General features: G+C 41.0%; 3 protein-coding genes and 3 long non-coding RNA genes across 13 annotated transcripts in view; 4 read left to right on the plus strand and 2 right to left on the minus strand.

The window, feature by feature from the left end:
- The window catches only part of LOC135449087 (uncharacterized), a 71,072-nt gene extending 59,690 nt beyond the window's left edge, over positions 1–11,382 (minus strand). Inside the window, exon 1 of the long non-coding RNA XR_010440640.1 lies at positions 11,297–11,382. This is a non-coding gene — a long non-coding RNA (uncharacterized LOC135449087). The remainder of the gene's footprint in view (positions 1–11,296) is intronic.
- Positions 11,383–14,848: 3,466 nt separating this feature from the next.
- ARL14EP (ADP ribosylation factor like GTPase 14 effector protein) lies at positions 14,849–20,774 on the plus strand. 3 transcript variants are annotated; one of them, XM_064715599.1, is made up of 5 exons: positions 14,859–14,983; positions 15,202–15,323; positions 16,723–17,228; positions 18,069–18,196; positions 19,180–20,774. In XM_064715599.1, the coding sequence occupies exons 3-5, from the start codon at positions 16,806–16,808 to the stop codon at positions 19,406–19,408; spliced, it is 780 nt and encodes a 259-aa protein (XP_064571669.1). In that variant the 5' UTR covers positions 14,859–14,983; positions 15,202–15,323; positions 16,723–16,805; the 3' UTR covers positions 19,409–20,774. The 3 variants fall into 3 exon arrangements, with proteins under 3 accessions (XP_064571667.1, XP_064571669.1, XP_064571668.1); XM_064715597.1 differs by lacking the exon at positions 15,202–15,323 and having other exon boundaries at positions 14,849–14,983; XM_064715598.1 differs by lacking the exon at positions 15,202–15,323 and having other exon boundaries at positions 14,866–14,961.
- Positions 20,775–37,136: 16,362 nt separating this feature from the next.
- LOC135448428 (uncharacterized) lies at positions 37,137–43,143 on the plus strand. The gene is made up of 3 exons (XR_010440449.1): positions 37,137–37,210; positions 40,729–40,863; positions 42,150–43,143. It is a non-coding gene; the product is annotated as an uncharacterized LOC135448428 (long non-coding RNA).
- A 15,810-nt stretch (positions 43,144–58,953) lies between these two features.
- MPPED2 (metallophosphoesterase domain containing 2) lies at positions 58,954–186,366 on the minus strand. Of its 6 annotated transcripts, none has more exons than XM_064715612.1 (7): positions 186,343–186,366; positions 180,319–180,561; positions 141,382–141,563; positions 117,551–117,776; positions 67,192–67,307; positions 63,830–63,943; positions 58,954–60,371 (listed from the first exon to the last, which is right to left on the minus strand). In XM_064715612.1, exons 2-7 carry the CDS (start codon positions 180,444–180,446, stop codon positions 60,253–60,255), a joined length of 885 nt encoding a protein of 294 aa, XP_064571682.1. In that variant the 5' UTR covers positions 180,447–180,561; positions 186,343–186,366; the 3' UTR covers positions 58,954–60,252. The 6 variants fall into 6 exon arrangements, with proteins under 6 accessions (XP_064571682.1, XP_064571678.1, XP_064571684.1 ...); XM_064715608.1 differs by lacking the exon at positions 186,343–186,366 and adding an exon at positions 185,242–185,593; XM_064715614.1 differs by lacking the exon at positions 186,343–186,366 and adding an exon at positions 184,395–184,421.
- LOC135448727 (basic proline-rich protein-like) lies at positions 184,209–185,795 on the plus strand. The gene has a single exon (XM_064714934.1). The coding sequence runs from the start codon at positions 184,209–184,211 to the stop codon at positions 185,793–185,795; it is 1,587 nt and encodes a 528-aa protein (XP_064571004.1).
- A 4,715-nt stretch (positions 186,367–191,081) lies between the features above and the next one.
- Positions 191,082–193,058, plus strand: LOC135448780 (uncharacterized). The gene is made up of 2 exons (XR_010440574.1): positions 191,082–191,147; positions 192,450–193,058. It is a non-coding gene; the product is annotated as an uncharacterized LOC135448780 (long non-coding RNA).
- Positions 193,059–264,300: the final 71,242 nt, after the last annotated feature.

The following is a 264,300-nucleotide window of genomic DNA, read 5'->3' on the forward strand; positions in this document are numbered from 1 at the left end:
TGGGGCTGAGATTGGGATCATTTGTCCTTGGTGCCCAGCTGGAGCAGGAATTGTTTTGTCTCCCTGCTCTGTGCACAGAGCTCACCATCCCTGAATGTGAAGCCCAGACCCACACACTAAAGCAGCACAGAATGGGAAAATAATAACAGCTAAAAGTTAAGACATCACCCCCTGGAGGCTAAACCCATTGCTCTATGAGGCAAAAGCAACCAACATACTTCATAATTTAACAACTTTGCACATAGTCCTTTGCATCTGTCTGTAACAGTGTAGAGTAAATGTTGCCTTCTCTCAGCTCCACAGTTAAAATTACTCTTGAGCTCATATAAATCCTACTGGATTGTTTTGCAAATATTAAATTAGTCAATGATTAAGTGCTGATAAATGCCTTAGAAATAAATCATTCTGAACTGATTCCAGGCAGATTTCCCTTTGTGAGCCTCACCTCTCCATTGCTCTCTAGTAAGTAATGGAGTGAGCCCTTCACTGAACTTTGGTAACAGTGTTGCTTCTGCATATTTATATTAAATCTGATTTTGCCAATATCTTTGAAAGTGATTCTTTCAAGTGATCTACACCACTTATTTGAATCAAAGTTCAAAACTCATTTATGGGTGGCTTCCCATCATCTTTTTAAGAATGTATTCAACTCCAGTGTAATTTAAGAGCACCTTTGGGCTATGTCCCTTCCAGGAAATTGAGAAGAGATGAAATGGAACCAGCTACTCTCTAATTCGGGATGGCAAGGGTCTCTTTCATATGGTGCAGATGTTATCTTTGACTGTAAAATTGGACCCTGGCAGTAAGGAGTTCATTTCCTTTTATTTCAGGAGACAGGAATCTTACCTTAGTAATCTACCACTGATTAAAGACAGTGAAATGTCATCTGATTTTGGAGTGGAGGGAGTTTTCCTTTTAATTCCCATCGACCTTATCTGGAAGCATTATTACTCTCTGGACCAATACTTACAGATACAGCATTCAGAAAATAATCTTAGATTAGTGTTTGGAACAGCACAAAAACCTAGGATATTAATAAATTAATATAACCTCTTACTCAGCTCACAGAATTCTAGAAACTGATTTATCTGGTGATTTTACCCCCAGACTGATTCAGAATATTTCCAAAGGAAGTGGTAAAAATTCAATATTTGAAATCCTATCAGTCTTAGCAGTCATGGTGGGTCACACAAACCAAGCAGCATCATCCTTTTCCAGCTGAAGAATGTCAACTCTTACAAAGATTCCTTGGCATACCACCAAGCATGGGTACAGCTATGAAGTTCCCCAGGTGTGATAATCCCCACATGTAAACCTGAAAGTCAGTCTCCTGGAACAATTGGCAGTAATAATTCCTCAAAGGAATTATCTTAACATCTTAAAAGATGTTAAGACCAGCAGAGCATTGCTGCAGCACATGAAGGGGGGGGGACCCCAAAAAAAACTCAAAAAAAGAAATCAAATATACACAGAGAAGTTGATTCTCCTAGTTTGTAAGCATCAAATAATGGCCAAATAGCATGCACTGAGAAACACATGCCAGGCACCTGTCACTGTCATATTTCCTGAAAAATCCCTTGGCCAGGATTTTCTTCTCCTGGGAAGCTGAGAGGCCTCAGAGAAAAATGTAAATAATTGTCTGATTTGCTTCTCCTGTGTTTGGTTGCTTTGGAATGTGGTCTGGAGATTGTTTATTCAACAGGTGAATGTTTGATTGGTTCCATGTGAATTGCTTTTACTTAATGACCAATCACCATCAGCTGTGTCAGACTGTGAGGAGTCAGTCACAAGTTATTATTCTTGCTAGGCCTTCTGATGTACCCTTTCTCTTTCTTTTCATGTAGTTTTAGTATCGCATTCTATAATATAATATCATAAAATAATAAATCCATCTGAGAACATGGAGTCAGATTCTCAATTCCCCCTTCATCCTGGGGACCTCACAAACACCACAGCACCCACAGCCCTGAGAGGGCATTTCAGACGCACAGCAACAATGTGGTTTTACCTGCTTTCACTCAAGTGAGTGATGCAGTTGTGGCTTGCCAGGAAAGCAGCAGAAAGCCAATGAAGAATTAAGCATTGCTGTTTCAGATATGCTACAGCTAACAGTTCTTCAACGCTCTGTGTCATACAAGTGCCTCACTAATTTAGCTGCAAAATGAAGAACGTGCTATGCCCCATGTGATGCTGTGCTCCAGTGACACATTGGACAGAAGGAAAAACTGATGATAAAGAACACTTCTTTGTCTGAGATTATGTTAATTTCAAATAGTAAAAATCATAGAAAAGTAAAAATCTTTGCATGTTTTATAAAGAACAGGTTTAGAATGCTGCTGCATAAACCATCAGCCTTGCTTGCCCATCCAAATAGATCTGTGCCACCTTCTGCTGACCAGCCCTTCTCCATTGCATTGACCATAAGGTATTTGCCATTACATTTCAAGCTCATTATGACTGATCCTTCCCAGCCATCACCTCTCATCAAGTATTCAGAGGCCTCTAATCAAGCTGTAGTGACAGCTCCCATCATCTTTGTGTTCATCTTTTAGACAGGCACCTCTAGACTTTCTGTTAAGTCAAGAGCTGACACATCCAGAAATGCAATTTCTGGTTCTCTTTCATATATTGCTTAAAATTCTCCTTTCCGGTGATGTCAATAAGAAGAATATTGTGCTGTACAAAAAGAGAACGTGTGATCAAGAATATTAAATTGTCTCCCTCACAACCTATCTGTAAGTACCTTTGTGTTATTCTGAAGCCATGAATTATTCACTCTCCTTGATAAAGCCTTAGAGCTCTGTGGTTTATTAAAGGTAAATGTGCAGGTCTCCCTCTGAGGTAAAAGAAAAGCACTCAGCAAACCCACAGAGCAAGATGGTATTACACAGGGCATTCCCAGATGAGGAATACTGGCACACTCCCTGTCCTGCCTGCCTTGGTCTGGGACGATGCAGCCCTTCACAAAACACATTCAGAAAACTTATCCTTACCCAGAAAGCTGACATCCTTATTGCTGTTGTTGGAAGCAACATGAGAAAACATACACAGGCAATAAAAATACATTAAAAACTACATTTTTTTCCTTTTGGAAGATACAAGGTACTCTGCCACAGACATTTTATGGAAAATCCTTTTGCTAAGATTTTTTTCTCCTGAGAAGCTGAGACGCCTCAGAAATGAAATGTAAACAATAATTATCTGCTGCTGTGGAATGCAACAGATGAATCTTTTGTCTCATGTGGATGTTTTTAATTAATGGCAAATCACAGTCCAGCTGTCTCAGACTCTGGTCAGTCACAAGATTTTATTATCATTCCATGCTTTTCTATTCCTTTCAAGCCTTTTGATGAAATCCTTTCTTCCATTCTTTTGGTACAGTTTTAATATATCACTTTCTTTTAATATAATATGTATCATAAAATAATAAATCAGCCTTCTGAAACATGGAGTCAAGATTCTCATCTCTTCCCTCATCCTGGGACCCCAGTGAACACCACCACAGTACTCACTTCATAGGTGATTTTTTACAGAGAAACAAACTTCAGGTGAGAATGAGTAGGATACTCCAAGCTCTAGGCTCACGGTCACTGCAGAATTAATTCAATTACATCCTGACCACTGCTGCTTATTCAATTCCTACCAAATACAATTCTCTAGCTGAAGAAATGTTTTCCACACAAGCTGACTGGCCCAAAAAGGATATCCTTTAAATACAGTGAAAATTAGCATAGGACCCAAAAGCAGACTCAGCCTCTCTGTGCAATTAAACAAGTTATCTGGCCAGCTATTTTTCCTACTTTGAGAAACAAGTGTACCTATACTGCCAGAAGGATCAAAGCCAGGTTTCTCATACATTATAATTTTATCAATTGAAATTAACTGGAGGGGAGAAAATTGCAGTAACTTCAGATCTTTGGATTCCTCCATTACTCCCATTTATTTCACTTTTTTAAATCTTTCTCCTTCAATCCTTCCTTTCCCAGTCCTTGATTCTTGCTAACTTGCATTCCCAGTTCACCTCTAAGTTAGGTTCTCAGTCAGTCCTCAATGGTCCTCCATTTATTCTATTCCCAGTCCCCTAGTCTCTCACTGTTTTCCTCTGGTACCTTTTCCCCTTCTGTTCATCCTGCTAAGTTCTGGCACAAATTCTTTCTGCACTAACATCTGCTTTGGCTTCTCAGAGCTAAACATTTTGCAAAGCTAGAGAACTTGTCCCACAGGGTTGCACTGTACAGGCATCAACCTGCTTGAAAAATGATAATTCAGACATCACTTGGTGCTTGGGGAGACGAGTCTGAAAAGGATTGGATGGTTGTACAGTTTTTCCATGCAAATGACTGTAACAGAGCACATTGCCTCTTTTCTGTTAGTCACGGTGCTATCTGGAGAGCAAAGACAAGTCAAAACAATTCATACCCATCCTGTTTGGTGCCACAAATTATCCATTCCCCAACACAAAATCTTTATTCTGCTTTCTTATATCTTGGCCATTATTTTCCGATGCTCTCCATTGTCACAAAGCAAGCAGACAAATAAAAACCTACCAGTGCACAACCCATGGAATACAAGAGTGAGCTGACTCCAGAGCACTCCCCCTGATGCAAGCACAGCACGCAGGGACCATATTTCACTGCACAGAATGAGCTCTCCCCTCCTGCAGCAGAAGAATGTTCCACTGTGCAGAGTACAAGTTAGCTCATGGGAACAAGCCCAGAACAAAGCAGATGCTTCTGTGCACTTCACTGTGCTGTGCCACCCCAGAGAGCGAAAGAAAAAGCACTTACCATCTGAGAAACCTGATAGATACACAAAACATCCGTTTATGAGAGCATTTCTCCTGAGACTGAAAGTTCTGAAAGTTCTCTGGAGTGTCCCTCACTTGAAAAGCATCTTAGGATGAGCCTGCACATCAGGACATTTCAGGTCTCTCTGTATTGTGAGAAGACCCAGGTGAAAATCCAGATTTAAGACCTCTCTCCAGCCAGATCAATACATTGCAAAACTGTAATGATTTCAGCTGAGAATTTCTAAGAGGCTATAAAATATTAACAATAGGAAGCAGCCCTTTGGGAGAGAAATTCTCAGCCTACATCCTCAGAATTAATTTGCTGAACTGTTTTGCCGACAGGTTTCTTAATAGAAGAATTCAACAATAGAAGAATTCAATTCTTTGGTTTGCTCTAACTTTTTTTTAATGCAACACTCGACACATGCAATTTGCAGACCATAAATGTGGCTCCTGGCTGTCAAACCAGGACAATCAGACACTTACACAAAACTAATGAATTTTTAGAAACCAAGGACTTCCTAATATTCCAAAATCCATAGACAGTTAGTGAATGAATGCTTATCAACAGTAAGAGTCATGGAGACTCTAAAATTTTAGAATTATTCCACTCATTATAGTATCATACTGCAAAGAGGCTGATTGAAAGCAATATGTATAGGCTTCAAAATAAAGGGGAAAAAGCCATAAAAAGCACCAAAATAAAGGGGGAAGAGCAATAAAAACCACCATAAACACTGAGATTACAGAAAAGAAAAGGAAATTACACAAAATAAAAACATTTTTGTCACAGTCTATTAAAGTGAATAATTAACCAACTTGTTTCAGTGGTATGTTTATGTTTTTAAAATAACATGAAATCAACATAAAAAATGGGTCAAATGTTTGTCTCCTACAGCTGGAGGGCAATAAAACCATAAAAACAAAACATGTTCTGAAAGGATTATCTGAATTTCGAATATCTGAAAGATAAGTGTCACTACACAGTTATGAATACTTTAAAACTAAAATTAAAATACTAAAAATGCAAGGAAAAAAGGCACTTTCTCCTTTGAAAATAAAAACCGAAAAAGTACAAGGAGACATGTTCAAACAGTTAGCAATCGTCTTACAGCTGGAAACCTGAAATCATGTCCACATGTCTAGACATCAGCTGGACAGGCAGATAATGGGAATCTTTTTGTTCCTGCTAAGGAACGAGCATCTGGATAAAATGGTTCCACCCCCAATAACAGAACTGTGCTTTGCACTTGAGAATTGCTTGAAGAAAATCTCAGAACCAAAATTAACCCCACAACACAGTGAAACAATGATTTCTCTGGGATTTCAGTCACCACTGAGCGCATTTTTATCAGCTGTGAAAAAGCCTGTGATGCCTCCTAACAGCAGCAGATTTGGAGGAGGCTGGATGGCTCAGCAACTACAAAAACGTCTCAAGGAATTTTTAAAAAGCCTCAACCACAAGAAAAAAAAAGGTTAAATATTTCGCTACTGACTAAAAGAAATAAAAGTATATCCTATTCTCAGTCACACAGCAACACTGATTGTCCTACATGAACAGAGAATCCACTCTGAAAATGAAAAATTGGTACTGACACAGCAATTCAATTATCTGAGAATTACACTGAGCTGATCCAAAGCAAGAAAGAGAAGCAAAAACTCCCAACAATTTGCTAACTATAAAGCTCAGGAAAACCATGGGCTTTCTAAACAAAAATTTGTTTAAACAATGAATAATTTATTTTTCCACTGTAAGAGTGGTTCTAGATCATAGAAAATTCATATTACTGACACAAGAAACAAAACCTTTGACATATACAACAAAGACTTAGAGGACAAGGAATGCTTTTATGAGAAATATTATTGGGGAAAAGTGGAATTATGTCTGCATCAAACCAGCAGTCTAACATGCTGTGGCTGCCTCAGAGACAGACATGGGAAAACCATTACAGATAAAATGAGAGCATGTCATTATGGTGAAGCTGGTACTCAACTTAGCCAGGGAAAAACTTAAAAAGAACATTTGGGGCTGGCTGGAAAGAGAAGAATGTTATGACACGAACAAGTAAAGCCAGCTGATAGAATGAGCTGCCTCAAGAAGCTGTTTGGAGAAATTCCAGAGGGTGTTCAGATATAGAATAAAAAGCACCCTGGGCTCTCAAAGCAGCTCACTGCTGAGCTCCTGGCACTGGACACACACACGGAGCCTCCCCTCAATACTTTGGGGACACACAGGACATCAGCCACCATGCTGGCACTGGAATGGCACTAAAACCCAGAGACACAACAAGTCTCAATGGCACTGCCTCCACAAAGAAATTTTCATTGTGTGTGTGGTGCACGGCATCACCTTTCCTGTATCTCAGCTTTCCAAAAAGGCATAAGATGAAAATTCTTCGTTTGAAAAACCAAAACTTAAAATTACTGTCAAAACTAAAATTTCTTCTAGGTGGCCTTTAGGATTAGTTACACTTTCTTTTGTCTGCACACCTGCTGATATTAACTTACATTCATTTCCTCTGGAAGCTGAGGGGTGCCTCTTATATTACTTGGATTCTATAAAGAAAACTGTTGCTGTAACTCCTAATATACTCAACAACACTAGATAAATTGCAGCCTGACTCATATATTGCTTAGTTCAAGCATAATAAGCACTAGCCTTGGTTTGGCTTTGATACCCAAAGTACACTCACAAACTGGGTCAGGCTAAACAGGTTTACTGTGCTTTTTATGGGCAGTGCCAAACACTTGATTTTCCTTCCATCATTTGTCAGTCTCTCCCTGTTTATCTTTCAAAACAATGACAGGATAAAGCAGCCAAAAATCTCATTTTTTGAACACTTTTTAAAAGCACAGCCTAATGCAATATGTAATGGGTTTACATTCATTTCTGCAAGCCAAAAACTGCTAGGATTAGACTGAGACTACTCACAGCAGTTGCTGGAAGCGGCTAACAGGCCTATCAATTGCAGAGAAATGGAGCATTTTCACTCCAAATACCTAATGGGGCATGAAATCAGGGGGCAAACAGTGTGGTTTTAGGTCAGTGATTTGTCAGAAGGCCATAAAACTGATGGACAATGTAACTGCCTCCCATGGCCTGAGAAAAAAAATAAATCACTCTCAAAAGTAAAACCAGAAAAGATATAAATAAACTTGATTTCAGTAAAGGTTTCACGGGATAACTGTCTTATTTCTAAAAGGATTTCAAGGCACCATGGTAATTCCCATAGCTACAGCTGACAGAAAATTTTGATGTACAGTGAGTCACAGAGCAGAGCACTGCAGAACTGAAGAACACTCACAGAATTTCTTGCAGAGCCCAACCCTTGCAGCAGAAGAGGACTGCAATAAAAAGAAGCTACGCTCACAAACATTTATTGTTTGGTTTGTGCATACACCCAGCTGCAGTGAGCATTTTAATATCAAGACAAGAGTATACGCAGCTCAATTCATGATCAAATGTCAGAGTGAGTTTTTGACATTCCCTGCCTCAAACATTTCAGGACTTGCTGCTCCATGAGTGGAATTGGGGAAGCGTGGCAGAACCCATGAGTCAGGAACAGAAAACTTAGCAAGCAAACATCCTCTTGCAGTAAAACATGTGTCCCATGTGAATTTTGCAGCCACAAAACATTGCACAGGAGACCTCAAGTCCACACTGAGGCTTGTGAGGTGCTGTTACTTTGCTACTGGTCTGCTCCAGGATTTCAGCAAGCCATTCAACTTCCCTAAGTAATATTGCTGAGGACTTTCTCAATGAGATAACCAGCTGGTGATTGTTAAGAGAGATGTGATTTGCCCTGGAAAATATCCTTTTTTTAATACAGTATGCATCAGCTACCCATAGCAGCAGTGCTATGCCAGTATAGCCATGTCAACAGAGGAAATGTTTGCCTTGCATAAAAATAGCACAGGAAAATTTCTCCCTCTACAGACAGCATCACACACAAGAGTTTCCAAAAAATGGCTAATAATCAATCACTGCTAGTTATATATTTATTTATTTTTCCACTTTGCACTGGCGCTGGCAGCCACAGAACTGACAATTCTTGACCTAAATGCTGATCTGTCCCTTTCTGCTCCTCAGCTTTGGTGCTCCATCAAGGCAGCCTTAACTGAAGGCAAAGAGCATCAAAGAAATGCTGAGCAACCATGAATCAAGCCCTATTTAATAGGCAAAAATGTGGAAGGCTTCCTGGAGTGCTGTGTGATCCATAAACCCACACTGACAGGAAGCCCACTCACAGATCATTTATTCATGGTCTCTTTGCTCCCTGGGACATCAGGGCGCACTGGGGAGAAGTAACACCCAGACAAATGATTCAGCATGCACCAAGTCAAATAAAAAAAAAGTAGTTTTCCCTATTTGATTCTTCACCAGCTGTCAGATTAACAACCCTCATTTGCCATCAAGCCAAGCATGGAGAGGACATTTTTCTCAGGAAAGGACAAACCCTAAATTCCTCAAGCACCCTAACCTGTTACCAGTGAGTAACCACTGACTGTCTTAGGGCTGTGCAAGGATTGGATGCTCTGGAAGTGACTAGAAGGAGGCTGAATGACATTGTTTTTAGCAATGTCCCTGCTTTTTTAATCAGAAATAAATTCAATACCTTTAGAGAGGAGTAAAAGAAACTCCCAGACATTGGGTTTGTGTCCCAAACTGGCACAGAGTGGCTGCACCAAATCCAAGTTTCTGAGCACATCCCCTCCAGCCCCAAAGCAGGGAACACAGAATAGCAGCAGGGTGATGCTGCATCATCTGTGAAGCTGCTCAGACAAGAGGAGCAGGCTGGAAGCAGCAGCCAAAATCCTCCTCAACACAAAGATCTCACTGAGCAGGGAATGTTCCAGGCTGTAAATTTATAAGGACTGTCACAAAATCAGCCTGGAAAGGGCAGAAGATTCCCAAAGAGGCATCCCAAGGTCAATGCCAGTAAAGCAGAGGATTCTCTTCATGAGACAGCAACACTCAAAGTGTTGAGGGGGAATTTTAGGGTCTTTTTTCAACCTGACAGCATTTCTGTTATTTCTAGATACCCTAAAAACTCCACATAACACAAATCCACATATTCAACACTTGTGTGCCAAAATGTAAATGTGAATTTAAATAATCAGAAGTCTTTCTAACATTGCCAAATGAAAATTTAAAAAAAAAAAAAAACACACCAGAACAACTAGGCCAGAGAGCAATTTAAGGCATGACATGCATGCTATTATACCCACAGCTAACAAAATAAAACTTATTAGCATGCTACAAAATACGTCAAGGTAATTTTTAAGACTTTTTAAAATGAGTTTTATGGTGTTAACCAGACTTTCAAGACTTAAAGATTTAGTGTGAAACAAACAGTTCTGTTTGTGACATTACTTGATGACTTTTAGATAAAATACAGCACTTGGCATCCACATTATCTACAAGGAAAACTCACGTAGGCTATTTATTTCCCTTTTTCCATTTATGTCTAAATGCTCCCTACCAAAACCATCAGCTTTTTTCTGCCTTTTTCCCTGCAACAATTGCTCTCTGTATCTCTGACTTCATGTTTCTGAAAGAGCAGATGACAATATTTTATAAGAAAATCCTAGAGAAACTCAAAGCAGACAACATCTATGCCTACTTGATGTTCCAGCACATTTTGTAGGAGCTAGACAGAGATGTTTGCCTTGAAAAAAAGTAAAAGGATCCCCGGTGGTAGCAAAAATATATAACCACAATTACATTCAGGTTGTTTTTTTCCCAAATACACCAAATAAAATAAAACGGACATTTTATTTCCATTTGACACTAAAGTTTAAATAAAATTTCACTCAATGAGATATTGATCCTATACTAGTGGAATATCTTAGCTTGTTTCATTTTAATGAAAAACTAATTCAACAGGATCCTCCAACTTGCTTAGACTGAAAAAGAAATTAAATCTGACACTTTCCAATATTCTGCTGATTTCTAAACCAGACTAACTGGATATCATATAGGAGAACAGAATTTCTGGGAGGTTTTTAAAATAAAGCATAAGATCTTAAAATAATGCTGAACAATGGTCAAATGACAGTTATGAAAAATTTTTGCTTGATTTCCTTTGAAATTTGAAGTGAACTACCCAGAGTTTATACTATATTGAATACAGTTACACATGGCTTTCATCTGAGTCTATCACAAAGCTTTTTGCAGGTCAGCAACAAATCTGTCACTGCCTTAAGCTCTGGAAATGAAGGCAATAGAAAAGTAGCAATTTTTAAGTGATGATGTAAGTCAATACTGCTTTGTGCAGTTTTTACACATGAGGGAATAGAGGGACACAAAAATCACTGACTTAGTGCGCAGACACAAACAGGAGAGAGGAGGACTTGTGCTACTGCTCAACCAAAACTCCATCAAAAATAACCTTGACGTACATATTGCTTTGCAGCATGAGCTTTAACATTTTTCAGATACTCTATGAGTGAAAATGGCAAATGGAGCCAACCTGCACTGGCAGAGAAACAAATTTAAATTCCCACCTGCCACAGCTGAGACAGCCACGACCCACAGAGTGCCACCATCCAACTGCAGAGAGTTTCAGCCCGTACAGAACAGCACCACACCACTTCAAAAGGCTGCAATTCCTATTCTTCTTGTCCTTCAGCCCTTTATACCCCTCATGCCCTGCACCTGTGTGCCCTCTGCTCCCTGTGTGATTGCTCAGCAGCCTGGGGGACTCCATGGCTTGTTACCTTTAATATTATTCACCTGCTTTTCACAGCTGGGGCCAATTGGGGATCAGGCTCAGCTGCAGCTCCACTCCAAATCACCACAAACTCTGTGCCTGCACCCACCCAGTATCACCAGAATATGAGAATATTTCTACCACACCCAGTTCCAGTTCCCCTTCATCCTTATTGAGAATCATTTAAATCCCAAAGCTCTCCCTCATTAAAGCACCATCCCATTTACACACAGCACAGTGCATGTGATCGACCAAAATCAGTCTAAATCCATGGCTGGCAGATTTGTTAATCCCCAAATAACCTGGAAGCAGCCCCATCCAGTCAGCCTCACATATTGACACTAACAGTGAAAAAGTGAACACACCTCACTGCCCTTCCTATATTTATGTAATACAAATTGATGTCACAACCTGTAGCTCAAATATCTCCCCTCATGAATTATTCCCCTCCATTAACTCCACATATTTCATCCTAAGCCACACAAGTCAGCACAAGCAGCCTCACTGAGGCTTTCTTGAATGATAGCACTTCACAGTCTCTCTGTCACTGCTGGCCCACTGCATGATTTAATATCTGGAATTTACAATGGTTTTCTTTAGTGGTCAGATGGAGAAACAGCAAATGGCACAACCTGCATGATGTTATTCCCACATATTAAAGCTTCACATTCCCATGCTTTAGAACCCTGGGTATCTCCTGAAGTAGGGAAAAAATAATTTCTTCACAGGCTTTTGATTATTTTCAGACCACAATCCCACCAATTCTTCAACACTGTTCAATAAGTTAGGTAAAAAGTATCCTGATTTAGAGTCTTGCATTCTAAAGGCAATTTCAGTGTCATATTCCTAGATAAAAATACCCTCTCCCTAATCTTTTCCTAGTACTGACAAAGGCTACTGTAAATAACAGAATTTTTAAAAAACCAAACAAAAACCACTGTGCTGCTTTGGGTCTTTTGTGATGTTTCTATTCCATGTGCCCAGCTGGCTTCAGTACTCCATTTTCTAATATATAAAAACACAGCAAAAATATACCAAAGTGATAAAAACCTGCTGCTGGGTCTCAAGAGAGCACCTAGCACTATATCCAAATATTTATGGGTGAATAAAGCTGAGCTTCTATTACCCAAACTGCTGCCTCATCTCAGTCCCAAATGATTTCTTTAGAACCAAGTGTCAGCACAGCTGTGAATCCCCATGGAATTCACGTTCTGGTACTCACACCAGCTCCTATGGCTCACTACAATACTTTTTTTTAGGTTCTTGCCATGCCTTTCTGTATTTGCCCTAAGAATCAGCTTCCTTACTGTTAACACCCACTGGAGATCTGTTGGAAAGCAATTATTTAGTTAGAACAACAAAACCTTTGTATGGGCATTAGGAGGTAATTTGAGGCTTTATTTTAGATATCAGTAGTACCATCATAATTTGGAACATTATAAATTTAAGCCACTTATCAGGGAAACTGTGTTCTGTTTGCTCTTTGAACTCTAGAACTAACTTTGTTCTAAAAACTGAAAACTCCATGAATAATCAGGGTGTGCTGTCACAATTTAGACGTGGACCAAATGAAGGCAGGTCAAAATTTCATGTCTCCTCCCTGATAAATCCATTATTGTCCTGAAGGATGGAAGAGACCTTCAGGATCATCCCAGCACAACCACCTCAGCACCGAGGCACCTCCTGAACACACAGCAGAATTTATTTTAAAAAGCCAACCAACCAAAAAACCCAAACCCAACCAACGAAAAAGTGTAACTTTTGAGAGACGTTCTGGTGACCAAAAATGAGTGACAGACTTTTGAGGGATGTTCTGGTGACCAAAAAAAAAAAAAGAGAAACTTTTGAGGGACATTCTGGTGACCAAAAAAGAGTGACAGACTTTTGAGGGACGTTCTGGTGACCAAAAAAGAGTGACAGACTTTTGAGGGACGTTCTGGTGACCAAAAATAGGTGACAGGCTTTTGAGGGACGTTCTGGTGACCAAAAATGAGTGACAGACTTTTGAGGGACGTTCTGGTGACCCAAAGGCCATGTTGGGTTTTTCCCCTGAATGAAGAGACAGATTTGAGGGGGTTTGGTTTTCTTTATTTATTTATTTAAAACAAAGAACAGCTTTGGTAAGAACTGATTTTGGGGCTGGGGTGAGATGAGAAATAGAGGCTGAGGGACCTGAGGGAAGCACAGGGTATCCTGGAGCAGCACAGGTGACACCTGGGATAGTACAGGGCATTCCCAGGACAGCACAGGGTATCCTGAGACCACACAGGGTATCCCGGGATAGCACAGGTGTGAAAAATGCATGTATTATATGACTGGCTTTTCGCAAATATTAAAATGAATATTATATGTGTTGTGTTAGAAAGAAATGCTGTATTAATTCTCTTAAATACTGTGTTAAATATAGTTTTAGGTTATAAAATTTGTTAAAATAAGAACTATATTAGTGGGCTTTTTTAAAGAAAAGAATGAGGCACTCGCAGCAGATAGCAGCCACAGGACACCTAAATCTTTCAGGGAAACTAATTTATTGCCTTCTTATCAGAAGAAACTAACTTCTTCCCGCCTTGAAGGCGCTGTTAGGATTAGAAGGAAGAAGTTGACAATGACCAGACAAAATCCTGTGTTTGAATGGAATTTATGCATCATGTATGAAGTGTATGAATATGCAACGGGCTATTGTTTTTAAGGGTTAATCCTTTGTTAGCAGGGGTCCTTTTTTGGGCTCGTGATGCCCAGTAAAAGGTACCCGGACGTCCGTAACTCTTTGTTTTTATTGTCTCATATTGTCCTAATTCAATTTGTCCAAATTGTTATTACTCTAATTGTGTTACTATTCTTTTTAACCATTTTATTATTATTAAATTTTAAAAAAAATTTGAAACAAGTGATTGTTTTTCACAACAGGGTATCCTGAGACAGCACAGGGTATTCCCGGGATAGCACGGGGTATCCTGGGTTAGCACAGGGCATTCCCGGGACAGCAGAGGGCATTGTCGAGATAGCACAGGGCGTTCCCGGGACAGCAGAGAGCACTCTAAGATAGCACAAGGTATCCCGGGATAGCACAGGGCATTCCCGGGACAGCACAGGCAATTCCCGAACCCCGGCGCGGCCCCGGCCCGGGTCAGTGCCGCTCTCCCTCAGCGCCGCCGCTCTGCAGCCCGGCGGAGCCTGCACCGGGCCACGGCCCTCCGCTCACCGGCCGCGCCGGGGGCGTTCGCTCAGCACCGGCCCTGGGAAACACCGGGAAATAAACACTGGGAACACCGGGGAACGCCGGGCCCCTCAGGTCGGAGCCGCCCCTCCGCGCCGCCAGGTGTCGCTGTGGCCGCCCGCCCGCCGGAAGCGCCGCTCCGGCCGCCCCGGGCTCTGTGGCGAGGCGCCCTTGATGGCCGCCGCCCGCCGGGTAGCGCGGAGGGACGGAGCCCACGGCCGGAGCGCGACACGGCCCACACGGTGGGACACACACCGCGGGCAGGTACCGGCACGGCGGGGAGGGAGGCACCGCGGCGGCCCGGAGGCAGCGGAAGGGCCGGGCCTTCCTTTGCCGGGACGTTGCCAGGCCGGCGTGGGGCGGGCTTCTCCTTCGCCGTGCTGCCCCTCTGGGAGCTCGGGTGCGCGGGGAGCGCTGGAAAACATCGCACACACAAACCCCGGGGGTTTGCTGTTTCTGGCGTTTTCCTCTTTCCGCCACAGCAAAAGCAGCCGTGAGCTCCTCCCAGGCGGAGGAGAAACAGCAGCTGCCACCAGGAATTGCTGTGGATTAATGGATGAGATCCCCGTGTTCCCTCAGCATGGTGTCCTTTGAACAAAGCGAGGTGACAGACTTGTGCTTTTGTGCAGTTTAATATCACATAGCATGGTACAGATACCACACATTGTAATAATTATTTGGTTTTTTTTTCCTTAGAAGACAAATTGGGTTTCTCAATAGGAACATCTTCCAAGAGTCCTGACTTACAAATGTTGAAAATTCAGACTACCACTTGTATATTGGCATGGTGTGTTTCAGCCACACACACGAACCCCACCTTCCACAGCAGGAATCAGTCTGAAATGCACATTAGCACTTGAGGCAGGCTGGATGGAACAAACTTCTTTGAGTAAAGTTACGTGGTATTGCCTGAACTGCTGTTCAAATGTTAACTCGTTTGCAGTGAACTTTGGTCATTAGCAGCTCCAGTTATCGTGGCTTGAAACACGAACTTTGTGCAGCTAATAATAAAAGATTGTCATTAGAGCTAGTTCACTAAGATGGTGAAGTTTGATAGGTGGTCTTTTAAAAAAAGATTAAAATATAATTCGCACACCAGCTGTTGTGAAGAATTTGATTCCCCCTCAGACACAACCAGTAGACTGCTTTTCCATTTTTCTGGGTTTTGCCTTTGCAGAACAGGGTGTAGGTGAACATAAGCATCCCAGTTAAACTACACTCATTGTAATTAAGGTTCTTGGAGGATTTGAGAGCAAGTGATTCCTTTCTTTTGGTAAAAGTTTGTTTTTTATGTTGTGGTGGAAAAAATAGTGCAAGATGGGCTCAGGCTCTGGTGTGTTGGGACCACACTGGGCTAGCAACAAGCAGAGTGTGAGACCTAAATTATTGTTGCTTTTAACTCAATTACCAACCACCCATGCCCACAATGTGAACATTTTTATACAATTACACAAAACCACCCAAACCCATGGAGAAGAAGGTGAAGAACAAGACCAGCCTCCACCTTAAAACCTCCATCTTGCTTTATATATATTACTGTATTCTGAAACCTTAAACTCTACATTTTCCACCTGGTGATATCACACACTTCTATTCAAACTCCACAGCCACAATCCCAGTTCTGTCATCCCATTTTGGAAGCCTTCTCCACAGTTCTCTTGGGGGTCAGTGCCTGCCAGCACAGAAATTCTCAGCACCCAGGGTTCCAACATCACTCTGCAGTGGCTCACTTGGCATTTTGTAGTTTAATTTGGTATTAGTGTCTAACTATGAAACAACTGCCCAACAGAGGGCTGCTCACAAAAGCCACATGACCCCCCCAAAAAAAGCCTCTGAAAGGAATATAAAATGCATGGTTTAGTTCCAGAATAAATTTTAGTTTTATCTGGACTAGAAGGCTATATTTTCTTTATGTGTTTTTTAAATTACTTAAATCCAGTATGTCAGGCTTATGGAGAAAAGTTTGCAACTGCAAATCTGATTGATTTTAATGCTTTCTCTAGGGTGATCTTCACAGAAACTCCTAAAGGCTTCAAAGATTTATTTTGAGCAAAATAAACAGGCTGAGTTGTTCTGATAAAGCAAGATGGATCCCTGTACAGTTGGAGTTCAGCTGCAGGCTACCAACGAGTGCCACAAGATCTATTACACCCGTCACACTGGCCTCAAAACCAAACAAGATATCTCTTCTTCTGACCTCCTGCTGCTTCAGCTGAGGACTGGCATAACCCTGTCAGAGAACAACACAATCTGCTTCCACCACGCCAAAATTTACATTGAGAGGTTTGAAGACTTACAAAAATCCTGTTGTGATCCCTTTAACATCCACAGAAAGCTGTCAAAGAAAAACTTGCGAGCCATTGACTTGGACGATGCAGCTTTCCTGAGTGCCAAGTTTGGAAGGCAGTTTGTTCCTGGTTGGAAGCTTTGTCCCAAGTGTATGCAGATCATCAATGGAAGTGTGGATGTGGAACCTGAGGAGCGACAGAGGAGAAGGCTGGACCCAGATGTATGTATATGGATCAGTTTTCCAATCCCCTCTGCACTCTGCAAGCTATTCCACTTCATCTAACTACCACATAAATTTCATTTTTCTCACCTAGAAATAAGAAAGGATGTAGTCTTTTAGATGTACAGGTTTACTGTATTTAAACCTTTGTTTGGAGAACCTTAAAATCTTCTTCTCTAATTAAATAATATGGCCTCTGAGTTTTGAAAAATTGTGCCTACTTATAAATTCATGTGAACACCAGACTGCTGCTGGTATTTTAAGCTGTTATTCAAGCCTTGCAAACAACAAACTCCTGTGCTTGAAAGTGAGCACTGCAAAAGTTGCTTCTAAAGATGTCTCTTCAGTTAAAAAGGAAAAGAAGGCATTTTCTGTTGCAGCTTATTATGAAATGAGCCTGCAGGGCGGTGCATTAAGTGTGCTGCTGTTGTGGTGTCTGGGCTGTGAAGGTCAGGGACACTGGTGAGTGGCTGTGGGAGGACACTTCTCCAGGTGCTGAGCTTGGAATGTGCCTGGTGCCCTGCTGGCTGCAGCGTTCAGGCTGTGCACAGGGAATCTGCACCCTGAGCAAAGAGGAGTGGCATCCTAGGAGCTGCTCCCCTGCTGTGTTTTGCAATCGTGTCACTGTGATTATGAGGATGATTTGAAAGCTTTGATTAAAACTGCCACTACAAAGCTTGTGTTGCTGGAGTCAGAGACAGGTATAGCTCTCCAGCATAAAGATTTGAAGTTGTCATAGAATTACAGGTCAAGAATTCATCTAGGTTATTACAATATCCTTGACTAGATATTTTGTTAAGATTTGTATTTCTAATGAAGTGACATTTTCTCTTCCTTCAGGGGCGTACTGCTAAGGCTTTAAAGTCTCTGCAGTTTGCTAACCCAGGACGGCAGACTGAGTTCACTCCCGAGACCAGTAAAAGGGAAAAAAGAAGGCAAACAAAAATCTCAGTGTTTAATTCAGACAGGTAACTTGTTAGCTCTGTTTACATTAACTTGCATTTGAAAATAGAATAGTCAGCCTGTAACATTAGCTATGTGGATGTTTGTGTGGGTATGGATTGGGTTCTTGGTTTTAGGGATGTTGAAGATCCCTCTCATTCCTGAGATAAATAAAAGAGAAGATAAAACATTAGCTTACAGTCCATATTTCAGGCAAACACAAAAAGGTGTTTGTGAGGCACAATACTACACAGACCATAGATGTAGCTATTAATACATGCATAAACTAAAATCCTGATAATAAGATAAATTTGAATACAGTAAGATCAAGTAGGCTACACTGAAATATTGGTCATCATCTTTCTGTAAACTCAGTAGTTACACTTGGTAAACAAAAATGTGCAAGTTAGGACCTTACCTTCCTTTTGAAAAACAAAGTTAACATCCAGTTTGGAAATTACTGGATAACAAGCTACAACCTTCTAATGTGACTGATTAAAAAAAAAAGAAAAATAGAAAAAAAATTTCTATTTGTCAAAATATACAAGAAATAATCACATTAGTGTGTTGTATCACATTAAGTGTAACTGTACCAGACAGAAACAGACACTAAATATGCTGCTCACCAACTACACATCCTTCCCTCTCCCTCTGTTTCTCCTGCTTAGTTTGGGCTCAGGGTGGGGATACAATTTTTTGGAGATACAATTAGGACTGACATTACCAAACACAGTAAGGTATCTTTGAAATTAACAGTGTTAAAGTGAGCACCTGAAGACAAGAAACTTCCCTCCTGTCCTGGTTTTGCATAGGAAGCATTCACAGAAGTGATGCAAAGCTTTTAGCCATGAGAAGGCTGTACACACCTCTGTGAAAAAACACATGTAAAAGACAAAAGAAAAACTTCTTTCTGGGAAGTTCCTTTTAGAAAATCTCAGCAACTTGGCATCCAAGCAATAAGAGGATTTTAACATAGAAAAAAAATAGCTGTTTGTTTTTCCTTGCACAGGCAGGTAATTCCAGCCAAGAGCAAGGTGTATGACAGCCAGGGGCTGCTGCTGTACAGCGGGATGGACCTGTGTGACTGCCTGGACGAGGATTGCCTGGGCTGCTTCTACGCCTGCCCCAAGTGCGGCTCCAACAAGTGCGGCACCGAGTGCCGCTGCGACCGCAAGTGGCTCTATGAGCAGATCGAGATCGAGGGCGGGGAGATCATCAGGAACAAGCACGTGGGCTAGGGGCCACCGTGGCCTTTGTTCCATCCTGAGTGCATGGGCCATGCTTTGGGTAAACACAGCACACGCAGGGTTTGGTTTGCTGTAAGCTATTGGGACTTGTCGGCACCCGCGGGGTGAATGCGCTCACTTTCACTGTTGTTTTCAGTGTGGGTTTGTCCATAACCACACTGCTGTCTTTGCACTGATAAAGCAAAATGGATCCTTGTACAGTTGGAGTTCAGCTCCAGGCTACCAATGAGTGCCACAAGATCTATTAAGATCTGTTAAGAATCAGGATTCTTACTCATGCAGGTAGGATCTCACTGAACAGCTGTACTAAACTACAAGGTGCTGAATTCTAACGTGATCTCTCCTGAGCCACTCTTCTTTCACACAATTCTTTCATACATTGCTTTGTAGAATGTACTATCTCTGCAGATCCCTCATTTCTCCTGCTCAAATTCAGGATCTCGTGGGTTTTAATCTGATTTATGTGAAAGTTCTCAATGAATTTACATGCAGTATTAATAGAACTCTCTTTCTAGTATTAATAGTGAATACTGTATTTTCTCTAGAGTACTGAAGCTACATCTGGTAAATCCAATCCTGTTCACTTAAAAAGGAGTCAAAAGCATTTAGGTGTTCAGGTCTCATCCCAGTTACTGGCTTTTGAGGTCAAGTTATCCTTATGAATTCAGAAGGATATGAATTCTTATTAAAATATTGAAATTAACCTGTCAAGGCACTGTGTTAAAGTATTACTTATTACTTTGTTGGTTTCTGTAGAACAAAATTAAAACAATTTTCCTCTGTTAACAGTCTGTAATTGGACTGAACCAGTACTTCAACAGCCCTCTCCCTGGTTTTTTGTCTTTTTACTGATTTTTAAGGTTTATATGCAGCTGAAGTAAACTTGAGTGTCTGTTTCCAGACCAAGATTATCTAGGCCATTACCTTCCATTCATCTGGGTTTTTTTGGTATCTTTAGTTGATACATTATCTGTCCTCATGATATTAAACTTTTACACTGTAAGAAGGCTTATTGAAAAGATTTTGTAAATTAAGTCTTAGTAACATTTTTATTCTTTGTATTTTTGTTGTGTTTTGTATAAATTTCCTGTCCTTTGGTGATTTGGTTTGCTGGGTCACATTTTCTCAATAATACTGTTAAGTTCTTGCAGACTTACTTGGTAAAGTTGATAAAGTTGCAGTGTGCTCAGCAGATCTTGTTCTCTTCTGTTCTGAACGTGGCCTTGCCAAAATCCAAAGTTATGCTTTGAGTTATGCTGACATCTGCTGGTCCTGCTGGAGTATAAGCACTGAGATGCTGCATTTTTATTAAATCTGTTCTAAAAATAAATCACTCTTTTTTTGGTCAGAGCACTGGCATCTGTTGCAGTGGATGTCTCTCACTGTTTCATCTCTTAAGCAATCTTTTGAACCAAGTGAAAATATAAACAGGTAACTTTCAGGAGAGTGAGAGGTGAAAAGCTGGTTGAGTCATGTCATTTCCATGTGTTTATTATTTTTTTTTAATTAGACCAGAGTTGGCAGTACCCACTGTTAATAAACTTAACAGGCTTCCATGTGTGTGTTGAGTGTAACCCCTTCAGGTCCACAGCCAGATTTTGGATTCACTAACTCCTTAAGGTGCCCAGAGCATCTCATGATTAGAACTGGATTTCTGCACCTCCGTTCAGTCTGTGCAAAGTGAGTACATTCAGTCTCTCATTTTACAGCTGCACTAGCAGGTCATTACCTTCCCAAATAAAACACTTCTTTCCTAGCAATGCAGATAGTGAGTACTGTCCCTGAGGACAATCCGGGTTTAGGTTTTTTTCTGGTAAAAAAAAGACATTTTGGTGTTGGCTGTTCACATGTCCTCCTAACATATTTATGACATTTCCATTTAGCTGCATCTCCTAACATGCCTTGGCTGTAGTGTGTCACTAAGTTCAGCAGCATGTTTTTATACAGTTCCACATGCCTTTTTTCTCTTAAAAGACATTGTTACAAGTCAAACTTTACCATTGTGCTAGATTTAACCTGCTTACAGCAAGAATTTCTCTTTTTGCTGTTTTTATAAACACCACACAAACTATTTTTGCAACATTTAAAGTGAGTGCATGTGACTCCCAGCTGCACATGTACTTCCCCATCTTCCAGAATTACTCTCAACTAAGCCTGTTAAACAGGACATTCTTTTAATAGAGCCAAAGGAAACAACTACTTTCCATAAAATCCAAAATCCAGATGTACCTCAGTGGCTGTATTAAAACTTTCCTTTTGCTATTAATTGCAAAAATTTATGTCTTGGCAAAGTTTACATATTCAAGGGACAAAAATCAATGACAATAAAAGACTGGTTTATGAAGAATGAATATCCCATGAATCAGTTTGGGATTATTGAGCAGAAGCTCCAGAATTGTGTAAGAAACCAAGCCAGGCCTTAACACTCTGCTTTCTCACACAGAGCAAACTTCATATTTAGAAAATGGTCAAGTTTAACATCTTTAAAAGTCAGTGAGGGTTCTTCTGTTGACCCTGTGAGAATTGCTGCACAAACCTGTGGTCAGACCAGAGACAGGATGTGCCCTTTTGTCAAGCTGAACATTTCAAACCAATGAAGTGTCCCTTGGGATTATTTGTGTTAAATACTCAACAGTATAGAACAGTCAGGTAATGAACTCAGAGAAGCTTTACACTAACTTTTTCAGCATTATGCTGCAAGAAGACATTTATCTTCAGGAGGGTGTTATAGCCTTGTCCTTAGACACAGCATGAATCTGGGTTTTTTGGTTTTTTTTAATCAGTTAAATTCATTACTTCAGTAACATAAGGCAGCTTCTAACTTTCGAATTTCTTGCCATTCAATACATCAGAGAGATCTGGAAGTGGACAGACCTACACAAAATTTGTAATTTTATAAATCTGGAAGTCAGAATTAAAGCTTCTAAGGGAAAAGAAGAAAGTTAAGGTGAGAAATTTATACCAATTTCAGATCTGTTTGAATGTTTCAGCCTTTTCTCATAGGCATTACATTAGCCAGGATGGACAACTGCACAAACTCTCACTGAATTCCCATGGTGACAGAGCTCCAGAGAGGTTAAGTGGACATCTGTCCCTTGGTGTGTGACAGAAACACCTACAGCACTCAGCATCAAGGCCTCAAGAGTCCTCAGTCTCATGGCAGAACACAAACACCATTTCCAGCTTGAATTTGTTTTCCCCTAAAATTCTCAATTTTCTTTTGTCGTATTTGTGTGTCAAGAAATGCAGTTCCAGCATTTCTCAGCTGATCTCTCAGTGGAATATAGGGTGTGCTGACATATGGTAGCTTGTCCCTCATGATCCAGGTGTTTTTCCCCAATAACTCCTCAGCAAACATTCTGAAAGCTTTGTTCATCTTTATACTGATTTCTAACCAATACCACGCTAATGCAAATTAAATAAAGGCTCCTTCTGACACTTCTCTCTAAATTATACACTTTTAAATCCAGCTGGTGGCAGAGGAGCAGTTCATTGAAATTAATATATTCAAAGATCATTAATTACAAGTTGCATCTAATATTCACCAATGTGGAAGCCATAGCCAGAACTACTGTTTTTAGAGTTCAAATCAAATAGACAGCAATTAGACCTCAAACCATCAGCTGCCCTCCAACATGTATTAAAAAATATTGTAGGGAGGTGTGAACTCTTGCCATTAAACTGTCCGGTGGACTGCTGGAAGGAGTTTTGGGCCATTATCCCACTCTGAAATAGGGAATTTCCACGTTTCTAGTCTCTCACACCCAGCAGAGGGCATCAGCCTACTGCAAACCTGTCCGTGAGTTCCGTGCTGCACCTGCAAGAGATGTGACCCCAGAGCTGGGGGATTCCTCAGGGAGGAATTCATGGGAGCAGTCAAAAATCAAGCACAGGATGAGAGAAGTGTCACCCACAGCCACGAGGCGGCAACAGGGCTGACTCAGGCACAAGATTTGCACTAAAGAGAAATTGATTTTCTTTTTGGGCTTGCCAAGAGCTTTGCAGCCAATCCCCAAACACCTCGGCGATTGCTGGTTCTTCCAGAGGAGAAGAGCACATTTTAATAGATACATTTGAATTTTACTTTCCACTGTGAAAATTTGGTTTAGATCTCCTGCCTGAACATTGCCTCAGAAGTGCAGTATTGGGTAGCCAAGGAGGCACTCACAGCAGGGCCCTGCTCTCCTGACAAAATGGAAAACTTTCCACACAAACAGGGAAAGCTTTCCCACACAAACAGGGACAGCCTCTTCCCAGAGCAGCAATAGCAGCAGCCAGAAGCAGCCTAGCCTGAGGCTGGGGTAGGGAAAAGACAAGAGAGGGACTTTTCTCTTGTTCTCCCACCATAACCAAGCGGTGAGAAAATTGCCCTAATTCTTCTCCCCTTCAGCAGCCCTGTGCACGTACTCAGCAGCAGACGAAATCTGGATCACACACTGAGTGAGTTGCCTTTCTGAGCCCTAGTTAGGACAGCATTTAACAACTTGGGTCACCAGCTCAGCTCTCCGTCTCACCCACAGATGTCAGCATTTCCTACTGCAACCTCCTGAGAGGGGCTCCATGCAGAGCTCCAGCCTGCAGCCTCAAGTAAAAGCAATTCTCTTCTATCATCTGGATTTCTCCTTGTTATTCTTCCAGTTCTCCTTGCATTTTAACTGACACCTCTACCCCTCTACCTACTTTTAAATTGATTGTTTTCGCTGCTGAATTAAAACCATGAAACATATTAACAAGTAATATATTAAAAAGAATATATATACTTTTATATATACTTTTACACATATATAAAAGTGTATATATATATATACTTTTATATATACTTTTATATATATATTTAAAAGGTTGTAGGTGCAGCCTGGGTAAGCTGGTTACCAGCACCATCACAACTTCAATTCTCAAAGAGAAATCACTGGGAATTCAAAGATCCTACTTCATTCACAGCTTTTAAGGTCTGACAAGTCATCTGAGAAACCTTTAAACATAACCACTCGGCTTAAAGGTAGAAAATAAGATTTTAGCAAATGTCAGTAGCATAAGTTTTCTTAATTTGCCATTTCTTTTAATCCTGCATCATAATCCAGGTGAGAATGAATTTTCTTCTCACTTCATCCATTTCCTGTTGCAGGGTTTTTAGCACACAATAAAACCACCCACAAACAACCCCAAACCCCACCCTCAAGCCTCCAAGCTGCTCCTCTCCTTCTGTTTTATAACATGGCAGTGTTCCCGCAGCTGACTTGCTTGTCAGTTTTCAATCAGATGGGCTGGATCTTGACAGCTGGCTTCAATGCTCCTGCAACTTCTCTCTTAACCATCTCTTTTTATTAGTCATTATAATTAGAGTGATTATATTTGGCTTAGTTTTCATTTCTTATCTTTGTGCTGCTTCCTGGGAGTTTCAGTTCAATCTCTAAAAAAAAAAAGAGGAAAAAATCAGAGCTAGTTCTCTGTTAAATACACCTGTGCAGGATGCCAAACCTCCAGCAGGCTGCTCAAACTGTCAGCACTGAGGGAGCCCCAAACCTCAGCTGCACTGTTCCTGTCTCACCAGTGAGCTCCAAATACCTGTCCTGGGGGTTGGAGTGGAATTGCTTAGAGCAGAGAAGGAAGCCAAGCAAAGAGGTGTGTCCTGCCCAGGTGAAACATGTCAGGATGAAATGCTGGCACTGACAGAGCTGTTTGGACAAAGTCACCGCTCACCCTCACTGGTGATGTGTGAAACAGGAGGAGAGATTGTGCCCAAGATCTTGTGATCCTGAGGAGCCACCGTGGAAAGCAGCTACAGAGTGTACACCTAAAATAAAATCGCCTTCTGTTGTGGGATTCCCAAAATAAAATGCTGGGTAACCTTTGCAGGATTGTTCCCTAAAGATCCACAGAAGGCTGAAGTGCCAAATGCCTGGATCTGAACTTCAATACTTTTGTTTCCCTCAGGATGAGGCTTGGAGATGGGGACAGGGCAGCCAGACAGGCACAAACAGAACAGATGACTTTCCTTCTGCTTTCTGTTGGATGTGGTCAGTATCAACAAACTGTACTAATGAAAGTTGGTCATATCTCCATACAAAACCAGAATTTTATTTTTCACAAGAGAAGATTTTATTTCTTCCTCTTGGATTTGAGGGTTGGTTTTGCTTTTATCAAAAACCCCAGGAAGGCCAAATTTATCCAGCCTAACCTCTCTGCTTTATCACTCCCCAGGTTAGTTTTTTGTCTGTGAGCTGCTGACTTCTTGAAGTACAGATTGGGCTGGCTGTGCTTTGGAGCAGATGAGGATGCATGGCTGCTGTCAGAGGGCATCTGTCACAGGAGCTGCTGCAGAAAATGTTTGCAATTCCTTCAGTGCTGGGAGCTCTGTGTGCACGCTCCATCCCACCAGGCACCTCTGGCCCAACCATGGTTGTTCCTTGTCCACCCTCTGAGCACACCCTGACTCCTTGGCTGGAAGTTCTATTTCTGCTGCAGTGAGGCAGAACCCACCTCACCAACACTGCACCTGTAATTTATTTAATTTCTGTCTGCACCATGCTCAGGGCTGAGCCAGATCTCAGAGATGTGTCTGTGTGCACACATGTGTGCTTGTAGGGCTGTGGTGTGCAGTTAACCCAGCCAAACTGGGTGCATCTCCTCTCTCAGAAATACCAGGTACAAGTGGCATGGGTCTAAATTGCCACTGCTCTGGATTAGTTTGAATCTGCCCAAGAAGGAAGAAGTAAAAGCACTTTTCTGCCTGAGTGTGTGTTCTGTCCCACAGGGTATGAGGAAAAGGGACCTGCACTCCATTGTATTGACCTTAGTAATTATTCAGTGGTCAGACACCACCATGTGCAGCAGAGCTTCTGGAGGAGCAGAGCTGGAGCGCTTTCCCCTTCCACATCTATTCTTTCCACTGACCTCACTTCTTCTTCTTCTTCTTCTCCTTCTTCTTCTTCTTCTTCTTCTTCTTCTTCTTCTTCTTCTTCTTCTTCTTCTTCTTCTTCTTCCTCTTCTTCTTCTTCATATTATTATTATTATTGTTATTATTATTATTATTGTTATTACTACTACTACTACTATTACTACTACTATTACTATTACTATTACTATTATTATTACTATTACTATTATTATATTTTCACGATATTATTTTTCCCACCCAGCACTGGTTGCTGGTGTTTCTCACATGTCCAAAGTGGCTACATTTCAACTTTATTTTTTTCTCTTTTCTTTGATGGAATTGCGTTTCTATAAATGTATATAAATACGTTTATATTTGAATAAAAAAAGCAAATCATGCATGTCAGCGTATGCATCAGGGAACATCAAATTGGTTTTTTCCAGTTACAAATCTATTTCAAATAGGGTAATGCAATTAAAGGATAATTACTGGAAGTGCAAAGCCAAGGTTATGCTCAGAAATGGTTGCCCTTTCACTTCAAAGGGCTGTCTGACTAAATAAAACATTCCTGTGGGGCAAGTTACCCTGCATTTCCAGAAGCAACATGTCTACAAGTAGAGGGGCTCTTCCAGTATGAACTCCCACTTTAGGAAAGGGGACAAATAGAGGTGGCTTTATCACTGATTGATGGTTGTACAAGTTCACTTCAGGATAGGATATTAATTAATTATACATTCGTAGTTTTTAATAAGCAGCATCTTAACACACTTAAATAGCAGTAATGGTAAACTAGTGGTACTTCCTCAGCAGTGAGCATAGTTTGAGCTGCCATTGCTTTGATAAACAACCAGCAGCAAGATAAAGAAGCAAAAAGGTAATTCCAGTGTTCTGAGCAGTTCAGAACTGCTGAAATTCAGGGGCTGCTGTTCCCCATGGGGGCATCAGGTGGGGTGGAGGAGCTGCAGAGCAAAACCCTCAGCCCACAGCAGCTGTGGTGCCCTCCTGTTGCCACAGGCAGGTCCAGGGGCCCAAACAGGCTGGCACTGGTGATGTGGCTCTGCCTGTTCATCCCCATTTTGTCCCAGACCAGAACTGAACCAAACCAACACATGGGTGCTGCACCCTCAGGGCCCTTCAGCTGCCTGCAGGAACACATTCCCTGTCCTTCCAAATGGCAAAGGACCTCAGCCTGAAACACTGCCAGAGGGACCTCCCACCTTCCTGCGTCCTCCTGTGCATCCAACTGGTTGGATGCAACCTCCAGCTGCATCCAACTGGTTTCAGCTTTTTATATGTTTCCCGTTCTGTGCTGCTTTAGTGTAAGGGTCTGAGCTTCACATTCAGGGATGGTGAGCTCTGTGCACAGAGCAGGGAGACAAAACAATTCCTGCTCCAGCTGGGCACCAAGGACAAATGATCCCAATCTCAGCCCCAGAGCACAAACCCCGTGGGCTGCAGAGAGAAAAACAAGCAGGGTGGGAGTGCCTGGGCTAAAGCTGGAATGGGACAATGAACTGCAAGGTGCAAATGGAGCAGAACTGATCCCAGGGAGAGAGCCCGGGAGCGCTCCTGCATTTTGGGGCCATTTTGGTTCATCTTGGGTGCAGCCCTGGCTGGGCTCTGGTGCTGCCCAAGGTGGATCCATGGAGGAGATGCTTTGAATCAATCCCTGCTTGATTCTGTAGCTCTGTCCAGCCCCTGCTGTAGCTCCAAGGCATCACCCCATGGCAGTGATGGAGCCATGGGGACAGCCCAGGGGGAGCTGGGGGATCCCCGCTCCCATGGAAGGGCTCTCCCTCTGGGCTTTGGCTGTCTCCTGACAGGAGTTGAGGTGAGCCAGAAGTTCCCAGAAGTGAGAAGTTCCTCTTCCAGAGCTGATTCCCCCTCCTGGGGAGCAGCACAGCCATGCTGTACCCTATCTTATTTCGGGGCCATCCACTGGGAATCCAGCCATGGCAGCAGTCCAGCTGCGCCAGCTGTGCCAGCTGTGCCACCCACACATAGCACAGAACTAAAAATTATTTTCCTGTGGCACGAGCATATTTTTATAACAAGCACAAAGTGTTGTCAGCCCCTGTGTCACTGCCAGGATCCTGGGCAATGGGGCTTTTTCCTTCAGCTGCTCAGAGAAAGCTAAAGAGGATCTAAAATAGCTGAGAGCTATGCGAGGTATGGTTATAGAGGTCAGAGTGCTTCAAACTTCATTCAGATGAAGTCATGGACTCCCACCCTTCAGAAGTCCAAACCTTCTGAAAATTCCTGCCTTTCTCCAGCAGCCTGTCTGCTGCTGTAGCGCTTCAGCGTCAGAAATGATTAGCAAGGTTTTGCCAATCTCTTCTATTTAAGTGCAGGAAATAAAGCAGCAATCCTTTATTATTAGCTGATTTATTGGACTGGTAATAGTGCCTAAAAAGGGTTGGGACTCCAATTTGCTCCACTTGGAACCACTGTTAGCTATGGCCTCATTTCCTGCCAGGGTTTCAGAGGGACAGGGACTGAGGATTGATCCTGCTTCATTTCTCTTCATCATTTTCCTGGAGGTGCCTGGAAGGCAATGCAGAGTACCTGTTAACTGCACCATGGCAGCAAGCCTCACTTCAGTGAATGTTCCCAAGCACTTGGGTGAAAATGCACTGGTTTTGGCTGTGCCCACTGGCTTTCCCCTGCCAGGCCCCAGGAAAAGGGTTTTGTGATGTTGTCTTGGGAGGCAGCTGAGCCCCACAGAGATACACACCCCAGATAACACAGAAGGGTTCAGCCCCTGGTGCTGTCAATCCCCTTGTGATCCCCTAATGAGAAGCCAGATGGTGAAACTAAACATACAGAGAATTTGGTTTATAAGATTTGCATTTTAAACAAATATAATAGTATTAATAACAACATGAATGATAAAAGTGATGATAATAATTATAGTAATGATAACATATTTATATTAAGTGATAAATTATTTTATTTCTCATGTCATACCTCCAAAACATTTATTTTGCCTGCGTCTCACAGTACCTGAGGCAGACAAAATTGCCCCTCTGTTTACAAACTGGGTAAATGGGGCAGAACAGCAGACCAGGAAATACTGAGCCCTATGGAGCAAACAGAGAGTGGAAAAGCAGCTGAGGTCAAGCATTTCCCTCATTCCCTGGAGGTATTTCCCTGTCTCAATGACTGGGGGAATAATAAGTGAATAAATACAATGTCTTATTTAGCTGTGTTGTTGCTGGAGCCCTTTGTCTGCAGCGTACTCAGGAAAAACTTTTGGATTGATCTGGAGTGCACAAGCCTATTTTCTATTAAAGTGTATTAATGCCAGGTTCTGTGCAATTAGTGAAAAGTCAATTCCCATTACTAGTTAACATTATTGAGCATCTGCTTTCTTTAATAAAAACCTATGTCCAGCATAAAGACAATAAATCGATAGGCAGCCACTTTCTAAATCTATTCTGTCTCCTCCAAAAATGCAGAGAGTGCTGCTGTTTGGAGTCAGGATGGATTTACAAGAAGAGATCCCCTGCAATTCTTTTTTTTTTTTCTTTTGGAAAAGCTTTGCTTTTTTCCCAAGAGCTATACACATGCAAACCGGTGTTAAATTTTACATTCATGCAGCAGCACCTCAGAAATTGGAGAAAATGAGAGAAATTAGAGAGTCTCACATGATTGAATCAAATATAACTGGTATGTTTTCTTTTTCTGTGAGGGTGCTGAGGCCCTGGCACAGAGAACCTGTGGCTGTGCCACCCCTGGAGGTGTCCAAGGCCAGGCTGTGCTCATGGAAAGGGATCCATTGCATCCTACCATGGCAGCAGAGACTTCTGAGTGCCAGGAGCTCAGCTAAAAACCAGATCTGCAAAAGGGCTGCTAGGTGCATTTTTAAGCTTTTATACATGCAGGCTTCATGTCTGGTTAGCCCTGAAATAACTGAGGAATGTTATTTGAAATTAACAAAAGATAACTAAAACAGGAGGGGGAAAAAACCTTGTTTTTCTTTTGGGTGAGAAAAATGAAAGCTAAAGGAGAATTGAGTGGAGGTGTGAAAGATTTATTGTTCTTCTCCTGATGTTTCTTTAGTTTACTCTGGGCTTTCACTTTCCCCATGGAGCTGCAAAACCCCAAAGGCTGCTGCTCAAAAGGGAATTACAGGCAGCTGGAAGGCAGCTGCTGTCAGTGGCCTTTTTTGTTGCTCTTAATGTCACCTGCAGGACCAGGGGGAAAGCAGTGGCTGGGTGGCAGAAGGAGCTAAAGATGGCTCAAGAAGAGCAAATGGATTTTTCCTTCTTCCTTTATGAGAAGCAAGGAAATAAAGCTGCTCTGCCTGCTTTAATGATTATTTGCTACACATCCGAGCAGCTGAGTTGTTAGTCAGAATGAATGTAGATGAAATTCAGGCATAGACAAAGCTATTTGTAGGAATTTGGTTTTTATAGACACATTGGCAGTACTTTTCCCCCAGAAGTATTACATTTTGATTTAGCTGAGGAAAAGGAATTGTATTATGTGATTTAATTACACGATTGTGACTCACACTTTGTTACAAATACTGAGCAGTGAAAATGGGAGCAAAATGCAAGCTATCTGTTAGGTAAACATGTTCTTTTAAACTGTTGGCTGAATTTGAATAATGAATAAATTGGAGGAAATGGCAATCTGCTTGTAGAGGTTTCAGAAAAATAAAGAAGGGCTAAGCTCAAAAGGTAAATTATTAATGTTGGTATATTCGCTTTGTTCCTGTTATTTATAACATAGGAAATGTGATTTGTGTGCATGTGTCATTTTAATATTAACTCAGTTGCCAGCTCAGATCTGAAATAATGAGACAGATGCAAGTCTTTCATTTCCAGAGAAGCATTTTTAATGCAAATGAAATCAATATGGTCAAACATTCTGCCCAAAGAAGAGCTAAAGGCTGGGGTTTGGGAGGTTTTACACTCTTCATTTTCTCCACCTGTGGTGGGACAGACACACGCACACATGGAAGAGGATGGTGGCACCAGCTGCTGCTCCTGAGTTCAGCACATGCTGGGCTCTCATCTGCAGCCAGCTTGATCAGGAGCAACTATAAGGGAAACAAATATCAGCTACTTAGACACAGCTGTGTACAGCTGCAGGGCCTGAGAGGCAGAGAGGGAGAGCTGATGCTCTTGGGGAAGCCTGCCCAATGCTCTGCTAAGTGTGAAGGGCCACAGCAGCACAGGAACACTCAGGTCCTCTCCTCCTGTAAATGGGTCCATGTGAATTACCATGGAATTCTTCTTGGACACCAAAGAGAAGTGGCAGACTGGGTCTCACCTGGCTTTGAACCTGCTCGAAACAAGGAGGGAAACCCCCTGATCTTTGAAGGAAATCCCCTGGAAAGCTGGGGAGATCTCTCAAGAGAGCAGATCTGCTCTCAGGATGCTTGCAGGGCTGCAGCTCTTTCTGGGGTTTTGTGTTGCTGAAATGGCTCCTGAGGTATTAAAGAGTCTTTTTTCCCAGCCCTGTGACCAAAGAAGAAGTTGAGATTCCTCAGCTCTGCTTTTCAAGGTTATTTTCTCTTTTCTGTACCATTCTTTCTCTGACCCGCTGAGGTCTGCCCAGCAGGTTGGGTTGTGGCACAGCCCCTGCCCTTGGGGTGGTGTTGGCTTTTTATACTAAGAGCTACCTGTACTTTATTTACAATAATTTTCCAACACCTGTCACCTATGTCAGACAGTCTGTCTCTACTCTAAACCAATCCAAAAGCATCACAATCACAGCAGAAGATGGAGAACAAGAAGGAGAAAGACAGGACATGCCCAGATTCCTCCATCTTGCCTCCTGAACCCCCATTCTAAATCCCCAAAATTCTACTTTTCCGCCCTGTGACAAATTCACAATCATTCTATTCAAACCCTTGTGGCTTGTAACTCCTCACACAAGGTTGGTAATTGTTTCCATGGGCTAAAATCAAAGGCACAGGTGTTTGTGACTCTGTGCCAAGGTCTCTGTGCCCCTTGCCAGGGTCTCCAATCCCCCAGGGCAGCCAGAGGGATGTCCTGGGTTCTGACATCTCCTCTCCCTTCCCTGCTCGTGGTGCTCACTGTGTTTGCAGCAGGAAGGGAGCTCAGGTGAGCAGGCCCTGCCACCCAAGCCCTGTGGAGCATCCCTTGTCACTGTGATATTTTATGGAAAATCCCTTCACCAGGGTTTTTCTCCTGAGAAGCTGAGAAGCCTCAGAAATGAAATGTGAACAATAATTATCTGATTGCTTGGAATGTGGTTTGGAGGTTGCTCACCAACAGGCGCATCTTTGATTGGTTCCATGTGAATTGTTTTTAATTAATGTCCAATCCCAGTCCAGCTGTGTCGGGACTCTGGTCAGTCAGGAGTTTTTATTAATCATTCTTGTCCAGTCTTCTCATGTCTCCTTTCTCTTTCTTTAGTGTAAGTTTAGTATGTCACTAATATAATAATAAATATAATATAACTTAACATAACATAACATAATTTCAGCCTTCTGAGAACTTGGAGTCAATTCTCGTCTCTCACCTCATCCTGGGGACCCTCACAAACACCACAACAATTGGTGACCACAATCCCTGGGGTCAGGAGAGGCCACTCCTCCTCCAGCTGGGCTTGTTCAGCCCCACTGAGCTCCAGCTCACACCTGAGCAGCTCCTGGTGCACACCTGGCCTGGCCCCAGGTGCTCATGAGTGTCACACACAGGGGAGGCAATGGGACAGACAGAAAAGCTTGGAGCTGTCCCCATCCACTGCAGCTCTCAGCTGGGATTTTGGCTTTCCAGGCATGGCAAACACAGAGGATTGAGTATAAGCACTCACCTTGGCCTGGAGGGTTGTTTCAGACCAGAGCAGCCCTGTGGTGACAGGTAATGGCACAAGAATGAAATAACCCTCACTGCCTCCAAGATCAGCTCTCTCAGCAGCACACATAGAAGAAATAATAATGGAAGTTGTTTTTTTTGTTTTCAGCTTGGGCAAACCTTGTGCCAAGCTCAGTGGAAGTTCACACCTACGAGCACCAATGTGTGAAAATAATATTGCCAGGCAAAATTCAGCTGTTATTTCCATACCACAGGAGGACAGCAGCTCAGGTGCAGTTACAGCTGGGTAAAAATGCCTCTTTTTTTGACTCAAAGGGTGGAGGAGCAGAGGTGAACACACTGTGGAGTTTGGCCCAGCAGCTCTCTCCTTTATTCATGTCTTGGGGTGGACCCACAGGACAATGTTGGCTTCCTAAATGCTCAGAAATTTCCTCTCCTCTTATTTCCCATGCTGCTGACTCCGTGTTCCCCAGAGGCTCCTTGTTAAGAGAGCACATCACCGCCAAAAATTAAAAACAACAACACAAAAAACACGAATGGGGTGGGGACAGGGGAGGAAGGGTGAGGAAACAAGACAAACCTGCTGTGCTTTCCCTCTGTGTCCCACCAACAGTGTCATGCAGGAGGAAAATTGTTCCATCAGTGAGTGTGTTAGATTCATGACCCCACCACAACCTTGAATTGGCCTTTAGTTGTCGCTGATGGGAGCTGAAGAACAGCTCCTGTCGACATGATTGCTGCTCTCCAATGAATCAGAACACACAGGGCACAGAGCAGCACATTAAACCAGCAACAGAAATATATCACTGCACTTTTATATAGATGTATTGCTTTTGCCCAGGCACATAAATGATTGGGCTATCCACTTATTTTTTTTCCAAGGACTATAAATTAAAAATAAGCTAAGGGTTTGGAAATTATGTTCTCTCTCTTTCCCCCCTCCCCTTCTCTCTCCTTTATTTTTTCAATTTTTTTTTTTTAACAAAGCTGGGAAGCTATTTTAGGTCTCCAGTAAAACATTTTAAAGGTAATCTTCCTGCCGATGCCTACTTGACCATCCTTTTTTCTAAGAGAAATCTATCAGTGCAGTTCTTGCTTAGGTAATTCAACATTTCATTTTGATCCCACTAACTGTAAGTATGGATCCCCATGCTACTTCTGCTGCTAATGAACACCTACAAGGCTGTATTTTTTCATTTGGCAGGACAAGTTTCTGAAATGGCAAAATCTATGTGTGCCAGGTGCTGGGGGGTTTTCCCCTAACCCATATTTTATAAAGTAAGATTATTTCAATATACTTTGACCAAAGGTCACTTTGACTTGAAAGTTAGTGTGATGCACTGCTGCATAATTCAAGGTAGTGCCTCAGAAATGGAAATGCTTCACCATTAAACTGCACTTAATTTTTGCAACTTTCTCTGCTTGCTGATTGAATCATCTGTTAAAAATATCCCTTTAAATTGGAGGTGATCTCACCAGATACCTGCAAAAACTGGGGTGCATTCTGTCCATTGCACATTCCCCGTTTTTTGAAGCTTATCCCTTACCAGCTTTGCAGCCAGAGGTAGCAGCAATAAGAGAGCTGCTCCCCTTGCATCCTTCCCCCAGCTTAGGGAATTTTATTTGGGATGAAAGGCAGAACAAGAGTCCAGGGATCCATTTTGTGTGGTCTGAGGCAGGGCAGGCAAGCATCACCTTGTCCAGGTGACCAGCTCCTGGCTGTGGAAGCAGAACAGCTGACCACCACAGGGCAATGTTTTCCTACAAGGATCTGTGGGACTGAGCTTGCCAGATTGCTTTCTGTTGAGTTTTTTGTGTTGCAAAAAACCTTTTTAACTGCACTTTTCTTGGACTATCTGCTGAAGGAGTTTTGTGGTAGCCACGTGTCCATGCGCTGAATAAAATGGTTTTGCTGGCCACAAGCAAATGACCTGATCTTAGCAAATGACCTGACTCTCTATGTTCTCAGCAGGCTAAGTTATATTATATTATTATATTATATTATATTATATTATATTATATTATATTATATTATATTATATTATATTATATTATATTATATTATATTATATTATATTATATTATATTATATTATAACATTACATTACATTACATTACATTACATTACATTACATTACATTACATTACATATTATGGAAAATAATGCTATACTAAAACTATACTAAAGAATAGAGAAAGGATACTTACAGAAGGCTTAACAAGAATACTAATTAAAAACTTGTGACTGACTCCTCAGTGTCCAACACAGCTTGGTACTGATTGATCGTTAAGTAAAAGCTATTCTCATAAAACCAATCAAACATTCACCTTTTGGATAAACAATCCCCAACCACATTCCAAAGCAGCAAAACAAGAGAAGCAATCAGATAATTATTATTTTCATTCTTCTCTGAGGCTTCTCAGCTTCCCAGGAGAAGAAATCCTGGTGAAGCGATTTTTCAGAGAATGTGACAGTGACACACCTGGTGGTCTGTCCTTGTCCATGTCCATTCTTAGGGTAATGGATGCTGATAGCCAGCCCTCCAGATTTAAAAATTAATTTAATTTTATTTAAAGGAAAAAGAGACTTGCTTTGTGGCCAAAGGGCTGCCCCAAGGCATATCTCTCCCTAATTTACCTTGTGGTCTTGAGAAAGCCAAGTAGCTGGTACCTGTTTGCTGAGCTGGGGAATTTGGATGTTTGGCATGTCTTTCTTTTTTCCTTTTTACAGAATTAAGAATGGTAAGCCTTTACTTTCTAACAGCTTTAGCATATCCTAGTTGCTTACAAACTAACTTTCAGGCCTGACTGATGCTAAGTTCTAGACCTAATGGAGTTTTGTGTCTCAGGATTTGCTTCTGAGCACTTCAGGCTGTGAGGATGAGTCTATTTCCACTGCCCTCCTGTCAGGCTTGGGGAGATCTCCTGGCAAGGGCATTTCTCCCTCTCTGTGCCCAGCAGAGAGTGGTGCCTGGGAGTGGCTGCCTAGAACAGAGGCTAGAGAAGATTAAAAGAATAAAGTGGGTATTTATTAAAGGCTTTCCAACAGCACAGTCAAAAGCCTCTGAGGCTGCACCCAATATGGATAATGATCATGAGGTTTTCAGACAATTATAAGTTTGGTCCAATAACATATCAGGGGTTAATTCTCTAATTGAACTTTCAGGTAATGAAGTCATATTCCCCCTGTTCCCCCCACCAATTCACTTTTGTTTATATTTATCAGGGCCTGAGGCTGTAGGGTGTCTTTGGATCACAGGCTCAGAGGGATTGTTCTGTCTGACCAAAATGTGAAGAGAGTTAACACACTCTCTGCATGGAGTTTGGAGTTATGCACTAATGCAGTAGAGGATTTCAAAACTTTAAAAGCTAAAATCCTAAGGCATCAAGGGGAGCAGAGGGGGCAGAGGCACAGCTTGGCTTTTGCTCTTCAGGGACAAAAGGATGATCTCTCACTAAACTGGGACTGGCTCAGGTATCTCCCTCTTGTGATGCCTTGTGAGGCCTTGGAGCTACAGCAGCGGCTGGGCAGAGCTACAGAATAAAGCAGGGATTGATTCAAAGCATCTCCTCCATGGATCCACCTTGGGCAGCACCAGAGCCCAGCCAGGGCTGCACCCAAGATGAACCAAAATGGCCCCAAAATGCAGGAGCGCTCCCGGGCTCTCTCCCTGGGATCAGTTCTGCTCCATTTGCACCTTGCAGTTCATTGTCCCATTCCAGCTTTAGCCCAGGCACTCCCACCCTGCTTGTTTTTCTCTCTGCAGCCCACGGGGTTTGTGCTCTGGGGCTGAGATTGGGATCATTTGTCCTTGGTGCCCAGCTGGAGCAGGAATTGTTTTGTCTCCCTGCTCTGTGCACAGAGCTCACCTATAGGGACCTGAGTAAATATGTGTATGGCAGTAAAAAATCTCTGTATTGTAGAAGTGACCCTGCCCTGATTCTAGTTATTGTAAATTGGCTGCAGCTGTGATGTGCGTGATTGGGCAGCAGCTGTAGCCCATGGAGGTGGCCGGGATAAAAGGGGGTGGGGCATTCAGGGAGAGCTGGAGAGGAGTCCTGATGGGGAAGCAACAACAACACTGCTGTGAAGAGCTGGTGTGAGAAAACCAGCTAGAGAAGGTATGGACTTTAGAAATAAGATATACAACTATATGATTACAACACTCACCATCCCCTCATGTGAAGCCCAGACCCACCCACTAAAGCAGGACAGAACCTGAACAATATAAAAGCCAAAACCTGAGGCATCACTAGAGGAGGGAGCCTGTAGGACTGTCAGGCCAGTGAACCTCTGCCAGCTCTGGGCAGGAGCATGCTTGCATGCTGTTTTCTGTAAAATACCACATCACTTTCTAATCTGGTCTTAAAAGGCCAGAAGAAGCTCTTGAGAGCAGCCATGGGAAATGAAGAAGGAGGCTCTAGGAACTGTCTCAAGATGGGATAGTGGTGGCCAGGGAGCAGCACAGGCTCCCAGCACAGTGTTCCATGCCCTGAACTATTCGCATCCAACTGTAACTCAGGCTTGGTCCTGATCTTAATAGAGGTGAAGTTTGAGTGATCAACACTTGTGTAAACACCAATCCCCAGACTCAGACAAACCTGAAATACTCCCCGCAATAAGCATTACTTGAAGGACACATAGAAAGTCACTGCTGAAAGGTGCTAACTTTCCTGATAATGAATTAGTTTTCTGACTCCCTGAATGCTTTGTCAGCCCAGTCAGGAGATGGTTTACAGCACAGCTCTGGCGTTGCTCCTTGCTTATTGATGTCATGAAGTCCATAATTTTACTTAGGGTTCAGGTTATCACCAGATGTTGAGATTGTATTGGGGGATGGGGAGAAATCTTGCAATGTCCTCACCTGATCTATTCAACTGTTCCTGCAGCAGCTGATGTGAAGGGAATTTGACAAATTCCTGATCTCAAGCCCAGCTGCCAGAAGAACACGGGGTAATAGCTGTCCTTGTCAAATGTGCCAATGAATTCAGCAGCGTGTCAATGCAGGGGGATTGATGGACTCCCCATTCTGGCTGAGTAATGAAAGCCCAAAGCCTTGCTAAGCCCATTCCAGTTCCTGAGAGATCCTGCCATCTCACCTGAGCTGTGGTGAGGGGCACTCAAATACACCCACACAGAACACAAGAGCAGGTAGAGGTTCCATGTTAATCTTCATTTTAAGGGTGGAAAAGGATGTAAAAAGAAAGGCTGTGAAACAATGCCATAATATTTTGGAGTGACAGTTTTGTTCAAATACTGCTTGAAGTCAAATAGAAAATGCAGTTAGAGGAATTATCTCTGTGAGAAGCAGAATGTGTTTTGGAGCCTTCCTGTTAATGAGAGGGTTGCTTTTAGAAAAAAATGTGGCCATTGTCTTAAAAAGTTGTGGAAAGGCAGTGTCAGCTCAGCAGGCTCATTAGCATAATCCTTTGTCTGACTCAGAAATATTTGTTAAGAACTTATAAAACAACAACAAGAAATTGCTTTTGGGGTTCCCTGACTACTGTGCTGGCTCATCTGCTTGCAACAGAGATTTTAGTTTAATAAATAAAGGCTTGAGGTCTTCTGGCTTTAGAGGGCAGGTTTTATATTAGGCACTCATTTTACCCAAGGGAAAAAAAAACCCAAAACAAAACAACGTTCTTTATCACCACAGCACAGGGATAAGGCTGAGCAGAAAAAATAATAATAACATAAAAAAGAATGAAATGTGTCTCACCCTCTGCTGGGCCGTCGCAGCTGGGGGTGCTGCAAATGCATCAAGGCTCTTTGCTTTGAGAAATACCTGCTTGCTGGAAGGAGCAGGGCCAGGGCCAAGCCTGCTTCACTGGGCTAGCACAAATCATCATCAGCAGCCCCAGGGAGGGAACAAATCCCACCTGGGATTTTCATGGATGCTCTGAGAGTCTGAAATTAAAAAAATAAAAAAAAACCCAACAGATCTTCTAGGATAATTTAGGACAGCTTTTTATGGGGAGGGACTGTGGGTTCTTTATGCAGTTCAGGAGGTGATTGAGGGACATTACAGGCACTGGCAATGATGAGAAAAGCAGATGAAAAAGGACCAGCAATACTGGTAGCTCTGCTTTCCTGCTTCCTAGGATTTATGTACTTAGGGATGAATTTAATACTTGGTGATCAAAAGAGTTCAAATAGTGGTTGTATTAATGATTTCAGCATAACCTCTAAATCCCAGGATGGCAGTAGGAATCTTCAGCTTGGTCTTAATCTCCTGACATTTTTTATTAAGAGCAAAATTAAGTGCTGTTGCCTGATGATAAAGCCTCTTACAGAAGTGTGAACTGTGGCACTGCCACCACACTGTGCCCTGCTCTCAAGCCCTGGGCACACCAGCCAGTCCTTTCCCAAAAAAATGAGTTACTGGAGGATAATATCCTCTTTGGTTTTGATTTTTTTTTTTGTTGTTGTTTTTTTTGGGGGGGGGGGGCAGTTGGGGTTTTTTGCTGGTATTTTTTTAATTCTTACCTGGTCTTTACAGTCTCTGGCTCTGACTCTGCAGAGTGATACACATTATTGCCTACATTTGTCACAGTGCACTGCTGTGTTATATACTGAGCCTCTGCCAACTGCTTTGGTCTTAAATTAACCACTTTTCCTCCTGATTTCTCACTGAATATTTGGTACCCATTAAAAACGCCTGCAGGGCTCCCAGCTCATACAGGTGTTATGCATCTTGCAGCAAAACTTGCCTTGTTTTGGAGCTCAGCTCACCTGTGATCTGTGCTTTGTGGCCAAAGAAATATTAATGTGCCTCAAAGTAACACGGGAATCATCTCCCCATCACTCTTCTTCCCTGCCTCCCGCACTTTCCCTGAAGTCTATTGATCTTTGATGTGTTGCCTTTCTGGAGCCAATTTGAAGACAAATTGGGATGGAAATAAGTGATATTTGAAGCTGCTCTCAAACCTTAGGACAGTTTATTCTGCCTTTGCTACATGAGTCACAAAGACTCCTCAATTTCTCACTTAGGGATGGTGTTACCTGCTAACTGAAGGCAATGACATCCCCAAAGATGAAAAGTGCCAGCTTTAGTCTTGATTTTGAAGCTATAAAATGTGGCAAGGTCTGATCCCAAGGGCCTTGAATGCAGGGCAGGGATTTTGGGGTTGACATGCTATTATTGTACTGCCCCCATTGCAGGGGGGACATTATTCTGTATAATTCTCCTGTGGCAGAATTGGATGGTGATAAGAGATAAAATAGCTTCTGCAGAGTTTCTTGTCCTCCCTTCCATGAGGGAGCCCAGATCTCACAATATCAGTTGTGATGTAGCCTGACAAATGCTGAGGACAGGGATCTGATAAGCTCCTCTAGGAGCTGTGCTCACTCCAGCACAGTCCCTCCACAGTGCAGGACTTGTCTTTGTCCTGTTCCTCCTGTCCCTCAAGAAACACTCCAAGATCTCTGGATCAAAAATGAAATGCTTATTGTACTGTTATTCTAATTATTAATTAAATAATAATTATTTATAATAAGTATAACAATATAATATTAACTATAAATATTAACTATATAATAATATAATTAATTATTTTAATAATTATATTATTTAACTAATATAACAAATAGATAATCAATTACAACTTATTATTAATGTTATTTTTATGTTCCCACATAGGATGTGAGGAAGGCAAGGTGTTATACTGACAGCTCCTACTTGTTAAAATGCATCTAGGATACTTCCAGAGGAAAAAAAAAATGGGAGGAGGGCACAGTAACAGCTTCTCCATGCTCCCCCACTCCCTGACCCCAGGTTACTTGAGTCCCTGCTTGTGTAAGATACATGGCAATAATATCTGAATCTTGTGGCCTTCAGTGAATGCAAGGTTTAAGGTGTGAAGGGGAGACATCCATAAATTCTCTGTGATGGATGGCTGGCAGTTTCATTTGAGTATTTCCTGACACAGATATTTAACATTTTCCCCAAGGTGTCAAGGTTTAACCCCTTAGCTAAGCCCCACACAGCCCCTCACTTATTGTCCTCTGGAGGGATCGGGGACAGAATGGAATGGATGTAAGTGAGGAGAACCCTGGTAAAGGATTTTGCAGGTAAAGACAGTTAATTAGAGAAAGAAAAAGCCACATGTGCAAGCAAAGCAAAGCAGGAATTCCCTCCTCAGTTCCCCTGAGCAGGCAGGAGCTCAGCCATCCCCAGGGTCCAGCTCCCATATTGGCACCTTGGGGAGACAAATGCTGGCCCTGAATCTGTCCTCTCCTCCTCCTTACCCAGCTTTTCCTGCTGATCATGAGGCCATGTGGCCTGGGATGTCCCCTGGGTGAGCTGGGCTCAGCTGGCCTGGCTCTGTCCCCTGCCAGCCCCTTGTGCCCCCCAAGGCCCTGGCAGGGCCCAGAGGAGGATCCAAGGCCTTGGTTCCATGTGAGCTCAGCTCAGCACCAGTTAAGCTTTTCTGTATTATAAGTTAAGCTTTTTTAAACTATTTTTAAAACTTTTCTGTGTTATTGACACCACTTCCTAAACAGCCTGTCCGGACCCAGGACATTGCTCTGGCTGCCCTGGGTGATTGGAGACCCTGGCAAGGGGCACAGAAACCTTGGCACAGAGTCACAAACACCTGTGCCTTTGATTTTAGCCCATGGAAACAATTACCAACCTTGTGTGAAGAGTTACAAGCCACAAGGGTTTGAATAGAATGATAGTGAATTTGTCACAAGGTGAAAAAGTAGAATTTTGGGGATTTAGAATGGGGATTCAAGAGGCAAGATGGAGGAATCTGGGCATGTCCTGTCTCCCTCTCCTCCTTGTCCTCCATCTTCTGCTGTGGTGGTGGCACTTTTGGATTGGTTTAGAGTAGAGACAGACTGTTTAACATAGGTGATAGGTATTGGGAAATTATTGTAAATAAAGTACAGGTAGCTCTTAGTATAAAAAGCCAACACCACCCCAAGGGCAGTGACTGTGCCACAAACCAACCTGCTGGGCAGACCTCAGCGGGTCAGAGAAAGAATGGTACAGAAAAGAGAAAATAAACAACCTTGAAAAGCAGAGCTGAGGAATCTCAACTTCTTCTTTGGTCACAGGGCTGGGAAAAAAAGACTTTCTACTACCTTGGGAGCCATTTCAGCAACAACAAAACCAGAAAGCAGCAGGCACGAGGCAAGAGGGAGAGTTAACCCCAGCACACAGGGGCCTGTGCCAGAGACCAGGAGGAGGAGCAGGAGATGGTGGTGGTGGTTTCAGCTGCACACTCACACCACCTGGGCATGGACACCAGGGCAGCAAAGCCAGAGGACATCAAAGCTCAATCCAAGCCAGTGGCCCCTGTGGCTTCCCCACACAATGGGAAGGAGCTGCACTGCTGGGACATCAGCTTTGTGGAGAGCAGCACAAACATGCAGCACCCCCTCATCTCCAACATTATTGCCCTGGATACTAGGCTTGGGGAGTGCCAACAATCATTAGGCATGCAGGATTGTCACAAGCCAGCGCCAAAAGGTGGGAGCAGCAAGCTGGAAGTTGTGTTGGTTTGTTTTGAAAAGGCCAGGGAAAGCTGGGCACTCTGTCTCTGCAGGTTTAAGGCTGCACTCTGAACCTGCTGGGGGCGAAAGGCTAACAGGATCTGAAAACCTGCTTTCTTTACCTCCAAGGACTGGATCTTGGTGCCCTGAAGCACACTGGAAAAGAGTAGGGCATATTGTCCCTGCTCTGAATCAGGTCGAGGTTCCCAATACTCAACCAGCAATCAGAAAGGGAAAAGCCATGAAATCTGTTTGTCAAGCCTTTAGCTGTGTCCTCTGCAGCATTTCTGACCTAAAACACATTCAGTTATCTGAGGCAGAACTCAGAAGAGGCATCTCATACTCTCCTTTCGGTGAAACAGTTGGATCCACAAAGCTCCGTGCAAGGCTCACCCTTGTAAATGGGGAGGAACAGAGAGATTTCAAATGAAGAGTCATTTTACTTTGTAAATGGCCTTGTCCTTATTTCTTTTTCAGGGTGACTTTCAAGTTAAGTTTTTTCCCACTGTTCTGTGATCAAAATATGAGGGGAAAAAAATAATCTGCTCATCACAAACTTTTTAGGTTTTTTTTTATTTGGAAATATTTCAATGTGAGCACATTGATTACCAGAATAACTACAGAGTGTCAGGGTGATTTTTAAATCATGAGACATGAAAGCAATTTTGACAAAAGATTTGTGCCAATAGTTTTAAATTTGCTGGGCTCTGTTGTTAAAGGAGTGGAACAGAAGCTCAGGGTGAAAGGGGCTGATTTAGGGATGGGATGGTGTTTGGGATAGAGTTAATTTCCTCCACGGGAGCTGGTATGGGATTGTGGTTTGGAAACAAAGTTGGTCATGCAGGGATGCTTTCCTTCCTGCTGAGCAGTACTTAAGAGTGTCAAGGCCCTTTTTGGGGAGCTGGGAGGGGATGCAGACAGGACAGCCAACCCCAGGGATGTTCCAGACCATCATACTCCCATGGAGAGCTGGGGGAACAAAGAGGGAAGGGGGTGCTGGTGTTTTTCTTCCCAGGTAACCCTCTATGGATGGAGCCCTGCTCTCCTGGCGGTGCTGAGCACCTGCCTGCCCTGGCAGTGGGGAATGAACCCCTGGCTTTGCTTTGCTTTGCTTGCACCTATGGCTTTTGCTTTCCCTGTTAAGCTGTCTTTATCTCAGTCCAGGATTTTCTCACCTCTACCCTTCCCATTCTCTCCCCCGTTCCCATCTGGAGGGAGGGAGTGTGCATGTCCTGGTTTAGGGCAAATTTGGGAGAAAACTTCTAAAGGGGTTTAGAATCTGCTCTAGAAAGGAAAGATTTCCTTGGAGAAAAGGGGGGAAAAAACCTGTTTATCTAACAGGCAAAGCATTCACAAGCACAAAAAGTAAACAATATTAAAGAGCACTAAAAAGTCACTTCAGGACGCAGCAGCTGCAGGCTGGGCTTAAACCATGACAGGACAGGTCCAGGCAGTAGAGTTACCAAATGTTATGAATATTAATGATCAACCTAGAGGGTTAGATTTCTGTTCTTACCTTTGCACACAAATCCAGGATCTTTCCCCTTTAATGCCCAACATTTCATTTCTCTCCTCTGAAGAAAATGCGAGTGGAGACACAAAACCCAGCAAACTGAAACCAGCAGCGTGCTTTGACTTGAGCAACTACAAACAGAGAGGGAGCAGCAGGTGCTCTGAAGGCTGGCTCACTCTCTGGGTGTCTCTGAAGGCAGAGGAAGGCAGCAGTGAGCAGCCCAGCTGCCCTGAGTGAGAGAGTGCTGCACCAGCATCCCCATGGCACAGCAGGTGCCACCCTCAGCCTGCCTGGGGAGCAGTGAAACCCAAAGGAGGAGCTGAACAGCAGCTCTAGAAAAAAGAAATTTGAGCCTGATTTCCCCCAGCCCAGGTGTCTTTGGAACTCCTTGTCTGCTCCAAGCCCTTGCAGGGCTCCTGGGCATTTGGTGTCCCAGCAGGGTGACACAAGCTCCCTCCTCAGGTGGCTCCACTCCCTCTGGCAGTCACCACCAAGACACCCTGCCTTCCTCAGCCATGCCCTATTGATTTCTGCAGCCTCTCCTTCCCTCAGGAATTGATCAAATGAAGAGCAATCTGAGCATTTAATGGGGCTCCTTCAATATGATGAAGTTTGATTGCTTGAAGTTGAAGTTCATGATAATTTTTTATGCTGACAGCACCCTCACAGACAATAAAGCCTGGCCCTTTCCTGAAGGCCTCTCTTCATCAGGGAATTATTTTAATCCTGCTGTGCTTACCTGATACACTTCTCATTATTAAATATATTTACTATATATATATTACTAAATACACTTATATTAATTATTAAGTATATTTACTTCTCATTATTAAATATAACAATCAGAGATCAAAATGTATTCTATTTCCACCAAAAGTGGTATCAAAACTCTTGTTTTTGTTCTGTACTCACCAAATAAAACCCAGCAGCAGCTCACCTGCAGTTTGGAGGTTAAAAGCAGAACTTTTGGCTCTCCTGGGTGGAGGATGGGGCTCTCCCTGCTCATTTGCAGTTGCACAGCACTTATTAAATCCATTTGTGAGGAAGAGTGCAGCATTTTTGTCATGTCTAAGAGGTCTGCCTGTAATCATCACTGTGAGTTAATAAACAGATTTATCTGCGAGCAGGTGTTTTCATGAGTGACAGAGAGGCTGAAAAATAAATCTCTTTCAACTTCTGGACTTCTGTCATTAAAAACCCTCGTGGCTGAGTACAATGAAGGCATCCTCAAAGAGTGTGTGTGTGTGTTTGTGGGCATCCCACAGAACCTGAGGATGTTTGTCAATGCACACAACACCAGCAGGTTTGCACTTGTGCTGTGTGTACACACACACACATACACACACAAAAGTGAAGGGAAGATGTGGTGCATTTTTACACACATATAGAAATACACAGGTATAAAGGAGCTCTCCACTATAAATGGAGCAGTGTAACTCCTCAGCCCCCCAAAAAGTGAAAAGGCAAAAAAAGAGAAGGCAATTTTCTGATTATTTTTTCCTTTTACTTTCCTCCCCCCCAGCCTCAAACAACAGCTACATCCATCCTACTTTTCTCTGCAACACAGCTGTTAAAATAGAACACATTTTGGGACAGCCCCACACAAGTGCTGCTTTTCTGTGGCAGAGAGAAAAGCAATGCCTGTGGCTTTCCCAGCAGGAATGTAGCACTCACCTGGGCTGGGCACTTGTTGGAACCCAGGAAATTCCTCTGGCTGCCCTGGAGGGCTCCAGCTCTGCCCAGGGGGCTCAGAGACCTTGGCACAGAGCCCCAGACCCCTGTGCCTTTGATTTAGCCCTTGGAAAAAACAATTACCAACCTCATGTGAAGAATTACAAGCCACGAAAGTTTAAGTAGAATGATAGTGAATTTATCGCAGGGTAAAAAATAGATTTTTTGGGGTGTTTAGAATGGAGGTTCAGGGGGCAAAATGGAGGAATTCTGGGCATGTCCAGCATCTCCTCCTTCTTCTTGGCCCCCATCTTCTGCTGTGATGGTGGCACTTTTGGATTGGTTTAAGGTAGAAGCTCACTGCCTAACGTAGGTGATAGGTATTGGAAAGTTATGTAAATACTGTACATGTAGTTTTTAGTATAAAAAGATAACACTGCCCCAAGGACAGGCAGTGTGCCTCTGTCTGACCTGCTGAATGGACCTCAGCTGGACAGAGAAAGAATTTTATAGCTAAGGAACAATAAACAACCTTGAGAACTAGAATAGAAAAGCTCTGCCTTCTTCTTCAACTGCTGGGCTGGGAAAAGAGACTTTCTAACCCATCTCAGAGTCACTCTGAGCAGCTCAAGCCCCGAGAGGCAGTCCTCCTGTGCTGGAGAGGATGTGGGCAGGGCTCTGACACAGCCTCCTGGAATGGTCCTTGAGGTTCCTGCGAGCAGCCAGCCCAGCATCCCTGCTGTGTCCAGTCCACCCTTCCCAGTGCAGCTTTCTCTCTGAAGAAATCTCTTGCTCTCAAAGCTTTCAGGTGCAGGGACAGCTGCAGGCTGGGCTTAAACATGACAGGACAGGTCCAGGCAGTAGAGTTACCCATGTCTAAAGGTTATGAATATCAATGATCAATCTAGAGGGTTAGATTACTGTTCTTACCTTTGCACACAAATCCAGGATCTTTCCCCTCTAATGCCCAGCATTTCATTTACGAATATCAGTCTAGAGGGTAAGTGTCACAGACACATTTTATGAAAGATCCTTTAGGATTTTTTCTCCTGAGAAGCTGAGAGGCCTCAGGAACAAATTGTAAACATTGATTATCTGCTGCTGTGGAATGCAACAGGTGCATCTGTGATTGGTCTCACGTGGTTGTTTTTAATTAATGGCCAATCACAGTCAGCTGGCTCAGACTCTGGTCAGTCACAAGATTTTATTATCATTTCATTCTTTTTCCTTGCTAGCCTTCTGATGAAATCCCTTCTTCTATTCTTTTAGTACAGTTTTAATATAATATATATATATAAAATAAAATAATAAATCAGCCTTCTGAAACATGGAGTCAGATCCTCTTCTCTTCCCTCTGCCTGGAACTCCTGCGAACACCACCACAGGTTAGATTTCTGTTCTTACCTTTGCACACAAATCCAGGATCTTTCCCCTCTCATGCCCAACATTTCATTTCTCTCCTCTGAAGAAAATGTGAGTGGAGACACAAAACCCAGCAAACTGAAACCAGCAGAGTATTTTGATTTGAGCAACTACAAAGAGAGAGGGAGCAGAAGGTGCTCTGAAGCCTGGATCACTCGTGGAATGCCTTGTATTACACAGTGGCTCTCCAGCCGAGGGACTGAGCAACAAAATCAGCCTCTTAAGCCATCTAAGTGCAAAAGCTGTGTTCCTGGAGGAAAGTTAGCAAACATGAAAATGGAACTGAAGCTACAAAGAGGCAGCAGAGGTTCCCTCTTGTTAGGAAATTTAATTTACTAACATCAGAGGTTAGTGTCTAGAAAGGAGGCAGAGGTGTCCTTTTACTTGGTTTGAATAAAGGGAGAGGCCATGGGGCATTCCCCTGGGATTTCTCAGATTTTTGGAGGACACAGCCTCCCTTTTTATCCCAATTTCCCAGCCGCATTTCCCTTTTCTCTTTCCCCATTAGCTGAGGTACTTGAAAGATACAAACTTCCTGATACACCTATTACCAAAAATTTCCTTCTAATGTATAACACTCCCTTTTAAATTTTAATTCTTATAGAATTTAGGGGGTTTTCTTCCCTATTGTTTCTTTCATCTCTCAATGTCTAATTTCATTTATCAGCAAAACCTAAAATTTATTTGTAAAAGCAAATATATTTTTCTATTCATTAATCAGTAGAATCCTTCTCGTTGTTTCTTTTAGCTCCCAGTGCTAGTTTTATCTACCAGCACATCACAGCTTGTTTGTAAAGACAAATCTGCTACTCCTCTCACTCTCCTGCAGCAGTGACAGGGAAGGAGCAGCTGATCCAGGAGGGGAGGAGAGCACACTGGAGGAGTTCCCTTGGATGGATGGCCATGTTTATTCCCTGCTTTGGCTCTCATTTGCTCTTTGTCACATCTCTGCCCATCCCTGCTGGACTGTGTGTCACAGCACATCTCGTCTGGCTGGATTGCTCTGACTCCCAGGGACGCCTTGGCTGCTTCCATCCCCCTGAGGGGTCAGGCACGAGAGGCTGGAGCTGCCCCCAGCACATGCCAGGGTTTGCATTTTGGGGGGCACTTGGCTGCTCGGAGCAGGGGAGGGGTTTTTTGGCAGCATGGCTTGATGCCATGAAAGAAAAGGGCTTCAACCTGCTTCTCTCCTTTTGGAAAAAAATAATAAAGCAGGGAGGCAGGGAGGGAGCTGCTCTGTTTCTTTCAGTGTCAGCCCCTCTGCTGAGCAGTTCCTGCCATTCCCTGCCCTGCTCCAAGCTTCTCAGTGACACTGAACTCCAGGTGACCCTCACAGACAGTAATTGCTTTAGCATGGGCCTGACAACAAGAGCAAGAACTGCCCGAAAAATAAGCAAAGCTTAAAATAAATTCCAGCTCTGGAGAGCTGCTGGTGTGAGGAATCCAGTACACCACCTGTGTTTTCCTTGAAGAGCACCACAGTTCCTGGCAGCTGGAAAAAATGAGTTTTCAAGGGATTTCCAGTGCCTAACCTGGCAGGGAGTCAGCCAGGAAAGACAGGAGGTGGCCTTGGAGGGAACATCATGGGACAGCTCCAGGCCAGCATCCCTGCTCACTTACCCCAACAGCTACATCACTGAAAGGAGGGATTTAGAGAAAACCAGATTTAATTTCAGTGCCTGGGATAAATACCTGTCCTTGCTTTGCAGCTTAACGAAATGAATTTAAAATGAGTTCATCATACCTGGAAATAAACAGGACCTAAAAGCTGTTCATTCATCAAAAATGCATTTAGTTGTTGGGAGAATGAAACAATTCTCTGCCACTCTGCAGGGAGAGGGAAAATTCCAGCTGCAAGTGCTGCAGGAATTGTGTGTTCTGGAAGAGGTGCCCACAGGACACACACAGAGTGAGGCAGCTCTGCAGTTCCAGAGCACTTCTGGAGCATTTCCTTTATAACAAACCACCTGCAAAGTAATCATCGTGGCAAATTAGCCCTGCTCCTGCACAAGATTAAAGAGGTGGATGTACCTTGCTGCTACAATGAATCTGGGGTGCAAATTTTCAGTAAATTCAATAGAAAATAACCTTACCTTCCTTTTTCAAGAAGAGAGTGTTTGACATGAAGAGAATGCAGTTTCCCTTTTCCAACCCACACAGCAGTGGCACACACACAGGATGGATTTTGATGAGTAATGAAGAAGAGAAGCAATTTTTTTTCCCCTGGCTCTTTTTTAAAGACATTTTCTTCAGTGTTCCAGGCTGACTTTCTGCAGACAGCTGTCTCACACTATGAACTAGTGGAAGTTAGAAAGTGCCTGCCCACATGGCACAGCCTCCCTTGGTTCATGTTTTTGAGGATGGGACATTAGGAAAAGGCTGTCAGGACATTGGAGAAGAGCCCCAAACATGGAATTGTACACAAAAATGAATTTGTAGAAAATTCTTAAAGCTTAATCTGGCAAATAACCCAGGCTCCTGTGTTTTATCCTCTTAGGAAGATTTCAAGTATTTCAAGAGAAGAATTCACATCAAGTTTCAATCCCCTATAGAAAAAAATATAGAAAATAAGTGTTCCAAACTTTAAATACCAGTGGGTTCCACGATGTGTTGTGTGAGGCAAGAGGAGACATAATTTCCCTGCATACAGCTGTCTGGAAACTGGCTTCTTTTTCTTTCTCCTCCCCATCACCAATAAAAACCAGAGTCAGATCCCAAATGTAAACTGAAATACTCACCTAACAGCAAATATTCAGATATTGCAAGCAATTTTTAAGCAGCACTTTCTCCTGTGACAAATGAAAGGTCTGAATTCTGAAAAACATATATATAGTCTCCAACCTTTGCCTGTTTTCTGATTAAATACACTTCTGCTCTATCATCACTGCTGAGGTCAGTTTGGTCCAGCAGTTTTTGATGAGACACTGCAGTGGACTTGCTGTTGGCATTTTATTAAATGCCTGCATTTTAGAAAAAAAAAATTGTCTATATCAGCTTGCTAAATAACACAAACTCATGAAATTACTTCTTTTAGTCAGCGTTTGGATTTGTAGTAATGATGCCTGTAATAGTAAAATGAGATTTTAATGCTGATTAATGAAACTGCTAAATTGTCAAGACTGCTGGCCACAGTTATCAGTCTCTGGAGACTGTGCCCTAAACCAGTTGTCATCATGTGTGTAATATGGCTCCTTTTGTGGGGCCAGATGTGAAGCATATGGTGACCTATTGCAGCAGGGATGAGCTGTGAGTCCAGCAGGGCTGAATTGTATTGGACAAACTGTGAAGAAATAACATCCACTGATCATTGCAGCATCACAGCAACTTTCTAGAGGGTGAGGGGTGGGGAAGGACTTGGGAAACTGCCTAGCTGAGGTGATCATTGCTGTAATTCTGATTTTCTTCCTCGTTTGCTTGTATCCTGGAGGAAAGCTGTGCATGCAAGCACACTGTAGAACATATTGCTGCTGTTTGCAATCTTTATTTTCATACTGTTCTCCTTCCTGCCTGTCTCAGGGAGGGAAATCCTGTGGGGTGCTGGGTGCTGGCAGGGGGAACCTGTGCAGCTCCCCAGAGGAGGAAAGGTGCTGGGTGATAGGAAGGATGCTGGGCTAGCCAGAGCACCAAGCACAAGACAGGAAAATGAAAACTAATGTAATTAAACTCACTGCCCTCATATGCAGAGACAGTTCTGGTGTGTTGGGCACATTTCAGCTCCTTTTGGCCACTGTCACTGGGGCAGGAAAGCAGTGAGAGGCTGCACTGAGCTCAGCAGGGCCATCCTGAGAGCACCTGTGCCCTGGGAGGAAGAAAGAGAGCAAACTTCTCTGAACAACCCTATTTCCCTGTGCTCATTAACTTGATTGCAATCAAAAACTGTGCTCAGTCCTCGGTACACTGGCAGGTACAGCCCAGAGCAAAACACAATGGGCTGCTTTTCAGTTTTGCTGCTGCCACTTTGTGTCACTCCTCAAATTTCTCATTTTGTGAACAGTTTAACCTATTTATTCACATGCAAATGGACAGGGTTGAAGATCAGAGGGGTTTCACTTGCCTTGAGGAGCTCCTACCTTTTCTCAAGGCAAAAGCAGCAGCTGAGCTGGATGGCAGGTCAGGCATCCTGTCCCAGCACCCTGCCAGCCCACGTGTGGAGTTACAAACACCCACAGAACACACACAAACTGCTTTTTAGAGGCCAGGGAAGTGTGCACTGCTATTTCAGGGACTAAACACACGAGTCAACGTGCAGGATGATTCAGATGGTTCATAGGCACGTGCACTGTGCTTCACAGTCATTGCTAAAATCAGTGCTGTGATTGCTGAGGGTCACACTTACCTCAGGCAAGATGCTCTTGTTTGAAGATGCTTGGAGGAGGGAGGAAACTTTGTGGAAACCCCTTGAAATCTGTCAGTTTTTCCCAGCTGCCAAAATATCTATTAGACACACTTCCAGGATTTCTCCCATTGCCCTATTCTTGGGCCTGAGGACTGCTCTGTCCAATAGAAGTGGACAACAACTTTATTATCTTCCTACAACAACTTTATCTTCCTACAACAACTTTATCTTCCTACAACAACTTCTTCCAACAACTTTTATATCTTCCTACAACCTGCCAGGTCTCACTGCTTTGTGTGTGGTTTCACAGCAGCCAGCCCTGCACCCCTGAGACACACGAGCAGCATCACCAACTTCACCAAATCAGATCTTCAGAAATGCTGAAATTCCATCCTACCATTCTGTAACCATGCTGGGATTATTGTTATTATTATTATTATTATTATTATTATTATTATTATTATTATTATTATCATCATCATCATCATCCTCATCATCATCATCATATATAATATGTGTTATTAATATATATTCATATATAACATAAAATAACAGAAAATATAATATTTATCATAACACATAAAATTATATAATTAAAATATATAATGTGCAACGATATATTATATATTATATTATATATATTATATTTATGATATATGATATATGATATATAAAAAGTTATACATTATATATAATATATAAAATATATACTATATAATTATATATAATTATAATAGACACTATAAATTTATATATAATAATAAATACTATCTATAATATATAAAATATAACATATAAAATAAAATATATAATATATATAAACACATTACTTGTATAGTATACATAACATATATATATATAATATAATTATATATATAAATTATTTAATTTTATGTATATATATATATGCACAATTATATCAGATAATCAGCATCTGATTTACTGCAGCAGAAGCTCTCTTCAAATTGTCTGGCAACAGAAACTGAGGTATTTTTATTATAAGGCCAAGCTTTCTGTGGCAGATAGTGCTACCACAGCTTAACTGGCATTTCTACAAATATTCAGGTCTGTAAATGATACTGGTGGAAGCCAGAGCTACAGCTGGGGCTGTCTGCATATGGTTACTGCACTGGGGATGGATAATTTGTTCCTTGGAAAAGTCTGTTTTCACAAAGCAGCCTCTCAAGTGCCACAGTGTGGGGAAAGCACATCACAGGCAGAAGGTAATGACTGCTGACACCAGAGCAGCTTTCCTCTTGTTCCAAATAAAAGCCAGCAAACTCTAAATCATCAGTGCAGCCACGCCGTGTACCTGCCCCCATTGTTCAGCCTTGGCTTTAAGCTGGGAACAAAATCTATCAAAATGCAGCTTCAGGGGGAAAAAAATGCACTGTGTGACACGTACAAGTGCAACTGGCTGCTCTGAACAAAAGTAAACTGGGATTAAGGTTTCAACAAAGAGCATTTCCTGCTAAGGAATAGTGCCTTGGGAACTGCTCCATACACACACACACACACACACAAACCTCCAAAACTCCCCCTCCCCTCTCCAAACAAAAGCAAAATCTGGGGTGGGATGGTCCTGGATTTGTTCCTGCCCTGGCATTTTGGCACACACACCCCCTTAAGAAGGAAGATTCCAGTAAACAAGTTATAAACTACTGTTTGTCCAACATTTGCCAAAACTACAACCTGTGTATTCTAGCCTGGAAATCCAGTTTGTCTCTCAAATGCCCTTCCTGTTATCTATTGGTTGTCTTTGGCTCAAATAATAGTTTTCATGTGAAATCTTTTGTGGGCTTTCAAATTATTTTGTTTCTCCAAATGAGGATAAGGAAGCTGATTCATTCTCATTGTGTGATCTCTCTAAATTAAAAGTTGTGAGGAACTAAACAGCAGCAAAAATCAGAAAATAAGGATTCCATCCTCAGTTTGGCTACAGGCCACTGGTGTAGCTGTGGCTGATAAACTTGATTTTCCTCCCACAGCCGCTCTAACTGTAAAAAAATAGCACAGTTATTGGCTTTTTGCTTTTCTCTGATTCTTGTTTGACTCAGACTTCACAGTGAAGGGACCCTCTGACCATGTTTGACAAGGAACACCAAGTCAGGGAAGTCTTTGTGCTCCTGGAGTGCAGCTGAGAGCTCCAGCTTTTATTCACACAGCTGACAGTTTGCTGCAGGGCATTATACTAAGAAAAGTAAGTTTTATTATCTGACTATCCACTGTGCTAAAGTCTGACTGGTACCTACAGCACCTCCAGAAAAATCTTAGACCAACAGGTAAGACTTTTTTAATAAGACATGCCAAAAAACCAGGATTTTTTAAACATATTTCCAGATACAACATGTGATGGGGTATTCAACCTAAACATATCTGAAAATCTGGCCTCAATTTGCTAACAGAAATGCAAATCACTAATAACAACAAGCCACCTGAATTTCATTTTAAACTGATACAGCTCTTGGGTTTCAAAGTTCTGTACTGAATGTAATTGATTATGAATAAGTCTATGCATTTTGGAGTTTCAAGTCTGCACAAAATTCAATAGCACTTTGTGCAAGAAGTCGTTCTGTTGATTAGGAGACCTTAATCAATACAATTTAGCTCCTCTTAGGAACTGCCCCTCTCCCAGCCAGAGCTGGGCTTCAGCCCTGTGGTGTCAATATGATGCTCAAACAGAGCCTTCAAAATTCTCCAGATACCTCCTAACACAAATCCAATAACAGGGTGGTGTTACAGACAGAGCTGCAGCTTGTACCTCACAATAATGCAGATTTTCTACCTGCTTCAGACCTCTTAAAGAATCTATGATAGTGCTCATAAAAAAGTTCACATTCTTCCTGCAATTGCAGTAAGTGACCAGAAAAGAAAATTATTTTGCTGTGGTCCTTGCACGAGAGTGAATGTTGAAAATGCTTGAGCACAGCATGCAAAACCCCTCACATTTGTGGTGCTGTTCCTTTAGTAACTGAGGGCCCAACAGACTGACACTTCTGAGCCACTTCAACAGCAATAGTAATAAAAAAATACATCTTAATGCAATTTCTTTTATTTTATACTTTTAAGTCTATGCTTTCTAGCCCAATTTTTTGAACATGTTGCCATTTCTCTGAACTCCTTGGACTTTGTGCAGTCCCAGCTCCTGAGTCCATAGATCTGACAAGCCCTATTGTACCACTGACACCTGCCTAAAGAAGTACTCACTGTTTGGGGAAGAGATGAAGGTGGGCTGTGCACTCACTCGTCCTAAACTCAGGTTTTTGTCACACTCCCTTTTGTGAATGCAAACCTTCACAAAATAAGTGACTGTGTGGTAAGAATTACAGAGAAATGCTGCCCAGAGGAAATGAAGGGCTCCTCTGATTCTCTCCTATAATCAATCAAGAAAGCAAATTGAGCCTGAGGAAAACAAGAGGGAAAACAAAATGAGATGTATCCACATAGCCACATGCTAATGGAATCACTGCAGCACTGCTGGCTCCTGCAGAGGTGCAGGCAGGAAAGGGATAACTGCATGGGGAGGAAACAAATCAATATGGATCGCTGAAAACTGATTTAGAGCACTGAGCTCACTCAGACCTCTCTTGCATTTTCCCTGGATTAGGCTGGCAGGAAGTGGGGGTGAAAATGTTCAAAGCTGACTTTAGTCTTTAGGCTGCACTCCTGTGCTGGACTCCCTTTTTCCTGCATTTCTGCAGAGCTCTGGCAGCTGGAACCTGCCCACAGGGCTGTCCTCTGGCTGCTGACATCCCTGGCCAAGCCTGATCACAACACAATTTCATTTGGGTAGCTCAGGTAAGTTAGCTGGTGATGGTGCTCAGCAGCCTGGTCACAGCAAATGAGGAACCTGCAAGGAAGTTAGGATTGGTATGAAGGGAGGGAAATACAGCTGCTTTTACAATGCATTTCTCTTTCCATTAAGAAGCTGTGATGTTAGGCAGAGAAAAATCAGAATCCCTGCCTGCCTGTAACTGCTAGAGAATATTAAGTTGAAAAAAAGACATGGGAGGGTGAGGGAGAGAAGGGGTGAAAAGAAAATTCCAGAAATATAATTCAAATACCTGTAGTCAAAAAACAAGCTCTCAAGAAAGGCCCTGGGGTCAATATAACACAAAATGGAAGGACTACAGAGTTTAGACTTTAAGTCATTCCCTGTGTCTTAAATTCCATACAGTTTCCAAGAGTTTCCTTAATGAAATTTGTCTAAGGAGAAAATATTGGTGTCAGTGAGGGGAAAAAACTCTGATCCACAGAAAATGGAAAAGAGAAAGGCAGCCTCAACCAGGAGCCAGTCATCAATCTATAGCCGAGACAGAGTCTTGGCAAAACCCACCCTCCTGGTAGAACTTGCCTGGAGTAGAGCAGATTGATTTGACAGTCTCTTAGCCTAATAAATGCTTGACCCCAAGGTCTGCTGAATTCACTAAATCCACTATGCAGGGAGAATTGGGAAGCAGACACCTCTGGGGAGCATCCTGCTCCTCAGCCCTCCCCTGCTGAAGGCCTTGACTGCTCTCAGCCTCGTGGAGATGAGGAGATGGGAGCTGCTCTCACAGGAGGAAAGGTTAATCGACTGCTCTGCTGTTAATCAATCACCTGGGAGGTTCAGCACTTACAATAGGTAGGGCTCTCCTCCCACCCAGAGATTCCTGCATCTTAACCAAGCACCATCTCCTCCAGCTGGAAGGATGAGTAATAGGCAGCAGCAGAGTCCAGAGAGATGGCAGGTGTCTGATGCAGAGCCAGCTGAAGTCAATAGAAAGACTCCTGGTGAGTTCACTGGGCTTGGACCAGACCCCAAAGAAAGACTTATTACCCAAGGTTTGTTCTGCATGCATGCATCAAGCTACTTTCAGCAGTGAAAGATCCTTGAAAAGAAGCAGATTCATGACACACTTTTGCCTCCCTGTGAAATCAAACTTCTACAAGCCAGGCTGTGTCCCAGTCACCCTGATTGTCAGATATGGCTGACATCCAGCAAAGGAGAATTATGTGCCTGTGACAGCACACATGGACACCTAGAGACATTTCAAAATCTCCAAGGAGCACAACAAGGAAAAAAAGCCAAAGTGGTAATATTTTCCTGGCCTTTTTTGTAATTGCTGCTAGCCAAAATGAGAGCTTCCTCAGAAGAGGAAAACTAGATCAATTCCTGAAAGGACTAAAGAAAACTGAGGGAGTAAAATTTAAAATACCCCGACATGGAGGAGAACGAGCTCAGTGCTGAGCCACCAGCAAGGTGAGGCTGACAGAGCCTGAGAGAAAAAATACTAGGAGGAAACAGAGGGTTAGGAAGTACCCCTGAAGACTTAACCTCTGTAAATTAACAGCTGCATTTAGCACCAGCACCAACTGATGACACAGCAGTGACTGTCCTTGATGTGTCTAAATGGCAGGAGGAAGCCTCAGCCCGCTGGGACAAATCCAGGCCCTTGTATGGCAGTGCAGAACCCCTCAGTAACACACCACAAAGCCAAAAAAACACGTGGCAAAGAGCTGAAACCAAGACTCACCCCTTTAGGACAGCCATGGCTACAGCTACCAGCTTAGAGGTTATCCCAGAGGCTGCTAAAGATCTGCTCCCTCACAGCTTCTGGTCTGTCCTCACCACCAGTCTCACCCAAGGCACACTCCTGGATGAGCTTCCACTCCTTTTGCTGCCAGAAGTCTGCTCAAATGCTGGAACAAAGCTGCTGGCTTGGGATTTTTGCTCTTGCAATAACCCAGTTTCTGTGAAGAGGCAGAGACACGACAGCCTGGCGCTATGGGCCTCCTGCTGTAGCTAATGAAGAGGTGCCAGGCTCTGCAGAAGGCTGGGGAGCAGCAGTGGTTATTCTCTGCTCACCTGAAAATTCATCTACAGAGCATCTGAGGCCGTGGGACTCCCTCCTTATGCAGTGACAACAAGCAAGAGATCAGTGAAACAGAATAATGCAAGGTGTGCTACACACATGATTTCTATGTGCTCCAAAAATTGCTTTTCTTCCAAGGACAGCCATCTCAAAAGCTCTTTGCCAGCAGACAGCTGTGGTTGTCAAAACCAATTTCCTTGTGTTCTCACTGCTAGATTAAAAAAAAAACCCACAAGACAGACCCTGCATCTACACCCAAAAGTAAGGACTAATATTTGGTGACCTTTCTTCCTCTGGCTTAGTTGATAAAACAAGCAGCACTGCAAGCAAAGTGAGGCAGATATCATTAAGGAGTGAAGGTACCTGTCTATTTCCTACGGAAACCTGACAAGGAATTCCTCATACAGAACAAGAACTAGATTTAAGAGATACAGCAGCTTCTTCCCCAAAAAAGACTTTGGTATGGCAGCCTTATAAATCTGAAGATTTTGGCCAAGATCTGTGACATGCATGTTGCATCAAAATACAGACAGTGGCCCTCTAAGTTGTACTCTGCTGTAAGAGCCTTGGATTTGTTTTGTCTATTTTGTTTGTCTAATTTTTCTAACCTTTGTATCAAAATCATGTCCAAAGCCACCAACCTGTTAAGATAAATGGGGATGCTCTGTCTCTCTCCAGGTGTTGCTGTTACTGAGGATGCAGATTCATGCAAACTGCACCTTATTTTCTCCTGTCTAAAAGCAGATTTTTGCCGCCATAGCTCGTGGTTTGGAAGAAGACTGTTATTATCTAGATGCCTGCATGCAGCATCACCAGCAGCTCCTGCAGTGTTTGTCATCCCCCTGCCCTGCCAGCGCTGGATACTGCTGCAGCCACAAAACTGACAGGAGATCCACAGAAAAACTGATGTATTTCAGCTACTGACTATTAATTTTTTAACCCAGAGTGGGTGAGAGCATGAGACACCTGCAGCTCAGTGCCAATGACCAAGTGAGGCAGCAAAAAGGTTATTGCCTGATCAATTCTTCCTGGTGTCACCTGGAGGAGGGTCCCACAAGGCTCAAACTTGGTCCCACAACACCTAAAGACAAAATCTCTTCTGCCTGAAAGGAATGAGAGATGGTTGGCACAGAAACAAGGGAAACTCTGAGTGCTCCACTGAGCCAGCTGGCATCTGATGAATATAAATATATTCAATATAAATGTGTTGAGAAATAGAAAATTTCTTACTTACCTTTATCATCACTCCCCAAAATTGTCCATGCCACAAAAACAACCACAGAATTCCCCTGAACCACATATTTAAAAATCTTGCAATTTTAATTGCACATAAAGGCTGCTAGATGTAATATCACAATAAATTTAAAGAAACAACTGCAAATCTCAAAAGGAATGAGAGATGGAGGGAACAGAAACAAGGGAAACTCTGAGTGCTCCACTGACCCAGCTGGATCTGATGAATGGGCTGCAATATAAATGTGTTGAGAAACAGAAAATTTCTTACTTACCTTTATCATCACTCCCCAAAATCGTCCATGCCACAAAAACAACCACAGAATTCCCTTGAACCACGTATTTAAAAATCTTGCAATTTTATTTGCATATAAAGGCCGCTAGATATAATATCACAATAATTTTAAAGAAACAACTGCTTTTCTAAATTCCATTAACAAGGTAACATAAACAGAACGAAGCTCAATAGCATTTACAGTGGTGGAACAGAAATAACTATCTGCAACAATATTTTGTGCTAGTGAGATTGCATTTACACACAGTGCAAAATAAGAAAAAGGAAATAAAAAAGACAAGAAGAATATTTAAATATAAAGGACAACTAAGCCTTATTTTCTTTAGGCTTGATTGTATCCATTTGACTCTATACATGCCTGAACTACAACAAAGATTTAACTCGGGCTCTTGAAGGCCTTGAGCACTTGGAAAAACATGTCACATCCTTCATAATTTAGATGTGCTGTACAGCATAATTTTGCAGATGCTATACTGGCAATATTAAATCCTAGCTTAGTTATAATGCACAAAAAATACATATATATATAAATTCATATTTAAAAGGAGTCCGCATTTACAATTTTTTTCTTTTTTTTTACTGCATGAAATACCTGCTCTTTGCAGCTTTCACCCCCAGTCTTTTAAAGCTAAAATAATTTAAAAAAAGAAACAACAGAAGGTAGATATCACATACAGGCTGTGGCTATCAAGATCAGTCTTTATAAAGCAAGTAGAGACAAACAACTGAGAAGTCTATTCTCCCCTTGCTGCATTCTACCATGAATAGAAACAAGTTAAAGTACATGCACACATGTCAAGAGGCAAATGGACCCCAAAACACTGTTTGTGCGACTAAAAAAAATGATATAAATTGAGATAAAAAGCTGACATTTAAACTTAGGGAAAAAGAAGACGCTTAAAAAAACCCCGACAATAACAAAAGTTGTGCAAATTTGGGTGTATTTAAATGCTGCCTATTTTTTAGCTTATAATATAATATTAAAATAAGGTCTCTCACTTATTAAAAGAAAGCTTGGCTGTCCTTTTGAGAACACTATAACAATTTACAATGGCAAATTTATTGAAAAACAAAATTCATTGTACAAATTCACAATGTTTTATCAATTTAAAATGAATGCTGCATTTCCAAAAAGCACAACCTCTAACTTCTCTTCCTGTTTCTTTTGCACCAGCAATTTACAAATAAAAAAAAACAAAACAAAAAAATCCCAAACCCCACCCCAAAACAAAACCCCCCACGGCTCCCCCAAAATCCCCCCTAGCCCCTATTTTGAAATAAACATGAAGGTAAGTTTTTAATTAGAAAATGGCAGTTTATAGACCTTCCCCAGTAGTGCTTCAGGATCCTTGAGGGGTGGGAAGGTCGAAGATGATGGGAGGGTTGGTGGGCTGGAAGCTGACTGTGCACGTGGAGGCGTTGATGTAGGTGGTGTAGCCATCTGTCATGATGCCATAACCTGTGGGGACAAGGGACACACTCACTGGGATGCCTCAGGGTTCAGCTCATATTTTTCCCATTCTGTGCTGCTTTAGTGTGTGGGTCTGGGCTTCACATTCAGGGATGGTGAGCTCTGTGCACAGAGCAGGGAGACAAAACAATTCCTGCTCCAGCTGGGCACCAAGGACAAATGATCCCAATCTCAGCCCCAGAGCACAAACCCCGTGGGCTGCAGAGAGAAAAACAAGCAGGGTGGGAGTGCCTGGGCTAAAGCTGGAATGGGACAATGAACTGCAAGGTGCAAATGGAGCAGAACTGATCCCAGGGAGAGAGCCCGGGAGCGCTCCTGCATTTTGGGGCCATTTTGGTTCATCCTGGGTGCAGCCCTGGCTGGGCTCTGGTGCTGCCCAAGGTGGATCCATGGAGGAGATGCTTTGAATCAATCCCTGCTTTGTTCTGTAGCTCTGTCCAGCCCCTGCTCTAGGGCAGCCTGCACAAGGGATCAACTTCCAGGGACACACGGACACCCCAAGGCTGCTGGGGCATCCCTGCTGTGCAATAAAACCAAACTGACCCGTTCAAAATGACACCAGCCCCTGCTGGTACATCTGCCGCAAAGACTCGACTGTAAAAAACCCAGAGGGCTGTGTTTGAGATAAAAACAGGCACTTTTGGTTTATGTACAAACCTTTTTTTACCCCTGGAATATCCTCTCTTGCAAGGGGTGTGGCAGAAACACAAACCACACATGTTCTTTTTCTAATTACTTAGTTAGTGAGTTATAGCTTGCATGCCTGTCACAAGAAAAAGACCATTCAGAAGCAAAAGATTTTAAAGTAACTTTGGTTTAACCTCAACACCTTCTTTCCAACAAACAACCTGAACTCTGTCACCTCCCCTGTGCTGGCCCTTATCACCCTGCTCCTCATCCCAGCACTGCCCAGCTGCTGCTCACGCTGCCTTGTGCAGGCTGCCCTGGAGCAGAGGCTGGGCAGAGCTACAGAATAAAGCAGGGATTGATTCAAAGCATCTCCTCCATGGATCCACCTTGGGCAGCACCAGAGCCCAGCCAGGGCTGCACCCAAGATGAACCAAAATGGCCCCAAAATGCAGGAGCGCTCCCGGGCTCTCTCCCTGGGATCAGTTCTGCTCCATTTGCACCTTGCAGTTCATTGTCCCATTCCAGCTTTAACCCAGGCAGTCCCACCCTGCTTGTTTTTCTCTCTGCAGCCCACGGGGTTTGTGCTCTGGGGCTGAGATTGGGATCATTTGTCCTTGGTGCCCAGCTGGAGCAGGAATTGTTTTGTCTCCCTGCTCTGTGCACAGAGCTCACCATCCCTGAACGGGAAGCTCAGACCCACACACTAAAGCAGCATAGAATGTGATAAATATAAAAGCTGAACTCTGAGGCATCAGCTTCTGAGACCTCAGGAGCTCCTCAGCAAGTTAAGAACACACACATTCACATCCTCATGCTGCCCAGAGAAGCTGTGTCAGCCCCAACCCCAAAGTGTTCAAAGCCAGGCTGGACAGGGCTCAGAGCAACCTGGGATAGTGGAAAGCATCCCTGTCCATGGTAGAATGCTTGGAATGAGATGATCCTAAAGTCCCTTCCAATCTAAACCGTTCTATGGCTCCATTATTTAATTTATACATGTATTTCAAAAGAATTTTATAAAAGTGTGTGTGTGTGTTTTCAGCTGACATCCAAAAAAAGCCAACAAAGAAGCTTGAAAACACCAAGGAAGTATTTGGCCCAAATGCACTTAAAAAAAAATAATTGGAAAAAACAGCCCAGAGTATGATGGAGGAAGAAAGCTTCCCATTGCAAACCCACAGAGGAAAAAGGTTTTTTTCTTTTAAACCATTATGATAGAGTACAGATCGCTGCTGTCGGAAAGCTCAGATAAATACAGCTACCCACAGTGCCTATCAGAAAGAATAATCACTTCAGAATTGCTTCCCTGTCCACCTGTATCACTTTATTTATTTAGACTGGCAATTTTGATTTAGATCATCTCATGGTGGGAAAAACCTTGTTTGTGGTTGTTTTGCTTATCAAACAGGAGAGAAAACCTGCATCACCAAAATGAGTGTACGGCCTCTGTTGGTTCAAGGGAATGTGGTGCATATTTATCTCAGCTGAGGCTGGATAGAAGTTAATTGCACCCTGAGATAATGCTCTTAACACTTTGCTATTTCTTCCTGTACTGAAGCAAGCCATTCTTATGTTATTCTGTGTAAGTACTAGAAATTATTTTAAATTTTTGCTGGTATTTTTACAAGAATTTATTTGAATGCTCGCTTTTAATATGTCCTGCCACCGTTCCCAGGAGATTTAAACATGCTGCTTTCTCATATGATGGTCCTGTACATTCAGACACCCTCAGCACTATTACAACCACAAGTTTCACCACCCAAATTTACAATTTACACATTTCAGCTGAGAGTCTTGCCATGTTCATTTATTTTTAATATGTGAGGACTAATATTTGTACAAAATACTCAATCTTTTTAATTGGGAGCATTAAAGGACTGTTATTTATGCCTCTGTGCAGAGGGTCATGTCAGTATTCCCAGTACAAACTCTTTATTTACAGATGCCAGGCATGGAAATCATTTCATGAAGTCACAAGGGCTTCAGAAAAACCAACACCACTGGCAGAGAGAGCTGTCCTCTTTTTATTTTGCTTTTATGAAGTCCTGAAATCTTTAGGCCTATGGAGAACCTAGTTAGAGACAATGGAGAAACCTCCAGGGGGAGAATATAAAACATTTAATGTGTAATTTTGAGTTCTGGGGTCATGAAGTCTGACACTCTCTCTCAGGCAGAACTCCTAGTGTTTGTCTCTCAGCCACATGAAAGCCACAAAATTGTATTAAATATTTAAGTATCTCCAGAATGTATTTAATCTCTCAGTGCCACAAACTGAGCTGGTTGTTCCTGAGGCTGACACGATGCTCACACTGCCTGTGCTGGCAACCACAGAGGGGGAATATCTCCCCTAAAACATGGCACTGATGCCTGACTCCACATGCCCTCCTTTCTGCTTCCCCTCATACCCTGGGGGAGGTGAGGAGAGGCAGCAAGTTGTCTGCACATTTCCTTTTTCTCCTCCAGCATCTTTCTTAGCTCCTGTGCTGGGAGTAACGGGGATAATTTTCATTTTGGCTTGCAAGTGTGGGGAATCTCATCTGTTTCTCTAGTAGAGTTTGTCAAAACTTGAATTGCTTTCAAATAACCTGCATGGAACAACCTTTGCAGCACGGTGAAAGATGTAGGTGGCTAAATGTAGCACACATTCCTGAAAGAGTCTGCTTTAATTCTGGAATAAATTCACGAAGTGCCACACAGGCAATCACTTCCCTGAACTCCCTCCTTTACTTTAATGCAATCTGCCATTACCCACTGCAATACACCATCAAAATGTGCCTCTGGAAATGGGAGCTGAAGCAGGGAACAGCTCTGCTGCTTACCTTCATGAATCCCACCAAAGACATGCAGCTTGGGCCTGACTCTCCTCTGCACTGTGTTCAGCAGCTCCACACAGCCCACTCTCTGCAGCTCCTTGGGAACCCAGTCTCGGAAACCTGGAGGCAAAAAGCAATCAGTGCATTAATTTCCCCTATTCAGGTGAGGTTTCACCAATTCTTTCAGGAAGTCATCATTCACACAGGGTTTATTCCATTATCTCCAGTCATAACCTCTCCATTAAAGCACACAATGGCTTTCAAGAAATGTTTTTCACTGTCACTTTGCCTTCCTTAAGATTTCCTCCCTCCATCTGCATTAATGTTTTTCCTGGATGTGATTTGTTTGGTTTTTTTTGGGTTTTTTTTTTGTTTTTTTTTGAACTATAGGTTTTTTCCACCTTGAAACCCCAGGCACTGCTGCAGATTTTTCCTGGCACTGCTGCAGATTTTTCTTCCCTTTCCCCTGGCTCTGACAGCAGCCAGCTCCGTGGTTACTCCAGAAATGAAACAGCTCAGTGTCACAGACATCTTTTCATGCAAAATCTTTCTCTTAAGATGTTTTCTTCTTGAGAAGCTGAGAGGTTTCAGGGACAAAACGTAAACAATGATTGTCTGCTGCTGCAGAATGCATCAGTTGGATTTTTGATTGGCCCATCTTAGGTGTTTATAATTAATGGCCCATCAAGGCCAGCTGTCTCGGACAGAGTCTGAAACAGCTGCCTTTTTGTTATCATTCTTTTCTATTCTATTCTTAGCTTAGCTAGCCTTCTGAGATAAAACTTTTCTTCTATTCTTTTTAGTATAGTTTTAATGTAATGTATATAATAAAATAATAAATCAAGCCTTCTGAACACAGAGTCAACATTCTCGTCTCTTCCCTCACCTGAAAACCCCTATGAACACTGTCACAGCTCAGGAAGATGAGCTGAGCCACCTCTCAATCCCAAAGATTTAAAATACAGATTCCTACAGCTTCTGGAGGATGTGGTCTGCAGCCATCAGACCACTTCTGAGCCCTCATCACTGTGCAAAAATTGCAAAGCAGCTCCCAACAAGCCAGTGCTAATTGACCACTGTCGCAGACATCTTTTATGGAAAATCCTTTCCTTAGGATTTTTCCTCCTGAGAAGCTGAGAGACCTCAGGAACAAAATGCAAACATTGATTATCTGCTGCAACAGGTGGATCTTTGATTGGCCCATGTTAGATATTTGTAATTAATGGCCTATCACAGCCAGCTGGCTCAGACAGAGAGCCGAGCCACAAACATTTTTTATCATTCCTTCCTATTCTATTCTTATCCAGCCTTTTTATGAAATCCTTTCTTCTATTCTTTTAGTACAGTTTTAATGTAATATATATCATAAAATAATAAATCAGCCTTCTGAAACATGGAGTCAGATCCTCATCTCTTCCCTCATCCAAGAACCCCTGTGAACACTGTCACAGACCACGCTGCCACTTGGTATTCTGGACAGTACAGAAAAATGTAAAAAGATTTTACAGAAAAATGTAAAAAGCTGCCATGAGTCCCTGCAGGAACCTGCTGCCTGGACTGGCATGTAAAACATCAGCAGGACAAGGGAATGAGGAGCAATGAAAGGGAAATCAGAAGCCACGTCCAGCTGCAGCACCATTCTACTGACTAAAAACATGAGCTTGGCTAAATTTTAGAGTGACCAAAGAGTCCAGTTACAGCTCTACCTCCCTTAATATTCACTTAACATTAATAAGTAAACACTTATTTAAAAAGCAGTATTTTATCAATGTTATCATGCAGGCTGAGTCCTAGAGCCCCTCATTTTAGGGACAGTACTGACACCAAATCTGTGTCTGTGGTTAAGACACAGTGCCAGCCTTTTGAAACTGAGCTTCATTATCTCCTTCAAACACAAAATTTAAGCAGGCTTGTTCAATGACAGCACTCATTGGTGTCTGCAGCATCACAGTATTTCTGTATGAACCCAGCTCAGAGCAGGTGGATGAGCAACCCATGTAAAACAACACCCATGAAATACTATAAACACACTTGGGTTTTGGGTTTTGTTTTTGCTTCTTTGGGAAAATGAAGTGATTAAGAGAGGGCTGTTCAAGGCCCTGGTTTGCAGGTACTGGGAGCTCCAGCATGGCTAAAGGGAATTTGCTGATCTTCTTACAACATTCTCTAAGTAGCATTAAAAACTAACCAGAATATAAAAGGAGCAGTAAGTACATTGGTCAGAAACTTTTTGTGGAGTTTTCTTTTTTTCCCCCTTAGCTTGGATTGCTGACTCTTAACTTAATTGTGGTAAAAAAACACAACTAAGTGGTTTTTTCAGCATGCATTAATTCCTGACTCCACAGTCACCAAGAAGCTGCAAAAGAACACTGAGCCAGCCTGGAAGGACTTAAAATGCTGGTTTATTTTATTAAAATACAATTGTGAGAAGATTTTATGTATTCACTACCACAAATGTATTAAGTGACTGTGATTTGGCCACTTCCTGTGATTATGTGACCCCTTGGGTTACAAGAACTTCCTAAAACCCTGACAAAAATCCTAAAACCTTGACAAAAAATCCTAAAACCTCGACAAAAATAATTCTTCTTACAGTAAGGGCGATGAAGCCACTGCCACACTTCCTCATGGTGATCTGATAAGTGACATTTGTATGAGTCTCAGTTGCTGTAAACCTAGCAGGGCTTAGTTTAAATCTTAAACCTGAGCTTAGCCAATGACTCACACCGAGAAGAAAAGCAAAACTCAACTAAATGAGAAACTTTAGCTGCCTAATGAAGAAACAAATTATGCATTCAGTGGCTGGTGCTCACCTGTCATTAAATCAAGTTAGGAACAATTATCTAAGAACATAATTTTATTCCTTCGCATATTTTTTATGAGCCAATTAATACCTTTAAAACTATTCTTACATATTCAAAGTTTACAAGGGCATTATCAAGGAGAATGTGTGACTGCAAAGTTCCAAACTCTTGACTGCTGCTCACAAACCTTAAAATGACATGACACTGTAGTGAGAAAAGGTTTCAAAAGTTTTAGTCAATCTCTAAAAAGTCATAAGGGATTGAAAACTGGTTGTCAGATGAATACTACTCTTAAATAAAATGTCATACTATAATGGTTATGGTGTCAGCTATTTGATCTTCCCTAGCTTGAATTTAATAAAAAAAAAAAAAAATCAAATTTTTTTTATAGAAACTCAACAGATCAGCTAAGCCTAATCATAATTTTCCACTTCTTTCAGTAAGTTTTTCAATCCACAGTTTTCACTCTGGGTGCAATTACAGTATATCTTACAGCATTATCCACTTTGGAAGTAAAATTCTCACGCAAAAAATAAAATCACACAGAACTTTTGTTTCACTTACCAAGGGGAGGTCCATGTGTCATTAGTATATCAATTCCCTCGGGAATAAGGTTCCACTTGTCTAGCAAAGACTGACCTCTGGGTAGATTAAAGCCCCATCCATTAAACCATGGTGTCCTTTGGGGAAAATAAGACAAACTGTGTCAGTGTAAAATAAAAAAATCTCTTCCCTTCTCCAATACTTTTTCTGAATTAAAACAATTTCTGTGCTTCAGAGATTACCTGCAGACAGCCTTTTTTGAAGGGGATGCCTCTAACACACACTGATTTTAATACATACACACATATAATTAAATGTACATTTGAATTTAGATTAATGCCTGATGTTGTTTTTGTACCGTGAGTGCATTCAGCCCTGGGGGCATTTTCTCACTATAGAGAAAGGGAAAAACACTAAAATAACAAAGTCTAAATCTCAAGCCTTTTATCAAAATTTGGGAATGTTCAAACATAAAAAAACCTTCCCTATGCTAACTATCAAAACAACCCAAACGTTTTTTTGGAGGCAAAAATCAGTTTATCCCAACACAGGGCAGCAGTTCAACAAAAGGCTCAATGGGGCAGCACCACCTGTGCCACTGTGGCGTCTCACTAAACTCAACCTTGCTCCTTTCAGCACTTTTATTACCAGAACACTGTCACAAAACTGGGGTTTGAACCCCTGAGCCTCCTAGACATACAGGAAAAACAATAAAAATAATAAAATAAATAAACATTCACACAATGTTTACCCTTACAGTGGCTTTTTAAAAGGATCTTATATTTTAAATAGTAAAATATTTTTTTACTTATGAATATTTTTACTCATATATTATAATTTAAATAATAAAATTTAGTATTTTATTATAATAATAAAATTAAAATAATAATAAAATTTAAACAATAAAATTTAAACAATAAAATCTAGCATTTCTCAAGGAAAACTGACAACCTCAGTGCTCTTCAGGGGACCACAGAGTTGTTCTGAGACACTTTATCCACCAACCCAAGCATGTAGCAATGAAAAGCACATTTTCTAGTAGATTTTTAACATAGAACTTTTTCAACACATAATTTTGATACAGGTCTATCATAACAAACCCTTTCCCTATCAAACAAGCACACTGACGAAATACAGGACATTGATATGTATCATATTTCTAGATTGACTTTTTAAGTTCCATCTGTGTGTGTACTTCGTAGCTCAGTAACAGTTTTGACTTTGGATTTCAGGATAGGAATCTTTCTAGCCTTTGATTCTAGGTAGGATTTCCTGTCCTAGCCCATATTTCTGAAGGTTCTAGGTAGGATTCTCCTGTCCTAGCCCATATTTCTGAAGGTTCTAGGTGGGATTCTCCTGTCCTAGCCCATATTTCTGAAGGTTCTAGGTGGGATTCTCCTGTCCTAGCCCATATTTCTGAAAGTTCTAGGTAGGATTCTCCTGTCCTAGCCCTGGTCATATTTCTGAAAGTTCTGGGCAGGATTCTCCCATCCTAGCCCATATTTCTGAAGGTTCTAGGTAGGATTCTCCTGTCCTAGCCCATATTTCTGAAAGTTCTAGGTGGGATTCTCCTGTCCTAGCCCATATTTCTGAAAGTTCTAGGTGGGATTCTCCCATCCTAGCCCATATTTCTGAACATTCCAGGTAGGATTCTCCTGTCCTAGCCCTGATCATATTTCTGAAGGTTCTAGGTGGGATTCTCCTGTCCTAGCCCATATTTCTGAAAGTTCTAGGTAGGATTCTCCTGTCCTAGCCCTGGTCATTTTTCTGAAAGTTCTGGGCAGGATTCTCCCATCCTAGCCCATATTTCTGAAGGTTCAGGCTACTCCTGAAGTCTCCTGTGTGCTGCAGTTCTGAAAACAGAAAACAAATCTGGGGACAAAGAACAACCACAAACCAACCTTGAAAACAGCCATACCTGTTAAAACAGAGATCATTCGAGTCCCGTGTAATTTCATTATGTACTCTGCCTCCCCTGCCCTCTAAATTATTCATTTTTCCAGCCTCAAATATGCATTTGAGTGGGAATGTCCCACTGAGACGACATCTCTAACTTTAATTTTTTTTTTATAATGAAAGCATTTGGTTTTGCTGAGACACCAGTTTGACCAATGAGGGCTGTACCCAGCTCTGGGGATGATCTGCATTCCTGACAACTGGCAGGATGGAAAACCAGCAGGCCCTGCTAATATAGGGGCAGGAAGGTCACTGGTGCCTTTGTGACAGATAATAGACATATCCCATGTAGTCCTGCTGCATAATGCTCATACTACACACACACACACAGGAACTCATTCAGGCCAGCAGACTTCCTCAATGAACACTGACAAAAGACAGGAAAATTAGATGTTAGCCAAACATTTCATGCAAGCTCGTGGGCTCCTCAGCCACAGGAGAGGCTTCAGCTCTCACAGCTGCCTTGTTCTGCACCCACCAAAACACCCAAAAACCCTCCTGGGTTTAAAGCAAGGTCCCACCAAGGTTTGTGCGCAGTTGGATTAAAATTGAAGGCTGTGTCTTGGCTTTAAACCATGAGAATTTCTGCTTTCCTGAAACACCTATCTAAGTTCCCCTTCCTATAACATTCCTGGGTTTTAACCCATGGAGATTATTGTAACCTTCAGGGCTGCAGGCAGAAGTTAAAATATCCCTTCCTACAACATTTTAACCTATGGAGATTAAAATATCAGAAGTTAAAATATGGTTTGGCTAAACATTCAGCTGCTTAAAACAAACAAATACACAGAGCTGGGGTCAAACTTTTCACTGTCAATTAATGATTCTTTCCCCACTTGCATTTCTCCTGCAGATAAGACTGTAGTTATTACAACATAGTTAAAGCTGAAATGTGAAACCACATCTGTGATTTCGCTGGAGCTCTTTGGAGACCACGACCACAGGAAAAAAAAACCCTGGATTTGTCTGCAGGATTTTTATTTTATTTTCTTCTGAAGCACTGTGGAAAGAGGAGGAGGGGAACCTGAGCTCAGATATATTCCTCATTCACCAACCTCTGTAATTAGCTGTGACTAACAGGCACCACATGGGAAGAAAACTTTTGAGAAACCTTCCTCGTTATGCACAAAAAAAAAAGAATGGTCAAGTACTTACTTAATATACTAAAGATTTTTATACAAAAGGGGTAAATCAAAGAGAGGAGCAGGCACGACTGAAGAACACCTGGATTACAGATTTAGGCTTCAGGCTTTTAAAACGTGAAACAGTGAATTCCTGACAGCACTGCAGGCTGGCCAGGCAGACTGAGGGTCCCTGTTTTGGAGGGGGCTCAGGCTTTGCCAAAAAGCCAAGGATGTGCTCAGAACAGCACCAAGAAGCCAAAGAGCTGTGTGGCACAGGCTCAAGAACACCAGGGAAGGTGACCTGATGGGGACAATAAGACAAACTGCATCAGTGTAAAATAAAAAAAATCTCTTCCCTTCTCCAATTCCAGTTCCAGTGAGCATGGGATGGGGTCAGCTTGCTGTGAGCCCTGGGAGTGGCTGGTCACCCCAGCAAACTCCAAATTCCTGCAGGAAACACAAAGCCTGCTCTGTGGGTCACAGAGGGAGATTTCACTGCTGCTAGTGCCTTTTTTGCATACAAAAGAGTCAAATAGAGTCACTCTCAATGTCTAAATAACTCAGAAAAAAAGAATTGTGCACAGAGTTAGGTGCCTTCTGCACTGTATTTTCAAGCTGATTACTTACTGTGAGAAACCACTTCCTGTCTAGGAAGAAATGTAGATGATGAGTTTTGGCTGCACTGTCATGGTTTAACCCCACAGCCCTTTTCCTTGCCTCCCATGGGGTGGGAGAGAGAATCAGAGGGGTAAAAGCACATATTACCCACTCATGGCAAACTACAATCAAACACAAGTAAGTAATGAAGGCTACGTAGTCATTAGCAGCAATATTTCAGATCTGACCTAATTCTTTTTTCCTGTGGATCTCTGAGTCAAATATTTCAGCAAATTCCTAAAATTTCATTTATTTAAGTATAGCTGGCAACAGCAGGAAGTTATTGAATTTAATTAAAAAAAAAACCAAGTTTTTTTAATGGATAATATGATGCTGAATAATGCCACAGGGGAGGCGTGGATGGCAAACCCACAGGGACCGGTAATGAGAGATTACAAATGATTTTGTCATTTTAGGTTTGATGGACCAGAACACAGCCCGTGTGCAGAGGAACCTAATTGAGGCTCTGCTGCTCAGAACCACAGCTCACAGCTTCCCCCACGTGCCAGCAAAGCCCCAGAGGAATTCCTGCTCCCCAAGAGCTCCCCTGGCAGCTCAGCCCGCCCTGACTGCAGCGCTCCCTCAATGTCGCAGACATCTTTTCATGAAAAATCCTTTCCTTAGGATTTTTACTCCTGAGAAGCTGAGAGGCCTCAGGAACAAAATGTAAACATTGATTATCAGCTGCTGAGGGATGCAACAGGTGCATCTGTGATTGGCCCATGTTGGTTGTTTATAATTAATGGCCAATCACAGTCAGCTGGCTCAGACAGAGTGTCTGAGACACAAACCTTTGTTATCATTCTTTTCTATTCTTAGCTTCGCTAGCCTTCTGTGAAAACCTTTTCTTCTATCCTTTTAGTATAGTTTTAATGTAATATATATCATAAAATAATAAATCAAGCCTTCTGAAACATGGAGTCAGATCTCCATCTCTTCCCTCATCCAAGAATCCCTGTGAACACAGTCACCCCTCATCACTGGGGAGAGAGGCTGTGCTGGCACCAGATGTGGCACAGGGAATATCCTCACAAGGGGCAGACACCTGGCCCATCCCTGAGCTCTCCTCAGCTCCTCATTCCTGCACAGGAATCCCCACAGATCCCCCTCCACCTGGCCTTTTGGAAGCTTGTCTGAAATTCAAAGGAGGAGGCTGTAAATTACCTTCACACCTCGTGCTGCAAGAGCTGCAGACACTGCTGGACATCGTACCAGGAGGGAGGGAATGCTAAACTTCCCAACAAGGCTCATCCTCCTTTTAGTTTTTAATTTGTTTCTAAAAAAATTAAATTTCTCTAGGTGCACTGGGAGAATCCCTGGACTAATCCATCTGCTTCCAGCAGCAGGGAGCTGCAGCTTCAGCAGGTGACCAGATCTCCCTTCTCCCAGGTGAGCACTGTACAGCTTTATTATTTCACTAATACATTAAGAACACCCAAAAACAACCCTGCAACAAAAGCACAGCCATGGAGCATGATTTCATGGCCCAAAAAGATCTCAACTGCTCCTTGGTGCATTCACCTCAGAACCAACACTGGCACATGGGCAAAGGGGACACAAAGTCACAGCCACGTTCACCCAGGTAGCACAGAAATGTCAACTTTAAAGCTTTTGAAGGGTGGCAACTCCTACAACCCACTTTCATCTCTTCCCTGACTCATGAATTTAATTACCTGATCCTCAGAGCTCAACAACTCAAAAGGTAAATGTACAGGGAGACCTTCTATATTCACATTTTCCTCTTGACTCCACCAGCAAATCCATTTATTTCAATAGTTACTTCTAAACAGGATTAGAAAAACGAATTATCTCGTAGGTCTTTAATCCCAGGTATTCATTCATTTTTAAGGATACACAGTCTTTTAGGAAAGCTTCAATTTTATCTTTAATCCAATGAGTAAAGTGCACAGGAGGCAAAAATCTCATTCTGTCTCCTTGCACAGGATAACAGCTGAGGGAGCATCTAAAAGGCATCCCAGTGGGAAGCACTTCCACACCACCAATAACAACAACAAAACGCTCTCTATTTTTATCAGCATTCAAAGGGAGCACACAGCCCTGGCTCACGGGGCAGGGAGGCAGCTCCAGCAGCAGAGCAGAGCTGGTGGCACAGGACAGGGATGAGCAGCCCTGGAGCGGTGTGTCACAGATATCTTTTGTGAAAAATCCTTTCCTTAGGAGTTTTCCTCCTGAGAAGCTGGGGGCCTCAGGAACAAAATGTAAACAATGATTATCTGCTGCTGTGGGATGCAAGAGGTGCATCTGTGATTGGTCTCAGAGTTGTTTCTAATTAATGGCCAATCACAGCACAGCTGGCTCAGACAGAGAGCCGAGACACAAACCTTTGTTATCATTCTTTCCTTTTCTACTCTTAGCCAGCATTCTGATGAAATCCTTTCTTCTATTCATTTAGTATAGTTGTAACATAATATATATCATAAAATAATAAATCAAGCCTTCTGAAACATGGAGTCAGATCCTCTTCTCTTCCCTCATCCTGAGACCCCTGTGAGCACCGTCACACCCGTGGGACACCCTATGGACACATCCCCAAAGCACCCACTCCACTCCTGGGCAAGGCTGCAGGGCAGCAAAGTTGTCAGGACCCAGGACATCCCTCTGGCTGCCCTGGGTGATTGGAGACCCTGGCAGGGGGCTCAGAGGCCTTGGCACAGAGTCACAAACACCTGTGCCTTTGATTTTAGCCCATGGAAACAATTACCAACCTTGTGTGAAGAGTTACAAGCCACAAGGGTTTGAATAGAATGATAGTGAATTTGTCACAGGGTGAAAAACAGGAATTTTGGGGATTTAGAATGGGGATTCAAGAGGCAAGATGGAGGAATCTGGGCATGTCCTGTCTTTCTCCTTCTTGTCCTCCATCTTCTGCTGTGGTGCTGGCATTTTTGGATTGGTTTAGAGTAGAGACAGACTGTCTAACATAGGTGATAGGTATTGGAAAATTATTATAAATAAAGTACATGTAGTTCTTAGTTACCACAACTCCAAGGGCGGTCAGAGAAAGAATGTAACAGATAAGAGAAAATAAACAACCCTGAAAAGCAGAACTGAGGAATCTCAACTTCTTCAGTCGCGGGCCCGGGAAAAAGAGACTTTCTAATATCTCAGGGTCATCTCAACCACAGAAACCCGAGACAAAGTGACAAAACAGCCACCAGCAGTGACTTTGTGCAGGGAGGAGAAGGAGGAGAAGGCCCCCTGGCCCCAAGAGCACACACACAGGGTTTGCCAGGGCCAGCAGCACACACTGTCCCACAGGAATGCACACACAGGGACAGGGACAATGGCAGGAGGGGAGAGCCTGGAGCATCATCCAGATAAAACACTGAGCAGGGCAAGTGCACAATGCATTTGAAGCCTCAGGTTTTGGCTTTTTATATGTTTCACATTCTGTGCTGCTTTAGTGTGTGGGTCTGAGCTTCACATTCAGGGATGGTGAGCTCTGTGCACAGAGCAGGGAGACAAAACAATTCCTGCTCCAGCTGGGCACCAAGGACAAATGATCCCAATCTCAGCCCCAGAGCACAAACCCCGTGGGCTGCAGAGAGAAAAACAAGCAGGGTGGGAGTGCCTGGGCTAAAGCTGGAATGGGACAATGAACTGCAAGGTGCAAATGGAGCAGAACTGATCCCAGGGAGAGAGCCCGGGAGCGCTCCTGCATTTTGGGGCCATTTTGGTTCATCTTGGGTGCAGCCCTGGCTGGGCTCTGGTGCTGCCCAAGGTGGATCCATGGAGGAGATGCTTTGAATCAGTCCCTGCTTTATTCTTTAGCTCTGCCCAGCCCCTGCTCCAGGGCAGCCTGCACAAGACATCACATTGAGGAAGCACATTTTACAGCAGCTTCTGTAAAGCCACCGAAACCTGCTTTCAGTGCCACTAAAGCACTTTTTTGGGTGAAGCTCCTTTTTAAAGTGAAGATTCAAATGCTTTTTCATAATGTAACAACCAGCAGGAAATGGTAAAGGCTAAATTGTTTCCTAAATGTGCTCATTATGTGCAGCGCTGTGACATGGGTGAGAGGCACAGCCTGGGGGCTCCAGCTGGATGCCATTCCCGCCAGCACTCACCTGCTGTGCCTCAGTGTCCCATTTAGAAAGTGAGACTAATAACACAGAACAGAAAGGAGCACTGGTTCCTTGGGATTTTGCTTACCCTGCATCTTTAAACAGCTGAAGCTCTCACAGAAGTGACTCATCAGTGCTGCAATTATGTTAGCCATGTACCTTCTCATTACCAGCCTGCACTTCACTCAGGAAGTCTCTAAAACATAGTTCAGCTATTTTCACAAGGTCAGAAAAACCTGAAACCTCAACAACCTGCTGGTTGTTTTGATTGGTTCTGCTTTGCAGATTTTTCTCTCTCTAACTCACAGTCTCTAACCTCTGGTTATCTAAATGACAAAGCATTTGAGGAGCAGGATGCCCCATCCTGCAGTGAGTTTGGAGGGAAGCAGCCCTGCAGTGCCTTTTCCCTGGGGAGCAGGGAATGAGGAGCTGCAGGATCCCCTCAGCAGCCAGCATGACCTGCCATCCTCCTTGCCCCAGGCAATTCTCAATTTCTGACTGTACCAACTGGCCAGTGCAGGTTTGAGTTTAAACTCCGGTCAGACACAGATTCAGGCCTGGATCTGTGAGAGCTGTGAAAAAACCAGGACCTTTAGTGCTGCCATACATCCTGTTCCATGGATGTGCCGATGTGGACCAGATTATCACATCAAACAGGAACAGGACAGCAGCAAGTGCAGCTTTAGCCATCCATACAAATGGAACATGGAAAGCATTCCCTCCTGCATCTCCCCTCTCTCAGTGTCTGCACATCTCTGCCTCCAGGCTGCTCCTGCTGTTATTGACAGGGAATGAGCTCTGGCCCCCAAATCTGCAGCCAAATCTACCACCTCTGTGGATACCTCTCACTTATTTCTCCTCTCTGATGGTCCACACCAGCCACTGACATCTCCTACCCTATGTCTGACCCTTTTTGCCAAGGATTGTCCATTCGTGTTAACAATACCAGAACACCACAGTGTCACAGACATCTTTTATGAAAAATCCTTTCCTTAGGATTTTTTCCTCCTGAGAAGCTGAGAGGCCTCAGGAACAAAATGTAAACATTGATTATCTGCTGCTGTGGGATGCAACAGGTGCATCTGTGATTGGCCCATGTTGGATGTTTGTAATTAATGGCAAATCACAGCCCGGCTGGCTCAGACAGAGAGTCCAAGACACAAACCTTTGTTATCATTCCTTCTTATTCTATTCTTAGCTAGCCTTCTGAGGAAATACTTTCTTCTATTCTTTTAGTATAGTTTTAATGTAATACATATCATAAAATAATAAGTCAAGCCTTCTGAAACATGGAGTCAGATCCTCATCTCTTCCCTCAGTCTGAGACCCCTGTGAACACTGTCACACCACAGTTTTTATAAAAACTCATCTGTGGGGAAGATGTGTTTTAGTAAAAAGGAAAAAAAACCCCAAAAATTTAATTAAGAAAACAAATAAAAATACACCAGGGTTTAAGAGGCTTGAGAGCAAAGGAGCAGGAGGTTGGAACCCAGTAATGTCACAGAGGCACTGAGGACAGCAGGACAAAGAGCACAGCAGTAAAGAGCACAGTGAGGCAGAGCAGTGGATATCACCACTGGAAAGGAGAGGAAGGAACTAGGTGAATTTCTTAATTTTATGATCCAGGCAACCTTTGTTAAATTTTCCAAATTGCTCATCAAAGGAAATTTCCTCCAAACCTTCTGGGGCTTTCCGATCCCTAACTGCATTGCAATTATTTTATTTAGGGCTTTACTTAATGAGATCTGGGAGATATTTTAATATCCCCCCCAAAAAAATTGAAAACAATTCAAACTTGACTCAAGGGCTAATTTCATTCTACTTTTAAAAAGTACAGAATTACAAAGGCCTATGAACAGAATCAAGTACCAGACCTTACACATCTGCTCTGTGTAGCTGGAGCTGGCTGCAAGGACAGACCTAGCTGAAGTTAGGACCAGACTCAATTGGATCCAGACATTAAGCACAGTGGTGCTGCACTGTGGCAGAGCTCAGACCTCCAGAACACACTCTGGACTGACTTTTAGAACTGCTTCTCATTGTGGAGTGAGCCCTTTTAGTCCTTCAATCCCACATTGAAGGACACACGTGCCCTTGAATCATCAAAGGATGCTGCAGCACAGGAAAGAACTGAAATGACTCAAGTTCTTATGGCAAAATTCTGTGGTCTTCGTAAAAAAAATAGAGAACCTTCAAATATCTGTCTAGAGGAAGGAGCTCTCTGGTCCTGAAGCTCACCACAACATAAATCAAATCTCTGCTCCCAGGGACATGCCAAGGGAGAGAGGAAACAAAAGAAAAAAGGAGCAAACCAGCTGTCTAAAATTTTGATTCAATTTTGCTCAACAACTGTGCATGTTTGAGAATGATGCTTGGATGCTTGATTTCTCAGAGTAAGTGTGATCATAACATGCTGTTGTACCACATCTTAAATTAATTTCCTCCATTCCTCTCATTATCTGTGCAGGAAATGTAAATCGACAAAGCTTCCACCCCAGGTCAGTCAGGGAGAGGCTTTTACTAGCAGTCCTGCTTCTGTGATGACAACACACATTAAAGTAGAGGGGAAAAAAAAAAAAGAAAGAAAGAAAAGCAAAGAGCTCTCCCCCAACACACACTTAATAGTGCATATCTTCAACCCACTGGGGTGGTCTGTGTGCCTGACATGTAAAACAGCAAAATCTCAACAGATTTTCTGAACAAAATCTGAAATACTGGTCTAATTACATCCAGTAGTTGAATATTTTATATACTTGTAAAAGCAGCATTTGGAAAATATTAACAGAAACACGCCAGCCTTTAAAACAAATAAGCTGCATTTCAGTGAATTATGAAAGAAATGTTGCCAGATGTAAGTTAGTGTAACAAATAAAACACTCCAGAGTAGTTATGTCAACCTGCCCTATTAGTGAAATTGGTTCTTGCTCCTAAGAAACAACCTCTAGATATTTAATTATTTGGAATGCTCCTTAAAACAGAATTCTTTAGCATTGATAAAGTCCCTGTAGTTCCTCCAAAAGGCTCTGAGGGTCAGCAGATGTGATAGCTTGTTCATTAATTAATGCCACAGACCAGACAAATCCCAGACACGTATTTTTATGCAGTGTTTCAGCACCTTTTTATATGTTTATATCTGTGCTGCTCCTAATGTACACAACACTTAATGACACCTACAGGAAAGGTGTAGGTGTCATTATTTTTTTTATTTTTTGTATTTTTTATACTGAGGAGCCCCAGCACACAACATCACAAAGAAAAAGGTTTGGTCTTGGCTGCCTGTGCTTTTCCCATTCTAATTCCCAGAGTTATCAAACCACTTTGGCGTTTCTGAACCATGAACCAAAACCAACCCAAAGGAACACCAGGAGCACAAACCTCCATCACAATCACAGGAACTTGAAGGCTTTCAAAAACTCTTTCAAGTGCTTCACAAGCAGTAAATAATTCAGGGTGAGAACAGTCTGGTCACAGCACTGTTTACAGAGGTGCAGAACTAGGCTGGCTAACCCAAAAATAAATTTGCCAGAATACATGCCCAAGAAACTTGCACAAAGCCAATCAGAGAGCAGACACAGAATTCTGCCCTCCATGGCTTTCACCATTAGTCTTTACCAATAATTTAATTATTCTTAGCTACTCCAATGACCTAAAATAAGACACTGAGATTGCTTATTGCCAGATGGTGCTGTTTATCTTTAAATACCACCACTATTTTCATTTATGTTTTGCTCCAAATGCTGGCCAGCATTCCTCAATAAGAAACTGAAACTTTCCAGAATGCCTGGCTAGGAAAACCAAACAAGGCTCGCATGCATTAAGTCCTCCAAACATGCACAGCCCACAATATTTAATTGTAGGAACTTGTAACGTAATCTTCTAAATATTTACAGGAAAGAATGGAAACACTTAAGTTATAATTAGGTCACAGGATACTCCCAGCATTTCTTGTTTGTCTGAGGTCTGTGCTACCTTCCGTTCCAGCTTATTCTTGATGTAAAGTCTCTTATCCTCACTAACCAGATGAAAACTGAGTTCCCAGTGTCACAATACATGCTTAGTTGGCATTTAGGTACAGTACAAAATACCATGGCTTGGTCTCAAGCCATCATTTTCTGGTTCACTGTTCAATTGTAAGTTTTAGGAAGTGAAAGTTATGCAGGTTGGTTCATTTTCTTTATTTATTATGGACTTTGCTTCATGCAGGAATTTAACACCTGGCATATTCAAAATTCCACCTTTGCTGAAAAACGTGATCCAGCCTTGGAGCCTGCAGGAAGGGAAAGTTAAAGCTCCTGTCCAATCTCCATCAAAAACCACTGCTACCTCATCTGCCAAATTCTGCCTCCCACCAAACTTCCTCTGCAAAGCCATCTGGGGAAAGGGATGCTCATGGGTCTCAAAATGCACATCACACCTCCTTCCCAGCTCAGGAACCCTCAGGAGACTCACATGCAAGCAAAGTCCACACAAACAGAAAATCCCACACCTGAGGTACCCCTGGTGCATACAACATGTGCTCTTGTGCATGGATATGTTTATAGATATGTATAATATAAATAAACATTCATTCCCTGCTGCTCTGCTTGTATCAGGGGAACTGAAAAGCAGCTTGCAGAAATGGCTCAGTGCACTCCCAGACCAACGAGAGCTCCCAGTGCTGCAGCACTCGAGCATGGCCACAGGAATGTGAGCAAACATTTCCAGGTTATTACCTGGAGGAGCTGTCTCATGTATGAGCCAATTCAGCAAATCAAAGTAATGCAGCTACTTGATCAACAGATGAACACAAAGGGGAGATTGAGGGGAAAACATAAGGGTCATTAAAAAAAAGCAGCTGAAAGGACTGGAGAGAGCATTCAGCATCACAGAGGCAAAGAGAGAATTATTTTAATTGAAAAGGCTCTGTTTGAGCAATGGGTCACTCCTTTTTGTTGCCTTCAAGATTAAACAAGGAACTCTGATGACAGTTGGGTCATTTACACAACAGTTCATTTTAAGGCCCCCTCCACCTTGGTGTTGTCCTTCCAACAAGGTTTGTGGGAGATGGGAATTACCACAGGCTGAAGGAGAGTTAATTTGACTCTTCTGCTGAAAAAAGGAACAATAATAAAATAATTTTTCTAATAACAGAATGATTAGAAACCAATGTAGCAGAACTTTTGCATCTGTGTCAGTTCCTTGACCAACAAAATATTATTCATGTTTGACCCAGTGCTCACCTTGAGGGACAGAAGATGTGACCCCCACATCTCTCTGAGGCCACAGCTAACTCCTTTCAAGAGTGTCAGTGGAAAATAATTAAGTGGAAGCAAACAGGAGAACAAGGATGCAGGGAAGATTCCTTTCTCAGTGACCACCAGCAAAAATTGCAGACCTTATTGAAAGCCCGAGGAGCCTCCTAGAGGATTGAACTGCGCTTCCAAAGGCTGATGAAACTGCTCCTGCTGGAGCCATGGAGCAGCAACTCCAGCCAGAGGGCAAGGACTGCTGGTGCTACAACCCACAGAATGGCTTGGCTGGAAGGGACCTTCCAACCTACCCAGCTCCAGCTCTCTGCCATGGGCATTGTTTTTTCACCAGAAGAGTCAAATTAACTCTCCTTCAGTCTGTGATAATCCCAATTTCCCATAAACCCCATTGGACGTGATTCCTCAGGTTTCAGCTTTTCTATTTTTCCCATTCTGTGCTGCTTTAGTGGGTGGGTCTGGGCTTCACATTCAGGGATGGTGAGCTCTGTGCACAGAGCAGGGAGACAAAACAATTCCTGCTCCAGCTGGGCACCAAGGACAAATGATCCCAATCTCAGCCCCAGAGCACAAACCCCGTGGGCTGCAGAGAGAAAAACAAGCAGGGTGGGAGTGCCTGGGCTAAAGCTGGAATGGGACAATGAACTGCAAGGTGCAAATGGAGCAGAACTGATCCCAGGGAGAGAGCCCGGGAGCGCTCCTGCATTTTGGGGCCATTTTGGGTCATCTTGGGTGCAGCCCTGGCTGGGCTCTGGTGCTGCCCAAGGTGGATCCATGGAGGAGATGCTTTGAATCAATCCCTGCTTGATTCTGTAGCTCTGCCCAGCCCCTGCTCTAGGGCAGCCTGCACAAGGCATCAGAAGGACAACACCAAGGTGGAGGGGGCTTAAAATGAAATGTTGTGTAAATGACCCAACTGTCATCAGAGTTCCTTGTTTAATCTTGAAGGCCACAAAAAGGAGTGACCCATTGCTTAAACAGATCCTTTTCAATTAAAATAATGCTCTCTTGCCTCTGTGAGGCCGAATGTCCTCTCCAGTCTTTTCAGCTTTTTCTTTATGACCCTTATGGGCAGGGACACCTTCTGCTGTCCCAGGGTGCTCCAAGCCCCATCCAGCCTGGCCTGGAACATTTCCAGGGATCCAGGGGCAGCCACAGCTTCTCTGGGCAGCCTGTGCCAGGGCATGACCATCCCCACAGTAAAGAATTTCTTCCCAGTATCTAATTTAACCCTACCTTGTGTGGTTTGGAGCCACTCCCCCTTGTCCTGTCCCTCCATGCCCTGGTCCAAGTCCCTTTCCAGCTCTCCTGTAAACCCTTTAGGCACTGGAAAGCTGCTGGAAGATCACCCTGGAGCCTTCTCTTTTCTCCAGGCTGAATAAACCCAACTCTCTCAGCCTATCCCTGCAGGAGAGGTGCTCCAGCCAAGCTGAAGTGTCACAATTACATATTCACCCCTTGGGATATTATATACTCATAATTTTTTTTTAAAGCTGCATTCAAAGAAAAGTTGTGAGCTCGTATTACAAGTTCCCAGCTGAAGTAAATTTTTTACTGATGAGTTACCAGCCTATGAACTGGTGGTTTATGACAGAAAGGCAGACTGACATTTAAATAGAGTGGCACTAGAATAATGGCTTTACATTAGTATTTTATGGGAGGCTGAATAACCACAGAGTTAACATACTGTATTTTCTGGCAATAAAAAACCCTTTGAAAACAAAAGGTCATTTTATTTGATAATGTAAATGAATTAGATCTGTATTGTACGGCCAAGAGAGTAAAGGAAAGATTAATTCTTAGAGAAGAAGTCAATATATCAGCATGGCTAGGATCGGTTTGGTTTTAATTCCTTAAGCATGCTGTAAAGCCTGCAGTTCATAACCCACAGCCATATATTGCTGTTCACTGGGGGTTTTAGCACAGGCCCTGGACTTGAGGCTGATCTGATAAAAATCTGAAAGTTGCAGCAGGCCATTATGTGGGCAAACGATTCATTTTCTATTCACCTCCTTGTCGTGTCAGTGCAGGGGTCATCTAGAGAGGGGGCCCAATTAATCAAACTGTCAGAGCCCATGAGGAGGAGCATGTTAATGGGACTTTTATTTCACCCAGGAAAGCAGGGCTCTGACAGGAAGCAGAAAATATGGCCTTGATGTTGCTGTTTATTAGCGATGCTGAGATCAGTCCTGATGGGTGCCAAGGAGGCAGAGTTTGATAAATAAAGCACGGGGTGTCAGAGCCTGCAGCAGGCACAGATCAGGCACACGAGGGACAGAGGGACAGCAGGACAGACGGACAGCAGCCACTGGGCACAGGCGGGGCTGTTATTCCAGCACGGTTACAATCATATCATTGTCCATGTCTGTAATTTCTTTTACGTTAAATAAAATGTCAATTACTGAGCCAAATAGTACATTTAGAGGATCAGGAATCAAGAATTGGTAAAATTCCATAAAAGCAACTGATAAATAAGCAAATAAACAATTGACAAAGGCATAGTTTGAGCACAAAGATGGTCCTTCAAAATTATCAACCTACATGTGAAGCAAACTCGCTGGTATTTTTGCAGGTCATTCAAAAAAACAGCATATCCAATTAATTAAAATTTTAAAAAGTGCTTAAATCTGTATCAATACCTGTAAGAAAGCTGGAAAGCACTACATGGAGAAATGTCAAACACAATCTGACTGAGTATAAGAGTTGAATATATAATATATAATATTTAATATATAATATATATATCATATAATGCTAATGTGTGATGCAAGGCATGGCTTTGCCTCTCAGAGCACAGAGTCTGAGCCTGCACGGGACACACACTTGGGTCTTCAAGAGTACATTAAAAATAAACAAACAAAACCAAGAAAAAAGAGAAAAAAACAAAAACAAACTAAACCCCCCCAAAAAACCAAACAAAAAAACCCCAAAAAGCTCCCAAAACAACAAAAAATCCAACAAAACAAAAACCAACCAAACCCCCCCCAAAAAAAAACAACAAACCCCCCCAAAACCAACAAAAACCCCAACAACAAAAAAATCAAAAAAGAAAAAGCCAAAAGCAAAAAAAAAAAAAACAAAAAAAACCCCAAAAACCAACAAAAACCCAACAAAAAAACCCCCCAAAACAACAAAATATCCAACAAAAGAAAAAAAACCAAAAAACAACCAAAAAAAACCCCCAAAAAACCAACAACCCCCCCAAAACCAACAAAAAACCCAAAAAACAGCAACAAAAAATCAAAAAAGAAAAACCCAAAAGCAAAAAAAAACCCAAAACCAACAAAAATCCACAAAAACCCCACCCAAAACAACAAAAAATCCAACAAAACAAAAAACCTCATAAAACAACAAAAAACCCCAAAAAACCTCCCAAAACCATCAAAAAACCCAAAACCAACAAAAAATCAAAAAAGAAAAACTCAAAAGCAAAAAAACCCAAAAACCAACAAAAACTCATCAGAAAAACAAAAAACAAGCCTCAAAACCCAACAAAAAACAAAACAAAATCCCCCCCCCAAAAAAACCAACAAAAAGTAAAAAAGAACTCCAAAAATCCCCAAAAACAAAACCAAAAAAGAGAAAAAAATGAAATAAAACAACCCCAAAAAACCAAAACCAACCAAACAAAAAGAAATGAAAAAAAACCCCAAAACCCCAAAAAAACTGAAAAACAAAAGAAACCCTAAAAAACAAACAAACAAATAACAAAACCCCCAAACAAACAAAAAAACAACAAAAAAAACACCAAAAAAGCAACAACAACAAATCCCAAAATCCAAACAAAAAAACAAAAACCCCAAATAAAAAAAAAAACCAAACAAAAACAAATAAAAACCTCAAAAACCAACAAAAAAGCCCACAAAAAACCCGAAACAAACAAAAATAAAACCAAAAAAGCCACCCCTCACCCTTAGAATACCAAAAGCCAGCAGCTCTTCTGCTGCACTTAGAGGTGTACCTTTGCAATATTCAATACCTGCATGGCACACACAGGGGCTCAGAAAAACCCCTAAATTTGGTGCTGAACTTTCAGGATTGCCTTGAAGAGATGCTCTGATGCCCTCTGAGAGCTGCCAGGACTGGAAATGTTCCCAAGCCAGCACCAGAGCTGGGCTTGGCTGAGCCAGAGGCAGGCAGGAGCAGTCAGGGCATTGCCACATCAAGCACCCAAAAAAAAATCACAAAACACAGTGCTAAAATAACGCTAAAATCAACACACAGAGCATTTCTCCAAAATTGATGTTCTTAACACAAATTGCATCCTCAGAGTAAAGAAGCAAACCAGGATATCTAAAAGGGAGTGAGTGGGAGATGGAAGAGATGCTCAGTTTTTGAAGGGCATTGGACTCATTTTAGCAGCAGCCAAGTCATTTGCTGTGTGGGTGATCGATGTAAAATTTTAAATTAATTATTTTAGTAATGCTCCCCCTACATGATTTCTCAGACTGCAATGTATTTTGTACTGCAGGCCATGGTAGGCTTTATAATTAACTACTTTTTGAAGCCATTTTAATTATTTCCCCCCACCCCCCAACACCATTATTTCCAAATGAATAGAGAGCTAACATTAAATAGCCTTCTAAATAGAGAGCTGCAGGAATCTGCTCTGGTAGGATGAAGCACTTGCAATCACTATCCTAGAAATGCCCCCAAAAAGGTTTAAGCAGCTGAAAGGAAATGTGTTGTCAAAGGGAAACCTCGGACACTAACAGGGCATGCAAGTCCCCAGCTGGGTCAAATTTTTTCTTGGTGGAAAAGGAAAGCTACTGTGGTTTTGGCTGCTCAAAATATCCTCATCCTGAATGAACTTTTCCTTTTCTCCATTGTCTGGGTCTTCCTCTTGAAGGCAGCAGTACCAGAGTTGGAATGAGGTGATTCAGAACCAAGTTCTCCCTGACTGAAGCGACTCAGGGGCCTGGGGTGGATGAAATGAAAGACAGAAAATTCCACAGATACTGGAGGATTTGATTTGCAGCCTTGGAAGAAGCTTGGGTTGAAGTAAAAAAATAAAAGTACACAGACATAAAGCAGAAAAATGATAAACTTATGTTTCTATAGTTGTAAGGAAGAATATGCCTTAAGTAAATGATAAATTGTATTGGGTAGACGGTGAAGAGTTTATAGTGCAGTAATGTAATTTTGTAAGAGTTCAGATGTTATAATAGAATCACATGTGTGTATCCATGTGATAGCAGCCCATGGGATTAAAGTATCCAGAGTGCAGCAGAATGGAGTAAAGGTGATAGGTCAGAAAAAAACCCCAAACTTTGTGGCAGCTTTCCATTGGATTAGAAAGTTCTGTATTGTCTTGTAATGAAAAAACTTGGGACTGCTCTGAGCTATGGCTGAGTTCTTGCTCCTCTAAAATCTCACAGCCTCTGAGGCTGATGTTTATCTGAGCAATAAATGGTTTTTAGCCCAAAACCAGTCCCATCCCTTCATTAAGGCATCAATATTAGCCCCCTGCAAGTGGACAGGCACAATCCCACCTCCAGAGGCTGCAGAAAGGTGTTTTTCTCTGTTAACAAAACATCCTGCTCTCTTTTCCTCACGAGCCCGAGATGAGGCCACTGACAGCACCCTTGTCAACAAAAATGGGAAGAACTTTTTGGTTGTTTGGTTTTACAGCATTCAAAACTTCAGCCAGCCCAAATGTGGGACTGAATGAGAGCACTGGGCTCAGGACAGGTTGTTCAGGGCAGGAGCTGCTTTCCTGACAGCAAAACTCACAGCCTTAGCACCTAACTACAGTTCTGAATAGAACAATGCACTCCTGCTGCAAAAGAAATAGATGAAGAACAATAAAGACACTCTTCCTGTCCTAATCTTCTGCTGTTGACAATGCCCTTTTGAATGGTAAAAATTATATTTTCCCTTACACTTTCATACTTTTTAATTTAAACATAAGGCACAGTGCCTGTACAGCACAGAAAATACATTAGATTGAAAAGAAATGCAGAAAGCTAAAAGGTAGTTAAAATAACTATCTCTGAAACCTTTAGATGGCTGTTTTCACAGCTACAAGAAATATAAATGTTGATGTGTAAAATCTTAATGGTTATGAGCTGCATCTTTCTATTTCTCAGCGACAGTGGGGTTAAAAACATTAAAGTCAGTTCACTGTTAGCACATGGAGCAGTGCAGAAATTTGGAACTATGCTGAGCATCTTTTTAAAAAGTACTAAAGAGGGTTTTCTGTCATTGACAGTGCATTAATTAGCCTTGACCACAGTATTCTGTTAGTGTTAGTACAATTACCTATACCGTATTAATAACTTATAAATAGTATCATAAACTATATAAATAGTACTTATAAACTAAATAAACTTATAAAGAACATAATTTAAAAGTATTATAAGTATAGTATATAAACTTATAATAGTATTATAAACTGACAATACCTACTATTATCTTCTAAAACTTATAGGAGGGGAGGTCTGAATGTTTTGAAATGTCACACCTTCACCTAGAAACATTGTGTAGTCCAAGTATGAGCACAAACCTCCTGCTCCAAAGGCTTTGCAAGAGGGTATTCCTAAAAAGCCTGCCTAACCTCCTGCAGATATTGCTCTTATTTTGAAACAAGAGAAAACCTGCACGTTAATCCCACTGACATTGCTACAGGAACCTTATTTACAGTATGATTAAAAAATGGCCCTTTCTTACAGCCTCATTAAATCTAAGCCTCATTTAACTACCAGGACATTTTTACAATGGGTTTGCTGACATACCATGATAAATGTCTGTATAACATCCTTCAACAATGGCCCTGACTACAGCCATAACCACAAAGTGTATAAACACTGCACCAGCTCTAACAATGTGCTGTCCTCAATAGTAGGAAGTGAAGTACCACTAAACACATTTTTACTAAGCCCCATGTCTCCAAACCTGTGTTTTGCTTTAGGTTTTTTCACTGGTTTCTCTTTTGTTTTTTGGGGGGGCTTCTTTGTTTTCCCTTCTCTGTGGGAAAAGAAATTCAAATGACGAGAATTAAGATGTTAAACTTCGAAAATATCACGGGCCCCTTTGAAATTGTGACCTAGGCAGAAAGGTTTCCTGAAATTTGATTCTCTGGAGATAAAAGGGCTGGCAGGAGGATGAAAGCAGCCCTACCCTTTTTTCCATGTCAGAGAAATGAATGGCACAGCTTATGAATACGTGTGAGGCACCGATTGAGGAGCCAGGCTGGTGCCTGTTTGTGCTGAAATATCAGTGTCAGGTTACTGTGCAAAGCCACGTCACCCTGAGCCAGCACCAGCACATCCACAGCAACCATCGGGCCCACAAAAAGCACTTTGGAGATTTAACAAACTTCTCAAACTTCCAGGCGAGGAATTACAAGACATTTCTGTGGGAATCATACTTTCAAAACACCTCTATAAATGGTTATCCACTGTAACTTACTCCTGCAAGGCATCAGGAGCGCCAGAAGTGTACAACAAACCAAAAGTGAGCAGGCTCAAATGCTCTCCTGTTCCTGGCTGGCCTCTGATTTAATTTCACATCAAATGATATCTCAAAGCTGGACATGGTAAACCTACAGTATTTTCGCTGGAGACCAGGGTCTGACATTCTGTCCAAATGAAATTTCCCAGTTGTCCCAAGCACTTTTTATCTTATTTCCATGCTAGCAGTTTGAAATGTCACTATGCATTGCCACAGTGACAGATGAGCAAAGGCACAAGGAAACAACAGAGCTGCTTTCTCCAATGAACCATGCCTGGCAAATGTGAAAATTCACTTTTGCCCCTGGCTCCTGGCCCACTCCCAGGTATTGATGGTAACAGCTCAATAATGTGACTTCACACAGGTTGAAATATAGAGCATGAGGTAAGAAAACTTTGTATGTATGTATAAATACTCATTTAAAATATAAATAATTATTTAATATAAATGCTTATTTAAAAACACTACTAAGGGGCAAATCTTGCAAATATTTGTATGTATGTATATAAATACTCATTTAAATACTCATATAAATACTTATTTAAAAACACTACTTTAAATACTCATATAAATACTTTTTTAAAAACACCACTAAGGGTCAAATCTTACAAATATTTGTATGTATTTATATAAATACTCATTTAAATACTCATAAATACTTATTTAAAAACACTACTAAGGGGCAAATCTTGCAAATACTTGTATGTATGTATTTAAATACTCATATAAATACTTATTTAAAAACACTACTAAGGGTCAAATCTTGCAAATATTTGTATCTATGTATAGAAAGACTCATTTAAATACTCATATATATATAAATATAAATACTTATTTAAAAACACCACTAAGGGTCAAATCTTACAAATATTTGTATCTATGTATATAAATACTCATTTAAATACTCATATATATATAAAAATACTTATTTAAAAACACTCATTTAAATACACATATAAATACTTTTTTAAAAACAACACTAATGGGCAAATCTTGCAAATATTTGTATGTATGTCTATAAATACTCATTTAAATACTCATATAAATACTTATTTTAAAACACTACTAAGGGTCAAATCTTACAAATATTTGTATCTATGTATATAAATACTCATTTAAATACTCATATAAATACTTTTTTAAAAACACCACTAAGGGTCAAATCTTGCAAATATTTTTTTGCTTTCTTACCACAGGTTATCAGATCCTGACAGCAACAAACACCCTGGGATACAGGAGATTAAGTCCCATGGCCATAATACATATTTTATGTGGATTAATAGACTGAGACCTAGATGATAGTGGTAAAAAACTAGAAAACACTTCAGAAAACGTTTTTGCAGGAGGTGATGCCTCCTGCTCCCAGGCATTTCAGAACCTACAGACATCCCTTCACTGGCAGCAGGGAGGAGAGCACAGGAACATTTCTGACTGCCATAACTTACAAATTCCTATCAACTATAGAAGACCAAACTGTGAACTGGGGTTTCTCATGGCTAAATCCTGCTGTAGTGAAACAACAATCTTCTGCCTAACTCCTTTCTATGGGCAACTCCTTTCTGTAGGCTTGCTCATGCCATAGAGCTGACCACCAGTGGGAGGAACACAGATGGGGTTCCATTAGCAATTCCCACCTGGATATTGCTCCCTCTGTCCCATCTGAGGCACTGCTCACTCTGCCCCTCCTGTTTGCCTGCCCTCAGCCGTGGCTCCTCCTGCCTGGTGCTGAAAGGAGCATTGGGATGGGATGCAGCAGCCTCCAGCTGTCCGATTTTCGGCTGTTTGGATGGCCTGGAAAGGCCCGGGGTGGCCTTGGGGCAGCCCGCGTTTCAAAGGACGAGAAGAGGCTTCAGTTCTTTTCTCGGTCTCGGTGTTTATTAATTGCTTATCTAAAAGATTTTCTCTCGGCCCGACAGAGCTCTGCTCAGCAGCCAGCCATGAGCACACTCCTCCGCCCTCCGGGCGGTCACCTATCTTTATACCCAAAGTTACGTATACAATATTTATCATTTTTCCCCAATACCTTTCACCCTTATTGACCAGTGCACTTTTAGTAATGACCAATCCCAAAGTGCCACCATCACCACAGAAGATGGAGGAGAAGAAGAAGAAGGACAGGACACGCCCCAATTCCTCCATCTTACTTCTCTAAACCCCCCTGTACAGAAATCCTAAACCCTGTGTTTCACCCTCTAATTAACTAATCCCTTCACCATTCACCCCGGTGAAATCCTCCTATCCTCATACAGGTGTCGTCTCCTGTATGGGATCAAAGTCCAGCCACCAGACACTTCTGGCAACATTCCAGGACTCCCGAGCCCCCCAAGGGTGCTCTCGGTGACTCGGCACCTCAGTCCTGAGGTGCTGAGATCCCACATCCAGCAGCGTGTGAAACGCTGCTCTCACCCAGGCCAGGGCTGGAAATTTCACCCATGATTTGTTTTTCAGTAAGTTCACCTCTTGCTGTCCTGCCCTTTGGTACTGCTTTGCTTCTGAGAGCACAGAAGACATGAGAAGGTGCATTTCTGTTAGCAGCATCCCCTTTAAAACTTGGCATCCTACCCTCTCTAGAAGGCCCTGCTGCCTTCCATTCCCCAACACAAGCTGCTGCTCAGCCTTCCCCTGCCTTTATCATCGGAAAAAAAAAATCATTTTGACTGGCACAATAAAGCCCAGAGGTCACCATGGTGTCTTTTAAAAGCATTAGGAAACAAACTTTTTAGTGGACGATAGGCTAAAAATCAAGTCCTGCACCGTGTTTTGGCTACACTCCCCTGAAGAAGTTCATCTGCACAACTTTTTTCTTTAAAAGCACAAAACCCAGGCCCCATGTGGCCAGAATTCCCTGTGGCTGAGATGACACAAAGGAGGCACACCATATTTTGGGGGTGTATTTTCAGAGAACAGTGGGATCCACCTGAAAGCTTCCTCTGCCCCCCTCACTCCAACAGCCATTTCCTTACAACAATGCAAGCTGGGCTTCCCTTGCCACACCTGAGAGGAAAAGGGAAAGGGAAGACAGATGGGACGGTGAATTCAGTCCATACAACACTCCAGTAATATTTAACGTGTATATAACATTTTACTCCAACCTGTGTTTGAACCAATACAAGTGGAGAAAAAAAATTTCCTCAGAAAGCTCAGTTCAGGAGGTATGAACAAAATACTCCTTAAAAACCAAAGATAAAACTAGAGAAACAGCCTCAATATGTCCTACACACATGGCCAGCACCCCTATAAATGCATGCAGAAACACAGTGCCTCTATTGTACTTACATGCAGCATTATTATCCTTAGATGCAGCACACTCCATCTATTTTCTCATATCTACCTCTACACATAAATAGGCAAGAGGCTGCAATCAAGCAATGAAATCAGCACGAGGATTTGCCATGTTGAAGGAGTTTGGCACACACCAAAACCTACAAGCCCTACCAAACTTTGTTCACCAGATTGTTAGGGCAGCTTGATTTCTGCCTGAAATTTCTATTATAAATTATAAATTTATAATTCTGTTTAATTTCTATTATAAAAATTTCTATTGTAAATTATAATTTAAAAATTTAGTTTTATATTTAGAAACAACATAAATATTTAATGATATAATATATATAATATATATAATATAATATAATATAATATAACATAACATAACATAACATAATATAATATAATATAATATAATATAATATAATATAATATAACAAATAGAATAAATATAACATAACATAATAATATATCATTGTATAGAAATATAATAAATATTTATATTTATAAATATCATAAAGATTTCTCTATCATTTAAAAAATGTCGATTATAAATTGTAATGTATAAATTAATTTAGATCCAATTTAATTTATATAATTGAATTCAATTCGATTTCTATATTAATTTATAAATTATAATTTCATTTACAAATTAAATTAAATATAATAAAGTATTATAAAAAGAAATATGATAAATTAAATATAATAAATTAATTTATAAAATTTATAAAGGGGAAAACAGTGTTCACTGTTGTGCCTCTGCCTAGTTGCCACCTTCATTGCAAGGTGTATTTGGCCAGATGAATTAGCCCAGTGTTTAAAACCCAAGCAATGGATTTCAGTCATTTTTTCCACTGCATTTAACGTTTTGCAGTGCTTTAAATGACTTTCATGACACCCTTACAGAGGTAACTTTATTTCTTACAATGCATCAGGACCAAACATGACCTGTTTTCATTAGCCACAGTTCATGCAAGCCTATTAACACTGCAGTTAAATTCAGCTGCTCAAAAGTCAAATATTTGGTGCAAGGCAGTTTCCTTGGCTCCCTTATGGGCAGCAGAGAGAGAAAAAAGCCTTTTTTGCAAAGGGTGCAATGTGTAAAGCAGCTGGGATGGATTGCAAGGGCTGCTTTCAGTCTCCTTCCATGAAAACAGGGAGCTGAGGAACTCTTGCTTAGTTTCACATTGCAACTTTTAAATAAAAAAAAAAAAAAACACTGCAACTTTTAAATAAATAAAAAAACCCCAAAAAAACAATATCAAGGCTCCAACCCCTAGATTTACTGCACCTTAAGGGACACCATGCATTATATAAAATAGAGCTCCTGCAGAAATGTGGTGAGATAGGTGTTTGTTCACACGAGCATGCACGTATATATACAGCACATAAAATCTGACACCTAAAAAATATATATATATCAACTTCTGGCAATATTGAAAAGCCTTCAACATGCCTCTTGTGTGCAATGCTTCTAAGAAGGCAACTGTGATACTGCTTTTAAGCTATTTTAGTAAGGGCCCTTGACAAGCTTCACATAAAATATTCAGCATTGATGCTTTCAAGTCCACACAATTTAACTTAAAAAGCTCTCTTCTTCAACCCACATTACAAATATGTTTATTCTGAAGGTGGTGTGTGGATTAGATGTTTCCCTTATCCTTCCCAAAGCATGATTGTACTGGGCTGCAGCACAAGCAGAAAGTGAAAAACAATTTCTTTTTGAATTGAAATGATTTCTTCAATGTTTTGAGAATTTTCAAGAAACTCAGAGGCATTTCAGAGGCTGTTTCAAATAGTTGTGCTTACACCTCCAACAAGTAACTGTAGGGCTGAAAAGCAGTCAGAATTAGAAGGGTACTGCACTACTTTAGTCCTCCAGTATGAAACTTTTCTACCCATGCCTTTATTGGAAAGAATTTGTCTTCCCAACTATTGAAATTACATCCTTTCCTTACAAAACTGAGGAGCAAATGCTACTGATTTCAGAGAGAGCTGACTTCCATCCCATACCTTTTATTTTTCATTTGCATAATGAAACGATAACCTGCTCAGTGTAAGGAAGTTCTTTAAATAATACACTGAAATACCACAGAAAACACGGCAGTCACACGACTTTTCAGACTCCAGCTGCAATGAAGGCATAAAAGAAAAAGCCTTTTTCAAATTCTTACAGGCCTGGAGACTCCAATATGTTTTTCTGAGCTGTTTAGATGCCCAAGCTGGCAGCAAGAAGCAGACATGGCTGGGCCTGCATGCTGTATTCCACAGTGCAAATCTGCAGTCCTGAGTCAGGCAGAATTCCAAGTAAGGAATTTTAATTTTTTTTTCTCATCTGTTGTCTGAGAACCCCAGGATCAAACACATGATTTAAAGATCAGGGGGAAAATCCTATTGGCTTCAAGGAGCTTTGGATGAGACTCAGAGGACCTGAGTCAGAAAGTTTTCCAGGGTTGGAAAATGCATCTAGCGAGTTCTAGGCAAATTTCTTAGCTCAGCACCGAAATTTCAGGTCATCTTCATTTTTTATCTCAACTTTTCAATCCCAAACTTTACTAATCAGACATTTTCTTTATTCAAAAATCTAATATTCAATTATCAGTAATCAAATGTCTCTTTTCTGCTCTGCTTCTCTTCTCTATTTGGTACATTTGGGAATTTTATCACTGACAACAGAACTCATGATAAAATAGAGACCAATAACACTTTTAACTTCTTCTAGTGTTACACAAAGATATTTTAACTGCTGTTGAACTCCAGCTATAGGAAATGGTGATTTGAAAGTGAACTTGGTACAGTCATTGAAATATTTCCTATAAATATTTTAGATGGTAATTCTATTCTTCCCAAAGAGAAAATGACTTAATTATGAGGGGCTTCTGCTCACAGTATTCATGGGAGCAGATATACTTTTTAGCATATTTAAAGAAACTAAATTATGAAAAGCATTTCACACAGGGTAATTATTTGATAGTTCATTATGATGAACAGTACATTTATTTATAATAAGTGCCATGTTTTATAGCATGATACCAAAATCAGATACTACTTCATAGCTGTTAGAACTCTGGTTATTGAGAATTTTTGACTTCTTGTGCTGATAGGCACTGACTCCTAAGAGAATATTACATTTGACTTGAGGCTGTAGGAAAGGTTTCTAAAATTGAATGATAAAATTTGGATTATGGGTGTATAGTTTAAATAAAAGTGTGTAATACCACATAGTAAAAAACTTAAGAGTTTAAGGTTTTAGACTACAGTAATATTTATAAAGCAAGATAGAGGTTTTAGAGTAGAGGCTGGTCCTTCTTCGCTTTCTGCTTCATGGTTTTGGGTGATTTTGTGTAATTAGATAAAAAAATTCCACACTGTGGGCCACAAGTGGTTAATTATTAAGTTAAAAGCAAAAATAATTTAGGTGCCATTTCCTAATTAAACAAATTTATCCTTAAAAAAAACTTTGCCATTCGCCATGTTTTATAATCCCCCCTTTAACCTTGAAGCACGTGTTCACCAGAACCTCCACAGGCACAATGGCTTTCTTCAGCTGGAGAGCTCCAGGCACACAAGGCAAGGTTTGTGCAAGGTTTCAACTTCTGCTTGACTGCAAGATACATCCAAACAGTCTCCCTGTTTATCTTGGGGTGGAGAGGGGGAACAACGTTCCTCTGTCTTCCCATGCCAGGTCTGACAGTCCCTGAGACTTCACCTCCCACTGAAATGAGCAATGAGAGCTCTGCCCAAGGGTTTGAAGTGGATCAAGATTTAATGGAGGTGAGTATTGGCAAGGCATTTACTGCAGAGTTATTGCAAAACACATTTCATTAATGACAATGGTACTAAAGCATTGGAAATCCATAAAGGCGGAATCAGAAAGACAAAACGCTCACGGGAGTCAATGGAAATAAGCTCAGGACCCCACTTTGCTTACAAAGCAACACCTTCTTTAGAGTTAGCAAAGTTTTACACAAAGGATTAGTGGCATGCTACCTATTATCTAAAATAGGTATTATTTAAAATCCCCATAAAAAATGTAAGAGAGTAGATATGAATAGTGAAAACACAGCAAGGGAGAGGACAGAGACCATAACGCACAATTACTGACCCTCGTTCAGGAATTACTGACACTCGTTCAGGGGAGCTGCTTCAACAAGTGACATTTTTCACACCACAATTTGCAGGGCTGACTCATCCCCCTACTTTCATCCACCCCATCCCATATTTGAGAAACCAAGCACAGAGACCACAGCGTGCAGACTTCACATGGGGTTTTACCAGCAGCCTTTTCCCCCTGCACAGCTCCCCAAGCTCAGTGTGTCTGTCCAGGAGCAGCAGCACAACAGGATCCTGTGCTCAGGGCCCTGTGCCTTGAAGGAATCACCACCCTGATGACAAAAAAACCACCCAGCTGCTGGGACAGAATAGCAAAATGAGCAGTTCCTACTCCCTGGCAAAATTTGCCCTTACTTGTCAGCTTCTGCTGAAGTAAAAATGACTTCACCTGAAATATAACCACCAGAGTGAGGTGAGAAGAAAGTGCAATATTATTAGGACCAAAGTGAAAGCTGTGATGTGAAAGTCACAACCCCCTCCACCCCCTCTATTTATTCCAACTAGAATAACAGCTTTGCTCACGCCGATATTCACCTTCTTGTCACTTGAGGAGAAAGAAAAGTCAGACCAACTTTTAAATTAACTTACATACCACACCTCCAGAAGTGATTAATTCTTCTTGAAAGGGAAGTTAAGAACAGCAACAAAAAGAAAACCTAGATTACTGTAAATGGGCACAATTTCTTCTTGACCTAACCTCAGAGAGAAAGAATTAATTGACCATGTTGTAAGGTCAGCTGCTACAAAATTCTGATTATCTAAGGTTTTCAGTGCACAATTCAGCATGATGCTTCTGTGGCAGAATCACAGAATTAACAAGATTGGAAGAGACCTTTGAGTTCATTGAGCCCAAGCTCTGACCCGACACCACCTTGTCACCCAGACCGTGGCACTGTCCAGAATTTCTCCCTAACGCCCATCCCAACCTTCCCCTGGGGGAGCTTAAGTTAGGCTGAGAAACACAGGCACCTTCCATGACAGAAACAAGGGAGGCAAAGGGGAAAATCAGTGGGAAATCAATCCCTGGGGAAGGAAGGCTGACCTGCAGTGCCTGCCCCCATGGACAGAACCCATCCACTCCAGCACCACCAGGAGCACTGGAGCTTCCCTGGAGCTGCCCCTGGTGTCAATCTCTGCTGGTTTTAGCCAAAACAGAGCTCCAGGAGCAGAGCAACACTGAATTTCAGCTTGCTGTGCATGCTGAATCTCTGTTTGCATTGAGTGGGATGCCTCGTTATTATTTGTTGCCTGCTTTCATGGTGGAAGAACGCTGGCGCCTCTTTTATCTCCAGCAAAAGGTCTCCAAAAATATTTCAGACTCTGCTGACTGGTTGCTTTCTCGCACAAATTGTTTTAAATAAGTTTCCATGGAAAAGGGTATTTTGGAATGATTAACAGCTAAAATTAAAAAAAAAAAATAAGGTGGGGACACATTTGAAATCTTCAGCACGTTTTTGGTGCAACCTCCTCACATTGTGTAGCTAAACATAAACCCAAGTGTCACAAGCAGCTGCCACCCCTGAAACAAAAGGGGGACAAAAGACCCTACAGGAAGGAGAAGAGAAGCCTGGCATGTGGCTTCTCTTGCAGCAGAAATTAAAATTCAAAAAACAAAGGCTGGTAGCGAGACAAACTCATATTTCTGATTTAATTCACGTGGATTTTTGAGTTTTTACAAAGCAAATTCTGGTTTGTATAAAGTACGTTATTACTGCTTGGGACAGCTAATTGTTTTTAACGTTTACCCTAAAGATGTAACCACCTGCACAAAGTCTACACTTAAAATACTATAATAAAATCCTTAATACCCCAAGAAATAAGCAATATTTACTTGTTCCTAAAATCAAAGGTCAACCATTTAACTGAAAGAAATCTCTGAATAAACTCTTAGAATTACGGTTTGCTGGAAAAATTGTTACAGGATTCATTTCTAGAAATGAATTTGCTATAAATTATTGCTTTTCTAGAAAATAAGAAATTTTTTGTTTTAGTTCCTATAAGTTGTACATACTAATGGCTGATTAAAATGAAAAGGAAAAATCCCCAAAAACCTGGGAATCAAAACAGGAAAAGTACCACCTATTATTTATGAATAAAAACTAAGTGTAAAACACTGTGTCCCTTATCTCTGAAATCTTGAAAGACTGGCTTGACCAGGAACAATAGATTAGTTGAAAGAGCTGAGACAAAGGCAATATTTTGTCCTATAAGATAAAATTTGCTGTAATGAACTTTTTCCTTATGCATTCACAGTCCTAAGCTAGTTTCATTCTGGTAAGAGAATGCATTTTAAAACATTCTCTGTGTTAATTTATAAATTATTTCTAATAATTTGCATCAAAAGACAGCTAGAATTCATGAAAAAAGATATTAAAAAGCATAATTCATCACTTTACAACAAGCAAATATTTAAATGTATGTACAAAAAGAAGAGCAAAAATATTAATGTATTACATATTTATACTGCCACTTAAAGAGTCAGCAGCATGCTGTCCCAAATTTTAAAACATGACATGCTGCCAATTATTGACACTCAATTTCCTTCACCTAAATAATCATTTGCAGATTTTTAAGAAGTAAAATATCAAAAACAAGGGGGAAAAATTACAAAAAAATTTTACAATTACAATACATCACAAAATAAATTTTAATAATTAATCAAAATAAAAAAAATAAATTAAATAATGGATAAATAATAATCTATTTAATAAATTAAAGTGAGATTAAATAATAAATTAAATAAAATAAAAAAATTAAGCAAAATAAAAATAAATAGAATAATGAATTAAGTATAGAATAATTATATAATATATGATTATAATAATAATTAAATATATAAATATAATTATATATAATTATATATAATTAAATTTATAATAACCCAATGAATAGATTAAATAATTAAGTGAAATTATGTGAGATTAAATAAATTAAATAGTAAATAAATAAAATTAACAAATTAATAAAAATTAAAATAAAGAAAATAAATTAAGTAAATAATGACGTAATTAATTAATTAATTAAGGTAAAATTTAATAATTAATAAAAAAGTAACTACATGAGAATTTTAAGCAGGCAATAAATTACAAAATAAATAAATAAAATTATGAATTAATTAAAATAAATTACAAAAATCACTTGACCCAGCCCACCTTGCACAAAAGAAATAACCCAAACAGGAGCCCTTCCTTCCCTCTGCCCCCGAGGTTTTTCCCCAAGCACTGCCGCCTGCTCTTTGTGCAGCTCCATCCCAGGCTGCACTTCCCACTGCCCTCGCCCTGCACCTCAGCCCTGTTTATCCCCCTTATCAGCTCAGGAAGAAATTTGGGCAAAACTCTTCCTCTGGTCACTGATATCTCTGGGAACCGAAGCCATTAAGATATTTGTGAGCCCCACTCGTGCTATTTTAACTGTCTGTTGTACAGGAAGGAACTGATAAAAATAGGATTACAATGGCCTTACAGATGAACTAGCAGGAGGCTTGATTGTGATTGATGCCTGAATAAATATACAATAACAGGCCCTACATTTCAACAGGGCTTTTGATGGAGGGGAAGAAGCAGTGTCAGTTTTCACTGCCTGGACTGCAGGACTCTTTGCTCAAATACCTGCTAAGTGCCTTTCCTTGGAGATTGAATCTTCTACCCTTAGTCTGCCTTTAAATAAAGAGCAGGAGGTGGTTATTAGGAGGTGGGAATGAATATTTGTATTATTTCGTGAGGCACAAAGGTGCATTTCTTCCCACAGGTGCTCATGTGCGGCCCACCCTACTTTCCTTTGAAATCTCAATATCTTCCCCACAGATAATCAGCGCCAAAGTGGGAGTATTTTAGAAATACACAGCACCAAACCAGCAGTGTGTGGGCGGGGAAAAATGGGCTGGAATTGGGGTTTGGGAAGGCTGGGATTGTCCAACTCATCTGTGCATTGGGAAGAGAAGTTTTCAGGAGTGAGCCAGGCACAGGCTTAACCCAGGAAGAGTTTCTGCAGGAAACTGTTCTGGACAGCACAGGAGAGAGCAGATTTCTGTGCCAGATGGCTCTCCCTGACCCCATCCCCTCTGCAGCCTCTCTGCATCCTTCCAATCCTTCCTAATAACCCAATTCTTAATCAGCAATGCATTTACCACCCAAAGCAGAAATATGAGGAAGTAAACTCAGAGCACTGCAGTTTTTATTTATTAATCTTCCTCTTTTGGAGAAGAGGGCTTCAAGTGTCCTGAAATCACACGTTATCAGCTCCCACTTCAAGTAACACAGCTATCTATTCCACTTCAACAGGATCTCAAGAACGCCCCTTCTTATCCTGCAAAAACCAGACACCTCCTTAGCTCTGCAGTGCAATCATCCAGCCAAGAGCCCATGCAAGCACACAGACTTCCAGGGGCACAAAAACCTCCCTGACGCTCCCCTGAAATCATTTAAGGAGGAAAGGCTTCAATTTGCTCAGGACCTTGCTGGATCATCTGGCTAAAAATAAGTTAACAACAATACTTGGCACTTTGCAAGTGTTTTCATGTACTTGAAATTTCCTGTGAAATTCAGAGGAGATTCCCTGCTGGATCACCTCTGAAACCAAGGAGGCTGAATTTCAGAGGAGATTCCCTGCTGGATCACCTCCGAAACCAGGGAATTTGAATTTCAGAGGTGATTCCTTGCTGGATCACCCTGAAACCAGGAAATTTGAATTTCAGAGGTGATTCCTTGCTGGATCACCTGTGAAACCAAGGAGGTTGAATTTCAGAGGTGATTCCTTGCTGGATCACCTCTGGAAAATAAGTTAACAACAATACTTGGCACTTTGCAAGTGTTTCCATGTGCTTGAAATTCCTGTGAGTTTCAGAGGTGATTCCTTGCTGGATTACCTGTGAAACCAAGGAGGCTGAATTTCAGAGGAGATTCCCTGCTGGATCAACTCTGAAACCAAGGAATTTGAATTTCAGAGGAGATTCCCTGCTGGATCACCTCTGAAACCAAGGAGGCTGAATTTCAGAGATTCCCTGCTGGATCACCTCCGAAACCAGGGAATTTGAATTTCAGAGGTGATTCCTTGCTGGATCACCTCTGGAAAATAAGTTAACAACAATACTTGGCGCTTTCCAAGTGTTTTCATGTGCTTGAATTTTCCTGTGAATTTCAGAGGAGATCCCTTGCTGGATCAACTCTGAAACCAGGGAATTTGAATTTCAGAGGAGATTCCTTGCTGGATCACCTGTGAAACCAAGGAGGAATGGCTTGAATTTGCTCAGGACCTTGCTGGATCACCTGGCTAAAAAAAAGTTAACAACAATAATTGGCACTTTCCAGGTGTTTTCATGTGCTTGAAATTTCCTGTGAATTTCAGAGGTGATTTGTCCCTAGATCACCTCTGAAACCAGGAAATTTGAATTTCAGAGGTGATTCCTTGCTGCTTCACCTCTGAAACCAAGGAATTTGAATTTCAGAGGTGATTCCTTGCTGGATCTCCTCACTGAAGGCACACTCACAGGAGCTTGCAAACAAATTTAAAAACTCAGTTCCAGCACCCCTTACCACATTAATGCACATCACACTAAAATCAGTCCAACCCCCCTGCCATGAGCAGGGACACCTTCACCAGGTTGCTCAGGGCCCCCATTCAGGCTGGCTTTGGCAATTTCCAGAGATGGGGCATGTGCTATTGATTTCATCATTTGCTGTCAGCTGCTGCCCCTGGAACTTTTATTTTAGCTTAACAGGTTTGGGTTTCTTCCTCTCACTGATTCTTTGCGCTGTTCAGTTCTCTTCAGATGTACTAGCCTGCATTTTTTCCACAAGGAATTCCCTTTTCTTACTTATCTCAGTGTTTCTAACCTCCTCTGGCATCATTGCTTCCCCCACTGTCGTGTTTATAACACTTCTCACTAGATTGAAATCTGTGAATTTAATTAATGCACTGTTTACCCCTTCTTCCAGATCATTAATAAAGATGTTAAATAAAAGTGATCCCAATACCAATCCCTGCTAATGCAGGCCTTACTTTAAGTACTAATTCAGCTCTGAAGCCATCATCCAACAAGACAGTAAATCCTATTTTGGTGCACCTGACACCAGAACTCTGTCAAGCCCCTGAACCCCAAATCAAGGCACTGCAGCAAAGTATTGACCCAGTATAAACCTGGTCAGTCCAAAATTTGGAGCACATACCTCCTAACTATCCTCTGGAGAAGAAAACAGAGTTTGCCCCCACAGTGACTCGAAGGAAGCTGTTAAGGGTCAATATGGCAGAGCTCAGGCTAAAACAGTGGAACTGAGATTAAGCCCTGTTCCAACCTACCCTCCTCTCTCCAGTTCCAGTGGTGTTTAAATGCTTCCAGCGGTGTTTAAATGCTTTAAACCACTGTGTTTAAAGGCACTGAATGCAGCATCTCAGTGCTGGGGGAAAAGGGAGAAATCCTGGCTCCAAATGCTCCTGAGCATCACTGGGGCTTGGCTCAGGCTGCAGAGCTGCCCAGCCCCAGCCAGCAGGGTTGAATATTATGCCCAGTTTTAATTAAGTTAATTAAACTTAAGTTTCAGTTAATTCTTTTTGGGGTTTTACCTCAGTGTTACTAATGGGAACTAATATTCTGCTTACATGTTTCCTAGGTTTATTTTATTTTAAAAAAACCCTCCAAACTGTGCCATGTTTGATGAGGAGCCTAAAGGTTTCTTGTACCCTACAGGATGTTACTTTTCTAGCCTTGTGTCATTTATTTTATACCAGGTTGCTCTGCTTTTGTGCTCCTCTAGAGCTCTGCATTAGCACAGACCCAAATCAGACAGATTTTAACACCTCTTAGCCAGATTTGGTAATTCAGTGGTGCTTTGCAGGGCATGCCATTCCAACCAAGTTGGGATAAACGAGTTTTCCACGCTAAAATTTATAGACTACAAAATGGGGGGTTTGCACAGAGCTTGTAAAATCCAGCCAAACACAGTAAGAGAAAGTGAAATCTCACAAGATTGGTTTCATTCAATTGCTGCATGGCACAACTTATTATTCAAGTTTGTATTGAAGCACACAATGAAGTTGTGAAGCACAAAATTTTTCCTATTTCAGTTTAAATACCTTTGAATTTAACGGAAAATTTTCCTATTCATGTTTAAATACTTTTGAATTTAAAGGAAATACAAATTCAGTGTGTTATTAAAAAAATTCTACAGACCCCCAAGCTGTACAGCAAGAAAGCACTGAAACCAACATTGAAATTAAGCAAGCAGATAAATCTCAAAAATTTCACAAGGATGATTTAGTGGTGCTTTGCAGGGCATGCCATTCCAACCAAGTTGGGATAAACGAGTTTTCCACGCTAAAATTTATAGACTACAAAATGGGGGGTTTGCACAGAGCTTGTAAAATCCAGCCAAACACAGTAAGAGAAAGTGAAATCTCACAAGATTGGTTTCATTCAATTGCTGCATGGCACAACTTATTATTCAAGTTTGTATTGAAGCACACAATGAAGTTGTGAAGCACAAAATTTTTCCTATTTCAGTTTAAATACCTTTGAATTTAAAGGACATTTTTCCTATTCATGTTTAAATACTTTCGAATTTAAAGGAAATACAAATTCAGTCTGCTATTAAACAAATTCTACAGACCCTCGAGCTGCACAGAAAGAAAGCACTGAAACCAACATTGAATTTAAGCAAACAGATAAATCTCAAAAATTTTGCAAGGATGAAAGTGTGCACTTAAAATTAAGACAAGAGTTTACTATTGCTTTTGCAAACACATAAAAATAAAATTTCAAATAGACACGTATACTTATATACAACTAATTATATTTATATTTAATTAAGAATTTAATTTATAATTTATTCAATTATATTCTATTTTTAAAATTATATTTATAATTATATATTTTTTATTTATATTATCTATTATATATAGATACACAGATATATATGTTTTATATGTATCTAAAAGCCACAAAATTATGACTGCAGCCAACCAAGCAGCAGACAATTCAAATTGCCACTAGACAATTGAAATACCAACAGAACCATTCCATCCATAGTAGTTTGGTATTTAAAATCCAGCCCTGGAGAAGCAGTGAGGAGCATGGCACTGCTCAGCACACTCTGAATTACAGAGCAATGCTGAGAATCCTCTCCTAGTAAATCTAAATTCAGCCCAGAATAAAATGCTGGTGTAACTGGGGTGGGGGGTGGGTGGGGGTGGAGGAGGCGTAATTGCTCTAAGAAAGCAGAATTATAGCTACTCAGCTGCCAAGATCTCAAAACACTCCAAAACCACAGCTCTATTTCATCACATTTAATTTTTGTACATATATTAAATTCAGCCAAGTCAGTAGATTAAATAGAGTAGATTGTATCAGCCCAGACTTTGGCAAAAATGTGACACAATCCCTTTTCAAAAAGCCTAAAATTGGCTTGCTTGTGAGGACTATCACACGGCTGAATAGTGGCTAAAGGGCTATAAATAAATAGATTGCAGCAGCACAAGGAAGGTGCTAGCACATTGCCACAGGGATTGGTATTAGGATCAGTTTTATTTAACATCTTTATTAATGATCTGGAAGAAGGGGTAAACAGTGCATTAATTAAATTCACAGATTTCAATATAGCAAGAAGTGTTATAAACACGACAGTGGGGGAAGCAATGATGCCAGAGGAGGTTAGAAACACTGAGATAAGTAAGAAAAGGGGATTCCTTGTGGAAAAAATGCAGGCTAGTACATCTGAAGAGAACTGAACAGCGCAAAGAATCAGTGAGAGGAAGAAACCCAAACCTGTTAAGCTAAAATAAAAGACCCAGGGGCAGCAGCTGACAGCAAATTATGCATGGGCTTGCAACATGAATGGGGAAAAAATAAAATTATCTGGGCTACACATGTGGCTGTACCACCACATCAGAGCCTGATGCAAGCCTGGACGTCCTGCAGAAGCAGAGGAAAAACACAATCACCATCCTTCAGCAGGGTTCAAGCATCCAAGGGTCCCCTCACCATAGAGCAGTGACAGAATTCTGCAGTTTGGGTCTAAGCCTTGTGGAAATTTGGGGGAAAAAAATGATAACAGCCCAGATAGTCAATGAAGCAAATATCAGTCACCTCACCAGAAATAACAAAGAGAAAAAGAGAAAAATCTGAAAGGATTACGAAGGCTGAGAGTATAAATTAAATGACACAAGGCTAGAAAAGTAACATCATGTAGGGTACAAGAAATCTTTAGGGTTCTCTTCAAACATTGCACAGTTTTATTTTTTAAAATAAAATATATCTAGGAAACGTATAAGTAGAATATTAGCTCCCATTACTCACATCTTCACTGCACTGAGGTCCAACTTCAGAAAGAATTAACTGAAACTGCTTTGTTTCATTCATTTAAAACTGGGCATAATATTCAAAAATATAGTGTAGGAGACAATCCTGCAAAAGCAGGATGATTTAATAGGTCTTCTCCATCTCTAACTTCCATGATTCCTTAAGAGACAATAAGCAGAGAGACAACCCTCTGCAAAATTAAATCTCTGGGATTCAACTGGAGAATGAAAATTAAATCAGAGCAAAGTATTTTCTTCTCTGTAAGCATTAGCATTAATCACATGCAAAAGTAAAATATTAGTTAATTTGATTCCCTGTGCCTTGCAGACTCTGGTCGAAATGAATCAATGCAGGAAGACTGATTTCTCTGATAACTGGGGAAATGGTAAGGAGGGAGGAAAAAAAGAAGTAAGGAGGAAAAAGAAAAAAAAAGGTAGAAATAGCTAGTGAAAATGAAATTACCAAAAGGAATTTGACTACAGAAAACCATGTTAGAGCACCTATTTCTTCTCTATTCCTAATTAGAACAGTATATGTAAAATTTCACAGTGGTGGCTTTGAAAAAAGTCTTATTTAATCATGGCTAGAATTGGGATGAGTCACCTTGGGCAGTAAAAACTCTCCAATTTACTGCTTTAGGCGACTAAAACCTCTGAAAAATGGCTTTGCTCTGTGTCCACTCTGCAGCACCTGGGGTTTGGCACAAGGAGAAGGGGGTGGCACACCCAAATGCCAACTCCATCCCCCAGCAAAGACTGGCCAGGAGGAGTTCACAAGGCACAGCTCATTTGGGTGTCCCTTCCCCTGTCCTGCTCCGAAAAAAAAAGTGGTTTAGGAGCCCCTTCTCCTGCCCTGCTGTGAAAAAACCTGATTTAGGAACCCCTTCTCTTGCCCTGCTGTGACAAATTTGGTTTAGGAACCCCTTCTTCTCCTGCCCTGCAGTGATGATCTCCTTTGGGAACCCTTCTCCTGCCCTGCTCTGAAAAAAATCGGATTTAGGAACCCCTTCTCCTGCCCTGCTGTGACAAAAAATGGTTTGGGAACCCTTATCCTGCCCTGCTGTTAAAAAATTCCTTTGGGAACCCTCTCTCTTGCCCTGCTGTGAAAAAATTCCTTTGGGAACCCTTCTCCTGCCCTGCTGTGACAATCTCCTTTGGGAACTTTATTGAGCTGGCTAAGGGGTACATCATAAACATCACAAAAACTTAAAAAATAAATGAATAAAGCCAAAGGAACGAAATAGGAAAAAAAGGAACTAGCGATCTGGTTTGTTTCTTTGGGTACATTTTAAAATATGTGCTTTCCTCCTAAAGGCAAGAAACACTGCATGTAATTAGAAGAATAAATCATTACATTTTTATAGTTAGCAGTTTCTTCTACAATGAAACTAGATTAGTTTCTCACTACACATGCTGTTTATTGTTCAAGTTTTATGGTAAGTTCTAATAATTCAAGTGTTACAAACAGTTCAGTTTGAGGTTGGTTTTTGGGTTTTTTTTTTGGTATTAAACCAGCTCTCAGAGTACTCTTTTGTTACATATATACATATACATACATATATACATACATATATATATATACACACACACATATATATACATATATACACATATATATATAATTGTATTATATACATATCATATATATTACACATAATTATATATATTTATATATAAATATATCTATAATAATATATATTAAAAAACTGGTTATGTATATAGATATATGTATATATGTATATATATACATACATACAAATATATATATACATACATATACATATATATAATTGTATCATATATATCATATATATTACATATCATTGTATATATTTATATATAAATATATATAATTATATTACAAAACTGGTTATATATATAGATATATGTATATATCTATATATATACATATATATACATATATCTCTATAAATATATATAGAAAACTTGTTAAATATATTATATATATATGTATTTAAATATGCATAAACAAATATATTTAAAAATATATGTCTCTTTCACAAAAAATCTCTCTGGCTTTCAACCTATTGCAGACAAATACACATTCTCTTAAATGACCCACTGAATGTTATGGGGATAGACTTGTCCCTCAAATTCTACCAAGAGTTAAAAGCTTAGTCCCACCTGTGAGCAAAATTTGAATTTTAATTCTCACACTTATAACTCACATCCAAAACACAGCTAAAGCAGTGGCTCTGCTGTGACAGGACCTGTCCTGCACCACGTAGCCACAAATGTCACTTATTTATGCCATTTTCTGTAGGATTGCAATAATTTCCCTCTATTTTCCCCCTGCAGCAGCCACAATCAAGATGTAAACACAAAGAAAGTGCAGCAGACACCTCCCTGATTTCAGTGCCATTTGAGACAGGCCCAGCAGCTCTGTGCTCTGGGCTGATGAGGAAAGCACATTAAGCACTTGCACCAGAACATCCAAGCAGACTTGTTTTGCAGCCTGATTAATAGAAACAACCTCTGAGGACTAATCACAAGTCAAGCCCTGTTTTGTAGATTAATAGGACAAAAGCACAAGAGAATAGGGAAGGTTACAGGACTGGAATATAAATAAGAGAAGGTGTACATTCTAGGCAGATTGACTGCTAGTAATTATCAGCTCATCCTTACAGCAAGGTCTTGCTGCTGTGTGCTAGAACAGCTCATTTCCAGATGAACCATCAGGCTGTGGATGTCCCCAGATATATCTATATCTATATCTATATCTATATCTATATCTATATCTATATCTATATCTATATCTATATCTATATCTATATCTATATATCTAGATCTATATCTATATAGCTATATCTATATCATCTATATCCATCTATATCTATATATCTATATCTCTATATATGCATATATATTTAAATATCTCTATATATGTATGTATGTATGTCTATATCTATGTATGTATGCATATAATATATAGAATATATAATTATTAAATTTATAAAATAAATATATGTTAAATATATATAAATATATTAAGTATATATTTATATCTATATATCTATATATGTATGCGTATAATATATACTAATTATATATAGTAGAGATATATAATTATTAAATATATATAATAAATATATATTGAATATTTATTACATATAATATAATATATGACATGTATAATATATAATTGATATATTAAATACATAATTAAGACTTTTATATATAGTAAATATATATTATATACAATTAATTAAATATATGTTTATCTATATATAGATAGATATTTATCTATAAATATACAATTTAAATATAAGCAAATAATTAAAATATTATATATATAATTAATAATTTGATATATATAAAATTGTAATATGCCTTTCTTTCTTTCTTTCTTCTGTCCCCAAATTCCACAAAACAATGACAAAAAGGGTGTTTGTTCTCTTTTTTCCTCTGAAACAAATCACACCTTCCTCTCACTCTTTCAGGTCACTTGGATTTCTAGGCTGATATTAGGCGAATAAAGTTGGTAGCAGTTACACTTTTCAGCTGTGCATCTGTGGGCCAGAAATGCAATCGTGGCACGTGAGGAACTGTTGCACAAGCCCTGCAATATGGGAGCAGATGCTGCAGCCCAGCAGAGATGCCCCATACCCCATCTGGCCCTGCAAGAGCTGTGCAGAGTGATCCATACTTGGTTTGCTCTGGCATTTTCCAAGCTGTCCCCAAATGTTCCACCTCTATACATGCAGCAATGTCAGCTCTTGAACCCTATAAATCCAGGAATTTATAAAAAAAGATCTGCAGGTTAGGCAGTGGAAGACAACATTCCTTAAAATGGCTCTCTGCAGGTTTCTCAAGAAACACGAAACTTATGTTATATTCATCCAGAGAAGAAGGAGCCAAGCTTGCTAAAAACTGAAAAACCAAATTGAGGGAGCCATAACTTGAGATTACAGTATTTTAGAGCATTCCATATTAAAAAATGGGAACACTTACAGCTTTCAGACTAGCAACTCAGGTTGCCTTTCTGCTTTTTCTTGCAGTGCAGGCCATGGAAGTGTCCCAAGCAGCCCAGATGGAGCACCAAGGGAAGTGTTAAAGAGAACACCTTTCTTGAAATTTATTACATTGCCAGTTTTGAAAACAAGATGCATTAAAATCTGTGCCAGGAGAAGGAGACTGAAAGACAGCCTTCCCTCTTACATAAAGCTCACTTTATGTAAAACTGGAGGCGATACACAACTATAAATAACAACAAACCTGACTCAAGAGATTAATACAGTTAGCAGCTGCAAATATCAGCTTTTGTCAGTGATTCACACTGATTCACATGTGCACAAAAATAAACTGGCTTTCTGAAGGACCAGAGCCTTCCTGCAAGCTCTACCCATCCCACAGATGCTGCTGAGGGAGCAAACCTGGAGGTGAGGGCTCTCCAGGAGGAGAGGACAGACAGGCTGGCACATCTGCAGATAAAAAACTCAAGTGCTTGCACTACTTGCAAAATAAATACAATGGCAGAAATGTCAGATGATTTCAAATCATCACGAGATCACTTCCTGGCAAGCATTATTCCCTTTGTGTGTTAGAAATGTCAGCAACCCTCACATTTTACAGGCACACAAACCATAATCCAGACCAGCACCTAAACCTTGTAGGGGTCGTTATAAATACCCACGGGTCTCATTGATTTTCTACTGAATCCATGAGTGTTGACCACTTCTGAAATGAGGTGCCAGATCTATTCCACTGAACAGATTCTCATGAAAATCTGATGAATGCAGTTGCCACTCTTGACCTTTATATCTCTGCTCAGATTCACAATCAGTGGTCTCTTATTTAAAGTGCATGTGCAATTTTTGCTTTATTTCATAGCTTCTGAGAATTACTTAAAGCATTTTATACACATGTCAGGGTAAAGTTAGCATTGTGATCAATAAGTATTAGATAAATATGACCCAAATCATCTGAAAGACAGTCATGAGAGATCTTACCCTTGCAAAATCTAGTCACCTGCTTTTGGATTTAAAAAAAATAAAAAATAATTGCTTCTCCATTTCCATTGCATTTTACCCCCGTCACATCACATGAGCTTTATTGTCAACTCTACCTGCAATGTACATTCTCCCACATTTTTCCTGTTTGTCCTGAATAGATGAACTGTGAAACAAACCACTTGTAGATTGCATCTGTTTCCCATACCCAACCACCTTCCTCCCTGTCACCTCCTCCATCCTTATTTCATTCCTTTCACTCCCCAGGAAGCCCAGGCTCCATCACATGGAGTGCTTGCTCCAGAAGGCAAACACTGCAAATATCAAACACCATCCCCCCGCTTTCCTTCGCTTTTCTATCTGAGCTGACATCGAGTGGTGTGGAATATTCCTGTGGTCAGTGTCCCAGCTGTGTTCATTTCCAAAATTTCCAAGCCTGATGGAGGGGAGGGGTGTTGGAGAAAGCAGTGCTGATGCTGTAGCCAAACACAGGTGTGTTATTTGCACCCTTCCAGCCCCCAAAGCGGCGCTGTGAGGAACAAACTCCAGCTCAGCCAGACCCAACACATCCTCCCACAGGCTCCTCTGCCTGTCACTCAGAGCATCCACCTGCTCCCTAATCCTTCTTGCTCAGGGCACAGGGGAAATGAAGCAATGAGAGTAATGAGGCTTGAAGAGCGCCACGCAATGCAAAATCCATCCTGGTGTCAGCTTGTCAGAGCTGCAGCCCCTCTCTTACTCCCGCACTCTGCTGCCGTGGAGGTGGCTGTCCTAGAGAGAGGTAATTTTCCAGTTAACCTCAACAGCATGGTGTTCTCAGCTTTGTCTGCCTTCCCTTCTGTACCAGACCACCACAAAGAGGTCTGGGGCACGTGCAGGTAAAGGGAAATGGAAAAGCAGGAGTCCTGAAGTGCAGGAGAATTTCTTCAAGCAAGCATCAACACACTGCAAGGAGTCCTGTACAGAACAGCCTATCTCTAGATTTGCCTTAACAACTCCTCTTTCCCAGCTCCCATTCTTTAAGGGGCTTCAAACCCCTTCCCAAGACAAAGCCTGATGCTCCAGAGTTAAAAATGCCAGGAGTTTTGCAGTATTCTGTTTCCTGCTCTTGGTAACTCCTTGCTGGCTGTGAATACTTTCAGCCTGCTCCTTGCACAGTGACCACTGTGTTATTCCAGGGCTCAGCTAAAGGAAAGCAAACTGATTCTGGCAACTAAAAACACACCAACCAAAGCAAAACTACAAGTATAAGCACAGCTTGTCTGCCAAAATGTCCTCCTTGCTGAGCAAACCATACTTCAACCTACAAATGAGGAGGGCACCATGAATAATGAGCACCACAACACCAAAACTCATTCTGGCTCCTTCTGCCTCTCTGCTTTTTTCTTGCACTGCAAGAATTAGAGACTCAGAGCAGATTTCCACAATCATTTGTCTGTACTGCTGTGGAAGAATTCAAATCCCTGTTTCCACACCAGGGAAAGATTTAGGAGAGCTATCGTTTTATGTCTGGCTTAACTGGCTAGAATTCCACTCACAAATAGGAACAGTTTATTTGGTAACACTAGTAAAGAATACTCTAAAGCTCTTATTCCTGCTGAAGTCAAGACTGAAGAAAAGATCAAGACTTCATGATCTGCCCCAGTGCCAGGATGCAGAGCTGTCCAAAGAATTAAATAGAGCAGGTTTGTGTCACAGGATTAAAAATTACCTATGAGTGAGTGTATTTAAAATGCCAAACATCCCACTCTTTATTTAAAAAATAAAAAAAGGAAGAAAAAAAGAAAGAAAGCACTTAAAAGTAGTCAGGACAATTTTTTACTTGGAAGCGAATCTGATATCAAGGAGACCAAAGAAAAATCAGCCACATTCCCAACAAGGCAAAAAATGTAAACAAACCTCTGCAATTCTAGACCAGGGGGAATTCATTTTTCCATTCTAAACTGAGAGACCTGGAGGAGGAATGCCAAGAAAAACGAAACAGAAGCCTGCACCTTTAAACACAGCCACGCTGCAGTGGTGCTGTGTTTGTTTAACATACAGACAGGAGACTTCAGTCTTTGCCAATAATTCTCTCAGTTGCTGACTTCCACTGCATAAACACCAGAATTCCTGAAAAACTGGTGCAACACACACAGCCTTGTCCTGTCTCCCCTGGTTTCCTCACCACTAAGCAGCAAAGAAGAACTTTTTTGCTGAATAGCCCAATTTCTATCCCTCCTTTTTTTCAGACAGGAGCTAATTGCCAGCTAAGACCATGAAAATAAAAGACATGAGATCCATTCCAACCCATCAGTGTATCTGAATCCCATCATGTGAGTTGCCAATTGGTTTTCCAGTCCTCACGCTCAATATCTGCTGTTAATTTGCTTGCTATTTCAAGAACTTGAAGACTGTCAGCAAAACCCATGATGCATTACAAAACTTATAATTGGAAAGGAAAAAAAAAAAACCCTCTGACACCTCTCTGACAGGATAAACAGAGTCTGAAAACACTGATCAGAAAAAGGCAGAAGTACTAACTTGGAGCTGCTTGTACTAAAATATCATTGCAAATGAAGCAGAGAAAGAAACCGAGTTAGAGAAATCATTTTTAACTGATGTAAAAATCATTTGATGAAACCCCAGATTTTACACTGGGCTGAGAAGAAAAGATTGCACAAAACATTATTTTTGAAGGAGACGGCTGATCCTGCCTCTGCTTTCTTAAGGTTGCATTATCTATGCCAATTAAAAACTTTGCTTCTGAAAAAAGAGTTAAGGCACTTCCTCTGGAGTTACTAAAAAAAGCAAATGAAAGCCTTGGCTGTGCAGACGTGAGTGATAGTGAGCCGTTTGTTCCTGACCTCTGGATCACCCTCCAGATCAAATTCTTGGACATAGGAAAAACCCACTAGGATTCATTAAAAGCAACTGGGAGGCCAGCTTTGTGCTTCTGTTCTCGGGACCTGAGCGGGCTGCAGCCACACAAAGGCGCAGGATATTGCTGAACAATGCTGCTGCTCCTGCAGGAGGGCAGAGCTCCGCTCCCACCTGCGCTCAGGGGGAATTCGTGTTCATCACAGGGATGGAAATCACTGATTTCAGGCATTATTTAAATAATTGATTGCCATTTTTATGTTTGTGGTGCTTTTCAGTTATCCACAACAAGCTGACTCTCTTAACCATTGGCATCTATTGATTTATACAGAATTGGCTTTTACACTACACATTTCTTCCTTCAAAAAGATAGATGTATCTCCAGTTATCTAAATATATAAACTGAAAGTCTCTATATAATTATTGTCTGTATACTATATATTATATATTATATATTATATATTATATATTATATATTATATATTATATATTGTACATTATATATTATATATTATATATTTATGTATATTTACACTACACCTTTCTTCCTTCAAAAAGATACATACCTTGCCAGTTATCTAAACAAATATGTAGGCTGAAAGTCTATAAATTTTTATATATATACATATAAATATATGTTATAGGTATAAGATTGTATATATATTTAATATATATATTTATATATTTACACTACACCTTTCTTCCTTCAAAAAGATAGATGTATCTCCAGTTATCTAAACAAATATATAGGCTGAAAATCTATATATGTATTATTTATATATATTTTTATATGTGTGTATATATATTATAAACATTATATATAATGCATATAATATATACATAATATAATATTGTAGATACTTAATTATATATTTACATATTTGTATATTTTTACACTACCCATTTCTTCCTTCAAAAAGACACATATCTCTCCAGTTATCTAACCAAATACATAGGCTGAAAGTTTATATAGTCATTATTTATATACATTTATACATGTATATATAATATATAATATATATTTATATATAATATATATTGTATTGTAAATATTTATTTATATATTTACATTTTTATATATTTACACTACAGATTTCTTGCTTCAAAAAGATAAATCTATCTCTAGTTATCTAAATAAATGTGTATTTATTATTTATATATATTTCTATTTTTATATATGCATATAATATTGTAGATATTTATTTATATATTTATATCTATTTACACTACACATTTCTTCCTTCAATAAGATAAATCTATCTCTAGTTATCTAAACAAATACATAGGCTGAAAGTTCCAGACCTCCAGCTTTACTTCTCGTTCTGTGAGTGGAATTTGCTCACACACTTTCATAGCTAAAAATGATGTAAAGGATTGTTTTGTTAGATTATTCTACTATATAGCTTTTGGCATTTCCTGTGAAATTCTTATGCAGAACAGAATTTAAAATCCATAAATAAGCCTATTGCCTCCTTCTACATAAAGTTAAGAATCACGAATTTCGATGCACACAAAGTAAAGTACAGCAGAACACTTTTTCCTTTTCAACTACTTTTCTCTTTCAAATAGGCAAAAACCTACAAAAGTTATAGAGCTGATCAGCAGAATGAAATAAAACAGCAAAAAATATTCTCCCTGAACAATTGTTTCTGTCAAAATGTGGTTTAAACAAATTCTGTCTCCAGTTAACTGCAGTCCTCTGGTGGTTTGAGTGCTTTTAAAGCTTCATTAGAAAACACACACTGTGAGAATATTTGTATCCAAATGTCTACAGCACACTGTGGTAAATTCAGCCCTCAGCACGGATGAACCATTTCAAATATAATTTAAAAAAAAAACAACATGTATTTTAAAATAACATTTGAATATAAGTAAAACTTACACTAATTCACTTATGCATATTCAGCACCCAAAGCTGCAGTAAAAACAGACTGTGTCTCCTTACCCTTTCACAGATACATCAGCATGAGTTATGCTCATGTTTACTTCACAGAGGGAGTTTGAAAATTTAAAAATTCATAAATCCATCACTGGTTTTATTTTCCATCCTGTTTAATAGCAAACCTCAATCTCGAATTTCCCAAGGAGGAAACGTTGTCACTGGAATCTCACAGAATTTTTTACTGCATAAACTATCAATTATTTTCCCAGCAAACAAGGCAGGTTCATAGGGCAAAGTCAGAAGGAAGAGAAAGGAGGGGAATGTTTTTGTGGATTGTTATCTATAGACCAAATGGAAAATCTTCAGCCATTTTGTTCCTTCAAGGTACATCAAAGAATCTGCTATTTAAGGTGTGAAAATGTCACTTACATTCTTCACCTCAGAAAATGAGCAGAGCTCTGAATGTGATTTATGTCCCACCCTTGCACTTTTCTCTTTTAGGAGCTGAGACTCTTCTTTTCAACTTCCCTCCAGCTAATGCCATTTAATGCTCTCAGAACTATCAGGCTAAATTCAAATTTTCTGCTCCTCAGAGGCTGTTGTTATGCACCACGGCACATTCCAATTGCAAACACACGCCAATGCTCCCATGTATTGTAAGTTATTTTTTTACTCACAAATCCTGCTAAATTGTAAGTTAGGAGGCACTACTTGAATTCTCTCAGGTCTTTAGAAAGCTTTTAGATGTACCCTGAGTAATAGCATGTAATGAATATGAACTGATATTTCCTCTCTGTATTTACACTGAGCTGGCAATTTACATTTTCTAGATAGATGAATTATAGCCAGCCTTCCCAGTACTCTGGCAATTACTTCTTAGAAACCCCTGACAGGCTCAAACCTCCAGAATCACATCTGTTATTCTTGGTTTGATCCCTCTTTTTTAAATTAAAACCAGTAGCTTTATCAGCAAATGAGATTTTTTTTTTCCCCCTCTGGAAATACTTACAAAACTGCACATAAATTGAACATACCAACTTATTTCTTGTCAAGGTTGGCATATCTTCTGGGTTAATGACCAGTGCCCCATTTCTGTGACAGAATTAATTGGGGTAAGGAGGCTGTAAATATACACAACATCCCACAAATTCTCCTCCTTTGGAGTAATCTGAAGATTTATAGGAAGAGAGCAAGATGTGATTGGAGGGGAGAGAGTATAAAAATTTAAGAAGTGGTAAAATGCTTGACTGATCATTTTGTCTCAGTTTCCAGGCACAGAATAAAACTAGAGCAGATTTTACTAATATCTGATGGGACTTTTTCTTTCTCTGAAAGACTGGCTAAAACACAAAAAAACCACCTAGTAAATTTTCACATTTTTTAAAAACTGTCATTATTAAAATTAAAAAAAAAGAGAGAGAGAGAGAAAATGCATGGACAATACCACATTTCTGACTGGCTGATTGATCTAAAAAGCTGAATTGAAAACGGTAACCTCAACTCCACACCAACAGCTGCTCAAGACATGATTTGACAACAGTTTTTGGCAGCTAAACACCAATGAAGATCAAGACAGAGAAATCCTCACTTGGTTAGGGCTCAGTGTCAATTTCTCACTATCTAGCTTCATTTATCATGCATCACTAATGGGAAAAACCCAGCTATCAATGGATTATAGGAAGGATTAATTCAGGTTTGTCTTCCATGGCCAGGTCAGGAGACACATGCCATTCACTTATTCCAGCTAGGACCACTCAGGGCCTTGATGTGATGTCCCTTAATATTGCAGAGCAAACATTCTAAATCCATGTGCACACCTGCAAATTGAAAGAACTTCTAAATGCAGCTGGAGACAAAAGGATGACAGATTTCCATTACAGATTTGGGACGGAAAGAGAAGAAAAAGGAACATGATGAATTGCCAGTACATACAAATGTAAAGGTGCATCACACAGATCTCTCCTGTGTTCTCCAGGCCTCTCCAGCAGTGCTGTAGGAAGCTGAGCTCATTAAATCTGATCCAAATAAATTTGGAAATATGCCTGCACTCCCTAATCACTGGAGAGGCCTTCCCAAGTGTGATGCACCCACACAGAAGCAGCTGAACACAACCCCAACCTCAGCAGCACATCTTCCCCAGCTCCTCACCCTGCAGCCACCCTCAAACCCACCTCACCACCCAAGGCCTTCCGTGCTGCTATTACAAAAAAATTACTTTGAAATGTCTCCAGGAGATGGTTCCTAACCTGAATTAAGACCATCTTTCCCAATTTGCTGATATTGCAAGGATTTAGAGCATTACTCTTTTTTTAGCCAAGCAATGTCAGGCTGATTTAAACTAGTAGCTAAAGGCTATGACTTAAATTAAAAGATTAGCAGCTCAAGTCAAGACTGTGAGATACAGAGCTAGATCACAGCTTTCCAGCCAGCACTGATGCATACAACAGGACCAGGAGAAAGCATTATCAGAAGCATCAACACGTGTGGTGCCACACCAGCCACCAAGGAATGCAGGCCAAGGCAACAAAGATGAGCTGAAGGGGAAAATTTCTAATGCATTTATAGGTTTGTCCCATTTCCTAGTTCAACCCCTCTCCTGCTTTCACCTTTAAAGTAAGCCTGACATCAAAAATAAGTTATAAGCTCATAACAAGCCCTTCTTATAGGTGTGCATAAATTAGCATCTTGGTGCTTCTGCTGACAATTGAGAATTCCAAGCAGCAGAGTGATTATCACCATCACTCAAGTTCAGGTCTCTGGTAAAGCCTGAGAGGACTGTGGCTGCTCTCAGCATGAGAATTTAGAACAAGTGCTACCCAAGGCTCCAGAGAAAGATGTCAGGCATCACAATTAAATGACATGTAGAAAAAACAAGGCAGGATCTCCTTAGCACAAAACTGGGCAGCAATCTTTCCTGCATGACATGCTTGACACATGGGTGGAACGAGACCAAAAGGGGTTTGAAATTCTGTTATCACAGCTTTACAAGCAAAAAGAAAACAATGCCCAGAACTGCTCAAAAATAAGGCTTAAAGCACCTGCTGCTTTGTGCCCTTGTGCTGTGTGGGTGTTAAATGCCACCACACTAATCTATTAGCACAGCAGATATAAATAGCTCAGCAGTATAGAATGTAATGGAGTTTCCCTAATGCATCCCAAAATGCCACCACAGTTCATCCACAAGCACAGAGTCAGTATTGACTCCACAGTTTAGGTGCATTCAACAGGCAGAACAGAAATAGTTACGAGTTCCTTTTGTCTTATTTCACACACATGTCCAAACAGAGATTATCTACCCAAAAAAAGAAAAGGAAAAAGAAATTTAAAAAATATAAAAGCAACTGTGTCAGAATGGTTACAGCTAGGTCTGATTCTGTTCTGCAGGGCAATGCAACAAAGCAGCTTCATGCAGGTTCAGCAGGAATGATTCCTGCTGGGGTTCAAGCAATAAACAGCAAAGAAAGTTGAAATTGAGACTTACCACGGGGCACCATATATTCGGAATCCTTTAACTGTTACCTCTGAATCTTGTAAGTAAATACTATTTGTCAGGAGTGACTGAACATTGTCAAAGTCCTCTGGTTTCAATTTGGACACAGAGGGAAAGCGGTAGTAATCTTGTTTAACAAGGTCTGCCATGAATTCCTTATCAAATGTCAGTTCATGATTCCCAGCAATCACTATTTTATATTCATATGGTAGGTTTCCTGAAATAACAAAAAAGAGGACTTCATTAGCACATTTCCTCCTCCCACAACAAGCAGCCAGCCAGCAGTGACAGAGTGCAACACCCGAGGCCTGGGAGCATCTCCGTGCTGGGCACAGCACACGGATGGATGCTGCTCCTCCTGCACCCGGTGCAACGGGGTCTCAAAATGCACAGAATGGCACCCAAAGCCATGGCACAGCACAGAGCCCCTGCTGCAGGGCTCAGCTACACAGCTGCTGGCAGTCAAACCAGCTCCAAAGGGGGCATGAACCAGCACTGCTGGGTCGTTCACCTGGATGTGCCCACCAGGCTTTAATGCAGGTCAGGAGCCTGGCAGGTGAGCAGGGAGTGCAGGATGCCAGCCATGTCCTGAGAGCCCCAGACTGCTGGGGATAGTGGTTTTTAAATTATGGCTTTATTTGATTCATCTGTATTCCAGTGGCATTTATTTGTTGGAACCCTGGGTGCTGAGAATTTCTGTGCTGGCAGGCACTGACCCCCAAGAGAAAACTGCATTTCACCTGAGGCTGTGGAGAAGGCTTCCAAAATGGAATGACAGAACTGGGATTGTGGGTGTGCAGTTTGAATAGAAGTGTGTGATATCAAAACTTAGAGTTTAAGGGTTTAGAATATAGTAACATATATAAAGCAAGATGGAGGTTTTGGGGTGGAGGCTGGTCCTTCTCCTTCACCTTCTTCTCCATGGGTTAGGGTGGGTTTGTGTAATTGGATAAAAAGTCCACATTGTGTGGTCAGTTATGGGGTAAAAAGTAAAAGTAATTTAGGTGTAATTTCTTAATTGGACAGTTTATCCTTAAAAGGCCTTGTAGAGAGGGAGATACAGCTCCATTTTTAGTTTGTTAGAGTGAAGTGCTGCAGAGCTCATGGTTTGTGAGACTGTAACACAGATAAGAACTAATAAACATCTGAGTCTGAACAAAAAATACCTTCTCACACATTTAATCCTGACCCTGGCAAAAAAGAAGCAAAGAATCCACATTTATTCAAGACCTAGCCTATTCCTCATAGCTTCAATTCATTTGCAACATACTTTTATATTATTATTATTATGTTTATGAGTATCTCATTTCTTGTAAAAAGCACACAAGTAGAAATACCCATGAAACTCAGCCATATAAAACAAACCAGGAAAAAGGAAAATCTGATTAATTCATTTACCATCAGAGTCAGAAGTAAAGAATCACATGTTTGCTCCCCTCAATTCAGGGGAACTAATAGCATTGTTTGGAAGGAGGCATGGATCATGCTCACAGAGCCAGATTTTTGGAGCTCAGAACAGATTTTCAAGCACTTGGTACTAGCAATCAGTGCCAGATCTTCCAAACAAACATACTGGGTGCTGAGCTCCCTTAAAAATGCAGTCCCATACTGTGGTGTCTTCACAGAAGTTAGGCTCTCTTACAAAATCTGTCCCACTGTGACTTGCCAAAAATCCCACATAGGATTGCATCAAAGCTAACTGCTCCTGCCTTCCCCACAAGCCTGATTTCTCAGCCTCATACCTTATCCTTCATCTTGGTGTTTATTACTAAGAATCATTTAGAAAAGGTTGGGTTTGTTGTGGGGATTTCTGTGCAGTTTGTCTTTGTTTTTATTTTTTCACAAAGGCAGCAAAATGAAATAGCAATCTTTGGGTTTGTCTTCCAGGTCTGGAATTCATAACGTGTGTCCCAGGGAAGACAGAATCAGATGCTACACATTTCTTGTGAGTACAGTGCTCCTAAACAGAAGTGGCATTGCTAGTTTAAAACTTGTCTTTCAGCTTTTGAAACTGTTTGGTTTGGGTTCTTTTTAAAAGTGGGCTTCAGAGTAAAGCTGTAAGTATATACAACAAGATTAACTTTTCCCCTAAAAAGGACTTACAGGGGAGCCAGTCAGAACCCTCTGATTTTTCAGCATTTACAGCACAGAAACAGGAATTACATGAGGCATCATCTCTGCAAAATTAGTGAATTCAGGAGGAAAAACCAAAATGCTACAAATCCCTTGAAAAAACCAAGCAGACTATGTTTTTCATAGCCACCTCAGGTCTGAAAAAAATACATATTCATAACTCTCTGTGGTGGTGCTGCACTAGAATAAAAGCTGGGGAGATGCAATAAATGCTCCTCTACAGTTTTTGACTCACTCCTTTCCCACTTTCCTCCCCTTGCCCATCTCCACTACGTGCTGCTCTCAATGCATTTTTATTTAAGAACTCTGTGTGGCATGTACCTGCAATTCCTGCTCTCTGTGACTCCTGGGCACAAGATAAAAGTGCTATTTTCTCTTCTCCCAGGAAACATAAAAGATTATCACCAGCATGAAATTTGATACACTTGTCATAACCATCAATCCCCCAAAACAAGCTAGGTGTGATAATATTCTCAGAGAAGTGGGATGGAGGAGTTAAATTCAGGTTTCAGCTAAGTTATCAACATTTGCCTGCTTTAACACAGAAAACCCTTCATCTTACCTGATACATGTCCAAGCTATACTTTTTATTTTGATTTGACTTCCATTTATTTTGATAGACTTGAAAACCAACACGTTTTGCTGATATTATGCCCAATTAAGCCTGGAGCATTTTTGCCCAGTATTTTATTTTTTTTTATCTCGACATTTTAAAAATAAGGGCTTACTTTGGAGGCACACAGGACATGCAAAGGCAAACTAATGGTGACATCTGTAATTATTAAAACACATAAATGGAGCATTATACATGTTATATTAGCACCTGAAATCTGTAGGGGGAACCCAGACAGTATTTCTTGCAATTGGTGTGAAGACAGCTGCTGGTGTTTTCAGGACTAAGACACATCAAAAGCCAGGGCAGCAGCAAGAGAAAGTCTCATTTAATTCTTCTCTCTTCCTTGAGGAAAAGGGCTATTTAGCACTAATCACAGTAATAAGTTACCTGCAATCAAATCAGCTATTTATTCATCACATTCTGGTTTTTCCTTCTTGAAAGACCCCATGGCATTGCACAACATCCACTCTCTCCGATATAATTTGTGAAATATTTTGTTTTCTTTTGGCAGACCTGCCCTTTGTCTATCATCTGTTGACCTTGTGTTTAATATGGAAATAGAAACAGTCATCTTCAAAAATCTCCTACTCCAAGGTAATTTAGTTTTATCTTGACCAGATTAATCTCTGTGTCTCTGCATCAGTGCTGCCTGTGCAGCACAACACAGAGGTTGGAAGGCTTTTCCTCATTTTCCTTCACTAAATCTTTGTTAAACACATCTGGTCTTTATTAGTCTGATTTCCTAACTATCAAATCTTCCATTATGCATCAGCAACATAATCCATTCTAAATTTAAACTGTGACTCTGGAAAACAATTAGAAGAATCCTTTTTCAAGCTGGAAAAAGTGGGATCTGTTTGCTGGGCTGAGCACTTCAGAAACCCCCATTATTAACTCCCAGCATAATAACTGAGCAATTTGAAATACTTAAATGCTTAACAGGTAAGATCAAAAGGCTAAAATTACAGCTACCAAAAGCAACCAGGACACTGTGTCTGTGAAGCAGAGTCACTTATACTGGAGTATTTGAAACCCATATTTATGTGTATGTACACACACACACACACACACACAGGGTGTGCACATGTGTATCTTCAAAATATATTTATTATTTTGGTTCAGATGTTTTTCAACAACTCTCAACAGCACAAGCAAGGGCACACTGTAATCATTGATCAAGAAAATACTGCAATTAAACAAGTTGTTCTCTTCTGGAAGCCAAAAGGTCAATACTGCTTTTGCTCAAACAAAGGCAACAATGGTTATCTCAGAATGCCTTGGGAAAATTGAATTGTTTACAGTAAATGCATTAATCTGGGAGTCTCAGAAAACTTCTGTGACTGGTCTAACAAGTCAGCCCTCAACCTATAATCCCAGGTACCTTTGTCCCCCAGAGGTTCATCTTCACTCCTGTGCCATGACACCTTCCTGCCAACACAAGGATTTGGTGGGCGCAGAGCAGAGTGCATCAGATGAAAATGAAAAATGAGGAAAAGATGAAAAGTGATGTTGGAAAAAAGGATGGGGGTCTGAATGCTGCTAAGGCAGATTTTCTATTGCTGGCTGCAGCCACTTACATCACTGCAAGTGTCAGCTGAACAACAGACTGACTTTAAATATACCTATTACATGGGACAAGGGGGCAAGCTTGGGGGCCAGAGGGCTGTGGGGTTTTTTAACCTACCTAAGGAGTTGTTTCAGTGGCTTTCTTTAAATTCACCTTATGCACTTTGAGCCTATGAAGCCTTAATCTGTTGAACAGCCATTCCCATTTTAATAGCATGCTTCATATGACTACAGTTTAGTCACACAACCCAAGTTCTGCAGAGCTGCCAGACATGAAAAGGAGTGTGCCTGGCAGTGAACGTTAACTGCTGAGCCCCTATAAAAATAGAAAACCACATTATTTTTCTACTACTGTTACCTGCAAAGCCCACAGGGAAGTAGGGGAATGAGAAATAATGTGATGCTAGCTGTCTGTAGAGTGGTGGAAACCTGTATTTACACACAAATGATATGCAAGTGGTTTTGATGCAAAGCTCTGAATATGCATATGCATGCATTAACTATTCAAACCACACAGCACTTCCATGAAACATGGAGCTTTTTTCATGCCTGTTTCATAGCCTCATAAACCCTTTGGCCATATGCTGAGAAACAGCCTGAAAATCCTTGAAGTATAAATCTTAAAAAGAGGAGAAACTGCACAAGAGAGAGATGTGCATGCAAGTGAATCATCTCAAATTTCTTGTATTTTATGTGTGCCCCAAAAGTGCAAAACTGGTCATGGAGCATTTCCCCTGTAACCAGCCCCATACACATCCAGGGGTAAACACAGAAGGAACAGATTTTGTGTTGCTCCTGCAGATTTTGTGCTGCTCCTGCAGATTTCAGCCCCCACAGCTGCAGCTGCTGAGGGCAACCAGCAGAGCCCAGCTCTGGTCAGCAGCTCTGCAGCTTCATCCTGAGAGGTTTCTCATGGAAAGCCCTTGGCACCACAGGGCCACGGTCACTCTCTCTTCCCAGCATTTACAGCGCAGTCCCAACACACAGAGGCTCCTTTCAGCTTTTTAAAACAAAGGCAGAATGGCTCAAAGGCTGCTATTTCTCCTTCAGCAACACTGAGTGAGTTAGACTGCTTTAAGTACAGGATAAGCTTCCACAGGATAAGCTGGGCCTATCCCACCAACTTGAGCTTCCACAGGATAAGCTGGGCCTATCCCACCAACAACCCACTTCAGGCACTGAGATCCAAAACTGGGCAAGAAAAACACCTTTTCTAAGATGAGATTGACCAACTGACTATGAAAATATTTTGGCTGTTTTAATTAAGTCAGCCTTCACAAAAAGTCCTCAACAGAACAGCTCAAACTGGTATCAACCAACACACAGGCTGAAAACATAGGCCATGAATTTCCATGAACCTTAGCTCCCTGTGTCTGTAGCAACCTACACAATGAAACAATTAAAAGCAAAAAAAAAAAAAAAAAAAGGCAGCAAATAAGAAACAGAACATGCACAAAACCAGAGCATGCTTCTAAAACAGTACAAAGAACTGAAGCACAAGATCTCTCAAAGTCTTCCCAGTGAAACCAGTGAAAAGTATTCAACCATCGGTTCTGATGCCTCTTTTTTTCTTTTTTCTTTTTTTTTTCTTTTCCTCTCCAGTTTTGGAGAACAAAAAATAAAGGCAAAACACACATGGGCAACAGAGCAAGAGGAGAGGATGAATGAACATGTAAGTGTTTTGCCTTTATGCAAAGAAAACATGGCATGGCAGCACAGGGAGAAGCAAAGGCTGAGACCCTGGAATCCCTGCGATAAATCCAACGCTTGTACATTAAAGCTCCCCTTTGTTGAGAGCACTGTTAGACACAACAAAACAGAAATGTTAGGTGAGTGCAAGCTCTGCCTGTGACCTTTCCCTCTGTAGCCGTCAGGCTTCATTAATTTCCACAAGGCCTGACAGCTCCAGCGTTAATACTCACGCTTGCGGATCGAGCCACACAGCAGGTTCAGAGTCTGCTGCCTTCTCCTCTCAAACTCATGCATTAGGATTTCCTCCATGCTGGCAATGGAAAACCAAGTCTAAGGAACATTAAACACAAAAAACTACGTTACAATAATGCCGGGGCTGAGCCATAAACCCATGAAAGCAAGGAAGCGCTGGGTGGATGTGGAGCTGGGCCGAGCGGTGCCCAGGGAGCACAGGTGCTGCTCTATCCTTGCAGGCACTGCACACAACTCTGATGTGCACCCTCACTGGTGCCTAACACCCAGTCTCCACTCATTTTCTCTCTTCCACAAGAAAACCTGGTGAATTTCGCACAACACGAGGCCAAAACATCCCCACGTGCGCTGCAGAACCGGCTCGGCCACAGGTCTGGTCTAACCACGCTCTGGCACTTGGTCACCATTCCTTGCTTTGATGTTTTTATGTCTCAACCATAACATTATTCTAATGTAACTGTTTGTGATTAATATCTCCCTCCTGTCTGCAAAAAGGAGAAATGCAGCACTGGGTAAGTGACAAGGTTTTGTTTCCCTTCAGCGTTCCGCGGCTTCCTTCGCGTTATTCTGACATAACTTGTCCTGTTTTTTGATCTCCAAGCTTGTTTTGAACTTCACTGGGCTGTTGCTATTGAAACATGGAAATCTTCACTAAAGTTTTAACAACTAATACGTGACATTTCTTTGTTTTGAAACAGAATCTGAAGGTTTTGTTCAGCCTAACCTCAGAAGCAAAAGGGAAAAAGAAACAAAAAAAAAAGCCTCCAGATTTTGCAGCTCACAGCACTGCCAAGTTTAGGTGTAAAAAGTCCCCCCAAATTGACTTTAAAATTATGAAATCTGAAACGCAAGCAGCACAGATTGCTTGCTAGTCCCTGGAAAGGCTCTCTTTTCAGGCATTTAATTATGCAACCTAAAAGATAGACATTTCAAGAGAAAAAAAAAATAAAAAATCACGTAACTTAAAATCAAAGGAGCTGACAGCTGTGAAATTTCTCTTTAAATCTGACCAATTCTGAGACACCACCCTACCTGGAAATCACAATAGACTTGTCTGTTCCTTTTCATTTTCACAAGTGCTTCATGCATTCATGGGAGCTCCTGCTCCTCTCCTCTTTGCCACAGCAAACTGGTAATACCTGAAGGAGTCCCAGGTCTGTGCCATGTGATCCTTTAAGGGAAATGGTGCTCACCTTGAAAACCATCAGAGATTTTCAGGCCAGAACACCTTTTGTCTGGCAGAGCTGCAGGGTGCTTCCCCAAACAGAATTTCCCTGTATTTACAGTGGCAGAGCCACCTGCATCGAGAGTTCAGAGTCTGTGTGTGCACTGTGCGTACAGAGAAATAAATCTAAAGTTCTGTTGGACAAAACGGGATTTTTCTCCTGCAATCGAGATCTTAATGTACCAGGGCTGACCAATTTTAGCCCAATTTCAGCACCTTGTGTGGTTTCCAATGCCTCTGACCTTGAACTCCAAACACTAAGGCTGGAACTTAAGCTCTTAGTGCCAGTAGGGCTAAGTAGAAATGTCCTTCTAGGACTTAATTTAGACTTAATTGAAAAGAAACATTTTTGGTTACTATTGCATTAGGCTAAAACGTAAAAATGAACCCTAATACTACCTAAATCTAATAACAGAAAGGCATCTCTCTCTCAAAACTTTCAAAGCATTCTCTATAAATGCATCACGGATCAATTTACATGGTGCTTTTGCCAATAAGCAAAACAAAATCACAGGTTCCAATTGGCTTAACTCATATTGGAAAGCACGAAAGCAAATGCTAGAAAATGCAATTACTGCAAACAAACTCCATTTTCTCCACTCAGGAGGGAATTCCAGAGAACATTTTATTGCCCTCAAATAATATTTCTAAAGGCATCAATACACAATTCTATTTTCTTTTCAGAGCCCACCACACTATATAACCTAATCCTCCATGAAGAAATTCACCAGATTTTGAAATAATACATTGGTTGTTGATATTACCTTGTGCACACACGTACTGTATCAATTTAAATTATTTTTCTCCATGAATCTTAAGAATATAAAAACCAGCTTCCACTGCCTGACACAAACAGATCTGGACCAATTTCTCAGAACATACCCTTTATCTCTGTCATCTACAATTCCAATAAAGTCTTTTTTTCCCCCCCTAAAATAAATGAATTAAGCCACCGAAAAGGAGGTCATCTTGAGAAACAATTATACAGAAAGTAATTAAGCTAATCATAATTATCACAGACAATGTCTTGGTATTCTAATGTACATGGATTTTCACACTACAAAAGGCCAGGGAAAGCTAAAAGGACGAGATTTTCCAGAAAAAAAAAAAAGTTTATTTAAAAGAGAAGCAAGGTTTGATATAATTTTTTCACTACTTAGTGAAGGAAATGAGAATTATGAGTGCAGGAGCCAGATCTAGATTCTGCCCCAAATTCTTCCATTTTACTGATAGAGACCTTGAAACAAGCAGCAGAAATTGCATTTCTGCCCACAAGACTGACCAACACACACCCCATCAGGATCCTCCAGGACCTACCCACCCCATCTAAATATGAACAAATAAATGCAGGGAAACACATGATCTCCAAAACATTTTCCTGTTTCCCAAGTCTTTGAGCTAGTTCCCATCATTTGCTTTCTCATTTCCAGAAGAAAATCTCTGAGATTTACAAATGCACAAAGCAGTAGGAAATCACCTTCCTTTGTCTTCTGGTCTGGCAGAGCCCAGTCAGAATTTCTGAAAAGCAATCCCTTCAAATATCTCCTTTTTTCTGTATCCCAGGAAGGTATCCACAGCATTTCTTACAAAGAGAAAAATCTCAAAATACACAAGCAAGAAGCTCCTAAAAACTATTTTCTTTATATGATACATTATATCCTACATAACTTCTTGATTTTATACCTGGAACTGAAATCCTTCCTTTAAAATGATTATTTTTGAGCATATTGTTGGGAAACTACAAAACATACTGGGAATCATAATTATCTAACTATCAGTACCAGTGTTATGTGGATATATATCCATAATGATAAAAGGAAAGGTAAAAGCAGGAATAGCAAGAATAATCACAAGGAAAATAAACTTAAAGAGAAGAAATAAGATAATTTTTTTTTAATATCCCAGAGGCTTGAAAAGCATGAACTCCTGCCTAAAAGCAGGACTACAGCTTTTTAACAACTCTGAGAATGGAACATTCTGCAGTATGCTAAAACAATCAGGTGCTCTTGAGATTTTACCCTGTGACCAAGGTTTGTGCTTTAATTTGTAAATACTGAAGTATAAGAAGCAAGTTTGATATTCCAAGGTAGTTTTAAACATATTTTCACGTGGCAATACTGATGCTTGTTGGGAACTGTTCCTTCCTTCCTGTTTGTCCTTCCTTTTCTAACTGTTCCTTCGTTTTTTAAGTTGGAGGGCAGAAATCAAAAGCTTGAGCCTAAACTCCACTTCTGGAGTGCAATATCCAGCAGGGATATGTGTGTTCCAGAACCACCTCCAAGGGCCCTTTCTGAGCTGTTTGTGGAGGACAGAACACAAAAAGAAGGTGCACAGAGAATGCAAACCGAATTTGCAGCCAGCTCAGATGTCCAGGCAGGTCTTCAGGAACCTCCAGCACCATCTTCTGAACCCCCTGTTTAAATTTATTATTCCAAATAAAGCCAAACGTTCCATTACAGTCTTCCAAGATTAACTTGGATGCCAGGAATCTCCTGAGCCCCCTAAGGAAATTCCTTCTGAGGAATCCGGCTCACAGAGAGGCTCCTCAGCTACTGAGAGATTCAACCAAACCCCTCCAGCTGCATTGTGTTACTGCAAGGAGCTGAATATTCCTCTTGGGCAGGTTTTCTTCCTGGCCATCCAGAATTCCCTGAGCAGGAGGGAATTCCAGAATTCCCTGAGCAGGAGGGCAGAGATCCCTTCCTTTTGAGTTTAACCACAAACACTAAACACTAAGAAGAGAGTGAGAAGGAAGCTTGATGCCTGATAAAGGTCTGGAGTGGTAACCATGGACGTTGGCACCAGTGATTTCTCAGTTCTCTGTCTCACCCTGTTTCTTGCCACATCCTCTTTTCTACTGGCTCTGCAGAATTTCAATTTCCAGTTTATTGGCTGTAAATTTGTGCTGCAGCATCCCAGGATCTCACAGCAGACTGGGCAAATTCACACTGAAGTTTTCTTTTAAGAATCCAGATCTTGAATTTCATTGCAGAAAACTGAAATACCTCCTAATTCGACTTCCAAAGGCAGGACAAAACAGAAAAAAAATATGAAAAACAGTGTATGCAATGTAAACCCCATTCTGCAGCAGAGAGTTTGCATGCTTTTATTTGTAAGATAATTCAGGTGAAATTCTTGATCTTTGCTGCCCCTGTTACAGGAAAAGGAAAGATCTGCTGCTGCCACCTCTGCTCCTCAATAAGGATAATTGTAAGCCTCTAACCTAGGAGTGAAATATTTTAAAATGAATGTGTGAGATTTATGGCACTTATTGTTGTGAATTTGAAAATGTTCAAACAACATTTTCACAAGGCGCTTGAAAATCTGTATGATGCACAATCTGCACCCTAGTGCAGAGAAGGACATTGGGAATCCTGATCCACCAATAAATATTTCTGCAATTAAATGCTGTGGTTAATTGTTGGAGCAAGCAATGTTTCACCTTGTGTGCTTTCTGCAGAGTAGGATCTCTCTTGACTTACCCATTTTAGACATCTTTCCTAGCCTTTAAAACAAAAAATGTGGTGAGAAACCCGCTGTACAAAGCCATGATATGCAGGCAAAGTTCTGCTGAATAACACAACAACTACAGTTAATCACAGCTGGCCGTTAGCACCAAGCATTCGGAGTGCAGCTATTTCAGTCACTTACGGCAAAGGTAACAATTTATTCCTTATTTATTCTCCCTTCTGCCCAGGTTTTGCCCTCTCACCTCGCAGGCAAGCATCACTGTTTTCACAGCTGGTCTCAGGGAAGCAGCTGTTCATGAATAGCTGTATTGCTTCCCCTCTGGCACCTCACTGCAATGCCAGAGCCCTTCCACCCCCAGAGCAGAGGTGTCTGCTTCCACCCCCTGTGCCTGTGCCCACCACAGCAGGGCATCCTCTCCTGCCCTTCCCTCTCCAGCTAATGGCACAGGATTGTCATTTACAGCACATGGGGAGTGGCTTTCTGTACAGTGTGGGTCACAGAATTCACAGGGTTGGAAGAGACCTTCAAAATCACTGAGTCCAACCCATCCCCAACAGCTCAACTCAACCCTGGCACCCAGTGCCACATCCAGGCTTTGTTAAACACATCCAGGGATGGTGACTCCAGCACCTCCTTGGGAATTCCCAAAATTCACAGAATCACTGGGTTGGAAGAGGCCTTCACTGAGTCCAACCCATTCCCAACACCTCACCCAGTGCCACATCCAAGCTTTGTTAAACACATCCAGGGATGGTGACTCCACCATCTCCTTGGGAATTCCCAAAATTCACAGAATTCACAGAATCACTGGGTTGGAAGAGACCTTCAAGATCACCGAGTCCAACACCTCAATTAAACCCTGGCACCCAGTGCCACATCCAGGCTTTGTTAAACACACCCAGAATTGGTGACTCCACCACCTCCCCAGGCAGCCATTCCAGAACTTTATCATCCTTTCTGTAAAAAACTTTTTCCTAATATCCAACCTAAATTTCTCTTACCACAGCTTAAGGCTGTGCCCCCTGGTTCTGTCAGTTCCTGGAGAAAAAGCCCAACCCCACCTGACCACAGGCACCCTTCAGGAGCTGTAGAGAGTGATAAGGTCAGCCCTGAGTCTCCTTTTCTCCCCCAGCTCCCTCACAGGGCTCGTGTTCCAAGCCCCTCACCAGCCTCATGGGGTTTTAGAGGGGACAGAAGTCCAGGACCTTTACTCTCAGCACCCCAAGTCTGGCTACAGCTGCATCAACCACTGAAACTTGGGGCAGAGGAGAGGAGAAGGAGCAAATTCCTTCCCTGCCATGCTCAGGAGACATCTCCTGCACAAAGCTGCAGGAAATCTGTGCCTGCCTTGCAGCTTCTCTGCTCATCTCTCAGGAGTGAAGGCAAATGCCAAGTGCTGCTGAGGGAGCAGGGAGCCTTCAGAGCAACATATGGGGGAGAGCAGCTCAGGGAAAAGTAAGGACATGTGGGTAATTCTTTATCATTTGCAGCTCTGTTTTAAACTTAGAACCCTTTGTGTCAGCTGGTTATGCCAAAAAAAAATATGTAATGGCAACATTCAAGAGAGAAGGAGCTCCTGCACTCTGATACCCAGCCTGCCCTGTGATGTGAAAGCTTCTGGTTCATTAGAAAAAATGCACATAATTCTGAGGTCTTTATGGTTCACTTACCAAAAATTACAGGAAATTCAAAGCACAGAGTGTTCCTGAGCTCTCATATCCTAATTTTATTAACTCGAGAAGAGATGAAGCTCTGGAAAAAGCAAGTGAAAAAGAGCAGGTCCAGTACTTTATGTCCCCGAGCTCTCCATTTGTCTCCCTCTTCTTTGTAGTCTCCACCCCACCCCCAGTTTGATGTTATTTTGTTCTCCCCGTGTTGGCTTTCCACAGCTTCTCTCCTTACACTGCTGTTCCCCAGTGTGCTGCTTTGCTCCTTCTCCACCAAAGGCACCACCAGTGGCCAGGGAGGGTTTGGTGACTGTCACCTCTCAGCTGGGGTGCAGGACGAGCAAAGAGACCAGAACAGCTCAGTGAGGTGAGGCACTGACCTGGCCTGAGCCTCAGAGCCACCACAAGTCCTGAGGAGCATCCCAAACATTCCCAAAGCTGTGGCAGGGCCACCACAATCCCACCCTGCTGTGGTGTCACAGGCTGAGGAGCACTGAGAGTCCTCCTGATGCCTCAGGGTTCAGCTTCTATATTTTTCACATTCTGTGCTGCTTTTTCTGTATTTCTGAGCTTCACATTCAGGGATGGTGAGCTCTGTGCACAGAGCAGGGAGACAAAACAATTCCTGCTCCAGCTGGGCACCAAGGACAAATGATCCCAATCTCAGCCCCAGAGCACAAACCCCGTGGGCTGCAGAGAGAAAAACAAGCAGGGTGGGAGTGCCTGGGCTAAAGCTGGAATGGGACAATGAACTGCAAGGTGCAAATGGAGCAGAACTGATCCCAGGGAGAGAGCCCGGGAGCGCTCCTGCATTTTGGGGCCATTTTGGTTCATCTTGGGTGCAGCCCTGGCTGGGCTCTGGTGCTGCCCAAGATGGGTCCATGGAGGAGATGCTTTGAATCAATCCCTGCTTTATTCTTTAACTCTCTCTAGTTTCTGTTCTAGGTCAGCCTTCTCAAAGCATCATTAGCACTGATGCCTTCAGGTTTAGATTTCATATTTTCCAGATTTTGTAGTGCTTCAGTATGCAATTCTGAACTTCATATAAAGTGTTAGCAAGTTCTCTTCACAGTCTAGTTAGACAAAACAATTCTTTTCCAGCCCAAGGACACCACTGCAGCTTCAGGCCCAAAAAGTGTAAAACAGCAGCAAATTGAGGAGAGGAAACTGGGAGGATGGGACTTCATAACCTGAAGCTGTAATTGCACAGTTAACCCCAATACGTAAATGGACCAAAACTCACAAAAGGTGTGAACACTTGTGACTTGGAGTCCATCTTGGGTGCAGCCCTGGCCAGGCTCTTGTACTGCTCAAGTTGTATCCCTTGAAGGCCTTTTAACAAATCCCTACTTTATTCTTTAGCTCAGTCCAGCCTCTGTCCCAGCTCAGCCTGCACAAGGCATCACTCCCAGGGCCGAAGGTGCCTCCTGTGGGTCCTGGAGCCACCCTACAGAGCAGGTGCCATCATTCCCTGCCATGCCCAGCACAGACCAGGACAAGCAATACAAAAGTTCCTTCTGGGAAACTCTGGGAAAAGCTCTGGGAAAAGTGGTTCTCCTCTTCTTCTTCTCCTTACCAGAGGTTGGCACCCACAAACACAACACCCACCCTCCAAAAACAATCTACTCCCTAAATACAGGCAATGAAGGTTTGAAAGTCTCCTAGCAGACCCTGACAGGGGTGGATGGGACACAGGAATTTCTTGTCTGCCAAGACACATCCTTGCCATGCATGAATTGCCCAAGCTCAAACACTCAGCCCCCTGCAACAAGATGGTTAATGAACAAGCTACGCAGGCTGGTTATAGCCAGCAATAAGCAGCTCTCTGGTTTTCTTCAAGAAAAAAAAAGAAGTCAGTAATTCTTGGAACATTTATTAACCCCCTAGTATAGGCAATTACTGTAAGAGAAAGGTCTGCCAGCCTTGCATCACCATAAATTGCTGCGTGTTGCTTTTCTACAGCACGGTAATGCCCACAACAAGTGTGAATAAATGCTAACACTTGAGTTTTAAGCTCAATTCAATCCTCTCAATAGAACATTTTTAACAGGTCTTCACTTTCAGTGGCTGTTGGGCCACAAAAATAATTATTTTACACAAGCCAAAAAAAAAAATCCAGGATGGTGTTTCACTGATAGACTGTTTTGTAGCTCAGTTTAAGGTAATCTCACATGCAGAATGGAAAAGAGGAAGGCAGGTGGGAAGTACAAAACCCCTAAGATCATTCCTGCTATCTATGAGGTTTTGTAGTCACATACAACATAAAAAAAATAGTGGCAATAAAAAAAAAAAAAAGGAAAAGGCTTTGTAATAGACAGAACACCACCAACCAGCTTTAAATTGAATTACACAGCCTGCTAATCTTTATGATGAAATAAAATTTCTTTGAACACTTCACATTATACTAAAATCTGCAGTGCTTTCTCCCCAGCCCCAATCCCTCTCTGCTCAAAGCAACTCCTCCACCCCTAAACCATTGTTCTTCCCAGCCTGCAACGTGATGCTCTGCTAACAGAAGGGCTCATTTTAATTAGCTATTGTTAATATGGCGTGCACAGGGTGAAAATGTAGGGAAGAAGTACTTTTGCACTTTGTGTTTTTGATGCAACATTAAATTTGCAAGTGAAGGAATTAACTGGTGGTGTACAAAGAATCAATCCCTCGGCTGTTCTCCACTGAAATCATTCTCGTTTCAATATGTGGCTGTGGCAGCAGCACTGGAGGAAGAATCTGATGAAAAAGTTTCTATTTGAGGGGCACTGGTTGTCCCATGCCTGCTCAATACAACAGGCATAAATCTCTTTTCTGTTTCAAAGGGGATTTGTAGGAAAGGGGGAATGGAAATAAAGAATTATTTGGGGTTTTTTTATACATTTGGTTTGGTTATAGCTCGTTATAAGAAAGCTGATCATCCCCTCCCCCCTTCTAAGACAACATTAGCAGCCCAGGGAAGCAGATCCAAGAAATGACCGAGCAATTATTGTGATTGAAAATCCATTCAGGAATTGTGCAGTACTTTGCAGTGCTCACTGGCTCCTTCCTTTCATTGAAAATTACCAAATGAATATATTAGTTTAAACTTATAAAGAGCCCCTCACTGCAGAACATTATTCTCTTTGAAAGCACATTTTACCTGAGCCAAGTTTTCTAGTGGCTGTCAAATAACACCTCTATATTTGCTTTGACTGACCATGGCAGTTCGTAAAGAGAATTTTACACTTTAGCAGCAAACACAGTTTTAAAACCCTCAGTTTCTCTAGAGACCATTAGGAGATAGCAAAAATGGATTTTTTGTGCAATCTCTTTATGAAGAATTGCCAGGAATAACAAGAGCAGAACAAGAAAGAACTGATCAGATACGAATGATCTTACACTGCTTCTCAGGCATAAATTCCATTTCGCTCAGTGGAAATTTTACTACCTCAACATTCATTTTATCCAATGGCTTCTATTTTACCTTTCTAAGTTGTACTTCTGGGGTTCTGTTTGCCACAAAGCATCTCATACCTGACCCAGAGCAGAGGATAAATATGAAGAAGCAGCCATAACCCTGGCACAAAAGGAGAATTTGAAATTATATTGAACTTTCTCCTACCTTTGTTTTCACACTGCACTACACCTTGCTACACCAAGAAAAATTATTCAGCCTATCAACAAAACTCAACATGGTTGTGTTTTCCCACTACTTTATAAATATAATAAAATGAAACATTCAAACTATTTTTGCATTTGTATTTTTGTGTTATTTTGAGAAGAAAAAACAAAGATAAAAATTAGTAATAATAATCATAAAAAGGTATATGCTAATAAAAGCTGAGCAGAGATTATTAATTCAGGCAAGCCATAAGGGATGAAAACTAAGTACAAATGGGAATTTAAACACGACATTAAACACAGTTTAAGTTAGAACAAAAGCAAAGGAAATATTCTTAAGCAGTAATATAGCAATCAACCCTAAATAAACTATGAAGAAGTTTCTAAAACTTTATGGTAAGGACAGAGTGAGATCCATAACCCTTAGAACTACTAAATCACTAAAAAACCCACAAGTCCTCAGCAGCAGCTCAACCTGTAAATGAAATATCTCCATCCCACCCCAGTGTCTGAAGCTTTTCACCAGGGCCATCATGGAAGGCAGAGTTGTTTCCAAAATTGGATTAACAGATTTTCCATGGAGCTGCTTCCCTCTCTCCCAGAACAGCTGTGCCAAACTCACACATACTTACAGCATTAAAGCCACCTCAGCATTTTCTTTCACTTGCAATGAATGCAATTTTTTTTTTCAAGTGCTCAGAGTTTTGTTCATCAAAATGGTATTTTATGTTTAGTCAATTATTCATTCTAGCTGTAACAAGCAGAGCAATATAGAGTTCAAAATATGCTCCAGATGGTAAAAAAAACAAATCAGAAATAAATCAATTTATAAAAAAAGGAAGGGATTTGTTTTTATTGCCATAATTTAACTTTAAAATATTCACAGGCTTCCTTCTGGTTCTAAATTACCCCGGAATACTTTGAGCTAATACCCCTATGAATGTGGAGAAATTTAGAACTTACTGGTTGGTTTTTTTAACATGAAATAGTGCAATGTCAGATGCCAAAATAATCAGAAATATGTTTCCAGGGAGCAAAAGCCCTCAGGAACAAACACTTGATGCCACTGGAGCTGTCCTCAGTGTACATTAGTAAAAGGAACACACTCACGCTAAAGCCTGAGTGAGCCATGCCTGGGGAGGAGATGAAGCCAGATAACTCAGCCAGACCAGAGAGATTGAGAAGGGATAAAAGAGGAATGTGACCCTGCATTTTTAAACAGCGATAAGAAAAGAGCTTGATCTTACCATTATACTATTCTGGTACAGTTCATTTTTTAATTTTTTTTTTTCAAATTGAATTATGCTATCTTCAATATCAAACACATGCTGGCAGGTGTCTGGCTTAACAGTTTTGCATATAATTTCAAATTTCCACAGCACTAATGCATAAATTTAACTGTGGACTGGAACCAAGTGTCTGTCCACAGCTCTGAAAGCAACACCACATTTACATTTTGTCATCTATTCCACATAACAACCAGCAATTCCAAGGTGATGCTGCAATTTTCAATTACTAATAGCCACACAGAAATGAACTTGAAAATAATTGGCAATACTTTGCTGAGGACCACATGCACTTATGCAGAGGTAACAAGAAAAACTCTGCATTAAAATTATATAATCATTCTTTTCTTCTCACTTCGAGTAATATGATCAAGGAACTACAGCACAGTAAAAAAAGTTGATTTTTTTTTTAGCTTTAGCAACAAACTAGAGGCAAGCACATATTACAGGTAAAGAAATACCTCCTCCAGTACAAACCCATATGTATTCGGCCACTAAACCATCCACAAAGTTTTTACAGTCATCATCCCAAAGAAATTTAAAGAAATAACCATTCAGAACAAAAGCAAGACTTAAAACACGTGAAAGAGTCAAGTTGCTAAATCCTAGAACAACTCAGGAAAAACCTAGCTAAATTCAACTTTCAGCCCCACAGACAATAACCAGGAGTAAGATCACCTACTGAATTTATCCAAATCTACCACTGGAAGATTTTGGAAGCCCCTGCAGTAATATTCTTTATAACAGAAACCTTGCAGGGGGGAAAACCAAACAAACCAGAACCAAAAAATGAACACAGTGTGATATAAACACTAAAGAAAAAAAGTACAAAATGGGAGAGTCGAGAAAAAATTCTGAACTGAATTCAAATTATTCACACATATGCACAATCAGGCCCACAGTAACTGAGCAAAATAAACATATCAACTCATTAAAGATCTATCTGCCTGAATTTATCTTTGCTTTCTCTTCACTTCTTATGGGTTATTCAATCACTTCCCATCATCCAGAAAAGGAAATATTGCACTATGAAGACAGAGCTATAATTAGATATTCTTCTGTTTCATTTCACATATATGACTGAATGAGAATGGATGGGAAAAATATGAACAGAGATAATAATGGCAAGTTGAAACATTCAGTAAAAAATACATTTGGCACAGAATAACATCTCAATTCTTCCTCAGCACAGTAATGCTGTGTTTACTGCAAAATTAGTTAAGTTAGCAGAAGAGATTTTTAATGAAAACAATTATAAATTTAAAATAACTGTGTTTAAAGCATTTAACAGTCCCTAAGGTCAAGTGATTACAGCAGTTACAAGACCCGAGGGACATGTTCACACCAAAACAAAGTGAATAAATTACCTCAGCCAGTGTCTGCAATCACTAAGTGACCACAGAGGTTATTCAATGTATAAGCCCAGCTGACTTGCACGCAAAACCAATAATGAAAATGTAACAGCCAAAGGGAAAAAGCATTTAACTAGTAAAAGTTGCTGCAAGGGCTGAGAACTGGGGAGAATGGGAAAGGGCGGGTGGAAAGCAAGCTCCATGGCTGGGCTGTGGAGGCAAGGAGGAAGGATGAGCGTGGATGAAATGGACAGGCAGAAACTGAACATTTTTCCCAGCTGAAAGACCCAAATTGTGGCAAAAGGATGCAAGATTTAAAAGATATAAACCAGCAGGGCTTTAGTGCTCTGAGTCCTGTAAAACTGGGATATGTAATGCCCAGAGAAGGACAAGTAAGGCAGGAGCACAGAATAATCATCTCTCAACTTTCCCCTTGGCTCTACTGCCAGTAAAAATGGGGGAGAGTCACTGTGTTTTAGTTAAGCCATGATACAATTCTAATGGAGGCAAGACCTGGTTTTTACCACAGAGTGGGTAAGATGAGCTGCAGAATGAAAGCCAGCTTTGATCTGGCTTCTCTCCCTCATGACATAAATGACACAGATGCCTTGTCTTCATTGCAGCTCCACAACACAACTGCCAGGGGAGAAAACCAGAGCCAGGAAAGACAGAAAAACATTTTTCCTAAGGACCACCTTGTATTTGATGCATTTTATTCTCAGTGTGTAACTCTGGAAAAAGGTTCCTACCAACTATGGTGAAGAAAAGATGCTACTGGTAGGAAGCAAAAGGAATCCTGCTTGATCCTGGTATGTATTTTTTTAACTATAGCACATCATCACCTCTCATCCTTGAAGGCATCAAATCTTCACAACACACACCGTAAATAAGAACATAATAAATGGTAAAACACAGCTAACACATTTTGGAGACAGGAGTCTGAAAAGAGAGGCAAAAGGACATGGCTGGCTTTGGTGGTTTTGATTCCTGGTGAGGAATATTTGCACTGAAGCAAGTATTCATCAACATTCCCACAGGTGAAGCAATTTGCTGGGCTTGCACTGTGCCAGGAACCTAATAACTGGTATTGTCATATATATGTGTGTGTCTGTGTGTGTATATATATATATATTTATATATTTATGTGTATATATTTTTATTTTTATATATGTATATATTAATATATTTTATATAATTTAATATATTTATATATTGATATATGCATATTTATATGTATTTTATATATTTATGACTATATATATAATTATATTATATTATTATTTGTTACATAATATATTTATATATATAATATATTCTATTTTATTATGTATTATTATGCAATATAAATTTAATACATAAATATATAAATATATATAATATATAAAATATAATATCTATATACATACACACATACATATAGACTTACATATGTGTATATACATATATATGTATATATATGTATATATGTATGTATATATGTATGTATATACATACATATATACATACATATATATGTATGTACATATATGTGTGTATATATACACATATATACGTATGTACATATATGTGTGTGTATATATATCTGTACATATACAAATATATCTGTATATGTACACATTTATATATGTGTATATATACACATTTATATATGTGTATATATAGATATGAGAAAATGCAAGTAGACTTTCAGCATGTAAAAAAAGATTTTCTTTGTACCTGAACTATGAAAGCCTGAGGCCAAAGCCAGCAGGCCCTCCAACACTCAGAGCTTCCAGTTTCAGTGAAACTGCCTGCAAAATCTGCTTTTTTCAGACAAACACTACACTGTCTTCTACAAGAAGCTATGCATATATGCTAAGAAAGCCCCCTGGTAAATTGTTGAGGCTGGAACACAATCTATCCAAAGGGTTATTATTCTTCTCTTGGGAATGTTATGTTGGGACCTATGTGCTAAAATATGCTCAGGAATCCCCTGTGAGATGCAAGGAATGCCCAGAGGCTGCCAGCACTGCACGATTGCCCAGGGAAGGGTGAAAGCACCCTGGCAGAATATTTGGGCTGGCTTTCTGCAGCCCTGAGTGTTTTCAAATGCCAAACACTGGCCACAGGCTCTGGCTGTGCCTAAAGAGCATTTGTGAAATTTGTGAAATTACTCAGGGGCCAAAGAGGAACTCAGGTGGCCGGACCTTGCTCTCAGCAATGCACCAGGGAGATCTGTCCTCTCCAAGAGGCAAATCCTCCTCTAGAGCTGCAATTGCACACAGAAAAAGGACAGTTTTGAGCCTACCAAATCTAGTATCACCTTCTAGAAATTTCTATTTCCTTCTAGAAATAAGAACAATGCAGCAAAGGTGCAGTGGTGTGGTTAGAGGGCCCCACTCCCACGTGCACAGCAATAAAAAATTCAAATTCAAATAGGAAATCAGAGGAGGTCAGGCAGAAAGAAGAGCACGAAAAAAATGCAAAGAAGGAGGACAAGACAGACAATGTACAAGTTCTTCTATTTAAAAATTCCTTTTGTGAAACCAAATGTCCCTTACACATCTCTTGAAGGGTCAGCCAATGCAATAAAATTATGCAGAGATGCTACCTATGATAAAATAGGTAAGATGCACATAAGATAAAATATGCAGAGATGCTGCCATCACACAGCAGGCAAGAGAGAGTGCAGTAAAACCTGATGACAGAGTTTTGCCTTGAAATATTTTTTATATAAAGCTGTTCTAGAAATTTCTATTTCCTTCTAGAAATAAGAACAATGCAGCTAAGGTGCAGTGGTGTGGTTAAAGAGCCCCACTCCCACGTGCACAGCAATAAAAAATTCAAATTCAAATAGGGTTTTGGAAATCAGAGGAGGTCAGCCAAAAAGAAGAGTATGAAGAAAATGCAAAGAAGGATGACAAGACAGAAAATGTACAAGTTCTTCTATTTAAAAATTCCTTTTGTGAAACCAAATGTCCCTTACACATCTCTTGATATGAAGGGTCAGCCAAGGAACTCCAAGGCAATCAAATTGGAGATGCTGAGAGAGATATGATAAAATAGGTAAGATGCACACAAGATAAAATATGCAGAGATGCTGCCATCACACAGCAGGCAAGGGAGAATGCAGTAAAACCCGATGATAGAGCTTTGCTTTGAAATATCTTTTATATATTAAAAATATATTTAAAAATCCATTCTGATGTTTTTTTGAAAAGCAGCTGCTCAAGTCACCCTCAGCCCTGGGTATTTCTAGAGCAAGGGGTGAGCTGGCAGTGCACAACCAGGCTGCCAGTGGCATTGCCAACAACAGGAAAGTTGTTCCCACACAAGTTGCCTCCGTCCTTTTGGTTCTCTGCTCTTGCTATTGAACTGCCCTCAGTTCCAGCAATGTGCTGTCAAATGCAGCAGAATATTAAAGGTGTTTGTAGTGGGTTTGGTTTGTTAATTTGAGGGTTTTTTTGGTTTATGTTCTAATGAGTGTGGTGGGTTTAGTGCTGGCTAATCACCAGTGCATTCACTAGGATGCACTCTCTCATTTCTTGTTCTAAGGTAGGACTAGGGGAAAGGTAAAGCTTAAAACTTTCAAAGGGTATAAAGAGAAATTTCTTAATGGTAACTAAAAGAAACAGTAAAAAAAATTATAATAAAACTTTTAGGACACTTCTCACCTTTCTGTAACCTTTTTGTTCTCACTGATAACGTAAAGAAACAAATCCTAAAATTTTAGTTAGTTTACTACTTTTAGACTAATCTTTCTTTAGTTTACTTAGGGAGACAAGTCTTTTTTGTTAATGTTACGGAGACTTATCTGTAAGAAAATAGGTTTTTTGTGTTTCTTATTATGAAGAGTAGCTGCTTGGGAAAATTGTAATTGTGAAATTTCTTCTATTTTTTTATCAGCTTTTTTTACAGTTGTCTTAATGGGCTATGTTAACTTATGGGGTACTTTTTTAAAGATGAGTTGTTTAAAGGTAAAAGTTTTCATTTCTATCTTTAAAATTATCTTTATCTCTGGGAATAGACATTTTTTTTTTCTCTCCCTAAAGACAGTATTCTACCAAAGAGATGCTGACAGCCTGTGATCAAAGATAAAATACCTGTAATCCACATGAAAGGGGCAAGCATATGAATATCACCCACCAAATTCTCCAAATATAATATATATATAAAATATATATTATATATATTATACATATTATACATATTATATATAATATATATTATATATTTTATATATTATATATATTTATATAATACATATAAATAATATATTTTATTATAGCTATTGTATATACATTTCATCTATTATATTATATACATTATCCATTATAATTTATATAATATTATATAATAATTATATATAATATATAATGTATAGATATTATTATATATTAGCATTCTAGATAGAGTATTATTATATATCTCTATTATTATAGATATATACATTATTTTTAATATATATAAAAAATTGTTGTTATTATTATTATATTTTTAAATCAATACTCTTCCAAACAGTATTATTGATTCTGCCACGTGGGAAGAAGGACTTTGATAATTTCCAATCCATGCAACTTCCAGCTCTGCTGTAAGCTACAGCAAACCCAAAACACAGCCAGCAGCAGTTTTTGGAGTGGACACAAAACTCCCCCAGCACCAGCTAAGGGGACAAACTGCATCCTTCGCACGAGGTGCCACCACCTCCCCAGCACTCCCAGAGGGCTGCAAGGAATCCTTTCCCCGAGGTAATGCAGCAATGCAGCAAAGTCTCTGAATTTGTCTTAATTAACAGAAAAAAAATATTAATAATAATAATAATTTGTTATGACTATTGACAAGTGAGGCTAGAAGCAGCACATGACACGAGGACAAGCGGAGCGAGCGCGGGGGGAGATTTCTCGAGCGCCCTAATTCAATTAGCAGGCAGTGAGTGACACTGGGACAGGAGGGGTTAATTGGGGTCACCAAAAGGCAGTAATTCCTTACCTAACCAGTCATTAAACTTCTTAACCTCGGAGGGCAGTCCCAGCTCGGTGAAGTCACCCGTGTGGAGCAGGATGTCCCCGTAGGGCATCTGGATGCCATCTGTTCTGGAGTGCGTGTCTGAGACGCAGACAAAGCGCGTGTGGCCCGCTGGCTTTGGAGTGTCATATGGGATGGGGTCGACCCTGGAGCAGACACAAAGATCCCACAACAGTCACAAGGTTCAAAGCCTCACATCCATTATTGCAGATAGCAGCACGCTGCTCCCTCCAGGAGAGCATCCACTGACACACGCCGCACGCTGCCAAAAACCCAGCGCTGCTAAAAACTTACCTGGTGAGGAAAGGAAGATGAAATACAAACAAATATGGCTATTCTGTGGTACTAAAGTGTGTTTAAACACAGGGAAAAATGGATTTAGGAGGCTTTGAGTTGGGATGTCTTACATCCTGTGCCTTATACATGGACAGGTACAGGAGCCGTGGGATAACAGGTCAGCCAGGTGGGCCAGGAACGGGCTCCCACCTGAGCTCAGCTGTCACATTCACATTTTCTGAAAAATCCCTTCACCTAGGATTGTTCTCCTGGGAAGCTGAGAAGCCTCAGAGAAAAAGGAAAACAATAATTATCTCATTTGCTTCTCCTGTGTTTTGTTCCTTTGGAAGTCTTTGGAGATTGTTTCCCCACAGGTAATTGTTTCATTGGTTTCATGTGAATTATTTTCACTCTTTGGCCAATCAGGGCCAAGCTGTGTCAGGACTCTGGAAAGAGTCACAAGTTTTCATTATTATCTTTTTAGCATTCTGTCTGTATCCTTTCTGTATCCATTAGTATAGTTTAGTATAGCTTTCTTTAATATAATACAGTATCATAAAATAATAAATTAGCTTTCTGAGAACATGGAGTCACATTCATCATTCCTTCCTGTCACGGGGGTCCCAGCAAATACAACACTCAGCAGCTGATTTTGTTCAAGGGCACAGGTTCTCCTACAGATGCCAGCACAGACCATTTGTTTACACACAATAAGGTGCATCAGGAGTGCTTTGATGGAGGCTGGAAACTGCAGAACCAAGTCTAGTGGCAGCTTCCTAAACTCAAACAAAATCCTGAGCTCATCATCCCAGAATCTATAAAGTCAGGGCTGATGTGTTATCACACATATAAAACATTTTTTTTCTATAGCCAACAATGCTGGAAAAATTTAGTTCAATTGGTTGTTTGCGAGCTGTATTTGGTAATCTTATCTTATCAACTACATGTGACCCATCATGGAAGTCTGGTCATTTGGTTATGAGTGACTTTTTTTTTTTAAGCACAATAGAGGAAAAAAATAGGTAGTCCAAATGCTTTATGCATACTTAGTGCTTAGAAGCTCCAATTTGTAACAGAAAAACTTAAATACAAAAGACAATCCATTGCCTACTTTGGAATAGCAATTATTTCTCTGCAGAGTTACCATAATTTGATTTGCTCAACACTTGAATAGCATAGCATCTGGATTAGTGCCACAGAAAATCCCATCCCAATCCCACAAAACTTCAGCTCGTTCCATTGATGTGCCACTTTGATCATGGTTAGAGCTCAGCTCCAGCTAGAAATGTTGAGGTATTTAGGAGTTATATCAGAATAATAGTGCACTTACATCTCAAATTATCAGGCTAGTGAAACCAAGCTCCAGCTACTTTAAAGCATTTCAAAATAATGCTGTTTCAAGATTTATTTGGGCAAACTGGCACAACAGGCATTCAAAAATTGGTGCCTGAAAATAAAACTAAAATTAAACAGTAATAATAAAACTAACGAACTAATAATAAAACCTTTAAACGGGTTTTATTAGTTGTGCTCTCCACACTGAAAACAAACACCAGTAGACATCATTGTGAATTTGTTTGTCCTAAATCCCCACAGTTATGATGAGATGTATGGTCAGTAATAGAAAATAAAGCACAAAACTTGAGAAAATACTGACTTTTGAAGTATTGCTTTTTTTTTTACTGAACTGTAAACTAAATTAGCATTTAGTTTTTGGTGTACACTGAACTGTGTGAAAATTTCTACCAGTGCCTTGAACTTCAGCTCCCTGCACAGGTGAGAAAGACCAGAAGCATCCTCCAAGGTGCAAATCAGTTCCCTGCCCTGGGGAGTTTTAGAGTGGCTCCAGAAATCAGACTCCATATGGATATGTCCTGGTCTCCCGTGGAAAAGTGGCCCTCTGAATGCACTTACTAACAAGATCTTACTGAGTTAGAATTTAATTTTGTTGGAATTTTTAAATTATATTATAATCATTAATTAATTTAGATATTATATTACATTAATATATACTATATATATATATAATATTAATTATGTATTCTATTTTTTAGACTATTCACAGCAAAAATAATAGTGGGGGAAGCACTAGGGGGGAGATATTTGATAGACTACCTTTTCCTAGGTACCATAATTACGTCTTTCCAATCAAGCTGTATTTACCATCAAATGCCACACCTTGTTGACACAGGCCACTGAATTAATTTGCAAAATTCAGGCTCTCCAAGATGATGCTTACTTTAAAAACAGATTCTGCTGCCAGCTGGGCTGGAGAGCAGAGAATTTGGTGGATGACTCTTCCTGGGGTTTAGTATTGTACCTCTTGTTCCACCCAAAGCAGCAGGTACAATTACCTGAGCCATGAAACTGTTACCACTGCAGAAACCTGGGAGAAAAATTCAACAATCAATGGATTTTTTTTTTCTCAGCAAGAGTCTGAAATTAACACAGTTATTATTCCAGAGAAAAATTAATTTACCCATTGAAATTGCACTGGCAAGCTGGGCAGAACTGCAATCCCAGTGCTTTCCTACATGGTGTCTTCCTTCCAAAATATGGGGGTCCCCAAATCAACATTTCCCTACTTCCCAGCATGTTTACTCCAGACAGCACAAAAAATGAACACCAGCTTTCATCAGCAGCACAGAACTTGTTCAGAGCATCTCTGCTGGAGCTAAACCAGCACTGCCTGCCTGGGGAGCCCAATTTTGTTTGTACACAGCAGCCAGGCTTTGCTCTTGTCTGCAGCTTCCAAACAAACCCTGTTCTGCATTAGAGTATGGCTGAAACCTGGTTTGGGATTTTTCCATTCGTGCCATGACTTACAGAAAAGTCTATCATCAAAATTCATTAAGTCCCTGACCCTTCTTTCTCTCCCTTACAAACACTCTGATGTTGCCAAGTAACCTTTTTTCCACATTTAAACCTCCTTCTCTCATTCAGTATTTCTCTACTATTTCCAAGTGAGATACTGCAGGTAACTGTGTTCAGTCCATCCATTTATCATACTCAGAGCAGTCCTTCAATAGAAACTTAATAAAAGTGGTGTTTTGCCAGTCCTAAAGGCTCAAGTTTTCTTTTCACCCATGGCTAACAGCAATGAGAGCCTCCTTTCCCAGTACATTCCAAGAAGATTGGACTCTGAAGGCAAGGCACTGCCCTGCCACAGCTCTGGTGACACCCATTTCTCCTGATCTACCTTCTTCCTTTTCTACTTTCACCCTTCTTTCTGATCCACTCACAACCCAGCAGCTGGGATCTGAAAGCTCTGAGACAGTTCTGCATCTGAGCCTTCCTGCAGATAAAATAATAAATAATAAAATAAAATAATTATTTTGGCCCTAATAATCATAATTAATCCAAATTATTTATGTCCCCCACTATCCTGCTGAATCAGAGCACATACCTAAGAAATTCAATGTTGTCTTTACCTTTTCTCCAAACACAGTGCATCCAGGTAACTCTGACACTCTCCATCACCAACAAAAATTTGGTTTTTTCAGTCTTTCTGACATGGCAGGCTGAAACACTTCACAGATTATTTGATTACTCCACTTGGAGCAGTGTGCTCAAGGAAAGGTGCAGTAAGAGATATTTCAGAATAATTTAAATGTTCATATATTAGGATTAATACAGTAATCAGGAGATAGGAAACAATAAAAGATATGTTGCACCTTAGAAAATCAGGCACTTGGCTGGTTTTTAAAAAGCTTATGTAAGACCCAGAACGAAATCCCATAAGGCAGCTGAGCAATGACTGCTGTGTGAGATCACGACAGTAATGTAAGATCTGTCACATTTATTGCATTTATGACAAGGGTCCAGCACTCAGAAGGGACAATGTAACCTTCATACACTTCTACAAGAACGTTGTTTATCAGATAAATACTTTACCAACCTGCTCTTAGCACCAGTGGTTCTCACTTAGAGTCTAAGAACCCCTCAGATTTGCAAAGTATGGGGGTTCCTGCAAAATATGCATTTCCTCCCACCCTGCCTGAAAGGACAGCACTATGCAGGCTCTGATTTGGCTTGCTCAGGTGGCATTCAGCAAGGGTCTGAAATTTTAGATATTATATATATTATAGTAAACTATTATATATATATATATATAAAAATAAATATAGAATATATGATATTACTACCTTATATATTATATAGTAATATATTATATATTATTGTATATTATATAGTAATATTTATTATAATATAGAATATATATTATATACATTACATACATTATATATATTCTATATATAATATTATAATATAATATATAAATAATATATATAATATATTATTATATATTATATAGTAATATATATATTATATAGTCCCTTCTATATATATTATATAGTCCCTTCTCCCTACTAATATATTATAGAATTATAATACATATTATTAATATTATATATCCTTAATCTTTGCAACTGATTAAGGATATATTATTATAACCTTAATCTTTACAACTGGTGTTTTAAACTTGTTTACTTGCAAGATGTGCACAAAGACAGTGTTTTTCTTATTAGCCACTCTAAGTACACTATATGTATACAAGAAGAGTGTTGTTCTTTTTAGCCACTCTAAGTACACTACATGTGCACAAGAAGAGTGTTTTTCTTATTACCCACTATTAAGTACACTATATGTGTACAAGAAAAGTGTTGTTCCTATTATGCTGTGCTCAGGATAATAATGTGTTGTTCCTACTTCCTGTACTCCTGTACTTACTGGGTACATCCGTGACTCAATTTGTGGGTTCATTTTTTATGACATCTAAATAAGTATTCATTATGCATCCATTTAAGCCCAGGCTTCAAGTCTGTGTGCCACATCAAATCCATGTGTTTTGGATGGATTTTTTTTACTTTTTTACTTCTAAGATGTGTACAAGAAGAGTGCTGCTCCTAATTAGCCAATAATGTGAGCAGTGTTAATTGAGGACCAATCAGGCCCCACCTTCTCACAGCTGCCTATAAAAAGAATGTGATATGTAATAATAAACTTCACATTTACCTTTTACAACATAAAAATCTGTGTCACTTTATTCAGCCATCCCTAGTGCAACAGCAACACACGGGCAAAGGGCTTGATTTAGGATGCCTTGCCAGAGAGGAGACGAGTTAACTGTGCATTTCAGCCCAAGCCTACCCCAGTTACTCATCAGGATGTCTCATAAATCAGCGGGGCTGGAAAGCTCCTCTGAGACAGGCAGGGCAGTGCAGCCCTCCCACAGACACAGCTGCAGCCACACTGGGACCCTGCTGCAGCAAAAACTCAGCAAACACACAAGCACCACCTTCCTGAAAGGAGTCACTTTTGATGATAAAGGGTAATCCTGCATGGGTGAGTTCAAATGCTGAAAATAAGGGTCTTGGGGTGTGTGGGAAATGAATTTGTAGAGAATTTTTAAAGTTTAATAGAAAGTTTATGCAGTATGTATTTGTGTACAAACTTTGAGATAAGAAATGTTGATTTAGAAATATTGTGGAATAAGATAGATATTGTTGAGAGAGAAATAGAACTAGAAATAAATTCTAAAGGTTGGTTTAGTAAATAAGACTAGATATTTTATACTATGAAAGATATATTGTAATAAGACTTATGAGGGGTCATTTTAGATGATTAGTTTTAAAACATTTATAGCATAGTGTGACTAAAATCAATAAGAAACACTTGCAATGCATTGTAATTAAGAAATAGCTTTTGATCGTAATAGTATAAATTATAACATTTGTATTTTTTTACAGGAGATTGAAAATAGAACAAAAGTTTTTAATTTCTGAGTTAGAAAAATCTTAATCTAACAGGAGTGGGTTAGGCTGGGAATGCCTGTGGCTGGAGAGCCCAACCCCACAGACTGCTCACTCCCCTGCTCCCTCAGGTTTTGAGATATGCAGACTCCAAATCCCGTCTCACAGAGGGATTCCCAAGAAACCAATTCATCCTTGGAGATGCAATAAAAACCTTAAACACTGAGCCAGGAAAGTTTCCAGTTCCTGCCATGGAGTAAATCACTCACACAGCACCACGATGGAGAAAACACGGCCAGATGCTGCAAACCCCTCCTGCAGCCCCACAGCCCAACCCAGCATCACCCCTGCTCACAGCCCAGCCCTCTGCAGGCTGCCTCTGCTACAGGTGAGCAGCAAATCAGGGAATTTTCCTGTCCCCAGGCTCTCCAGATGCATGAGCAGTCCCGTGGCACACGGGCCCACATCCATCCCAACATCACACGCTGCCTTTTCATCTCACTAATTACTCCACTGGGTATGTCTGTGACTGGATTTGTGGGTTTATTCTCTATGACATCTAAATAAGTATTCATTATGCATCCATTTAAGCACAGGCTTCACCTCTGTGTGCCACATCAAATCCACGTGTGTTGTTGCACTTACTCAGACATCCTCTCCAGTAACTAGGTATTTAAAACACATCTATATAAGTAGCTTTTAAAAAGCATCCCACTCATGCTTCCTTTGAATAGTCATCACTGTATTTATTTACAGTTTAGCTTCCTCTTGTATAATTTCATACTTTTCTTGCTACTCCTATTTTCAAAATTTGCAAACAAAATACTTCTTCAAAGAGCCAATTAGCTTGGTGTGTTTATTTTAGAATTAAAATACAAATATATTCTGAAAAAAAAAACAAAACACTTTTAAAAGCTTGTTACCTAGTGCTGTTAGCTCCCCCTCCTCAGCTAAGTCAATGGAAGAATTTCTTTTTAAATGGGAAAACAAAAGCAATATATTTTCTATATCTTCAGGTTTTTGTTTCTTTGAATTCATACCTCTGTCTCTTCACATGCTCCCTCTGGCATGGAAAATACAAGAGAATAGAATGGGTTTTTCTGTGAAAACTGCTGTGAAAATGCATTAGTTTCTGTATCCAAACCTCACAGCTTTGTTACGTTGTGATATTTGTTACTGCTCTTAGAGCCAGTCCCAAGTCCTGGAATAGGGCAATCCTGTGAAACTTGTGGCTTCATTAATTTCTGTTAAAATTTATCAGTAAGTCTCTCAGCTGAAGGAAAAAGGCATGAAATGCACCTGCATGCCTGGCAGCATCCAAGAAATGGAATGAAAGTAACAGATGTGTAATTGTTCTTTTTAAAACAAACAAACCAACCAAACCTCAATGCTATTAGGCCAACTTCACAATTCTCCACTGAGTTTTTAAGGCCACAGACTAAAAGTGCTATATCAAGCTGTAAATGTGTCTACATTTTGAAACAAAACTTTCATATCCTAATTTCCAAACCTTCAAAACATGAACACAAATGTCATTTAAGTTCTCTCATCAGAAAAACATTTACATGCCCGTAGCTGATTTTGTAATACAACACATGCTGATGACACAAAGCCAAACACTAATTTCCTCTCAATACACAAAATTAATGCCCAAATATAGCATTGCTTTAGTTGGCCACAGTCAGCCATTAATTGTTTAAATCATACATATTAATGCTTTTGTTAACTTGATTCTGTCTTGCAGCATGCTCAAACACCAAGCCAACATCTGGTTTCTTGTCTGACTGAAAACAAAGGGATGCAAATACCTTTCCACACTCTCCCTGGTAGATTTGATTTGTGCAAGCACACACACATCTCTGAGAACAGACTCCCCCAAACCTGCAGGAAAGCCCCATCTCTTCTGGAAACCTCCACGTACAACATGTGTCACCCACCAAAGCCTCAGAGGGGTCTGGAGAGCTGTAAAACAGAGCTCTGATATTTATTACAGAAATGGCATTAATTGTGTCTTGGTGCAATGTGGAGGGGGAAAAAAAAATAAATTACATTTCCAAAGCCACAGGAGGATTCAATGCAGCGCTCAGCAGCTTACTGCCAACGCTTCCAACAATTATAGCTGCAGGGAAATGATGGATCTTTTTATTACAGGTTCTGGAGCTGTTTTACTTCCAGTGAGATTTATGAGATTAAACAGAAAAGACCTATATTACCCACTGTCATCATCTGGGCAAATTTAAGAAAACTCTCCTTTACAAGGAATTTATAATAATACATCTTCTCAGCCCGATTTAAACCTTAACTAATTAAAGACTCCAAACTCTGCTAAACCCAGATTCTGGTCAGTAATAAAAGCAGAAAGAGCTAAAATCCAGATTTGCCATGGTGTTCTTTGAGGGGCAAATAGACAGCTGGCCTTTTCTGAAGTACCTGACCTCTGCCTTTGATACTAATGGGAATTCAGAGACAGAATTGCTTGAGCATTTTTGAAAATCCTACTAATCATCCCTTTGCAGAAATAATTTTCTTTTAAGTCAACAAATTACCTTCTAAAATTTAGCTATCAGTGGCTTTCCAAAGGTTAGAGAAGTATTACAGAACTGAAAAAAAGCTTCAATACCAGTGTCAGCATCACTCTAAGGCCCAGACAGAAGTTTCCTTTAAATAAAATAGTTAACCATTCTTATGCTGGTATGGTTTCAATTCAAATTCATTAAAAAGCACTTTTCCCCTATTCTTTTGCTGCTGTTGTTGGGGGACTGCTATAAATTATCTATCTCCCATCCTGACAGAACTTATTTGCTGGCAAAACTGTGCCTACTAGGAGGGTGAGGCAATAAACTCTCTGCACTGAAAGATTTTTTATTATTTCCTTACTATAAGCCCTCCAAACACCAACTCATGAAATACACTCAGAAAGTACAACCTGGCACTCCAAGTTTAGATCCAATTTTAATTTAAGGACAATGAGGTTTGAAAAATGCACATTTTGATATAATTAGCAAGGCTAACTTAATGTGTGGTATCCCTCCAATCATTTCATTTCAACTGCAGGAGTCATAAAACGTGCTGGATTTACTTCCAGGATGGAAACCACAGAGCCCTTCTTTCAACAGAAAAACAGTTTTTTCCAAAATGCAGGGGAAAAAAAGGCATCCCAAAACAAGCAGAGGCAGATCCCCAGGACAGATGGCATTGCTGTAACTTGACATGCCATCCTCCTCCCAAATTAGGGCAATTCTGATCAGAGGCACCAAGGTGACAAGGTTCTGCCAAAACAGAACTGCACAAGCATGTACTGCAGCAGGTATTCCATTGCTGATGCCCATTTATATTAAGAATCATATCTGGAGAGTCATAAAATGTACAGAATTCATCTGCATAATTCATTACATTTTCTTGGAGATGACAAATTCTCCAAATAGACAATAACTCTTATGTAATAGGGAAACTGGGCAAGTGGACCTGAAGGTGCATAAAATTTTGACAACTCATTCTCTTTGGGATTTGCTATTAAATCTAAAACCTTTCTTCATGTTTCACAAACAAATACTCATTGTTTAGATACCCACAGGATTAAGCCCAGTATTTGCAAAGAACCATTTGAGGCTGGTTCTGATTCTTGCAACACTTGAAACATACTTGAAATTTCAGTTTGAGAAACACAAGTGTTCTTCTTCAAGGCACAAGTTAAGGACACAGTGCAAGCCAGAAGCTCTCTGCTCAGCCTGCTCAGTCCTTTTGCTCCCTGCCCTGCAGGTAACACCCTCTCCGAGGGATGGGAAGAAATTCCAGCACACACTGCTAAGCACTGGCCTCTCTGCTGCTCCCCCTCCTGCTTGGCTTCCACAGGGCTGATGGAGCTGAGCCACAAAAGGAGCTCAAAGGAGAGGCAACTCCGCTGGGCAAACGCCACTTCTGAGTTACACTGAAGGCACAGAATGCACAGAATGCTATCAAACACCATTTCTGAGTTACACTGAAGGCACAGAATGCACAGAATGCTATCAAACACCACTTCGGAGTCACTGAAGGCACAGAATGCCACCAAACACCACTTGTGAGTTACACTGAAGGCACAGAATGCACAGAATGCCTTCAAACACCACTCTTGAGTTGCTGAAGGCACAGAGTGCCACCAAACATCATTTCTGAGATGCTAAAGGCACAGAATGCCACCAAACACCACTTTTGAGTTCCTATAGGCACAGAATGCCACCAAACACCACTTTTGAGTTGCTAAAGGCACAGAATGCCACCAAAGACAACTTTTGAGTTACTCAAGGCACAGAATGACACCAAACATCACTTCTGAGTTGCTGAAGGTACAGAGTGCCACCAAACACCACTATGAGTTCCTGAAGGCACAGAATGCCACCAAACACCACTATGAGTTACTGAAGGCACAGAATGCCACCAAACACCACTTGTGAGTTGTTACAGGCACAGAATGCCACCAAACACCACTTCTGAGTTCCTAAAGGCACAGAATGCCACCAAACACCATTTCTGAGTTGCTCAAGCCACCAAACACCTCCTATGAGTTACTAAAGGCACAGAATGCATAGAATAACACCAAGCACCACTTCTGAGTTAGTTATTGCAATGACTTGTGAGGGTTCCTCAGGGTGAGAGAGATAGACGAGAATCTTGCTTCATGATCAGAAGGCTGGATTTATTGATTTACGATATATAATACATTATGACTATACTAATAGGAATAGAGAGAAAGGTTCAGAAGCTGCTAAGCTAAGAATAGCATAGGATAGAATCTAAAAACAAGAGAGCTCTCTGTGACTCTGGTCCAGAGCTTGGTCCTGTGATTGGCCCTTAATTGTAAACATGGAACATGGGCCAATCACAGGTGCACCTATTGCATTCCACAGCAGCTGATAATAATTGTTTACATTTTTCTTCTGAGGCCTCAGCTTCCCAGAAGAGGAAAAATCCCAAAGAGAGGATTTTATGAAAAAATGTCTGTGACAGTTAGTAAAGGCACAGAATGCATAGAATGCCACCAAGCACCACGTTTGAGTTACTGAAGGCACAGAATGCCACCAGCATGCCTGTGGGATTGTCACTGATGTTAGGAGGAACAAACAGACCGGAGCACAGAACTCAAAAAGCAATGTGCTAGCATCTGGGCAGCATGGCATACTATTTCAAACATGACATACTGCTGTAAATTAGCAGCCATCATGTGTTACCTGCAATATGAATTTGGGCATGTGAGCCAGCGTGGCTGTTGCATTGAGGATGGGTAAATACAGTGACATTTAGACTCTAAGGTAAAATGTTGAGCTTATTAGAAACTGCACATTTTTTTATAGGCAATTATGATAAAAGTGGACTTGATTGGTCATTAATTAATACTCTTTACACTGTTGGTTAATTAGGAATAACATTCTTTTCGTAAACACTTTACAATTAACAAGAAGTTCAAAACACTAGGTGTACGATTGTTTTCATTCTAATTAATACTCTTTGCACTACTGGGTAATTAGGAATAACACTCTTTTTTGTCAACACTTTGCAATTAGCAAGAAGTTCAAAACACAAGGTGCAGGACTGCTTTAATTTTTCCTCTGAGCTTTCCCAAAACTTCCCAGAGGAATGTCTGGTAAAGTTGATCTGGCTTTTTTCTCTGACCAGTTTCCAGCATCCACAAACCCGTACCAAAACCTGTCTCTGTCAGGATGCACCCGAGCTCCAACAAGGTGTCAGCCATAAAATGCTAAATTCCCATCAAAACACAAGCACTTAACACTGTGCTCCTTCTAAATAAAACCCTGCAGAACAGCCTAAAAGGCACTCAGGCTCACCTAGATGAGCCATTTCAGCCCTTGCCAAAGGTTTCTTTTTTATTTGTCTGCCTCCTAAGGTTTAAGGAGCTTTCCACAGAGAAGATGATAATATTCAGACACCATTTAGCTCTCCCTGCATAGTTAAGCCCTTGTGTCCAACAGGAATAGAGAGGAGATTATGGACTGCCTTCCACCAGCACCAAACACAGGTCTCTACCCAGCACCCAGGGTAACAAAAAGCTCAGCACCACATTAAAAACTGGAATTAGGTAAGCTTTCATGCCCTAGGAGTCGCACAGCTGGCCTAATATTTGTGTACTCCGAGAAAATTCCACTGCAAAAAAAATTTTGACACCAGTTGTCTTAAGCTCAATTGAACTCTAGATCTAGATTGGTGAGAGATCTGAAGCAGTTCCAGGGTGCATAGAAAAATATATACTTATGTCATAAAATTTTGTTGCAGAGGAGGAAACAAAAATAAAACCCAGTAAAACAAAACAAAACCAGGAAAAATAAAAACCACCTAACTTCCAAAAGCCAATTTCTGCTCTTAAGACATGCTCTCAACCTTTCACGGGAACTTTGCTGGAGACACAGAAAGGTAAGAGACAACTTTGGGTTGAAAATTCTGCTGGAGAGAATTTAGCACTTGAATCTTTCTATCCTTTATATTTCCAGTGCAATTGTCATCATTAGAGCTAACATGAAATCCAGTCCCAGGCAAAACTGGATTTAATCAACAAAACTGCAATTCCTTGCTGGCTGGACTGGAGGGGGACCACAGGCACTGAAAGCAGTTTATTTTTTTTTATTTGTAAAACTCTGGGCCAAATATATCCCCAGCTAAATAGATTCTACCTGATAGCTCTCCCCACCTTTTCTCTCTCTCTGTCCAGTATTAAATAACTTATGACCAGGAAACCTCAGGTCAAACACTACACATTCCACAATAATTCAAGATGCAAACATTAGCTCAAGTGAGAAAAAGCTTGGTGGATAAAGCTGTGGGACAGAAAAAAAATCTCATGTTTTCACTAGCAGAAAGATGCACAAAGGCAACTCCAGCTGGAGATCCTCCTTGGAAATGCACAATTCATTCTGATTTACTTTCTCCCCCTTTTTATTTTTTTTTTTTTCAAATCTCTCTTATTATTTGGTGCTCTCATTTATTTTCCATGAGTATTTCTATGTGACAGAGGCTGCTGAAATCCAGACCACCATCTTCTCATGGAAAACACAAAATATCTCACGGATAGAAAGCAGCACTGACTGTTTCAGTTGTGCCATCACTTTAACTTGACTGTGGCATTTATTTGACACACATCACGTTTATACAATATTATGAGAAGCAGTGCTGCATACAGGATCAGGAGGTTTTATCAATAATGTAGTTAATAAGCAGAGTGTTTGTGGGCAGCCACAGTGCCACAGGTTATCTCAGAACATTTGTGTTTTGCTTATACTTCTATAATAAAAATTAATGACTTCAAAGTCCTCAGTGGGAGTATCTAGGACATTCATATTTATCAGAACTGTTACTGGCTCCTGCAGTAAGCAATTATTCTTATTGCATTAAACCGTTCATTTCCAAAGATCTATCCCCAAAAATCAAATAAATCCAAGAATGAATTATAGTCAAGATAGAAATTTACCTCAGGGATACTTTTAGAAAACTCAATTTAAAAACACATTTACTTTTGCCTCTGTGCCAGCAACAAAGGCAGGAGAAAAGGGGGAAGAACAACAGAACCATTTTGATTTCAGCATTTCCTACAAGAAAATCCCAAAGCCAAACGAGCTGCAACCTCAATATCCAGCTTCCATCTGTGAAGGGTAGGAAGGCATTGCCACCTATGACTCAGAGGCTGCTGCTAATTGTACAGAATAATGCTGAATATGCAACAGAATATTGCTTTCAATGCTGCCCTTGAAAGCTTTGAAAACTTGCTGCTTCCCAACCCTTGTGCTGAGCATTACCAGGATTTTAGCTGGCATGACAGATGCAGGAGCAAACTGCAGAAAGTAATTCCTGTGTCAAGTACAAAAGGCAAACAGTTGCATTTTGAGATTTAGAGAAGGAACATCACAAGGAGAAGCCCAGGGAAGGAGGAAAACAAGCAGCAGCACATAACGTTTTACGATACAAAATGAGATGTGGGCAATGCAATTTCACTTACGTGATTCATTTTATAAGCAATGCAAATGCAATCTCACTGATTATGCTCCAAAACAAAAGAGGGAATTTCATTACTTCAGCCAGTGCAATTAGACATGCAAGAATCACAAAACATCCTATCTGCAGCAGAACAAATAGGAACCAGCATTTCCCATTTAGATGGGAATAACCAAGGTGGGTGAAATGCATTCTGTGGTGGTGGGTGCTGGGGAGGCATAAACTGAATTGTGCAGCCTTTAAGCTCACACACAGACACTCACAGAGATTAATTGCACCACATTTGTCATAAATGAGCTAAAGATACCCCAGAACCCACATGACATGAGGTAAAAAACCCCAAAAAACAACAAAACTAACAAAAAGACCCCCAAACCAGTGTCTTCCCCAACAAAACAAAACACCACTAAAAAAAAACCACCCCAAAACTGCAGACCTATTTTATATACAAGAGTCTTTTCCAGTGTTTATTTATCTTCTGGTTTCTCAAAGCTTGAAAACAGGCAGTTACTCTGAAGTCAGGCAGGCTGTGTGAATTAAGAGTACCATTGCTTTCCCTATATGGCTCCCCAGGGAATGCATTTATTAGGCACAGGCCTGTTTTCTGATTTAGCTGAAGCACTTTTCCTAGAGAATATCACTGTCCACAGCAAGAGGAATTTTCGAGTAACAGCTGCAGAACAGCCTTTTTCTGTAGGAACTGTCTTGAATCAGCTCCCCTATATGGACACACAGCATTGATTTCCAGCCTCATACTCCTCTTAGTACTTAAAAGGAGAAGAAAATTATATGTTTTTAATGGGTAGTCCAATAATAGAAACTGCAGAAAAGCTTCAGCTTCTTGAGAATTAACAATAAAACTGACACTGACAAAACCAAAACACACAAACAGATGGAATATCAGGGCACTCAGCTATACTAATTTGGGTGTGTTGTTTTCAATTTTTAAAAATCAAAACCACTTTTGCTTTGAGTAAGAATACGTGTAAAATTGCACCCACCTACCCATCCACAGTCATATTTCTCAGTAAATGTAAAGGAAATCCTAGTTCTTTTGATTTTATCCATTAAGGAGCAGGAAAAGGTACCTTCCAGGGACAGATTACAACAGAATTCCACAGCTCTGCAAGATTATGGGGAAGGAAAACAAAAGAAAAAGAATGTTTCTATGAGCTTGCAGCAAAAAATCATTACTGAAAATTCTGTAAAAGATACAGGATAGCTTTTAAGGAAATTGGGATAGTTTTTAAGGAGAAAACTATTAGGGTAGTTTTTAGGGAAACAAACTAATTCACGAAGTTGCTTAAGGAGACAAAAAGAGAAAAAAAAAAAAAGAAAACTTGAAAAAGCATGGAACTTAAAGCCTGGGAACAGCTGTCTTAATCATTTCTTTCTTTCCATCTGGATGCACTGGGCTGTAATTTTTCTGCACATTTCTGCACTCTGGCAGTGCCAAGGAAATCCCCATTTGCCCAGCACCGGGGCAGCCTGTGCTGGGGCTTGCTGCAGTCAATAAAGGCAAAGTTCACAGTGACCATAACGGGACAGGAATGTGAGCTGGGTGAAACCACTCTGCTCGCATCGATACTCTCACAGTCACCTACATTACACAAAATTAGCAGTTAGGAGTCTCAGTTCTGTGACTGAAATGAGTAATTTCCTGCAACCTTTCTCCTCCTTCCTGCCTCCAAACGCTTTGGCAATGAAGAGCAGGCTTAGGGACTGTTTCATAATGAATACAGCCCTTAAGGGTAAAACTGGCAAGACACTCCAGTCTGCTCCAGAAATCCCTCCTGCAATTCATTATTCCATCTAGTTCTACTCTACTGGTTTACTCCAGCCTAAAAAATCCTGAGATCCTTCATCTTCTGCAGATTGTGAAGACTTGAGACTAACTATACTCTTAAAGGCCAAAACCATGTCTTTCTAGAATTGAAATGCTCTGGTCTCTCCACCCCCTGGAAAATCAACCCAGCTCTAAATCTTTCCTCAAGAAGGGCTTTGCCTGCATGTTACTGTAGAAAATGAAAGGTGACATGCTCAGAGGCTTTTCCACTCCTTTTGCCTCAGAGCAAGCTTATCTCCAGCACTTGCTTTTCCCCACTGTTGTTACCTACAGCAACAAGAACCACATCTATCCCTCTCCTTGTCAAATAACATGACAGATTTTTTACAATAACAATCACCTCCAAGTGATGAAGAGAACCCCATGCAGCTCCAAAGAGCCGTGCTCATCTCACCCACACAAATGACATTCTCCTGTCTGAAACATCACCAATCTCCCCAAAGACCCTTCCTCACCAAAGCAACACTTTGCTGTTACTGTGGCATGAGAGCTTTGCAGAGAGCATCAAATACAACGCAGTTTAACAAGCACAGGTGCATATTTTCTGCAAAAACAGCAAAATCACTTCACTTAGATCACTGTGTCACCATACCTGCCCTCACAAGCCACGCTGTGCACCCCTCCCAGCAAACACGAGCAGTCAATGGCTCTGTCCTTGACCTTTGCTAAGCAAGCAGCCCCAGAGAACAGCCTGAATTCCAGACTTGCCTTTGAGCCACAGCTTGGGGCAGCCTGCCAGGTGTGTGCACCAAGCCATCAGCAGGGAGCAGGGCTTGGCTGGGCCCAGCTGTCTGAAGGGAACCGAACCTCACAGGGATTTAACGAGGTGGCTCATGCCATGTGCCGCTCGCTTCTTCAGCTCCCAGCCTGGTGGCAGAAACGGAATTCCACTCCGGTCCAAGCAAAAATGGAATCCCCATCCAAGCAAAAATGGAATTCCAGTCCAAGCAAAAATGGAATTCCAGTCCAGTCCAAGCAAAAATGGAATTCCTGTCCAAGCAAAAATGGAATTCCAGTCCAAGCAAAAACAGAATTCCATTCCCAGCCCGATGGGAATGTGTGGAGGGAGTGTGGGACAAAGGGAATTCAGCCCTGGGACTCCACTGCCACCAGTGTGCCAGGTGTCAGAGCTGCCCTCTGGGGCTAAGACAATGCTCAGCCACTTTCACAGACAGGAGCAAGCACTGCTGAACACAAACTCTGCTGTCATTTTTCACACTGCTAAGCAAAACCGACCCAAGTGTTAACCCCTTTGAGGACCTGCAGTGCCCTGGATTTTCCCTGATCATTCTGAGTGTGTGATTCTCTGTTTTATGAGTGTCTGAGCAAGCTCTCCCTCAGGGGAGATAATACATCAGGCAGCCTATCAAGGGTTAAATGCCTTTAACACCCATTCCATTCACAGGTAAAAGCCACTTTTCCTTCTTCTTCCTCTCCCCCTAAGCCAGAACCTGCACCTGGAGCTCACATCCTCCCAAGAGCAGGCATGTGCACACTGCATCCGCACAGCCCTTCTCCCAGGTGTTATGTGGGGTGGTGTTTTCTTCCTCTGAAGGCAAAAATGAGGAGCTCCTTGATCTAATGAGGGTTTTCTCTATCTGCAGGCACAGCCTGGTCTTGCCCTGCATGTTCAACTTGCAGGTGACTCTGCCAGAGATGGTGTTAGGCTTGGGTGGGAAACGGCCTCCTGAGCAGGCAAGTTAAAAGCAAATAAAACAAATTAAGGAAAAAAGAAAGTAAAGCAAATCTTTTGAATGTATAAGACATAATAAGAGTCCCGGCTGCAGTTTCCTAATTGTTCTAAGGGGCTATTTCAGAACCTTCTTCCCACCTTCCAGTCACACCGTTGTTGCAGACACATTTTCTGAAAAATCCTTTCTTTAGGATGTTTCCTCCTGAGAAGCTGAGAGGCCGCAGGAACAAAATGTAAATATTGTTTATCTGCTGCTGTGGAATGCAACAGGTGGATCTGTGATTGGCCCATGTCAGATATTTGTAATTAATGGCCAATCACGGCCCAGCTGGCTCGCACAGAGAGCCCGAGACACAAACCTTTGTTATTCTTCTTTCTTTTTCTATTCTTAGCTAGCCTTCTGATGAAATCCTTTCTTCTCTTTAGTATAGTTTAAATATAATATATATCATAAAATAATAAATCAAGCCTTCTGAAACATGGAGTCAGATCCTCGTCTCCTCCCTCAACCAAAAACCCCTGTGAACACTGTCACAGACCATCTCAGCCCTGACCATCCAGGCTTTTCTGTCACTCCACTCTTTTTATATCTTCCTTGGCCAAAACTGTATCCTCACATGGTCTCACGTAGCTCCTGAAGCAGTAAAAGCACCAAGTGACCATGAAAAACCAAATGATTCTCTGCCCAGTTTCACAGGCTCTGCTTTTTCTTTGTTTTCCTGCAACCACCCCATTTTTCCCGAGGGACAGGGCGACACGAATGCCACATTAACTGCCAGCCCCATGAGAAGAACATCTCAATCACCCACTACAAGCAAGGATCAGACCTCCCAAGCCCCCTGGCCAGGCTGTTTTGTGCCCTTCCAGTAACCCTGCAGCATGGCTATCACTGCCACTTCTTATCTTATCTGCTCAAACACTGTCTGCCAGGGGCAGACAGGGAGCCAGACCTAAACAATGATGTTAAGTGAAGGCTTCCTCCCTACACAGTCTTGAACTTCTGATCAGACTGATCACTCCTCAGCAAGATAACAAGCCCTGCTGGGGGTTTAAGGGCTTTAAAATCCAGCTCAAGAGAATGCAGATAGGAAGCAGGCTTCCAAAAAAAAAACAAGCAAAGCTCTCAGTGCATGCAAACATTCATCTCTGGGCACCAGTAATATGTACATGAACACAGACACATGTGGAAATAAATAACAAATATACAGCATGGGGGTGTTTGGATTCCTCAGTCAAATTCTTCTCTGTTAAAAAGAAAATAAAGGAGGCATTTCGGCTCCTTTAAAACACAGATGAAGCAGCAGCAACTTTTCCAAAGGGAAGGAGCTGGTATTTTTTAATGCCGTTAAAATTCAGACAACTCTGCACTGGAATTTGATGCTTCTTAGAGAAAATAATTTTTTCAGAGTTTTTATAATAGTTAAAAAAAAAAAAAAAAAAAGGAACAAAACAAAAACCCTAAGCCTAGGAAGTAGCAAGACTTTTGCCTCCAACAAGCTGCTTCCTACCAAGCCCACAAGCTTTACCAGCACAGTCTGCACCATTCCTGGGCAGATCTGTTGACATGATTGACATCAGAAGCACCCCAGCTGCACTGAAGGGCATCTCTGCTCAGATCAACTGCCCTGGTAGAAGTTCTAAATGGAGATTTAGGGTTTCCAAGGGTGGAAGGCATCCCATCCTGCCCAAGGCCCCATTCATTCCTCCTGCAGTGGCACCGTGTGAGGAGAGGAGACAAAGGAATCTGCAGATTCAATGGCAATCAAGCAAAAGCTGTTAATTGTGCTTCTAAATGTTGTTTACATCTACTTCTTACCTTGTCATGCATTGTTTGGTTGGTAGCTCTGCTTTGTTCACAAGGCAAGCAAGCATCTTTTTATCAATCTAACTGATAGATGCTGTGTCATTTTACTGGGGTTGACACCCTTCTGTCTGTTAACAGCTTTCCTGATGCTTCCTTCTTCTCACAGCATCAGCTTTTTTATCCATGAAAATGACCTGGTTATTTAGTTCCACAGGGTCAGGCTGGTTCATCCAGGACATGTCCATTTTCCTGTGGATTTGATCCCACAGCCATGGCCACAGTTCCACCAGGGCCTCAGCCCAGCTCCAGAGCCCCTGTGGGGCTTTGTGGGGGGTTTAATCTTATAGATTATATAAATTAGAGATTTATTTGGATTATAGATCTCTGTAGGTTTTTTCCATCCTAGAGACAAGTCTTTCACTTTCTATGAAAGTTAGTTTATCATGCACAGTCTGCTCTTCCAGACCTTTCTGGCAATGGGCTGCAGGGGTGTCTGGTGGTCCTGTTCTCCCCTACAGCCCATTCTGAATCTCATTTGTGTTGTGCTTATCTCCAGGCACTAGAATGAAGGTATTTGTCTCAGAAAAGTGCTGCCTCTTGTGGGATCTCAGCACCTCAGGACTGAGGTGCCGAGTCACCGAGACCACCCTTGGGGGCTCGGGAGTCCTGGAATGTTGCCAGAAGTATCTGGTGGCTGGACTTTGATCCTACACAGGAGACGACACCTGTATGAGGATAGGAGGATTTCACCGGAGTGAATGGTGAAGGGATTAGTTAATTAGAGAGTGAAACACAGGGTTTAGGATTTCTGTACAGGGGGGTTTAGAGAAGTAAGATGGAGGAATTGGGGCGTGTCCTGTCCTTCTTCTTCTTCTTCTTCTCCTCCATCTTCTGTGGTGATGGTGGCACTTTGGGATTGGTCATTACTAAAAGTGCACTGGTCAATAAGGGTGAAAGGTATTGGGGAAAAATGATAAATATTGTACACGTAACTTTGGGTATAAAGATAGGTGACCGCCCGGAGGGGAGGGGAGTGTGCTCATGGCTGGCTGCTGAGCAGAGCTCTGTCGGGCCGAGAGAAAATCTTTTAGATAAACAATTAATAAACACCGAGAAAAGAACTGAAGCCTCTTCTCGTCCTTTGAATCGCAGGCTGCCCCAAGGCCACCTCGGGCCTTTCCAGGCCCTCCAAACAGCCGAAAATCGGACATCTGGTGTCCCTGGGTGGGCACGAACCACCAACCTTTCGGTTAACTGGCTCCAGTCACTCCTGTTCCTTCTCACAGTGTGTTATTACCAACAACCCTTGGCTGGCTGCACAGCCACCTGACCATGGGTGTTGGAGACAAACTCAGAGCCCTCCTGGGCTCTGCAGACACTGTCCCACAGTGCAAAATGCACTTCTGCATTCCTGCACCAACCCCTGCACCATCAATCACCACTGTGGCAACGCAGCTCAGCGCTCTGCACGCTCCAAACGCACTGCAGAAACTCAGACTCTCACTGATCCCCCCACAGGTGCACCCAGGCCCTTCAGGACATAGAAATCATCTCATATTAAAGGAGATGACCTTGAGCAAGGTTGGGAAATTCTTCATGTCCTGCTGGGAAATCACACGGAAGTCTCGTGTGGGTCCATTCCACCCTTGGGCTTCACCCACACAGAGAAGTGTGGGTGAGCTCTAAAGCAGCTGACAACCACAGAACAGCACAAAACAGCAGCTTCAGGTGTGTCTCATGAAGGAAGCACCTTTGGAGCACCTTTGGAGCACCACAACCACAGGACAGCCCAACCCAGCCATTTCATAGCTGTGTCTCATGAAGGAAGCACCTTTGGAGCACCATAACACAACAGGACAACTCAACCCAGCCATTTCATAGCTGTGTCTCACGAAGGAAGCACCTTTGCAAACCCCCTGGCTCATATCAAACACAGGGAATCCCTAATCTGTGCAGGGATACAGATCAATAACCTCACCTTCCACCAACAGGGCCAAGCCCTGCAGCTCCCAGTCCCCTCTTGCTGTGCCAGCACAGGCACAGATGGTGACCAGGGCTGGAGAGCTGAACTGGGCCCCAAACTCCAGGGAATCCTCTGAATTCCCATCTTTGCTGTGCAATAGAGGCACGTGGGCTGCTCCAGCTAAGAGCAGGGCAAAAGAGACCTCATAAAACCTCTCTGCACACACCTCTTGGCATTGTGAGTGCAACAACAGTGGCTGGAAGCACTCAAGCCATGCTGGATGACACAAGAGAACTCAAAGGCAAGCCCTAAGGTGCAGATCTTGGTGGAATCACTGTGCAGATCAGATTGCTAGCCCAGAGTTCAGCATCACACCCAAGCCTTGATGAGGTGTGCAAGTGAAAGGCAAAAAAGGCAAAAGTACCACAGGAAAAGAAAAATACAAAAATATTGGGTTTTTTTCTTTTTTTAGCACTACAGTTCAGGAGACTATTCCGTGGCATCTTGCTGTTTCTGCAAGGACAATGAACACAATCTCAAAAATCTTGATCCCATAGGAAGTTGTCACAAAACTTACGTGCACAGAAGCTGCATTTCACCACTTGAGAACATTTCCCCAGCTGGCCTTTCAAATGTGTGTGATGGGGCAGCGAGAGCACACAGCACTGAAGTTCTGCCCTCTTTACCATTTCCATAAACATTTAAGGCAGGTGCTGCAGAGGCAGCATCACTGAAAGCTCCCTCAAGTTTCGTTCCAAGAATGAAAATCCAAGAATTTCCTCGCTGAGAGCTCCTTCAAGTTTCATTCCAAGAATGAAAATCCAAGAATTTCCTCACTGAAAGCTCCCTCAAGTTTCATTCCAAGAACGAAAATCCAAGAATTTCATCAAGTTTCATTCCAAGAGGGGTCAGGATCAGGCACCCTCTCACTGAGGGCAGGAAGCAGAAGAATGAGAGAGCAAGAGAAGTTCTCAATAGAGGGAATAATTGCCTGTATGCCATTCCTCTAGGAAAACACAGGCACTGTGGAACCCTCAAAGACCTTTCCAGGCACTGAGTCACCACTAACAGCTAAATTTTAAGTCAAATACTGCATTAGCCAAAAGTGCAACAAATAAAACAGCAAAGTTAATAAACAGCCTTGCATAAAGATGAAACCCTAATGAAACCCAGTGCAGTTTGTTGATAGCATGTGCAGTCTAGGCTACATGCATAATGTAACAGTGCAACTGCTAACAGCAGGCTCACAGAAGATAATTTACACTTGTTTTTATGGACATGAGGAACTGATCTTTGAAGTTGTCCCTAATGAGATGCTGCTTGGCCCTAACAGCATCCTGAGAGAACGTGCTGGGGTTTTTTTTTTTTTACCCCTGCCCTGCATCCGGTGCATATTTATGCTGCAGAACCCAGAGCTATTTAAATTGCACACTGCTGTCCCCTCCCTGTGCCACCTCACAGTGCGGGAAATCCCTCCTGGAATGCCTGCACTCAGCTTCAGGCCTTGGCTGTGATTAGCCAGCCCACCTTTGCCAAGGAGCAGGAGACGCTCAGGGTTAATGAAGGTGGTTTTTATCCCCCTGCCCTCCCGAGCTGATGATGCAGCTGCCAGGTCAGTTGGGCACACCCCAACCACAGGCACGAGGCTCCCCTGAGAAAACACAGCACAGCCCTGCACTGGATCTCAAACACACAGGCAGCAGCATATTGTGGAGAACTTCACAATAACCAATTTCCCCCAGCAGCTACTGTTTTCCCAAAAGAACCACAAAAGATTTTTATTTTTTTTTCATCTTGTAGAGAAATCTCCATAACATTAGAGAGAGAGATTTCTCTCCATAAGTAAACTAAAAAAAAAACAAAAAGACTATTTTAAATGTAGTAAACTACCTATAAATTTTAGGGTTAGTTTCTTTACATTATCAGCAAAAAAAAGTTGCAAAGAGAAGTATTCTAAAAATTTGTTGTGATTCTTACTACTTTTTCTTCTTTTAGTTATCAACAGCTTATCTCAGGTTATTTCTGGGTATTTGAGATCATTTATAACATTTCTCTACTTCCATTTATTGGTCATCTAATAAAATTTTCTTTATCCCTTTTTAAAATGTTAAGCCTACTTTACCTTTCTCCTAATCCTGTCATCCTACCTCTCAACAAAAAATAAGTACCTAAGTAATTAACCAACACTAAAACCCACCACACTCATCAACACATTAGTTTAAAAAAATCTCAAAATTAAAGAAATCTTAAATTAACAAACCAAAAACCACTACAGCAAATAGGAAAAGGTGTTTTTTGTGCCCTGTGTGGTCACTGCTCCACCCACCTGTGAGAGCCTAAATTTTACTCTCTCTTCCAGAGTTCTCTGAGGCAGAGCCATCCATATGCCTGGCTTCTTGATTAGCACAGCCTCAGGTCCAAATGTTCAAGTAAACCAAGTGGAAACTAAGGCAGTTCAATAAACTTTTTCATGCTCCATTCAAATGTTTCTTCTACAGCTTTTGGGATGCTGCTAAAATCAGAATATTATTATATCTATTTTTAAATTACTTTTATATATTTATATCATATTATATTACACTATATTATATGGATATTATATTATATAAATATTGCATTGAATTATGTATGTTTATATTATATTATATTATATTATATTATATTATATTATATTATATTATATTACATTATATTACATTACATTACATTATATATTATTTGGATGTTCTATTATATAAATATTATAATGTGTTTATTTATTATATTTTATATCTATAATATTATATATTAAATAATATTATAAAATATACTGTTATATACTATACTATATTATATCATACCATATTATATCATATCATAGTATATCATATCATACATTATATATTATAATGTACATTATATATTACATCCTATTATATCCTATTATATCCTATCATATATTATATTATATTATATTATATTATATTATATTATATTATATTATATTATATTATATTATATTATATTATATTATATTATATTATATTATATTATATTATATTATATTATATTATATTATATTATATTATATTATATTATATCATATTATATTACATTATATTATATTGGTGTTATTTATATGTTATGTTATATGTTATATTTTATTTTGGTTATACCATCAGAGAATTGACATTTAAATTCTTAAGTTTTTGCCCTTTTCTGTTTTGAAAATAGAGAGGGAGAAAATAAAGATCCCTAAATTCTTTGAGTATACCTGTCAGCACTGTCTGTGCTGTATGAATGCAGAGCACAGTTAGCAGGATGCTTGATTTTTCATTCAGAGCTCATTATCTAATAACACAGTAAACAAACAAAAATTCTACCCCACTGATGGCCATTTGGTGCCTTTAAAAAAAACAAAAACAACCCCACAAAAACCAAGACGACACAAGAAAATATTCTTCTTTAATTTCTATAAACACCCTCTTGGTCAGCATGACCGTGCTTCCATGCAAACAACAACAAGGCAAAAGTCTGGAAGTTCCAAATCTAAAAAACCCTTTTTGTTAGGAAAATAATGAAACACATACAAAGACACAAAAAGCAGATTCCAATACAGCAATATATATCATATATACATATATATCTCACACTGCTGCACTTCATGCTAGGGCAGGAAAGTCTTTAAACCCATATGCAGATAGTAAAATTGTAATAAATAAATAAATATAGGTCCTAGGTGTGATAGGAGCTTCACCTCAGGCCAACAGCTTATCTCAGGTTATTTCTGGGCATTTGAGACCATTTATACATTTCTCTACTTCCATTTATTGGTCATCTCCAGTTCATTCCTCCTGTATTTTATTTTATAAGTGTCTGGACCCAAAGAAATGGCACTGTCTCTTTATAGACAGATATACAGAAAATTGCCACGTCTATTCCAAATCTTCTACAGGACCCCATTTCATTTGAACTAATTAACAAGAACTAATAATTTAATTTGAACTAATTAATAACAAAAAAACCCCTCTGCCGGCTTCCTGGCTCCAGGAGTTTCAGTCCATACCTTTTAACTCTCCACTGAATGAGTGATTCACAAGAGGTTTCCTCGTGCCCTGGAATGACATCTGTAAAACTGCTGAGAGGAGCACTCACTGAGAGCAGTGACAGCATGAAGTGATGGCAGGAACAGACTCTCAAGGAAGCCAGGTGATCCAAAACTCATTTTCAACCTCAATTAATATTTTTCTCTTGACAATCTAGACCGGACGCAAGGATTTTTTTGAGGAAAATAAGCTCTGTAATAATGATATCTAAAATTAATGAGCCAGAAGACAAAACAAAATCCCCCCCAAATTCAGACCTTTGTAACTCCTTGAGACCAGGGATTTCCTTTCTGTCCTCACTCAAAGAAAACAAAGCCTTCATTCTACATTTTTAAATCAATCTAATGTCAAGAGAGAGATTATCAAAATAAAACAATTATACATATAAATTTTCAAGTAATTCAAAGATTACACCCAGGTTATATATAATTTTTTTTCATATATGATTGTGTGTTTATTTAGTTTGAATTTATTCACTGCTTTGCACCAAGAGGAAAAGTGAATGCCTGGATGACTTTAAATTTACAAAATAAACACACCACAAAGACAAAATTTCCCTCTTCCTTAATATCTGTCAATTACCATAATCTTATATGCACACTGCTAACAGCCAGAGAAAATAAGTCCTTGAAAAAAAATCATTGCTTAAAAGTGAGGGAGCTGCTTAATCTGGTATTTTTAAGTGGCAGGTCCTGTCCCACTGGAAGCAATAATGATGTCACTAATCACTGCATTTCACAAGAACAGGACAAAGTTCCTATATATTAAATATGCTGGCTGACATCAAATTTTAATTCTGAACATGATTTTCCCCAAAACTATTCCTTCACCATTCACAGGAAAGCAAATAACCCACTGGTCAAAAGTGGCTTTAAGAAAGGAGGAAGCCTGGAATAATTAAAAAGTAATTTTATTTTTTTTTTCTCTTTGTGCTCCCTGTATGAGAGGAGCAGGAGGGAAGATGGACTGGAGTGGCACCTTCTCCTTCCCATCAATGATGGAATAGCCAAACATTGAGGAGATCAGAGGACAAGTATAGGACAAAGTTCCTATTTATTAAATACGCTGGCTGACATGAAATTTTAATTCTGAACATGATTTTCCCCAGGATTTTTACAGGAAAGCAACCCACTGTAAATGCTCACTGCTGGCCAAAAATGTCTGTAAGAAAGGAGGAAGCCAAGAGTAATTAGAAAGTAATGATTTTTTTTTTCTCTTTGTGCTCCCTGTATGAGAGGAGCAGGAGGGAAGATGGACTGGACTGGCACCTTCTCCTTCCCATCAATGATGGAATAGCCAAACATTGAGGAGATTGGAGGACAAGTATAGGACAAAGTTCCTATTTATTAAATACGCTGGCTGACATCAAATTTTAATTCTGAACATGATTTTCCCCAAAACTACTACCTCACCATTCACAGGAAAGCAAATAACCCACTGGTCAAAAGTGGCTTTAAGAAAGGAGGAAGCCTGAAATAATTACAAAGTAATGACTTTTTCTCCTTTGTGCTCCCTGTATGAGAGGAGCAGGAGGGAAGATGGACTGGAGTGGCACCTTCTCCTTCCCATCAATGATGGAATAGCCAAACACTGAGGAGTAATGTGCTGACCTTCCTGCTCACAGCCACTACACTCCATCCCTTATCCCAGGGAAATTGTCAACGTGGCAAACAGCGAGTTTGCTGGCTTACAGCTCCATCAGAGCCAGCCCCTCCATCTCACACCCTCCTTCCCTCCCCCAGCCTCTCTCCATCTGCTGCCCCCCTGGGAAGGCAGAGCTCCCCTTAATGGCCCTGTGCTTTTAAGTCTGATGTGCTGGATATAAGTTAATGCCCGCTGCTGTAAGTGGAGACTCTGCTGCAAGGAAGCCTCTCTGGTGCTGGGTTTTCCCATGTCAACATCCAGGAGAATCCTCTGTAGCTCTAATGCCAGCCAGGGTGAAAGGAAGAGAGGGTCTGGGAACGTGAAATTCACAGCCAGTGACAAAAGCAAACCTTGAAAGATACTACACTGCACAGTAATTTAAATAATCTTTTAGGGAAAACAGGAGACAGTTGGGATTTTGTCACTCCCCTCCACATAATGATTTAAATTTAGAAATTAAGCCCACTATAAAATAGGGCACATAAAAATAAGGGCAAGCATCTCTCTGTCAGTGGAGAACACAGGTGAACTTGCAGCAGAAATAAAAAGGGCCTGATCTATCAGTTATGAAGAGGACAACTGTATTTGGGGAGGGTGAATTCTGGATGATGGGGACGATGAATTCTGGATGATCAGCTGCTCTGCAGCCATCCACTGTTGCAGTGTGTTACAATTTCCTGTTTTACTTCCCAGCCCCTTCCCCGGTGTGGCAATACCCCTCTCCCTTCCCCCTTGCCCCCTTGCTGAGTGAGTTCTGTCAATCAGGCTTAACATTCCTCGTGTGGTTGGTCAAGTTCAAAGGATGCAATCGAGGCCTGGGGTCATTGGCCTGTGTGTCCCTCGTCCCTTGAGACCCTCCTCCTCCCACCTGGTTGGTGCTCACCTGTCCCTTCCCCTCCCCTGTTCCTGGGCCTAAATTGAGCCAGAACCATGTGCTCGGGATTCTGTTGGAGCTGTTACCAAGATTCAGATGTCTGTGACCATGGAATAAAACTCTGGATATAAACCCTCCGGCAGAATCCTCTTCTTTTCCTCTTCACCCTAGCCTGAAGCCTTCCCACCTGAGGTAAACTGAGTTTCTAACCTTGCCTGGACTTGGTCCAGTGCCTGCTGCCACATCCAGCAAGCTAAAGGTATCTCTGGGGTGATACACCACAGTTGCTGCCTTTGGCCCAGTAGCAAGGGTCAGACTAGCCCAGGCACAATCTACCTGGTAATATTGGGATCCTATTCCAATAATCCTCTGCTCCACTCTGAAAGCTGCAGCAGTGCTCATGGCCCAGCCCTGAGTGCCAGCAGCAGCAGATCCTGCAGCACACACAGAATCACAGAATAATGAGGTTGGAAGAGACCTCTGAGATCATCGAGTCCAACCCATGCCCTCACACCTCAACCAGACTATAGCACCAAGTGCCATGGCCAGTCTTTTTTTAAACACATCAGAGATGGTGATTCTACCACCTCCCTAGGAAGAGCATTCCAGTACTTTATTATTCTTTCAGTGAATTTTTTTTCCTAATATCCAACCTGTACCTTCCCTGATGTAGCTTGAGACTGTGTCCTCTGATTCTGTCAGTGACCAACCCCACCTGTCTGCAGCCTCCCTTCAGGAAGGTGTAGAGAGCAATAAGGTCACCCCTAAGGCTCCTCTTCTCCAGGCTAAACACCCTCAGCTCCCTCAGTGTTTCCTCACAGGGTTTGTGCTCCCAGCCCCTCCCCAGCCTTGTTGCCTCCTCTGGATGTGCTCAAGTGTCTCAAAGTCCTTCCCAGCCTGAGGGGCCAGAGCTGGGCACAGCACTCCAGGTGTGCCCTCACAGTGCCAGGTACAGGGGCAGAATGGCCTCCCTGCTCCTGCTGGCCACACCATCCCTGATCCAGGCCAGGATTCCATTGGCCCTCTTGCCCACCTGGGCACTCTGCTGGCTCATGTCCAGCCAGCTGTCACCAGCACCCCCAGGTCCCTTTGTGCTGGGCACTGTCCAGCCACTCTGTCCCCAGCTTGGCACGTTGTAGGGGCCAAAATGTAGAACTGGGCACTTGGACTGATTAAACTTCATGCTGTTGGACTCTGCCCATCCATCCAACTGATCTAAGTCTCTCTGCAGAGCCCTTCTTACTTCCAATGGATCAACACAAGCTCCCAGGGCTGGGGGAACCTCCAGCTTTATTGAGGTCATGACCAGGCTTTACGGCCAACTCTTTAGGAGATAAATAAAATGACTGCAATGCCAGGTACCTAAACTTTATTGTTTGGAACCCAAACTTGCTGTTTTCTGCTCCTCCAACCACTTGGTACTGCTCCAGGAATGTTCCTGGGTGCAAGATTATCCTACCCTAGCTTTTTGTCTGAGAGAGGCAGCAAAATAAAAACCATTAAATGGGGTCTAGTCTCATTTACCACAGGACAGAATTGGTTTGACTTTAGTATTTTAAATGCACACATTCCCTGTTTTATTTTATGTCATCTTAACTTGCCGGATATTTTTAACATATTGGTTAAAAATTTTTTAACATTTAAATTTAGGTTTTTTAACTTTTTTTTTTTTAGTTAACATATTGGTTTATATTGTGATGGGTCTGGCAGTGCTAGATTAATGGCTGGAGTTGATAATCCAGCCTCAACAAATTGATAATTCAGTCACAGCTTCCTCCTAATTAAAAACAACCACACAGATACTCAGATACACAGACCCACCACTGGTGAGGCTACACCAGGATAGAGATCACTTGAAGCAGCTCATTGGAAAAAAAAAAAAACAGAACAAAACCAAAACTTCAGCTGCAGCCCACCACCTAAAAACTGCAACCTCCATGGCCCACAGCAAAACTGAAAGGAAATGGGTGAGACTTGAATTTCCAAACCCCAGCAAACAAGCTGTACCTTGTGAAGCAGCTGCCATGAAGGATGTGCATCTGCACTGCTCTGGTGCTCGCTCACACCACAGGGAAGAGCTCAGAGCCCTCTCAGGCCCTCTGCAAGCAGCAGCAACCTCCTCGAGGCCATAAAAGTGCAGCTGCACGTGCCAAGTATGAGTCAAACCACTGGAAACAAGAAGTCATTGCTCCAAGGAGCAAAACTCACAGCTCGCTGGAAAATCCACTCCTAGGGACTCAGGAAATGGTGAATTATGCAGGGAATGATTTCCCCATGCAGGACAGGGGGGACTGCCCACCCAGCAGCAGCTTCACAAGCTCACTGCCCAGAGATGCTCTGAAGATATCCTGAGATGTTTTAAAGGCATGTCCCTGCCTCACTGTACTTCTGCTGGGCCTAAAAGCATTTATTTTCTCAAGTTACACTGTGGCATGTCACAGAATCCAACAGGCAAGCTGTTCAAGCGTTCCTTTGACAGGGAGACAGGCTAGCCCTCCATTTCTGAATTTTTCCATGATGTTAGGCCACTGACTCCAAAATTAAGCCACCTCTGGGAGCTCAGGATCAGAAATGTTAATTCAAAAAATTACCATGCTGACACTGAGTACCAAAAAAATCAACATCCACAACCAACACTTGATCGCATCTGAAATAAACTTATTGCACCACTAAACTTATATCAAACATAAGTGAGCTGCATATAAAAATTTAACATATAACAAGTCACAGACATCTTTTATGAAAAATCCTTTCCTTAGGATTTTTCCTCCTGAGAAGCTGAGAAGCCTCAGGAACAAAATGTAAACAATGATTATCTGCTGCTGTGGGATGCAACAGGTGCATCTGTGATTGGTCTGATGTGGTTGTTTTTAATTAATGGCCAATCTCAGCCCAGCTGGCTCAGACAGAGAGCCGAGCCACAAACCTTTGTTATCATTCTTGCTGATTCTATTCTTAGCTAGCCTTCTGATGAAACCTTTTCTTCTATTCTTTTAGTATATTTTCAATGTAATATATATCATAAAATAACAAATCAAGCCTTTTGAAACATGGAGTGAGATCCTCGTCTCTTCCCTCATCCTGAGACCCCTGTGAACACCATCACAATAACACAGACATCTAAACTCACATTATTTACAGGGCTTTCCTTCCACTTATTTGCCCAAAAACAAAAAAATTCCAGCAAGGGTTTGCAAAAGAAAAGAGTCAGATGTGTGACAGGTAGGCAGCTGCAGCACTTTGTGTCACAGCAAGGGGAGCAGCTCCCTCACCACTGCTGCCAGGGAAGAGCAGCCTCATCCTGCCACTGGGAGAGAACCAGGAGCCAAAATTTCTGCAGTGGGATTTGCAGTGTGGGGCCTGCAGGTTCAGCTGTTAACTCTCTGTTTGGAAATCCACTCTCTAGGAGTTGTTTCACAGGACAGATTGTGCCTCACCCTTCAAGCACTAAATAAAAGCAAGAATCTGCTCCAATTCTGCAAGAATAATTCCACAACAATTCCACAAGAATTCCACATCCCTACTGTCCTGGTATTTCAAAGAAAAGAAATTCACAAGTTTCCAGTGACAGCACAACATCCTGATTGCAACATATTTCCATCTTTTTTGTGAAACTGCTTCACAGAAAAGTTCCCTGGGTGAGCACAAGGTGCTGTGGCAGCAGCCCCTGCTGCACACAGCATTCCTGGCCACATCCCATCACACCTTCCCCCAAAAGGTTTTTGGGAGACACACACACATTTGTGTGCTGTACATAAACCTGGAAGTGCAACTCAGCTGTGTCCCAGTGTGACTGACCACGAAATGAACCCTACAGTCAACACCATTTAATGAAAATTTCCTTTTTTAGTGCTCAGCTACTGAGTGGGGCCCTGCAGATAAAGTGTTTGTGACCTGAAGGCTTCTCTGCAGCACCAACACACATGAACACAAAACAACTTCTCTTCCCTCCCTCTCAGGGTTTAGCAACAGCAGCCAGGCTGACTCCACAAGGTGTTTTAACAGCACATTTTCATCAAGGAAAATCTTCCTCAGTCTTATTTCTGCACCAAAGGTGAACACAAACCCCCTTCCTCCTCTCCCTGCCCGCTGGTGGATCCATAAGCACACAATTCATGGCAGCTATTTCAGCAGATACAAACAGCTTGCTTGCTGGAGTTTGGAAATTCAAGCCTTACCCATCTATTTCCAGTTTTGATGTGGGCCATGAAGGCTGCAGTTTTTAGGCGCTGTGCTGTAGCTTTTGTGTGGTTGTTCTTAATTAGGAAGAAGCTAATTATGACTGAATTATGGATTTGTTGAGGCTGGATTATCAACTCCAGCCATTCATCTAGCACTGCCAGACCCACCACAATATAAACCAATATGTTAAATGCTGAAAATATTTAAAAAACAAAAAAACCAGCAAGTTAAGATGACACTAAGCCAGCTCCCTGTGCTGGCTGCCCCTGTGACCCTCCACTGGTTTGGCTACACCAGGAGAGGGATCACTGGAAGAAGCTCATTGGAAAAAAAAAAAAAAAACAAAAAAAACCAAACCAAAACAAAAATCCAACTAAACCAAAATCCCCACCCCACTAGAAGGACATTTGCACCCTGGACTGTTCCCAGGGGTCCCTGTGGTCAGGATGGCCTCGAGATGTGCCAGAGTCTCTTTTCTCAGCTCTGCAACTGAAGAAGCAGTCAGGATTCTCCTGTTCTGGTTCTCAAGGTTGTTTATTTTCTGTTATCTATAACATTCTTTCTCTGACCTGCTGAGGTCTGTCCAGCAGGTCAGTCAGTGGCACACTGAGTGCCTTCAGGGCAGAGTTGTCTTTTTATACTAAAAACTATGTTTACTTTATTTACAATAATTTTCTAATACCTATCACCTATGTTAGCCAGTCTGTCTCTACTTTAACTAATCTAAAAGTGCCACCATCGCTCCGAAGATGGAGTTTAGGAAGGAGAAAGAAGGACAAGGCACACCCAAATTCTTCCATCTTGGCACTTCGAGCCCCCATTCTAAAAACCTCAAAATTCTACTTTTCACTCTGTGACAAACTAACTGTCATTCTGCTTGAACTTTCATGGCTAGTAAATCCTCCTATAAGGTTGGTAATTTTTTTCTATGGGTCAAAATCAGAGGCACAGGGGTCTAGGGTGCTCTGCCAAGGTCTCTGAGCCCCCTGGCAGGGGCTGGAGCCCTCCAGGGCAGCCAGAGGGATTTCCTGGGTTTGGCAGACTCAGTGTCCATCCTGCAGCCCCCAAAGGCTCTGCCACCTCTCCAGGGGCAGGCAGGAGCAGCAGATCCAGCCCTGAAGCCTCTCCTTGTAGCAGGGATCTGCCCCTAAACACTGATGGATTGGTTTTGAGGGGCACAAACTGCTCTGGCAGCCTGGTCCCCCAGCACAAGAGGGGTTAATCCCCACCTAAAAGCACACCTGGCTTCTCTCTTAGGGCAGGGTGATGTGCCAAGACAGTAATAACAGGGCAATGGTGACAAAAATAAATTATTTTAAACCTGTCTTACATTTATTGTAATAATAATAATAATAATAATATTGGCACTTTTACAGCATTAGCCTTCCAGGGATGTCAGGCCATTTTTTTAAAGGTAGAGTTGGTATTACTCTTTTTTACAATGACAAAAAGAAAGGTCAGAAATTTAATCAATTTTTCAAGAGTGCTTAGCATATGATGACTGCTCTGTATAAACTCAATACAAGGGGCCTAAATTTGAATTTTAATTACAAAACTGAGCCTTACACCACCACTGCATGAACACTTGCAATATGCTCCACACTCCAGCATCACAAATAAGTTCAGTTCCTTTAAAAAATTATTTTTATTTTACACCTAAAATTTAAGTTTAGAACTGAGGTGCTGCTTAGATTTTTGCGCAAGTAACTCTGAACAGTGTAAAAATCAGGGAGATGGCAGAGATCTACACCCACACAGATGTGGACAGGCACCAGTGAGAGTTTTCTCAATGACTAAACTGCACCAAGGTGAGCTGAGCATGAGCCAGGAGCCCAGGAAAAAATCCCAGGTTTAAGCGCACTCATTCAAAGCATTCCTGTTTCCACAACTTAAATATCACTTGATTGTTTCAGATACTATTTTTTATATATTCATAATAAATATCTATTTATAATAATGTGTATTATGTACATATTATATATATAATAAGACAAAAAATCGTAATAAATAATATGAAATATTAAATTTTATAATAGATAATTTTATACTAGATATATTTATTAAAAATATGTAATTCTATATTTATTTCCTTAATAACAAAAATATTTATTTATTTGGCAAAATCAGTAGTGAAAAGAAACGTGAATGGTTATAAGCTGTGTATATTTTTGTAAAAAAAATATATTATTTATAAAAATATATACAAAATACATATACATATAAAAATACATATATTTTATATAAAATATATATCATATATATTTTATATAAAAATATGTTTTATATATAAAATATACATATAGAATACATATTATATAATATATATATATATTTATATAAAATATACATATCTTATGTATATTTTATATAAATATATATATATACACTGACTGCTATCAGACTGAATCTCCTTTTTTCTCAACCAATAACATTACATGTACCAGCTCCACTTTTCAGTAAATGCCAAATGAGTTCATATTTTGCTAATGCCAAATATCACACACCTCACATGAAACAAAAATCCAGGCTGCTGCAAATCAAGCCCATGATTTCCCACTAATCTCAGGGGGAGGTTATAAAGCTCATTAAATGTAGGATGGTTTCCCCAAGAAAAGAAAAGGAAAATAAAAAAACATTAAACCAAGATCCTCTCTTGTCAAGGTGAGTAGTCTAAAAAGATTCTAACAATGTAAAGTTTCATCACAGCTGAAAGTCTTTCCTTCTATGATCAAAAAGCTGTGGTTTTATTTTTTTATTATTATATTCTGATTTTAAAGCAAAAATTTTAACCAGATTTCTGATTTTAAGGAAGTTGCAGTATTAAAGTTTAAAATTATTTAAAATTCTGTCACTGTGCCCTACTTGGAAATTTCAGCTTTTTATATAGATAAATATATAAGTATAAATATATATACATATATATGTGTAGATATATTATATATATATATATATATATTTACACACAGACATTTATGTACTTTATTCAACCAGACATATATTTCTACCAATATAAAACTATGCTTATACTTTTCAAAATAAGAATATTCTCATGGGGGATTGCTCTAGTGCAGAAAAGGCAGTAAAATTATATAGTTACAGCTTGAAAAATGTATCTCCAGCTATGAATAAACTTATTTAGAGGACTTTTGCTCCGGCACAGAAACCCCTATTTTTCCTCACTCCCCTATTATTGAATTTAAACCATAACAAAGTGTGAACATGCAGTCAAAGTACCCCAAAAAAAGAAGCCACCACTATTCCATAAGGCTCAGCCTACAGCTATTTTATTATTTTACCTTCACAAAACTCCCTCATCCTCAGCAGACAGGCCTGTCCAAAGGTGTATTTTCCATAACAGAAACACCAAGTTATTTCACTCTTCTCTAGGTTTTTTTTTTTTCCCTGCAAGTAAATGGGCTGTTGTACCTAAATAGGAAGATTTTTCTCTTTAAAAATTAAGGAAGGAGTTTTTCACTTGGATTTGTCCCCAGGCTGCATCCTGGTATTGTTGGTACCATCGCCAGCAGCCTCATACAGAATATTTTAAAAGTCTAAATGGGCTTAAAAAGCTGGTTTAGTTTAAAAATAAACAAACAAACACCCAAAAAACCCCTCAAACGTATTCTTATACACCTAAGGAGCAAGAAGCACTTTCCTCTTTAAATCACAATATTTGCCAAAAAATTTGAAAGTATGAAAACTTTCAAAAGAATAATCATCAACATGAAGCACAGAGAAGCATATTATAGGTGCTATAATATTAATCACTATATTATAGTTATTTATAGCTATATTTTTAGCTATTTGTTATTATTTTGCAGCTGCCCTTAAAAGCAGGGAACTGAAGTGATGCTGTAAATTAAAACTAACAGAAAGTAAACACTAACTGGACAAAGTAATCAAATACAAGTACTTTGTAACAGTCTAAGTAACTAAAAGTTACAGTCTAAAATATAAGTTACAGTCTAACTGTGTCTAAGTAACTGAAGCCTGAGGGTGGGAGCATCGCTTCAAGATAACAAAATAATATTTAAGATTACATCCCTTTATGCAAAATAATTGTGCAGCAAAATTGCCTTTAGAATACCTGTTCAAACATTAATTAATAGAGAAACAAAATGAAATGAAACTTAATGAAATTAAATGAAATTAAATGGTTGGACAAACTGATTCAAAAGTTGCACTGACAAAACTGCTGTCGCTGCCAGCACAAGCAAAGGGAGCTGTAATAAATATTCTGTTTTTAACTGACACTATGCTTAAATAAACTGACTAAGGAGTATAAAAATACTTATAAAGATAAGAGAACTCTATCTCAGCTGACTGAACTACCTGAAAGGCACAAAATAAAAGTGGGAGAAGGAGCCCAGGACATGTGAAGTGGCAAAGTAGTGCCTTACTCACCAGATTTATGCTGGTGGTATTCCATGGGTTCTCCTCTACTCTCTGTAAAATCAGAGTCAGGCCCGGAGCATACAGGACCTTGCAAATGGCTCAGTGTAGGCCAAGAAACCAGTTCTCACCTTTGCAGTGCATATCCATAAAGAAATTACTTCTAAAACCAATATTTCCTTCAGCAAAGAAGGCTGTCCTTAAGCCGCCCCCAGCTCCTGGTTGATGTCCTGCAGCAACAGAGTGCCCTGCTGCTCACATACAGGGCACAAAACTCAGCCCCCACGTTGCTCCACTCATTTCTCTTCATCCCATGATATTTAAAATAAATTTTTCACTAGGGAGCAAAGCCTCTTCAAACTCCCTCTTAGGAAAAACACAAGAAAAAGAAACCAGCAAACCACACAGATGCATTACTTTAAAAGACAGCAGCAAAGAAAAGCAGACTGTAAAACCAAATCAAATCAATCCTGGCAGCTGCAGCAATGTAGCACTAACAGAACCAGAACAGGGTAAAAAGATCATGGTTTCTTTGTTAATACTGCTTTTACCAATTTTCTGTTAAGATTTCTCACTTGATGACAGCCACTTTAAGATGAACACACAAAACTTCCATTACAATACATTAAGAAGCCAAATAAAGGCTCCATCTGAGGCTACCACATAATCCAGTCTCCCCCCAGCAATAATTCTGTTCCTCACATCACACAAACCCTCAGCACACCCAGATCTTCCCTTCCTTGCTGTCCACCTGGTGGAGGATCCCCTCTCTCCTTTCTCAACAAGTTTTCTAAAATCTGTATTTGCTATCCAGACCTGCACCTGAACTCATCTCCTGCACTGGGACATTTCTATCTCTGCTTCCACCACCAATCAGACTAATTCATTGCCAGTTTTTCAAAATTTTGATCTCCCTTTCATGTGCCACACCCTCTGCTGAACCAGAATTTCTGATTTTAAGAAAGTTGTAATATTTAAGTTAAAAATTATTTAAAATTCTGTCGGTACTTTGAAGTTTCAGCGTTTATTTCAGCTACAGGGTTTTTCCAAACAAGTATCTTTCACGACATCCATCAAGTCAGTATCATTTTACACTATCCCTTAGAGGAGTGCCTGGATGTTTGAGGTTTTTAAACAAAGCATGAGCAATTTTTACAGTGCTAAACACCACACTTAGTCCTAAATTCAGCTCCCGCTGAAGTCAATAGCCATAGGAAGGGGTTCTTTAAAACTGCTTTCTGATTTTCTTTTGTTTGCTTTGAATTCCTTCTCTAAATAAGATTTGTACTTAACGTCAGTCAGAAGCCCAGCCTGGAGTGCAAAACACGCAACAGAAATTTGCTGGCAAAAGGTCTGAAAAGTGAATCGAGACGCGGAAATGTTTCTAAAAATCAAACTTACATCATCATCGTGGTAGCAACAAATCAAACGTAATTAATGGGAAGTTTTCCACCTTGAAAAGCGAATGCACGACAGACACTCGTCAGCATCCTTCCTAAAGTTGCCTTTAGGAACATTGTAACCACACGAAATCCTATTAGAAGGTGCTGAACTCCTACATTGTGACTCTTCCGGCAGGCTTCTACATAACAAAAATGCAATGAAGTACCATACAACTTTCCCCCCTTATTATGCAAAAGCCTTATCAAATTCAATAGTGTGACATGGTTCAAAATCCTGCCTAACAATGGCTCGCAGGATGTCCAGGGATGTCGGCTTTGTTTTAGTTTCACGTGCTTTTCAGTCTATTAATGCTAAGGAAAAAAAAAAAAAAAAAAAAGAACCTTGGCATAAATAACCGATAAAGATCAAAAACCCCACTGAACAATGGGAAGGAAATTCAGAGTTGGAACCGGTGCTTTGCTGAGCGAGCAGCCCTTTGTGCCTAGGTGCCGACCCTGGGTGCCACGGCAGCCGGCAAGGAGGAGGCGAGGGAAGGAGGAACCTCCATCTCCCCTCTCTCCACGGTGTTCCCCGGGCTGGAGCTCGCAGGGAGGTGCTGGAAGGGTTCGCAGCTCCCCGGAGGAGCCGCGGGGCAGCCCCGGCTCCTTTGTGCGGCAGGTTGCGGGTGGAATGTGGAATGCGGCACACGTTCCGCTCGCCACCGCCAGGACAAAGGATTCACTGATCGGGGGGGACAATTAGTCCCAATTAGGCCTATTTCGCAGCTGAGTGTAAGCGCTGGGGGAAGGGAGCTGAAATCTTACAGCAACGCGTCCCTCAGGCGAGTGGAAGCCACATCAGTGAAGTGACAAGCTTGAGTCGCACCGAGGTGGTGGCACCTCCATCCAGGAGAGGATGGAGCGCAACTCGCACACAGCGGGGCCAAAACCCGCTAACCATTCCGCCTCTCGGCTGCCAAGGCAATTTCCCAGTTTTCCAGCCCCTCGTGGAGCAGCAGTGGATACTCACATGTGCACGTGGGGAGGCTGGAAGCGGCTCTGGTTGATGTTGTAGTGCGTGAACGCCTGCGTTGGGTTGGAGCTGTACTCATCCACCGTTATGGTAACTTTGCCTTGTGAAGGAATTCCATGAGCCATCCTTCCTCCTTATGGACATGAGCAGCTCACAGCTTGCCAAGGCCAGGGGCAGGGCAGGGCATCGTGCTCCGGGCAGATCCCGGCTCCCAGCAGCTCCGCATCAACTCCGTGACCTCTGCCGGGAGAGACAGACAGCGCACGCTGCTGTGAGCCACGAGATGTAAACACACACTGACCCACTGCTCCCAAGCTCTCCCGACTTCCATGCAGATTTCACATCTTTTTCTATATTCCCGATGTACCCATCACCCCTCTCCACGAATTACTATTCACTTTGTTGGTTTTTTTTTTAATTACCTCATCATCCAACTCCATCATCATTAGACACATCCAAAGGATGAATGCTTAAAGTAAGGGTTTGTCTTCAGGGGGTGGGGGAAGGGGGAATAAAATATCTGTGTTGAAAGCTCCTGTTAAATACTCCCCATTTCGTATCCTTGATTTTAAATAACATCTCCTGTTAATTGCAGCCACGAAAAACTCGCAAGTGGACCCAGCTCCCTGAAGGACAAAAGGCTTTCCACAAACATGCACACTTGTTTTCGAGCTGCTGTGGCTGTGGAACACGAACAGCTGAGAAACTTACAAGAAACTCATGTAAAGAACACCAGTTACAATTGCACAGCAAAAGGCACACCCAAATACCCTCCAATCGAGGTGTTTTAGTGCCCAGAGAAAGGCGAGTATGAAGGAAATGTTAACAAAATATCCCTATTATAGCATTGAAACTGGTTTGGGCTCACTGTTAGCAGACAGCAACGATTTATCTGACTTTAGCGCGATTTTACGCATAAACATTTCTGCGTAAAATGAAAGAAACAGGCTCTTCCCTCTCTCTGCATCCCTGTCTTTGGCTTCTGCAGAGTGCTCCTAAACACACTTTGAGCTAGGCCTGGATGCGTGCTGTGGTATCAGTCAGAACCTCCCAAACACGCCCCGCTGAGCTTCCTGCGCAAAATCCGAGCTTGGATTTCTGCGGTCCATAACTGAGGACACCTCAGGTTATGATATAGAAAAGCTGCCTTCCTTTCAGAGGGCATCTGTGGAAATGGATCAGCCCGTGGTCGAAGGATTCCAAGATGAGCAGCTCTGTGGAAGCCCCGTTTAGAGGCAGGTCCTCAGCTGGGACACAGCTGCAAGGACTTGGGTGAAATTTCTCCCTTCAGCTGCCACCTGCAAGAGTGGGCTTCCCCTGTCTGGAGAGCATTTCACAAAGGTAAATCCTTGCTTACTGGGAAGACAAAGAGATGGGAAAGAGAAGAGCCCTGAGCATCCAACCAAGCAATATTCTTCCAGTGCAACTTCCCTGGGCTTCTCTAGCTCCCAGATAGAAATGTGCTTGCCATGTGTAACGCTAAGCACTTGAAATCTTTGATTTGTATTCAAAATATATTTTTAATACAAAGACTAATTTCCAGTTTGGCAAGAGGCAAGATGAAAACGCTCCGCAAAAGGCAGATGGCCTGCTATAGGCCATTTATTTTACTATTTTACCACCTCAGGCCTATGTAGGCTTCCATATGTTGGTTGGGTTGAGACATTCTGCAACCTTCATTCTAGTAACTGGATTCTAACCTTCATTTTCTTTAGCATTGGAAGGGGAAAAAAAAAGGCAAAAGGAAAAAATTAAAAGGAAAAAAAATACGATGAAGATGAAATGAAAAGGAAAAGCAGCAATTTCAAAACTGTCACTAGAGATGGTAGAGATGGTGGTCACAGCCTGGTCCTCCCGTCTGAGACCTGGTGGACCTCTCTCATGAGAACAAGGTTTCAGCAGCAGAAAACAGCAAGGGTGAGCTCTGCTGGAACACATCTTTGCCGTGCTAGATGCGGCAGAAGATGCTGCAAGAACTGCTCACACAAAGTAGTGGTTACCACGCCAAGTTTGCAGCTGTCTCCTGAATTTCCTTTACAATTATACTTCAGCGTTGTTTTGCATAACAGTAAAACACAACACCTGCTTCAAACTGCAGTCCTGTTCCAAGCGCTGCAGCTCTTTTGAGATAGAAACTACGAGGAGTGAGCAAGAGCAGAGCAGAGCAGCATAATTGCCCTTACTGAGAAGTAAATACAAATGAAAACATCTTCCTGCCACAGAAATGACTCTCATTAACAAGACAGGCCATCAGAGCTCCCAGAACAAAAAATACAGAGTTTTTCTGGTACGCTGCAAGAACTTTGGAGCCTTCATATGTTAAGAAGTAGTGTGAAAATTACATGCATAATGTTATTTTTTTTTCTGCAATTAAAAGCAACAATACAAAACAATGCATTAAACCAACAATAAAAATATGCTTGGGCTTTCAAAAAAGCTAAATGACACTGTTTTCAACAACCCAGCATAAGAAAGGTCAGAACATTAAATTTCATATTATAGTTCACTCATGGAAGAAAAATCTAATTTGTTCATGAGAATGAATTATACATAAAGATAATAGGCATTTTTTACAATGTTTGTAACAGTCCATGTTACTGAAAGAAATTACAACTAACTGGCATAAAACAAATGACAAGAGGGCACTTAAAAAGCTGCATTAAATACTTTTAAGTTGACTCTCAGTCAGATTATAAGTGTACAAACCGCAATTGCTTCCCATTGTTCTAATCTTTAATCTTAAAAATAAATCTGTACTTAAATTGAGACAAAGCTGAACAAAGCATCCTTTAAAAATGAAATTCAACAACATGCCAGACTGGGAGTAAAAAAAATACATAATTTGAAGCTGGCTTCTGTGTCAATTCTCTTAATTTCCATTTAATACTCCATAGAGTACTACAGCTCAACTATCAGAAGTATCTAATTATTACCTTCTTTACTGTGAACGTCTCTGAAGAAAATAGAAGAAAGAAGCTGAACACTTCAAAACTTTAAAACAAACGCATCTTAGGCCCAAAATTAAAAAAAAAAAAAAAAAGAAATTAAAAGAGACTTCTTCGAATCGCTACCATTCTTCTTTCTCCAACTATGAGCACTACTTGAAGGTTACACATGGGAGATGAGTACGAAAAAATAAAAGTTGGATTATCTTCCCATCTATCAAGGAAAAAACAACGCGTGATCTCTTCTGCGCCTTTCGAGGCAGTTTTGAGTAAGAATGTCTATATTAAAGACCCAAGTGATGCTTTTTCAGCACGCTGCCTTTTCCCAGCTACAGGCTGTTCTCCTTTCGCAGCGTGTATTTGCACAAGACAGGAGATGTGCCATTGTACACTCTGCCCAGCCTTACAGGTACAAACCGGCGCTTTTTCGGAGCAGGGCTGGCCCAAACGTGAGCTCAGCTAATTGTAAACCCTGTCAAAAAACTGCCACGAAATCTGCCCAGCTAGGTGAATTTCAACGCAGCCTTACATCGCACAGAGAGCGGCTCACACGAAGGCACGCGAAAAAACCATTTCCCCAAATAAAATATTTACGCCTCCCTCATCTGAATTTCAAAAATCCGCCTCTAGCTGGGCTGGGGCTGAAAGGCAGGAGCCGGGAAGGGTTAACCCCGTGTCAACACCTTGTGGTGCTCGGTGCGCTCTCCGGGCGCTGTTCCACCGACACGGCACCGCTGCACCCACCGGGGCCGCGCCTCGGCCCGCGGAGCGCTCCCGGCTCCCCGGGATGCTGCGCTGCAGTTTGCGCGCAACTCCGCGCTGCCGCTGCCCACGGCGGGGCCGCAGCCCGGCTCTCCCCGCCCCGTTCCCCCGGTACCTGGCCCCCCGGCCGCTGCCCACCTCCGGCTGCCGGGCCGCCCCGGGCTCGCCCCCCGGTGATTGATGGCTCCGGGCGGCCAATGGCTCCGGCGCGGCCCCGTCCCGGCGTGTGCCGCCGCAGCCCCCGCGCCGCGCCCCCTGCCCTGCCCTGCCCTGCCCCCGCCCCGCGGCACCGCGGGCAGCGCTGCCCCGTCTGCGCCCTACGTGCCGCGCCGCACAAAGTTCGCCCGGCCCCGCGGTGCCACGCACCCACACACAGGGCTGCGGGGGGAGGATGCTCGGCTCGGCTCGGAGGAGGGATGCCATGAACTCCTCAGCAGCCGCGGGCGAGCGGGGGGTGATGCCCGCCGCTTTTTATTGCGGCCGTGCCGAGCCCCGCACCGCGGCCCCAACCCCTCCGAAGGCTCCAAGTGTCTGAGGCCTCCGGGATCACGGTTTCAGAGCGGCTTCTCTGCCGGCGAAAGGGCGAGGGGCAACTCCGCCGGGGAACGCCGAGCCAACCCGCCTTTCCCTCCTTACTTTTGCGGCGTGTCCCCCCCCCCTCCCTTGCCCCCATCCCCGGCTCCCTCCGCGCCCGCAGCCCCGTCCCCGCGCCCGCCCGCTGGCCCCAGCCAGCACAAAGCTCCCCGGCCTACCCTCCCGGCCCCGCCGCCGCAACCCCCGCCCCGACCCCGCAACGCCGGCCCCGCACGCCGCCCCCGCCCCCGGGCCGCCCCCGCGCCGCCGGCGCCCCGCCAGCCCCGCAGCGGCGGAGGGCAGCGGGGGCACGGCCTGGGCAGCGAGCAGGGCAGGGCAGCCTCGCTCAGCGCCGCCGACATCGCAGCCCGGGCTGCGGGGAAGCGCCGGGGCCGCCGCACCGACCCGACCCGACCCGACCCGGCGGGCTGGGGCGGTCACGGCGGGGGCGCGGGCGGCCGCGCTCGTCCCCAGCATTGTTCGCTCGCCGGAGGCTGGAGCGGCGCCGCCAACGCCGCCGGAGCTGCCGCCCGCCCCCCCCGCGCTGCCGCCCATGACACGGCACCTCTAACCCGCCGCTTTGTGCGCCGCTGCCCCCGCCGTGCCCCGCTGCTCCCGGCACCGGCCCGGGGCCGCTCACCTTCCTTCCCTCGCTCCGCCGGCTGCCGCTGCGGGCGGCTCGGGGACGCTTCAGCGCGGGCAGCGGGGCCGCTCCATGGGGCTGCGGGGGCGCGGCCGGGGCAGAGCCTGCGCCCGACCCCGCGGCGGCGCCCGGCGGCGGCAGCGGCGGCCCTGGCTCGGCTCCGGCTCCGGGTCCGGCTGCGGGAGCGGCAGCGGGGCGGCGGCGAGGGCGGGCGCGGTGCAGTGAGCGGGGCTGCCACTGGGGTCAGGGAGCAGGCACCAGGAAACACGGCGGCCACGGCGCTGCTCGCTCGCACACACACACGCACAGAGACACACACACACACACACACACAGAGACACGCACGGCTCCTCCCGCTGCCTCGCACTTCGCCCCCCCGGGCAGGGAGGGAGCGAGCGAGCGAGCGCTGCTGCATTTCCCAAGTGCCGCACAAGGCTCCCCGAGCTGCGCTCTCCCCGCCGGGGTCACACAGCCCGAGCCCCCCGGGACCCCCGACCCGCCGAGACACTGCCGGCCCCGCAGCACGCATCGCCCGCTGCCCACCGAGATGACAAAATAAATAAATCATAACAATTAAAACCCCTCAAATCCTCAGAACGGGTTTTGGCATCTTCCGCCGCACCTTCCGTCAGCGGGTGTTGATGCGGTGCCCTGCTCCTTTGTAGGTGAGCTCACCTCAGCGACCAGAAACACCAGGGTTCGCCTTTCAGGCCGAGCATTGTCTTAGGGTAACTGGGGCTTTCCTATGGAAATATAATCAGGGATGTGGCTGGTGTCTTTTATTTTTTTTCCCCTTTTTTCCTCCCCCTCCCATCCCCGCCAAAATCACAGCAATTGTGTCAACAGCCACAACAGCAACAAAGATTTGACGTGTTTGTTCTTTTACCTTCAAGACAGCAAATGGAAAGGGGAGACTTTCAAAAATGTATGACAATGAGGGAAAGACAGAAGGAAAGAAAAACAGAAGGAAAGAAAGACAGAAGGAGCAAGCCCAAATATTTTTTAATAGTTGGGCAGACAGAAAATAAACAGCAGGCCTCTAATAGTGAGTATAAGTGACCTATATATTTTAAAAAAGTAATTTTTACTCTAGCCAACCTTCAGATATGCATGGCAAGCAGGCAGGTTTTCCTTTGTTGCTGAAAGCCACGAGAAGGGTCTCCTGTATTGCCAGGCAGAAATCCACTGGGATGGAATGTCCTGTTTAGAAACATGGCAAACTAAGAAAAATCAACCTGAAAAAGACTAAATGGCATAAGACATTTTCCCAAATTTACCCTTTCACTCTGATTTTTTTTTTTTACAGTAGTCATAACTTTTGAAAGAAGTGAGCTTTGCAAACCACCATAGGAAAATTCCTGTTTCAGACAAAAAGGCCCAGAGATGAGTCGTCATCCTGACCAAATCAGAGCAACACTTCCAGGGAAACTTTTCCTGGGATGGATTCTGCATGAGTATTTTAGCTGGCTTCCTGTGACCCAGTAAAACCAGCAATCCAGCATCCCACCCGTGTCCCTGCACTCTGGTGGGAACAGGGAACCTCATCCACCAGGGAAACATCCACTCAGCCCCAGGAAAAACCTTCTGCTCTGCTGTGGGTCAGCCTCCTCGCCCAGCCACTGCACAAATTCTCCTGCTGGGACTGGACAAGGAGAGAGATGAGCAGCTGAGGGGAAAAAGGGAACAGGAGAGCTCCCCTGGTCCCAGGAACACAAAGGGAGAGGTGACAGGGAGCAGGTTTGACCCTGAACCTGCTGCGTCCCTTCTCCACACTCACAGCACCAGGACTCCTCCTGTTCTGTCTTTGCACATCTGGAGCCTCTGGCACCACAAAAGGAGCTCCTAGCACAGAGAAACAGGGAAGAAGCCTGGATATGGGGACTGGAATTAGGAAGCTCACAAACCTTGTCTGTGGTAGAGAAGGAGATCAGACATTTCTCTGGCACTTCCCTGCCTCACTAGTCCTTACACACAGCAAACCCTGTGGCCTCCAAGTTCCTGGTATTTGGGTTTTGCTTGTATGAATCCAGAGCGGGACCTGCTTCTAAGCTCACACCTTTTTCACAATAATACCTGCTCAGCAAGAGCAGCAAGCTGTACCACAGTCATCAGGAGCATTTTTGTTCATACATGACAAACTCTGAAACATTTTCTGCTAAGGGCACCCAGCAGAACTTTTCCCTTTTACAAACTGTTTTCAGTATGCTTTCCTAAGTGGTACTCACTTTAGAAATGTGCTGGCCCCAGAGTTGTTATATGAAGGAAAAAATATTTTACTTAAATTGATTAAAGGGTTTTGTGAGGGAAGGAGTTGAATCCTGCTGCCTTTCTTCACTAATTCACAAGAGCAGCATCAAAATGCAAGCAAGCAAAAATAAAATATCTATACTGTGGCTGGAACGTGTATTTGTTAACAAACACATGACAGGAGGATTTCAGAGATAAATTCAGAAACCTAAAAAGTAAATGCGGTGTTTGAGTGTCACAGGAGTGATTTTTCTAGCTGGGTGAAATTCAAAACAGTGAACAAACAGCTTTTCTTTACCTTTAATACTGCCTATTAAAGATAATGAAAGATATGTTATACATGAAACTTTAGTTCTGTTCAGAGTTGGCACTGGATGGTGTTTTTTTCACGTGTACAAATCCAGAGTGATTATCATCAAACGCACAGATTGAAGAGATGCATGTTCAAAATTACAAACCACTATAGAATCCAGAAAAGCACGCCCATTCTTCACAATCTATTATGTCATCTTCAATACATTTCATAGGTATCACTGCCTCCAGGTTCTGCCAAGCACAGGACAGAGCTAACAGCTTATGAGACACACACAGGGTACTTCAGACACCCTGAACCACACACACCTACCTATTTTTGCTCTTTACTTCAGGAAAAAAATTTCCCAAGTATCTGTAAAGCACTACAAGAAAGTACAACTTCAAGCCCAGCTCTGAGCACTCGTTCCTTAAATAATCAGATTTTTCAAGAGATCTTTTACACAGAGGGGAATTCAAACCAAACCAAACCAAAAAAAACCTTTTCAAACACATGCAAACCACAGAAAAGATGAAGAACAAATTCAGATTTTAAAAAGGCTCCTTCCAAAAGGGCAGGAGGGGTTTTGAGGCAGACCCACAGCAATGTCACGAATTCTTGTGCTGGCACAAAGCAGTGCAGGACCAGGGCTGGCACAGGGTGTGCTGGACCTCCTGAAAGAGCCAGGCCAGTGTTTCACACTATTTTTCCTTTGCACACAGTACCAGAGGGGTTTGGATTGTTTGTTTCAATTCCTGCATTTTTTTTTTAGCCATTTTAAGACCAGAGCACCAAGGGTTCTCATTTGCACTGCAGACAATTCAGTTTCAGCCTGCAGAGACTGGGACACTCTGGCACAGTACTAGACAATGCATATTTTAATTTCCTAACATATTTTAATTTCCCTGACATTTTAAGAAAGTAGATTTTGGTCCAGTGGATGGCCACTGGTAGCAATCTTCTCCAAAAGTCACTGGATTTACCACATGTCAGCACAGACCAGCGCAATTCTACCAAAAACTGCATCTTAACAGGCTCGTTCCCCCCATTAAAGCAGAAATTCTTTCCTAACTGTGGAACAGAAGACAACAGAAGAAGAAAACTGCATTAGTTTGGGCTTCACACCCCACAAGGTCCCAAATTTGTTGAATATGTTTGGATAGATTCTCCCTTGCTCTGTTCTTTCACTTGCAGGCCATAAGTCACAGGGCATTTGGGGTGCATGCTGGCCAACAACATGAAAATAACAGAAAAACAGAGTATTACTTACAAACAGGAAAAAAAAATTCCAAAACAACAGGATTCCAATTTTGCAAATTGGGTTTTTTAGCTCTTAGGGCTTCTTAACAAAATTGTAGTCTGGAACTAGAGCTAATTAAATCCTAAGAGCTGAAAAACCCCCCAGATCTCATGGCTTTGGACTTTCATAATCTGTCCCATTATTAATTTTTATCTGACTTTTCCCCCTCACAAACAGGCCTATAAACTGTTCAATACTCCAGCAAACACTTCAGAAAGAACCCACAGCCTTTCCATAGAAACACACCAGCTTTGGGAGGAAAATGACAATTGCCAAAAGGAACTGAAATTGGAGCCTTCTGTCAGAACCTGCAGATACAGAAGAGCATATTCTGCTGATAGAGCATCAGGTAAGATTACAGGAGGAGATATCACCAGCTGCCCTCTGGGCAGTCTTTTTACATTTGATGGGCCAGAACTTCGTCACAGGATAATGCTTGTCTGCTGCTTTGCCCCTTTAAATTAAATAAAATTAAATATTTGATTGGAATTTCCCTACTCACCCTCTGTAAAAATAAGTGATGCAAAAACAACCCAGCTGGAGGAGATGTGTCTGTCCTTCTAAGAACTCCCAGTGTAACTGATGGCCATGGTACCTGGAAAAGAAATAATTCATAATATTAATATTTTTAATAGTATATAATATCAATAACATTACTATTATATATTACATAATGTTTCTGGTACATGTGATATATTTTTAAATATTATATCTATTTATAATATATAATATTTTATATATTATGCTTATGATTCATGATATATTATAATAATATATTTTATATACATTATATACCTATTATACTATATTATATATATGATATATGATATGATATGATATAATATGTCTTTATAATAAATAATATTTTATATATTATATTATATTATATATTGTATATAATATTATATTATGATATTATATACATTATATACCTATATTATATATTATAATATAATATATATATTGTATATAATGTATATAATGTATATTATATTATAATATTAAATATTATAATATGATATATATTATATACATATTATACTATATTATATATAAAGCTATGTATATATCTTTATATATAATATAGTATAATATAATATGGTATGGCATGATATTATATGAGATATATTATATATGATATATGATATAATATGTCTTTAGAATATATAATATTTCATATATATTTATAATATGTAATAATATTACATATTATAAATATTAATAATAATCTTTTCCCCTGAACATTCTTTTTTTCACAATTAAGAAGGATCCATGGGTGATTTATTTCTTCACAACAGAGAAGGCAGTGACTCCAGTTTTGTATGTACATAACGATGCAAGTGTTTTTTGATGGAGAGCAGCTCCTGCACAGGCATCACTGCAGGAACTCCCAGGTGCTGGAGGCTCAGGGCACACTTCAGAGAAAAGTTTTGGGGGTCACACTCTGGTCAGTGAGCTGTGGTAGGGAATAAACACCAGTGGGTGTTTTAACATCCTATTTATTGCATTGCAATTTGCCTGTTATAAGGTAGACGCCTTTTATCCCCAAGTGATCGTTTTATCATTAAATTAGTTTATTATTTGACTCAATAATTCATTGAGTCAAAGCCAGGGCATGGGAAAACCTTCAGTTTAATCCACCTGCAGCTCAGGCACTCAAAGCCCATTTTGTACCAAACAATTTTGTACCAAAATGTGATGGTGTGTCAGAAAACAGGCATTGCTAGTACACAAGAGTGTCTTACAAACCTCTCCTCTCCTTGACCTTTAACTTCTTTAACTCCCTGCCCTGTTCATCACAGAGATTCTCTCTCCTGTGGCAGACCCTGGTCACACACTGGAGTAGGAGTCCCTGTAATATCTATGTACTGTATAAGTGGCCTTGCCCCACTCCTAGTTATTCTAAATGAGCTACAGCTGTGAAGTCCTTAGTTGGGCAGCAGCTGTGGCTCGTGAAGGCTGCTAGGATAAAAGGGGTGGGTTGAGGGCCTTGGAGGAGCCCTGATAAAGCCACAAGGAACAGCACTGCTAAGAAGAGCTGCATGTGAGAAAACCAGCCAGAAGGTACGGACGTTAAAAATATAATAACAACAATATGATTACAATATGTAATTACAATACAATAGAGTACGGGACTCTAGAAATAATATAACAACAGTATGATTACAATAAGTGGTGACCCCGACGTGATCTCTGATGTATGATTACAATAACACACTGCTTCTGTTCCTGGGTGTAACATGAACTGCGTCCCCATGGCTCTGAGGAGTCACACTGAGAGCAGATGCCCTCCTGTCTACGCTCCAACTCTACCCCTGTCCCTCTGACTTCACACAGAAGATTCTGTCAAGTGGTTTTCCTTTGCATTTTTCAAATGTCAGGCTCCACAAATCCAAATTCCTACAGACGGAGAAAAATTCTTCTCACTGTTCCTGAGAGAATATTGCTATTCTCCCCTATTGCATGGAAAGTTATGTATGAAATTCTCCAAATCAGTCAAAATTCCACATGGAAAGCAAATGGCAAACCTGAAATTGATCTTATTTCTCAGTGCAAGAAAAGCATTTTACATGGCTATTGCAGAGGAGAGAATATTACTCCTGTGCTACCTTCAACACTTTTTTTTTTTTTGAAGACTGCAGATTTACTACAGCTTTACTGGCAAATTAATCAGATGATGATGATGACTATTGTCAACAGCTACTCAGAGTTAACCTCTTTACATCTAAACAAATAGAGCTTCACTTCATGCCTTGCATAATTAACTTTATGCTTTTGACAGACACGAAGAAACGTGCTCTCCAGCAAATCTGCAGCTAGTTCTGCTTCATCCAGATTCCCTCTGGGTCAGAACTGTGGTGGTCTGACACAAAATTGTAGGATGACCATAACAAAAAGCCTTTAAAGGTGTCAGGTGTTCCTACATGGACATCTTTTCCAATCTGAGCTCCCTAAATGAAGGAAAAGACTTTCTCAGGAGCCTTGTCACTTTAAATGTCCTGGTAACACTGCTGATCTGAAGGTACACATAAACCTAAGGGCCTGAAGCCAAAATCTTTACTGTGTGCTAATTATCATCATTATCAGACTCTGCTGCACAGAAAATACAGTTCATGTTGCTTAGGAATCCTCCCATTCTGTGGGGAAAGAGCAAACCTTAAATCCACAGTGCTCTAATGTAAGCCAGCTTTCTGGGAAGGAATGGTGAGGGTCCTATGGTATCACCTCTGGTCAATGCTCATTTTTAACCCTTTATTTGGCATTTAAAAAAAAATCAATATTCCTTACCAGTTATTGTCTGGATTTTGAATGTATCCAGGCTGAAAACACTTGCCAAGTACTGAAGGATGTTGCACTCTGTTTCAGGCACCCTCGGAACAGAAATCCTGTATTCCAGTTACTGCCTGGAATTTGAGCTCAGCGTTGGCAAACTGGGCCCTGCATGTCTTTGAGGCATATGGAAATTGATGATGAAAGTGTCTAGTATAACTACAAGTATAATTTGATGGAAACTGGAGCAGTGAACTGTGAGAAACTGCTAAATCAGTGTCATCAAACTCTGCTTGAAAAATAATGAAACAGAAATACCACCAGGACACAAGCAACGCAGTGCAAAGGCTGTGAAACCAGAGAGCAGATACAAAAAATTAGGGAAACCCACAAGAAATTATGTTAATTGTTATTTTTGAAACAAATATACAGTACAAATTTGATGGAGACAGTGACATCATGTCTCTACCAAATTGTTCAAGCCCAAAACCTTGGCAGGAGCTGCTCCAATGGAATATCATGTTCAGCCCTGGCACTCTCTCCTGCCTACCCAAAAATATGTGCAGAATAAGAACAACACCATGGCCAATCCTAGTTAGAGCTCAAGTCCCTGGGGGCAACAGGAAAACACCAAAATAGAAAACATATTACAGTTTTAAAGCAGTAATATTACTGAGGGGAATAAAATAAATATGACCTCAGAAATGAGATGACATTTATTGCCTAAAAGTTAACAATTCCTGAAGCTGTAAAAGTATAAATAAGACCTGATGATGGCAGTGAAAAGATCCTGATATTGCTTTATTCATACATTTTGAATGAAAACAAAACAAACTTACATAGAGATCTGAGAGCAAGAGGACAAAGAAAGAAGATATTGTAATTTTTGTATATTAGATGTATGTTTTGTTTACTGATGTTTACCTACATCAGTAAGCACACACTCATATTACTGGGGGAAAAAAATGAATTATTCCATTTAGTTCTACCCGTGTTTTGAGATAGAAAAATGTGTATGTATGCCCAAGAAAGGGATATAAGCGTGCACATTCGTAGACTTGCCAGAAAATTTGTACAAAAAGATCACAGGGAGACAGAGACAGCTGGAAAAATTGGAGCAGGGGCTCTGATTTTCATGCCAGTGTTACACCTAATGCAAAGGGAATGCAGATGATGGACTGCAAGCTATATACTATTCCTCCTGACACATCTCAGTGTGCTTGCAGAGCTGAGCAAAGACTGGGAAGTAACAAAAAAACCCCCAACAACCAAACACAAAAATCCCCAAAAACCCACACAAATAAACAACAAAACACAGCGAAATTATAGAAACAGTGTTATTATTAAATTAAAATATGTATCCCTCAGTACAGTCAGCAACATTTTCATGTACAAAAGACAATATCAAGATCGAGCAGTGGATACTTCTAAAATTTGAAAATTTACTTAAACTGTACCTTCAACCCCACCATGACACAGGGATGGCAGAAACCATGAAATGGAAAATGAGCAGACACATCTCTTGCATGTCCTGTATCATGTTTTCAAAGAATTGTAATGAGATGTTTCTGCATATGGATTTATGCAGATTAATTATGAATAAGCCTAATTAGAAAGCTGATATCTAATAATATCTAATATCTAGAAGATATTATCTAGAAGATTCGTTTCTACTAGGGAATACACAGATAGGACCTTAGTAGAAAAATGCCAAGTGGAATCCTGAGAGGACTTTCTGGAAATACATTCAGGTTTCTAAACTAATCTAGGTGTGGGTTCTGATCTCTTGTCTCATAAGGTCACCTCAAAACCTTTGTGTTAAAAAGTCATTTTCCCTGCCACCTAACCCAGACCATGCAGGTGAGGAGTTCTTCAGTGTTTCTTTGCTCCTTCAGACCCACTGATCACAATTCCATCTTTTGTGACTTTTGTGATCCATCCCAAACTGGGACCATGCTCAGAAAACTGACTTCTCAGTGAAAACCAGTTCATAAAATCAGCTTTGAGCCTCAGTTAGAATTTAACCAGGGTACCCTGGTGTGCCCCCAGGGAGGGTTTCTGTGGATTCCTGCTGTGCATTCAGACCTGCACAGCCTTGGGCAGGGGCTCTGTTTGTACCACCCTCCTTGCCACAGTGACCCACCCACTGGGATGTCCCAAAATGGGATATTTTATCTGACTTATCTGTTTGTAAAGACAAACTGTGTCTACAGAACCAGATGTCCCAGCTCGGGGAGGGAGAAGGCAAAAGGAAAACACTAAAAACACAAATATGGCAATGCAGAAGACAGGAAAAAGCAGGGGTTCAGTTCCAGCTTTCCACAAGCCCATATCCAGTACAGGGCCAAGACTACAAAACACTCCAGCTTTTAAAACAAATCCAGCCACAAAACTTCTCCAGATCAGCTTGTGGCTCTACCCACCACCAGCAAGATAAGCTAATCATCTGACAGTGATTTTTTCCCATTTAGAACAAACTGCTAGATATATGCATTGTCTAGCATTAAGAAGGACAAATCTAGAATAAAATGTATACTTAAGCTTCAGGCTGAGGGCTGTACTTGATGTTGAGCAGACAATACAGGATCACATTCATGCCACTGAAATCCTTGGCTTCACTTCCAGTTAAACTGATAAAATTGAAAAGAGCACACATTCTGCCCTGCCTTGAGATCAAGCTCCTATTTTTGAGATTAGACATTCGCTGTGGATGTAAAAAACTTTAAGTACACATGATTTTTTTAGCCAGCTGTTTCATATGCAAAAAACCATGAAACCATAGTATTTTATTCACTGTTGTTGGCTTCCTTCTACTCTTTCAAGTTTGGCCTGTCATAAAGCCCTCTGTGTAAGCTTAAGAAGAAAATTTCCCACATATGGGAGTTCTACAAAGGGAAAATTACTCCTCCATATCTGGGGGTCTCTATGAAAATGAAGAGTGTGAGCCAATGAACAGCAAGGGAAGAGATCACTGCTGTCAGTGCCTGCTTTGATTCCTCCAGCCCAGAATCCACCTGCACACCCTCCTGGTGCTTTGAAGCATTCCCTCATTTTCTGATGGATTTTCATTAGAGTGCTCTTTTCCACCTATTTGTCGGGTCTGAATGTTCAATACTGCCAAATTAACACAGCAAAAAAATCAATGATTCAAGCCCACCAGCCACCAGATTGCCATAGTCTGCAAGATACTGCTTCATTTCCATTTCTTCAAATACTTTGTCCTGGTTACATTGTTGGAGGAGTCCCTGTGCTGTAATTCTATATTTATGGCAGAAAGTCTGCAGGAACTCAGAGAAAAGTCCTGTGGCATTGCCTCTGGTCTCCCAGAGATGAGTGTGACCCCAGCTCTGCACCCACAGGGAGCTCCTCCAACACCTGATATCTATCCTTCAATTCCAGCCCTCAGAGGTCCTGACAGAAGAGAACTTGAAAGTTTTGGGCTCTGGGCCCTTGCACGTGTTGTAATCAAAAATTTATTTCTTTGCGTGAGTCACAGGAAAAAGAGCCAGGCTGTCAGGATTTTAGAAGCCTGGATTTAAAAATAGAAACAAGAGGAAAATATGCTCCTGAACTGTCCAAGAACTGATCTGACTGCCACTGTCTTAAAATACCTCTGGCCATAGCAGTGCTGATTTATTGCCATTGTTTTGTGCTTCCCTGAGAGGAGTGACAGGATGAGAGTCATCAGATGGGATATTTTATCTGACTTATCTGTTTGGAAAGACAAACTGTGGCTCCAGAACCAGAGGAGCTGGAAGGGCTCCAGAGATGCTGTTGAGTAGGTACTCTCTCAATAGACTGAAATTTCTCTTTAAACACAAGGCTTAAACCCAGGCTCCTTGCAGAGCCCAAGGCTCCTTCCAGGCCCAGCACAGCACCCTTGGTCAGTTCTCAGTGGGGCTGCAGCAGGGCTTTGAGAAAAATTGATTTAATTCCTGTCTAGTACCTGAAGAGCATCCTTCCCTCCCAGCACCTGCAAAGCAGAACTCAGGGCTGGATTTCTTTCTTCTCACCATATTTGATTGCTTTCTTCCCACCAAATCCCACTCTTTTAGAGACAATTTGGGATTTGCAATGAATGCAGGATTTCCTTTCAGACTCCAAATAACTATTTAGAAGTCCAACTTGCTGCCATGAAAGAGGTCTGAGTTTTGCTGATAGTTTAAACAGAAGTGAGAGCAAGTTGCAGACTTACAAACCTGCACCTATCAGTGCATTTTCCCTTTTTTAGGCTTTGATTTTGAGCCAAATAAACCCCTTCAAAAGCAAACCCAAATGTAATGTACTTGGAATTCTCCCTAACAACGACAGGAGCAGAGGTGTCACTGTTGTCACTGTGTAACAGCACGGGATGTTGATAATGGTGTCATGCAAGCTGCACAAATCTGCACAGATTCTCTTTTAAAACAGTAGCTGGTGCTAAATGCAAAGCTCCTGGTTGTGAGTTGGAGGCAGACTCCACTCAGTGATTGATGCTGCCTGCTCCAGAAGCCATGCAGCTTCTGGAATTTATTTATTTTGTTCTTCCAAGCTCACACAGCAGTTTGAAAGTCTCATCCAAGAGATACCAAGGGAATCCCAGCCAGCAGCTCATCCCCACACACCCTCCTCCAGCACAGCCAGGATTTGCATTTCCTATTCCAAGACAATTGTGGAGTAATGGACCTAGACATATTTTATTAACCAAAGTCTCCACATCCAATAATCCACATGTCACCATTCTTAACTTTTGTCTCTCACAGCATTTATTTGGCATAGAAGGATGATACATGCCTTATTTTAAATAGCTACACTGAAAATGAATATTAGAAAATCCTGCATTGTGTTTTACCTGTCAGAGGTCATCAGGAGCTATATTTCAAGAAAACTGAAGGCATTAGATGTAGTTTGCCCAGTAGATTAATACTGAGCTGTGAACTTTCATCCTCTGCAGCAAGATTTCCATCCAACTGACACAGAACTGACATGCAGTAACACTTACAACCAGGGGGATCCAATTTAGACAGAGTTCAAATGGTTTCAAGCTACTCATAGGTCACAGAGGTAAAGTATGCATAAGAGAGCTGGCTTTAATCAGGAGGTTTTCAGTAATGTCACACCAGAAGTGATGGGCTACATTGAAAATGAGCTGAATGTCAGGCTGAAGAGTTAAATTACCAAATATATTTAAATATTCCAAATATATTCCTTAAGACACTTCCACAGGCCCAAACACTTGGTGGGATTTTTTCCAGAACAATACAAAAAGACATGGACTTTTACATGACAAAACCTTTCCTGTGTGGCATCATATCTGTGATGTCTGTCTTCAGAGGCTTTTGGGGAAGAGATGTGACCCAAACCTAAGAAAAAACAGCTTCATTGTGGGTGACAACTTGGAAGTAATTCAAAAAAAGGCTCCACATTTTCTCCATAACAGCACGTTAGAACATAGGAAAATTGAGAGGGACAGGCAGGATTATAGTGAGAGAGAGGATTTAGGAAACTACAATTTTAATGCAGTTATCAAATGCTGACCTACTTGTGGAACAGGCAGGTGGAATCTCTGTTAAACATTTCCTACCAAAGAACAATGTGAAAATGAGGGAACTCATTGAAAGACATGTCACTGAAAGACCATGTGCTATTCTCTTGGGGCTTTTAAAGGTTACATTCCACCCAGAAACCCCTGAATCTGTCAGGTGTCCTTATTTCAGGTTTCCCTGATCAGTTTGAGTGCATCCAAACCAGCCCTGTGCCCTCCTTTCCAGGCAGATAGGCTGTGAGCTTTGTCCCCACACCACCAGTTACAACAGGGAGTAAACCGGGAGTTGGTAATGCAGCTTGGGAATTGTGCACCACCTGCTCTGCATCCCAAACACAACAGCAGTTCCTGCACAAAGCACCTCTTTATTCCACCCCACAGCCACCAGGAACCTTGGGCAGACCTTAACAAACCCATTTTGAGGGCATTTTTCAGCTCATCTCCAAGGGAGCCAGCACTTCTGTGAAGGCTGACCTAAAACTACAGAAGGAACTGCCTTAGGAAGAGAAAAGGAGCATCTCAAATCTTCCCCACCACCTGCAGCTTGTTTTAAATTTAACATGAAAAACGAATCCACACCTGTATTAAACACAAACAAAACCATGACACTCCAAATCAAGCATTAAGAGAAGGAAAAACAAACCCCAAACACCCACTGCCCCCCAGAAACCAGCCTAGAGAGCAGCTTACCCCATCTTAAAAAATAAAACACCTCCAGCTGCTACTGAAGAGAGGTTAGAACCTGAACATGAGAGTTTCTTGCCCTTCTGCAGGGCTTTCTTAGTGCTTTTTAAGGAGCCAGGCACAGCACAGCACAGAGCAGTAATTTTTCTGCAGAAATAAGGATGGCAGAATAGAAACAACCACACCTCAACATGTTATCCAAACCAAGCCCTGCTCACAGCCTTCCCCTCACTCTGCTTCTCTGACATTGTATTCCCAGGCTCTACTCCCTCCAATGAATCACCCAGTTATGGCATGTCAACTGAAAAGTCCTCACTAGAATAACGTTTTCCTCATTGAATTAAAGAAATTACACAACACCCATTAAACTGGGCAGTGATGCTATAGGACATAAGACAGTTCATGTTTTACAAATGATTGGCACCAAAATCTCTCCCTAAAAACAGAGACAATTGTGTGTCTGCACACCACCTTAGAGAAAAATCAGCAGAGGGCGTTTATTGTGGTCCTAAATGTGATTTATCTGTGGCCTCCTCAGCATTCATGTGTCTAAAGCCTCCAAACCATTAAGCTATCCCACAAGACACATATCCAAAAGCATCCTTAACAGCCTCCATTTCCACAAGAACAGAATGTGTGGATTGGAAGGTTCTGGTCAGCTCAAAGGGATCAAAAAGTTGATTGGGAGCTCCTGGGGGGAAAAAAAATTGCGCCTGGGAAAGGAGCTACAAGGGTTAACTTGAGGGCAACCTCAAAAAACCACATTCGTGTTCTTTTGCAATAAAACACCAAACTTAATGACCATCAAATAATGACTGCATGATCTGAGATTTGGACAAGCTGGACACATTCAAATGCCTTCTCTGATGAGGTCTGTACTTATTTGGCATTACCAGAGATATCTCAATCCCTAAATAATTAACCTACAACCAACACATATGAAATTGCCTCACTAAGCTCACTAGCCAGGACTGTTTGCTGTTAAATTAGCAGAATAAATAATTTACACCAAAAAAAAAAAAAGTGTGCGCAGGGTAGTGCCAATAAACCTGGAGGAACTCGTTCATTATTTTCATTATTTGCAAGAAAATTGGATGAAAGCACAATTCCCCAAGTACAAGCCATTGTGCAGAGTAAAAGGTGTGTTAGTATTATTGCAGCATGTAGGGAACAAATGAAGCCTCCTGACTGCTCTCCTCAGACTGTGCTGTGCTCATCAGCCTTTGCTCCACAACTGTGCGGAAATATTTGCAGTGCACTGCACATGTGAGAACACAGCAGACTCAGAGTTTGCATGCAAAGTCGATTTTTGTGGGGAAAACATCATAAAAATGTTGTAGTTTTATCATGGCTTGCTTCTGAGAAAGCAAGGACCTAAAAAGGTAGTATTTATATGGTATATAAAATATATTTATTATAGATGTTATAAACATAATATATATTATAGCATATATTCTGTATCTTTGGGAACACAGGAGACTCAAAGTTTGCATGCAAAGTTGATTTTTGTGGGCAAAAACATCATAAAAATATTGGAGTTCTATCATCGCTCACTTCTGAGTAAGAAAGGCCCTAAAAAAGTAGTATTTATATGGTGTATAGAAATATATTTATTATAGATATTATATTATAAACATAATATCTATTATGGCATTTCTTATGTATATTTGAGAACACAGGAGACTCAAAGTTTGCATGCAAAGTTGATTTTGTGGGGAAAAAATCATTAAAATATTGTAGTTTTGAGAAAGCAAGGACCTAGAAAAGTAGTATTTTAAAATATATTTATTATAGAAAATATATTATAAATATAATACATATTATAGTACATATTATGGATATTATATATAATATATATTATAAATATATATTATATATTTATATTATAGTATAGTATAGTATAAATAAATACATTCTATACTTATAATATATATTATAAATATTATATATAAAGTAATATAATATAATATAATATAATATAATATAATAATAGTAATATATATAATATAATCTATATATTATATAATATAATAATATATGTTATAAATATAAAATATAAATATAAAATAATATATACAATATATAATTATATACACATAATATAATATAGTATAAATACAAGTATACAATATGTAGACATATATAGTGTTTATATACTTATATATAATGTATTTATAAGTATTTAAGTATTTATACATGGTAAAGACTATTTATATAGTATATTTACACATAAAATATATGTATTTTTTATATTATAATACAGTATAGTATATATAATACTATATATAATACTATATATAATGCTATATATAATCCTATATATATAATATTTTATTATAATACACATTATATAAAATATATTTAATATAGTAAAATATTAAATAAAATATATAATGATATAAAATATTTTATATGCCACAATATATAATATTTTTATTTATTATTTGATTATATATACTATAGTATATGAAAATATATTTACTATATATAATATTTATAAGTGTGTATTTGTGTGTATATATATATTTGTAATATATATATAATATTATAATATATATATTATATAATATATATGGTATATATATATTTATATATATTCATAGATATATATAAATATTAAAATATATATATGTATATAGTATTTAAGATTGAAAGGACAGTTGTGTATCATTTGGAAAACCCACAAATCATTTTTTCCAGTGGCAAAAGTCACTGTTGCTCACTCCAAATGCTCAAGAAAAGGGCTATGTAAATTCGTAATTCACAGGATCTTTATCATTTTTAAGATCACTACAAAATGAAGTGCTGATAAAAGTTATGTCTTGGAAAAGCCCATCCCTGCACGCTTACTCCTATAGACCCTGCTCCAGCACATCATGAATCAGTCAGCATCTCTCCACTACTGTCCCTGGGAGCTGGAGCAGGCCCTGCTGGCTAAGAAAAACAATCCTGACTCTCTGCTGAAAGTCCAAGAACAGTTAAAAACATCTATTCAAAAGGCACATTCAGAATTCACAGCTCAGTACCGACATTCAGCAATAAATAAATGAAATTCAAGGAGAAGGGTTTTGGCACAGAAACTGGTGCTGAGGCCCAAACAAAGCTCATGGCTGCTGTGGGCCCATCTCCCGTGAGGCTCTGGAGAGCTGCAAGCTCCTGTGCTCCAATTGTCTGTGATACAATCATATAAATATGCTCAAATTGTCAACATAAATGCTCCAATTGGCTGAAGGAATGGCTTTCCCTGCCCAGTGGGACAGCAGGAAGAGGCTCCCCCTGCCCACTGTGGCTTCTGCACAGCTTCCCTCTGTGGGCTTGAGCTGGGCAGAGTGACTCTGAGATGTGTTAGAAAGTCTCTTTTCCCAGCCCAGCAGTCAAAGAAGGAGTCAGAACTCTCCAGTTCTCATTCTCAAGGTTGTTTATTGTTTCTTATCTATAAAATTATTTCTCCTGGCCTGCCAAGGTCCATTCAGCAGGACAGACAGCAGCACTCTGTCTTGGTGTGGTGTTATGTTTTTATACTAAAAACTACGTGTACATTATTTACAATAACTTTCCAATACCTATCACCTGTGTTAGACACTGAGCTTCTACTCTAAACCAATCCAAAAGTGCCAACATCACAGCAGAAGATGGAGGCCAAGAAGAAGAAGGAGAAAGGCTGGACATGCCCAGATTCCTCCATCTTGCCCCCTGAACCCCCACTCTAAAAACCCTCAAAAAATCTATTTTTTCACCCTGTGATAAATTCACTATCATTCTACTTAAACTTTCATGGCTTGCAATTCTTCATATAAAGGTTGGTAATTGTTTTTTCCAAGGGCTAAATCAAAGGCACACAGGGGTCTTGGGCTCTGTGCCAAGGTCTCTGAGCCCCCTGGCCGGCCACAGGAATTTCCTGGGTTCCAACAAATACCTATCACCTACGTTAGACAGTGAGCTTCTACCTTAAACCAAGCTAAAAGTGCCAACATCACAGCAGAAGCTGGAGGCCAAGAAGAAGAAGAAGGAGAAAGGCTGGACATGCCCAGATTCCTCCATCTTGCCCCCTGAACCCCCATTCTAAAAACCCTGAAAAATTCTATTTTTTCACCCCGTGCCAAACTATTATTCTACTTACACTTTTGTGGCTTGCACAAAAGTGGTAATTTGCTCCACGGGTCATAATCAAAACCACAGGGGCATCTTGGGCTCTGTGCCAGGGTCTCTGAGGCCCCTGGCAGGGTCCTGGCAATCCAGGACAGCCAGAGGGATGTCCTGAATTCCGACACTTCCCTGAGCTCAGGAACACCCTCCAAGCCCTGCCTGCCCTCCCAGCTGTGCTTTTCTTGCAGCCCCCAGCCTCAAGGGACAGAGGCACAGACACCTTCACCTCAGCCAGAGCCCCTGGCCATGGGTTCCAGCCCCTTGGCTGAGCTGCAATCAAATGCCAAGCCTCAGCCTGATTTGTTGGGATTTTTTTTTGTTATTTGATAGCAAAGTATCCTGGGATGTGTTTTTTGACCTCGCTCTGTATTCATGCTGGAAACAAACAGTCTCTTTATAAAACCCCAAACATTTCTCCTTAGATTATGAATCATGTAGTTGCATGACCTGTGTCCCAATGCTTCCTGCAATCTGTCTTATTTAATACTGAAAGAAATCATAGATATGAATGCCAGCTTGTCTGTTCTCCTAGAAAACAATACTGGGAATAGCAATTTCACTCATCTTCATCCCAAAAGAAGAAGAACAACAACAAAAAAAATAAATCCAACAAAAACCAGGTTAGCTCTGTGGAGTAAAAGGTGTCTCAGTGTCATTGTTGCATGCAAGGATCAGATAAGCACTTGGTTTGTGCTGTCTCTGAAGACAGCTTTATCCAAATAAAGCAAAGTGCATTTTATCATTCTGTAATGGAAAAGACCTGTCACTCTTTGAATATCATCATATGGTCGGTGGCCAGCAGATAATGGACTGTTAAGTGTCAAGGTGACTGGCTTTGAATGTGCACAAAACTAAAAATTATAGACCTGTCATTCCACAGGCAGGCCACAATTAGCTGTCTATGCAACTTGAAATTCCCATTTTGCCAGCTGAATAATCAACTGGGTACAGTTTCTCAATGTGGATGCCTTTTTAGGCTCTTTGCACTTAGGATTTTATCTTTGTCAGAAGGTATTTCAAATAACTGCACAGTGCATTTAGGCAGAGAAGGTTAGCAGTGAACTGCACAGTTATCTCCTCCCCAAACACACACATGAATACATCCACTAATATTACACAATCAACACGTTTTACGTTCATTTCCTCTCACTGTGCTCTACCCTATATTGTTTCTGTCAGAGATGTGGTGCTAAGGAACACGAGCTACACAAAATTCACAGCTTCAGACTTCCTAGCTGTTTTTTTTTTTCCTATTAGAAACATAACATTATTTTTCCACATTTTGCTATCAGTCCAAACTGATATGATTTAATAATGCAACCTGACTTGGAAATAAAATGTTTTCAATGGCCAGCTTCAGAAAGGAAAATTATTTTCCTTTGGGAGAATTTTTTTTTCTATATCGCTTTTTCTCTATCACTAACAAACATTTAAGGTGGTTTTTGGCCAAGACAAGTAGGATGATATATACCCAGAATGACTCTTACTTTCTGCTAGGAAACTCAAGAAGTAATGTAATCAGAAGCATAGAGAATCCCAGGACATACATTAATGTATGTGCTGCAGCCCTTTTTGTCCTGGACAAGTAGCAAGCATTTGATGTCTAAAAGGCCATTCTGCAGTTGAGAAAGAAATTGCTTAACATTTTGCCGGAAGATGAAAATAAATAAGGCTAAATTCTGGGTTTATAAACAACGTAGCATCAGGACAATTGCTGCCTCAATGCCTTTTTGATATGAACTCCTTTCTAAAGAAACGTTATTGCAAATGTTTTCCTTTTGGGTTTTTGTTTTTTTTCTTTTCTAGCTCAACCAAAGCCACTTGGAATAACAGAAACACATCTGAGATCCTCACTGGACATCGAACCCAGCTGCAATGCAGGGGCTTCCATTTCTCCAGTGCTTCATACATGAATATAATGCATGCTGGCCTGGGAGGTGCAGGGGTGCTTGGATTATCCGAGGAGGGCTGCTGAGCACCCAGGCCTATGGCTGAGCCCGTAATTAAATGCTCATGGGCTGGCTGCCTCGGGTGACAGGGGCTTGAGGAAGCCCTGGGCTTCCCTCACACCCATTCCCTTTCTCCCAGCACAATTCACTCTTCCCTCAGTTGCCCCATTTAAGTGCCCCCCTCGTCCTTTTTTGATGATGACTTTTAACAGCAGTTATTTGAAGAGGGTAATTTACAGCAAGTCATGAAAATAGCTGTATGCACAAAGCTGAAGACGTGGCAAATTGCAGCTAGAGAGCAGGAATGAGAGGCTGGGGGGAGCAAAGGGGAAAGTTCTTAAATTCACACTGCACAGCTACACTGTTAGCCTGGATTTGCTCTCTGCTTTTTTCTCCTCTCTCCCTCTAGAAATAGAGGGTTAGGCCATTAGAGGATTCAATTGGTTCCAGATGGACCCTTAACCCAGTTCTTCTAATAAAAACATTTTCCTGTTAAACAACCTGTGTCACATGGAATAGATGAAATTCATTTTTAGTGTACCGCCACTGAAGCCTGGAAAGACAAACCTACAGTGTGAGGATCTTTATCTCAAATAGAAAAGGGTAATGCAACAATGATTTATCTCACATTTGGGCAGCGGTAATTAAAAAGTAATGCTGGAAAAGACACATAACACAAGTTCCAAGGAAAGTTATAAAAAAATATAGCTGCCTTTTTTACGGCAGTAGTCCATTTTTAAGTTTGCTATTATATTCCTTGGAAAAGTGAAAATATAACAGTATGAATTCTAAGTAATATTTTTTGTAAGCTACTTCCCTTGTTAAAAAATTTTAGTTTCATTTTACTTCTGGTTTTTTTAATATATAAATCACAGAGCCAGCTTTCCTCATCTAGAAATCACTGACAAAAATCTTGCAGTTGTCTCATCAGACCATGAAAGAAATGTCTTTTCACACACTAGAACACGACTTTTACCTTTCTAGGTTAACATTTAAGGTGCCTGAAAAATAAAAAGGGGCTGAGATTTTTGCATTTGGCAGCAGGTTGCTGAAGCAGCTCCCACCCTCCCTCCTTGGGCTCCACGTGCCAAGCAGTGTTTTGGCTGGCGCAGTCGTTTGTGTTGCCATGCAGTCAGCGTGTATTTTATCTTCTACCAGCTGGGTCTGTTCCTTGATCAAGCTCTCTGCACTGCTGTGCAAACAGTTGTGGCAGCACATGCAAGAGCTGGGGACAGCCTGCCAGGAGGGGGGAGATGCCTGAACTGCCTAAGCTGTGGCTGCTGGTGAATCAGTGTTCCCAGTGCCACAGCCTGTGCAGGCTGGCTGTCTACCCCAGCTCCTCAGAGAGCTTCTCTTTGGCTTCAGTTGCTTTTAAATATGTTTTATTTGCAAGAAGTACTGCGATTCCCAATTTACAGCTGTAGAACTGAACTGCAACCACGATTCCAAAAGTATCCTTTAGACAGATTTAAATTGTGAGTGCCCACGAAGCTTTCAGAATGAGCTTTTAATTGACCTAGAGGCTTTTGAAATTATTTCCTTAAAAAGCAACAAAGACATGGTTTCCAAGCTATCATCCTAACCAGCAAGCTGCCCTGGCACCCTTGCTTTGTGTGTTTCCTTCCATTTTCCCACCAGAGATGACTGTGATATAATTTATTACGATCGTGAAACTGATTATGCATTCTGAAGTCAGCAGATTTACCTTAAAATAACACAGTGCCTCAGTGAAAACCATTACATGTTCACAGTGGAATCTGTCTGGGCAAATGAAAAAAAAAAAATAAAATGCAACTTGCCTCAGATTCCATCCACCCTCCTCCAACACCCACACACACTCTCTGGTTTATACTTTTACTATTTTTGTCCATTCTGAAAATTAAAAATTTTCCAGAGTTGGGGTTAGAGGGTGTTTCTGTTGGGACCTGTGCTCAGATCACTGTCTGTTTGATCCTCTCAGAGCTTTGCTTTGGGAACAGGGAAGAGCTTTGGCACTGCAGCTGGGAGCATTTCTGCCGTCTCAGGCTATGCAAGCAGCCTGCACACTTTGCTAGATGCTAGCAGGGATTTGGAAGAAAATTTTTAAAAATCACACATTCCCATTTCTCTTTCTAATGTCTCTTCATCTCAGAGGCTGCTCTGTTGCCAGACCATCCACAGAAAGCTGAAACCACTCTCAGTTAAACTGGACTTTGGTTGGAACAGTCCCATACACATGCTGCCTTGTAAAAACACTTATTTACTTATTTTCACCAAGCAGTGCCTTCCTATGGAAGTTTATTAGCCTGGAGACAAGGAAAGCCTCACATCACCATAATTCCTGTTGAGAGCATATGGAAACATCTAGGAACATCAGTTATATGGCAACTTAGGAAAAGGGTAGAATGGGGTAAGCAGCAAAATGAAGACATTAAACCTAAATAACATAGAAGCGTACATTTAGGCTCTATATTAAATCTAAATAATATAGAAGCATACATTTAGACTCTATATTAAATCTAAATAATCTAGAGGCTGCGGGCATTAAGTTAATATTCCAAACAGGGCCAGCTCGATGCAGACCAAGCAGCCAGGCTGTCCCCCAAGCTCTCACAACCTGGATGGTCTCCAGAGGGTCCCTGAGCCCGCCGTGCCACCCCGGAGGGACACCAGGGGACACGGGGCTGCATGCCCTGGGTTTGGTGCTGGCAGCCCCGGATCGGTGACAACCCCTGATCTGCAGTGGCAGCTCCATTTCGGTGACAGTCCCACTGGCCTCGGTGGCAGCCCCATTTCGGTGACAACCCCGTTCCGTTGGGAGCCCCAGCCCCCGCCCTGTCCCGGTGGTGGCAGCCCCGTTTCAGTGACAGCCCCATCCCCGTTTCGCTGGCAGCCCTAGCCCCGTTCCGGTGGCCCCGGTGACAGCCCCAGCCCCGTTCCGGCGGTGGCAGCCCCGTTTCGGTGACAGCCCCGTTCCAGTGGTGGCAGCACCATCCCCGTTTTGGTGATGACAGCCCCCTGGCCGCGGGTGGCAGCGCGCTCTGGTGACAGCCCCGTTTTGGTGACTGCCCCAGTCCCGTTCCGGTGACAGCCCCGTTTTTGTGACATCCCCATCCCCGTTACGGTGGTGACAGCCCCGTTTTGGTGGTGGCAGCCCCGTTGCGTTGACAGCCCCATCCCTGTTTCGCTGGCAGCCCCGTTTCAGTGGTGGCCATCCCAGCCCCATTTCGGTGACATCCCCATCCCCGTTCCGGCGGTGACAGCCCCATTTCAGTGACATCCCCATCCCCGTTCCGGTGGCCCCGGTGACAGCCCCACTCCCGTTTCAGTGGCAGTTCCATCCCCGTTCCGGTGGTAGCAGCTCCGTTCGGCAACATCCCCAGCCCCGTTCCGGTGGTGACAGCCCAATCTCCGTTCCGGTGGCCATCTCAACCCCATTTCGGTGACATCCCCATCCCCGTTCCAGTGGCCCCGGTCACAGCTCCACTCCCGTTTCGGTGACAGCCCCAGCCCCGTTCCCGTGGCATCCCAGCCACGTTTCAGTGACAGCCCCATCCCCGTTCCGGTGGCCCCGGTGGCTGCCCTGTTTCGGTGGCAGCCCCGTTTCGGTGACATCCCCATCCCCGTGGCCCCGGTGGCCATCCCAGCTCCGTTTCGGTGACATCCCCATCCCCATCCCTGTGGCCCCGGTGGCCATCCCAGCCCCGTTTCGGTGACATCCCCATCCTGGTGGTGGCAGCCCCGTTTCGGTGACATCCCCGTCCCCGTGGCCCCGGTGGCCATCCCAGCCCCGTTTCGGTGACATCCCCGTCCCCGTGGCCCCGGTGGCCATCCCAGCCCCGTTTCGGTGACATCCCCATCCCCGTGGCCCCGGTGGTGGCCATCCCAGCCCCGTTTCGGTGACATCCCCATCCCCGTGGCCCCGGTGGCCATCCCAGCCCCGTTTCGGTGACATCCCCATCCCCGTGGCCCCGGTGGCCGCCCCTCGCCGCGGGCTCGCCAAGGTCACGGCGGCGGCCGCTCGCGGGATTGGCTCCGGCGCCACGGCGTGTTATTACTGTCTGGTTTGATCGGAGCGGGGGGTGGTCTCCAATCAAACAGAGAAAAGGTCCTGCAGAAGGTAATTAAATCCTGTCAGAGGCAATTATCGGTTCCAGGGCCATGACTCTGGCACTGAATGCAGATGATCTGAAGCTCTATTCTTGTAGAAATTCAAGAGGGCTTCTGGCACGGATCAGTCAGACATAAAGGAAACAGCAGGCTTTTTGCAAACAATGCCGTGCTGTATTTTGAAGCTCTTTGCACATTTTTTTTTTCCTCGCCGTTCTCAGAGTTTGGCTACCGCTGATCAAAAATATTTCCTTCTCCCCACATTCTCATTAATTTAATAGATAAGATTTACTTACGTATTGTACACGTAATGACAAGCTACATAAGAGAGGTCTCGTTCTGAAACGCTGCCCACTTAAAATGTCTTTCATCAAGACAAAACTGCTTTAGACAATAGAAGCATATAAAATTATTGATGTTTTACTGGAAAAACGAAAAGCTGCAAAATTGGATTAGGTATCCAGAAGGGCAATGGCTCATCTCTAAATCCCATGGATGCCAAAAGGGAATAAATAAATGACTACCCCAGGATAATGATGCCAACACAAGTGTATCAGAAGTGGCCTGATGCTGAAAAAGACACACATTTCACTGGTACAAACAATACGCTGTTTACATTTAGCTTCACAATACCCAAAGTATTATTTGCTGTATTTTCTTTTCACTTTACTCTGATGTGACAAACCCATCTGACAAATGAAACCCCCGTTTTTTTTAACCAGAGATTAAAAAAAACAAAATGAAAACTAAAAAAAAAAGAATTCTCACAGTTCTTCTTTACCAAAAGCATGTCCCTGATTTTACACGAGACCTTTTTTTTTCACTCAAGTCTGCATCAAGTTATTATTTCAGAGGCAGATTACAAGCTCAGCTGTGACACAGTAAATCAGGATTGACACCATTAAAGCACACGGAGCTACTTTAGCTCTTAGGGAGGGCAGAGGCAGGGCCCCACAGCCTGGGCTGAATCCCTGCCACAGCCAGGCACAGGGAGGGCAAAAAGGGCTGGGCTGTGTGACAGGGGCTCCTGGGGGTGACAGCATTTCTCCCAAATTTGTCCTAAATCCAGGACACAGGGTTTGTGGGGAATCACCATCAAAGTGCACCCTGAGCAGGCTTCTCTCACTGGCAGCACATTCTGCTCCAAATTATTTACAACCACCTCAAATTATTATTCCTTTGATCAAAACCCACGTGTTTACTGAGCCCTTCCTTTCTGAGTTCCGACTTGCGGAGCTGACTTTGTAAACTGCTCTTTAAATACAAATATCGCTGCTTAAAAACAAATACTGCTGTTAAAGCACAAATGCTGCTGCTGCTGGAGCGTTTCCCACACTGCTGGTGTGAGCTCTGTGCCATTCCTGCAAGGGCCCTGGGGTTTTTGTGGGCTGGGGTCCCTGGGTGTCCCCGCAGAATTGCATGGCATCATTTCATTCCATGGCAAAGCACACCTGGAGAGAGGGGATTAGAGCTGCCCTTTCACATTTCCTCACGCAGATAAGGCCCAGGGCTGAGTGAAAGAAATAAATTTAAGCTTTTCTTTAACATTTCAGTCGCCTCATAACATAGGAAGAATGTGTGTGTGTGTGTGGGTCCTACAACGGTGGGTCCTCTGCTGAGGAGGATTATTTCCTCTCACAAGCAAGCACAGCAGAGGGAAATATTTTTCTCTCTCAGACCATGCCTGGAGGCAGATCCTTCTCCCATCCTGACCCACAGCTCACTCAGGGTCTGCTCCTGCATCACCTCAGGAGGGTCTCCCTTTGGGCAGCGAGCTCACATTAAAAATCCTCAAGAAAGAGAATCATAAAGGGAGAGACACTCCCACGAGTCTAACAGAGCTAAAGCTGGAATTCCACGAGTCTTTGTCAATCCATTTGGGGTGCCTTCAGCTGCAGAGAGCAGGGCAATTACAGCTGTAGCAGCAAAGGGACATCTAAGCCCTTATAATTCACTCATTCTCGAGTTTCAGTGCAAGATGACCCACAGAAGCATTTCAGTCGGTGATAACCACCACAGTGGCTTCTGGAATTCCAGGCACTTGTCAGGGGCTGAGCAAGGCATGAACTTGGTTTGTACAACTGTCAGCTGTCAGAGAATGACTCCCTCAGTCACTGCCAGCTTGCAGCAGGCTCTAAGTGGTGACACATTGCTGTCACCAACCAGGCAGGCCGTGCCCACGCTGTGATCACTCACTGTTGGCACATTGTCCCTGGGAACCCTCTTGGAAAAGGAAAATTTTGCTTCTGGCTAAGGTCTGTGAAGGAAGATAATGCTGATCCTGATTTTGAGGAATAATTTTTGAGCATAAAATGGTAAAAAAATCCAAAAGACCAAATAAAGGTTTGGCTTTGCAGTGCCATGGCTGTGGTAACACAGACCCTCATCTGCCCTGCTTAAGGTCCTCAGCCTTGTCAGCACAAACTTCTGTGCACACTCCTAAACCACTTTATACATACTCCGAAACCATTTTATAAAGGCTTTGGAGAGTTAGAAAAAAACTTAAAAAATTACTGATAGCTTATACAGAACTGAACGTGATTATTGAGAGAACAAGTTGAGTTACAGGAGCTGATTTTCACTGTCATTATCACACTCTGGAATTCTCCACAAAGGCACATCAAACCCAAAAGATTGAGCCAGTTCTGCAGCTGTCAAAGCTGACATCAGGATTCCATACATTCCCTCTGAAGTTGATACCATTCTGATTAATTGCTTGTGAAGCTGATGTGATCCTGATTATGCAAATGCTTGCCTATATTAGAAGATATAGCACAATGCCTTAAATTTGTACCTGTATTTTAAAACATGCTCATTCATAATTTAACTCTTTTCATGCACAAATCTATGTGTAAGAGACAGAGGATGTATTTCTGTTTATGGGCCAGTAATCAGGAGAAATATCATTAAATGTTGTCACACCAAAATATTTCATTATTGATTCACAGACACAGTATGGGACAAGTTCTTATTTGTATAAAAGCAAATCTTAATCATCTAAGTAAACTAGGTATTTTGTTAATAATGTAAAAAATGTTTTATTTCATGGGTGCTCTGAAATATTTTCATATCTACTCTTACACTTAATAAGAAATTTGAGCAAGAATGATAATAAAAAGCAGAAAGAGTGAATATCAACTTAATTACAAATAAATACCTCCTAAGCTTTTTCTTTTTGCAGTGTTTGTTTATGAGCCATTAATATTAATACTCTTTAAAACAGAAAACCAGAAAGGTCAATAAAACAGTTGATTGCAGCAGCCATAAAGGGATAGATTCTCTTAGACAATCCACAGTCATCACATTACATAGGTAAATTTCAAGGAGCCAATATCCAATTTTCTGTGGTTTCTTTCTTCCCACATGTGTCACACTTCAAATCCGTTTTGACATCTAAACAATGTTTCCTTTATTTCATTATAATTCCCTTATCTAGAGTCAAAGCTTCATGACAATTCCTTGCAAAGAAACATGAAAAGACTTTCTGGTAGATGGGTTCCTTGTTTTAAAGATTTCTTACAAAGATACACTGACAAACAATCCAGCTGCATGGGGCTTCGCTGCAAATTCCTAACTCTTACCCCACTCACAAATCCCACTGAAGATCCAATTCTCATGATAAATATTCCTAAAAACATAACCCCAAAACACCCCAGGTTATTCCTCATAGCTCATTTCTGCATGATTTTCATGATTTTTTTTTTTTTGGTTTGGTTTTTTCCCCTTGAGGCTGAAGCACATGTGTTAATTCCCTACCACCAACATACACAATTTTAATTTATTAAATGCAGTAAAAAAATATTAGTTGTCAGTTTTGTAATACATATTCACTTCTACTTTTTTTTTTTTTTCAGTTTATGTATAAATGTACCCTCATTTATAACCATATAAAAGCACTAAAACAGCAGAGGGATGCAGCCTCTGCTTGCTAATGCAGAGCAGCAGGGTGAATTAATGCTTGCCCAGTGACTGCAGGAAAACTGAAGGCTTCCCAGCAGAAAGCTGCAGAAATGAATCAGGAACACATCCTGAGACCAGTTTTGAGCCAGATTTGAGTCTCAGCCTGGCTCGGGAGGAGCCACATCTGCCCAGCTGTGGTCCCGAAGGGATGCTGAAGCTCCAGAGCCCTTCGCTCCTTGCCCTGCACATCCCACATCCTCTCCTGCAGTGCCAGAGCTGTCAGGAGGTTTGCAGGCTGCCAGCCCATCGCCTGAGGAGGATGAGGGAACCCAGACCTGCCCCTCAGGGCTCTGAGGAAGGCTGGCCACACACTGACCCACACCAGCAAAACTGCAGGGGACAGGAGGCAGAGGTACAAGCAACAGACCAGAAAAGTCATCACCAGTAAGGAAGAGCTCAAGAAAGCAGCCACAGGATCTTTAAAAATCTCAGCTGGTGTGTCCCCTGGCTTTGTGGCACAGTTGAAAATGCCATTGTTGTTGTTCCCTCAGTGCCATGCCGGCGTGTTCAAAATGCAGCCTGAGACGGGGAGAGCCCATCTAATGAATCCCAAACACAGGGCAGGAAGGAACCTCCTAAATCAAAATTAATTGCCTGCTATCACAAGCCACATCATCATCCAATCTGGCTTATAAATTAATCATATTTCATTTTAATAGCACCTTGGCATCTTTCTCCCTTTTCTGTCTTCAAGCAGCATTTCTGGCATCTCTCTCCTCCAAGGATAGAGATCTCCTCAGAGATTTCCAGCCCCAATATCTGCATCTGAGACCAGGTGATACACAACCTGCCCTTGTGCCAATATTTCTCCTTCTCTTAAGCAGGAAAGGGGTTTTGTTTTGCCTGGTGTTCACTTCTTTAACTGCTAAAGAGCTCACCTGCTCTCCTACAGCTTCTTTTGGAAATAATTCTGCAGCTGCACCCAACTCCTGCTTTTCTCCAGCAGCCACATCACAGTGGGAGCTCCCCCTCGTCCTGGGATCCTTCTTTTTGTTTGGTTCAACTGATCAGCTCAGATCTTGCAAAAGAAATCCTTATGACTAGTTTTAAAAGCATAGCATCATGCTTTGTGGCATTAAATGACTTCCCATTTCCATTATCCTCAATCAAGTTTGTTCTTTATGAAGTCAATCTCTTAATAACAATGACTTCATAATTTAATTGTGCTGTATCTGCTTTTTCCCCCCCCAGTGTTATTATAACAGTGATTCATGGGTGGCCTTAAAGGAAATTTCTAATCAAAGTTTCTACTTTTAGAACATTATAGAATTCTTCAGCTACTTTACATGATTTCTTTTACTTGCCTCTATTCCTTCCTTCACTGAAGCTAGGTATAAATAATAATAATTTACATGAATAATCTAATTCATCAGAGAGATGTGGCATAATTTATTTTTGGTAAATTCAGTGTGTGCTATCCAATTTTAAATTTCCAGAAGTTTTTGTTCATTCTAAATATCTTCCTTACCTCCTGATTACTAAATCTTGAAAAAGAAACAGTTCCCTAGGCAAATCCTGACCTCCATGCATTGCACTTCTTACAGAAAACTTTTATTTTTTGGCTTTTGGCACCATATACAATTTTACTGTAAAAATAAAAGAGAACTACAGGAACCATAGTTTCACATGCCCCTTTTTAAAAGACTTATTCAGGTTTTTTCTTTTTCCTTCTTTCTCCCTGCCAGCTTTTCATATCGTACTTTCCAAGTTTTCATTTCATTTTGGCTTTACTCAGATTATATTTTCATACTTTCTATTCTCATTTAGAAATGTGTTGCTTCCTTGACACCCCCCACCACCAATCACCCAACTCCAACTGGTTTGGCCAAAACTAGATTATCCTTGATCTCTATGTCATTTAAATTAAATACAAGTCCTATTTCTCTCAAGCAACTAATTTTCTTTAAAAATATAAGAAAAGGAACTATTTACAATTGATTGACACTGATTTTTTTCTCTCTTGACTTTGGCACTTGTCACATCACACTCACCAGACAATTTTCCCACCCACACCAGACCTGTTTCTCTGTTCATTGGCTTCTTTCCTAAATTTTAGTGGCTTTTTATCCTTCATAATCCTTCAGGTCATTGCCCAGATTAACACCACAAAACTGGGCCTCAAAACCTCCCTTACAAGTTTATACCCTCTGGCTCAAGATGCAAATTTCAAACATTTTTTAGACCAAAAGTAGAGAGGTTTCTGAGTTTTACAGTCCAAGTGACTCCAATGAATAGCTCTTTACTTTGATGTCTTTAAATCATTTCTTCAAAACCAGTCTGAGATGTATTTCTCTTTAATTTGAAATTAATCAAAGGATGAACCAAGGAAGAGTTTCCTCTGTGAGCAGCTCCTTATTATGTACTCACAGCTTACCAGAGCAGAGGATTGCCTTTTATTCCTTCTGTAGCAACTTGCTAAAGGAAACCAGCACTCTCACACTGAATTGAAATTGGGCCCTGCCACCAATTTCTCCATTTTTCACCCATTTTTCTGTGGAACATTAAATCTCTGCACCACCACCCAATTCTCACAGTGCTCTGTCAGACCATGCCACAGGTTTATTTCCTGCCAACCAGCTCTCAGCCTGGTGGCACACAACTCACTGCTGATACTCTTCTGGGGGAAATAGTAAAAATAAGAAGATTTTTAGAAAGCTGAGAAAGCAGGCTTTAGAGACAGAAAGAGCAGAGAGCCAGCTGCAAAGTCTGAAAGCAGAACAAGTCACAATGGCACAGCAAGCAAGGACATGAAACAACAGCTTGACTTTTAGGCTTGGCTTAGACCTCAAGACTACAGGAAAATATTCTTAGCAAGACAGTAGAAGGTTTTAAGCTTAATAATGGACTATTGTGCATAATAGTAATAGAATAATGGTAATAACAATAGAATAATGGTAATGGTAGTAGAATAATGGTAATAGTAATACTAATAAAATAATGGTAGCAGAATAATGGTAATGGTAATAATAATAGAATAATGGTAATGGTAGCAGAATAATGGTAATGGTAATACTAATAAAATAATGGTAATGGTAGTAGAATAATGGTAATGGTAATAATAATAGAATAATGGTAATGGTAGCAGAATAATGGTACTGGTAGCAGAATAATGGTAATGGTAGCAGAATAATGGTAATGGTAATAATAATAAAATAATGGTAATGGTAGTAGAATAATGGTAATGGTAATAAGAATAGAATAATGGTAATAGTAGTAGAATAATGGTAATGGTAATAATAGAATAATGGTAATAATAATAGAATAATGGTAATGGTAATAGAATAATGGTAATAACAATAGAATAATGGTAATGGTAGTAGAATAATGGTAATGGCAATACTAATAGAATAATGGCAATAATAATAGAATAATGGTAATGGTAATAATAATAGAATAATGGTAATGGTACAAGAATGGTATATTGTGTTGTTAATGAAGGCAGACAAGCCAGCACTGTGTGCAGCAGGTGCACCTGTGCTTTTAGTGACTGGCTAGAACAACTGTCTGTAAGCTTTAGCAATGTGCTGCTGGCTAGAAAGTTTTTCAAATGCTCTGTAACAGAGAAATCTTTGGCTGCTGCTGGCTGTACATGAGCTTTGCCATCTTTCTGTTGTCTCAGCCTTGTGATGAGGCTGCAATGAAGCTCAAGGATTGTACCCCAGCAGTCCCATCCTGGTGAGGTGACAAAAATCCTCCAAGCACACTCCTCCATCATTGTTGAACTAACAGTGAGGCATTTGAGTCCCAAACCCCTTGTTTTAGCCACTCTGTCATTTTGTGTCACTTCACAGGCTGATGAGCACAGAGAGTCCCCTCTCACCTTAATTTCAACATTTCCTACACTCACATCCTTCTAGAGGGTTCCAGAGCTGCCTTGCCCACCCTGCCTGGTGCCAGTCCATGCCAGCTGTGTCCATAAACCCTTCTCAAGCTCCTCGTGTCACCTGCCAGCTCTCTGATTGAATTAGACATTTTTCTCAATGACCTTGCCCCACACCTGATCGTTGTCACCTCCTCCCCTATGCCTCTCCTGATTAATGCTCCTAACAAGTGCCACAAGGCTACACTGAGCTAGGGGAGCTGTCATAAATTCTTCTGAAGTTTCATTTGCCTTTAATGATAGATTAGTACACTTCTCATCTCCTTAGTTTCCATTTAAGGGCAATATTATTTCACACAGTCATCAATAGTTCTTGATATGTATATTAGCACACTCAGGTGAGCTGCCACAGTTGTCATAGAGATTTTCTTCACATAATTTCCCTTTTTATTAAAAGAACTTGTGTAATTGTCACTCTTCTTCTGCTTGAAAAGGCAGCAGATGCTGTGGCTGATAATGATTAGCTCAGAGCCTGAGCAGTGACATCAATGCAGCCAATCCCCACTCACAGCAATGGGATCAAGATTTAATTCCTGCCAGAGCTGCAGTGAAGCTTTGGGATCTGCTGCCAGGTTTGGTGTTTGAAATCAAACACATTAGTGTGAGTTTAATTGTCAGCTGGTGGACCCTGATAATTGCATAATTAAGGCCACCTTTACAAATTCTCTTGATAATTTACTACTTAAACACAAGCCCTGAGTAGTATTTCTTATAGAGGAGAGATTTGGGAACAAACTGGATCAAAGAATAGAGCACAGAAAAAACAAACAAGCAAAAACCATTTTTGTTATGGACCTTCCCCAATGCAGACTTTAAAAAAGAACAGAATTGCTGAGCAATTTACACCTGTTCCCTATTTGACAATAGTTTATTACAACACGATAGAAACATTTCATTCTGAAGCACACGTTTCTTCTTGGGAAGTAATAGAAGTATAGTTCTAGCAAAGGTTAAGGTTTAGGGTTTTTGAAGAAGTCTTTTTCTGTGATGTTTCATGACCCTTTTACCTTGAAGGACCCCATCAAATGACTCAGGCTGTCAAGAGTATGTTAGAAAGTTTGATTCTTCCACAAAAATATAAAAGTAAAGAAATAAATTAATTGTAGGCTGTGTGCCTTTCAGAAAGCTGTTTTATCTCTGGATTAAGACAAGTCTGATACTTTGGGATTAGTGTTTCTGGACATGAGTAAAGTTGTTAAAAGGAAGTCTCATTAGAAGGACATAACCCTCTTCCCACTGAACATCTCAAACAAAATAATAGAATTGAAACCATGCAGCTTTAAGAGAGAAAATTCTGCAGTATTTACAGCTCTGCTGTGTGACAGGTGTTCATCCTCAGCAACAAAACCTGCACACAGCAAAGTGATGGGAAGGACTAAGTCAGCATCCTGCTCTGTTCCCTTCTGATACATCTCCATTTCTGCCTGACCCAAGCAGATATCAAAAAGAAGCTGGCAAAAATTAAGATAGCATTTGAGAAGCAATTAAAATGAGAATTAAATTCAGGATAATTAAATATCTGTTGGTTACTATATACACTTTCAAAATCATCCAGATGTCATCTCACCCACTGGTGATATTTACTTAGAAGTGAAATTGTTTTATGAACAACTGACTGAAACAACAATTGTTTTATAAACAACTGCAGAAAGAAGTGGGAAAGTACTTGCCCAGAAATGAAATTACAGTAATACAGAGAGAATATAGCACTGGACAGCTTTATACCTCATCCACATTGCAAAAACCTGAGACTAAAACTGCCCCCATTGCAGTACAATGATAAATACATACAAATCCTGACCCTCAGCAGAGGCTGTCTGCTAGAGCACTCTACATGGAAATGCAGGCAGGAGCAGAAACCAGCTGGCAACAGTGGAAAAAAAAAATAAAACTAAAACACCAAAGGGTCTGAAATGCTTGTAAAAGCCTGGTAATACTGACTCAGCATGGTCCTACATGGAGATGTAGCCCACCTGCAAGCCCTCCTGCCTATTTTGTATTTATTTTGTATATATTTATGCCTATTTTATGTTTAATGTCTTGTCTCACATTAGCTGCTCAGCACCAAGGTACCTTGGAGTGAAGCTACCATTGCAAGCCTGGGGCAAATAAATAAAATATGCTGAAGAAATAAAGTTGCTGCTTCCCAAAAATATTCTGTTAAATGCTTTGCTGTTCTCTCCCTTCCCAGGGAGAAACAAGGGATTATTTTTCCATCAGGAAGAGGCAGGTTCTATAATGCATTCCTAAAATTCATCCTGTTGTGCTAAAGAGCCAGATTGCTTACACTACCATGTTTAGCACATACTGCTGGCTTTGTTATATCTCAGAATAGATAATTATTATTATAATAATTATTCTAAATAATAATCTGATGATAATAATAATAATATCAGATAATGGATAATAACTAATTGCTGTAGTCTGGTCATCAGTGCCTGCCACTGTCACTTCCAGGGTACTGATTGATTTTTCTGACCATGCTACTCCAGTGTAGCAGCATTGGACTGCAGACACCAAAGCTGATAAGTTTATTCTTGCTAATAAGTGATGGTCACAGGTGGGAAGGAATTGGCTGTCTCACTTTCCCCTCTGAGAATCCCAAATCTGAGAGAAAAACTGCATCCCAGAGAAATGTCACATGTATTTTCAGTTTCTATACTCTACAACCCCTTTGCTTAGGGATATAAGCATTTTCCCTCTCAACAGAAAAACTATGAATGTCTGAGGAAATACTCAGTGCACATGTAAAAAAATAAACTAAAAAGCACTGCTTAAAATAAAAGCCTTTTCAAATTATTTCAAGCAAATAATATCAACATCGGCCATATTTGCAAATGTAAAAGCTGACCATAAAGGAACCCAAACTGATTGAGGACAGTCAGTTTTTTAATTGAACATTTACTGTTGCCACCTTGTTTTCTATTATTCTTCATCTGAGAATTGTTTGAAAATTAAAGAAGCTTGACCCCAAGAGAATTACTATGATTTATACAAGGGTAATAGTGGTGTCACTTTTCACAAACAAATTTTTGAGGAAAAGAGAAATTTTTTTATATGTTGATACATATTGCAAGAATGATAAAGCAGAACTTAGAAGACATTTGCAGCAGTCTTAATTTCTACTTTTCATTTAGAAGAATACCTGTCCTGTGCAGACAAATGCAGTGCAAACATTCCATCTCTGAGGGCAGTGGGAGAAACATCACAAAACTCTCAGGTGAGAAAAGAGGAAATTCCATTCAAAACATGCATGGAGGCTCCCTGAGTCTGCTTTCCACATGAGATTTTGCTTTAACTCCACAATATTTTACCAAATGTCATTAGTTCCGCTACTCCCTGTCGCAGATACATTTTATGAAAAATCCTTTCCTTAGGATTTTTCCTCCTGAGAAGCTGAGAGGCCTCAGGAACAAAATGTAAACATTGATTATCTGCTGCAACAGGTGGATCTGTGATTGGTTCATGTTGGTTGTTTCCAATGAAAGGCCAATCACAGTCAGTTGGCTCAGACAGAGAGTCCGAGACAGAGCCTTTATCGTTCCTTCTTATTCTATTCTTAGCCAGCCTTCTGATGAAATCCTTTCTTCTATTCTTTTAGTATAGTTTTAATGTAATATATACCATAAAATAATAAATCAAGCCTTCTGAAACATGGAGTCAGATCCTCATCTCTTCCCTCAATTTGAGACCCCTGTGAGCACCGTCACAACTCCCTGCAAGGAACCAAAACATGAAAGAACTCGAGATCAATCACAGTGTTTTGGGTTGGCCATGCTGGAGCAGATTTCCTGGCAGGATTTGTGACCCCTTGGGGACTTCTGTGGGAGCAGGCTGTTCCTGAAGGGATGCAGCCCATGGGAGTGTGACCCACACTGCAGCAATTTCTGCAGAACCCACAGGATGGACTCACACTGGAGAAGTTCTCTCTCCCATGGGAGGGACCCCAGGCTGCAGCAAGGGAAGGAATCTCTTCTGAGCAGAGAGAAACAATGTGTGATGAGCTGACCATGGCCCCATCCCGTGACTCCCTGCTCTGCTGGGCAAGGAGGAACAGCCCCATAAAGGACCCTAAAGACCATCCAGTCCCAATTCCCCTGCCATGGCCAGGGTCACCTCGCACAGCACCGGGTTCCTCAGAGCCCCATCCATCCAGCCTGGAACATTTCCAGGGTTCAGGGGCAGCCACAGCTTCTCTGGGCAGCCTGTGCCAGGGCATCCCCACCCTCATAGGGAAGATATCTTCCCAAAATCTAACCTAACCCTGCCCTCTGGCAGTGTGCAGCCACTGCCCCTTGTGCTGTCACTCCATGCCCTTGTCCCTGTCCCTCTCCAGCTCTCCTGTAACCCCTCCAGGCACTGGAAAGCTGCTGGAAGGTTCCTCCCAGAGCCTTCTCCTCTCCAGGCTGAACAACCCCAACTCTGGAGGCTCTCCAGCCCTCTCAGCATCTTTGTGCCCTGCTCTGGGTGGATCACACTGAAGATTTATCACATGTTCCTACAATCCATCACCATCCACCTGCACAGGTGCAAGCAGCTACCACAGCTCTGACCAGAACCTTTAGATAACATGAAACAAGTATTTAATGAAAAGAGCAGATTTTGAAGTTAGGTGCTTTCTCTGGCAGCAGTTTTGTCCCTGGGAAAATGCAGTTGGACATGCACCATAAACTAAAGCAATGATCAGAAAGTTGCATTACAATCCCAGTTAGCACTGCTGCAGACTCTGCTGGTGCAGTAAACTGTTCAAACCCAAAATAAACCAAAAGAGTTTTTCTGTGGCTTTTTTTTCTTTTTTCCATACTCATGGGTATTAGAAAGGCATTAAATATTTGCAGGAGCACTGGTACCTAGTGCTCAACAGCTCACACACAGCTTAGGCAATTAGAAGCTGTTTTCTTTGGAAAGAATGCATGAATATTGGCCAGGAGAGCATAAGGATAAGTCATGGTGTTACTTGTGTGAGACTGACTGTGATAAGGAGATTATTTGAGCTTGGCAAAGTGATAAGCCTCTGTGGATTGAATAATTTCAGCAGCTTGGGAAGACTGGAAGGGCTTTTGCTGCATTGGGGAGCACAGAATGCACAGAGCCAGATACCTGCAGAACCAAGGGCAGGATGCTCACACCAGGGCAACACTGCCCCATGGCTAATTATTCATTTCAATTCATATTCTGAATTTTTCTAATCATTCAGAAGAGGGGGGTTCATATGGAATATCAAACATCATCAACGAGCAAGGGAAAAGAGATAATAAGAACTAAATAAGCTGCAAAGAACCAACCCCAAACCACCCGCCCTGATCGTGCTGTAATAATTTCTCTGAAATTTTCTCCTGCACACTCATAACTCCACCTGATTTATTCAATTTTGTAAAGAGAACAGAAGACTGGTAAGGCAGACACACCAGGATCTTATTCTGGAAAGCCACGTACAAAGAGCAGAATCAGCATCAGTGATTTGTGACTACTATTGAGGAAATTAGAAATAATTGCAACCTTTCATTACAAAACCTGTCATTTGGTATCTGCAAGCAATTTGGTGTAAAACTAATCTTGACGACTGAGTCACTGCCAAACCCAATAATTTACTGCATAAACATTAAACCATATAATTGCTTAAGGTGAATGCAAGAACCTATAACATTAACTGTTGCTATAGCAAGACCAAACCATGAAGTTCTTGATTCAAAGAAACTGGAACTGTAGGATCAGGCTTTTATTTATTTTTTTTTCCCCTCTTTGAACATAATGAGGGTTCATGTGAACTCAAATTTCAGGAAAAAAATCCATAACAACATTTCCATTGAGTAAGCTTATTTTGGATTACTCACATGAACTGCTGAATTCACAAACACTGGGCTCAGAATTTTGCACATTTAGACCTAAACTGCTTCAGCCACAACAACTGCACAACGTGGAGAGCCCATTGGCATTTATCACAAATCAGATTAAACCCAACAGATTTTTCCACTCCTAGACTGTGGATCAAACATCCCCACCACACACAGCTTATAGTTATGCCTGGATTCTGCATTCTCCTTCATTCCTAAGCATTTTACCCTAGATTAGTTCCTGCCCAGTTTGCAGTCAAAAAAAACCCAAACCCAACAAAATAATTTTTACTATAAAATGTAACTGATCTGTCCCTCCACCACCAGAACTTCCACCATTTTCTCGTAAACCTGATGTAAAAAAAAAAAAAAAAAAAAAAAATTAAAAAAATCAGCATTTCTGTCATGGAAATTATATCCAAAAACTGCATTTGCAGCCTATCTTCTCTTGCTATCTACCATTGTTGTACCCTAATCACTGTATAAATGTATTTTAACACACTGCCATGGGTCTAAGCCTGAGTTCCAACCAAGTTTGCAATCAAAAAACCACAAAATATATTTTATACCATAAAACTGTGCCTTCACCACCAGAACTTCCACCAGTTTCTTGTTTACCTGATGTAAAAAAAAATAACCAGCATTTCTGTCATGGAAATCGTATCAAAAAGCTCCATTTTCTGCCTGCCCTCTCTTGCTATCCACCACTGTTATACCCTAATTACTGTAGAAGTGTATTTTAACACACTCCCATGGGTCCAAGCCCATGAGTTCCTACCCAGTTTGCAATCAAAAAATCCCAAAATATATTTTAGACCATACAATACAATTGATCTGTGCCTTCACCACCAGAACTTTCATCAGTTTCTTGTAAACCTGATGTAAAAAAACCCAGAATTTGTGTAATGGAAATTATATAAAAAAACTGCATTTGCAACCTATCTTTTCTTGCTATCTACCATTGTTGTACCCTAATCACTGTATAAATGTATTTTAACACACACTGCCATGGGTCTAATCCCATGAGTTCCTACCCAGTTTGCAATCAAAAAAACCCCAAATTTTTTTTACAACATAAAAAAATAACTGATCTGTTCCTCCACCACCAGAACTTTCATCAGTTTCTTGTAAACCTGATGTAAAAAAAAAAATATCATCATTTCTCTCATGGAGAAATCAAAAAGCTCCATTTGCAGTCTGTACTCTCTTGCTACCTACCATTGTTGGGCCCTAACTACTGCATAAATACATTTTATATAAACATCAAATTATTATATAAATATTTTTTAACCCACTGCTATGGGTCTAAGCCCAGCTGGACACCAGGACAGACACTTTTATGGATATCCTGCTTTTCTGCCAATTTTGTTCCAAGGATTTGGAGAGAAAGGTGGATTGGCAAGGGATTTCAGATGCTCCCACAACATGTGAAAATAAAGTTCAAGTCACAGCGTGGTGCAAAGCATTATTGGAAGAGAAAAAGAAAAACTCTGTCCCACAATGTGTTGAAAGCTTCCCAAATGGTGAGAGTTATTTCAGAAAGTTTATTTTAGGTAAAAGAAAGCTTTTTTTTTTTTCCCCAAGGGAGTGGTGACATAGGATTACACATTACAAAAGGTTGCTTTCCAAAGCAAAGTGGAATTATTTTACTTCTACTTCTCTTTTCAATATATCCTAGTTCTCCAGGACAGAGAGAAAAATGTCTGGAAAAGACCAGAAAATATCACCTGGTTCACAGCCCATGTGTGCATGTGGGTAGATTTTATATTTAGACTTTATTTTTATTTCCAAGCTAAAACATAAATTTATTAAATGGAAAAAACCTCTCCCACCTGTTAGAAGCACTTGAGTAAAAAATACACTGGGTTTTTTCACAGAACTATAAAGATTCCTCAGATTACTATTTTTTACATGTTCAAGTGATCCTTGCAAAATGAAATGTTAAAAATTCATTCAATACTAATACTAATACTAATACTAATACTAATAATAATAATAATAATAATAATTATTATTATTATTATTATTATTACTATTATTATTATTCCTCCTGCCAAATCTTACAGGAATTATAAAAAACAGAGCTGTAGCTACAATAAGGAACTGAGTCTTTGGAGGGAAAAAGGAGGAATTTTTTACATCTTGAAGCCGGCCCTAGATTCAACCAAAGCCAGTGAAATATTTGATTTCTTTCATGAATTTCCAGTGCAAGTGACCTCTGTATACAGGCAGGCACCTACATCAAGTGTGATGTTAGCCCTGTTAATGCAAACAAGTTCTTTATTGATCTACTCTAGTGAAGACTTGAGCCTACACAGGGAAATAACAAGGGGAAAAAAAATCCCTGTGCCGTTTAAAAAAAGGATTTTTTTGGTTTGAATTAGTGGTTCTTACAGCTCGCTACCATCAAAAGCTACTTCAGTAAATTTCACATAAAAGTGGAAATCTTCAACCATTTTTGCATTTATCGTGACAGTCAAGTCCTGCAAGGTACAAATGTACAAAATTCCGAGGCACAAGGTACAAAATGTTGTTTCTTTACAAGAAACAACAGAGAAAACAGAAGTTTTATCTTATTAAACCTACTCAAAGAAAATATTTCCCTTCCTGCACACTGTGGTATGAATGCAACAAACAGGCACAGTGTGGAAGGTCTGGGTCATGTGGGCATCAATAAACCATAGCTCCTTTATCAAGAATAAATAATAAGAAATAAGAAAATATTCAAAAATAATTAGAATTTAAAGAAAATAAAAGTAGAATAGAAAAAATTAAAATAATAAGAAGAAAAGAATAAAAAATAAATAGTAATAGAAAGAAATAGTAATAGAAAGATAAAAAAGAAAAATAAATAAAAAATAAATCATAAATAAAAAGAAATAGTAAATAAAAAGAAATAGTAAATAAGAATAAATAGTAACAAAACCTATAGTAAATAAAAAAGAAAAGGTAAATAAATAACAATAAATAGTAATAAAAAGCAATAGTAAATAAAAAAGAAAAATAATTTAAAAATAAATAAAAAATAAATGGTAAATAAAAATAAATAGTAAATAAAAAGAAATAGTAAATAAAAAGAAATAGTAAATAAGAATAAATAGTAACAAAACCTATAGTAAATAAAAAAGAAATAAAAAATTAAAAAATGAATAGCAGATAAATAGTAAATAGTAATTAGAAAACAGCAAATAAAAATAAATAGTAATAAAAATATTACTAAATAAAAAAGATAATGAAAAAATAAACAGTAAATAAAAATAAATAGTAAATAATAGTAAATAAAGAAACTGTAAATAAAAAGAAATAGCAATAAAAAGCAATACTAAATATAAAAGAAAGAAAAAAATTAAAAATAAATAGTAAATAAATAAAAACAAATAGCAAATTGGAAACAGTAAATAAAAAATAAATAGTAATAACAAGAAATAATAAAATAAAGGATAAACAATAATAAAATTAAAAACAATGAGAAAATTAAAAAAGTTAAAAGGGCAAACTTTACAAGAAAGATCAGTAAATGCAAAATCAATTTTGCTCATTTATTTCCCTAATCTTGTCACACTGTAATTGAGTTTCAAGTTAGATTTTCCCTGCCCCCCTCACCTGGAATTTAGGCAGGCAGATGTTAAACCACTGCAAATGGGCTCTGGCTTTCGAGCCCCTGAGAGAGTGTGGCTGCTAAAATAGCTTCATTTTGGGCAAAGCTCCTTTTTGTGCCCCTGAACATCAAATGGAGAGCAGAATCTCCTTGGCTCATCACTGCGAGATGAATTTTACTGCAAATTGTGCAATTAATGACAGAAATTCGAGTTTTCTTACTTTCATTCTAAGCAATGCCATTAGCCCATCAATTTATTTCGTTGTCTAAAGCATGAGGACCTCTAGGGTTCAACATCACGTATTTATTTAGTTGCTGCTGACTAAGAAGGACTGAGCACTTGAGAAGGATGAGAAATATTTGCAAAGTTGGTGTTCTGTGCTCAAAATCGCTGCTGTGGCTCCTTCTGCAGAGGTTCCCCCTCACCACCCAACACTGAGCTTCAGCTACCAGAGCCTGTGGGCACAGAAATAGGATTCCAACTTTGTGTGGCACTGGAGAACCACAAAAAAAAAAAAAACACCCAAACCAAACAAAAAAAACCACACCAAAAGCAAATTTACAAGCCCCAAACAAACAAACAAACACAAAAATAATAAAAATAAAAAATAAAAGAAAAAAAGGGAGAGAACAAGTAAAAACCCCATGTTTTTTGCAAGATCATATAGATTAAAATTTTGTGGACAAGGCATACCTAAAGCAGAAGCACAGTTCTAAAAAAAGCCTCAAAATATACATTACACAAATGCTAAAGTTATGAAACCCAAACTCCTGGAAGCCCACTGTAATTGCTTCTTTCATATCTGGCACTGCACTGCTGATTCCTTGGCCTCCAAGAGCAGACTGATGGAGATGCAGCCCTGTTTGATTTGGCACTATTCACAAGCTTTGGGGGATAATCAAAAATAGAGAGAGAGCAGAGAAAAGCAGGAAAACCCTCAAAAACCAGTCTGGGCTGCTGTGGTGGCTGCCTCCAAGAGGCAGAAAATTTCTAAGCAGAGAGCAGCTCTGTGATTCACTCTTGTTTCATTTTAGACTGCTTTTATATGCATCTTGACAAAATAAACATCAGCATCTCTTCAGCAGATATTGACTCACATCCAGGTTAACCCTCTTCACTTGCCAACAGGTAGAAATTTTTTTTTTTCCTCTTTGCAGTATTTTGGAATGTATTAGTGACGTACATTAAGTGAAAACAAAAATGTTGCAAAAAGCAGCAAGAAGTAAACAGGACAATTTAAAAGGAATTTTAAAAAAATCCCAGGTTAAATCATGTTTAAAAGAGGAAGATTTAAAACATTCTGTGTATAAATATTCAAGGGACATAAAAGTGATTTTTCCAACTTCAAGAGGACCCAGTAATGAGCTGGGGAGTCCTGAAAAGCTGCCAAGAAAATTGTGGAGAACCAGGGGGAGAGGGAGGGGAGGATATCCAAACCACCCAGAGGCTTCCCTAGGATGCTTACACACGGCTGGAAATTCACAGGAAAGCCTTCCATGTAAACAGGAATCCCCAAATATCAATACAGCCACCAGAAAAGCTCTAAAAGCAGCGCTAAGCTCCTGCCTGTGTGCAGTGGCAGGGCACACAGGAGATGGGACAGCTGCTCCCAAAATCCTGGTCCCCGTTTGCTGCCACCAGCAGCAGGTCCTGGGGACAAACCCACGGTGCTGGGGGTGTGCCCTGCCTCTGCTGCATGCAGGAACCTGGGTGGGAATCCTTAAAATCAGAGGGTTTTGGGAAAGCTGCAAAAGGCAGCCTCAGAGAGAGCAGAACTGTGATTGGAGCTGAGCAGTAACCATGAGATTGTCAGCAGAAAAATTATGTAAAATGAAGAAAGTAAGAACTACTACAACAATGGTCTGTGTATTAAAGCTTGTCTAGAGTAACTCCCTAAGCTGCAGAAAAGTTTATCTAGTGAGATATTAGGAAGTTCTAAGCTTAATAATGGAGCTCCGTGCATTGTAAATAGTCAAGCACAAGTCAAATCCAATACCTGTTTTAAAGCTTACAAGCAGGTATTGTATTTGAAATAAGCAGGCAGTGTTTAACCAAAGGTACCTGTGCTTGCAGTGGTTGGAGAGAACTGCTGTCAATGTGCTTTTGCTTTCTGTGATTGGTCAAAAACCTTATAAAGTGAGTTGTAGCATTAAGTTCTTGCTCTGCTGCCTGGGATGTGAGCTGCTGGCACCTTCCCATTGTCATAACCGTGGAATGAGGGTGATGCTGGAAAATAAAGCAGCTCAAGGCACGTTCACAGACAGCATTGCTGTCCTGTTTGTGATTTGTGCACAGACCCCTGGCCAGCAACAGGAGCCCTCCAGAGCTGCCTGGGCAGAGAGGATCCCTGACTCTGCGGGGAGCAGGGAGGCAAAGAGCAGGCTGGTGGCTGCAAGGGGAAGGAATGAGTGCTCCCAGCAGTTTAACTCCTATTCACATTTGCACTTGGAGAGCCGCCAGGTTTCCAGGGAAGCAAGCCATCCAGAGCAGCTGCTGCCCAGTGATGATCTCCTCTCTCCCCAGACTTCCTCCACAAACAGAACAGATCCTTGTTGGCCAGCTGGGGCTTTTTAAGGCCCCCACAGCCAAGAGAGGGCTGGAGCTCTTTGCTTGCCTCCAGCTCTGGCTGTTTGTCCTCCCCAGCTCTGTGCTGCGAGTGGAGAAAAGCAGATTGTGCAGTGCTGGGTGATGCCCTCGGGGATCAAAGACAAAATAAACTCTCCCAGTTTGTGCAGAGCCCGTTGTGGCTCTGCAGTGAGCAGAGTCAGAGCACTGAAGCCACAGTGCAGGCAAGCAGCAGACACAGAAACACTGTGTGAACAGCACCAAAGCTCAGTGTGGCCGCTGTGCACAAGAAATTAACCCTCACATAGGATTACATAAAAGCCATCCCACAGCCTTCCTCCTTTTTCAAGATTTTGAGATTACTTTCCCTTTCCCCCTCGCCTGCCTGTGCGCACCATGCTTGGGGACAGACGTGTTCCTTAGGCAGCAGGAATGCAGAAAAAGTGCCTTCTTCTGAACAATGCTTTCATCTCCTTATTCCAAGACTTTTTAAAAAGTCTTTTATGGTCAACTCTGCTTAGATTTGCCACGTTTAAAGTGAAGCAGAGCTCCTCAAAGTCAAATGCTTTGTCTCATATCCTGTTTGAAAGAGAGCCTGAAGGCTCTGCTGCTGAACATGCCACTTGCATATGTACCTGTACAAGTGCATTAAACTGAAGGTCTCCAAGTTAAATGTTCAAGTGCTTTGCTGCACTGCTCTGACAGGTATTCATTCTTGTGACAGCTGGAAACCAGAAGCATTCCCTGCAGACAAATATTTTTTTCACCGATTTCCTTCAAACCTGCTGGCAGAGTGCACTGCCTGATCACTGGGCTGTGGTGCTAAAGCAGAACTGCCCAAGTGAGCAGCATCCCTGAGTGATGCATGTCTGAACAGTTGTATTAGACAAAAAAAAAAATCATCTAGTGGCCAAATTCCAGTTGCAGTTATGGTCCCTTAATGAAATTACATCTTAATGGAGATGACCTAGTTATACATTAAGACTACTGTACCTAAAATATTACATGGATGGAAACATATTCTTTGCCATTTAAGCTGCAATTTGCAATATTGATTTTAACCCCAGACGAGACCTTGATCCAACTAAGTGCACTATGAATCCAAAAATCCTGACCTCCAGACCAAACATTTGTTCTTGATTCTAAGTGCAAGCAGACTGGGTGAGGGATGTGACCCAAATCTCTCAGTTATCACTCTGGTTCAAAGAGCAATCCTGCTGCATGCAGCTTTCTTTGGGATGAAAGCGACACCAGAACACTCAACCACACACAAGATAATGACTCCAAGTTGTCAGAGAACTACACCGAGAACTACCAGGGTATTTTCATGCAAAATAGGAAAAAAAAACAAACCCAAAAGTCAGAATTCTAGTTTGCAAACAGAAAAAAATAACCTTTGATTCCTTTATACCAGAGAAAATTAAGGGAAAAGGAGTGGTTTGATCTTGTCTTAGAAGAGACAGAGCTGTTCACCATCCCATCACAAGACCCTCCTGCCCTGGTGGAGGCACTCTTGAAAGATTTTTTCATTGCAACCAGAAGCAGAGGAAACCTTCAGAGATTTCCAGCACCTGTGTGCAGGTTCTCCCTGCAGTCAGTGACGCCTGGACCTCCCACAGGTACTTAGGTGCTCATTTTCTGCTGGTTTAACTGGGCACCAAAATGCCTTGACACTGTTTTCTGCCTCACCACCCCTCTTCCTCCCAGGACATGATGGTAATAGAATCTCCTTGCTTCAAAGATGGTTAATGGGAATAAACTACTAACATCACTGAGTCACTCCAAATTATACATGGTCACCTAAACAATTCTTAGGACTTGGGACTCAGTCTTCAATCACAGCAGCCTGACTACCTGCAGTGAATGAGATTTTGAAAAAGTAATTTAATCACAAGAACAAGGATTTGGGAATGAAGAAAAAAAAAGGAAATTGTGATTCTAAGGAATAGAAGAGACAGGTTCTCTAATTCTGCTCTGTGCCTTTCAAAGAATCTCTTTAAGGAATTATTGGACTTCATATGACTGAACTGCACCCTCTTTACAAAGTTGACTGCACGTCTAAAGCACAGAACAAATCAAATGGAGTGGACCCTTTTAATCCAGGAGAGCCTCTCTACGTGACCAGCAAGACAGAGTCTCCTCAAACTGATCTGTTTAGTTGGATGGGCAGCTCTAAATGCTCATCCTTCCTCCCTGCTTGCAGACATGAAGGAAGCAGCACTCTCAGGATTCATACCCTGGACATCATTTTCCATTAAATCATTAGAAAGCAACAGCACACAGGAAGAGCAACAGGAAGTATTCTGCAGTACTGTAGTTACTCTAAAATTCAACTTTAAATAAGGAAATCCACAGGAAAAAAATCAACCCAAACAATCCAAAATATAATCAAGCTCCTATTTATCAGGGTTTCAGCTGATTTTCTTGACTGGAACCAGCATGGCCTGCATGGAATTAAGACTAGAGCTGCTCACTTGCCAATACTTGAGATTTGTAAATGAAAATAAAAAATACCACAGGTGCAGAAAACTGAAGAGCATTATCCAAGTTGTTAACAACGTGAAATTAATTCAGTCAGTGTCACCAGCCTTTACTGAACAGCAGCAAATTTAACATGAATTTTCAAAGTGTCAAACATGAGAGGCCACAGTCACATCTGACTTAGCACGTGCCCTTTCATCTGCCATGTTCCTTCTGGCCCAGAATTTCTGGGCTGTGTTTACTTCCACTTTGCAGTTGCATGGAAGTAACGCTGGTTAAAAGAGCTCAGTGCTACAAGGATCTCAACACTCACAATGGTTGCAAGCCTGATCTCAGGAGATGGGGCTGGAAGAGAAAATAACTCACTTTCACCACTACCGAGCACAGCAAGAGTGAAAAATCCTAAACACTTCAACTATTTTTGCACGGCTCAGTCAGTCTTCAGGGTATTATTCTGGAACAAAGACTTACTATTATTATTTAGTAAGTGATTTCAAAATGCTCAAGAAAAAACAAGGAGAATACTACTAAAGAAAAAAGAGGCTGAGAACATTTTCTTTCTAGTAGGAAAAAGAAGTGTGCTTTTCCCACAGTAGTTCTCCCTACTCTGTGTCAGTTTATTTTATGCCTACATAATGCTTTTATTTTTGAACAGGATAACATGGAAATTTTTGGGAAGGTACTGCTTCAGGACCATTATATAAATATTTCAGTGGTGCAGCTAAGATCAGAGAATTCTGAATTCTGCTAGCAGAAAACATAACTTTCTGCCAAGATGGCAATCAAGAAGCTTTGGAAAGATCTAAAACTTCATCAACTATATGAGCATTCATAAACAAAACCCACCAAACACTTTTTTTTCCAGAACCCCGTGAGAAGAAACAGAAAGAAAAATACACCACACTGTACATCAGCCACTGCAGAAGCACATATTACATTTGCCCTTCAGATCAACACTGTGCAAGCCATGAATGAATCATTCCTCAAAACTTCTGTATGGAAGGAAAACATTGGGGATGCAGCCAAGTAGAAGTATGTGTACTTTGATGTCATCTTGTGTTCTAAGCAAGTATTTAAATCATTTTACTAACCCAATTTAGTAAAATGATTAAGTAAGATTGTTATTAAAATGATTTAGTAAGATTATTTCTTGTTACATCTGGGTTTCTACCCTTAGGCTCAGGGTCCTGCCAGGCACTCACAGAACCTTTTTGGACACCATCCAACTATCCCACCTCAAAACTGGGATGTTTACTTCTTGAGAATTAATTCAATTGTAGTAAAGTGCAGCAAATAATTCATGGACACAACTCCACACTTCCTACCAATGATGGCCTATGTTTTTTTCTGACTGGTTGTTAAATACAGAGGGAAACTAGTAATATATAGTCTCTGACTTTAGAGAACAACTAATTTATAGTCATTACTTCCAGAATAAAATACTGCAGAGGTGGCTCACTAGTATTGTTTAAATAATTTTACTAACCCAACAGATTATTTCTTGTTACATCTGGGTTTCCACCCTTAGGTTGAGGGTCCTGCCAGGCACTCACAGAACCTTTCTGGACAGCATCCAACTGTCCCACCTCAAAACTGGGATGTTTACTTCTTGAGAATTAACTCAATTGTAGCAAAGTGCAGCAAATAACTGAGGTGCCCTGGCTGGATTTCACGAGGATGAGCTGCAGTGAAACTCTGAAATAAATGATAATGCCAAAGGAAAAATTCCTCACTCTTGTCAAGTGCTCGGAAAGTGTTAACACGGTTCATTCATTTTCAGCTGCAATACCATGCTGAAAACATACTTTTGCTGGTCTGCAGTTGATTGATGTACATTACTCATATCAGGCTAATGGCACTTTATTTTCCAACAGTAGCAAGTAATGAGTGACCTTGAGTGCATATTGTTTTGCTGAGAGGTTTTGTTGCTCCGTGTTCTCTACGAGCACCCCCAAGGAAATGAGGGCCCCGTGTTGGTGTTTTTCAGCAAACCTCATTTCTTTCATGGCTTTCTGTAAAAGAATTTGATACAGGGATAGAAGCTAACCTAAGTGAGTAAATGAAATATTGATCCACACTACTCTGGCCTTGCCTTCACCTTGTCCCAGGGCTGTGAGTTACTGACTTTTCCGTTTTGGCTGTAATAGGAATTATTACAACAGGCCTGTGCAAGTAATTACTTGGCATGGCAAAAAGGAGGGTCCATCATATATTTCTGTAGAGACGTTCCTTTCCATCAGGCCAGCAGTCTGCTTTTTTGGCCCTGTCTTTCCTGCTCTTGATTCAATTCCTTTAACCATCATTAATCAAGTTCCTTGTCAGCAGAAGTTTATCAAAAGTATTAAGTGAGCAAGGTTGCATGGCCTCCTTTAAAAAAAAAAAAAAAAAGAGAGAGAGAAAAAAAAAACCAAGAAAAAGAAGCACCAATGCAGGGCAGTAAATTTCAAAATATGGAACGCTGGTTCCATGATATATATGAGTGTCTCTTCAGCTGGAATGAGCAGTTTGTTTTAATGATAGATATTGTAGTTTGAGCCCTGATAGAATCCTTCTCAAGTTTATATGCCACGGACGATCATTTATGAGAGACCATGTGTTTCTAAATGGTGAAGGTCATGGTTGATGGCAAAAGTAAAAGCAGTGGTGATTCATTAAAAATAGTTAATAGGGCCTGCTGCTGACAGGGATAAATAGCAACACCCTGCATTTGCAACCCACGAGCAACTGGTTTAGGCAATGCTTCTGGTGTGTTTGCACCACCCCTGGCTGCCAGACAGCTGTGAGCATACACTGCAAGATTCTCCCACCCTTCCTGCCCACAACAGATGCACCAAGGGTTTCCAGTGTGAGCAGCTCCTCTGGATGCAGATTTTCCAGCCAGCTCTGACTCAACACCCAGCTCACAGTGATTTTAGCTGATAATCACGCTGTACACTGAATTCTGAGGGGCCACACATGTTTGCTAAGGGCCCTGCTGGGATCCCATCCTCTGGTTTGAACCCCAGCTGATGCCCCAGGTGAGCCCACGTGGAAGCTCTGCTGCATAAAGGACACTAAAACAGGACCTGACAGCCTTGGCAGGACTGAAATACCCATGATCTTTATTGGTATTTCAGTATTTTATTTATCTATATTGGATTGTCCATCAGAAAAATGCAATTCCCTTAAGGTATTTTTGTGCTATTCAGAAAATCAACTCTCCAAATTTGGTTAGAAAGAAAACATTTTCAGTGAGAAAGAACACATGGTTGTTGTGATTCTGTCCCTTTTTTTGTTTTGGCTTTAGTTTTAAAATGCAAACACACAACAATCATCACTAAAACAGAGATGTACTCCACTGAGTAAAGTTCACAAATATATTTTGTCAAACAGATTTGGGGCTGCACTTTGAAAACAGAGTTTGGTGAATGTTCTCTCATGGACACAACTCTACAGCTCCTACCAATGATAGCCTATGGTTTTTTCTGACTGGTTGTTAAATACAGAGGGAAACTACTAATATGTAGTCACTGACTTGAGAGAACAACTAATTTATAGCCATTATTTCCAGAATAAAACATTGCAGAGGTGGCTCACATTTAATTTCTGACCCTCCTTTGCCAACCTGTTCTGTTTCTCCTGGGACATTTCCCTACCTAACACATTAAAACACATTAAAGTGACTTTTATTTTGGGAGAAAACTTTGTTGCTTATTCAGCTCAAGTCATTTCCTCCTCAAGTGAGATTTGTCTCAACTGTTTAGAGAGTTCCATTTCTTGAAGCATCATCAAAATTAAGACAATTAACAACTTCCCTAGGAGCTGGTCATGTGCTGCTGGAGTAGACACTGGAATGGTGCAAGTAACAGCAGCAAAGGAAAAAATAAAAAAAGTAAAAAGAAAGAAAAAAATTAAATCTTCTGCTTAATTAAAAATAGTAACAAAGAGAGGAAATGAAAGTGAATCCATTAAGGCTTGGTTAATTCTGCCATCTCCAGTCCTTTCTTCTTCACATGATAGATATGCTTTGCAGCTGCCTAGATCAGAGCTGAAATCCTGATTATTCCATAATTACAGAAAGCTCCCTGACTTTCTTCCCCCTCCCCTTACTGTGGAAAAAGAAGGTTAATTTTTCCTTACTTTATTGCTGAATACAAATGCTTTTTCAAGCAAGCCAGGAAATGGGGCCATGTTGTCCGGCTGACAACCCTTCCTAAAATGTAGTTTTGCCTCAAATGTTTTTACCTCTCTTAAGCACTGTTTAAATGCTGCTTCCCTTGGCTGATCATCTGCAGAAACAACAGCAGCCTCTAAATTAGGGAGGCAGACAGTGCAAAAGATTTGATTACAAAGTAGAAAGGTAAATGAGATAGCTGTTGTGATTATTTTAATGCTTATCTTTCAATACTTCTATAAAAGGATTAGTTACCCTAATATAGTCATTCAGAGAAAGACAGTCTGCAGTGGTTACAAATTGACTTTTTATGGAGGAAAATAAGACTGTTCCTAACCTATTGCACTGATATTATATTTTGTTAATATTTTATGAAATAAAAGTCCTCCCATTAAGGGTGGCAAATTGCTTTATAATTATAGCACTTCGCACACTAGAATGACTACTTTATTTCATGGAAAAAAGCTCCAAATACAATTTCATTATCATCCAGTGTCTTTTCAGCCTTCTCAGGCTTTCAGCAGAAAGCACTGCCATGTCCATCTCCAATATCTCCTTTTTCAAATATTAGCTCCATTTAAAGAAAAGAAAATGATGGCTCCTGTTCTATTCTGCTCACTGTTAATGAAATAGTTGTGTACAGTGGACATGTGTACCTGGATGAGTCAAATGAACCAAGTGAACAACCATAAAATATGGACCTTTTAACTTGTGCATTCAAAGGTTGATTTATATCAGTCTGAGCGCTGAGTTAACTCAAGTGCTTTAGAAACAGATTTAGTTAAATCTGTGCCACTCCATGGTGCAGTCTATCTTAAATCAGTTTAAGAGAAACTTAAATCAATTTAGCCTGATGCGGTTTATAGGTCTGAATGGGTTTCTAGACCCATGTAGTTAAACCAGGTGTCCAGGCTGCAATCAGACGGTCTCCAGTCACTCTCTGATCTCCATCCAGAGCAGCACACTGCTGCAGCTCTCACATGACAGCAAGACTGCAGCACCAAAGCATTTTTTGTCCATCTCGTCTTCTCATTTCTCTCATCTTTCCCCTTTGAAGCCTTTGATAAAGCCATTAAAGCCTTCTGCTGGAAAGCATCACCTGCCTGGCACAGCTGCAATCTCATCTCCTGGACAGCCCAGGGACACTTTTGGTGCCCATGTTTTGCAGAGAAAAGAAGAAACCTCACAACTTTATAAAAGTTGTAAACTTTACCTAATTCAGAATGGATCTCTGTCTCAGCCAGACCTGCAAGCTCCAAGGTTATTTGGTTTCCACTGGAGTGATCTGCTTGTCTGCTAGAAGATCATCACTGCAGCACTGTCAATACTGCAATATCAAATATCTATATTGCAAACCAAAACTCAACTGATATGTGTAACTGGGAAACGTCAGTAAAATATTCTGATTCCAGGAGAATTAATTCTAAAATACCCTAATTTGATCAGCCATGGTGCAGAAACTGCTTTCAGCCATAACAAGCTAACAAACAGAGCTCCCCTCCCTCAACTGTAAGAACTTTTTGGAATGACCTCTGGAGAAAATATTGACTCCATGCAAAAAGAAGCAACAGCAAAGCAGAAATTCACCCCAAGCTCAACCACAAAGCAGAAATTCGCCCCAAACTCAACCACAAAGCAGAAATTCGCCCCAAGCTCAACCACATGTTGCTGCTTTGAACTGAAGCAACATAAGCCTGAAATTTGGCCTTCGGATAGTGAAGATTTCAGCCAACCCAAATGTCAAGGTGGGAACTAAGTGATTGTCCTGACATGTCCAAGACTTAAGGATCAAGAAACTCCAATTCTTTAGTACTGTGAACCTTTCCCTAACACCACACAATATATAATATACACACCCCTATATAGTAAATTTAGTTTACTTTTGGTGTTTTTTTTTTTCTCTTACCCTCTACACACATAGAGTAACTCTTCTATTTTTACTCTTTTTTTTTTGTCTTTTCCCCTCTCTTTTGACTAATGCCATGACATCTTGTCCTGTGGTTTCTGGTTTTACAGTTTTAATTGCTAAGCAGTGAACTTCAGAGCTTGAGGAGGCTGCAGGATGCATCTTCTGCATCTGCAGGATAAATGTCATTTCCTCCATATGTGGAGCATTGTCCCTGCACCACGTATGTTTAATAAAGTTTGATGTTTACTTGCCAAGAAGATAAAATAAGTTGCCTTTAACTCTTCCACTACAATTATGTTTTATGAACTTCAGCCCTTATGAATAGCTAGCTCACTGCACAGAAATACTTGGTGAATTTAAAAAAGGTAAATTCTCCCTGTGGCACAACTTGTGTGGTCAGACACAGAAGAAAACTTGTCATTAATTATGCTAGGAAAATTGGTCTAGCTAATGGATTTCCATTTAAATATACTTCTGAGTTAAAAAGGTATTAAAACCTACAGAACTCTAAACTCTGGACTAAGGACATTAAAAACCAGGCACACCTTTCTATTCCCTTCTGCTTCTCTCTGTAGATAAAATATAATTTGGGCTTTCTTTCAAAATAAGCAAGCAATATATTGCTCAGTCAGGATTTTATGAGGTTATTCTTCTGTAACAACTCTGTATATTCTTCTGTAATTCTTCTAAAATAATTTTATTCTTATATAGTCAACCAAAACCAGAAATCAAAATTATTCTGGGCTAAAATTTTCCATGCCATATATATATATATATTTTTTTTTTTTTACCTAACATGTTTTGGGGTGATGCTGTTGGGCTCCATTTTAGGGGACTCTACAGCAAAAGTCAGAAGGACACCAAGACTGAGGTGGCAGAGGAAACTGAGGCAGCACACAGAGAGCTGTCTGAAACTTGCCTTGGTGGGTGCTGCTTCAAGTGGTTTATGAAGGTCTTGCTTATTTTAAATTGTTTGTTCCTGTCAGGGACAGATTCCAGTGGGGTTTTTGATATTTGACAGAACCTCAAGAACGCTGAGGTTCACTCAGAGTGGAATCAGTGAAGGAAGGTGTCCTCACCCATCTGGACTATCAGAATGCAAGCCAAAGATCAAGTGGTATTTTGGTTTAAACACAGCCCCACAAAATGCACTTCCACATCTCATTCTTTGCTGCATTTACAGACTGGAACATGAATGGTTTCAGATTTCAGGTACAGTGTGAAGGAAGAGAAGGGTTTTGGCCATGGTGGTGACAGCTGGAAAGAGAAAGAGGGAGGAGAGATTGTTTCCAGCCTTGTTCCAGCCTGCCCTCCCCTCTTATCTGGCTCTGGGATGATATCACTTGAATGTAAACCCAGACCTTTCCCTGATTCCCAAATTCTATTACACACTCCAATTTTTGCACATCAGGACCCTTAGATTATTTCCACACTGGCTCTGCACCAATATAAGCACTGGCAAAAATTCAAAACATTTTTCAGGGAATGATTAATTGTGTGTAAGTGCTCTGAGATGTACAACAAATATTCCCTGGTTTGAATGACCCTCTCAGGTTCTTGTTAGCTAAGATGACTTTGCAGAAGCTTACAGAACATTTTGACTGATGTCAAACCAAAATTCAAAGTGCAGAAACTCCAGCCAACAGTATAGATCAACCCATGCCTGCTCCTTTCTGACTTATTTTTTGTCTTTTTATTTTCATTCTAATGACACAGCTTTTGCTGCTGTAAACAAAAAGGTGATAAAAATGCATATTGAAATGCAGCACATTACATTTTCAGCACCTTTCAATGGCACAGTATTTCAACAAACTGTCAAAATGGCTAAAAACTGCCACTATTGAGAGTCTACAGCAGAACAAAGAATAGGAGCAGCTCACCTCACTTAAGTCAAAGGCTTACTTTATGTTCTGTGCTGCTTATATCCCATTAAAAAATAAAATTATGCACCTTTTTAAAGATTGTTTTGGGAAAACAGAAAGACACATAGATATACTAGATAGATTAGGTAGATAGATATATTAAATAGATTAGATGGAGCCACAATCCAAAGTAAATATTTGTACTTTCTGGTAACGAACAATGCATCAGAGCCCACTGGCTTTTTCCTCTCTCTTTTGTTTCCTGTTCTCATTAAAATATTTTTAAATGAAAATGTCATTGGTATGTCACATTATTTCACCCACATTCTACTCTCAGATGCTCATTACTCTTATTCTTCAGATAAATGTTGGTCTAAGAACAAAAAGCCCTTTTCCCCTTAGGAGAAGAAGGATATAATAAAAAATAAACTAACTCATCAGCAAACCCCATTCAATTCAGAATATTGTTTCAAGTGCTCTAGTATTAATTTAATCCCCTAAAATTGCACCATTCACTCAATTCTAGGCACTATATTAAATTTTGTTCAGTATCCATTTGTAAATGGAAAGCAACCTTTATTTAATACACTGAACAAGACCATGGAATTTTAAAACCAGAGGGTTAAAAATTAGGGAAAATCTGATTAGAGACAGATGCAGAAAAACGTAGACCCACAGAACCAAAGCACATGAAATCAAAGGCCTGGAAATCTAATGCTGCTGAGCCAGTGCTCTCAACCTGACTTTAATTAATGTTTTTTCCAATCATCATTATTCCTAGATGAACCCCCATAGCAATTATTAATCGCTAATAATAAATTATTAGCACACACACGTATGAAATCATTCTAATGGAGAGCGCCACACAATTGGGAATTGAAAGCACAGAAGGGCAAATCCCAGAAGCAGGTTGAATTTTTGGGACTTTAAGGCTTGGTATCCAGACTTGAGCAGGCAGAGAAAACCCAGCTGAAACTTGAAATACGTCTGAAACTTGCTCCTGCCACCTGCAACTAAGGATGCCCAGCTTGAAAACTGAAATGCAAAATGCTGAAGGTGTTTTAGGGTGGCCCACTCTGTAAGGTGATTTAATCACAGCACTGACTTGCAGGCTTTGTGTGTCCTTTCTCAGACACTGAAAAGACTGCTGGTACCATCAGTGGAGAAATTTATTAGAGAAAAAAACTTCCACAATCGGAGACTAAAGTTTTATCACCTTAGTTCTAAATAACCCAGATTCTTAAAAGGCTGCTGACTTGCAAAAGCACAATAAATGCAGCTGCATCTTGGAGCTCACCCATCACGACCCCAAACCTGGCTCCTGCCCTAACATGCACACTTTTGGGGAGACAGCCCTGTGTTTTATTTTGGTCAGGAGCTCATTTCTGACGTGTGCCTGATGGGAAACAAGGGGCAAGAAAATCATCTCTTTCCTGACAGCAATATTCACAGTAAGAAAAACATTTAAATGCTGCCTTGAAATTTGCAGGTTATTTAAATTATTCCCTCCTGTAAGTTTAGATAAAGTCAGATAAAGTCAGATACAGCTTTTGAAGTCTGTAAACGGAACCCCTTATTTTCAGAGGCTTTTGGGTCATGGCATGACCCAGACCAAAATAAAGGTGCAGGTAATTATGAAACAGAAACTTCAAATCAGATTCCAGCTTTCTGATCCACAAAGCCCATTTTTTTCCCCTAGTGCTTTCCTTTAAGCCAAGTAATTAGTGCTTTATGAGTGATCCTAATAGCAAAACTGAAGCTCCATCTGTGACTGTTTATACAAACTGCATGCCCCATCCTGTATTAGAGAAAATGTCTATTGCATATTCCTATATTTTCTTGGGGTGGTGCTCTTTTTTTTTTGTTTACTGAAGAAAGAAGTGTTGCCAAAATAGTGATTTCAGAAATATTTGTATTGTATATTTGTAATTGTATACAATATTTGTAATTGTATACAATATCTGTATTCAGAAATATTTGAATATTGGCAATTTCTGTAAATTGCCACCAAAACTAAAGAAGCATTTTTTTTTTGCAATATATATTTAAATACTAATTTGTCAAGCTCTCCTTTAAAATCTCCTTAAGATAGGTAAATAATACTTCTGCTATGAAGGAAGCAGAGTGCCTACAGAAACACAGAGAAAGAAAACTTCCTTTTCCCTAACAGTTTTCTGAAGCTTAATTTTGAAACTTTGGAGGAAAACAAACAGGAACTGTTAGCTGAAATACTGTCATATTAAACAAATAAAAGATTTTTATAAATGGAATGTCTAAATTTTAAAATAATGGAATGTCTAAATTTTAAAATAATGGAATGTCTAAATTTTAAAATAATGGAAAGTCTAAATTTTAAAATAATGGAATGTCTAAATTTTAAATTAATTGCAAATGTAAATTTTAAAAATAATTGAAAATCTAAATTTTAAAATAATTGAATGTACAAATTTCAAAATAATTGAATAATTGAAAATCTAAATTTTAAAATAATTGAATGTACAAATTTTAAAATAATTGAATATTTAACTTTTTTAGAAAAAGTTGGCCTGGTTCTGGCCCTGCTTTTCAGACTATGTGTGCAAGCTATTTTTTAAAAGGTGTCACAGACACATCCAGCCAAGTTCCAAACACCCTGATATTGACACAAAGGCAGCTCCAGCTCCCCTCAGCAGAGCTGAGCTGATCATTTGCAGTTGGGATGTGAAGCCCAAGGGCTGGTAATTCACACTGTCCTACCCACAGCTATAATTAATGACAGCATGGCAGATGAATTCATCCCCCAAGGATTTGTTTGCCATCCACATGAGTGTGTCCACAAAGATCTTGCAGCTTCAGAAGCAAACCAGCCACCTTCCCACAGCCAACAAAGCTTTCATTAGCTCCTCTTCCTCCCACCTAGGGGGGTATTTTTACTTGGAGCCAGCTTTTTTAGGCACCAAGTAAAAATACCCCTCCATGTAGGAGGAAGTGCAGTTTGGTTTTAAATCCAGAGCATATCTGTCACAGCTAAATAAACATCGAGTTTCAAAGTAATACCTACCTAACCACATTCTCTAAAGGACTTTAAGTGAGTAAACAGAAAATAGAAAAAGAGGGGAAAAAAATGGTTTTGGCTGCCCTAAGTATTTCCCCATGGCTCCATCTCCATTTTGGCTCCTACAGGGAGCCCTTCCCAGAACTTTCCCTGTCCAGAAGGAGGGTAAGGCTTGAACACACCACCGCAGAGAAATTTGGGTATTTTGACTCAAATCAAATTTGAAGTTCAAACAATTTTTAGCAAGAGGCATCAAAAGAGGGCACAGTGTTCCCAGAGCCCCATCCCTGCCCAGAAGAGCTAAGGCAGTGAGTGATGGGGACATGGGGCTGCCCTGATGGCAGGGTGGCAGCACTGTGGCTCTGGGGCATTTTCTCTGCTTGGCCTCATTTCCTACAGAGCTCAGCTCACAGGAGCCTCCTCCCACTGCTCAGGGAAGGAGAATCCCCATGGCATTGTAAAAAAAAAAAAAAAAAGGATCACATTCATGGGAAAATTTAAAAGTTGAATAAAGGACAACAGGAGACAAAGACAATAAAACAAAGATTTACAGCCAGGGGGCTTCTTCATTCCACCAAGAGCACACCTGCAATTTTGGAAATATCGTTTCCAGACATTCCATTTTGGAAATATAATTTCCAATATTTCCATTTTGGAAATATCATTTCCTTGAGGTATCATTTCTGTGGCATCAGCCTGTTGCATATTCATACAAAATGATGCATTTTTAAACTTTTCCCCCAAACTAGTTGACATGTTCCAAGAGCTGTTTAGCATGGCTCCTCCTCGATTCCACCTTTTTAGAGCATGCCCTGTTTCTTGGCTGTGGTTTTAGTCCATTCTCATCACCTCCAGTTTTTGGGCTTTGGTCCATACTTTCTACCAACAGTGAGTGCTGATAATTGGCATATCAATATCAGGGACCTCATCCTGTGTTCATGGAATATTATCCCAACCAAGCAGGCAGTTTAACACAAGAATACTTATATCAGCTATTTCACTAATATGTCTAAGTTTAGTTGACAGAATAAACTTGACAAAACAAGTTTATATGCATTGATTGTTATGGTAACAATGTTAGTAATAATACCTGATGTACTTCAACTGTACACCACAAACAATACACAAAACCATCAAAAAAGTTTTTTTCTGTTCAAGAGGGAGGGGGAAATACGGGAAATGGATTTGTAGGGAATTCTCAAAGCCTGACAAAATGCTTCCATAGTTAGAGTCTGCTTCTGTATGCAAACTTTGAGACAAGAAATGGTGATTTAGAAATGCCATGGAATAGGACAGACATTGCTGAGAGAGAAATGGAAATACAAACAAGTTTCAAAGGATGGCCTTACAAATAAAAGTAGATACTCTGGAGAAATAGAACTATGAAAGATGCATTGTAGTAGGACCCAGGAGGCAGAGTTTTAGGTAATTAACGTTAAGGCTTTACAGCATGGTGCGGCAAAAGCTGATAGGCCAAGAAACACTTACAGTGCACTGTAATTAAGAAATAGTTGGCTTCTGATTGTGATGGTGTGAATTATATCATCTGTATTGTGAGACTGAAAACGGAATAAAAGTTTTTAAAACACCTCTGGGTCAGGAAAGGGCTTAATCCAGCAAAAAGCTACAGCAAAGTTACTTTAACATTATACATATAGCATCCACGTAGTTATTTGCAGAAAGCCAATATTGTAATACAAATCTACAGCAGCACCTACAAGGCAGCTGCTGTGCAGGAACGTCCCTGGCCCCAGAGGAGCTCCCCAGGCAGAGCCTGCAGCTTTGGAGCTGTGAGAAGGCCCCAAATGTAGCAACAGGCTCCAGTATTGCCACCTTTATGCTGTGCCTATGATGCCTCAGGTTTCGGCTTTTATTTTTTCAGGTTTATATTTTCTGCTTTAAACTATGAATTCACATTCTTGTTCGTAGCATCTGGGTTTGGAAACATTTTGCAAGGTCTCGGATCAAATCCTGTGTTTAATTCTAAGCTTTGGCTTACAAACCCAAAGTTCTGGGAGTTCCCTGAGATGCTTCAGGTTTTGGCTTTTATATTTTTCACATTCTGTGCTGCTTTAATGTGTGGGTCTGGGCTTCACATTCAGGGATGGTGAGCTCTGTGCACAGAGCAGGGAGACAAAACAATTCCTGCTCCAGCTGGGCACCAAGGACAAATGATCCCAATCTCAGCCCCAGAGCACAAACCCCGTGGGCTGCAGAGAGAAAAACAAGCAGGGTGGGAGTGCCTGGGCTAAAGCTGGAATGGGACAATGAACTGCAAGGTGCAAATGGAGCAGAACTGATCCCAGGGAGAGAGCCCGGGAGCGCTCCTGCATTTTGGGGCCATTTTGGGTCATCTTGGGTGCAGCCCTGGCTGGGCTCTGGTGCTGCCCAAGGTGGATCCATGGAGGAGATGCTTTGAATCAATCCCTGCTTTATTCTGTAGCTCTGTCCAGGGCAGAATTCCCAAGGCACAGCCACGGAAGGGGTGGCAGGAATGGTTATTTTTCAGCCTCCAGCCTCCTCGGAAGGCTGCTCATACATCATGCAGTATAAAAGCTAACACAATTCCAGGAGCTGTACTACATGGCCAAGGTCAGGGACATTTTCTCTGCACTCACACTTTCTGAGCACTTCACAAAAGCTTGCCTTAAACAATAGGTTGGTTATGATAAAGACCAAACAGCCCACAATCCTGAGGGATTGTGTTTTTATTGTTTTAACCTTTGCAGGCAATGAGAGTTAAGAATCGAGAAATCCAAGGTAATGCACAATTAAGGGGCTGATTTGCATGATTGTTTGTCACTATTTCTCACACATATCAAGTGCTACTTACGAATGCCCTGCTAAATACCTATTTGTAAATACAGATACAGGATTTGTGCACAGCAGACACCCTGCTTAGTTTGACTGCAGGGCTACAATCCCAGAGCACTAGGAAATAATAAATGTGTGGAAACCAGAACGCAAGTATTTAAATAATTCAGAACTACAGTATTCAAATCCAAAATTTTGCTTTATAAATTCTGAAAAAATACACCAAATTCAAAGGTCTTCTATTAAAATTAAGTTCTAGGAAGAAAAATCTTGTAATTACAAATCTTCTATTCCCAAATAATACTATTTTTAAGTAAATATCCACAAATGTATTACTTGTATTACTTTAATATTGGTAATGACTATTAGCAAAATAGTTGCAAATGCTACCTGAGAAAAAGTGGAACCTAAATTAATGCAATATTAACAAATAAAACAAGCATGGGTTTCGGGCATCTGAATGTTAGCCTTCCTCATTAAATAAATTTTTAAAAAATAAATAATACATACAGTACTTTCCCCACACTGTAATTTGTCAACTGTTGAGGAAATTGGCATGTCTTTTCTGCTGATTTATTGGTTAATCCCAACAATTCACTGCAGAAAAGGCCAACAATGAATTACAATGTGAGGAAAAATTAAGCAGCACATTTAAAAAGTGTTTAACCACACAGCCCTTAAAGTGGATTTCAAAGTTCTCACATACCAAGCTAAAATATTTTGGGTACTACAGCAGACAATATTTTCTCTTTTGTGTGTTATATGCTCTATAGTAGCTTTGCTACTATTGATTTCAAATATGTTTAAAAAATATACAACCCTTGGGTTCCCAAAATATAAAACATGAAGGCATGCTGGATCTATTACGTTGATTTCCTGGGTACTTTGCATTTCTATGCACCAACTAAACAAATTATTTAATTTAAATCAAGGACTCTTTCTGCTTATTGTAATGGAATTTTTTTAGGATGAAGCAGGTTTTAAATAAAAATACCCCAACATAGAACTATTCACTTCTAGACTTGACTTATTTTCACATAAAATAATGGGCACATTTTTAAATTATTAGTAATTTCATGTAAATTCCTTTCCTAGTCCCCCCCACACACACAGCCCCAGCTAGGTCTGAGCTGTCCAGTTTGGGACTGGTTTTCACATCGTGGTCCCAGCTTCAGCTAAAATAAAGATTTTTTTGTAAAAACATTTATTTTATTTCCTGTAAAAACATCGGTAATCAGATTTGGCTTCCTCTTAAGCTTTACCATGCCAGAAATGGAAAATAAGGAAGACCTTCAGCCATGAAAAATGAGCCCCACTTGCTGCTTTGGGACAGAATTCAAAGCCTGGCAAAGTACAGCAGGTTTGAAGCAAACACACTTTTTGAGGCACACCTTGAAAAACTCCAGCCCACCTTCATGTTTCGTGTTTTAGATACACTGCATGATACAGAACTGTGCAGAAAAATACCAGAGGCAGCACACAGTCCATATCTGGTGTACACCCTCAGCCTGCACCCTCTTTTTAGGTGAGAATTTTGAAAAGAACCTTGGGGTCCACTCAAGAGTTCTGTCTCTTGGTGCTGTTTCTTGAGAGCTGTGCCACATGCTCAATAAGTAGTTTTCAACCTGAATTTATTCAATGCAAAATGATGCCCATTTGTTCTCCCACCAGATCTCCATTAGTCTAATTATGGTTTTGGGGTAGGCAGTGAATTTGATTGTTTGTGGGTTGCATCCCTTAATTCTGGCCCTAAATGATCTGTGTTGTAACTCTGGCCAATGCTCTGCGATTGGGTACTTGATTGCACATTTCACTGGAATTTCCTTAGACTGAATTCCACAGCACTTTTCAATTCCATGAACTCAATTCCCTCAACTCTGCAGAGCAGTTCATTTCATTGATCCACCCTTAAACGATACATTTCTGAATTTTTCCCTTCTGACCTCACTTTGATCTTCATGCACCTTCTTCCACATCATTTAAACTGAATCACTTGTGATCACTCCTTTCCAAGTTATCACCTCCACATTCCCCCCGAGTCACTAAATTTAAATCTAAACTATCATCATGTGGTTGGCTCCACACAGCACATGCAAAAACAGATTTTGCCACCTTGAGAATAAGCTTAAAACACTTTCCAAGACAGAATCCACAGCTTCTGTGTATTTTCAGGCACAAAGCATCACCTTTATTCTGCTCCCAAAAGCAAATCTTATATAAATATTTGCTTTTATATATATATTTGCTTATATAAACATATTTAAGATTTAGCCAGAATGATTCTTTCAATTGGATAATAAAGCTATACTGTGCATTCATTTCAGAGAACAGGCATGCTTAGTTTAAAAATAAAAATAACAAAAATCAACAAAACTCAAACCAAACTCAGACAATAAACTCTGCAGAGTCCACAAATAGGTTTTCTTATTCTAGTTATTATTTCAGTAAATTTCCAAGTATTTGCCTTGCAACCAGACAGCAGGCTATAACTAAACCAGAGAACCTGGGAAAGAACAAATTCTAAAAATAGCAAGACATTATTTAGAGCAAATATTCTAAAATAACAACAAACTGCTCGTTTTGCTCTAAAAGTTAATACCCCTTCTCACCCTCACACAACAGGCTAATGTGCCCAGAAATATCACAGCAATCAGAATACAAGACAGAAACTCTAAAAGAAAAAAGAGGGTTTTTTTTTTTAATGATGAAATCTGGGGTTTGGGTTAGGTTTTTTGGTTTGGTTTTTGGAGAGCTGGATTTCTTTTTTGTCTTTTTTTTTATCTTCACAAATTTCACAAACCAGTTTTGGGTCCCAGAATGTTTGACACAAATCCACGACTCTCCAAGAAGGGAGAAAAACCCTTGCAATTCTAAAAGCAAATGCCTCCTCCACAATTAAAAATTTTCATCTGTTGAGACTTCAATTCACTCACAAACTGCAAAATCTGGCAAAACATCACTTGAATTCCACATTTTTGCCTGTTGCTGGAAAGCACTGTCCTGCAGACAATGCTCTTTGAAAACAAACATCATACCAACAAAGCCCAAGCAAGGGCACACATGCAAAATTGAAATAATTATCAAATTTACCACAAGGTTTAATCTGGGTCATCCAAGACTTCATGGACAAATCTAATAGGAAATTTGTGAGAAACCCATCAAAATAGCCTTAGAGAGGGAAAAAACATTTTTGAAGGTGAAAATTTTTACTTGTCAGTTACCAGCAGAATTTTCCAGTAACGGCAGTGCAAGGCCAATACATTTCAATACGTTTCTCTGCTTAGGGAAACCTGAACCTTCATTTCTCACTCCACAAACCCAACTCACACCCATCCTCTGCCTGTGTGCTCTCAGTTTCTGCTCCTTCAGTTAGAACAAAATATAGAAATATTTAGTGAGACAACACCAAAACAAAACCTCCATCATCAGAGAGAAAATGAGTCTATTGCCTAGTCTTACAGTCAATTTTCTCAGACATCCAAGCTCAGATTTATATGGGAAAAGTCGTGAAGCAGCAGTCTCCTTTTTGTGCTCATATGATTTGTTCAAATTTCCTTTTCCGTTGAGACGAGACCATAAATAGTTAAGATTTGCTCCAAATGAAAAAATGTTCTTTACTAGCATTTTTTTTCCCCTTGGCAGCTGACCTGAAGATCCTAATAAAAACGCTATTTTCAGATGCTTAATTGTGATTGCAATCTGGAGCCAACAGGATTACCAAGAAGGAGAGGTATGAGTTCCATCTGCTGGCTGATGGTCTAGGCGCTGGGAGGGAAGAATTATACCCCACCAACAAATCACCTGCCAAGAAATGCCACCAGAGAACACCCCATCTGTCAGGGCATTCCTGGGAAAGGTGAGGATTTGGGCCAGGTGATGATTGGGAAGCCTATTGACAGCATTCCCAACAGTGCCTCTGGGCTGAGTGAGGAGCGCCAGGGACATCAGCCTGAGCCAAAGCAGAGCAGAGGAGGAATGGTGCACACAGCAAGAGCTGGTGACACAAAAACCTCACCATGGTGACACAAAAACATCACCAGGGCACGCAGCTCAGCAGAGGGGGAAGTGAAGGGAAGCACCTGAGAACCGTGAAGGGACAAGGAGCACTCTCCAAGAGGAATTTGGCAGCACCTCGCAGCAAAACAACTGCTCAGCAATTTCAAACGTGACAGAACTGAGATGATGCCTCAGGGGGGAGATGATACCTTAGGTTCAGCTTTTCTATTTTTCACATTCTGTGCTGCTTTAGTGGGTGGGTCTGGGCTTCACATTCAGGGATGGTGAGCTCTGTGCACAGAGCAGGGAGACAAAACAATTCCTGCTCCAGCTGGGCACCAAGGACAAATGATCCCAATCTCAGCCCCAGAGCACAAACCCCGTGGGCTGCAGAGAGAAAAACAAGCAGGGTGGGAGTGCCTGGGCTAAAGCTGGAATGGGACAATGAACTGCAAGGTGCAAATGGAGCAGAACTGATCCCAGGGAGAGAGCCCGGGAGCGCTCCTGCATTTTGGGGCCATTTTGGTTCATCTTGGGTGCAGCCCTGGCTGGGCTCTGGTGCTGCCCAAGGTGGGTCCATGGAGGAGATGCTTTGAATCAATCCCTGCTTTGTTCTGTAGCTCTGTCCAGCCCCTGCTCCAGGGCAGCCTGCTCAAGGCATCAGTGACACCAGGGTGGACACTGCAGAGTTTTTCTGTGTGTCACACCAGCTCTCATTTCACTTGCCAAACTGTGCATTTCACATCCAGTGCCTCTGTCCTGTACACACAGATCCTCAGGTTTTCAACAGTGATGTCATCTGTGAGCACTTGTTATTTGATAGAAATCCCACATTTGTGTGAGGTCATTACTTCAGATAACTGCAGAGCAATTTGATTTACCCTGTAAGAACAAAAACTACATAACCTCATTTTCACATTATTCCAACTCCTTAGCTGCTGTTTATTTCTTACACTGAGAATTTTATCATCTTTCCCAACCTGACATCAGCAATCACTGCTCATTGCAATGGATAATTTCTTGGATCCTTCCTCTGCTCTTCCAAGGGGGTTTAGGGACCTGAAGCTGGGGGATGCCCAGCCATGGGGACAGTGGCAGCCCACCCTGTGCCACACTGCCAGCTTCTGCAGGAATCGCAGTGCTCAGCAGCATGGAAAGGCACTGGGGGCCAGAGGGGAGCACAAACCACAGCCTGCAGCTGCCAGGTGGGAAATGCCCCTTGGCAATGGCTGAGGACAGCCCAGCAGCATCGTTCATGTGCCAGGAGCCTCCCCAGAGCGGCCACGGGATCGAGGGTTGCACCAAAGGTGTTTTGTAATCACACATAAGGCACAGTTGAAGAATGATCCCACAGAATGTATGAGGTGCCCAAATTCGTTCTGATTTTAATGCTTATTGATTTTACTATACTGCTCTTCCATGTTGTCTGGTAGCACTTTATAAATGTTTTATGTAAAATAAATAATTCAAGAAAGACACTGCTTTCTTCAGTAAAGTTTATGACATCATGAGAGCTATTTTTTGTGACTATGCTGACTGCAATGATAAAAGAAAAAGGAAAACTGGGATCTAGACATTTCAAACGTGACCATTTTCTAAATCACAGCTGCTTTTTCTGTTGCAGCAACACTGTGCTCAGAACTGTATTAGCTATACATATAAATAGCTAATATATATTATACACACAAAGCTATATTAATATATATTTTATAGTACAATATATATTTATAAATATATATTTTATATTTTACTATATATTTTATATCTATATATAACATAGTTCTAACATAGTTCTGTCCATTTCTGGTACAATTTTTAACATTTTTCCTTCCCTCTGATCCCAATATCAAGTTGTTTAATACAGCAGACAGTAGTTTGTTGAATTAAAAATAGAGTATAAATATAATAAAATTAAAAATATAAACTATTATAAATTATTTATAAACTATTATAACATACTATAAAATATTTTCTATACGTCCCCATCATGCTGTCCCTTTTGTTCTACTGTGTTCAGCAGCACTCCTATTATATCAAAGAGAGAGCCTGCAAGCTGAAAGAGGCACTTTTGACTTCATTGAAAGAAATTGGAATCTGGTTTTTTTAACATAATTTTGCTCTACTGACTTGGCAACAGCCAACCAATGATAAAATTCTTTTTAATAAAAACATTTCATATCCTTATTTACACTCTGCCTGAAACACCTTTCTGTCAATTCTTGTGGAGCACACCATAGGATTGAAAATTTACCTATAATATATATAATATATATTCATTAAATATATTATATAATATATATTTATTATATATATCATTTATTATATATAATATATATTACCTATATATATATATATCTTTAGTGGTGCCTCGGTGTCAATGGGTTTTATTTCAGCACATTAACATTTACACTCATCACTGAAAGGGGATTAATAGATTATAAACCATGGTTACATGTCTGTATTTCTTCCAGCTGCTAATCCTCCCAGTTTAGAAGGATTCCTGACTTTACAGAACCACTGCAGCACATGGAATGAATAAATCCTGCCTGAGGCACACACACACAGATAGTTTCATGCAAACCTTGCTGCAGGTCACCACAAAATCAGAATGCTCCTCACCTCCCAGGAGCCTGTCCTGGAGGACAGACAGACAGACAGACAGACAGAAACAGGCAAAGGCACCAAGAGCTGGAAGCATTCTGCTTGGTTAATTCTGTCCACAAGGATTTTCTTGTGCATTTTTACAGTGGTCTTCAAACCCATTCAGTGGGAACCCAAGGATAACTCCAGTTCCTTGAAATTTAATAAGCCTGTGGGCAAAACTCTCCCTCACCTTCCAGGAATCATCTGAGCATTTTGAAAGAGAAGATTGCTGGGCTACAGATAAGCTCAAACCTCACCGAGAGCAAGTAAATAAAATGAGAGTTTCTGTTCACTTTTCAGTGAAAATACTGAGCTATTAAATGTCAAATGCCATCCACCATCTTTCACTACCTTACTCACTAGAGCCTGGTACTTGCGAGTTTCTTGGCTCTCATTGTGACAACACTGTTTTAGACACGTTAAAAACGCTAAAAGTCCTGGGTGAATGAATAAAACAAGTAAAAAAGAGCATTGTTTCAGAGAATAATGGAAGTCATTAGCATTTTTGTCACCATTCTTGCTTAACAATCCGACAATTTGGTCTTATACATCCATACATCATATTCTTGTCATATTTTTAAAAAGTGCCACAGTCTGAGGGCAGCTAAGAACCAAATGCTGTCAAAGACTGGAGCAGGGTTAGCAGCTGGAGAGCACCATTGATCTTTAGTGCAGCTGATAGAGTCTCACACATCAGTGCTGGAACAGACATTTCCACACCACTGTGCACTTGGATAAGAATCTTCTCATCTGAGCTACAAGCACAGAGATTACAGCTGGCAGCAACAGGAAGGAGATCCTTCTGCCAGAGAGCAAAGTGACTTTCTGAAGGGATGGGAACCCTATGCTAATGCCTGCAGAGATGATAGGGCCGGTAGGAATAGTTATGATCATTGTTTAATCTTCTGAATATAACAAGCCTCTCTCTCCTGTAACTTGCTCTTATCCATTCAGAACTTGAACACAATTATCCAGTGTGCAGTGGTAGGTGATGGGCAAATGGCACCACCCCAGAGTGATGAAGCAGCACAAATCCAGCTCCATTCTGCACTAAGCACACCAAACATACCTCTAGTGTTACATCAACATTGCTATTATTTCTTCTGGTGAGTTCAAATGAGGATGCAAAAACCCCCAGCACACTTTATTTATCAGCCTTAATTCATGGCCTGCTGGGTGGAGGCTTGTCACAGACATCTTTTGTGAAAAATCCTCTCTTTGGGATTTTTCCCCCTTCTGAGAAGCTGTGGCCTCAGCAACAAAATGCAAACAATGGTTATCTGCTGCTGTGGAATGCAACAGGTGGATCCGTGACTGGTCTTGGGTGAATGTTGGATTTACTGACCACTCACGGCAGAGCTGGGTCTCGCTGTCTGCTGAGACACAGACCTTTGTTATTCATTCCTTTTCTATTCTTAGCTTAGCTAGCCTTCTGAGAACTTTTCCTTCTATTTCTTTTTAGTATAGTTATAATGTAATATATATTATAAAATAATAAATCAAGCCTTCTGAACATGAGGTCAACATTCTCGCCTCTCTCTTCATCCTGCAACCCTTGTGACCACTGTGACAGAGGCTTTCCTGCAGATTCATGTTTGGGGTGTCTGATCTACGTCTAGAAAAGATATACACCTTTTTGTTTTTTCTTCTCACTGCCAGTATCCATCACTGCCAGTTGTTCCAAGCTGTCATTAACACTTAGAAATCACATCACTGAAGAGTAGACTCATATATAAACCTTAGGAAACTGCTGGTGTGAAATGTTTCATCTGCACTGGCTCCAAATGTGCATGGCCCATGAGAAAGAGAAATTAAAATGCTGCCATGGAAATGCACAAGAGACTTACAGAGCACAATTTCTGCCTGGCTCATTTGAGGGAAACTCCACACACATGGCCAGGGCATGGCTGAGCACACTCTGCAGCAGCCTCACCACATTCTCCTGCCTTCTACACTCACTCTTGGGCAGTGATCAGCAAGTTCAAAAAACAAAACATCAATACCATCACCATGACACCAGCACACTGTGGCTGCTGCTTATTTCCATGGCTCAGCACAGTGCCTGCAGCAGGGGCAAAGCAGTCCATGCAGCTGGTAAAGTGTTTCATCTAAAACAAAACTGCAGTTAAAAAAAAAAACAAAAAACAATTTCCCAATTCTAAGACCACCAGCTGCCTCAAAACTGAGCCCTGATATCACTTGCTTCCTCAGAACTGGTTGTCCTAAAGTTCCCAGGGGCCACAAAGGCAGTGCAGGTAGCCAAAAGAATGAATAAAAACAGGGGCTTTGCTTGTTGAATGAGAACTGCCAGCAGAAACCCTTTGTGTAGGAATCAATAAAACCTGTTTGACAAGCACAAAGTATTTTGCCCAAACCCTACTGAAAATTTTATTTTGCAAGGCAAACCCAACATATATGCATTTTTATTTCTGTCAACAGCAGAGTTAAATCCTACAGAAAGGAGGTTTTGTTATTAGAAAAAACACACAGCACACCAAAGGCATTTAGTGAGAGCAGGACACTTTGGGCCAGTCGGAGAGGTGAACCTCTGACAGGTTTCTGAGCTACACAAACAAGTTACCTAACAACTTAAAAAGGTCTTTTGATGAAGTTTTGAATGGACAGGCAGTCTGCACGTTTTCCCAGCCACACATACAGCACATGGGTTAGAGCAGATGTGCCCTGAGATGGTTCTGTGTTGGCGCAATGTCTGCCACAAGGCCAGAATCAGGTCCTCTAGCTTGTAAACTGTGTGACATAATGATGTGTTCAGATTCATTTCACACCTCAAATGGCAACATTTCTGCACAACTTGCACTCAGACACAAAATGTTCAGTGAACTCCCAGATCCCATCTTCTTTCTCTGCTACTGAGGCAGTCTTGATGTGCCCTTGTGCTAGCAAAGGGTTAAAACCTTTTCTTATGTTCCTAGAGGGTTGTAAAAGAAACTGCTGAAGCTGATCAATGACCACTGTTAAGACCTGGAAACCAATTATAAACCTGAAATTTGTGATGAACAAAGCTCTGAAACACTAGGATGAAAACTACTGAATTAGTCTAGTTCATTAAAATCATTAATAGTCATGAAATGAAAACCACCAGAGTCCAAAAAGGCTTAATGCCCTATCCATATTAATTAGATGGGAGCAAATCTGAAGTGAAAAGCAGCACATGCTTTGTAGAATTAGCAATTGCTCTCTACAGACTACACAGATCTCTATTAAAATTCAGTTTAATTAAAATTGATCACGTTAAGAAACTGATGTGGTTAATTAACTGAATTCCTGAACTTCTTTTCATACATTTCACAAATGCATTGTACACTGTTTTCCTGGGTGACAGCTTATGTTGCAGTGAAAATCCTGATTTCACAGGTTAATGCTGCATGTTCTGTGAGGCCCAAAGTTCCTGTGTCCCTGCCAGGAAACCCTGACACCACAGGGAAAATGACAGGCCTTGGAAACTTCCAAAATCCACCACCAGAAAGCCTGGCTGGAGTTTTAAACAGTTTCTCTCTTTTAGGTATGTGTGGAACTGTGGGCACGTATGAGGGAACATCCCAAGAGCTGGGTCCCATAGGGTCTCTCATTAGAGAGACAAAATTTCCATACAAAACGAACATGAAAGCCTCCAACAGACCCATACAGAGATTCAAGATCAGCACAGACTGATATGAACAGCCAAAGGCTCTGCTCCATGCAGGTGATGAGTGTAAACACACTCATCATGACTGCAAATGTTTCAGCTCTTAAAAACCATTTTCTCCCTGTGTCTCAGCATCATCCATGCTGAAATAGGGCTTGGCCCAGGGCTTAAGCCAAGAGATGTCCAGGAACACAGGACTCTGCATGGAGACTCCCAGGGCAGCCTCCAAGAGGCTGCAGGACTGTGGGAACACAGGAAATTCCTCTGGCTGCCCTGGAGGGCTCCAGCCCCTGCCCAGGGGGCTCAGAGACCTTGGCACAGAGCCCAAGACCCCTGTGCCTTTGATTTAGCCCTTGGAAAAAACAATTACCAACCTTTATATGAAGAATTACAAGCCACGAAAGTTTAAGGAGAATGATAGTGAATTTATCACAGGATGAAAAGTAGATTTTTTGGGGTTTTTAGAATGGGGGTTCAGCGGGAAAGATGGAGCAATCTGGGCATGTCCAGCCTTTCTCCTTCTTCTTGGCCTCCATCTTCTGCTGTGATTTGGCACTTTTGGATTGGTTTAGAGTAGAAGCTCACTGTCTAACAAAGGTGATAGGTATTGGGAAGTTATTGTAAATATTGTACATGTAGTTTTTAGAATAAAAAGGTAACACTCCCCCAAGGATGGGCAGAGTGCCTCTGTTTGTCCTGCTGAACAGACCTCAGCAGGTCAGAGAAAGAATTTTGTAGCTAAGGAACAATAAACAACCTTGAGACCAAAAACTGAAGAGTTCTGACTTTGTCTTCTACTGCCAGACTGGGAAAAGAGACTTTCTGACACATCTCAGAGTCACTCTGAGCAGCTGAAGATCCCATTCTCTACACAATGAGGCAACAATTTCCAATTAACAGCAGACTTGGCAGTGCTGGCTTAATGGTTGGACTCCATCTTAAAGGTCTTTTTCAACCTAAATGATTCTGTGATAAACCATTAGTGCCCTACCAGCTTCAGGAGAAAGACTGAATTGCGTCTCCTGAAGACTCATTTTTATCATTTATCATTTCATTTTTATTTTATATTGTTTTAAACAATAAGGCCAGTGTGAATTGTGCCATTCTCTTTTTTTGGTAGGAAGACTACAGAATTTTCCATGGGCATGGTTTAGCCTATGGAAGCAGCTTGGTTACGAACTAGTGCTGCAAACAATTCTCATCCTTTCACAAAATATCAGCAAAGGGCACAGAACCTGCCCCTGGCATCATGCTGTAAGGGAGGGCATCATTTCAGCTGCTGTTTGAAGGGAAGTGGATGCATGACCATCTGATCCAGCACAGAGGATCATGCTGCAACATCAAGATTTAACATCTGAACTGCCAGCCAAGTGGCTTCCCACCCTTTCAGGGAGCAGAGTGACACATGGGTTCTCAAAGACTGATAAGCAACAGACACAGCCCAGGGCACACATCAGAGATAGAACCCAAAATTTTAGAATTTTGACGACTACTGAAGGGATGTGATCTAAGGTTTGAAAAGATCTCAAATCTAAATGGAGGCTAAAATAATCACCCAGGAATTATAACACAATAAATACATGACAAAGAACAGAGTTTCACATATACATTTTACACGCCCTTGATTTAAATTCAAATCTGTATGAATAATAGCACTGAATTTGGTATGACTGCATCTCATTCTTCATTACTTCTGACCACAATGTAAATGCTAAAGTGGTATTTTCCTCTCTGAATTCATTTTGCTAAAATAAAGTGCATCTGACTAGGATGTAAGATACACGACTGACTCTTAATTCCCTCATGGCCAAACCCTTGTTAATGTCTTGGCCTGTTTCAGTAAAATGATCATGGTTCAAGTAATGTAAAACACATGCATTCAATCATTTCCCTTTTCCCTAAAGGCAAATACTTTCTTATCATGGTAAAACAGGAGTCGTGTGCTGAGGCATTGGAGAGCCAAAGTTCTTTTAAGCCTCATCAGGAAATTGAACACTTACTGCAACCTATGGTTTGGAGCTGCAGAGTGAAACAAAAGCATAATGCAAACAAACATGGGAGATTCAGTCAGCATTATCTGGTATTGCATAAGCCTAAGCAGCTGCCTTAGAAAATGAGAATACATAAGCAAAGACCAAATAGAAAACAGAAAAATCAAATAGAAAATTTAACTTCAGGAAAAAAAAATCTATTCATATTTAAATCAGGATTTCATAGTTAATAGTTAAAACACAACCAATTGAAAGGAGATGCTCATGATATGCTTACCTTGGAAGAGGGGTTGTTTCTCCCAAGTAACCACAAAGACAGCAAGGACTTAACACAGCAAGCGTGCACTCTCTACTTGTGCAGCATCTTTTTATAATCCTCTTTTTGCAACAGAAAGGGAATATCCATACTTGGAAAAACTGAATGACAGTACAACTGGATGAAATAGTATAACAAACTACATGGTAATTGAAGCAGGTTCTTCATTGGTTAAAAAAAAAATAATCTTAGAACAAGATATTTGAAGTTGTCCTACTCAGGTTTCTTACAGAAACCTGTACTGGATCTTCTGTTTCTCAAGTGGCTTGAAAATTCCTGGGCTAGCATGTTGAGCCACATCTCTTCCCTGAGCAACAGCAAAATAAATGGGAATTGTCCCTTCCAAAGTGAAAGCCAGGCAAGCTGACTGGAGTCGTGACAGGTGACAGAAAGGGAACCAGACACACATGAGGATTAAACCCATCCCTTAGGAATGGGGTCAGACCCCAAACCCTGAACAACTCCCCAGGTGCTCGCTGCCAGGCTCAGTGCTCTCTAAGCCCAAATCTTTAACACTCTGCTCCCTGAACCTGCAGCTCCAGCAGCTCCCCAGAGTGCCTCAGCTCCTCAGGAACACACTTGTTTTTGAAACTCCATCCATGCTTTGCCCATCACATCTTTCCTAGGAAAGCTGATCCCCAAAAGATGATGATCCAGGTACACAAAGGTTCAACTCTCTGCTGCTCTCCTGTGGGAAATGCATTTGTAGAGAAATCTCAAAGCTTGACAGAACGTCCACACAGTGTGCATCTGTATGTAAACTCTGAGATAAGAGATGGTGATTTAGAAACACCATGGAATAGGACAGACGTGGCTGAGAGAGAAATGGAGCTAGAAACAAGTTTTAAAGGATGGCCTTACAAATAAGACTGGATACTTTGGAGAAATAGAGCTATGAAAGATGCATTGTAGTGGGACCCATGAGGGGTAATTTTAGATGGTTGGCTTTAAGGCACTTACAGCATGGTGTGGTTAAAGCTGATAGGCCAAGGAACACTTACAGTGTATTGTAATTAGGAAATAGTTGGCTTCTGATTGTGATGGTGTGAATTGTAACATCTGTATTGTCTCACCCTTCTCATGAGACTGAAAACGGAATAAAAGTTTTTAAAACAACTCTCAGTTACCCCATATCTAGGTCAATAAAGAACTTAACACTCTCCTACCAACTTCCTTTTCTTGCTGCTAACACAGTTTAAACACAAGCATTAAATTCGTTTCAGCAGTGGGTGACACAACCTGTCATTGGCCTGGAATGAAAGGTGTCATTAGGAAACAACAGGGAGAAATCTTTCTTAGTAATTAAAATAGGATTCTAAATCAGATCATACTTTCCAGTACCTGAAGACCCAGAAATGAAGATTTACAGTATATTCAGCCCTTCTAAGCACTTCCTTAGCCTACAAGTACTTTTCTGGCAGAGCAATCATCACAGCACAGGAGGAACAGGAGTGATGAAACAATTCCCTGTCACGAGCAGGCACATCATTCTAAGTCAGACCTCATAAGTATTTATGTAATTACACCCCACAAAACTGAATGACACTTAACACAGAGCACAAATCTTCATCTGTTTTATAACCACAGAAAGCTATTACAAATCTATTTAGTGGCTTTCTCCCACTTATATGTAAAACCAACAAAAAAGGACAGATAAAACCCTTCATTTGCCACCATGTAACATCATATGCAGCTGCCCAATTTAAACCAACTAGAAAGACACAAAACCCAAACTAAAATCCACATCATATGCAGCTGCCCAATTTAAACCAACTAGAAAGACAAAAACCCAAACTAAAATCCACATCAATTCCTTTCACAGTTAAAAGTCAGCAACTTCAGAAGGAAAAATGTTTACCAAAAGACTAGTTAAAATAAATCAATAATAGGAAAGTATTATACTCCTTTATATTGTTGACATCAGTTAATTATTTTACATGACTTTTGCATTCCTCATGCACAAAGTATGTAAATTCAATAATTCCTCCTCCTTCCAAATACATCTTGGGCCTGTTACCTGCAGCAGCAGAATGCAGACTTTGTCTGGGCTCAGGGCAGAAGATGATGTAAATCATTTAAATCAACCTGTGGAAAATGGAGGCACTGCCAGAAAATGTTACTGCTGGACTTCATTCCCAAAGTCTGCCTGAGTGCATTAAAGGGAAAACGCAGAGAAATCCTCACAGCTGACTTTGGGGAAAACCCCAGGCAATAGCAATTCTCTGTAAAGCAGTACTAAAGGTACACTAGGGTACTGTTTGGCCCAGCGTCTTGTCAACTTGCTAGCATGGAATCAATGAATGTACAGAGAACTTTTGTGTCTCATCCCTTCCTATGCACAGATTTAAAGACTGCATGGAATATTAGAGATTCTTTAATTATTTCTTGATGAATTACTAAGTAGGCAAGGTTAAGTAACAGCTGCAGTCAAAATGTGGAGCTGATAGGAACTTTTCCCTAGATTCTATTTATTCATTTTATTTCCATAACGATCATATAATTTACATGATTATTGTAATTCACATAATGAGTATTTGTATTCATGGGCACCTGAAAGAAATGCTGTGCTCATACACTGAACATTTATGACTTTCTGAAAGTTCAGGCTCATCAGGATGTTTCAAGGGAATGTTTATCTTGACTGACTTCTTCAACCTTGGTGAAATTCTCATCAGTTTCTGACAGAATTCTTGTCATCTGTCTTTTGTCATTTCCCTTAGTGTGACCCTTAACACTACAAAAATCATCAACATTTAAAACACTTAAAGTGGAAACAGTCAAACTAAAATTTCAGGAAGAGGAGTTATTAATTGGATTTTATATATGAAAGTCTCCCACACCATACAATTGCATGTGAATGAAAAACTTCTGTCCTTCTTGCTGTTTGGGAAGGTAATGCTTTCTGTGTATGAAGTACATAGATGCTTCATGCAAATTGTCTTAAGCAGAGTTGTCTTACTTAGCTAAATACATTAAAATTTGTTACTGGCAAAATATATTCATTATTCCTAGTGTCAGATTAAAACCTACATCTTGCTGCTGAACTGAGTGGAAAATGCTACAGAAATTGCAAGTGAAAGCACCTAGAATGGCACAGAGCATGCTGGACAGGGAGGAGGATGATGCACAGGAGGAGCCTGCCCTCAGTGAGCTCAGTTACAGTTCATCATATCCCTCCAGAGCCCCTGCTTCAATCATCTATTCTTCTGCTGGGCATGGGGCAAGGAGCTTGGAAGCAAACTCCTGCACTAATTTTGCATGAAAACACCATCTGGCCCTGAACAACTCCCTGGGCTGTGGATCTGTTAGAGCCTAGATATGGTCAACATGATACTGAAAGGTCAAAGAAGGGTCTAATTATATGCCTTAGTACTTAGAGGCCATGGTCACTGGAGCATGAACTTAATCACTCAGGCCAAACAAGACTCATTTATAATTTTAATTATCAGTGAATCAGACATGTCTTGAAGAGTTGTCCATGTAAAGGAGTTATATGAATGTTGCTCAAAATAGCTGTCTTGTTTGTCTCTAAAATAACCCCTTGAGACACCCTCAATAATTCCCTGCTGATATATTTAGAATCCATCCATCTTCTCAAGCACTGCATGTTAACATATTTGGAGTATTGTATAATTGCACACAAAAAAAACCCTCCTTGTGTTCCAATCTGTTACAATGGAGTTAGCAAAAATCCACCACAATTCCAAACCTGAGATTTCTCAAACCAGGGCTGACCATGCAATTCCATTCACTCGCTTGCATGGAACAATGCAATGTGTATAAAACAGACTGCAGTGATGTTTTAACAAGTGTGGCATTTTGGGGTCCTCCGCGGCAGGAAGGAAATTATGAATGTGACTCCATGTTCTTAGAAGGCTAATTTTCTATTTTATGATATTATATTAAAGAATACTACACTAAAGAATACTGAAAGGATACTTACAGAAAGCTTAACAAGAGACTAATGAAAAACCCGTGACTGTCTCCTCAGTCTGACACAGCCTGACTGTGATTGGTCATTAAGTAAAAACAATTCACGTGTTGGATAAACAACCTCCAATCACATTCCAAAGCAGCAAAACACAGGAGAAGCAAATGAGATAATATTGTTTTCCTTTTTCTCACCATCCCAGGAGAGAAATCCTGGGCAAAGAGGATTTTTCAGAAAATATGATGGTGACAAACAAGTCTCTTTCTCACCCATTCACTGTAAGTGGTGGAGTCCTTTAGGGGGCGGGAAGTGAGCTGTAACTAAAGGAACACCCACTCTGGCTGCTGGGAAAAAAGTTTTGTTTGCAAGAGACCAGGAGGGCATCACATGAAGAACATGTTGGCAGGTAAGCTGATCTAGAAGGTGCACAACCTCCTCAGCTAAAAAGCCTAAAAATCCTAAAACTCACCTGAATAACTTTTTTGCCCTCAGAGAATAGGATATCCTCATAGGAGAGAAAATATATATATTCTCCTATACTCATAGGATATGCTGAGTTACAAGGGACCCATCAGGATGATCAAGGCCAATTCCTGGCCTTAATCAGAGTCTCAGGGAAAAACCTCCTGCAGGCAGAGTTTACTTGCCCAAGTTTAACACTGTGACATATGCCCCGGTTACCACTCATTTGACCCACCCACAGCTTGAGTTCCTGCCATGTTTTTACGAGGCTGGAGAAAAAAGGAACAGATAGTTGTATAGTCAAAGCGGCTGGAGTAAAACACAGAGCTAGAATCAAAGACGCTTATCAAATAGAAAAAGGTAATAAATTGGATCATTTGCTCCCATATTTCCTTTCAATCATTAATCAAATCCATTTCCATACCTAATTTTACAATTTTTCTTTTCTTTTGACCTTTAATAAAATGTTTCAATTGATCAGGGTAATAAAAATGTGAATTATATGAGCTGGCACAGACAAAGAAAGACCATTGAGTAATCTGTGTTCCAGATATAACAAGGAAAGTGCCTCTGATTAAGTACGGGCTAAAAGGCAACTTTAAAAAATTCCAAGTATTACATTTTTATCTTAAGAATCCAGTGAAGAACAAACTTCAAAAAATTTCCAAACATGAACAACTACAACAAGGGGTCCCAAAATGTGGGACTGCAGTTGTCCTTGAGTTGACATACAGAATCCATTTGCTCATTAATACAAATATTTTTTAGCACAAATAAGGACATATTTTCCTTTGCTCTTGAAGTTTATTTCAATTATATCTCAAACACTAAACTGCTTAAATTGTTTCATAGCAAAAGAACTTAAAAGTTGGGGTTTTTTTTGGATTTTCCAAACACCAGTGCAGTACTGTCAGCAAGAATGTAATCAAAGCAAAAAGCCTGCTGAGCCTGCCAACCAGTAATATTATTTGTTTCAATAGCTTTCCTTTGAATAGAAGTATTGATTTTCTACATCAGAACTCTTCTACAAAGAGCATTAAAAGAGAAATTAGACTTCCTATTTTTTCCTCCATCTTATTATGGGCCATTGTTGAAGACTAGCAATAGAGTCACCAGGGATTTGAGCTAAAGTCACCACAAGTTTGAGCTAAATAGATCAGCCATTTAGGAATTCTAGGAAATTTTCCTTATCTTCTAAGAATTCCTACCATGGGGCATTGCCACTCCTGCCAGAATGGATAGGGTTTTTGTTGTTGTTTTTTTTTTTTTTCCTTTTGGACAGAGACAATTAGCTAAATTGCATTATTCCATGACCATCTGGCCTCAGCTAGCCATGTTCCTCACATGAAGTCCAGGTAAAGTGAAGGGAGCTAAGAACAGAAGCACAGAATAAAGGGAACCAGAGGACTGGTGGAAAGAAGAAGCTGAACTCTGGGAAAGGAGGTCAAGGTCAGAGGTGTCTGGAAACAAAATTTGAACGAGTTCTGCACTTCATGACACTTGTTAGCTCAGAAGAATATCTGAGGAGATGCCAGGAGAAATCCCTAATGACAGGTGGTTCAACAGGTTTGGTTACTCCTTCAGCGAATCCCCAGCCTGCCATCCCTGCCTGGACCACAAACAGCCTGGGAGGAATTTCAGGCCTCAGGCAGCAACACCCTTTAGCAACGCTCTTTCAAGAGCAGCAGTGGTTTTTGACTTCCTCAACTTAATATCTATTCTTAAAAAAAGTCCAATAAACTAGAGAGCTACTACTGAGGCAAGTTTAGTGGAGTTAGTCATGTCCATTGAAAAACAAAGACTGGCCTCACTTTTAAATTTTTACTTAAAAAGTACCAACATATTCGTTATAATTAGCTGAAGATCAATTTTCAGTGGGTACAATTTCCATCATACTACAATAAATTTGGCGCAGTTATTTCACACCAGCATATTTAAACTGCAGTATAGCACAGCTACAAAGCAAAGATTTGCTCCCACTTTCATGACAGTGTTGTTTGGTTGAACAAGGGTGACCCTGGAGTGTCCCTAGTGACAATTACTGCAGCAGGATCACTGAGGAGACACGAGCAACACATTGCCTTTGCACTCTGACTGCTCACTTGGGATCTGGGATGTCCAATAAAAGACACAGGGCTCTAGAAAGAACAGGCAATGACATTTAACTCCTAGGCTTCTGATCCCAAGGAGGGAATTCAGATTTCTGGTGCCTGCAGTGCAGGGAGAAGCTTGACATGTCACAGTGGGATTCAAAACAAGTAAGGTACTTGAGGTCCAGAGGAAAAAAAAACTGTCCATTGAAGAACAAAGACTGGCCTCACTTTTAAATTTTTAATTAACAAGTATCAACATCTATTACAATATTCATTATAATCAGCTGAACATCAATTTTCAGTGGGTACATTTCCATCATACTACAATAAATTTGGTGCAGTTATTTCACACCAGCATATTTAAACTGCAGTTAGCAACACATTGC

Source organism: Zonotrichia leucophrys, chromosome 5, assembly GCF_028769735.1.
Source record: "Zonotrichia leucophrys gambelii isolate GWCS_2022_RI chromosome 5, RI_Zleu_2.0, whole genome shotgun sequence".
Lineage (NCBI taxonomy): Eukaryota > Metazoa > Chordata > Aves > Passeriformes > Passerellidae > Zonotrichia > Zonotrichia leucophrys.

Coding starts and splice junctions, on each gene's coding strand:
- ARL14EP (XM_064715597.1), top strand. CDS start 16,806: ATGGATCCCTGTACAGTTGGAGTTCAGCTGCAGGCTACCAACGAGTGC. Junction 17,229..18,068: donor GGAGAAGGCTGGACCCAGAT/GTATGTATATGG, acceptor CTCTTCCTTCAG/GGGCGTACTGCTAAGGCTTT. Junction 18,197..19,179: donor TCAGTGTTTAATTCAGACAG/GTAACTTGTTAG, acceptor TTCCTTGCACAG/GCAGGTAATTCCAGCCAAGA.
- MPPED2 (XM_064715612.1), bottom strand. CDS start 180,446: ATGGCTCATGGAATTCCTTCACAAGGCAAAGTTACCATAACGGTGGAT. Junction 141,564..180,318: donor CAGCCTCCCCACGTGCACAT/GTGAGTATCCAC, acceptor TGTCTGCTCCAG/GGTCGACCCCATCCCATATG. Junction 60,372..63,829: donor CTTTGGTGGGATTCATGAAG/GTAAGCAGCAGA, acceptor TTGTCCCCACAG/GTTATGGCATCATGACAGAT.
- LOC135448727 (XM_064714934.1), top strand. CDS start 184,209: ATGGCTCCGGGCGGCCAATGGCTCCGGCGCGGCCCCGTCCCGGCGTGT.